Source organism: Oryzias latipes, chromosome 18, assembly GCF_002234675.1.
Source record: "Oryzias latipes chromosome 18, ASM223467v1".
Lineage (NCBI taxonomy): Eukaryota > Metazoa > Chordata > Actinopteri > Beloniformes > Adrianichthyidae > Oryzias > Oryzias latipes.
In genome coordinates, this window is record NC_019876.2 from 26771580 (window position 1) to 27052695 (window position 281116).

Here is a 281116-nt window from a genome sequence, read left to right on the forward strand (position 1 = left end):
TGATTGAACATGAATTAAAGGACTCCTCTGCTACGCGAATCGTTTTCGGATCAAACAGCACCAGCACTGTGCTAAGTCTGTGAGCAGCTCCGCTCATTTCTAGAAGATTCTGTTTTTCCGTAGACCGTGAGGACCCACCCCCGCAACCTGCTCCACTGTCTACGGGGCAGCGGCTTCTTTGCGCTCTGATCATCAGCGGATTGGAGCATAAAAAACATTCAAATCTGTTTTTCGGTCTATGGGAACACCAGAATCTTCGAGAAATGAGCGGAGTCACCGACAGAATTTTCACCACGCTAATGTTCGGTCTGAAAATTTCAAATGTTCACCAGCGCTGCCATGAAGTCGTAGCAGTCCCGAATCAGAGGGCAATGTGAAAGCAGCAAACTACACTGATTTTCTGCATTCAGTAATGAAATGCACTTTTCCTACTGGCATCAACAAAACTAGTTTCAATCCATTCCGTAACTTAGACTGTGTTACACCCCTGTCTAGGAGTCTGTAAATGGGAGTAACATGAAGGTAAAAAGAAAAACAAAATTTACCAATGACTCGAAAAACCCTCACCAGACCCAGACTGAAATTAAGCTGGGAATTTATTTACAATGACAACTCAAAATCATACAAAAATATCCGACCCAAATTACCAGGATCAATAAACTCTAACAATGTTTGTTGTAATGCTCTGCTGCTGCCAGCTGGAGGGGGAGGGGAGGCTTCAACAGATGAGGTGGCAGCTTTTAAAGCTGCCGCTGGGAAGTCCTCAGCCAATCAGGTGGTCCGGACACGGTGGAACCTAATTGGCACTATAGAGGAGGGAAAAGAAAAGGAAAGACAAACCCTCCCAAAAGAAAACATATAGAAAAACATTCCAAACATACAAACAAAACAATAGTACGGCCACAGCCGTAACTTAGACTGTAATGTACAAAAAAGACAGACGAGGAAGCCTTAGACTGGTAATACGCCGATTCATATTAGGTAACTATGCTAGCAAGTTTGGATATCACATAACGGCCACCTTCTTTAGGTTTGATCCCCATATATCAAAAATTATGAACTTATCTTTTAAGTCCTTGCTTTTGCATACTCCTTAGTCCGCCACACAGAGGGTCACGGGGTGGGCAAGGACACTGTGCAGGGGTAGTGTACTGAGCATGTGCAGAACCCATCACATTATTATTATACAGGGGCGACAGTGGCTCAGGCGGTTGAGCGGGTCGTCCAATGATCGAAGGGTCGGCGGCTCGATCCCCGCTCCCACCAGCCAAATGTCGTTGTGTCCTTGGGCAAGCCACTTCACCCTCCTTGCCTCCAGTGTGGCTCCACTGGTGTGTGAATGTGTATGAATGCCCCGGTGATGGTAGGCGCGAAATGGCAGCCACGCCTCTGTCAGTCTGCCCCAGGGCAGCTGTGGCTACAACCATAGCTTACCATCACCAAGTATGAATGAGGAGTGAATGAATAATGGACACAATGTAAGCGCTTTGAGCGTCTGGAAAAGCGCAGAAAAATCCAATCCATTATTATTATTGTACATGATATGGTGCCTCTGTCAGACTCCTCCCCCTCTCCTCTCCGCTTGGCTGCTGGTTCTCCCCAGCTGCGACCACTTACCTCATCACCTCATCCGCCTTCATAAGGAGCTCCAGGATCATCAGTCTTCGCCAGTCCGTTGACCCTGATGGTGCATAGTTGGTCTTCATGTCAAGCTCTAGATTGTTTCGCTACGTCAAGCCTGCGACTAAACTCTCTCTCTCTCTACTCACCTCCAGGAATCCATTACCACGAGTGGTCGCCCGAATCAGTGTCCAGCCCAGATCCCCCATTCTGTCCTCTCCTGCGGTCCCACCTCGAGCCTCTGCCGTTACCTTGGTTCTACGGATTTTCTCTTCCGACGCCAGCATCTTCCTACGGAGGAAACCACCAGTGACGCCACCAAGTTCTGCCTCCCGTCTGGAACCTCCCTCAAGTCCTGCTCACGCTCTGCCTACTGATCCTCTGATTAAATCTCTTACCTGCCACGCTCGTCTCCCGCTGTGTTTCTTCTGGGTTCCAGCATCTGGGCTCGAAAGTGTTCTGTAGCCATGACAGTACAAGTTGGCCAAAATGAAACTTTGAAGTAGACTGCACAATTCTTTTGTTGGAGGCATCAAAACCTAATAATTCTAGTTGAGTCCACTTTTTAGTTGACCTGACGCACAAAAATAAGTTGAGAGAACTAAAAGCCAAAATCTTTTTTTACAGTGTGCCTAGAAAAAATGCTTATGTGTGGGAACAAAATACTAAACTGTGTTAGCAAAATACGAAAAATCCTAATTTGAGCCCACAAAATACTAAACCGTGTCCACAAGATAGTAATTCTTGTGCACAATTTGTTATCTTTTAGGAATTTTTCTAAAATGTCATGTCCAGAGCTCCCTCCATTCCTTCTTTACAGTTGTACTTTATTGCTGTATCTTAAATTTACAGTTAATATTTTGTATAAATGTCTGCATTTTACATAAATATCTCCACAAATGATAATCTCTTTTCCTCTTTTTCCATTATTGTTTTTGTGTTCCTAAATCCTAAATGTTCCTGCTTTTCCAGACACCAACTGCTGGTTCTCAGCTTTAGACTCTTAAGAGCCAAGAAAAGCTCAACCACACACACACACACAGGACGTCGCCCTCACCCCCTAATTATTTCATATCTGCTTTAAAAGGTGTGACCATCCATTAGGAGGCAGTCAGGGTCCGCACCCCCCCGCTGTCCCCCGTCGGTCACCCTCTGTCATTTCCGATTAGAAGAAGTGAGGCTGATAACTCACCCCTGATTGTAGACTGAATGATTCTCTGTTTCTTGTCACCACTGGTGCATGAAGAAGCACACGTGTAGAAGTTGAGGCGACATGAATGTTTTCGTGTTTGTGCATTCAAGCAGAGAGGCTGCAACACGGCAGACGGTTCACTGCAGAAAAGACTTCAATTAGGGATGTTGGTTGAATGGGTTTTAGAGCCTCCCTTTGTCAAAGTGCTGTTGGGCAAGACTCTGAACCCCCACGCTGTCTCCAATATGCTCCTCCACTTCTGATTTCAGACTCAAAATACTGAATACAGTTAAAGCATAATTACAGTTAAAGAGAAGGAGTTTATCTTGAAATAAAAAAATGAAAGATGACTTAAATAAGGCTGTAAGATTAACTTTCCCCCCTCGGGCGCTGACCCACTTTCACAGGTTAGTGTTGTTTAACCAGACTTGCTTCCACTGATCAATGAGCAGAACTGAATCATATGCCTGTGTAATTCACCAGGCAATCTCACCGACCTCCAACGATCCTTCAAGGTTAATCAGTGGCAGCTCTGTCCACAGGCGCCTCGCCCCACCCAGCCGGAGCGGATCCATGTTCCAGCCGGAACTCTGTGACTAAAAGGATCCGCCGAGGAGTCTTATTGTGAAATCCGGTGACTGGATTGATCAGTTTGGGTTTAGCTCATTCTACCAGGAACGTATGAAATTTCTCTTTTTAAATATTCTTTCAGCATCATCAGATTTAGATGTATAGATTTCAACTAATAAAGCTTGAATTACAGTTTAGCTTCATTAAAAATGGGAATGATGCCACAATTTTTTGTGAAACGTTGTCAGCCTTCTGCACACCAGTATGCTTATGTTAAAAGTGTGAAACACCTGAAGGATTTATTATTCGTAAAGCTTAGTAGAAGCCAACTGAAAGGGTTTTTCTTCTTACTTGCCTATAAACAAATAAAAAAAGAATTGCTATCCATTGATTAATTTTTTTGCCGTTGTTTTATAATACATAAATCAAAGGTCAAACCGAAACCTCCAAAAATTGAGGTTTGTACCAAATTGTGGGGAAAGTGAACTGTTGTATCACCAGTAATTTTAGACTGTGGAAAAAAAAATGTTTGTAAATCACTAGCTGCATTCCCATTGGCTATGAAATTGCGAAAATCTGATTAGCGACAATAATTTCGCCTGATAGAAACACGAAAATTTAAAAAAAAAACTTGCATTTATCGGAAAAAGCGTTTTTGGTCTTGGAGGAGGTGTTTTATAAGGCTTTTTAAAATTAACATATTTGGCAAAACTGTGATGGAAACACTTTTTTAGGATTAAATGAGTCATGTGACCAACAAACAGATGACTACCAGTTCTTGATAGGAACTGGCGTCCTTGAGTGCTCCACAGACGGGCGCCACCAAAGGTCCCACAGCGTCACACAGCTCATCAAAGGTTTAGCGTGTCATGTGGAATTGTTGGATCCACAGCTACGGGCCGCCGTGGTGCAGTGTTAGGGTGGGTGACCTCGGATCGGAAGATAGCAGGTTCCACTCCCACCTTCCCATGTGTCAAAGTGTCCTTGGGCAAGACACCGAACCCTTGCCTCTGGTGGAAGGTTGGCGCCAGTGTTCGACAGCGGAGTCCCCATCAGTGTGTGAATGGGCCTTCGAGGAAGATAAAAAAGCGTTATACAAGTATACGCCATTTGCCATTTAAAATCACCAACCACCATTTCCGAAAATGGCTTTATACATAGCCACTCCCACATGTAAGGAGCTCGCCGCTCCATGAAAGAAGACGCTGACGTCTCCTTTGACAGATGATGATGAGCGCTAGTGCCGTGGCAGAAATGTGAATGTATCTGCTGTCAATCAACGTATTGTTCAAACCCGTCACCATTATTGCTAAGTTTTGTTTTTTTGAACATTTCTAGAATTTCGATAGAGTTAAAGCACATAAGAGTAATGGAAAAGCAGCACCAGATGACTACAGAAAATTAGTTCAGTGTTATGTAAAAGGAATGATATGTGAAATGATCTTTCTGCTCCATCTTGGAGACAACTGAGGTCTTTTGCTTTTTGGTTCTTAATTTTATTTGGTTTCTAAACTTTATTTTTATACAATAACTTACATTAAAGTCCTACTCTGATCATCTTTTGTTCTATTCTCAGTCGTATTTTAGTTTTGCTGTTTCACTAGAAACTCAGTTGTGGGTGGGACCGTTGGCACAGAGTAAGCTTGGTTATCGTCCATCTATTTACAAACTCTCCCGCTCCTCACAAACCCAACTTAACATTACTGGTGCAACAAAAATGGTGAGATAGCTATTCAGCTGCACAGTTTAGATCCAGATTCCAGCTCAGACAAGGAAAACAAAGACGAACATGGATCTATTTATCTGCAAGTGGATGCATCAGTATGGAGCAGAGCAGGAAGCTTGTGACCTGTCAATTGTAGATTCTACGTAACAACTACAAGCTTTTTTAAATACCACTTGTTTTCTTTTCCTGATTCATAAAAAATTGTAACAAATAAATACTAAAAGAAAAATGCAATTTCAATTTTTAATTTTGTTTATATATATATATATATATATATATATATATATATATATATATATATATATATATATATATCCTCCATTACCAGAAAAATGCCACAAGAATGATGTTAAAAACACCAAAAACACAATTTTCATTGTGAGTCTTTAACCAAAAAGAACTAGGCAGACGACTCCTGCGTGATACAAACATAAAAATCCCTCATTCATAACGTTCCTCTCTTCTTTTCATAGATAACTGCACTCTCAATGGAAATGCTTCTAAAAGCAGATAATACATTTCCCAATATTCTTACATGTACAATATCCACAAATTTCCATGTATTTAATTTTTTCAACAGTACACACGTAAATTTACGAAACTCATACTTCATCTATTCCTTTAACCCTTGTGCTATCTTGTGGGGTCCAGATGACCCCACCCTTACATTGACGTGTTCTCCCTACCATGATAAAGGTGGAAAGACTTCATGTAATCCATGGACACCAGTGAAGATCATTGAAGAAAAAAGGTTCGGCGCACTGTCTTGTGGGGTCCAGATGACCCCACTCCCAACGTTAACGTTGGGAGTGGGGTAAAGGACTAATTGCTCTTTCCAGTTAAACTAATGGATCAATATTTGTTTTTTTATTTTCCCAAATTTCCTTGCAATACTGTAAGTATGTTGGAGTTATTGTTGAAAATAGAAAATGTCGGCCTTGACTTATATTCCTATTCTTACATTAGCCTTTACTTGTCAATAACAGCCCAGGATCTAGACTTTAGATTATGACACCACCGCGTAATTCTCCACACACTTTAAAAATGTTCTCTGCAGCTTTAAACAACAAGTGAAAAAAATGTCCGTCTGCTGTGGACTTTCCAAATCTATTTGCATTCGTAGAGCTTCTGCAGAGAACCAGGCCTCTTCCCAGCAGCACTCCTTACTCATCCACATCGCTCCGCTTCCGTTTCCATCTCTGACCAAAGCTGCAGGAGCACCAGCTCCCGGTCCTCTCGGACACCAAGCTGGCCACCGAAATGAGCGCTGCTGGAACAACACTAATCATGACAAATCTGTTTACAGCGCAGAGCGAATGTCTTCACTGGTTTCAAGGGAGTGATGGGAAGGAGAAAAAAAAAGAGTTTGGCAGGAGGTGCAGAGAGAGTGCATATGTGCTGGCAAGGATGGTGTGAAGAGCTTGGCAGGCATGTCTGCAGGGATTAGCAGTAATAACGCACTGTCATATCAGGGAATCGAACCGTGGATTATCACCTGGAGGTGTTTCATAGCGAGGTTAGCCAGGGTCCTCTTTTACAGCGAGGAAGAGGACAGGTCATACCAAACTGCTGTCTAATAAGGTCTATTCTTCTCTGCAGACAAACATTCATTAAAAATCGCACACAGGCGACGTTTCTATGGCAACAGAACAATATTAACCACTGGAAGTTTGCAAAACTGAGTAAGAACTGTGTCCAGATTTATATTGAATTCTGCAAACAGAAAGGAAAGTATCTTTCGGTATTTTAAATCTTTTAATATGCAGTTTTTTTGCTTTTGGTTCTGGCTTTTAACAAAACATTTTACTTCTCACTATCTTCACATCTGAAAAACGAATAACGGTGTGATAAATTCATTCGTTAAACCAAAGAGAATAAATGAATAAGAATTCAATGTCACTCATGCAAACTGAAGCATCTAAGTGGAGAGCATTTAAATAAAGCATTTCCTTCTCTATAGATCATCTTTAAGATGAGTTCTGTCCCAGTTTTTTATAGAGGTGTGCCGACTGTGTTTGGGTTTGGGGGGTGGGGGGTGTCACAGAAAGCAGGCATGTCCAAAGTTTGGCCAAATGCAGCCCATGTTCACATTTTCACCAGCGCTGCAGTCTTCTGTCATAAAATCCATAATATGAGACCCTCAGCAGTTTCCAAGAACTGTGTGTACGATTTCTTGATTGTGATTGGTTAAAGGAGGTCATAGCGGTAGTAAACCTGTGCCAACAACCTGTGGTTACCTGAGCCTTAAGAGCCTTAAGGGCCAAACAAAAGGAACGGATTTGTTTCTGTGATCAAAACTGAACAAAATTGGTCGACTGTGTTTTATGTTGTGTTATTTTCCTGTTCGATGCAATTTAAATTAGTTAACTGCTGCTGCTGCGGGGGTGTTGTTGCGGGGGTGACTGGGCACTCTCCCTCCTTCTTTTTACACTCCATCATCCATTTTAGAGGAACAAAAACACTCACTCGAGCACAGGTGCTAGCTCACCTTTGCACAAATACTTTGCGTGATTGAATGAAATATTTCACACTAGTTGGTTTGAATGCATAGGTATGCGTGTGTGAACACAATCTGTGTTGTGTACATGTTGACATGTGAACATTTTTGGAGCCAACATATGGAATTACAAATCTGCCAATAAGTGAAAGGGCGTAAAGACAACTAAGCAGGCGTATTTAGGAACTGAGTGAGTGAACCTTAAAACCGCGCAGGCGCAATTCTAACTGAGAAGTGATCTTGCGCGGTCAATTCTTTTTTGCGCGCTCATGTGGATTTACGCTCAGTATTAAGGGGGCGTTTTTGTCACTTTTGGGGCAGGAACCTTTCTGGTTGATCTGATTGGCTGAAATTTGCATAGCCTATCGGCGAGGCAGAGGGGCGGGACCTTCATTTTCAGTGCGGGGGGGGGGGGGGGGGGGTTAACAGGCGGCTCTTGAGCTGCGTGCGGCTCTCTGCCTTTTATCATATTTTCTATATTCACTACTTTCACAACCATAAGGCCGTGAAAGAAGACCCCCCCCCCCCCCCCCATAGTACAAAGGAGCAGATATGAGCATAATGCAGAACAACTTCGTTTGGAAACCCTGGAAATGCAAAGAGACACGATTATGAGGCATAGTTTAAACTGCAAGCTATCAGCTACGCGGAGGAACACAGGAATAGACCAGCAGCAGTTCGGTTAAATTAGATCTTCACAGATTCGGACTTCCTGCTTCAATAACTCTTCTGATAAACGTTCAAATGTGTCAGCAAGTATCTCACTCATTTTGTATTAACACAGAGAGTGAACTACAAAAGCATTTTTAAAGAAAAAAATTTGTTTTTATTGCCTTTTAATCAGAATTGTTCGTTTCAAGCTGTGAATGCAAACAGAGCAGCGAGCCGGCTGCCAAGGGACCGTCAACAAAGTGCAACCTATGTGAAACAGCATTCTGTCAAAATCAGTGAACTTTTAAAAAGCGAATAAATGTCTTTATTTATATGAACTGGTAATGAAGACTCGTCAGCATAGTCATGGTACATTATTATTTATTATACTAAATTTTGTTAGAAAGTCAAAGTTAAAATTTAATAGAGATATGAATCATAACATAAATACTCAATAGCTCTGAAGATACTAAAGCTTCTGTCACCAAACCTCCTGTACTGAGTAATCATGACCTTATTCTCCTACTGCAATAAAGATTATGTCATAATTCACGTTGTTTATTGTTAGGAATTTTTCATATTTAAATATTGACCAGATATGGTCAAAAATGCTCAATGGCTTTGAAGATGCTGTAGTTACTGACACAAAACTTCCTGTACTGATTAATCATGACCTTATTTTATTTTATTATATTATATTTTCGTACTAAAATAAAGATTTTGCACAAAAAAATCTGGCATCTTCAGAGCTATTGAGGATTTTTGACCAAATCTGATCCATTTGTAAATATGAAAAATTCCTATAAATAAACAAAGTGAACTATTGACATTCTTTATTTTAGTATGACAATAAGGTCATGTCAAGTTACTGATAACTTTAGTCGTGATTCATATCTATTAAAATTTGAAAAAGTATATGCAACAAGATAAAATAAAGATGGACTTTCCTACAAAATATGTATTGTAACAATAATATTCTTTATAATTTTATGATTTTTTTGTAAGATTATTGATTTTTACACAGTGGTGTTTCACAGTTCAGAGGTTGCACTTTGTTGACGGTCTCTTGGCAGCCGGCTGCTGCATGTCTGCATTCACAGCTTTAAGGCCTGTTCACACCGGGACGAATTTCGCCCGCGATTTTCGCCGACGTTTAACGCCTCGTGACTAAACAAAGGGCACCAACGAGAGTGTGCACACCGACGCGAAAAAACGCCACGCGTTAAAGCGTCAAAAAAAAAAAACGCCTCGGGTTCGTTTTTTTTTTTCGACGCGTCGCGTCGAAATCTACTCGACCAATGAGAATGGCGCTTTTGCTCACGTGTCTGGAGCTTCTGAAGTTACAGTAAAACACAACTTGGGGGCGCTCAAACACAAAACTGCCTTGCTGAGCACACATACCAGCGAATGAGATAGACGCCAAGTAGCGTCTACACACTGCCGCGAAGAAATAATGACGGACATTCTAAAATATCCCCTTACCAAGTACCAGTTGGAGCTACTGGTGCTTGAAATATTCATGTTTTCTTTGTTTGATTCTGACAAGCGTGTAAATACTTGCTCTCTTCTTCTGAGTGAAAAGCGACTTTAAGAAGCGTAAAGTTGCGCAGCGCCACCTTGTGTACAGGAGTATTTCTGTTTTACATTAAGCGCCATCTAATGTCAGGGAATGAAATTGCATGTTCACTCCACTCATCGTCAGCGAAAATCGCCTGGGTGTGAACACAAAAAATGTGGCGAAAAACGCTGGCGAATAACGCCTGGCGAATATTCGTCCCGGTGTGTACGGGCCTTAAAGCGAACAATTCTGATTAAAAGGCAAAAAACGATCTTTTTTCTTTAAAAATGCATTTGTAGTTCACTCTCTGTGTTAATACAAAAGTATAGAGATACTTGCTGACATATTTGAACGTCAATCAGAAGAGTTTTTGAAGCAGGAAGTCTGAATCTTTGAAGATCTTTCTAACTTATCGAACCTCAGCTGCCAGAGAATTTAAAATAATGAATCCATGGTTCACAAGTGAGAACGCTGGAAAACCAACTCTGACAAGACAAGAAGACGCAGCAGCAGCTGAGTTTCCGCGGAAAAGGAAAGGCCTGTGTTGGAAGATCGACTCGAGGCTCAGTGCTGCAACTTCCAGCAGATGACCGTGAAGAGCTGTCCATCCTCCCCCCTTACCGGGACGCAGCGCCGGCGAGTTACGCCACACTTTGGGACTGCAGGACTTAAACTTGGCCTGACGCGTCTGCTTTCACTGTTCTTTGGAGCCGCACGGCAAAGAGACGGTGTCTGATGATGAGGAAAGGGAAGCCGGTGTGTTTGATAGAAATGTAGCCCAGCTGTTCCAGATACAGAAGATGAAGACTTTGATGGATTATAAATGCCGATTGATGACTGAAAAAATAAATCACAACCAACTCAGTTTTGCGCTCGCTGCCTTTTTTAAACACACAACAGCACACCCGTTTCACCGGTATGTGTGTTTACGTTAAATACAGAAAAAACACTCAAAACTGAAACGGCCCCGTTTAATCCAGTGCTGTTGTAAGGAGAGGAGAGGAGGGGGTTATGAGAAATAATATGGCTTTAATTGTGTGTCTGTCTGGCAGGTCAGTGTGTGGTGTGGCTCTTTGGCTATCACAGTTAGAGATGTCGGCTCTTTGTGTCAAACTTGTTTGTCCCCCCTGTTAGAAGCAATCATAGAAAAAAAAACGCGGATGTAACGTGGATTAAAACAATAACCAACGACCCAAAACTAAGGTAAGAAAGTGCAGCGGGTTTTTCTGTGCTGTATGTTTTTCTCATGTGAAATTCACTGCATTTGTTATCGTTTTAATGCTTTTAATCCACGTTACAGCCGCCGTTCGATTTCTATTAAAGCCCCAAAATTAAAGTCCCGCCCCGCTGCTTGACATGCAAATTTCAGCCAATCAGATCAACCAGAAAGGTTCCTGCCCCTAAGTGACAAACACACCCCTGAATGCCGCCCCCAAGTGACAAAAACGCCCCCTTAACAGTGAGCGTAAATCCAGGTGAGGGCGCAAAAGAGAATTGACCGAGCAGGATCCCTGCTCAGTTAGGATTTCAGCCATTCAGTTGTAAAATACGGGGTCGCTTGGTTAGAATTGTGCCATCACAGTTTTAGGTTCACTCACTCAGTTTCTAAATACGCCCGCTTAGTTGTCTTTACGCCCTTTCAATTTTTGGCATTTATGTAATTCGATACCAACAGGTGTGTTTATAACATTTGAGTGTGTGTGTGGACAGGCCCCGTCCCTTCTAGACCTGTATTACATCTGAACCTCACCGTAACAGATATAACCAGAAAATTTGTTGCTTTATGCTGCTTCATGGTTTGGTTTCGTGGTTCATTGCTTTATGCTTCATGGTTTTACCCCCCCCCCCTCCCCCCTCTTCTATAATCACCCTCCTATCCCCCCCTCTCTAACATCCCTCTCTCTTCTTTCCTCATTTCCTTTTCCGTCCGGTCCAACATAAAACATTTTCAAATATGATTAAAATGAATAAAGTTTGGCCTCGATTACAAAAGGGGTTTATTCAGACATACCTCTGGTTTGTCTGAAGATTAATAACCCCTGTTGTTAAAGTAAAACATGTCCAACACAAGAGGCCCTCAGCTCTCATCTGTCTGCCCAGCTGTTGGACAGGACAAGTAAAAAGAAGAAAAAGTTAACGGTGAGCATTACATGATTCATAATCATATATCCTATGTTACATGTGAACCCAGATTTAATGTTGACAAAGGTTTTTTTTTTTCCCAGAGTGATTTTTTTTTATTTGGTAATCACATCAGAAATTCACAGCTATTTATGAAAAAATGATTTCCAAATATTTCTGATTTACGAGAAGAAAGGAAAAGCATCCCATTGGAATAGCATTTACATTTGATAGTTTATTAGCATTTAATGTTATTATATTCAAAGTATGCTGGTCAAATGGGTGGCCCTCACACATTTTAACCTTACCAAGTTTGGTTGCAAAGAGTTTGGACAACCCTAGTGTGAAGAGAAGAAAATAAAGAACACAAAGCAACAACAACAAAAAAACTCCTCAAAAAGATGACGTTTCTGCTGGGAGAATGTTGTCTTATTAAAGATGCAGAAGGTTTTGTAGATGCTGTTGAGGTCTCCAAAGTGAGTAAGGGCTCAGACCTCACTCTCCAAGTGTTTGCCAAAGGCTGATATAGATACAATCCAAAAGAGGTAAAAGGAGTTCCAAAAGTGCATGACTTTTAGCTGCAGAGACTCATCTAAGCACATATTTCCTCTCCAGGCAGGTGGTAAGACAGGTAACAGCAACGACAGTGACAGGAGAAGAGTTCTTAATGTGGACATTATAAACAATTACAGGCTTGTTAAGGTCACGATTGAGGGGGATCGTATGAATGCCAGAAAAAACGTTGGGCTTCGGACCAGTCCTTGGGGAACCCCACAAATGACTGTATGAGACGTTCATCTGACTAAACCAAGTCACAACCAATACAAAGTCACAGAAAAAGTGGTACCGCTGGTGCTGCGTGGTCAACTGAGCAGAAAAGGTCATGTGGAACCAGAATCAGAAGACATCAGCCCTTGGCCGCTCTCACAAGAGGTTCTGTACAGTGGTATACAACTGAAAACAGATGAGGAATTTTCTGAAATCCGTGTGCTTTGAATTAGTTTTGAAGTAGAACAGATGCAGTGTTTTCTGTTTTAGGAGTAAATGGGAGGTTTGGGAGGGGTCTGAGATGGAACAAGCCTTCAAAATCCAGAGTGTTTTTCTCAATGAGGTCCAATGAAAACTGATTTAAAGGAGGGCAGAACATCCCTGGTTTGAAGGAAGAAAGGTTTTTTTGGGTGTATTTAGTCTGGTCCAAGTCCTCTTGATCCGGACCTCTTTTGGTCCGGATCAAGTCCTGAACCTTGCGTTTGGTCTGTATTCACACTGCCGTCAAGCAGACTTTCTTGTTTCGAACCAAAGCTTTTAAACAAAACCACATGACTAAAGATCTCTTCAGTCATAGGCCATGAATTACCTAGGCGTGTGAGATTTACCCTCTGCGTTTGACCCACCCACTGGGGGAAGCAGTGAGCTGCAGACACAACCGCGCTCAGGGACCTTTTGATGGTTGAACCCCGCACACCTGTGCTGCAATCCTTGTTGGGATAAATGGTAAATGGCGTATATTTATATAGCACTTTTCTACCTTCTTCAAGGCCCAAAGCGCTTTACAGTCACAGACCCATTCACACAGTCACACACTGGTGGCGGCCCCGCAGCCGAACACTGGACGTGCAAGGCGGGAATTGAACCTCCAATTCCACGATCATGGGTCGACCGCCCAACCGCTGCACCATGGCCATGAATGTTCATGGATAGTACACGTATTCCAAAGGTGTCGCTGACCAATTCTGAACATCTGTATCAACGTCAGGTACAACACTTCTCATTTAGGTTCATGAGAAGCTGTGTTATGGCCGTTGCTTTATTTCGTTTTGTTTTCTTTCTTTTTTTTCTCAGTGTGTATTTTATTTCTATCAGAGTGGATCTTCGTTGTTTTTGTGGATCTTTTTGTGCCTGTCTTTGATTACTTCCGGGTGGGGTCCTGGAGGGGGTGTGGCTCCCATTGGACCCAGGCTGATGGAGGCCCCCCGTGTGGACCTCCAGCCTGCAAGAAGGGAGATTTGCTGCAACCTGTCTCCACTGCAGCGTGGCATGCTTTCCCATCTGTTATGTAGCCTGTGCTACACTTTGTAGTTCTTTGGGGTTTTGTGTTCAGGCCAACTCTGTGTTGTCTTTTGTTTGTAGTTATGTTTACGTGAAGCTGTTATCTTCATGTTATCTTCAGTATATGTTAGTCTAGGTGGGTTAGTGTTCTGTCATTGATTTCCCTTTTCTTTCATTCACAGGTTTGATTTCAGATTTCAGTCAGGTGGGGTTTTGTCTGATATTTTGGCCTTGGTTCACCCTGAAACCTTTTTGCTTCACCTTCTACAACACCTTCAATTTGTAAGTAAATGTATTTTGTATAGAGACAATATTTTGGTAATTTTTGTTAATTTGGGGCAAAAAAAACCTTACTTTTATGTTATCCCCCTCTAGGTCCCCTAGACATAAAAAGGGATGTGAGAAGTGTGTATGTGTATCATGTTCAACGTTTTTTTAATTGACCACATGTCATTGAGTCGCTGTGTTTCAGCGTTGTTTTGCATTGTCATGTCCAGTGATCCAAAGATTCTGGCAATATTTTCATAATTCACTTAACCTCATACAATTCACAGAAAAAGATATTTTGTTTTATAACAGTAAATTGTCAAAAGAGACAACAAAATTAGTGAACATCCTCCTGATTTTGGGAAAATATCCTATTCATTAAGAAAATGGAAAAAAGATCGGCCGAATTTCCTGTGTTTTAAAAATGAAGTCAGACTGTATTTATCCTCATTGAAATGTATTCAGAACTCAAGCCCTTTCATTGATGACGTTTGTAAATCTGCTACAAAATGGTTACTGATCTAGATTGTTGATTGCCTTGAATTTTAATTTATGCTGAAAGTCTTTTGTATTTTTATATATGTATACATTTTAGTTTTTTCGTTCTTTGTTTTTGTGAAGAGCTGTGCCTTGCATCATCGTGTGGTTGTGTCTGCGAGAGTTTTGTGATGATTATATTTCAATAAAAAAAATTAAAAACCCAGCTACGGTGGCCATGTTGGTCCAGTTGTACAGTCCAAGGACTGATTGTACTCAGACCGAGGAATCTCTGAGCGAACCAAAGCTCAGATTGATTGGAAACAAACCAAGACCACCTTGGAAGACGGGTCAGAGAGCAGTTCCTGGGTTCGTTCGGGTGTATTCAGACTGAAGATTTGTTCCCAATTATCTGGAGAAACGAACTCTGTCAAACCTCTCTTCACTTTAGGCGGACCAAATGTGTCCAATCTGAAAAATCTAGAATCCAGACCCTTTGTTATCCAAACCTTAGTTTGGCTCTGGGCCGGAGACATCTTGCATGTTTGCAATGATCTCTGACCAGATGCTGATGGGGGTTCAGTCCACACCACGCCGAATCCTAGAGCCAGGATGAGAACAGGCTGGTGAAATGTGGATAAACAAACTTCACCGAATTTAAAGACCGGAATTTGATTGCGGTTGGCTGTGGGGAAAAGAGTACTTCAGCTAAAGGCTGAGGAGAGGACTCATTGATGAGTTGGAGTGAAGAATCAGCAACTCTGCGTACCTAAAGATGAGGTCGATCTTCCTAATTGAACTTGTACCAAAGCTTCACTACTGACTGAGTCTATGCATCCATGTCTTGTTTTGAGTCATTTTGTAATCAACGTCTGTTTCTTTTCTGTTGTGTTTTCTTCATAAAAGCTCAGGTTGGCAGTCAGACTGTTAAAAAACAGTGAAAGTCCTTTTACCAAAGGCTCCCGTCACGTCCAGATTTTAGACCGTCTGTTTCCGTCTCCCCCAGCTTTCACTTTTTGATCATCTTTGTGGTCGTTGTGAACAAAGCGTTGGCGGCAGATGTTGACAACAGAAGCGACACGGCTGGTTTGTGAAGTTGTAAATAGGCTTTCCACAGAGGGGTCAGGTGAGTTTGCACAACCCTTTGAATTGAAAAGTTGTACTCTTACTCTGTCTGCTTTATCTGAATTATTTAGAAGACACAAATGTAGTTAAAAATAACTTGCTGTTGGAAAAGTTCAAAAGGAAAGGCTTTTTTTTATTTTTACTTTGAATCAGCTGGGGCCTCAATCCAGAATTGGCTGTTCTCAGATGGACGGATTTGATCAATTCTGGAGGAATGTCTTGAACTAGACACTTGTTTCCTTCTTTTTTTGAGGATTACCAGGACATAGAGCAGAAAAAAATTGTTACTAAACATTACAAACCAAGTTCAATCTAAAGCCACATGTTAAAACAAAGAACAACACATGCAACATTCATCACCTTGAGGACTTTTTTTCTTTTCCTTCTGCAAAAACATCAAATAAATTCCTCTGACTCAAAGCGCAGAACTCAGACCTGCAGCCCGATTCTGTCGTTCAAACCAGAACCATTGCCTGCTTGAAGCGATCATTTGTCTTTTTCAAAACCGAAATTGTTCCGCGTGTCCGCCACATCTTCATCTTCCTCTCTGTGCAGAAAGTCAACAGCATGGAGGCAAATCAAATGAGCTCCACTTTTGCTTTACTTCGATAACGATGCCGAGGACTTCATGACTGTTGTGTTTGTTATACAGCTGGGTTTTGTTAAAAGAGGTCAGCTAATGTAAACTGGGTTGTATAGTTTTCCTTATTGCGATCACTGCAGAGATCAGAGGCTGCCATCGGTTGCCTTGATGTCGGTATGGAGTCTGTAACCGTTCTCTTTTGGAATATTTGCTTTTCAGTTTCTCCAAAACCTTTAAAAAGCTCCATAATTTCATTGAAGTGATCATTTAGGAAGCTCATCCCTCTGAAATGAATAGTTCATGAAAACCTTTATTAGACTTTAAAAGCAAAAAATGTACAGAACAGAACTTTTACTATTGAAGTCTTTCTGTTCACATAAGTTCTTCTTTTTGTGACAAAGTATATTGATTAAAATCCCTCCAACAATCCATATTTTGAACACTAAATAAGGCAATTGTGAGTCTGTTCATATATCTGTGTGCATGTGCTGCAGCAACATCAAAGAGAATGACACAGAAATAATTCATTTTGGTTTTCCAGCTCTGTTTGATCCAGTTTCAGGCGGATGTCTCCACGCTCAGGTCTGCACACCTGCAGATCATCTCTGCTCTGTACCGGGAAACAACCCAGACCGATGGTTAATCACGGGTATTAAGCTTTCAGTCACACAGCAGACAACACAACAACGGTGTGTCTGTAGGAAAATGTGGGTAAACAAAAAGGCCTCAATGTTTCCCATAACTGATGCGTTTCTACGCCTCTTGTCTAACATGTTTTGATTACAAGGAGTCTCTGAGTAACAAACCAACAGCAGAATGAAAGATGACTTTTAAAAAAAGTCAAATGTTTAACCTGCTAGCAAGAACTAACAAGATTTCCAATCCTCTGACGTCCATCTGAGTCATCTTTAAACTGGAACCTTTTTAAAGTGTTAATATATGAATGATGAGTCACAGACTTTAAAGATAACGTTCTAAATGTGGATGCTACATCAGCTTCAGCAACAACAATAGAAAGAGCTGGGGGCTGTTTAGGCCAGAAATAAGACACATTTTTCTGTACAATATATATTTTTAAATGTGTTTTACTCCCCGTGACTGGGTAGCATTATGTGAGACTATTCAAAGCCTCAGGAAACCTCTGCAGGTGTTTTACGTTTTCAGATAACTAGGGTGGGAATGTTTTCTCTACTAATTTAGTGAGACACTGAATTCAGAGTTTTTAATATTTGTCAACTACAATCAAACTTACAAGAAAAAAAAAAATTAAAAAAATGTTTTAATTGACGTGTAATGTGCTATCCATCCCTTTTCTGAACTCGCTATATCACTTTGGGGTGTCACGGGGTTGCTGGAGCCTATCCCAGCGACTGTTGGGCAAAGTTGGGGCTTAGCCTGGGCTAGTCTCTGGTCTGTTGAATAACTCTGTACAAAAAAAAGAGTTTCTCTTTTTTAATTAACTGACAAATATAATAAAAACCTTCTTTTGAAAATCAGATATTTTTATAAGTACCTGCATCCGGCCTTATTTTCCCCATTTTTAGTTTTCTAGCTCATTTCCACAAGTAAGACACCAAACAATACAAGAGAAGTGAAAGTCTTGTCTGTATAAGAAGTGTACTGATGGTGGAATCGTTTTTTTATAAACAATGGTGCATTTTATGGTACAAGTACTAAATTTGACATAATGCGACCATGTTTCCAGATTTTCTTGTCTGCCACGAGAAAATCCAAGATATTAAAATATGTATAGTATAGTTTTCTGTATTTTGTGCATGAACATCCCATAGTCGTCAAATCCCATTCCAGTGATCTTTTAATTATGATTGTTACAATTTTCTCCTAAATTACAAAAAATGTTGTCGTTTTTAAGACATATTTTGTGCACAGCAACAGCAGCTCTTTAGAAATACACTTCTGGGTTGTGGGCGGGGCTTTTGGCGCAGAGCGACCCAGCCCCCCTATCTTTCGCTGTGAGCTCTGTTTGCGCGCTCACGCCCAAGCTTATAGCCTTCAGTTAAAATTAGCGGCGCAAAAATAACAACAAGCAAGAGACTGTTGGCATTGAGTAAGCCCGCCCCCACTTCCCTTCACCCATCACACACTCTACCGCTAGCTTACACCCCAATCTAACATTAGCGGAGCAACAAATATTGGGGGGGGGGCATTAGTGGAACTATCCAGCCAGATGCCAGTTCAGACGAGGAAAACAAAGACGTTCATGGATCTATTCGTCTGCAACTGGATGCATCAGAATGGAGCGGAGCAGGGAGCTTGTGGCCCCGCCCATCATATTTTCTACTTCAAAAATAAGCTGGCATTTTTTGTCTGCTCCAATTCACACTCCATCATGAGAGAAATGCCACAAAACACACAAAAAAACGTCCATTTTCATCTGGGTGGGTCTTGAACACGTTCGCTGTTGGGGATCCAAACATTCTCAATCGGTGAAGTTTCTATAGTAAGCATTTCTGTAGGATATTGTTGGTCCGTCCTGTAATTTAGTGGACAAATCATAAATGAATAGATTCATTTTGATGAGGATGACAAAGAGTTGAGGAAGAGCACTCGACTAATAGCCTGACGGATCTCAGAGTTCTCCTTGTTACGCCTACAGTTCCGAGTTTGATCCGACTCCAGCCAGCTCTCCTCTCGGCGTCGTGTCATGTCAGAGCTCCCCGTTGAAACAGCACAGACCAATCCTCGCAGAAAGCCTGTGCTGATGGCTTTTCTGTCATGAAGCTGTTGGGAAATAGTCCTTCCTCCATCACCAGAGGCTGTACTTCTAATGGTCTTGGCTGTGTCTGGCTCCCTCTGTGAGTTTACGGAGCACTCAGCAGGGCGGTGTGTGGCTCTGCTGCCTCTCAGAGACAGAAAAAAAAAAAAACATGAATTATGCGAGAGAGCTCTTTGGCTGTCGCTAAATCTGAGCCAGCCTCCCTCCAGGCTTTTGTTTGGAGCGTTGCATGCACTCCCTCTGCCAAGACGGATGGGAGCCAGGGCCAAACAGGCCGCTGGCTGAAGCCTGAGCGGGAGTGCCCTCTGCTGGTGGTGCGCACACTGCGTTTCCCTGCTCTGCATGGGCGGGTAAACAAACATCCACTGGATAGTACTGCGAAGGTCTTGTTAGTCTTGTCGAAGGAAATGTTTTAGGGCTCGGAAAAGGTCCCCGTGCATGAATAATAGAGTGTTGTATTCTGAGCTTTGTAAGAAAGAATAACTAACTTTGAAACAAGCTGCATCCTCTCTTCCACCCTTGACCTGCATTCCTGCCTAACAGCTTTGAAGTGCTGTTTGTTTTCCTCCCTGCTCTTGTGTTAAAGCTCTCAGACACGTTCAAACCACTTCCAGCTTCTAGGCAAACTGTTTGAGTCTGCGGGAAACAAACAGTTTCATGGCAGCGCCGCTCCCAGAGCCGAGGACTCGCAGTGATTATTCATGAGGAGTAAATCCTTAACCCAGATAAGCTGCACGTGCGTGTGCTCGTCATGTTCACGGCCAAGCGTTGGAAGGATGCAAAACAAAAAAATAACAAAGAAAAAAGCATCAGGAGAATAGAAATGGAGCATTAGACCTGTCAGAGCTCCACTAGGGAAAGTAATGACTTCTGACATTGTAAAGGAAAAACCAACTATTGTGCTGCAAACGTCTTTCTTTAGTGATAAAATAAAGCAACGGTAAATCTCTACTTTGTCACTTCTTTTGTTTATTTAAAGTTAGTTCTGTTTATTTTCAGAAGTCGCTCAGTGATTAACTTAGGACTGTGTTTGTGACTTACATTCAGAACACAGAACTATATATTTCATGGAATTTATTATTGTCTAATATTTATTTTTTATTTACTCTTTATTGTGACGAATAATTCACTAAAATTTCAATTTTTCTCCATTTTCCAATAAAAAGAAAAAGTTGATTTAACTACAAGTTTGATGTACTTAAATCCGGCTTATTGAATAATTTAAATTTATTTTTGTGACCACAAGTGAATGACATGACGCTGTAATGAAGATCACGAGCGTCAATTAAAAAATAAATAAAAAGTAAAGAGATCTTTGAATTGCTCTTTGATATGGTTTTATTTATTTTTTACATTTAAAAAGATATATTTTCATGGTTTTCCCTTTTTTGTCTCATTTCCTGACACATTTTACGATATCAATACATTTCAGATAAGCAAGCATTACATCATTTTATGAAAGCTTTCATTGTTTCCAGCATCTTTTCACACTTGCCTAAAACTTTTTCACATTTCTGCATTTGTAAATACTGTTCTGTGTAAAAGTTTGAGGCAGGCGTAAAAAATGCTGTGAACTAAAAAAAAAGCTTTTAAAAATTAAAAATGGAAGAGTTGACCATTTATGTTCATGAATCTAATGAACAGCAGAGAAATCTGAATCTCGTCAATATTTGGGGGCTGCTCAGTGACTCGCTCTCGCCTCACAGCGAGAAGGTGTTGGTTCAAATCCCAGCTGGGTCCTTTCTGTGTGGCGTTTGCCTGCTCTCCTTGTGGGTTTTCTTTCTCCATCTTCCTCCCACAGTCTAAAAAAAACATGCTTCAAAGGTTCATTGGTCTAAATTACCCCTATGTGAGTGTGGCCCTGTAACAGACTGGTGACCCAGCCCGGACTGCAGCAGATGGACTGTGTGACACACCGAGCTTGTTCTTCGGGGATCTGGACCAGGGCGGGACACCGAGGGTCCTTCGGGAATACAGGAACGTTGTTGCCTCCCTCCCGTCGCAGTGAAAATGTTGTTGTAAGCAGAGGGAGGCGATCCAGGTCTCAAGATTTGGATTTTTGTTTAAAGATCATACAGGGAGATGCCCCAAGGTATGTGAACTCCAACAGCTGGTGCAGGATTGTGTCAACCTTGGATGCCAAGGTTCCTGCGGTGAAGGCAGCCCTGGGGACCTTGTTTCCAGGTAAGCATCCCTCAGAAATCTGCTGGAGTCCGGCCTCACATGTGGTGTGGAATACGGATATCCGACTGCTTCACAGAAAGATTCCCTCCAGTGTGGTGCTACACCAGATGAACAAGGCACGGTGTGACAGGACGTGTCCCGTTTGAGACGCTGGGGCACACGTTTCTCGACCGTCCTGTTGTCGTGCCCTTCTTGCTGGAGCGCACAGCCGTAGTGAAGTCCAGGTGTGCTTTTGAGTGGACCGTGGAGGTCGATTGGAGGTGGGCTGCAGAGGGAGTTTAGTGCAAAGTTTAGTTTTAAAAAATTACGATAATGAAATATGTGATCTGAAATGTCTAAAATGGTAAAAAAAATATATATAAAATAAATTAAAAAATGCAGAAAGATATGTGTTTATTTTTTTAAACAACACAGCAGGTGAGAGCATTTTTGGAGGTTTACAGATGATCGATTAGATTTAGAGTTCATGAACGCTCATCTGCTTTATTTGAAATGTTTTTTTGATTCAATTTTTTATGTTTTCATTCAGTTGAATTTGGTTTCACTCAAGGCTGTGCAACAAAAAAAATGAATTTATTCTGGAAAACGTGTTCATGTGATCAAATAACAAACCAAAGACATAAACAGAAAGCAGTTGGAAAGAAAAATCAGCAGCTTGATGATTCTGGATAGAAAACAACTGAACTGTGAAGGAAATTGTTTTATTATTATCATTGTTTAAATGTATTTGTTTAAATGTATGTTAAAATGTTAACTCAGATTGACCTTTTTACCTTTTTAGAAAACAGTTGTGTGTTCATTCATCTGCTTCTCATCCTCAGCTAGGATGGGGGGGTTTTACAACACACTGTCCTGAGCTGATAAGGAATACTGTTTAATTTAGAATCCTCCCAAATGGGTCATTATACGACACCCCCTAATGAACTTTTCTCTTTGTTTGGAAATTGTACCCTCCTACTTGAAATCTTAATAAAAGGAGCACTGTGAGAGGCTGATCCTTTCGAGAAGAAAAGCATGGTGGACTTTCTTCCGTCACACTTGCTTTTCTCCCTTGTGCATAAGAAACTTGATTCTTGCTGTGGTTTGTTGTTTCTAAATGTGTTTTTTTTATATCTAGATGCATTTATCTGACATGAACCCACAGAAAAACGTGTCAGAGATGGAAAAGCTGCTCATTTGTTTGTGGGCTGGTGTGTGAGATAAATACAGCATTTGGACTGGCCTGAAATTTAAAATAAACTTTAAACAAAATAAAAAAAGACAGAGAGTTGATTTAGTATTTTTTTAAGTTTTTGTTTCTTCACTGAATAAAATACATTTTACAAAATACGTTAAGTACAACACTATATGTTTAAAAAACATTTTGGAAGACTTTTATAAACTTTATTAAAACGTCTAAATGGAAATCAGCTAAATATCAAATCTGTCAATCTTGATAATTATTTAAGCAGGTATGTTTGGTTCCTACACAATTTAGTTATAAAAGACATTGTGTTTCTTAAAAAAAACAAAAAACAAAAAAAGTGTTATATATTTCTAAATATGTAATATTTATTATTTGCTTAAAAGTATTTTTACAAAAGTAATCCAGTTTAATTTATTGTCATTTTTAAAACATTTGTTAGCTTTTTACTATGACTTGATTGGGTTGGATAACTAACCCTGGAGCATCATGGGAAGAAAAAAACCTGCCCTTGGTAACATGTGTAGCAGCATTCACCTTTGACTCGAACTCAACCAAACTTCCTGCTGTCGTCAGGCAATTTAGGCAAAATGATTGGCCGTTCGAGGGCGCGTTGCTTCTTTCCTGAATCTGATTGGCTGAGCCGGCACGCGGCTCCCATCACGATAGTGCAACCCTTCGGCGTGTGTCACGGGAGGATTTTTTGTCCCTGTACTTCAGGAAAAATGGCGAGCTGGTGTGTCCGGGCAGTGAGACAGAGTTACTGTCTTGTAGCGTCGCCTACTTTTGTCAGGTAGACATCTTTTTCTATCATTTTTAGGAGAATCCCTGGATTCTGGGAGGAGATTGACGCGTCTGATGTTAGCTTGCTAGCCGCTTTCGTAACCTCTGTTCCCCTTTACTATAGTATTTAGCTAAAATACGAGTTTTTAAATGTTGTATTTATTGTAATATGTAGAGAATGTTCGTCGTCAAATTTGTATTTTCTTTCGCTCTTGCTGAAATAAGCAAAATAACATGAACCTGCCTTTACGTTTTAGCTTGAGTTCTCTACTATATTAATGATGATCATATTAGTTTGGATTCTCGTTAAAATTTGAGTTTGGGTTTGCTTGAAAGCCTAATAGTAAACCTTATGAATAGAATTCTTGTTCTCGCGATATTAAAGCGGAAGATGATGACATACGTCGGACAAGGGGGGCTGCTGATAGCAGGTTCACGCTCAAAGACCCACTCCAATGAAAATGGTGTTTTTAACACCATTTTTCTGGTAATGGAGGAAATATAGAAAGAAAAATTATGCCTAAAATAGACGACAGAAGTTTTATGATTTTTGGCTGAAAACGTAAAGCTCATAATTGAAAGAACGCTTTGAAAATGGATCAAAAGAGGATCAGAGTGGAACTTTAGGCTCCAATGGCTGATTGTGTTGAACTGAAGGAAGTTGGTCTGAATCTGAACTGCAGCAGCAGAGTCTAATGATGCTATGAAACATTATTAGAGTGCATGATCTGATCCAGAGGGAGCATGCTCAGGTCAACCCAGCAGAGGTCCAACCCTGGGGCGCCTCTCAGATCCATCATCACAAAAGGAAAAGTTTACCTCCAGCCTTTAAAAGTTTCAACAACCTGAAACTGAAACTGGTGTTGCCATCTTTAAAGATTTCCATTCATTCGTTCCTCTTCAAATCCGTTTGTTCCCTTTCGGGGTCGCGGGGCTGCTGGAGCCTATCCTGCCCACTAGCGGGCGAAGGCTGGGGGGACGCCCTGGACAGGTGGCCAGTCTGTTGCAGGGTGGCAGATTTTATTTATTTTATTTTATTTTATTTTACCAGGAAATTCCATTGAGACTGCATCTCTTTTTCAAGGAAGACCTGGGCCAAAGGGCATCAATACAAAATAAATACAGTTAAAAAACAAGCCTCTGAAGAGGTTTAACAGCCACAGATTTGAGTGGATGTGAAAAAATAACCGAAGGAAACTGTTTTCAAATCTACTCAAATCTGAAAATTAAAATAATTGGTCGGATCGTGAAGCCATCGTTTAGTTTTTACAGTTTTTTATTTAAAATGTGAGGAGATTCTATCAAAATTAACATTTCTCGTGTCAGCAGATTTATGTTTTATTCTTACAGTTTCTAAGGTTATTCAGGCTAATGTGGCAAAAAGAACAATTATTAGGACACTATTGTTATTAAAGAAATATTTAGACCAAGAGTCTTTTTATTCTGATTGTCCTCTGGACTGAGTCGGACTAAAGTCGATCAGTCTGTGGGCGGATTGATGCGAGGAGCTGAGCGGCAGTCACGGAGACGTCCGATAGAAAGAGGCTAGTCGTTGTTCGTGGAGCTCAAACCGCCATCGTTCCAAATGCCTTTTAGTGTTTAAACTCTGCCAAATGTGAACATTTGTGGCCAGATCCTTATAGCTGCCTGTGTTCATCCCCTCCAGAGCGCCGCCGCGTCTGCTCTGCACGGCTGCTCAGAGGAAGAACGGCCAGGGGCCGGAAGAGGAGGCCGAGAAGGCGGAGCAGAGCGCTCCAGAGAAAACGCCGGCGGAGGAGAAGACTCAGCTGGAGGAGCAGCTCAAAGAAATGACCGTAAGAAGGAAATGACTCTTGACCTTCTTAGGCTTCCGTAGCACCGGCGTGACTGATCAATGGCTGTGTCTGAATTCCCACCCTAACTACTAAAAAACTATATAGCGCGGCACTATGCAGTACCCTGAATCTTAAAAGCAATTTGAACACCATGTTCACTAATTTTAGTGAATATAAGTAATCTAATTATGAGCATTTTGCGACAATTATTTATGAGTCCACTGTTCTCTGAAGATAAAAATATTGATGGTTTATTAAAATAAAAAACATTTAAACACATTTTTTGGCAAGAATTGTTCCGACCCAATGCATTGTGGTCTATATTCGCCGATCTAGTGAGCATCGATGCACATTGGTTTTTCGCAGAGACTTCTGGGAATTTTCCAGGGCACTTGATTTGGGAATTGTAGATTCGGACAGCACTACAAAACGGCGAACGCGCTGTGTAGTGAGTAGGGAAGGAATTCAGACGCCGCCCATAACTCCTGGATTAGGATGTTATCAAATAACACGACACACTTTGAAGATGCAGGTTTGGTGAAAGTTCAAACCACCAAACTCTGTCTGAACAGGTCAGCATGTGTGAACATATATTACTGCTGTTAGATTGAGGCAAAACAGCATCTCTATCAGAGAAGAACTGAAACCAGCATGAATGACAAATGGAAAAGGTTTTTTTTTAAAGCCTTTCTCTGTTTTGAATTTTCTGTGTAGGAAAAATACAAAAGGTCTTTAGCGGACGCCGAGAACCTGAGGAGGAGGAGTCAGAAGATGGTGGAGGATGCTAAACTATACGGTACTTTTCTGATGGCCTCGTCTTGCAGTTGCATGCAATCACCACTAGATGGCACAAATGTGCATTTGTGAGCCTTTTACAAATGTCTGTTTTTAAAGGATGTTTTACAGTGAGATCATGTGGATTTTAACTAGCTAAGGAAATTCATAGAAGAAAGATCAAAGTCTTTTGATAACTATTTGTGTGTCGATGTTTCCTGACCTCAGACAAACCGTGTAGCGATCACATGACCTGCTTTTCATTTTCTCTTTAGAACACTTTTTTTAAGCTTCCAGTTTCCAAAAAACTTTTTTTAAATTAAATCTAACAACAAACCATAAAATGTATCTTATAAGAAATATTGAAACTGCCTGTAGATATTTTGCTGTTGATGAAAGAACCAGTGCAAAGCCAGCATTACATGAGTTTATATCATAACACTAAGGACTCAATTCAGCCTTACATCATCTTTCAAGGCAGAATGCATTTATCTTATTTTGTTTTGATTTAAATCTTAATTAACTGTGTTTCTCTTCAACACGGCGGGGATTTTACTTTGCTAAAGTTTCTCCTTGTTTAGCTTTGCTGTAGAAAAATGTTTAAGTGTCTCTTTTACAAGTTCAGACAAATCAGTTACTTTGTTTTAGTGAATCTCCATCGTTAGTTAAATATTTGCAGCCAGATTAATTGTACACTTTGTGTCATAAAATGCGGTGTAGATTTTCCCTTCAAAGTTAAAGCAACTTTATTATCAGCGCACGTCCAAAGCTACGTTCACGCCGCCCGTGGCGATGTGTGTTCACACGTCCGCCGTCCGTGAAAATCGATACAAACGTTTTATGCTCGCATGTTCACGCGGACCATTTTCGGTCTCAACGGACAAAACGCGTCTACTGATAGCACCTTAGACGTTAGACCAGGAGGAACTTTGACCAATCGGATTTGGTAGTAACATATGGATGGCGTCCTTTTTACTTCCCGGTAGTGCCTACCGTTTGAAAATGGATCCTAGAGGAGAAATGAATAATGGCGGTTTTGTCTATGACTCCACGTCTGTCGTAAAGCCTGGAGCAAAATAAACCCGTTTTGCGCTGTTTCCAACATTTCACACAAAGCTTCTTCCAACTGTGGGGAACATGTGCTAATAAACTGTAGCAAAAGAAGAGGAAGCCCCTCCCTGCTTGTCCAGTGTGAACACCAATAAATCCACGTTTGGTGGATGATTTTCTTTTTTCAGTAAATGGCAAACTTTTTGTTCTTAAAGGTTGAGGGCTCTTCAGTTTCCTCAACGGCTCCTTTCTCCCCATAGAAACCCTCCAAAGATGTTTATTCTATTAACTTTGCTAGCTAAGGGGACTTTTAATTTGGCGGTGGGAGCAGCAAATGCGATTAAGGCGAACGTTTGGACAGAATCTGGTAGCTTTCTAAAATGTAATCTTCCTTCAGAATCAGAAAAATGAAAGTTATTCTGTTTTTTAGTTTTTTTTATTTGTGTCTGTGTCCCGGTACCAAGTGGGCGTGCACCGGTACTGGTCCACAGCGAGGGTTTGAGGACCGTGGGTGTAGCAGATTAAGAGCGTGGGTTGTGATCAAGTGTCTTTCTCTGAAGGGATCCAGGGCTTCTGTAAGGATCTGCTGGAGGTGGCCGACATCTTGGAGAAAGCGACGGAGAGCGTTCCCAAAGAGGAGGTGACCAGCCAGAACCCCCACCTGAAGAACCTGTACGACGGGCTGTTGATGACGGAGGTCCAGATCCAGAAGGTGTTCAGCAAGCACGGCCTGGTGAAGCTCAACCCGGAAGGCCAGAAGTTTGACCCGTACGAGCACGAGGCCCTGTTCCACGCCCCCATGGAGGGCAAGGAGCCCGGCACCGTCGCCGTGGTCACCAAAGTAGGCTACAAGCTTCACGGCCGCACCCTCCGGCCGGCGCTTGTGGGCGTGGCCAAGGCCTCCTAGAACTGCTGTGGAACCACCTTTCCCCTAAAACCAGTCCAGGCTGCCGCGGCTCCACGTCCGCCTCAGAGACGGGAGCCCGGCTGAACTTTCATGAGGGCCGCATCAGTTTTTCCACTTCTTTATCAGTTTGTCCCGTCAGACTAGAGACGAGCCTTCCGTGTTCTGATGAGAGGTCTGCTCTTCTGGGTCCGGATGTTTGTGTTTCCTGTCTGTGAGGAGCTTCAGCGCAGAGCAGACGCACAAAAAACCCACCAGAACTCCTGACGTCCACTAGAAACATCACTGATCCTCAGTGCAAACGCTGTAAGGATGAGAGATAATAAACAACAAAACAAAACATTGAATATGTTTGTTAAAAAATAGAAAATGAGTAATCTCCATTTGCAGTGGTGCTGTGGTTGCAGGTAAAACCTTGATTTCTTCAGCAGGAACGGCTGGGTTTCCTATACACTTACGGGGGGGGGGGGCTGTTTGCTTTTATAAAATAATGCCACCAAATTTAAAACTAAAGGCAGAGAAGACCGGAGTTTGGAGGAGAAATACCAGAAAAAGCAGGATCTGCATGTTTGTAAAGGGAGCTAAGTGTCAGTGATGGATGGATGGATGCATGGATGGATGGATGGATGGATGGATGGATGGATGGATGGATGGATGGATGGATGGATGGATGGATGGATGGATGGATGGATGGATGGATGGATGATGCCCTGACCTGAACAGGCTGCCTTTGAGCAGCTCTGAAAACAACCAAACCAACAACTGTTGATGTGGAGTGAAGGTTCCTGATGAGCCACTAATCTAAAGCTATTTGATCCTTTCCTCCTGTACTGAACTGTTAACAAAAACTAACATGAAGGTTCAGAAATGAAGTGACAACCAGCAACTAAAAGTTTTTTATCTGTCCATATATCCATAAGAATAAACCTGTAAAAGGAAAATGACATTTTTACGTGAATGGTTTGGGTCCGGTCTGCAACCTGAGGCCCCGGAGCCACATGTGGTTCTTTTAACCATCTATTGAGGCTCTGGTAAAAAAAAAAGGTTTTTAAGTTTGAAAAATTATCTGGGAAGGAAACGTACTCAAACTTCATTCACAAACAGTCTTGCTCTGTGAGGCTCTGGACTACAGTACCCACAATGCTCCAACAATTTATCTAGCGGAACGGTGAAAAGTCAGACCAAAATATTTTTGATGTTACTAAGCACAACCAGAATTATCCAGTGTGCTATCCTAGGCATTTTAACATTGGGAGTTGGTTCATCTAGACCCACTAGACAGTGCTCTGAACCTTTTTTCTTCAATGATTTGTGATCTTCACTGGTGTCCATGGATTACATGAAATCTTTCCACCTTTGTCCTGGTAGGGAGAACACGTCAATGGTCATCTTGACCCCATAGGACAGCTTAAGGGTTAAAACAAAGTGTGACAGATTATAAGACACATTTTCTATTTTAGAGTTGATTTTAAGTGAAGTTTGATTAAAAAAACTGAATTAATTTTAGTTTGATTTTGCTGGCTAAGATGGACCACAAACTGTAAAATAAACATCACACTACTTCCTACTAATCTGCTCTTATTTTGAAAGGAAGTCGTAGGAGCCTTTTATTTAAAAATGTAAAACTTTCATATTTTAAAAAAGGCCCTTTTTCTCCTTTACATTAAACATGAGAAAAACAATAGTTCCTGTTTATCATATTTTCCTAAAGGATGAAGTCAGACTCCTTTTAACTCCTTTCGGGTTAAAGGTTCAGACTCCTGAATAAGATGAATGATAAAATGGAACCTTTGCTTTTAAAAATGAGGTTTAGCTACAGCTGAGGCTGCAACAATCTCATAAATGTAAACCCTTGAGTTAGTTTTATGATCACATCAGATGCATGAAAAACAAGTTTCAGGTCCTGCTGGATCAGAAACTATCAAATGTCCTGTTCGTGGAGAAAACGCCACCAAGACGAACATCCGATGCTTGTTTGGAGAACCGTTTTCCAAACTTCAAGGTGAAGCACGAATCATCAGCACCTGATCTGCAGTTCTGACAGAAACACTCAAATAAAAGGGAAGAATCAGCAAAAATTTATGTTTTAATCCAAGAATCTCTTTATTACAAAGGCTTTACAAAATACTGTACATTAGTAAACATATTCTTTCTCCATCCTGTTTATCTTACAAAAATATTTACATCTGATTTGATAAAGTTGCTTTTACAAAACCATCTTCCTGCTTTTCCCTTGGGGGGGTAACCGGATCTCCGGTTATCCTTGGGGTCCCGTGGAGACAGCATCGTCACAGCCCACCTGAGGGGACAGTTTTACGTCGTCGCCCTGAAGAAGCTGCAGAACATTCAGTGTTTTCACCCAAACCAACAAAAGAACCTCTTTTGTTGTTCTTTCCCCGCATTTTCACAACATCCTGACCGTCACTGAACCGGAGGGCGTGCACAGCTGGAAGGAAACCAAGCGCCGCCATGAGTTCTGAGGACAGACTTTTAGCTCTGAATGTGGAAAAGGACAAGTTGGTTTTTTAAGAATCAAAACAGCTTCTGGTTCTAAAAGGTTATCAAGCGACCTGCTTTGTTCTGACAGCAGGAACCAGAACTTTCAGCTGGAAAGGAATCTGGATCTGAGGCTTTTGATGAGTGAAGCCGGAAGTTTGAAGAGTCTGAGAGCAGAAACACAATCAAACCTGCCCTCTGCAGAGCAAAAGTGCAAGTGCTGGAGTCCCCCCGCCCCCCTCCCCATCACGGTTCTAGGTCAGCTTAACGTAAACATGCAGAGATGCGGCCCTGGTCCAAAGCTTCAGATGCACTTTTTACACCAATGTTTGCTGTCACCCCAAGAAAGGCAGGCTCCCTGCAGGCCTTTGCATCCCTGCAGCTGCAGACAGACTGCATACCTTTGCCTCCCTGCAGCTGCAGACAGACTGCAGGCCTTAGCATCTCTGCAGCTGCAGACAGACTGCATGCCTTTGCATCCCTGCAGCTGCAGACAGACTGCATACCTTTGCATCCCTGCAGCTGCAGACAGACTGCAGGCCTAAGCATCCCTGCAGCTGCAGACAGACTGCAGGCCTTATGCAGACAGACTGCAGGCGTTCTGCAGACAGACTGCAGGCGTTCTGCAGACAGACTGCAGGCGTTCTGCAGACAGACTGCAGGCGTTCTGCAGACAGACTGCAGGCCTTAGCATCTCTGCAGCTGCAGACAGACTGCAGGCCTTAGCATCTCTGCAGCTGCAGACAGACTGCATGCCTTTGCATCCCTGCAGCTGCAGACAGACTGCAGGCCTTTGCATCCCTGCAGCTGCAGACAGACTGCATACCTTTGCATCCCTGCAGCTGCAGACAGACTGCAGGCCTTATGCAGACAGACTGCAGACCTTATGCAGACAGACTGCATACCTTTGCATCCCTGCAGCTGCAGACAGACTGCAGGCCTTATGCAGACAGACTGCAGGCCTTATGCAGACAGACTGCAGGCCTTATGCAGACAGACTGCAGGCCTTATGCAGACAGACTGCATACCTTTGCATCCCTGCAGCTGCAGACAGACTGCAGGCCTTAGCATCTCTGCAGCTGCAGACAGACTGCAGGCCTTAGCATCTCTGCAGCTGCAGACAGACTGCAGGCCTTTGCATCCATGCAGCTGCAGACAGACTGCAGGCCTTATGCAGACAGACTGCAGGCCTTATGCAGACAGACTGCAGGCCTTTGCATCTTAAATTAAACTCAAGAATAATCCTGACAGCGCCCTCTGTTGGACCAACAGAGTTACCAGCTCCATGCTGGGATGACCCTGCAGACTCTGTCCGTACGCAGCTTTGATGTTGTCGAAAGGAACCTAATCCACAATCATCTTCATAAAACATCTGGTGTTTTTTTTCTTTTTTGCATTTACACATTTATAAAAACAAAAGCTTTAAAAGGCAAAAACCCGTAATTTCAACAAGCTTGTGAGGGAAGCGGAGCGAGATGCTAGGAGGCGTCTCTGGAGATCCAGCCGCTCTCTGTGAGGAAGGTGAGGATGCGCTTCTTCAGGACCTTGTCCAGGTAGCTGGGCAGGCGGCTTTTGGCGGGGATGCCCTGCCTCTTCTGCAGGTGGTCTTTGATGATGATGGTTTTGACCGTCAGGTATCGGGCGGGCGTGAGGTTCAGCGAGCTGCACAGCATCTTCTCTCTGTCCGACAGCAGCTCGAAGCCGGCCAGGTTCTCGATGGCCGCAAACTCGCCTTCTTTACCCTCTTCTTTAATCCCGCCTCCCAGCCCCAGCACTCCACCCACACCCCCTCCCCCGAGTCCGATCCCGGAGCCGAGGCCGCCCCCCCCTGAGCTGCCCCGTTTGGAGTTCACCACGCTCTTGTTCTCCTTTCGTTTCTCCCTCTTTTGGCGCGCTGCGTCGTATTCGTGCGACTCTTTCAGGCGCGTGATCCCGTTGCGGCGGTAGCGCTGCAGCTCGCGCACCTTGGCCCTGAGCGCACGCTCTTTGTGCATGTTCTCAAAGAAGTCCTCGAATTCCCGATGGGCCATGAACTGGCACAGAGCGCGCAGCCGCACCCGCTGCTCCTTCTCCTCCTTGGTGATCTTTCTTTTGGGCGTGGTCGGGATGGGAATGGATCCTGCCGCTGTCGCAGAGCCCACCCCCACCGCTCCGCCCACCCCAGCTCCGCCCACAGAACCCGAGCCTCCAGAGAGCCCCAGCCCTCCGGGCTTCTCCTTGTCCTTCTTGTCTCTGCCCAGGAAGACGGGCACCAGGTTGTAGTCCCGAGCGATGTTCTTCCGCCGCTGCCGCTCTCGGAGCTTGCGCACGTACATGTCCACGTGCGCGCGCTTCAGCTCGATCTCCACGTCTTCGTCGTCGTAGTTGACGGACAGCCCGCTGATGAGCTTCTCCGCGTCCTGGTCGTACTCGATTTCGTAGTCGTCTCGCAGCGGCATGTAGCCCAGCTGCTGCTGCTCGGCCAGGCTGATGTCCAGGGGGGGCAGCGGGGTGGTGAGGCTGGGGGACAGGGGGCCGCCGCTCGGACAGGTGTGGTCGGTCACGCGGTTGGGGATGCTGTCGGGGATGCACGCCTTGCCCAGGTTTCCGTGGATGTACATGGTGACGTAGTGCTCCATGACCTCCTGAGGACTGCGGGACGCCCCCACGTGAGCGGCCATGTCCTCCTGGGGGAGCACAAGACACAGGAACGATGAAGAAAACTTTGCCTCAGGACAGAAATTCAGCTCCAGGTAAAAGTAGATGCCAACTTTTAAGTCCCACTCTAAACATTGTCTTTTTCAATAGCCGGGCAAAAATGCATTCAGTCTGCCACCACTTGTTCAAGTTCTCCCTCATAAAAAGATGAGAGAGGCATGTAGTTTTAGTCATAGGTGAACCTCAACCATGAGAGACTAAATGAGGGGGGAAGAAATCCAGAAAATCACATTGTCAGACTTTTAAAGAACTTATTAGTAAATTATGGTAGAAAATAAGAATTTGGTCACCTACAAATTGCTGGCTCTCATAGACCTGGAATTTCTCCTGTGAGGGGATCCTCTGTCCTCCACTCATTACCTGTATTAATGGTACCAGTTTGAACTGGTTATCTATAGAAAGGACACCTGTCCACAACCTCAAACAGTCACTCTCCAAACTTAACTGTGGTCAAGAACAAAGAGCTGTCTAAGGACACCAGAAACCAAACTGTTGACCTGCACCAGGCTGGGAAGACTGAATCTGCAACAGCAAAGCAGCTTGAGGTGAAGAAATCAACTGTGGGAGCAATTATTAGGAAATAGAAGACACACAAGACCACTGATGATCTCCCTCCATCTGGGGTTCCTGTCAACATCTCACTCCGTGGATCAGAATGATCACAAGAACGCTGAGCAAAAACCCCAGAACCACACGGGGGACCTAGTGAACGACCTGCAGAGAGCTGGGACCAAAGTAACAAAGACTACCATCAGTAACACACGACGCCACCAGGGACTCAAACCCTGCAGTGCCAGACGTGTCCCGCTGCTAAAGCCAGTACATGTGCAGGCCCGTCTAAAGTTAGCTAGAGAGCATCTGGATGATCCAGAAGAGGATTGGGAGAATGTCCTATGGTCAGATAAAACCAAAATAGAACTTTTTGTTAAGAACTCTACTCGTCATGTTTGGAGGAGAAAGAATGCTGAGTTGAATCCACAGAACACCATAAGCATGGGGGTGGAAGCATCATACTTTGGGGCTGATTTTCAGCAAAGGGACCAGGACGACTGATCCATGTAAGGGAAAGAATGACTGGGGCGGTGCATCGTCAGATTTTGAGTGAAAACCTCCTTCCAGCAGTTGGGCATTGAAGATGAAATGGGGCTGGGTCTTTCTGCATGACATTGATCCCAAACAAACGAAGGAGTGGTTTCATAAGAAGGATTTCAAGGTCCTGGAGTGGCCTAGTCAGTCTCAACAACTCAACCCCATAGAAAATCTTTAGGGGGAGTTGAAAGTCCGTGTTGCCCAGCGACAGCCCCAAAACATCATGGCTCTAGTGGAGATCTGCATGGAGGAATGGGCCAAAATAGCAGCAACAGTTTGTGAAAATCCTGTGAAGACTTACAGGAAACGTTTGACTGCTGTCATTGCCAACAAAGGGTATATAACAAAGTACTGAGTTGAACTTTTGTTATCGACCAAATATGTGATTTTCTGCATTTTTGTTCTCATCTTGTCCCTCATACACTCATCTACTTACTTAAGAGGGAGAACTTGCACAATTGGTGGATGACTAAATGCCCCACTGTATTTTCAAAGCATAAATAGAAAGTAGCTGCTGGTTCCAAGAAGCCAAAATCCCATAGACTTCTACTGAGAAACAAACAGCCGTTACTCTGTCATTCTATTGGTCAGAATCAACATTCTTGCTCTGATACTTTTTTTTAAACATACTTTTGATCATCCTAATTTTTTCTGTAGTGTAATTTATTCAAGTAATAAACTAACCAATCAGATGCCTTAAAAAATAAAAATGAAAAGAAAGATTCTCCGGCTTTCAGTGGAAGGGGTGTGGACTTCCAACAAGCTCACTCCTGATTGGTGAGAGCGGTTGCCATCGGAATGTTGACTCAGACCAACTTGGACCAATCACTGTTGACTGACAACGTCTGGCTCCAACATGGCGACTTCCATATTGCGTAAAAATGGCGACTGAATTGCCTTAATTTAGCTGAAGTCAGAATTAAGTCGCTTTCCATGGATGAAGTCACACTCACTCAGCTCTCATGAAGAGTCAATGATTGCGCTCTGCCTTTGCCTAACAGCAGCTGGGATAGGCTCCAGCAACCCTGTGACCACAAAAAGGGGTTGATTGGGTTCAAAAAATGGATGAAACGTTTGACTTTAGTTACGGACCGTAACGGTTGTCACTGCACGTGCCGTTCACACAGTGATAGTATGTGTGCGTCGCAGTGCTGATACTTTAGATTAGAATTCGGAACCAGGAACAGGGGGACTTATCCGGACATTTGGGAGCCAACAGCATCTTACGTCTTTGGATCAACTTCACAGCTTCGTGAAAGCTACCGAGTGATACAAGTCCCCCAAAAGTACCACCTGGCAGAAATAAAGCCCGTAATAACATTATTTGATCGATCAAGAAAAACGTATCAATAATCGCCAAAGCACCTGAATAATGTCCTGTGATAATTTGATGGGAAGATGTTTCTAGAAGACAAAACACAAACGTTGATATTTGTACCTGTGATGACAAAGTTCTCCAATTGTTCTATCCAAAAATGTTATCGTTAAGACGTTGTTATTTCGGTGTTCAGAATTGAAAGCTCTACCAGATCTGTGGCCACCAGATTTGGTCTCTGGGTGTCTTGTGGTCCCAACATTAGTGAAAAGGGTTCATGAATCTGCTTTTACAAAGACAACTGGAGGAAGTTTCATTTAAAATGAACGGATTCTGCCAAAAATACTGAATCTAACCTAAAGAATTCATGTGGTTTAAGTCACAAAGTGAAGGCTGTCAGCTGGTTGGAGCCGTTTTAAGGCTCTGAACCCTAGAATGAAACGTTTCCCTCCGTGGTTCCGGGGGTTCGGTCTGCCAGGTGAACGTCTCACCTGTCAGTCACAGTCCTGCTACTTTCCAAAAAAAAACCGACACTTCTCTGTTAAGTTTAAACTATTACCGTCAAACTGTAGAGACACAAAGTTTATCAACTTATCCACCAAACCCGGAGGAGTTTATGAGGAAAAAAGCTCTAAACAGATGATGTCAGTGATGATGTACCCAGTTTCCGAAGCCGTACTGCTCGATGGCATCGAGCAGCGACTGCTCTTCCCTGCTGGTCCATCCTCCCTCCGCTTCGGGACCCCAGATCGAAAAGCGCCCGCCGTCGACCTGCTGGTAGCCGTGCCACCTCCGGTGGTTACCGATCTCTGCTCCCGCCGAGAAGCACTCCGGGCACAGGTCGATATCGGTGCACTCGGTGCACCGGAGCCGCAGGTTGGTGACATCGGCGAGGCAGTTAACGCAGTACTTTTTCCCCAGGTCGGCCATCTTGGCTGGGCTCCTGCTTCTTGTTTGTTGGAGGCGGAACCTCGCGCCTGCGCACATTGAAGCGTGCGGCGCGCGGCCCGTCATTGGCTCTTTGCCCCAGTTTCCAAGACAACGCAAACTAAACTCAAAGCGAGCTTTTTTCTCACCAGTTAGCAGTTTCTTTAGAATATTTACATTTTTCCAGCGGTTTAAACCCAAATGGAAGAATATTATTAAACATAAATATGGTGAAGGAAGAAAAAAAAGGTAAAGAAGAGGAAAATAAGGTTTCCAGCTGAAGCATCAACATCACAAGGGGACCTGATGAGCAGGAAGGTCATGGAAGAGGTTTCTGATAAAACACGTGACGTCACAAACAGCAGCAGGAGTGAGGTTCAAACCGGGTTCAAACCCGCTGCAGGGAGGGACGACAGCCCAGAGGCACAGCGAGTCCTCCAGGAGCTGGAGAAGGAGAACGAGGACCTCTCCCAGAGAAGTAGACAGCTGCAGAGGAAGCTGGCAAGATACGTCTGCAAAGCTGCAGAAGCAAACGCCAAGCTGAGGAGGAGCCCAGACCTGCCCAGGGACCGGTACGAGTACGAGGTCTGCATCCGGACCCTGAGCGCCCTGAAGCAGCAGGTCACGGCGGACTCAGAGTCCGCTCACCTGCAGGCCGAGGAGCTGAGCTCACAGCTTCAGGAGAAGCTGGAAAAGGTTGGTGTCTGCTTGAAACTGCACTCCTGCAACTTCTGACAGGAAGTCAATAGTTTGGGAGTTTACAAAAAAAAGAGTGTAGTGCAGGTACAAATGTAGATATTAAAACGTCAGATTTTTCAACAGTTTTGTCTGGATGAATATTATTTATATCCCATTTTGTCAAATGTCAAATGTGTTTCAGTAAAATAGGAGTTTTTCTGATGTTATGTTTAAAAAAAAAACTAAAAGTGTTATAAAGGTTAAAGAAAGTCTCTCATTTATTTATTTTTAGAAAATATTGATTCTAAAACAGCCAAAGATGAGTTAATGTGCAAAAAAAATGTCATTTTAACTTCAGTTCTGTTTATATGACTTTTTTTTATGTAACCACATTTCTAAATGTAAATAACTTTAGAAATGTGGTTCCATGTTTAAAATATCCACCTGTTTACTCAGTTGAGGACTTGGGGGCCCCAGGGGAACAACAGCATGGTGCCCTCTGCTGCATTTTTATTCATTTTTTCTTTAAAAATCCGAACCCATAGGGTAAAATGTCGGACAACCTCCTCACTGATCCACTTTTAGACAACATCAATGTCAAGAATCCAAATGTTTTGATAAAAATTTTAAAAACTTAAATGTAAAATAAAATGTGTTTCTTTATAAACATTATTTTTACTTGGAAAAACATTAAATTTATTAAATGCACTAATTTCATAATCCTCCACTTCCTAGAAGGAACAAATGTCTTTTCTTTTCTTTTTGTCAGGTTTTGCTAAAGAATAAAAAAACTTGAATGAAATAACAAAACAGTACAAAATGACATCTATAAAAAAAACCAAATATATTTAAAGTTACCGTTTGCTTTTCCTCCCTATGGCGTCCTTTTCTCATTTTTTTTTTACTCTTTTACTTTTTTTTCTCGCTCTTGTTATTTTATCCATCTTCCAGCACTTTTGGAGGTTTGGTAGCAAACCTCTTGCTTTCTTTAGTCCTCTTTTCCCTCTGCTTCATTTGATCACTTTTTAAAAACTGTTTTGAATCATCATTTAATCTCTGCCAGTGTTGCCAGATAGAGTCTTGGTTTTCCAGCCGAAAACTCACCTAGAAACCACCAGACCCAACAAAAAAAACAACAACCAAAATATTAATCAATGATTAATTATCAGTAATTAATCATCCATGATTTATTACTTCCTGATTTAAATGAAAGTCCAACTTTAACACATTTTTAATGATATTGCATCCACCATGTTTGCAGTTAGTCAGAGAAAAACATGAAATATTGGATTTCTATTGAACTTTACTAGCAACCACTGATGTTTTCACTTGTTTGCTCATCATGAACAAAAGTGGAAATTGTTTCTTGTATTTCGACTCTTCACGGATTTAGGTGAGATCAAATAAAAGCAAAAGTCCTCGTGAGACGTAAGAAGGAGGACTTTGATTTGTTTACACACACACATGCATTTAAAAGCAGGTGACGTTCACAGAGTATGTGAGAAAGTCATGTCAATCAGCTGAAACAGTCAGATTAGAGCGCCATTCCAATCAACCCGAACCCCTTTGATCATTAGGGAAATGTTCCAGCAGGGGGCGCCATAAACCAGTGAAAAACAATGTCTTTGTTCCTGAACTTGGCGCTAATTCTTTCCATTGGAAGGGTTTTGAAAATGTCTGTATAGATTTATAAAATAGCATATTTATTCTTTCTAGTCACGGTTATTAAGGGTTCAGCTTGGGGCCCTGGAGAGTTGGGGGCCCCAGGCGATCGCCCACCTTTGCCTATAATGTTAAGTTCGCCCCGGGGTCTGAATTAGAAAAGCTTTTAAACCTGAAACTTTTTTATGGTTTTCATGTTAGGATGATTAAAAAGCAGCATTTTTCATGAAGTGATCTGTCATGTGCACCTGCCCCAGAGCATGCTGGGAGGTTCCATGGTGCCTTCAGGTTCAGAAAGAGGTCTGCCCTCCACTAAGCTGCATGTGTGGCGTACTGAACCTCACTCTGGCATCCTGAGCCTCACTCTGGCGTCCTGAACCTCACTCTGGCGTCCTGAACCTCACTCTGGCGTCCTGAGCCTCACTCTGGCGTCCTGAACCTCACTCTGGCGTCCTGAGCCTCACTCTGGCGTCCTGAGCCTCACTCTGGCATCCTGAGCCTCACTCTGGCGTCCTGAGCCTCACTCTGGCGTCCTGAACCTCACTCTGGCGTCCTGAGCCTCACTCTGGCGTCCTGAACCTCACTCTGGCGTCCTGAGCCTCACTCTGGCGTCCTGAGCCTCACTCTGGCATCCTGAGCCTCACTCTGGCCGCTCTCTAATGTGTGAAGATCAGAAAAACTGTGTAAAAAAAAATCCACCATAAGGATTTGAAATCCTCAAAGTCCCGCTCTGAACTGTCTCTGAAGTTATTTTAAACGCGTTCCCAGTGGTCTTTTAATTATGATTTTGTTGTTTTTAGCCAAAAAAAAAAAAAAAACATGTTATTTTCTAAGTCATTCTTTCTGCAGAGCGGCATGAGTTTATTACAAATTCACCTCTGAGTTGTGATACAAAGACTGGGAGCAACATTGAAGCTTTCCAGTTCAGATGTTGGATTGAAATAAAGACGAACATGTTCTGTTTGTCTGCAAGTGGATGCATCAGAATGGAGCAGAGCAAGTAGCTTTCCGCCTGCCCAGCGTGTTTTCCACGTTACAAATAAGCTCCTTCACAACAGTTTGAATACAGAAATACTCAGAAAAGCTGTTTTAATGATAGTTTTCTTTATAAATGTCCTCCATCATGAGAAAAATGACACAAGAACATGTTAAAAACAGCTTTTTCATCAGAGTGAGTCTTTAACCCTAACCAAAATCTAACCAATATGTCCGCTTCTCTCATGTTTGGTCTGTGGAGGGGCAGTTTTTAGTTTGAACACGCCTTTTGGGAGTTTTCCTGCAAACTTTTGGCTCAGGAGTCTGCAACCTGAGGCCCCGGAGCCACAGGCTCTTTCATTCCTCCATTATGGCTCTTTGGCTTTGAAAAAAGTGCTTATCATTTCAATAAATAACAGGTTAGTTATGTTTTGTTATTTAACTTATACTTTTAAACTGAGGTGATCTTAAACTAGTAAAAAGTGACCTTTTTTTCATTTAACATGACAGTATATTGAGAGGCATTGCGATATTCCTCCAGAATTCACGTCAGATTACTTTAAAAAAATCAGATTCAGAGGGGTTTATCATTGGAATAAGTTTAAACTCATATTTTTGTCTTGGTTCCTGTTGAGGGGAAAAGTTATTCGAGTATAATTGCGAGTTAATCTACTGCTACTACTTTTTTGAGACAGGATGTATTTTATTTTAAAAGGAACTTGCATGCGCTGCTGTCAGAAGTAATATAATAGAAATGTAAGACAGTTGTTCTACAATTATTGTAAATATTTGAAATCTGCATGAATTACTGACCTTAAAAGCATAAATGAAGTGGAATGATTGAAGTGGGACTTTGCAGGTCCAAATGGCTCTTTAGTGTCAAAGGTCGCAGACCCCTGAATCGGAGTGGTAAGGCGCACGAGCGCCCTCTGCTGGCAATCACTTGCAATTACAGGACTGACGTTTCAAATCTGTGAGAAAACATGACACTGCAAAGGAAATAACAAAGGACAAAAAAAGTTGTTGTTCTTATTGTTTTCTTCCTTTAAAATTCCCTATTTAGTATTTTAGTGTTCTTGTTCACATATGACACCATCATTTCTATTGTTTTATCAGGTCTAATACTTCAGAAATGCTCCATTTGGATAATAACATTTATAGATCTTGCAGGTACAGCAGCTGGAACTGATTCTGGATGTTTCCTCCTTCACATCTCAGGTGGAAACCGAGCAGCAGGAGTTGGAGGCTCTGTGGCGCTCAGCTGTGGCGGCACTGAGCCCCCATCTGGGTGAAGAAGCAGCTCGGGCCAGGGTGGAGGCCAGCCTGAGAGCAGAGAAACTCGCACAGGACAGCCTGTCCCAAGTGCGGCTGAAGCACTTCAAGCTGACGTTAAGGATCCGCAGGCTGGAGGCGGAGCTCAGGGAGGAGGAGGAGGAGGAGTTCAACAGGGAGGTCCTGGAGGTCAAAAACCAGCAGCTGGAAGCTGAGCGGCGGCAGAAGGAACTCAGTGAAAGAAAAGCTGCAGAGATAAAACAGCTGATAAATGAGAACATCAGGGTCTCCCAGGTTGGTACAGATTCAGGTTGACATGGTCTTCTTCCACTTTGTGGATCAACAGTTTCTGTGCTGCTGTTTGAGGTCCTGCCAAAGGTGAAGGAGAAGCTCTGCCAGATTCAGGTGGAGGTCAAGAACAAGCGGCAGCAGCTGGCAGAGGTGGAGGCCGTGGTGATGGAGAAGAAGGACCTCCTGACCCGGACCAAACAGGCATGCCACCGGCTGCAGAGAGACAACCTGAGGCTGCAGGAGAGGCGAGGACTTCTGGGAAACAGGGTCCTGCTGCAGGACTTTGAGGACACTGTGGATGCTGCAGAGCAGCTGGAGAACCGCCTGGAGACTCTGGAGCTTCAGCACGCTGACATGATCTCCTGCTGTTACAAATTAAGAAACTTGATGGAATAAATGCAGACAAAATCTGTTTTGTCAACTGTTTAGTATTTCTTAAGCATAGAATAGATAGATCTGGAGGTCCCTTGAAAATATGCATGTGGTTGTATTGATCAGATCATCCCTTGAAGTGTGTGTGGTGCAAAGGTCAGGTCGGGTTGGGTCGAGTCATGTCCTAGATGGTTTGAGATGCAGGCAGGATCTGATGCAGCCTACTAGCAAATAACTGTTATTGTTGTTAAGTTTAATCCAAACGATTTAATAGTGATTTAAATAACTTTACTTTTACTAATTCTAGGAACCACAGCAGTCCTGCATTTATGAGTGAAGTGTTCTGTTTGGATGGTAAGGGACTATGAGGTCCTTAATGTAGGGCGGGGCCATACCATGTAAGGCCTTATAGGTTAACAGGAGGATCTTGAACTTGATTCTAGAATCAACTGGGATCCAGTGAAGTGAAACTAACACAGGAGTGATGTGATCTCTTCTGCTAGTTCCAGCTAACAATCTAGCTGCTGCGTTCTGAACAAGCTGGAGACTTCTTAAGGAACTCTTAGGACACGCTGCTAACAAAGAGTTACAGTAATCCAGCCTAGACGTAACAAATGCATGGATGAGTTTTTCAGCATCACTCTTAGAAAGTATATTTCTGATCTTAGTTTCTGCAGACACACATTTAAAGCTGAATGTCAGAGAAAGAACTTTTAAAATACAGAGCAAAAAAGTTTTACCAATGAAAGAAAACAACACACTTTCAAAATAGAAAGTTGAGGTTGTTTTGAGTCAGAGGTGGCACACAGGGAGGGTGGCTGTGGTTAAAGGGGGCAGATAGCTGAAGTTTCCACTCACTTCTATTGAGAGGTGCAGATGAACTGCAGCTGTGGTTGGACCAGAGGTCGGACTCTTGTAGAGAAAAAGGTGATGTTTCTGCAGCCTCCAGTGAAGATCACATCACAACAAACGGAACCCAAGGTTGAATGAATGTTTTCTGGTAATATTCATTTCATCGCATAAAAGCATGAGCTCATATTAGTAGTGAAGGATTGTCCTCTGATGGATCCCATAGTTCAGGGGTGGGCAAACCTTATGACTCGTGGGCCACATGGGGTTCTAAAATTGGATAGAAAGGACGGGCCAGGAAGAGATGTGTGGAGTGAAGAAGAAATAACATGGAGTCTGGATGAAAACATTTGGATTGAAAATTATATTTTAAAACCGAGATTTTAGATTTTTTAGGTTCAAACTTTTGTTCCCATTTTAGAGCCGATTACACCAACGGATAGTGTACCATAAGTAAAAATTGGAGAAATGCTGCACTCATGTGGTGTTTGAATGACTGGAAGAATGAAAAACAACTAATCTTCCAACACCACATGGATGATGGAGCAGGAGTCCACAAACTCTTACTTGTGAGGCCACAATAACACTTTTTCTTTAAAACTTCAAACCTCTGCTGTCTTTCTTTTATTGTGAAGGCCTTTGGTAACTTCAAGGAGTTGTAAACTGCTCTATGAATACATTTTCATTCATTCATGATCTTTTTAATAAAATAAATAACATTATTTAGGAAATAAAGCAATGAACAATTAACACTATGATTTTCGACGACAAAAATTCAGGAAAAATATACTGATACATAAAAAAACACGATAAATAGTGAATCCTCTCCCGTCATTTTCCTGCTGAGAGATTTGAGGGCTGCAGCTGCATCTGTGTCCTGCACGTCTGTTTCTCATCCATTAATAATGAAAAAAGCAAATTTCTATGTCTTCTGCTGCAGCTAAGCTTATATCTGCATTACGTTTTCACCAGAACAGAGTCCCTCGTTTGTTGCAGGAGTTATGTTCTAAAAATAACCGTGATCGGTGAAATCCACGGAGAACGATTATATGTTATGGCAGTAAAACTCCCCAGTGCCCAAATACACTTTTCTCACACAGACGTGAACATTTTCATCCTTTTCTCTCTTGTTTAAATTAACCTTCATAGAAATTAGGTCCAGGATCTTACAATGAAAACAAAGATCTGATCGATCACAGATTTCTGTAGATCTGAAGAGCTCCAGGTTTCTGTACAGGAGACACGGCATGGAGAAGATTGATTGACAAGGCCTCCAGCCAATCAGGACACAGAACAGGGTGCGCTCTTTAAAAAAAAAGCAGCATTATCGCTCCAAAGTAAAAGAATGAGCTAAACCGGGAAAGATGAACTGCAACGTAGAAAGGGAAGACTGTCTTCTGTTCTGATTGACAGGGATTTTAGAGAGTTTCAGGTTTGAACACAGACTGGAGAAGGGAGGAATAAAAGGTGATGTTCTATGCGGGTCTGGGTCGTGTGGCCAGATTTAAAAAAACAACATGGGTCTCTGATATTTTTCAGTGAACCAAGCATGGAGGCAGCCTGCAGGCCGTAGTTTGCCTACCCCTGCCATAGTCCTTTGTGCAGCTAACCAGCCTCTGCAAAGCCTTTTTCTCTGCTGCCGAGCAGCTGCAGCACCACAAGGGAGGACAGGAGGCTCAACATACAGACCTGTAGAAGGAGGTCAGGACTGAGCTCCTCATCCCAACGACCCGAGCCTCCCAAGGAAGTCAAACACTAACAGAAAAGAATTTTAAAATGCTTTAATTTTTTTTTTCAGAGAATGAAAGGCCTTCATGAAAGTGTTACACAAATAAATGACACTTAAATAAAGAAAACTGCAGATTCAGAAAAATCATGAGCACGTCTGTGTTCATGTTACGTTTCTTCAGATGAAGCGTTAAGAGGTGTGAGCAGAAGCAGGAGGACGAGCAGGCCCCACCAACATTTGAAGGATTTCTTGAACCCAGGCGGCATTCTGCTTCACGCAGATGTTGATTTTCTTTTTTGTCTCTAAACTAAAACTAAGAAAACACAAGTTTTTATTTCAGCGTTAGCAGATATTATGGGGTTAGTTAGACTCATAATCACTTCTGAGGCTATACAGAAGAGAAGAGTGCAGCACTTACATGACTCCAGGTTTGGGACAACGATCATCAGTGAGAGTGAAAGAACGGACTCTGGAGGCACTCAACGTTCCCGGGAAGAATTTGAAGCAGCAGTTGTCTGGACCGTTGGAATCTGAAGAAAACACATTTTTAGAAAGAATATGAATTTAATTAAAAAGCTTCCTTTTCGTCTGAACTCACTGTTGCAGGAGACGGTGCAGAAGAGTGCAGCTCCCAGGATGCAGAGCAGGAGGATGGCGGCGGTCCTCATGTTGATGGATTCCTCTGGAGACGATGAAGGAGAAGAAGGTGATCCTCACGGTTGATCTTTGGTTTGAGTTTGGGCTGGAGATGAGTCAGGGTTGTATTTATTAGGATCCTCAGAAAGGTGTCAGAAGAGTTAAAAAAACAAAAAGAGGGAGGTCCGTTGTGGTTTGAAAGGGGCTGATGACAAAGTTTCCGCTCGTCTCTGAAGAGGTGCAGAGGAAAAGGGTCTGTGGTTACAGCAAAGGTGAATGCATGGCGGTGGATTTCTGCAGCTGTTTGTAACCATCACACGATTTTAGACAAGCTAAAAGGAGAATTCTCACATTTAAATATTTTTCTCTGCAGGTTTGAAACATCAACAGCTGTTTTCTGTCATTACTAAAATGTTACATTTTGAAAATAATGTAAATATTTAACATTTTTATCTGAATTGAGCTGACAAACCCACCCTTATTGTGAACAGAGCAGAGAGAACTTCTTTATGCCTGATATTTGTGCTGAAACAGAAATGTATCTAAATCAGGTTTTAGAGTTTAATTTGAAGCTGCCTGATTGTAGCTTGTTCCCTGTTTGTCTACAGTCTGAATAGTGGATTTAAAACAAAACAAATCTACCTGTTGTGTTTTCCGTTAAGACAATTATCCCCTCTATTTTTTAAGGTGAAAAATCGTGGGTCTTGTGGGTAGTGGGTGCACTAAACCTGCCCACCCGTGGATGGTGATCAGGTTCAAAACCTGTTAGCATCTTGATTTGTTCACAGGCATAGCTGCAACACAAGATTACACAGTCTACTCTTGGCTGTGAGTCTCTTACTACCACACAGCTGACCCCTAGGACTAGTTTCAGTAACGAATGGGGGCTCGTCCGGGATTTCCTCTAGCGGGAGCCAATGCCAGATGAAGAGTGCAAGACCACCTTTAAAAGTGTCCGGAACTTAAGGGAAGGCCTCATCCATGTGTGTTGCCCAGAGAGTCTCTGCCACCTTTGAAATGTCAAGGCCACTAAAGCACCTTGGCAGGCACTGATTGGCAAGATTCAGAGACAATTTAGTCAGTATTTAGTCAGCAACAATTCATCTTCTGGTCCATCGATGACAGCGGACCACAGTCTCCAGTGATGATTTACGGAAGACTGACCTGAATGAGACGATTGTCAACTGCTTAAGAAGTGACAAGCTACAGTCACTGGAGGATGAAGGCATGTTACACCTACACCAACTCAATCTACAAAAACTGGATACTCCTCTAAGTGAGGCTTGTTCATCATTCTGCGCAGGGAACAGGTATTGAGTCATTTTGATGTCGTAAGTCTGGACAGATTTTCTCCATTTTTCCTCCTCTTATCTGGGACCGGGTCGCGGGGGCAGCAGTCTAAGCAAAGATGCCCTGACTTCCCTTGCCCTGGCCACTTCCTCTAGCCCCCAAGGGGGGACCCCAAGATGTTCCCAGACCATTAGAGAGACATAATCTCTCCAGCGTGTCCTGGGTCTTCCCCGGGGCTTCCGCCCAGTGGGACATGCCCAGAACACCTCCCCAGGGAGGCATCCAGGACGCATCCAGACCAAATGCCCGAGCCACCTCAACTGGGCCCTCTGGATGTGGAGAAGAAGCTATTCTACTCTGACTTCTCCATGGGTAACAGAGTTCCTCACCTTATCTCTAAGGGAGCGCCCAGCCCCCCTACGGAGGAAGCTCAATTCAGCCGCTTGTATTCTGGACCTCGTTCTTTCAGTCATGACCCAGACTTCATGACCATAGGTGAGAATTGGAACGAAGATCGATCAGTAAATTGACAGCTTTGCTTTCTGGCTCAGCTCTCTTTTTACCACAACGGACCAATACAGTGACCGCATAACTACGGACGCTGCCCTGATCCACCTGTCAATTTCACTCTCCAGTCTTCCCTCACTTGTAAACAAAATCCCAAGATATTTAAACTCCTCCACCTGGGGTAGGGACACTCCACCCATCGAGAGATGGCAAACTACCTTTCTCTGGTCAAGAACCATGGCCTCAGACATAGCAGTGCTAACTTTTATCCCAGCGGCTTCACACTCGGCTGCAAACCACCTCAATAGACCCTGGAGGACCCGGCTTGATGATGCAGGACAACATCATCTGCAAAGAGCACAGAGGAGATACTGTGGTCCCCAAACCAGACCCCTTCCAGCCCCTGGCTTTGCTTAGAAATTCTGTCCATAAAAACTATTAATAGAACCGGTGATAAAAGGCAGCCCTGCCAGAGTCCAACATGCACTGGGAACAGGTCTGACTTACTGCTGGCTATGTGATCCAAGGTCTTGCTCCGATCATACAGAGCCCGGACAGTCCTCAGTAAGGCTCCCCGGACCCCATAATCCCAGAGCACCCTCCACAGGATACCACGGGGGACATGGTCGATCGTCTTCTCTAAATCCACAAAACACATATGGACTGGATGAGTGAACTCCCACAATCCCTCCAAGCACCCTAAAGCGGGTGTAGAGCTGGTCCACTGTTCCACGACCAGGACGGAAACCGCACTGTTGTTCCTGGATCCGAGGTTCGACTATCGGAAGGACTCTCCTCTCCAGTACCCTGGCATAGACTTTCCCAGGGAGGCTGAGGAGTGTAATTCACTGGTAGTTGGAACACACCCTCCTTCTTAAAAAGGGGAACCACCACCCCTGTCTGCCAGTCCAGTGGTGCAGTTCCCGACCTTTATCTTATTTCTGCTCATATGTGTTTGCACATTTGAGACTCCAAAAGCAACAGTTTAAGCTGTTTTTTTTAAATGACAAATTTAGCACTTTTTCTCCTTATTATTGGTATTCTATTCCAGAAAGTTGACTCCTGGAATGACACTTTATTTTGTGAGAAAGACTTTTGTTCTAAATGAGATCTCACAGTCACCTCTAACAACAGCCTGAGTTTCTCTGGAGGAGCCTCTGAGTGATTTCTGCTTAGATTCAGTCAGACAAGCCGATTGAAACCGTTAAAAATGTTCAAAGCTCAGACGTCTGCTGCAGGTCTGGATGAGTCACTGAACATCTGAGATGAAGAAACCATCAGCAGGACTTTACTGTCCACTGCAGCTTCTGGAGCCAAACGAGCACTGACTCATGAAGCAGAAGCATCAAACAACAAAAGGAAAAAGGAGATTAGGGATCATTTTGGTTTATTTACTTGTATGAAAAACATGGAGGCAGTTTTGGACATACCTTTAAGTGATTCAATGATTAAACTGTTTGGATTTCTTCAAGATCTTTAAGTGTAAATGAAATATGTGTCCCAACAAACAAGTGAACTAGAATGAATGTCAAATCCATTCACATCTTAGTTTCCTAAAGTTCAGCCCACTGTTGTTTTTCCACATCCAAAAAATCCAAAGGAAACATTCCTAGAACATTCTAGACACTGGATGGTCACATGACTTTGCTAAATTCAGTCTTTCCACACATTGGAATGGAATGATGGATCTTCCAAGATCAAATACAATCGATTTATTTCATTTTGAAATAATGTCATATACAGGTTGATTTGATTCAATTAAAAACTTGTCTCAGACACATCAATCTGGCTGGATCATAAGAAAATGTATTCAATAATTAAGTCGATAACCAGTAACACCCCTATTGCCACCAAATGCCCCCCAAGCCGTAGGTCCTGTGTCCATCCCATAATAATTTCTAAACTTCCTTTGGATAGCACCGACACGTGCGATTTGGTTTTGTTAGTGGATTTTGACATTTACATATATATTGGGATTTTGGGACCATTTTATTGATAGTTTCTCCCGCTGTGATGTCATCTCTTTCTTTGGCGGGGGTCGTCCACTATGCTCAACGTGCGCTTTCAGCGGGTTCTAGGTGTAAAAGAAGAATTGTAAAAACAATCTGCAGTTCAGGACTGCTGCAGTCTCACTTTTTGAAGAACAGCCTTTTCTCTGGTTTTTGTTTATGCCAAAAAAGAATTTACATTTTTTTTTTAAAGTAACATCAAAGCAAAAGCAAAGCAGCATCAACATTTTCAAAAGAGTGAAAAAGGACTCTTTTAGCACTCTTCTAACTATAAAGAGGTAAAAACTGTGGCATTTGTCCATGTCTCTCGTAAAAAAAAAGATTTGGAATGATAATGGGTCTGAATTTACAGCTTGCATTGACAGTCCTCTCCTGATGGGGGCGCTGTGACCCACAGCTGTCCTGTCATGCTCAGTAGCTGCAGCTGGACGCCGTCTGGTTTAACAGTTTGATGTTTTAAAAATGTCATTTCATGGCTGTGATTAATGTCTGTATTTGTTAGAGTCAAACGTTTACTGTGATAAACTCATTAACTAGATAACGATGGATTTCTGAAATTACAGAATCGCTAAACCTCAGATGACCTTACGTGACCTTAGGATTAATTTGAGAGCAGTTTGTCTCTTTAACTCCTTTTGGACTTAAAGACATTTAGAGGAGCCAGTTTTAGTGGACAAACTTCAGGTTTTATAAGATGGAGGACCTAAAAACTGCAGCTGTTTGGATGCAGGGAGCTGAAATCCAGACTTTTATCTTCATCCGTTCCAGACGTGGCAGAAACATGGCGAGGTGACCTGACAGGCCTGAAGCTGACAGATACAGACAGATGTGTCGTCCCTCATTCATGTTTTACAAGTCTGCATGTGAACAACTCGCCTCATCCAGACACAGCTGCTTTATCTGCAGATTGAGTTCTTCAACTATGAGGGGGAGATGTAGCGCCCTCTAGTGGGGATAGTGGGGGTGAATGCTAAACTCAAGAAGTGTCAGAATTCTCTGGACAGATTCTATAAATTATTTAAAAAAAAAAGATTTACTTCAAATAAAATAAGTTTCTGCAGACACACTTTTAAAGCTGAATGTCACAGAAAGACCTTTTAAAATACCTAATGAAAACTTTTACTAATGAAAGACAACAACATACTTTCAAGTTGAGGTCGTTTTCATTCAGAGATGACAAACAGGGAGGGTGGCTGTGGTCAAAGGGGGCAGATTGAGCTGATAGCAGAAGTTTACACTAAATTCTATTGAGAGGTGCAGAGGAAATGCAGCTGTAGTTAGAGCAGATGTAAGGGGAAGCAATAAATGTTGATACATTTGTCACATACCTCCATGTTTTTCTGTATGTTTTGTTTTTTATGAACTTTATGATGCTCATGGTCATAAAACAGCACTCAGCTTACTGAACAGAGTACAGCGATTACTTTCAGCCTATGACTCTTGATTTTATTTGACATCATTTTGGCTGATCATGTCTTGGACCACCCTGGCATCTCTTTGGTCAGCTGGGTTTGATGGGGCATCCACTGGGCCGTCTTCATCAAGAAGGGGCGGGGCCCTTTCACCTCTCATGGTAGCGATGTTGTGAAAAACAACACATGCAGCTGTAATGTCACATGCCCTCTCTGGCGTAACCCTGAGCCCACATAGACACTGAAATCTTCCCTTCAGGACGCCTATAGTCATCTCCACCCTGACCCGTGTTCTGCTGTAAGTTAAATTGTTCCTGTGGTCCAGGCTGAGGTTCAGGATAGTGGGTCATCAGATGTGGCAGACAAGGATACCCCCTGTCCCCCAGCAAGTAACCATTGAAATGTCCTATATTATAAGTCACATAACATAAAATACATAACATTGTATTTTGCGAGCCGGTTTAGCTCGTGCTGGTTTGCGGCGGCTTCCGTCCGTGAAACCAGGGTTCGACTCCGGGCTGCTCCCTGTTCCCTTCTCTACCTCTGTGCCGGTCCCAAGCCCGGTTTGAGAAGGTTGCGTCAGGAAGGGCATCCGGCGTAAAACATTGCCAAGTTTACCATGCGACTTGTTCGCTGTGGCGACCCCTGATGGGAGAAGCCGAAAGAGGAAGAACAATAAGTCACATAACATAAAATACATAACATTGTATAAAAAGAAGAAAGTAAGCCAAATTATACCCTGTTGAAATTTGTGGCACAAGGATGACTCCCTAAAAATTCTGGCATTATGAACAGAACTGGGCCATTTGGCTCCAATGTCTGTGATGAGGGGAGTGGCATCACATATTATCTAGATAGTGGGGAACAGTAATCAGTATGATTCACATATTTAAAAACTGTAATATATTGTTAGCTGCACATTGATGCTATGCATTGACTAAAGTCTCCTTCAGTCAATGAAGGAGATGTAATAGGAATGTGTGCTCCATCCATGCACCCAATCACATTTGGGAACCCTGAAATTGGAGGATATATATTTATAAAACATTTTCATGATTGTGACTGTAAACAGTATGGATATATTGATAAAGCAGTGCTATGTCATTGAAACTGTGTCAAATAAAACAACAGGACAAAGCTGCTATTCTGTGGAATTCCTCTTTAATGACCCTCAGTGGTTTATGGCCACAGAATAGCACTAAACATCCCAGGACGCGTTTGAATGACAGACATACTGTCTGAACTGCCCTGCACACAGTTGCATTTCCCACATGTTCTGCATCACCCACGCTGAACAAAAAACTCCCAGTCACAAAAAAACCAAGGGCGATGCATAAAATGTGCACAGTGCTCCACGATGTGTCATGTTCGATATAAACTGCTTTAAAAGATTCCTTAAATAAATTAACAAGTCTCTTGAAAAACGATAACACTCTAGCAAATATTCATTTGGATAAGAAAAAACATTGATCTGGGTCTAATCACCCTCTCACTGCTGAAAAAAGTATTATCTGAGTTTCTTCATCCACTAAATCATCTTCAAACGGACATGTCATGCTGCTTCACCTCTCTGAAAACAAACTAACCTTCAACTAAACCTGCTCCAGACCAGGTTATGTTCAGAGCTCATGTTGCCATGGCAACTTAACACCCTGAAACTTACCTCCGTTTTTAGAATCGAAGGCTGGGGTTAACCGCTTCCTTACCCTCAAAATTACTGAGCTACCTCACATAACCTGCCTTCTGGAACAGGACTCTGGTTTGCTGCACTAAGGCCTTATGGCTGCCCTGGATTGGAGGATGAGAGAATGGAGCTGGCTCAGGAATGGAGGGAGGAAGATTAGTGGCTGCATGTAAATACAGGATGGGATTTAAATACCTGGCATCTCCACTGCCCCACAGGGGGAGGAATTTCTGTCTCTCCTTCCCCCCATTGGCAACACTTGTGTTTTTGGTGAGCTTTTGTGAACAACTGTTACATTTTGTGTAACTTTCAATGTGAAAGCTTTAGTTGAGAAGCAGTGGGTTAACTGCCTTTTTGTTTGTGATTGTTTTCTCCAGTTTTTGTTAAGACTCAGGGAGACAGGTCAGACTGTCATTTATTTTCCTTTAGTTTGATTGAAGGTCAGATAGAGTATTAAGTATTTGACGTTTAAGTTAGTTCTGTTTTGTTTATTATTTTGGCCTTGGCACATTCTCCTTTTGTCCTATTTTCATTTGGGGCAATAAACCCTTCTATTATCTGTATAGACACTGGTCTTGGCAGTTTTATTAAATATTTTGGTGATTAGAGGGCTTATGTTATGTCATTAGGGTTTATTTCCTTCTTATGTTATGCCCCGCCCCCCTAGACATAAGGTGCATAACACAGAGAAACTGCAGCAGCTTCAACACACATCTGCTCACGAGGAGAAGATGAATATTGATGAGATGCTCAGTGTTTGTTCAACTCAGCTAAGTGTTGCATTTAGAAATGGAGATGTCTGTGGTGGTCTGCAACTGCATCCCATAATCCTTTGTGCAGCCTTTTTCTCTGCTGTAGAGCAGCTGCAGCAGCACAAGGGAGGACAGGAGGCTCTGCACTACAGACCTGTAGAAGGAGGTCAGGACTGAGCTCCTCATCCCAGCGCCCTGAGCCTCCTAAGGAAGTAAAACAAACATTTTGAAATGCTTTTATTTTTAACAGAGAGTGAAAGGCCTTCATGAAAATGTCAAATAAAAGACCCTTAAAGAAAAATACAACAGAGATTCTGAAAAATCACGAGCACCTCAGTGTTCATGTCACGTTTCTTCTGTCGAAGCGACAAAATCCGTGAGCAGGAGCAGGCCCCATCAATGTTTGTAGGACATCTTGAACCCAGGTGGCACTCTGTTCCACACAGATGTTGAGGTTCCTTTTTGTCACTAAACTGAAACAAAGAAAACAAGTTTTATTTCAGCGTTAGCAGATTTTAGAGGTTAGTTAGACTCATAATCACTTCTGAGGCTATACAGAAGTGAAGAGTGCAGCACTTACATGACTCCAGGTTTGGGACAACGATCATCAGTGAGAATGAAAGAACGGACTCTGGAGGGACTCAACGTTCCCTGGAAGAATTTGAAGCAGCAGTTGTCTGGACCGCTGGAACCTGAAAAAAAACCACATTTTTAGAAAAGAATGTGAAGTAAATTTAAAAGCTTCCTTTTCGTCTGAACTCACTGTTGCAGGAGACGGTGCAGAAGAGCGCAGCTCCCAGGATGCAGAGCAGGAGGATGGCGGCGGTCCTCATGTTGATGGATTCCTCTGGAGACGATGAAGGAGAAGAAGGTGATCCTCACGGTTGATCTTTGGTTTGAGTTTGGGCTGAAGATGAGTCGGGTTGTATTTATTAGGATCCTCAGGAAGGTGTCAGAAGAGTTGAAACAAAAAGAGGGAGGTCCGTTGTGGTTTGAAAGGGGCTGATGACAAAGTTTCCGTTTGTCTCTGAAGAGGTGCAGAGGAAAAGGGTCTGTGGTTACAGCAAAGGTGAATGCATGGCGGTGGATTTCTGCAGCTGATTGTAACCATCACACGACTTGACACAATTTTTTCCATTAAGACAAGATCCCCTCTATTTTGTAGGTGTAAACTTGTGGGTCTGGTAAGTAGTGGATGTGCTAAACATTCCCACCCAGGGATGGTGATGTTGACACTGCTGTGGACAGCAGAGGAATGAGATTAAGGTTCAAAACCGGTTAACACCTCTCCTCTGTTGGCAACCAAAACTGAGGCCATCCATCTGGCAGAAATTGCATTTTTTTTCATCCATGTCCTCTATTATCTGAAAAATACAACAGCATGTTAAAAACACTCAAAAACAATTTTCATTGGAGAAGGTCTTTAACCCAAATGATCCTGTTCTGACTGAATGAGGCTCCACAAAGCTGTAGTTTCCTTTTCTCTCTGAAGTCTGACTGGTAAAGGATAAGAGCGACCTCTGCTGGTACTTGTTTGTAATCACAGGGCAGACTTATATCATTACACAGTGCAGGAAAAAAGCTGTTGTTCTTGTTTTCTTTACAATAGCCTATTTAGTATTTTAGTGTTCTTGCTCACATATGTCACCATCATTTCTATTGTTTAATCTGGTCTAATACTTCAGAAATGCTCCATCTGAATAACAAAATATATAGATCTTGCAGGTGTGTCTGTACAGCAGCTAAAGCTGATTCTGGATGTTTCCTCGTTCACATCTCAGGTGGAAACTGAGCAGCAGGAATTGGAGGATCTGAGCAGTGGCGCCTCCGGACATCTCTCATGGGGGTTGCCAGAAGGGGGCCACTTCAAATCTTGGGGTGGGGTAAAAAGAAGTGAACGCTGACATTAATGGTTATAAAGTGCTGTCGTAGGAAAGCCCGTATCATTGTTCCTCCACCACCGTGTTGAAAGAAGATGTTTCTTCAGAACTGTTCTCATGTTGATGCAGTGACCTCCAGCTTCTGGTCTCAGATGTTTACATTAAAAGCCAGATGAAGGTGAAGAGCAGACAGGGAAGATCATCGTCCTGCAGGCTCAGACGTCTGCTGCAGGTCTGGATGAGTCACTGAACATCTGAGACGAAGAAACCATCAGCAGGACTTTACCGTCCACTGCAGCTTCTGGAGCCGAGCAAAAGCCTCAAACAACAAAAAGAAAAAGGAGATTAGGGATCATTTTGGTTTATTTACTTGTATGAAAAACATGGAGGCAGTTTTGGACATACCTTTAAGTGAGTCAATGATTACACTGTTTTTAGCCAGAATCACAAAACCTGTGTCGTTTTCTAGAACATAGGTACATCTTCAGCTCAAACTGTGACTCAGAAAAATTCCTGCTACTGAACCGAAGTACCCCAGATTCCTTGCATTTCTTCCAGATCCTCAATGAATGTCAAATCCATTCACATTTTAGTTTCCTAAAGTTCAGCCCACTGTTGTTTTTCCACATCCAAAGAATCCAAAGGAAACATTCCTAGAACATTCTAGACACTAAATTCAGTCTTTCCACACATTGGACTAGAATGATGGATCTTCCAAGATCAAATACAATCGATTTATTTCATTTTGAAATGATGTCATATTTGTACAGGTTGATTTGATTCAATTAAAAACTTGTCTCAGAAACGTCGATCTGGCTGGATTATAAGAAAATTGATTCAAAAATTTCAATCGATTACCAGTAACACCCGTATCGCCACCAAATGCCCAAGCCGTAGGTCCTGTGTCCATCCCATAATAATTTCTACACTTCCTTTGAATATTGGAGAATGTAAAAACAATCTGGGCCTTGCAGTTCAGGACTCCTGCAGTCTCACTTTTTGAAGAACAGCCTTTTCTCTGTTTTTTGTTTATGCCAAAAAAAATTTGAAAGGTTTTTTGCAAAGTAACATCAATGCAAAAGCAAAGAAGCATCAACGTTTTCAAAAGAGAAATAAGACTCATTTAGCATTAAAGGTGGGAGACCCCTGAACTATAAAGGGGTAAAAACTGTGGCATGTGTCCATGTCACTAGTAAAAAAAAAAAAGGTTTGGAATGAAAATGGGTCTGAATCTACAGCTTGCATTGACAGTCCTCTCCTGATGGGGGCGCTGTGACCCACAGCTGCCCTGTCATGCTCAGTAGCTGCAGCTGGACACCGCATTGTTTAACAGTTTGGTGTTTTAGAAATGTCATTTCATGACTGTGATTAATGTCTGTATTTGTTAGTCAAACTTTTACTGTGATAAACTCAATAAATGGAAAACGATGGATTTCTGAAATCCTTTCGGACTTAAAAGACATTTAGAGGAGCCAGTTTTAGTGGACAAACTTCAGGTTTTATAAGCTGGAGGACCTAAAAACTGCAGCTGTTTGGATGCAGGGAGCTAAAATCCAGACTTTTATCTTCATCCGTTCCAGACGTGGCAGAAACATGGCGAGGTGACCTGACAGGCCTGAAGCGGACAGATACAGACAGATGGGTCGTCCCTCATTCATGTTTTACAAGTCTGCATGTGAACAACATGCCTCATCCAGACACAGCTACTTTATCTGCAGATAGTTCAACAATGAGAGGGAGATGTGGCGCCCTCTAGTGGGGGTGAATGCTAAACTCAAGAAGTGTCAGAATTCTCTGGACAGATTCTATAAATTATTTAAAAAATAGATTTACTTCAAATAAAATAAGTTTCTGCATACACAGTTTACACTAAATTCTATTGAGAAGTGCAGAGGAAATGCAGCTGTGGTTAGAGCAGATGTAAGGGGAAGCAATAAATGTTAATACATTTGTCACATACCTCCATGTTTTTCTGAATGTTTTCTTTTTTGTAACTCAATGATACTCATGGTCATAAAACAGCACTCAGCTTACTGAACAGAGTACAGCGGTTCTTCTGTCTCACCACAAAAGAGAAGATTCCCTTTACTGAGCAGGCCAGAAGAGCGGCATACTGAGCCTGTTCAATGAGACACAGACAGAAGTTGACTGTGTGCTGTTTGTGTTCTAGCTGGTTACTAAAGGTTAACTTAAAAAAAAAAAATAAAAAAAAAAAAAATCCACTTTCTTCCTGGTCATCCTGTCAAGTATGCAACTAAAACTGGTGTCAGAAGTGGGATCAGCTGTGCTGTTGAAGAGCGGAGATCAGGAAGACAAAGACAAAGATGGAGTTGGAGGAACTACAGGACCGGCTGAGTGAAGTTGTGCTGCAGCTAAAGTTGGAACAACTGCAAGAGGTGTGATTCAAGCCAAAATCTCAACTGAGAAAGAAACAAGAAAACATACGCTGATCAGAGCTATTAGTGAAGCAGTTGATACTGCAATAGAAAATGAACACTTGGACCACTTACTGTAATTAAACATGCAAAAGAAGTGAAAGAAAGAGACAGCCAAACGAAAGTTAGCGATGGGCATAGCAGGAAAGGTCAGGTGTCTTGTCACTGATGCAGCAGCAAACATGACTGCATGTGCTGGAATGCTGCAAATACGGCATACCATTTGTATAGCCCATTCCCTGAATTTAATCGTGAGAAAATCATGTGATCAAATACCAACAATAACTGAAATACACAACAAAACACGACACATTGTGACATACTTTCGATCGAGCATGACTGCTAAAGAGAAGCTCACTCAAATACAGCAACAGCTGGGAACATCGGGCCATAAATGAATAAACGAGGTGCCAACACGATGGAACAGTACCTACCAAATGTTTGAGAGAATGACTGAGCAGAAGGAGGCAGTCTGGGTGTCACTGGCCTCATTAAAACCTGACGTCACTCCACTGACTCCAGAAGAATGTCAGATCATTGAAGAGATGCTCAGGGTTCTTGCTCCTTTTGACCAAGCTGCAAGGGTCTCTGGGTCAAAGGTCATTCCCATGATGAGAATGCTCCACATTGAGCTTCAACGTCAGGCCACAACAGTAACAAAAACAGCTGCTCAGCAACTGGCTGAAATCCTGAGGAAGCGGCTAACTGACGCTATTTGCGGCATGGAATCTCTCAGTGTGATGACTCTGCAACTCTGTTAGATCCCAGATTTAAAAAGAATGGATTTGTTAGTCAGCAAAAAGCAAGTGAAGCGGTGAAGAGACTGCAGTCAGAATGTGCAGAAGAAATGAGGAGCCAAGAGCCTGACCCAAGAGAAGAAGAGCCTAGCTCTTCACATGGGTCAGAACCCAGTTCAGGTATGAAAATACATTTCTGTGGCACTTTGTGATATGATATATATCATGTGATAATAAAGTAACGATTAACTATTTTTTAGGGCACAATCTCTGGAAAACTTTAGATATGGAGGTTGCAGAGACCCAGAAGTCGAGAAACGCAACAGCTGACTCCATTATTGAAGTCCAACGCTACCTGGCAGAAACAAACACACCCACAAACCAAGATCCTTTGCAATATTGGAAATGGAACCAGGAAGTATACCCACATCTTCATCAACTTGCACTTAAAACTCTCTGCTCACCATTATCGTCTGTATCATGCGAAAGAGTATTTTCCAAGGCTGGGAAGCTGGTGTGTAAGAGGAGAAATCGCCTTGGAGCAAAGACACTCCAAAAACTTTTGTTTCTCAATAAAAATTCATTAACTAATCACTTTTTCGTCTTTTATTTCATTTGATTTAACAGTTAAGTTTACAAATGAGCACATAAGTTAAACAATTGCAACTCTGAATTTTTACTCTAATTTGCTATATTTTACATACCAACTCAGTTTTAGTATTTACAAGAAAAAGGAATTTCTATACCTACAATGATTTTATAACTACTGCAGGGGTCACTATTGGGTGACCACCATGGTATCAATACAGTGCCGACACAGTTTGTTTAGTGTGTCAATACACTCCTTGAGGTATCATCGTCCCATCACTAGTATTGACTTTTATTTTTAATTATGCTACAGAATCGCTTCCATACTCATCCGGAGTTATAACATTATGTAAGTATGAGACAGCGAACGAACTCCTGCAATCAGTCTACCACCAGTACGTTACCTGTGAACCGAAGATGTGCAACAGGAAGTGGGCGCTTCCAAATGCTGCCCATGACCAAGTGAGGGTTTCTTGGCCTTTTATAGCGCCCCATGAGGCCACTGCCTGTCATTATCCTCCCCACTGCACCTGAGCCAATTAATCCTGCCACAATTACATTAAATTATTATTTATTCATTATTATTGACTTATTTATATATTGTTATTATTTATTATTGCAATTGACTTATTGTTGGGCTTTTCTAAATAATTTAAATTACATGTCAAAGAGGTCTAAAACTTCTACATGTTTAAAAATTAATCTCAAAAATTCTTTGAAATGATTTTTTTATTTGTAAGAAGTCCTGCAACTATGCATTTTTCATTTAAGTTTGAACGTTTACGGCTGACTCTCTTATTAAGCAACAACAAATTCTGTATATATATAAATTATACACATATATATTACACACTGTGCCACCGTCGGCCAGGCTTCCCAAGTGGGCGTGTCTCCTCTAGCCATAAAACTCATTGGTTGGCTCCCCCTCAGGCTGCTTCCTGCTAGCAGGCTGGGGTCTTCCTGCTGCTTGTCAAAGTGAGCAAAGAAGAGGTTGAGTGTGTCTGGGAGATGTTTGTCCTGATTGACCTGTGTGGTGGTTCTGTTGGAGTCAGAGTCCTGATTCCTCTCCACATGCTGGGGGGGTCGTTGTTCCTAAAGAGTCCCTCTAACTGTTGTCTGTAGTTTTCTCTTTCTGAAAGGGTTAACAGATCAGGACTCCTCTTCCTCATCTGCAGCTCCTCCTCTGTCATGATGGGCGTCACCAACAGGAAGAGAAGAAAGAAGCTGATTGGCTGAACTCACAGTGGAACCATCTGATTGGAGGATCAGAGTCAAACCGGTTTCTGAGGAAGTGAAACTCTCACAGTCTGTGTGTCTGAGAGGAGAAATGGCGCAGAAAGGAGTGGATCTGGATGAAGAAAGCTTCAGCTGTTCCATCTGTCTGGATCTGCTGAAGGATCCGGTGACTATTCCCTGTGGACACAGCTACTGCATGAAGTGTCTTCAAGGATTGTGGGATGCAGAGGAGAAAGTCCACAGCTGTCCTCAGTGCAGGAAGACCTTCACACCGAGGCCTGTTCTGGGGAAAAATGTCATGTTAGCAGCTTTAGTGGAGCAGCTGAAGAAGACCGGACTCCAAGCTGCTCCTGCTGGTCTCTGCTATGCTGGACCTGAAGATGTGGTCTGTGACGTCTGCACTGGAAGAAAACTGAAAGCCATCAAGTCCTGCTTGAGCTGTCTGGCCTCTTACTGTGAGGAACACCTTCAGCCTCATTTGAAAGCAGCTGCATTGAAGAAACACAAGCTGGTGGAACCCTCCAAGAACCTGCAGGAGAACATCTGCTCCCGTCATGATGAGGTGATGAAGATGTTCTGTCGCACTGATCAGAAGAGCATCTGTTATCTCTGCTCTGTGGATGAACATGAGGGACATAAAATAGTCTCAGCTGCAGCAGAAAGGACTGAGAAGCAGAGAGAGCTGGAGGAGAGTCAGCAACAAATCCAGCAGAGAATCCAGGACAGAGAGAAAGAGGTGAAGCTGCTTCAACAGGAGGTGGAGGCCATCAATCACTCTGCTGATCAAAGCGTGGAGGACAGTGAGAAGATCTTCACTGAGATGATCCGTCTCCTCCAGAAAAGAAGCCGTGATGTGGAGCAGCAGATCAGATCCCAGCAGCAAACTGAAGTGAGGCGAGTCAAAGGTCTTCAGGAGGAGCTGGAGCAGGACATGGCTGAGCTGAAGAGGAGAGACGCTGAGCTGAAGCAGCTCTGCCTCACAGAGGATCACAGCCACTTTCTGCTCAACTACCCCTCACTGCCCCCACTCAGTGAGTCCACCCCCTCAGCCAGCATCCATGTCCGTCCTCTGACATACTTTGAGGATGTGACAGCAGCTGTGTCAGAGCTCAGAGACAAACTGCAGGACATTCTGAGAGAGGAATGGACAAATATTTCACTGACAGTCTCTCATCTGGACGTTTTACTGTCAGAACCAGAACCAGAACCAAAGAGCAGAGCTGACTTCCTCAGATATTCATGTCAAATCACACTGGATCCAAACACAGCATTCAGAAATCTGTTACTGTCAGAGGAGAACAGAAAGGTGACAGTGATGAGAAAACCTCAGTCTGTTTCTGATCATCCAGACAGATTTACTGATAAAGTTCAGGTTCTGAGTAGAGAGAGTCTGACTGGACGTTGTTACTGGGAGGTGGAGAGAAGACGAAACTGTGTTTATGTAGCAGTCGCATACAAGAACATCAGCAGATCTGGAAAAGAAAGTGGATTTGGTTTAAATGATAAATCTTGGGCAATACTTTGTTCTCCAGACAGTTTCTCATTTGTCCACAACAGCATAGAAACCTCCATCTCAGCTCCTGTTCCCTCCAGAGTAGGAGTGTACCTGGATCACAGAGCAGGTGTTCTGTCCTTCTACAGCGTCTCTGAAAGCAGGACTCTCCTCCACAGAGTCCAGACCACTTTCACTCAGCCGCTCCATGCTGGACTGTGGGTGGGTTGGGTCTTTGGAGACACAGCAGAGTTGTGTAAAGTGAAATAGTTCCTGAAAGAAGTGAAATGTTTGTTTTCAGTGATTTCTCTGCTTTGGATCATTTAGAACTAAACGTTTGAACTGTTCAGATTCTGTGGAGAAATGTTTGTAGTCAGAAATAGAGAGAAATGAAAATCTCTAGAATGTGGATTGGAGACATTTTGGAACATGAATGTCAAACTTTTGGGAGTCAAATCTGTTTTCTTTTGGTTTCTTTGAATTCAAATTTCACACACATGTTTTTGTGTTGTTGTCATGGGAACTGAAGGAAGCTGCAGCACAAATGGAATCAGTGAGGTCACAATCCCAGACTTTCTCTGGTTTGTTCTCCACAGAAACGACAAGAGAAGAAGCTGAAGGAGAAGATTGTGTTTGTGGAAAGAAGAACATTTACAACTTTGTTTTCTTTCTGCTTCATTTGACAACTTTGGATTGAAGATTTGTGTTTTCATGTCTCTGTTCTTCAGAGAAAAGTTGTTTCTGATCATGTGACAATAAAAACCTCCTGATTCTTTTGTCTTCATTCCAGAGTTTGAGTGAAATGTGATGAAGAAAAGTGGGAATAATATGAGGGAAGAACTGAAGCAGTTTTCCTGGAACTCCAGAAATGACAGAGTTCATGTTTAGAGCAGAAACATCTGTCAGTCAGTCTGAGTCCTTTTAGCTTCATTATTGGTAGGATTATTATCAGCTCACGAGTTTCTAAATATGTTGGCCAGAGCTTTATTCCTGGTTGAACAGACCCAGAAGAAGGGTTAGGATTAGGCTAATCCGTGCCAACAACAACATTTAGCTTCTGTCTATGAAGACTCTCATTCATCCAGGTTGATTCCATCATAGTAGTAGGTTTAGGGGCTGTCATCTCAACATTTAGCTTAGGATGCACTGAAAATTCATGCGGGCAATGCCACAATGTGCATCTTGGCACGAAGCTGAAGTTGGCTTCTGATTGGTGAGGACACTAAAGGAACATTCCACTGCATTTTTCACACTAAGACCACATAGAACCGGGTCCTGTTCAGAAACCACAGGACCTGGACTGCTCAAACCTGGATTAAATTAGGATTTAGATAGTAAAGATTACACTAAGCACAGTTTCTGATTTGTGAAACCTTTATTTCAGAAAAAAATCTTTACACCTGGTCTGAGGTGGTGTCAGTGTGAAAAATGTGATAAAATCATCTTATTTCACGTTTTCACAAATCTAATAAAGGTTTTTGTGTAGCGTCCTCTTTGGGCCGCTAGACGGGGGGATTGGGGGCGTAACAAAGGTTTTACGGAATAAGTGAAGTTACAGTTTTACAGAATAAAGGACAGAAAAAAAGTGATTCATTGTCCTAGAGCAGGGGTGTCCAACTCCAGGCCTGGAGGGCCGGCCTCCTGCTGGTTTTCCTGCCTTATCTGCTGCTGATTACCTGGATCAGGTGTGTTTAGCCAATAAGGATCTTCAATGGCAGCTTGGTTGGAAAACATGTGGGACACCGGCCCTCCAGGCCTGGATTTGGGGACCCCTGTCCTAGAGTGTGGTAACTCCAACAGTCCTCCAACAGGAGGCTGGGTAACTGGGTTGGATTAGGATGTTGTCAAAGTTTTTTCTGAAAACACAAGACAGTATAAAAAAGAAAACAGAAACCAAGAGCCGAGTACGATTTCTCATGAGGAGAGCTGGGAACAGACAACCCTTCAGCACCTCTGCTCCAAACAGCTCTGAGGGTGTCTGCCCCCTCCTCACACCTTGATTCAGAATGGGGTCACCCTGGTTACATGGGGGGTGAAATACCTACAGGTCCCAAGTTTAGCAGTTGTTAATATATTCTGATCATCCTGATGCAGCAAATGTTCTCTGATGAAAAATGTCAACAAGTCAAAAATGACATTTTCTATCAGTACAGCTTTAAGTCTACTGTGGTGAACCGTCATCCTTTTTCCTTCTTCCTGCTGCTGTTAAGCTGAATAGAAACAGGACTTCATTGTTTCAGGATCCAATAAAAGTTCTATCAAGTTTTAGTACAAATCTAGATTTTTAGCACTTCCTTCCTGAAATCTGATGGGATTTTCTGTCTTTTTTCTCATTTTAGTGGCAGAAATATCTCTTCATAGTTCCAGAGTCTGTCTTAAATTCATTCTAAAGAACTTCTGACTGTTGTTACTAAAACACAACATTTGTTGATAACCATGAAGAACTCTGGACTTTGTCTCTTTCATGATCTTTGACTGACAGTAAAACCAATAAATGTTACTGAGTTGCAGTAAATCTTCTGGGAAATCCCAGACTGTCCTGGACTCTGATCCTGAAATCCCTCCTCCTGATGACAAAACCTTTGAAAGTCTTGAAGGGAAACAAGTTGTGAGGAAACCTTTAGTGCAGAAAGAACTGCAGCTTCTTCAACTGGAACTCTGCAGCAAAATGAGCAGGAAGGATCTGGATGAAGAAAGCTTCTGCTGTTCCATCTGTCTGGATCTGCTGAAGGAGAAGACTTTTGATGTCTTCTTGTCAAAGATTCAAAGGTTTTTATTTTGGCCCACAGCAGTCACAGACTGCAAGGACCATATTGATTGATTGATATTATTGTATGTTTCTGAGAGAGTTGATGATACTGATCTCAATGCTAGCACTTTTAGCCACATTAGTATAGCTAGCATAGTTAGCATAATTAGCATTTTAGGCAATGTGTTTTTTGAGAGTTGATGATGCTGATCGCGAAGCTAGTACTTTCAGCCACATTAGTATAATTGGCATAGTTAGCATAATTAGCAATTTCAGCTTTCACTAGCATTGATCAAAGGTGGGCGGTGAGGGCGGCGAATGTGCGTAGAGTTGGGCGTGGAAGGCAGGTTGCGTCTGCGGGCAGGACAACGTCGCTTCCGGCTTTAATTTCTGTGTTCTTTGACCTGTCTGTTGCTCCCAGACCACCACCTGGTCCTACAGTTGTCCAAAGGAGACACATAAATGGCAACACTAGAGCACAGTTTGCAGAAATGATCAACCTTGAAAACGCCTCTGGTGCTAATGGTGATGAATTAGTGAACACTGTTACTTCTAGCATTTTGAATGTTCTGGATGCCATTGCTCCTATGAAGATGAAAATCAGAAAAAGTAGACAGAAAGCTCCCTGGATGAACAATGATTTGGTCAGCGGACAGAAAAGGCACAGAGCTGAGCGAAAAACTCCAGGTTCATCATGAAATCTATAAGGGAGAGTTGTAAACCTACAACCAAACCGTATGCAGAACAAGGGAAGACGCGTTTCTGAAATCACTGGAAGCTGCACCAAGATCAGTGAGTGTAAATGAACATGTTCCACTTTATCTGTCAACGATGCTCTGATGTGTTTAAAATGATGTAAATTACAATTTATTATTTTTAGCACTTATAAAAGCAGAAGCAACCAAAGAACTGGACATTAAGTCAACTATGAATAAAATCACAAAAAAATAAAAAACAATAAAAGTTTAGGGGTTCAACTGTTGAGTTTGGTTCTGATGCTGAGTTTGGTTTGTTCTGAGTTTCCCCGTCTGTCTCTCCAGGTTCAGGCTGTCTTCCTTTAGTTAAAGAAATGTCCGTCAGCTTAGCGTCAGCTCATCTGCTCTGTTTTGGCCCCCCGTTGTCATGTTTCAATTTATTTATGAAATATTTTAAGTTTCTGTCATCAACCCAGGTCTCTGGTATTTTGGGTCCCTGATAAAAAGACAATAAAAGTTAACAAGCAGGCCCACTAGATCTGCTGGAATTAAAAGCCTTAGGAAAAAGATAAGAGTTGCTGCAGTCCAGTCTGTTCCAGAACAATAAGATTAACTTTGCTGATTAGCCTCAAGTGATAAAACTAGGAATACTGCACTGACCTGTTTGTCAAATGTAAAAAGCCTGTCAAGGTTTACCCCAAGATTCCTCATAACAGGAGCATTTGAGGGGTTCAGGGGGCCAACAGCACTGCAGCAACATGTCAGCAGGTCAGTTTTTCCAAAAAAACAAAGCAAAAGTAAGTTTTGTTTTCATTCAGACATAGGAGGTTCAGATCCATCCAAGATTTTATGCAATCTACCTCTGCAGATTGTCATCCAGCTCCACCAGATTATAAGGGACGGTAGAGCTCTGTTGACACTCTCTCCCTCTAGCTTACAGCCCCTCACAAACCCAACCTAACATTACCGGTGCAACAAAAATGGCAACCAAAATTGGGGCCATCCAGCCGGCATAAATGAGGTTTTTTCCTCTATGTCCTCCATTATCAGAAAAATTCAACAGCATGTTAAAAACACAATTTTCATTGAGAAGGTCTTTAACCCAAGTTCTCCTGTTTTGACTGAATGAGGCTCCACAAAGCTGTAGTTTCTTTTTCTCTCTGAAGCTCATGCGTCAGACTCAAGGCCCGAGGGCCAAATGTGGCCCGCCATGTCATTTTATGTGGCCCCAGAGAGCAATAGAGTTTTGAATTTCTTAAAATAAAAAAAAATGAAAATTAGTTTGTATTTATTCCTATCTAGGGGGAATTGGACTTGAAAGGTCGGATTGGGCTACTATACATTAGGGCTTAAACACTGTCCATATAACCTAACCTGACAGAATCAAATTTAAAAGAATTTATGCTAGAGTAACAAGCAAATACATGTTTTCTATAAAACGTTATAGTACATAAATAATGAGTTATTTAACATTAAGGAGTAGTTAGGTTTATTTTTCATTACATTTAGTTACATGTGTAAGTTACATCTGGCCCTTTGAGGACAGCCACTATGCTGATGTGGCCCTCAGGGCAGACTTAAGAAAGCATTACACAGTTCAGGAAAAAAGTTGTTCTTACTGTTGTTTCTTTTACAATAACTTATTTAGTATTTTTAGTGTCCTTGCTCACATATGACACCATCATTTTGTATTGTTTTATCAATAGAAATCGAGAGGTATAGGAAAATCGGAGTGGTAAGGCGCACGAGCGCCCTCTGCTGGCATTTGTTTGAACCTACAAGACTGACGTTTCAAACCTGGGAGAAAACATGACACGGCAAAGGGAATAACAAAGGACAAACGCTATTGTTCTTATGAATGTTTCATTTACAATAGTATGTTAGTGTTCATTTAGTATGTTAGTGTTCTTGCTCACATATGACACCATCATTTCTATTGTTTTATCAGGTCTAATACTTCAGAAATGCTCCATCTGGATAACATTTATAGATCTTGCTTTACAGCAGCTAGACCTGATTCTGGATGTTTCCTCCTTCACATCTTAGGTGGAAACTGAGCAGCAGGAGTTGGAGGCTCTGTGGCGCTCGGCTGTGGCGGCGCTGAGCCCCCATCTGGGTGAAGAAGCAGCTCGGGTGGAGGCCAGCCTGAGAGCAGAGAAACTCACACAGGACAGGCTGTCCCAAGTGCGGCTGAAGCACTTCAAGCTGACGTTAAGGATCTGCAGGCTGGAGGCGGAGCTCAGGGAAGAGGAGGAGGAAGAGTTCAACAGGGAGGTCCTGGAGGTCAAAAACCAGCAGCTGGAGGCTGAGCGGCGGCAGAAGGAACTCACTGAAAGAAAAGCTGCAGAGATAAAACAGCTGATAAACGAGAACATCAGGGTCTCCCAGGTTGGTACAGATTCAGGTTGACATGGTCTTCTTCCACTTTGTGGATAAACAGCTTCTGTGCTGCTGTTTGAGGTCCTGCCAAAGGTGAAGGAGAAGCTCTGCCAGATTCAGGTGGAGGTCCAGAACAAGCAGCAGCAGCTGGCAGAGGTGGAGGCCGTGGTGATGGAGAAGAAGGACCTCCTGACCCGGACCAGACAGGCAGGCGATCACCGGAAAATCATCTGTCATCGGTAGACGGTGGATCACCAGTTCTGATCCAGATTCCAGCTAAGATGAGGAAAACAAAGACGTTCATGGATCTATTTGTCTCGTAGTTCATGAATCAGAATGGAGCGGAGCTGGGAGCTTGTGGCCCCTCCCCCAGCGTATTTCCTATGTCACAAACAGGATTAGGAAATACTCAAAATGCAATTTTAATCTTAATTTTTTTATGTGTCCTGCATCATCAGAAAAATGCTACATGAAAAGGGTTAAAAACACCCAAAACACTTCAAAGCTGAGATAACAAAAGGCCCCAGCTGTTCCTGGTGAAGTCTGCTTCCTCTGAGACTCCCGACACGAACCAGTTGAGCTGGATCAGAATGAAAATGGGTCTGAATCTACAGCTTGCATTGACAGTCCTCTCCTGATGGGGGCGCTGTGACCCACAGCTGCCCTGTCATGCTCAGTGGCTGCAGCTGGACACTGCCTGGTTTAACAGTTTGGTGTTTTAAAAATGTCATTTCATGGCTGTGATTAATGTCTGTATTTGTTAGAGTCAAACTTTTACTGTGATAAACTCATTAACTAGATAACGATGGACTTCTGAAATTGCAGAATCGCTAAACCTCAGATGACCTTCTGTGACCTTAGGATTAATTTGAGAGCAGTTTGTGTCTTTAACTCCTTTTTGACTTAAAGACATTTAGAGGAGCCAGTTTTAGTGGACAAGAACTGAAGTGTCAGGATTCACAGATACTATCAATAAATAAATAAATAAACGATTTATTTGAGATAAAAACAATTTTCTGCAGACACACTTTAAAGCTGAAGGTCAGAGAAACCAGATGCATCAATGCTTCTCATGTTTAGGAGAACTGCAGTCCAGAACGTCCGTGTTTGTGACTGAGCTTCACAACCAGGAAGTGATTCTGAAATCCACTAAAGGCCCGTACACACAGGGACGAATATTCGCCAGCCGTTATTCGCAGCGTTTTTCAACACGTCATTATGCCCGCTTTAAATGACGCATTTACGCGTGACGTTTTTTGCGTCGGTGTGCACACTCACATTGTTGCCCTTTGTTTAGTCACAAAGCGTTAAACGTCGGCAAATATCGCGCGCAAAATTCGTCCCGGTGTGAACGGGCCTTTATTCTGATGCTATACCTGCAGTTACACCATGTAGAAAGCCAAGCAACATCCCCTGCAAGAAGGTTGTGACCAGCCCCACTGAAGCTAATCTCCAACTTGCTGCACTTAAAGTCGGATCTTTATGTAACAAATAATTTTTAATCAGTAATTTCTTCTCTTCTTAAAATCTGGATTTTATGTTGTCAACTGAAACATGGCTTGAAAAAAAACAGGAAACATCGTTCTAGTCGATTCAGCTCCCACCAACCACAAATCTAAATCTGAAGAACGAGAAAGTAAAATATATGGAGACGTTTCTGCACTGTTTAGAGATAATAATGTAACCTACAGATTATAATTAGGTGTTGTAGGTTTCCAATAAACCTATCAGGGTGACCACAAAACTTCCCCCGCCCCTGTCTCATGTCAGATGTGCTAAGTCATTTAAAGTACAGAATGTTGCGATTTTAGCTAGCGCACACATTTTTATCGGAATGTCCTGAAAATGAAATATGCGATTCCCTGGCCCACACTGAACAGAATGATGTTACAAACGACAAGATCGATAAAGGAATGTTGGCGTGGTAAACAAAAAACTATCACAAAAAAAAGTCCAAACTCGGCTAAAAAAAAATAATTCGGATTTTTTTTAAAGAATCGGCTAACAAAAGCGAGATAACTTTGTAGGGTATATCCAAACGAAGTTTTGAAATCATTACGTGTTGGCGACACGACGTACGGTTTGGCAGCCATTTCCTGCCAAAATCTGCCATTTTGAGATTTTTGCGTTTTTTACACAATATGGAATGTAATGCCTTTCGTTAAGTTGGTAAAAGAAGCATTTTCGTAATCTATGCTTAACAGCTCGTTTTGGAAAATAGTCAGAGTGAGACATCTGTCATTTCTGTTAAGTTTCGATTTTAAATTTGTGTCAGAGTGAGTGCTCTCACCAATGACTTGTATCACTAGAGGAGACACGCCCGCTTTAGAAGCCTGGCCGGCGGTGGCGGAGCGCGACGCCATCTTGGTGAGGTCGACGACGCCCACAAAACAATGATTTCTATTGCTTTTGGTGGTGTCTAAGTAGCTTTTATAAACTGTATATATTTTTAGATTTAAATATATTTATACATATATATAAATATATTATATTTTATGTATATAATATATATATATATATACATCATTTGTTGTTGTTAAAGAAGAGAAACAGTCAGCCTTAAAAGCTCAAACTTGAATGAAAATGCATTGTTGCAGGACTTCTTACAAATAAAAAAATTATTAGAAAGAATTTTTAAAATTAATTTCTAAACATTTAGAAGTTTTTGACATGTAATTTTAATTATTTAGAAAAACCCAACAATAAGTCAATAATAATAATAATAATAATAATAATAATAATAATAAATCAATAGTAAGTCAATACAAACAATAAATAAATAATAAGTCAATAAATAATAATAAAAATCATGATATTATTACTATTGTTATTATTATTACTATTATTATTATTATTATTATTATTATTAATAATAATAATAATAATAATAATAATAATAATAATAATAATAATAATAATAATCAAAAGAAGCCGAAAAGTGAACAACAGATTTACCCTAAAAAAAACAGTCTGGCCTCTCATCAAAATCTGTTTCCACAAATGTTTTGAACAGCCAGACTGTGTTGCTAGTTGGTACCACAGTGATCCATCTGGGTTAACTCTTTTTATAGCTAAGGCCCACTTTTTCCCTAAGTCTGAATCCATTGGATACCTGCAAGAAAAGTTCAGTCACTGAGTCAGAAATATATAAATCTATATTACTATAATAGCCTAGTATGCTGTATACAGGTTTAGCAAAATAAAATGTACATTTATATTGACAGCAAAATAAATGTACATCATGCAGCATGTTGATAATAGCCCTGCAGCATCATGCATGTCAACATGTGTTCTATTAATGAAGCCCCTGCAGCCTTAAAAGAAAAAAAAATTAAAATACTTACCTGTGAAATGATACACCTACCTCCTTATTGGACTCATTTCTCTGATTTTGGCAGTTGAAACCCAAACAATGAACTGGTATTTTGCAAAAAATGTGTTCAAATGCATTCACTGCAGCAGTAACTTGACCTCACCAAGATGGCGGTGCTCTCCTCCCATGAGGAACCACGTGATGTCTCCTTTAGTGATATAACTCATTGGCTCTCACCATGCGTTCTCAAGTTCAATAGACCTTTTTCACACTTCCGCATTTTTCGACCGGAAATACGTCAATGACGTGTAAAACAACTTCCTGTTAGCATAGCGGCACATATGAAGAATGGCAGAGTCGAAGAGTTGCAGTTTCTGTTGTGTTCCAGGCTGTTCGTCTTCCAACCAAAAACAGCCTGGCCTCTCATATCATTATTTTCCTGTGGATCCAAACCTGAAACCCAAATGGATACAGGCGATCCGAAGAGAGGAAGGGCATAGTTTTAATGTAAACACAGGTAGCACCCTCTGCTGCCGGCACTTCGCTCCGGATGTTGTGCGGCTGCGTCGTTCGTCGCCTGAAGAGTGGTGTCGTCCCGAGTATTTTCCCTTGGAACAACTTTACTGCTCCTTAGAGAGGGGAGTCAGTATATGACAGAACCTCAAACGTCAGTCTATGCAGCTATGCTGTGAAGCTAGCGACACGGTGGCTAAGCTAAGGCAGTAAGATGGATCACGACTACGTGACACACCCACCTGCAGGTAAGTTTGTTCATAATGTGTTTAGTTAACGTTAGTCAACTATGTGTACCGTTATTGGATAAATGCATTTCTACCTGAACAAATGAATGTTTATAATAAAAGCTGTTCACACTGTCACCTATTTTTATTACATGTATTTAATTAATTTTGGGTATTTTGTCATTAACAAAAATAAATGAAATGTATTTGTAATTAAATACTTAACATACTTTTCAAAACATGATTACTGTGTTGTGTTGAAAGGTAGAATAAATGTGTTTAGACTGATTTTTAATTTCTTTATCTTCACAGGTGCTCTGGATGAGGCTTTGGAATACATCCATGACTTAGAAGCCAAGTTCCTTTGCTGGAGCCAGGAGACGATGTCATGGCGGACAAAGAGTTCCTCATTGAAGACCTCCTTACTAACAACGGATCTAAGATCATGATTCCACCTTTTAAGCTTTCAGCTCCATCAGCAAAGAGGAAACAGAACAAACCCAAGCCATCACCCACCTCAGAATTATGGTGGAAAGAGTGATCGGTAGGATAAAGTCCTTTCACATCAGGGACTCTCCCGTGCCGCTCACACTGATGGGCAGTGTGAATCAGATCTGGCTTAACTGCCGTGTTTTGGCAAATTATCATGGACTTTTTTGTGTTGAAGAGTGAATTAATGTTTGGTATTTAAATAATGTATAATGTGCAAATAGTATGGAAAAATTTAGGGTTTCCACATATTCTTAAAATCTAATTAAATCTAATTGTTATATTCGTAATATTTTCCTGTTGAAATGTGACTTTGACTTCACAAAAAAATTAGATGAACAAATAAAACAATTTTAGTCAAAATTGTGCCTCATTTAATTTTTTGGTAACATCAACTGATTAATCACAACACAAATAACGTCAAAGATTTACAATAAAAAATAACATTACAGATCATCAACAGTAAGGCAGAAGGCTGAACTGATTGTTAAAGACAAGATAAGTGTAATTTAAGGTATGCATTCATGCATTTGCCATAATAATATATATCCAAGTTCTCTTTCATTCCATCTCAGAAACCCCATCCAACACAGCCATTAGAGGTTGGGGCTGCACCTAGCATAATCTGCTTCCAGATGCCATCATATGTGGATCTGGCTGTGGTCCTACACAAGAGAAACACAACACACAAAAGTTAGACATAAGTGCATAACTACATTTAAATTTAATTCATTATATCTGCTGTAACCATAATTTGGTTAGTCATAACATCAAAAAAAAAAACTTAACTTGCTCTCACAAAGCAACAAAAAGTTAAATGAATCACCTGTATATGCCTTGTACAGTGTGGACCTCAGACCATCCCTGCCAACTGTTTTGGGCTTTTGCACCACCAGCTCACTAACCGGTTCAGGATGGATTCCCTTATAAGTAATTACAGTCTGTAGTCACTACTGGGGGTGTTTTTATAATAATTTATAGTTGTTATGGATACACATCCGTTCTTAAATCATAATGATAATTTGATCACAAACCCACCTGTGTTCTTGGTCTGTGCCATCAAGCCACTTGTGCAGGCCAGGGGGGGTGAAACAGCCTGCTGACCCAACTGTGAATAATGTGCGGTCTGGAACAGGATGGCAAAAGGATGTCATTGCAGAATCCTTTACCAGCTGCACAACTGCAGGAGAAAGCTTTCAGGTTGGCACTTTCTGCATCCATCCAGTGATATCTAACCACAATAAAATAAATAGGTTAAAATTAAGACATACTTATGTTGCTACATCAATGTAACACGAAACTATAACTGTCAGTAGGGTGACCAGATTTGAGTTAGTAAAAAAGAGGAGTGAAGTGAGTTTGTGAGATATATTTCATCGAAAGTAATTGGTGTGCAGAGCTGCATACATGAAGCAAATATGATTACATTTCATCTATGTTCAATGTTATTTTATTATATAAGTTTCAAAAAAGAGGACATGTCCAGGAAAAGAGGACGTCTGGTCACCCTACTTTCAGAAAAATAATACTAGTAAGTGAAGAAAGTGCCGCAACTGTCTGCAGCAAGAAGAATGAACACGCAAACGGGCAACTTAACATTTCTTATTTACAGCTTCACCAAATTTTTGGGTGTTATGTTAATCTCATGCCTTTTCACTTAAACATACACACAACATATTCACTGCGATGTGTTATACCTTATATTACAAATAACACCAGGATTTACAGTTGACGTAAACAAACACACAGACTGACAGAGTTACCGGCGATGCGGCTATGGCTAAGCTAGCTAAAGCTTACCTTGATAATGGTGGATAAACTCTTCGTGGACGAATTTACATCCCTTGTCCAATTTGTTTCCTTTAGTGGACGAATGCATCTTCACACTCTTCATCACATCGGCGCTGATGAACTTCGGAACACAACTCAGGCTCTTCGAAAACACTCTAGGCTCTGCCATTCTCCGCCAGCGAAGCACAAACCGGAACTAAGTTTACACGTTGCTGACGTGTTTCCGGTTTTTGCGAAAAAGGTCTATTAAGCACATTTTCATGGAGATGCGGCCATGTTCGTGCTGAGCTGGGCGTTGGGAATTTTCCGTCTTTGTAAGTTGATTATACATTGTTTATGTTTCTTAAGAAGTTGTTTAGCTGTTTCTTGTGTAGTTTAAAGTGTTTTTACGAGCTGTGAATTAGTAATTGGCCTGCCATGCCTTGGAAAGCTGATGTCTGAACACATTTTTTCTGTTTTATTTCAGTTACAAATAATAATATGAGTATTGTTCAAGATGAAGACAAATTAAAGAAACATCTCAAACCAACTTGGAAGTACTTGTATTTGTTCGCTGGCTGTCTAGCAGCATCAAGTCACATGTTGTGAGGACAGTACATGGAAAAATGAACTTTTTTCGAGGGCTTTTCATGAAATTTGATGCACATGTCCCGAGTGTAAGTCTACAATCACCTCTGGAGTTTCGTCGACCTTTGACTTCAGGAAAAGGCCGCCATCTTGAATGTTCTATAAAAACCACCTTTACCACCGGATTCAAACACAAACTTGTCGTCGGAATTTTTCTCTGGACTTTTTGGGCATCAATGGCAAGCTACTGTGGAAAAATGTTGGAATTAAAAGTTGTAGATTTTGAACGGCGTGCGCGTGGCGAGCTAGCAAAGTGGTGCACTGTTAAAACTGTTTTTCAATGGAATACTGTGAAATTTTAATGCTTGCTTCCATGTCAGGAAGTGAACATAATGAAAAACACTGGATATGGACATATAAGGAATGTGGGCGCTGTTAGCAAAAAAAACACTGTTTCTAAGGACAACAAAGTTGACCTTTTCCCATTTGTCTCAAACTGACGTCGATCTGCTAGTCGTCCCAAGGCGAGCAATACAAAAAATGGTTGCTATGGAGATAAAATCAACAGAAAGGCTGTCAAACTCCTGACGTGCAATAAAGCCCAACCCGGCCAGAGCCCGACCAATTAACTTGATTTACAGGCCCGAGCCCGAAGCAAACCCGAAATTTCAATTTATCCCATAGTATTTTTGGCAGAAAGAAACGCAAGATTTCTTAAGGTTAAAATAATCTACATATTTTTATGATAATGATAAATTCATGTGCACAACGAAATAACCGTTCTGACATACAGGATTAATAAAGAGCTGTTTGACAGCCGCGCGCCTAAGGAGCTTCTTTGCAGCCATTACAAAATATTTATTAAAAAAGTCAACGAGAAAAGCCCAGCCCGGCCTAGCCTGGCCTGACCCGACCTAAATTTTTTGGGTCGGGTTCTGACTCGGGTTTCGGGCTTAAGATCTTACCTCTAGTTTGTCACGGAGCAGTGATGGAACTATTGTGTTGAAGGCGGAGCTGAAGTCTACAAACAGGATCCTGGCGTAGGATCCTGGAGAGTCCAGATGCTGGAGGATGAAGTTGAGGGCCATGTTTACAGCATCGTCTACCGATCTGTTGGCTCTGTAGGCAAATTGCAGGGGGTCCAGGAGGGGGTCTGTAATGTCTTTGAGGTAGGGGAGGACGAGGCGCTCAAAGGACTTCATAACTACAGAGGTCAGGGCAACGGGTCTGTAGTCATTCAGTCCTGTGATTCTGGTCTTTTTGGGGACAGGGATGATGACTGAGGATTTGAAGCAGGCTGGCACATGACAGGACTCCAGTGAAGTGTTGAAAATGTCTGTGAACACTGGAGACAGCTGGTTGGCACAGTGCTTCAGGGTGGAGGGGGAGACAGAGTCCGGGCCCCCAGCTTTGTGGGGGTTCAGCCGTTTCAAGAGTTTGTTTACATTTAATTATTATTTATTATTAATTCATTATTATTGACAAATTTATATATTGTTATTATTTATCATTGCAATTAACTTACTATTGACTTATTGTTGGGCTTTTCCAAATAATTTAAATTACATGTCAAAGAGGTCTAAAACTTCTACATGTTTAAAAATTATTTTTAAAAGTTCTTTGAAATGATTTTTTTTATTTGTAAGAAGTCCTGCAACTATGCATTTTTCATTCAAGTTTGAGCTTTTAAGGATGACTGTTTCTCTTATTTAACAACAATAAAATGTATATATAAATTATATACATATATATTTACTGCGCCACCCTCGGCCAGGCTTCCCAAGCGGGCGTGTCTCCTCTAGAGATTGAACTTTTTTTGTTGTTTTGTTTTTAATCTATATTGAAGATATACAGGATACAAAATCAAGTCAATTTTTAAGTACACAGATAAAAAAAGAGTAGCAAAATGTGCCAGGGGAACATAAAGAAAAAAGGAGAAAAAAATTAAAAAAAAAGATTATAAACAAGAGCAGTAAAAGCAGTAAGCTGCTATTCTGTACATTTAAAAAATTCCAGGGTGTCAAAGGTTCTTATAGCTTTGGGGTTGGAAGAATATTTTATTGCTTTGATGTATTGGTTTAATTCAATCATAAAAGGTTTGATTAATGGATTTTTTTCAGGAAATTTGCATTTATGAATATGGAATTTGGCTAGCATCGTCAAAAGGTTAATTAGATAGTATTCCCTTATTAGTGAATTATTAACATGATAAAAACCAAATAAATATCCTTGTATACCAAATCAAATTTTTCATAAATTTTACATTGAACAAAGGAAGTAAAGTCTTTCCAAAAAGTTGCTGTTTGGGGGCATTTCCAGAAAAGATGTATAATTGTTTCAGTGTCTAATTTACAGAAGGAGCAGTTTTTATCAATCTATGTGGAGTGAGGATTTGGCTGGGTAGCATCTGTGAAGAAGTTTAAACAAACATTTATTCGAAATAAAATATTTGGAGGACAAAGTCCAAACTTTCTTCCATTCAATATCTGGGGCAAATTTTCTCCAATAGTGGGTCACGTAGGGAACAACTGCAATATCTTTCTGAAACAGGGATCTTATTTTTTTATTTCTTGTAGACGTTCTCGTAGTAAACCAGGTCTTACCAATATTGGTTTCAAATAAAGAGACTGAACGTGAGGGTAGTGGGTGTACCAGACCTTTAAATAACATTATAATTCCTTCAGGAATAGCATCCATGACTATTGCAAATTCTTTGGGGGTAACTGGAATATTATAAGTGGTCAAGAATTGATTATATGACATTAAACACCCTCCTGAGTTAAAAAGTTGATTCACATAGAGTATATTATTTTGAAACCAGTAAGGGAAGAATAAAGATTTGTTTTTGTATAAAATATTAGTATTATTCCAGATATGAAAGTTGTGAGGAGAAAATGAATGTTTATAGATTAGGGACCAGGCCAGAAGCATTTCTTTGTGAAAATGTGCTGCTAATTTAATGGGCAACTTTTGAATGTTATAGTTAGATTGGAGAAGAAAAGGAAGGCCACCAAGTTTAGAAAATAAATAGTTTGGAATAAAATTCCATAAGGAATCTGGGTTGCTAAGAAATTTCTTAATCCAATTGATCTTAAAGGTGTAGTTTAAGGTGGTGAAATCTAAGACATTAAGTCCTCCTGTGTCTATTGAGTTCAAAAGCACTTTATCTTTAATGTAGTGAGTTTTATTTTTCCAAATAAATTTGTAAAGCATTTTATCAACGGTTTTAAGAGTGGTTGTGTTAACATTGAGAGCAAGTGCTGGATATGTCAATCTGGAGATTCCTTCAGCTTTGGATAGTAAAGTTCTTCCTCTTAAAGTGATGTCCCTCTGAAGCCAGAGGTTAAATCTCTTTTTGGTCTTTTCAATTATGGGATTAAAAATTAAGTTGCATCTATCCTCCGTGTTTTTAGAAATCATAATTCCAAGATAAGTTATTTGTGATTTTACAGGTATGTCCTCTAATTTCTGAGTAATTAGAGGAGTAAAGTTTGTTGTAAAAGTCAGAGCAAAAAGAGCCAAGAATTTTATGATCTGTTTCAATTTTGTTGTTAATTTGAAGAGAATCTAGAGAGTTATTGCTGAATTTAGTATTTTCTAGTCCAAAAAAAATAGGAAGAACATTGTTCCCCTTCTTCCATCCACTTTGCTCTAGATCTTATAAATGTACCTTGTGTTTTCCTTTTATACATCTCTTCCAGCTTGTTCTGATATTCACCAAGTTCTATCAGCTCATTTTCAGTGATGCTCTCACTGCTTTTATTAGACAAGGCAGCGATTTTAGAGCAAAGTTCATTTTCCTTTTTCCTTCTAAGTTTTGCTAAGTTACTACTATAAGATCTCATAAATGTCCCAATACCAAATTTTAATAGTTCCCATTTAGGGCTGAATATTTTTAATTCAGTAGCTTCTTCCCAGTAAGATGTTATTATTTTTATTTGTCATTTCTATTATGGTGTTGTGGGACAGAAGACTGTTATTTATTTTCCAGCATACAGCCCAGGGAATTTTGGACATTGGGGAGAGAGTTAACTTTAGGGTGACTATCATATGGTCAGAAAAAGAACCTGCAGGAGAATTTACATCAATATTAGTGACATTATTTTCTTTTTATGTCAGCCAGTAATCAATCCAAGATTGTTTAGAATAATCTTTGGTGTGCCAAGTAAATGATTTTAACGATGGGAATTTTGCTCTAAAAACATCCACAATTTCAAATTTATCCATGAAATTTTCTAAATACTTATTGTTTGGATTAGTTTTTTTAGGAGGGTGTCTATCTAAGGTATTGTCATTAACAACATTGAAATCACCACCAAAAATCAAAAAGGCCTCAGGATATTTTTTAAGCCACCAACAATTTTTTTCATCCCATAAATCAAATAACTGACTGTTTTCCAAAGGAGAGTTGTAGACTTATACATTAGAAATGATCACCACATTCTGGCAGATTAACAGCACCATAATAACTAAATGCCCATTAGGGTCACTGTAGTGATGGAGGATTTCACCAAGAAATTTATCATCTAGAATCAAAACACCAGCCATTTTTTTAGAACCATGAGCTCCCCATAATGCTTTACACCACTGACTTATCCAAAGGTTTAAATCTTCCTTTGTGCTATGAGACTCCTGAATAAAACAAAAATCACATTTAAATTGAACAAAAAAAACTGCTTTGCATTTCAAAATATTTCTTAAACCCCTGGCATTAAAAGAAAGAAACGATAAAGACATGAACAATAGAACAAATTCTCAACAGAGAACAATAAAGAGAAATGTGAACTTTAGAAGAGTGCTTCTTACTTAAAGAAACAGGTTAGAACTCGAGCTTCACTTACTCAGAATATCAACATGTTTAAAGCCTAATAATGTCATTAAAAACTAAGTGACATGAATAGTCACATTTTAACAACCAAGAACAAGATAGAAAGATTTCAACTAAGTTTTGCAGACACCTTGAAGTTAAGTTTTCTACCAGAAAGGAGTCAGAGTGGTGTTCCGCATCATCCTCAGGGTGGTAACATGGTGACGGTTAGGTGAAAGGGGGCAGGAACAACTCGGTGCCGTTGGCGAAGGCGCGTCCAGCAACGAAGTACCGTATTTTCACGACCATAGGGCGCACCAGATGGTAGGGCGCGGTCTCAGTCACGGGGGATTTGTCCGTCTTTGACACATACAAAAGGCGCACCGGGTGTTAAGGCGCGCGCACGTTAACGCCCCGTTCAGAACTGCTGCGCGTCTAGAGTGGGTTAATAAACATCCAGTCTCTGCGTAGCTGTCACAAAATATGTTTTCATTTTGTAAATGTTCTATATGTTCAATTTTTTGTGACTCATTGCTGACCCCTTGTGGTGAACCGAAAAATTGACTGTGCATGCGTTGTCCATGCGTTTGGTCATAAAAAGTCTGATGGGGCAGCATTAGCGTTATAAGAAAGAAAGCAGAGAACAAGCTTGAACTTGACAAGGACAGGATTGCTAGGTATTTAGCCAAAACCCAGTGTGACTTCTAAATGAACATTCCCAACGCTAGTCATAGAGGGGGAGTTTGGGAGCGACAGATCAGAGCAGTAAAGAGCGTGATGAGTTCTGTTCTTGCACAAGTTGCCGGACGATTAGATGACGTGTCTTTAAGAACCATGTTTTACGAGGCTATGTCAATTGTAAATAACCGTCCACTCACTATTGAGACAATCAACGATCCAATGAGTGTTGAGCCTTTAACGCCTAACCATGTGCTCACGATGAAAACAGCAGTTCCACTCCTACCTCCAGGTAGATTTGTCAGAGAAGATTTGTATGCTAGAAAAGATGGCGCAGAGTTCAGTAACTGACAGAGCATTTCTGGCACAGGTGGCGCAAAGAGTATCTAACCACCATAAGCTAAAGACAGCAGTGGCACATGCCTAAAAGAAATGTGAAGGTTGGAGATGTTGTGCTACTCAAAGAAGACAACATGCCTAGAAATGAGTGGAAACTGGGGAGGATAGTTGAAGCAGACAAAGACGATGATGGTTTAGTGCGAAAGGTTAAGATTAAAATGGGACAGAGAGATTTGGGAGAAAAGGGTGAACGCTTGAAGCAAGTGTCTTTTCTTGAACGCCCAGTTCAAAAACTTGTAGTTTTAGTACAACATGAGTAAGATGTTAAAAATGAAAGTTAACAGTTTAAGGTTCTTCATATTGTTATTTTTGAAAATTACAAGATTTTACATGTGTACATACAAATCTTATGTAATTTTGGTGGCAGTGTAGCTGTCACAAATATGTTTTCGTCTTGTAAATGTTCTATATGTTCATTTTTTTGTGACTCATTGCTGACCCCTTGTGGTGAACCGAAAAATTGACTGTGCATGTGTTTGGTCATAAGAAGTCTGATGGGGCAGCATTAGCGTTATCAGAAAGAAAGCAGAGAACAAGCTGGAAGAAGAAGGAACAGAGCACGGTGCAAAGACTCTCAAATGGAAAAGCAACTCCTTAAAGTGTGATCAGAGGGTAATATTGTTTCATTATATTGTAATTTTGTAAATCATTATTTATACGTGTATTCTGAAAAGTGTAATTTGTGATTCATTTGGTTACGTGAAAATAAACAACCAAAAGATCAGCAGTCGGAGCGTGGCTTTTTCCTGATCATATTGAAAAACTTAAGGAGCAGCGACAGTGAAAACCATGACCTGTCGGTGAGACGACAGAAGCTGGCGGGAGTCGTCCTGTTGCCATTGGAAAAGGCCTGCAGCAGCTAGGGAGCTGAAGAAGAGCACAGCCACATCATTGGAGACGAAAATGGACTGAACTTCTCAGCACAGTGCATTTTATGCCTAACAGGTCAGACTGTATCATTAGAGTTGGTTAGAAAAAGAAGAAGACAAAAAAAAAGGGAAAAAAGAAAAATGTTACTGATGTTCTAAGTTACTTGTTATTAGTTTGTTACTTGATGGCTTTTGAATTTTGTTATTGTTGAACATTTAAAGATAGTGATTTGTCAATACTGTTCTGATAATGTGAATTAGAGGTAATAATTAATGCGTTACAGTCTGAAAAGGCTCAACTGGAAGAAAAGTTAAACAGTGTTTACCTTGATGAGTCAGAAAAGGAACAAATTGAGGTACGCATAGGAGAGATTTGTGCAGACCTGGAAATACACAAAATCGAAATACAAGCAGGTTGTCATGCTGACCCGCAAGTTAGACGTTCTGAAAGAGAGAAACGTTTGACTGAAAGGATGTTTGAGTTGAAGAAAGATGAGTTGATAAAGAGAGAGAAAAGCTTTTTGTCAACTTACATGCAGTTCAAGGCAGAAGTTCAGTTGACAAGAGCTAAACTTAAAGTGCAATGCTCCAAATCAGAGCTAGTTGAGAGAATTCGTTCGATTGAACAGTCTGAATGTGATGTAAAACATAATTATGAGTCAATACGTGTAATAACTGCACCGCCTCAAGACATTAGGAGGAAAATGGACAGTTGTACATCAGTCTCTGCTGAAGTCATTCTACTGTTGGAAAGGCGTTATGCAGACGTAGACAAGGAGTTTGACGCTGAAGCAGTAAAAGAATCACTTCAGAAGTTACTCCAAAGAAAGGATGCGAAGTCGATATATGGCTCAACGGTATCAAGAGCAGAAAAGAGTCAGCATGATTTAAGTTCTCAAAGCAGTCATGTAACAGCAAAAAGGGCAGAAGCTGCTGCACGCTTAGCAGCAAAAAGGGCTGAAATTAATCGAGAAATTGAAATTTCCGCGCAGAGACGGGAGATTGTTGTTCAACAAGAAAGGCTAAAAATGTTGGAAATTCACAGGGATCTTGAGGCGATCGAAGCAGAATATAATGTGTATGTTGAAGAGGAAACAAAGGCAAATGCTGAAATAAGAGACATTGAGGTAGAAGCCACTTCACTAAGTCAGCTGTTAGAACAGTGGCACAGTTCCTTGCAGCCTCAAATTCATCTGAGTGCAGCTCCACTTCCTTTTCCAGCCACAAGAAATGTTCAAAACTGTCTGTCTTTGAACATTTTCAATGCATAGCATCTGTAATTTTCATTTTGTAATACATGTACCATCCCCTGACATTCTCGTTGTTCTGACTATTGTTCCTGTCATACATATTTGTTCTAGTTGTTTTGAACAATAAGGTTAAAAAAGAAGAGGTTGAGTGTGTTTGGGAGATATTTGTCCTGATTGACCCGTTTGGTGGTTCTGTTGGAGTCAGAGTCCTGATTCCTCTCCACATGCTGGGGGGGTCGTTGTTCCTAAAGAGTCCCTCTATCCGTTCTCTGTAGTTTTCTCTTTCTGAAAGGGTTAACAGATCAGGACTCCTCTTCCTATGCACACCCATCTCACAACACGTGGAAATTCAACAGAAAACCTTTACTAAATTATATATTTATTAAGGAGATCAAATCTCTATGTTTGAAAGTCAAGGGAATGGAAATGACAAACAAAGGGAAGTGGGAGTGGTTTAAATTTGAAAGCAAACGTATAGCAGGTGAAATTGGCAAACATGTTGTAAAAAATAGGAAAATAAAGCAAAAGGAAATTGTCAGAAAGATGAATATTTTATGCAACAAGGCTGATCCTTCAGAGGAAGATCTGGCCGAGTTAAACATGCTCCAGAAACAACTTGATGAGATTTATTCAGAAAAAGCAAACGGTACTTTTATATGATCCAGAGCTAAGTGGATTGAAGAGGGAGAAAAAAACACAACATACTTCTATGGATTAGAAAAATGTAGACAAACAAAAAAACAATTAGGTAAAATAAACAAAAATGGAAGATTAATTGCAGACCCAGAGCAAATTAAATCTGAAATATTTTCATTTTACTCAACTTTATATAGCTCAAATTTTTGCCAAGAAAATTGTGACATATTCTTTACCCAAATTAAAGAACACATCCAAATGATAGAAGACGTTGATAGAATTAGTTTAGAAGAAGATGTAACTATATTTATTTAACACCCAGAATAAATGTACCATGTGGAATAAGGCAAGGATGTCCGATATCACCAAAAATTTTCATTCTATGTACTCAACTCTTAGCATACTTATTTCTAAACAACCCTAATTTTTAAGGCATTAAAGTTTTTGATTTTGAATTCCGCCTTAGCCAGTTTGCAGATGACACTTTTTTTTTCTAAAAGACAAAAACATGGTAATTAAATTAATTAGAGATGAAAAAGAAAGAGAAGAAATAAACATGACGGAAAAAATTAAATGCAGAAATGATTCAATCATTGGTTAATCAGAGATCTAACCATTTTTGGAAGAAATTTGTTGTCCAAATCTGAAGGAATTTCAAAATGAATATATCCGTGTCAATCTCTCTACATTAACCCAAAGAATGTCAAAAAAATTAACTCAGTTATTTATAAATTTATTTGGAGAAATAAGACCCATTACATCAGAAAATCTCAACTAATTAAGGAATATAATTTAGGAGGTATAAGAACGACTGATTTTGAATCAATGGTTGGAACCTTTAGAATAAAATGGTTAAAAGACTTTCTGGCTAATCTTGACTCATTATGGTTTCATTTTCCCAAAAACATCTTCAAAAAAGTTGGTGGATTAGATTTTTTGCTGAGATGTGACTTTGAAATTTCCAAACTTCCTATAAAGATTTCAGAATTTCACAAACAAGTAATTTTCCACTGGAAAATGATATTTAGTCACAATTTCACCTCTCAGTGCGCCCCCCTGTGGAACAACAGAGTAACTACCACAAACAGGAAGACAATGTTTCATCAGAATTGGTTTGACCACAAGATCATTTTTGTAAGTGATATTCTTGATTCAAATGGAGAAATTCTTCAGTTAAGAGACTCAAAAAGTAAAAATGATATTGAATTATCAACCAAGGAATTTCAGAAAACCTGCAGAGAAATTCCAATTGCTTTAAAACTTTTAGTAAAAAATACAATATTGTCTTCCTATGTTCAAATTAAACTACCAAATTTAGTAATAGGAGAAATACAACTTAGTGGGGAAAAAATGTAATAATAAATACGTAAACAAATCCTGTAAAGGGAAATTATACCATGACTTTAGTAGAAGAGTGAAATATAAAATAACTGAGACACCTGTCACATCAACTATGGAAATTCATAAAATGGCCAGAGGTCCCCAAAATTAAAGAAATATATTTCTTTAATTATAAAAAATTATTACCCATCGACAGAGACATTGAGAAGTAGATTTGGCTTTGAGGTTGATCCGTGTGATTTCTGTCATGTACATCCAGAAACAACCAGACAGCTGTTTTTTTCATGTCCAGTGATCCAAAGATTCAGGCAAGATTTTCATAACTGGCTTAGTCCAAAAAATGAACAACATACAATTCACAGAAAAATATATTTTGTTTTATAACAATAAGTTGCCAAAAGAGACAACAAACTTAGAGAACATCCTCCTGATTTTGGGAAAATATCATATCTATAAGAAAAAGTGGAAAAAAGATCAGCCAAACCTCCTGTATTTTCAAAATGAAGTCAGACTGTATTTATCATCATTGAAATGTATTCACAACTCAAATACTTTCATTGATGAGATTTGTAACTCTGTAACTGTAACTGATTTTTTAAATATCTTTTATACATGATACTTTGTTGTTTTGTGTTTTTTAGTTTTTTTTATCTTTGTTTTTGAAAAGAGCTGTGCCTTGCATCTTTGTGTGTTGTGTCTGCGAGAGTTTTGTAATGATTATATTTCAATAAAAAAAAAAAAAAAAAAAAAAGGACTCCTCTTCCTCATCTGCAGCTCCTCCTCTGTCATGATGGGCGTCACCAACAGGAAGAGAAGAAAGAAGCTGATTGGCTGAACTCACAGTGAAACCATCTGATTGGAGGATCAGAGTCAAACCGGTTTCTGAGGAAGTGAAACTCTCACAGTCTGTGTGTCTGAGAGGAGAAATGGCGCAGAAAGGAGTGGATCTGGATGAAGAAAGCTTCAGCTGTTCCATCTGTCTGGATCTGCTGAAAGATCCGGTGACTATTCCCTGTGGACACAGCTACTGCATGAAGTGTCTTCAAGGATTGTGGGATGCAGAGGAGAAAGTCCACAGCTGTCCTCAGTGCAGGAAGACCTTCACACCGAGGCCTGTTCTGGTGAAAAATGTCATGTTAGCAGCTTTAGTGGAGCAGCTGAAGAAGACCGGACTCCAAGCTGCTCCTGCTGGTCTCTGCTATGCTGGACCTGAAGATGTGGTCTGTGACGTCTGCACTGGAAGAAAACTGAAAGCCATCAAGTCCTGCTTGAGCTGTCCGGCCTCTTACTGTGAGGAACACCTTCAGCCTCATTTGAAAGCAGCTGCATTGAAGAAACACAAGCTGGTGGAACCCTCCAAGAACCTGCAGGAGAACATCTGCTCCCGTCATGATGAGGTGATGAAGATGTTCTGTCGCACTGATCAGAAGAGCATCTGTTATCTCTGCCCTGTGGATGAACATAGAGGCCACGACACAGTCTCAGCTGCAGCAGAAAGGACTGAGAAGCAGAGAGAGCTGGAGGAGAGTCAGCAACAAATCCAGCAGAGAATCCAGGACAGAGAGAAAGAGGTGAAGCTGCTTCAACAGGAGGTGGAGGCCATCAATCACTCTGCTGATCAAAGCGTGGAGGACAGTGAGAAGATCTTCACTGAGATGATCCGTCTCCTCCAGAAAAGAAGCCGTGATGTGGAGCAGCAGATCAGATCCCAGCAGCAAACTGAAGTGAGGCGAGTCAAAGGTCTTCAGGAGGAGCTGGAGCAGGACATGGCTGAGCTGAAGAGGAGAGACGCTGAGCTGAAGCAGCTCTGCCTCACAGAGGATCACAGCCACTTTCTGCTCAACTACCCCTCACTGCCACCACTCAGTGAGTCCACCCCCTCAGCCAGCATCCATGTCCGTCCTCTGACATACTTTGAGGATGTGACAGCAGCTGTGTCAGAGCTCAGAGACAAACTGCAGGACATTCTGAGAGAGGAATGGACAAACATCTCACTGACAGTCTCTCATGTGGACGTTTTACTGTCAGAACCAGAACCAAAGAGCAGAGCGGACTTCCTCAGATATTCATGTCAAATCACACTGGATCCAAACACAGCAAACAGAAATCTGTTACTGTCAGAGGAGAACAGAAAGGTGACAGTGATGGAAGAACCTCAGTCTGATTCTGATCATCCAGACAGATTTACTGATTATGATCAGGTTCTGAGTAGAGAGAGTCTGACTGGACGTTGTTACTGGGAGGTGGAGAGAAGAGGAAACTCTGTTTATGTAGCAGTCGCATACAAGAACATCAGCAGATCTGGAAGAGAAAGTGGATTTGGTTATAATGATAAATCTTGGGCAATACTTTGTTCTCCAGACAGGTTCTCATTTGTCCACAACAGCATAAAAACCTCCATCTCAGCTCGTGTTCCATCCAGAGTAGGAGTGTACCTGGATCACAGAGCAGGTGTTCTGTCCTTCTACAGCGTCTCTGAAAGCAGGACTCTCCTCCACAGAGTCCAGACCACTTTCACTCAGCCGCTCCATGCTGGACTGTGGGTGGGTTGGGTTTCTGGATCCACAGCAGAGTTGTGTAAAGTGAAATAGTTCCTGAAATAAGTGAAATGTTTGTTTTCAGTGATTTCTCTGCTTTGGATTTTTTAGAACTAAACGTTTGAACTGTTCAGATTCTGTGGAGAAATGTTTGTAGTCAGAAATAGAGAGAAATGAAAATCTCTAGAATGTGGATTGGAGACATTTTTGAACATGAATGTCAAACTTTTGGGAGTCAAATCTGTTTTCTTTTGGTTTCTTTGAATTCAAATTTCACACACATGTTTTTGTGTTGTTGTCATGGGAACTGAAGGAAGCTGCAGCACAAATGGAATCAGTGAGGTCACAATCCCAGACTTTCTCTGGTTTGTTCTCCACAGAAACGACAAGAGAAGAAGCTGAAGGAGAAGATTGTGTTTGTGGAAAGAAGAACATTTACAACTTTGTTTTCTTTCTGCTTCATTTGACAACTTTGGATTGAAGATTTGTGTTTTCATGTCTGTGTTCTTCAGAGAAAAGTTTTTTCTGATCATGTGACAATAAAAACCTCCTGATTCTTTTGTCTTCATTTCAGAGTTTGAGTGAAATGTGATGAAGAAAAGTGGGAATAATATGAGGGAAGAACTGAAGCAGTTTTCCTGGAACTCCAGAAATGACAGAGTTCATGTTTAGAGCAGAAACATCTGTCAGTCAGTCTGAGTCCTTTTAGCTTCATTATTGGTAGGATTATTATCAGCTCACGAGTTTCTAAATATGTTGGCCAGAGCTTTATTCCTGGTTGAACAGACCCAGAAGAAGGGTTAGGATTAGGCTAATCCGTGTCAACAACAACATTTAGCTTCTGTCTATGAAGACTCTCATTCATCCAGGTTGATTCCATCATAGTAGTAGGTTTAGGGGCTGTCATCTCAACATTTAGCTTAGGATGCACTGAAAATTCATGCGGGCAATGCCACAATGTGCATCTTGGTACGACGCTGAAGTTGGCTTCTGATTGGTGAGGACACTAAAGGAACATTCCACTGCATTTTTCACACTAAGACCACATAGAACCGGGTCCTGTTCAGAAACCACAGGACCTGGACTGCTCAAACCTGGATTAAATTAGGATTTAGATAGTAAAGATTACACTAAGCACAGTTTCTGATTTGTGAAACCTTTATTTCAGAAAAAAATCTTTACACCTGGTCTGAGGTGGTGTCAGTGTGAAAAATGTGATAAAATCATCTTATTTCACGTTTTCACAAATCTAATAAAGGTTTTTGTGTAGCGTCCTCTCTGGGCCGCTAGACGGGGGGATTGGGGGCGTAACAAAGGTTTTACGGAATATGTGAAGTTACAGTTTTACAGAATAAAGGACATAAAAAAGTGATTCATTGTCCTAGAGCAGGGGTGTCCAACTCCAGGCCTGGAGGGCCGGCCTCCTGCGGGTTTTCCTGCCTTATCTGCTGCTGATTACCTGGATCAGGTGTGTTTAGCCAATAAGGATCTTCAATGGCAGCTTGGTTGGAAAACATGTGGGACACCGGCCCTCCAGGCCTGGATTTGGGGACCCCTGTCCTAGAGTGTGGTAACTCCAACAGGAGGCTGGGTAACTGGGTTGGATCAGGATGTTGTCAAAGTTATTTCTGAAAACACAAGACAGTATTAAAAAAGAAAACAGAAACCAAGAGCCAAGTATGATTTCTCATGAGGAGAGCTGGGAACAGACAACCCTTCAGCACCTCTGCTCCAAACAGCTCTGAGGGTGTCTGCCCCCTCCTCACACCTTGATTCAGAATGGGGTCGCCCTGGTTACATGGGGAGTGAAATACCTACAGGTCCCAAGGATAGTAGTTGTCAATATATTCTGATCATCCTGATGCAGCGAATGTTCTCTGATGAAAAATGTCAACAAGTCAGAAATGACATTTTCTATACAGCTTTAAGTCTACTGTGGTGAACCGTCATCCTTTTTCCTACTTCCTGCTGCTGTTAAGCTGAATAGAAACAGGACTTCATTGTTTCAGGATCCAATAAAAATTCTATCAAGTTTTAGTACAAATCTAGATTTTTAGCACTTCCTTCCTGAAATCTGATGGGATTTTCTGTCTTTTTTTCTCATTTTAGTGGCAGAAATATCTCTTCATAGTTCCAGAGTCTGTCTTAAATTCATTCTAAAGAACTTCTGACTGTTGTTGCTAAAACACAATAGTTGTTGATAACCATGAAGAACTCTGGACTTTGTCTCTTTTATGATCTTTGACTGACAGTAAAACCAATAAATGTTACTGAGTTGCAGTAAATCTTCTGGGAAATCCCAGACTGTCCTGGACTCTGATCCTGAAATCCCTCCTCCTGATGACAAAACCTTTAAAAGTCTTGAAGGAAACAAGTTGTGAGGAAACCTTTAGTGCAGAAAGAACTGCAGCTTCTTCAACTGGAACTCTGCAGCAAAATGAGCAGGAAGGATCTGGATGAAGAAAGCTTCTGCTGTTCCATCTGTCTGGATCTGCTGAAGGAGAAGACTTTTGATGTCTTCTTGTCAAAGATTCAAAGGTTTTTATTTTGGCCAGCAGCAGTCACAGACTGCAAGGACCATATTGATTGATTGATATTATTGTATGTTTCTGAGAGAGTTGATGATACTGATCTCAATGCTAGCACTTTTAGCCACATTAGCATAGCTAGCATAGTTAGCATAATTAGCATTTTAGGCAATGTGTTTTTTGAGAGTTGATGATGCTGATCGCGAAGCTAGTACTTTCAGCCACATTAGTATAATTGGCATAGTTAGCATAATTATCAAATGCAGCTTTCACTAGCATTGATCAAAGGTGGGCAGTGAGGGCGGCGAATGTGCGTAGAGTTGGGCGTGGAAGGCAGGTTGCGTCTGCGGGCCAGACAACGTCGCTTCCGACTTTAATTTCTGTGTGTTTTTTGACCTGTCTGTTGCTCCCAGACCACCACCTGGTCCTGCAGTTGTCCGAAGGAGACACATAAATGGCAACACTAGGGCACAGTTTGCAGAAATGATCAACCTTGAAAACGCCCCTGGTGCTAATTTTGATGAATTAGTGAACACTGTTACTTCTAGCATTTTGAATGTTCTGGATGCCATTGCTCCTATGAAGATGAAAATCAGATAAAGTAGACAGAAAGCTCCCTGGATAAACAATGATTTGGTCAGCGGACAGAAAAGGCACAGAGCTGAGCAAAAACTCCAGGTTCATCATGAAATCTATAAGGGAGAGTTGTACACCTACAACCAAACCGTATGCAGAACAAGGGAAGATACTTTTCTGAAATCACTGGAAGCTGCAGCCAGATTAGTGAGTTTAAATGAACATGTGCCACTTTATCTGTCAACGATGCTCTGATGTGTTTAAAATGATGTAAATTACAATTTATTATTTTTTAGCACTTATAAAAGCAGAAGCAACAAAAGCACTGGACATTAAGTCAACTATGAATAAAATCACAAAAAAATAAAAAACAATAAAAGTTTAGGGGTTCAGCTGTTGAGTTTGGTTCTGATGCTGAGTTTGGTTTGTTCTGAGTTTCCCCGTCTGTCTCTCCAGGTTCAAGCTGTCTTCCTTTAGTTAAAGAAGTGTCCGTCAGCTTAGCGTCAGCTCATCTCCTCTGTTTCGGCCCTCCTTTGTCATGTTTCAATTTATTTATGAAATGCTTTAAGTTTCTGCAACCAGGCCAGGTCTCTGGTATTTTGGGTCCCTGATAAAAATAAAATAAAATTTAACAAGCTGGCCCACTAGATCTGCTGGAGTTAAAAGCCTTAGGAAAAAGATAAGTCTTTAAAAGCGTCAAATTGGAGTTATTTGCTCCCACCGTCTGGTCCCCGTTAACAGAATGGTGTTGAGCCAGCCTTCTCTCGTCGAACTACTTTTTTTTAATGTAAAAGCAAAGTGTAATACATATATATATATATATATATATATATATATATATATATATATATATATATATATATATATATATATATATAAATATATAAGTATATACATATAAGTATATATATATATATATACATATAAGAATATACATATAAGTATATACATATAAGTTACATGACAGTTCTTACATTTTGCTTTTACATTAGAAATATGTAGTTCTTGCTGTTGCCGCAATGTACGGAAGAAAAAAACAAAGCAAAAGTAAGTTTTGTTTTCATCCAGACATAGGAAGTTCAGATCCATCCAAGATTTTATGTAATCTACCTCTGCAGATTGTCATCCATCTCCACCAGATTATAAGGGACGGTAAAGCTCTGTTGACACTCTCTCCCTCTATCTTACAGCCCCTCACAAACCCAACCTAACATTACAGGTGCAACAAAAATGGCAACCAAAATTGGGGCCATCCAGCCGGCATAAATTAAGTTTTTTCCTCTATGTCCTCATATCTTGAACATATCTTGAACCCAGGTGGCACTCAGTTCCACGCAGATGTGGAGGTTCCTTCTTGTCACTAAACTGAAACAAAGAAAACACAAAAACACAAGTTTTATTTCAGCGTTAGCAGATAGAGGTTAGTTAGACTCATAATCACTTCTGAAGCTATACAGAAGTGAGGAGTGCAGCACTTACATGACTCCAGGTTTGGGACAACGATCATCAGTGAGAATGAAAGAACGGACTCTGGAGGGACTCAACGTTCCTGGGAAGAATTTGAAGCAGCAGTTGTCTGGACCGTTGGAATCTGAAGAAAACACATTTTTAGAAAGAAAATGAAATAAATTAAAAATCATCCTTTTTGTCTGAACTCACTGTTGCAGGAGACGGTGCAGAAGAGCGCAGGATGGATGGCGGCGGTCCTCATGTTGATGGATTCCTCTGGAAATGATGAAGGAGAAGAAGGTGATCCTCACGGTTGATCTTTGATTTGAGTTTGGGCTGAAGATGAGTCGGGGTGGTATTTATTAGGATCCTCAGAAAGGTGTCAGAAGAGTTAATACAAAAAGAGGGAGGTCCGTTGTAGTTTGAAAGGGGCTGATGACAAAGTTTCCGTTCGTCTCTGAAGAGTGGGCAACCTTCTTAGAATTCAACGATACTTCTGAAATATCACCAAGTATTCTTTGGGAAACAGCAAAAGCAGTCATGAGAGGGAAAATCATCTCTTATTCAACGCATAAAAAACGCAAAGAGAAAGCAGATTTATTAGAATTAGAAAATAAAATAAAAACTCTGGAGACTGCATATGCTGCTTCTGCACAGGAACACATACTGGGCGACCTGAAAAATTTAAAACTGCAGTTAAATGACATCATTAATAAACAAACACAATTCCAGATACAAAGGCTTCGACTGGAAAGATATGAAAACTCAAATAAATCTGGCAAATTTCTAGCTAATCAGCTTAAAATTAATAAAGAAAAATCAACAATCACTTCTATTATGGACCAAACAGGGAATGTCACCCATGACCTGGTAAAAATTAATAATGCGTTTAAACACTTTTATCAAAACTTATACACTCCACAGATCAATCCATCAGAACAAAGCATCAACTCATTTCTCAACAATATAAACCTGCCCAAGTTAAACGAAGATCAAATCACAAATTTAGACTCTCCGCTCTCGTTGTCTGAGCTTCATGAAGCTCTGTTACTTATGCCTAACAGCAAAGCACCAGGACCCGACGGCTTTCCTGCAGAGTTTTATAAGGAATTCTGGGAACAACTGGCACCAACGTTTTATAAAACGGTAAAATTTATCAATGAAAGCCAATCTCTACCACCTAACATGAACTCTGCCAACATTATCCTTCTTCTAAAACCAGGCAAAGACCCCACGAGTCCTTCAAGCTATCGCCCCATTTCTTTAATTAATGCAGATGTAAAAATTATCTGCAAAGCACTAGCACAGAGAATAGAAAAAATCACTCCTCGCATAATTCACTTTGATCAAACTGGATTCATCAAAGGCAGACACTCGGATGACAATGTCCGCAGACTCGTTAACATAATAGACTTTGCCACCATCAAAAACCAGGAAATGACTATACTATCACTGGATGCTGAAAAAGCCTTTGATAGAGTAAATTGGAAGTTCCTCATTGCTGCCCTCCATAAGTTTGGGTTTGGAGAATCATTCATCAATTGGATCAAAATATTATATCACAACCCCAAGGCATCAGTTAGAACTAATAAACAGACTTCCAACAGGTTTTTTCTTGGAAGAGGAACTAGACAGGGTTGCCAACTCTCCCCCTCTCTTTTTGCAATATTTATCGAGCCTCTAGCTGCAGCAATAAGACAGAATGAGAGCATTAAAGGAATTAAAACCAAACACAGCCATCATAAAATCAGTCTCCATGCAGATGACATATTACTGTTTTTAAGTAATATACATTCTGTAAATGAAACGGCAACAATCATTAATGAATTCTCTTCTATATCAGACTATTCCATTAATTGGAATAAATCTGTTTTATTACCACTGAACAGTAATGCGGAGCAAGGACTCACAATACCAGTTAAATCAGGCAATATAAAATATCTAGGTATTTATTTTTCCCTAAAATATCAGAACTGGTGCAGCTAAACTACACCCCATTACTGAAAAACATACAGGACGATCTAACACGCTGGACCAACCTGCCTCTGTCCCTTATGGGCAAGGTAGCCACGGTAAAAATGAAAATCTTACCCAAAGTTAATTATCTCTTCTCAATGATTCCCACACAACCGCCATTAAAATGGTTCAAAACATTAGACTCATCCATATCAAGTTTTCTATGGAACAATAAACCTGCAAGAATTAGTCTAAAAACTTTAAAATCTGCAAAAAGCTGTGGAGGATTAGAATTACCTAACTTCCACAATTACTTTCTTGCAAATAGATTACAATACATCTTAAAATGGTTAAAAAATAATCCAGAAACCAACTCATGGTTAGACTTGGAACAGGCGTTATGTGGAAAGATCAACCTGTCAGATCTTCCATTTATTAGCCAAATAGTTAAAAAACAGGATTGTTTCAAAAGTATTAATATAAATGCCACTTTAACAGCCTGGTGGGAATTTCTCAAAATATCAAAATCATCAATTCAACCGTGCAAAATGACACCCATCTGGAACAACCCAGACATCCTCATAAACAAAAAAATTATCCACTTCCCAGCTTGGCAAGCAGGGTGCATAAAACAACTAGAGCACATAATTATTGATAGAAGCTTCATAACTCCCCAGGAACTTCAAGACAAACATGGAATAAATAACTTCTTGGAATATCAGCAACTTAAATCAATTATTACTAAAAAGTTTAAATACAGAGACAACGATTTAAAGCTACCAGATGTAGTTACCACTCTGATCAATTTCTCAATGAATAAAACTCTCTCCAAAATATACAAACTTTTATGTAATTTAGATAACAATATTTCACTTCCGACAACAAAATGGGATGCAGATTTGAGCATCAGCACAGATGAAAGCTTCTGGTCAGAACTCTGTCTAAACACCTTTAAAATGACAAAAAGTCCAAATCTGCAGCTAATCCATTTCAAAACTCTTCACAGAATTTACTACACTGGACAGAGGATGTTCAAGATGGATCTCAGTAACTCAGACATTTGTCAGCACTGTGACAGTAATCTACCCGATAATTACATGCATGCACTATGGTTCTGCACGCCTATCCAGGCTCTCTGGCAGCAGGTATGTGCCGATCTATCAGTCTGGCTTAAGGTTTCAATCACAGCTTCACCGTCACTTTGTGTGCTTGGTGACATGAGTGCCATCGAGGTTGAAAGAGGATTAGACTCTATCATTTTCATAACTCTTTGCATTGCTAAAAAAACTATTTTAATAAATTGGAAAAGCAAAAAAAATATAAATATAAGTCAACACAGAAATCTGCTGCTTGATCATATCAGCTTGGAAAAAATGTCAGCCCAAAGTTCAAGTAACTTTGAAAGAATTAGGTCTCTCTGGTCTCCCATAGCTAACTCCATGACTTAGGGGGTGGGGGGGGCCTGGTCGTCGCTGCTCCTTGCCCTTCTGCCGTGGGCCGGGGTGGGGGTCGGGGCCTCCGGTGCCTGGCGGGGGGTGGTGGGGGCTCCGTTGGTCGGGGGGTCGGGTCCGGCGCCTGGGTTGGGCGGGCTGGGGCGCTGCGTGGTCCTCTGGGCTTGGGTGTGGGGGTGCGTGGTGGGGGGGTGGGGTGGTGGTCTGGTTTGGCTTGGGGGGGTGGTCCCTTTGCCTGTGCTGGGGGGGGTTGGCGGGGGGCGCTGCTTGGGGGGGAGCCCAGCGGCGCTGGATGGGCTTCCCACCTACGCCCGGGGCTGGGATCGGCCCTTCCCTGGCTCTGGGGCGGGACGGGACAACCCTCTTGGGGCCCCCGGTCGCTCTGGGTGTCATCCGCTTCGGCTGCGGGGTCTGGGGTGGGGTGGGGTGGGGGGTCTTGTCGGCCCTGTCCAGTGGGGGGGCATTGTGGGGGAGGGGGGGGGGCACTATTGGTACGGGGCAGGGGGGTTGATGGGTCGGGGTCTCCGCTGAGGCCATCGGCGGTTTCCCTGGCCGGTTGGCTGCCTCGGTCCCGTCGAGGCCTGACCAGAGCTCTTCTAGGGCCGGCGTTTGGGGGTGGGGGCCTGGGCTTGCTCCGGGGGGGGCCGGCGCTTTCTGGCTCCTCTCTCTCTGTGTGGGGGGGGTGGTGCTGGGCCTGGGGTGTCGGCGCCTCCGGGGGTGGGGCCCCTGGGCTGGGTGGGCCTGGCCCCCTTGCTGGGGGGGGGGGGGGCGGGGGACAGCTGTTTGACCACCGGGGGACAGTCTATCAGCTGTCCCCAACTTACCCCCTTCCTCATATAACTTCATAATAGGGTGAGGGGGTGGGGGGCTTAGCCTGCGATGAGCCTTGGGGGGGGGGGTTTACTAGGCAGTGGCCCCCCTCCTATGGTTGCCGTATGGAGTGGGCCCCCCTCTTTCGGTTTTATTTGCACCTTAGACATGTAGGGCCCTTGGTAGGGGGGGGGTGCTTGGACATCACTGCCAGCAAGCAGCGGATGTCCTCCTAGCACGCTACCCGTCAATTTTAACCGCACCTTAGACATTTAGGGTCCCTTGGTGGGGAGGGTGAGGGGACGTCACTGTGAGTAATCAGGAGATGTCCCCTTAGTGCCCTACTCGCCAATTTTAACTGCACCCCCCTTAGTACACACACCCCTCCCCCCTCAATATATACATCCCAACATAAACACACACATATGCACACACACACCTTCTCAAACACACATACACGCACACACTTTTTGCAAGGAAGGTGGGACCTAGGACCATCTGTCCCCTGCCTCTTCCCTGGTGGGGGGTACGGGCCCCTTTGCAACGGCGGCCGTGTCCCCAGGGTGCCGGCTTCCTGGGCCCGGCGGTGCTCTCTCCGCACGGTGGGGGGGTTCACATTACATCTGAGCCGGGGGTGTTTGTGTCCCTGGGGGGTGGGTTCTGGTCCTTGCTCCTGAGTGCTGGGCCCCGCCAAATTTCCAACTGTGGCCGAGCCTGGTCGGGCCATATTTACAACACCCCTTGTGGGCCCTCTTTTTTCCCCGGGGTTCCCCCCTCCTGGGCGGGGGCGGCGGGCCCCTGCCTCGCTCCTCCCTGGACCAGCCGTCGGCCGGGCGGATGGCTGCCTGGAGTGCGGAGCGGGTCTCCCTTGGGGGGTCCTGGCTCGTACCTGGGGTTGGGGCGGGGGGATGCTCGGAACTCCTGGGTGGTGGTGGGGTGCTCGTCTGGGGCTGTGGGCATCCTTCTCCGGTGGGGCCCTGCGTTGGGCTCTTCCGGCGCGGCGGGGGGGCTGCTCTCCTGGTTGGGCTGGGGCGGCGCTCTCTTTCCCTCCGTGCCTCCCTGCTCTCTGGCTCTGGGGGCCTCGCGGCGGTCCTGCTGGCCCTGGCCTGGGTGGGGGGCTTGGTCGCCTGGGCGGCGGTTGTTCCCTGCCGGTTCCCGTGTGGCGTTGGGGGGATTCCGGCTGCCGCTGCTGCTGCGGTGGGGGTCTTGGGGTGGGGATGGCTGGGCACTCTCCCTCCTTCTTTTCACGTTCCACCATCCATTTTAGAAGAACATAAACACTCACCTGAGCACTGGTGTTAGCTCACCTTTGCACTAACAGTTTGCATGATTGATTGACTGAAATATTTCACACTAGTTGGTTTTAAGGCATAAGTATGCGTGTGAACACTATCTGTTTTGTGTACATGTCGACAGATGGACATTTTTTCAGCTAGCAGGTGTGTTTATAACACTTGAGTGTGTGCGTGGACAGGCTCCGCCCTTTTTGTACTACATTAGAACCTTACTATAATGATTAACAACCAGTTAACTTGTTGCTTTATGGTGCTTCATGGTCTTATCCCCCTTCCCCTCCTATTATCACCACCTACCCCCCCTCTCTCTAACGTCCCTCTCTCTTCTTCCCCTCTTTCCTTTTCCGTCCGGTCCAACACCAAAGATTTTCAGACATGATTGAAATTAATAAAGTTTGGCCTCAATTACAAAAGGGGTTTATTCAGACATACATTTGGTTTGTCTGAAGATGAATAACCCCTCTTGTTAAAGTAAAATATGTCCAACACAAGAGGCCCTCAGCTCTCATCTGTCTGCCCAGCTGTTGGACAGGACAAGTTAAAAAAAAATAAATAAATAAATAAAACAAGTTTCCGTTCGTCTCTGAAGAGGTGCAGAGGAAAAGGGTCTGTGGTTACAGCAAAGGTGAATGCATGGAGGTGGATTTCTGCAGCTGTTTGTAACCATCACATGATTTTAGACAAGCTAAAAGGAGAATTCTCACATTTAAATATTTTTCTCTGCAGGTTTTTTGATTCTGATTTCTTGAATGTAAATATTTTACATTTTTATCTGAATTGAGCTGACAAACCCACCCTTATCGCGAACAAAGAGAACCTCTTTATGCCTGATATTTGTGCTGAGACAGAAATGTAGCTAAATCAGGTTTTAGAGTTTAATTTGAAGCTGCTTGATTGCAGTTTGTTCCCTGTTTGTTTACAGTCTGAATAGTGGGTTTAAAACAAAACACAACAAAACTGCCGGGGTTTTCCATTAGGACAATACCCCCTCTATTTTGTAGGTTGAAACTTGTGGGTCTTGTAAGTAGTGGATGTGCTAAACACTCCCACCCGTGGATGGTGATTTTGGCGCCACTGTGGACAGTAGAGGAATGAGGTTCAGGTTCAAAACCTGTTAGCATCTTGATTTGTTCACAGGCATAGCTGCAACACAAGATTACACAGTCTACTCTTGGCTGTGAGTCTCTTACTACCACACAGCTGACCCCTAGGACTAGTTTCAGTAACGAATGGGGGCTCGTCTGGGATTTCCTCTAGCTGGAGCAATTGCCAGATGAAGAGTGCAAGTCCAGCACCAAAAGTGTCCGGAACTTAAGGGAATCCATGTGCGTTGCCCAGAGAGTCTCTGCCACCTTTGAAATGTCACGGCCACTAAAGCACCTTGGCCGGCAGTGATTGGCAAGATTCAGAGACAACTTTAGTATTTGAACACCAGTCAGCAGCAATTCATCTTCCGATCCATGAATGACGGCGGCACCACAGCCTCCAGTGAGGAATTACGTGAGACTGACCTGAATGTCGACTGTGTGAGAAGTGACAAGCTACAGTCACTGGAGGATGAAGGCAGGTCACACCCACACAATTCAATCTACAAAACCGCGGATCCTCCTCTGAGTGAGGCTTGTTCATCATTCAGTGCAGGAAACAGGTATTGAGTCATTGTGAAATTGTAAGTCTGTTTCCACACAGAAAGTTTAAACTCCATGGTGGACAGATTTCAGACACCAGTTCTGATGTTTCTTTTGGTAATCTGTGGAAACAAAGTGCTGTTTTTATTCCCAAAGAACATGCGTTGTTTTCTAGGACATAGTTTCAGCAGAAGAAGTAGTTTATCAAATTATTCTTGTCTGAGTTGTGGGTAGGACCATTGGCAACCCTGCTAATAATTAACTTTATTGAGAAAGGGACAATGCATATCAATGAACATTAAAAACAAATGAAAATATGCCCACTATGCGCACTGTTATAACTGTTTTTCAATGGAATACTGTGAAATTTTAATGCATCCATCCATGTCAGGAAATGAACATAATGAAAAACACTGGATACGGACATATAAGGAATGTGGGTGTGGTTAGCAAAAAAACACTGTTGCTAAGGACAACAAAAAAGTTGACCTTTTCCCATTCGTCTCAAACTGACGTCGATCTGTTAGTCGTCCCAAGCCGACCAATACAAAAAAATTGTTGATATGGAGATAAAATCAAGTCCATATCAGAAATTGTTAAGATTTCTTTAAAAAGTCTAGTGGGAATTGGGTCTAACATTCAAGCTGAGGATTTGGAGAACGTAATAATTGATGTTATTTCCGCTTGATCCACAGCAGTGAAGCAGTCTAATGTTACAGAGGTTTCTATGGATGCCTCCATTTCTGTCGCTTCAGCCTGTTCTGGGCTGATAGTAGAATAACTTGATTCAACTTATATCTAATATTTGAGATTTTACTATCGAAAAATGTAAGAAAATCATCAGAGCTGAGAGAAACAGGAACAAGTGGTTCTATTGAGCTCTGACTGCGAGTTAATTTAGCAATAGTGCTAAAAAGGAATCTTGGATTATTTCCATTCTCCGATATTTCTTAGTTCTTAGAAAATGAAGTAGGCCACAGACTGAGGGGATATAGGAACTTCAAGACCAAACTGATAAGAACCACTAGGAAAAGTCTCTGTGTGTCGGAGTGTGGCACTAAACTTTGGAACGGTTTAAGTAATGAGCTCAAAAAATGTTCAAATATCCAAATATTCATTAAACAGGTGTTTGAATAATTCCAAATCCATGTGTGAACTTGAATGTGGTGAAATAATCAAAGCTCTTTTAATTACAACCAATGAGTGTTACATTCTAATGTGCAATCATGATTTCAAAGAACTTTCTCGGGTCGCGTGTGGGCGGAGCTACGAGCTAACGTTCTGGTCTGATCGCTGCATGTCTGTGTGTATCGATGCATGGTGGACACGTAGAATGTGGAGAGATCAAGAGTTCTACTTGGTAATCATGTTTCCATGTTTGAATTCATAAAATCATCCCAGGGAAAGTCTCTTCTTCAACTATCACAGTGAAAGCTGCGTCTGAATCTGACGCCCGTGTGTTTCCATCTCTCTGACAGTTTGAAGCCAAAGCCCCTCCCCTGCCTCTCTACCTGCTTTTCCTCTCTACCTGTTCACCTGTTCACATCCTCTGCAGCTCAGAGTTGTTTTCCCCCGCGCTCGTCCAGTGTGTCCAACACAGAGAGCGCTAAATACGGTCATCATAGCAGCAGGTTGACACGGTAGTAGTCGGGGCGCTTTGGCGCAAGCCCAGCACAAGGATGGAAGAGGTTATACATAGGTTATAGCGGGTTAAGAAAATGAATGGAAGAAGGCCGGTCCGCTGAAGAAGTTTTCAATACTGTACTCCCCCCCCCCCCCCCCCCCCCCCCCGTTGGGCGGGTTTTTGCGGGGTCTGGCGGTTTTCAGATGACTTTTGGGATGGAAAACTGTGACTCCATCTGGCAACACTGCTGGCCTCCAGTCCACTGTCATCTCCACTGTCTTCAGAGCATTGAGCTCCAGGTTGTTAGCGCTGCACTATGACACCAGACTGGCTATCTCACTCCTGTAGGCCGACTCATCTCCATCAGAGATGAGGCCGATGAGTGTGGTGTCGTCAGCAAACTTCAGGAGTTTGACAGACTGGTGTCCTGGGGGGTATCTGGTGGTCCGGGTATCTGAGACAAGCTTCTCCAGCCTCACATACTGCTGCCTGTCCGTGAGGAAGTCTGTGATCCACCTGCAGGTGGAGTCAGGCACATTCAGCTGGGAGAGTTTGTCATGGAGCAGGGATGGAACTATTGTGTTGAAGGCAGAGCTGAAGTCTACAAACAGGATCCTGGCGTAGGATCCTGGAGAGTCCAGATGCTGGAGGATGAAGTTGAGGGCCATGTTTACAGCATCGTCTACCGATCTGTTGGCTTTGTAGGCAAACTGCAGGGGGTCCAGGAGGGGGTCTGTAATGTCTTTGAGGTAGGGGAGGACGAGGCGCTCAAAGGACTTCATAACTACAGAGGTCAGGGCAACGGGTCTGTAGTCATTCAGTCCTGTGATTCTGGTCTTTTTGGGGACAGGGATGATGACTGAGGATTTGAAGCAGGCTGGCACATGACAGGACTCCAGTGAAGTGTTGAAAATGTCTGTGAACACTGGAGACAGCTGGTTGGCACAGTGCTTCAGGGTGGAGGGGGAGACAGAGTCCGGGACCACGGCTTTGCGGGGGTTCAGCCGTTTAAAGAGTTAGTTCACATTAAATTATTATTTATTATTGATTCATTATTATTGACTTATTTATATATTGTTATCATTTATTATTGCAATAAACTTACTATTGACTTATTGTTGGGCTTTTCTGAATAATTTAAATTACATGTCAAAGAGGTCTAAAACTTCTACATGTTTAAAAATTATTTTTAAAAGTTCTTTGAAATGATTTTTTTATTTGTAAGAAGTCCTGCAACTCTGCATTTTTCATTAAATGTTTCTCTTATTTAACAGCAACAAATGATGTTTATCTATAAATTATACACATATATATTATACACTGCGCCACCGTCAGCCAGGCTTCCCAAGTGGGCGTGTCTCCTCCAGCCATATAACTCATTGGTTGGCTCCTCCTCAGGCTGCTTCCTGCTAGCAGGCTGGGGTCTTCCTGCTGCTTGTCAAAGCGAGCAAAGAAGAGGTTGAGTGTGTCTGGGAGATGTTTGTCCTGACTGACCTGTGTGGTGGTTCTGTTGGAGTCAGTCAGAGTCCTGATTCCTCTACTGTTCCTAAAGAGTCCCTCTATCCGTTGTCTGTAGTTTTCTCTCTCTGAAAGGGTTAACAGATCAGGACTCCTCTTACTCATCTGCAGCTCCTCCTCTGTCATGATGGGCGTCACCAACAGGAAGAGAAGAAAGAAGCTGATTGGCTGAACTCACAGTGAAACCATCTGGTTGGAGGATCAGAGTCAAACCGGTTTCTGAGGAAGTGAAACTCTCACAGTCTGTGTATCTGAGAGGAGAAATGGCGCAGAAAGGAGTGGATCTGGATGAAGAAAGCTTCAGCTGTTCCATCTGTCTGGATCTGCTGAAGGATCCGGTGACTATTCCCTGTGGACACAGCTACTGCATGAAGTGTCTCCAAGGATTGTGGGATGCAGAGGAGAAAGTCCACAGCTGTCCTCAGTGCAGGAAGACCTTCACACCGAGGCCTGTTCTGGGGAAAAATGTCATGTTAGCAGCTTTAGTGGAGCAGCTGAAGAAGACCGGACTCCAAGCTGCTCCTGCTGGTCTCTGCTATGCTGGACCTGAAGATGTGGTCTGTGACGTCTGCACTGGAAGAAAACTGAAAGCCATCAAGTCCTGCTTGAGCTGTCTGGCCTCTTACTGTGAGGAACACCTTCAGCCTCATTTGAAAGCAGCTGCATTGAAGAAACACAAGCTGGTGGAACCCTCCAAGAACCTGCAGGAGAACATCTGCTCCCGTCATGATGAGGTGATGAAGATGTTCTGTCGCACTGATCAGAAGAGCATCTGTTATCTCTGCTCTGTGGATGAACATAGAGGCCACGACACAGTCTCAGCTGCAGCAGAAAGGACTGAGAAGCAGAGAGAGCTGGAGGAGAGTCAGCAACAAATCCAGCAGAGAATCCAGGACAGAGAGAAAGAGGTGAAGCTGCTTCAACAGGAGGTGGAGGCCATCAATCACTCTGCTGATCAAAGCGTGGAGGACAGTGTGAAGATCTTCACTGAGATGATCTGTCTCCTCCAGAAAAGAAGCCGTGATGTGGAGCAGCAGATCAGATCCCAGCAGCAAACTGAAGTGAGGCGAGTCAAAGGTCTTCAGGAGGAGCTGGAGCAGGACATGGCTGAGCTGAAGAGGAGAGACGCTGAGCTGAAGCAGCTCTGGCTCCCAGAGGATCACAGCCACTTTCTGCTCAACTACCCCTCACTGCCACCACTCAGTGAGTCCACCCCCTCAGCCAGCATCCATGTCCGTCCTCTGACATACTTTGAGGATGTGACAGCAGCTGTGTCAGAGCTCAGAGACAAACTGCAGGACATTCTGAGAGAGGAATGGACAAACATCTCACTGACAGTCTCTCATGTGGACGTTTTACTGTCAGAACCAGAACCAAAGAGCAGAACTGACTTCCTCAGATATTCATGTCAAATCACACTGGATCCAAACACAGCATTCAGAAATCTGTTACTGTCAGAGGAGAACAGAAAGGTGACAGGGATGGAAAAACCTCAGTCTGATTCTGATCATCCAGACAGATTTACTGATTATGATCAGGTTCTGAGTAGAGAGACTCTGACTGGACGTTGTTACTGGGAGGTGGAGAGGAGAGGAAAATATGTTTGTGTAGCAGTTGCATACAAGAACATCAGCAGATCTGGAAGAGAAAATAGATTTGGTTTAAATGATAAATCTTGGGCATTAGTTTGTTATCCAGACTGTTTCTCATTTCTCCACAACAGCATAGAAACCTCCATCTCAGCTCCTGTTTCCTCCAGAGTAGGAGTGTACCTGGATCACAGAGCAGGTGTTCTGTCCTTCTACAGCGTCTCTGAAAGCAGGACTCTCCTCCACAGAGTCCAGACCACTTTCACTCAGCCGCTCCATGCTGGACTGGGGTTGTATTATTATGGAGCCAAAGCAGAGTTGTGTAAAGTGAAATAGTTCCTGAAAGAAGTGAAATGTTTGTTTTCAGTGATTTCTCTGCTTTGGATCATTTAGAACTAAACGTTTGAACTGTTCAGATTCTGTGGAGAAATGTTTGTAGTCAGAAATAGAGAGAAATGAAAATCTCTAGAATGTGGATTGGAGACATTTTGGAACATGAATGTCAAACTTTTGGGAGTCAAATCTGTTTTCTTTTGGTTTCTTTGAATTCAAATTTCACACACATGTTTTTGTGTTGTTGTCATGGGAACTGAAGGAAGCTGCAACACAAATGGAATCAGTGAGGTCACAATCCCAGACTTTCTCTGGTTTGTTCTCCACAGAAACGACAAGAGAAGAAGCTGAAGGAGAAGATTGTGTTTGTGGAAAGAAGAACATTTACAACTTTGTTTATTTCTGCTTCATTTGACAACTTTGGATTGAAGATTTGTGTTTTCATGTCTGTTCTTCAGAGAAAAGTTGTTTCTGATCATGTGACAATAAAAACCTCCTGATTCTTTTGTCTTCATTCCAGAGTTTGAGTGAAATGTGATGAAGAAAAGTGGGAATAATATGAGGGAAGAACTGAGGCAGTTTTCCTGGAACTCCAGAAATGACAGAGTTCATGTTTAGAGCAGAAACATCTGTCAGTCAGTCTGAGTCCTTTTAGCTTCATTTCAGTCAGACAACTCTTGCAGTAAGAAATATTTATTTGACATTTTTCCACATTCTTTAAGTTGGCATTCACATATTTTCGTTTGGCATAAGGCTCCGTTCAATTCCATAAAACTTCCATAAAATTCCATAAAATTTCCATAAAACTTTCGGGTAACAAAACCCCCCTTTACGGAGCCCACAGGTGGAAGCCGGGGAGGAGGGTGGGGCGAAGAATGAGCGCTGAAGGTAAGAAAGAATGAACAACTGCGCACCTGCCTTAAATAGGACGCTGAGCAGGTGAGTTAATTAACTGAACCGCCCTAGGGTATTTACCTGAAAACACTGCTTCGAGTATCTGCCCGAAATACGATAAATCGTCATTATTGGTAGGATTATTATCAGCTCATGAGTTTCTAAATATGTTGGCCAGAGCTTTATTCCTGGTTGAACAGACCCAGAAGAAAGGTTAGGATTAGGCTAATCCGTGCCAACAACAACATTTAGCTTCTGTCTATGAAGACTCTCATTCATCCAGGTTGATTCCATCATAGTAGTAGGTTTAGGGGCTGTCATCTCAACATTTAGCTTAGGATGCTCTGAAAATTCATGCGGGCAATGCCACAATGTGCATCTTGGCACGACGCTGAAGTTGGCTTCTGATTGGTGAGGACACTAAAGGAACATTCCACTGCATTTTTCACACTAAGACCACATAGAACCGGGTCCTGTTCAGAAACCACAGGACCTGGACTGCTCAAACCTGGATTAAATTAGGATTTAGATAGTAAAGATTACACTAAACACAGTTTCTGATTTGTGAAACCTTTATTTCAGAAAAAAAAATCTTTACACCTGGTCTGAGGTGGTGTCAGTGCCTGAAATGTGATAAAATCATCTTATTTCACATTTTAACAAATCAAATAAAGGTTTTTGTGTAGCGTCCTCTCTGGGCCGCTAGACGGGGGGATTGGGGGCGTATTGGGCGCCTTATCTGCTGCTGATTACCTGGATCAGGTGTGTTTAGCCAATAAGGATCTTCAATGGCAGCTTGGTTGGAAAACATGTGGGACACCGGCCCTCCAGGCCTGGATTTGGGGACCCCTGTCCTAGAGTGTGGTAACTCCAACAGTCCTCCAACAGGAGGCTGGGTAACTGGGTTGGATCAGGATGTTGTCAAAGTTATTTCTGAAAACACAAGACAGTATTAAAAAGAAAACAGAAACCAAGAGCCGAGTACGATTTCTGGTGAGGAGAGCTGGGAACAGACAACCCTTCAGCACCTCTGCTCCAAACAGCTCTGAGGGTGTCTGCCCCCTCCTCACACCTTTATTCAGAATGGGGTCACCCTGGTTACATGGGGAGTGAAATACCTACAGGTCCCAAGGATAGTAGTTGTCAATATATTCTGATCATCCTGATGCAGCAAATGTTCTCTGATGAACAATGTCAACAAGTCAAAAATGACATTTTCTATCAGTACAGCTTTAAGTCTACTGTGGTGAACCGTCATCCTTTTTCCTACTTCCTGCTGCTGTTAAGCTGAATAGAAACAGGACTTCATTGTTTCAGGATCCAATAAAAGTTCTATCAAGTTTAAGTACAAATCTAGATTTTTAGCACTTCCTTCCTGAAATCTGATGGGATTTTCTCTCTTTTTTTCTCATTTTAGTGACAGAAATATCTCTTCATAGTTCCAGAGTCTGTCTTAAATTCATTCTAAAGAACTTCTGACTGTTGTTGCTAAAACACAATAGTTGTTGATAACCATGAAGAACTCTGGACTTTGTCTCTTTCATGATCTTTGACTGACGGTAAAACCAATAAATGTTACTGAGTTGCAGTAAATCTTCTGGGAAATCCCAGACTGTCCTGGACTCTGATCCTGAAATCCCTCCTCCTGATGACAAAACCTTTGAAAGTCTTGAAGGGAAACAAGTTGTGAGGAAACCTTCAGTGCAGAAAGAACTGCAGCTTCTTCAACTGGAACTCTGCAGCAAAATGAGCAGGAAGGATCTGGATGAAGAAAGCTTCTGCTGTTCCATCTGTCTGGATCTGCTGAAGGAGAAGACTTTTGATGTCTTCTTGTCAAAGATTCAATGATTTTTATTATGGCCTGCAGCAGTCACAGACTGCAAGCACCATATTGATTGATTGATATTATTGTATGTTTCTGAGAGAGTTGATGATACTGATCGCAATGCTAGCACTTTTAGCCAAATTAGCATAGCTAGCATAGTTAGCATAATTAGCATTTTAGGCAATGTGTTTTTTGAGAGTTGATGATGCTGATCGCGAAGCTAGTACTTTCAGCCACATTACTACAATTGGCATAGTTAGCATAATTATCAAATGCAGCTTTCACTAGCATTGATCAAAGGTGGGCGGTGAGGGCGGCGAATGTGCGTAGAGTTGGGCGTGGAAGGCAGGTTGCGTCTGCGGGCCATACAACGTCGCTTGCGGCTTTAATTTCTGTGTTCTTTGACCTGTCTGTTGCTCCCAGACCACCTCCTGGTCCTGCAGTTGTCCAAAGGAGACACATAAATGGCAACACTAGAGCACAGTTTGCAGAAATGATCAACCTTGAAAACGCCTCTGGTGCTAATGGTGATGAATTAGTGAACACTGTTACTTCTAGCATTTTGAATGTTCTGGATGCCTTTGCTCCTATGAAGATGACAATCAGATAAAGTAGACAGAAAGCTCCCTGGATAAACAATGATTTGGTCAGCGGACAGAAAAGGCACAGAGCTGAGCAAAAACTCCAGGTTCATCATGAAATCTATAAGGGAGAGTTGTACACCTACAACCAAACCGTATGCAGAACATGGGCAGATACTTTTCTGAAATCACTGGAAGCTGCAGCCAGATCAGTGAGTGTAAATGAACATGTGCCACTTTATCTGTCAACGATGCTCTGATGTGTTAAAAATATGTGAATTACAATTTATTATTTTTTAGCACTTGTAAAAGCAGAAGCAACCAAAGAACTGGACATTAAGTCAACTATGAATAAAATTACAAAAAAATAAAAACAATAAAAGTTTAGGGGTTCAGCTGTTGAGTTTGGTTCTGATGCTGCTTTGGTTTGTTCTGATTTTCCCCGTCTGTCTCTCCAGGTTCAGGCTGTCTTCCTTTAGTTAAAGAAATGTCCGTCAGCTTAGCGTCAGCTCATCTGCTCTGTTTCGGCCCTCCTTTGTCATGTTTCAATTTATTTATGAAATGTTTTAAGTTTCTGTCATCAACCCAGGTCTCTGGTTTTTGGGGTCCCTGATAAAAATAAAATAAAATTAAACAGGCAGGCCCACTAGATCTGCTGGAGTTAAAATCCTTAGGAAAGAGATAAAAGTTGCTGCAGTCCAGTCTGGAAAAGATGAAAGAATGGTTCACTTGTTCCAGAGCAATAAGATTAACTTTGCTGATTAGCCTCAAGTGATAAAACTAGGAATACTGCACTGACCTGTTTGTCAAATGTAAAAAGCCTGTCAAGGTTTACCCCAAGATTCCTCATAACAGGAGCATTTGAGGGGTTCAGGGGGCCAACAGCACTGCAGCAACATGTCAGCAGGTCAGTTTTTCCAATAAAACAAAGCAAAAGTAAGTTTTGTTTTCATTCAGACATAGGAGGTTCAGATCCATCCAAGATTTTATGTGATCTACCTCTGTAGATTGTCATCCAGCTCCACCAGATTATAAGGGACGGTGGAGCTCTGTTGACACTCTCTCCCTCTAGCTTACAGCCCCTCACAAACCCAACCTAACATTACTGGTGCAACAAAAATGGCAACCAAAATTGGGGCCATCCAGCCGGCATGAATTAGGTTTTTTCTTCTGTCCTCCATTATCAGAAAAATGCAACAGCATGTTAAAAACACAATTTTCATTGGAGAAGGTCTTTAACCCAAGTTCTCCTGTTTTGACTGAATGAGGCTCCACAAAGCTGTAGTTTCTTTTTCTCTCTAAAGCACATGCGTCAAACTCAAGGCCCGGGGGCCAAATGTGGCCCGCCATGTCATTTTATGTTGCCCCAGAGAGCAAGAGAGTTTTGAATTTCTTAAAATAAAAAAAATGAAAATTAGTGTGTATTTATTCCTATCTAGGGGGAATTGGACTTGAAAGGTCGGATTGGGCTACTATACATTAGGGCTTAAACACTGTCCATATAACCTAACCTGACAGAATCAAATTTAAAAGAATTTATGCTAGAGTAACAAGCAAATACATGTTTTCTATAAAACGTTATAGTAAATAAATAATGAGTTATTTAACATTAAGGAGTAGTTAGGTTTATTTTTCATTACATTTAGTTACATGTGTAAGTTATATCTGGCCCTTTGAGGACAGCCACTATGCTGATGTGGCCCACAGGGCAGACTTAAGAAAGCATTACACAGTTCAGGAAAAAAGTTGTTATTACTGTTGTTTCTTTTACAATAACTTATTTAGTATTTTTAGTGTCCTTGCTCACATATGACACCATCATTTTGTATTGTTTTATCAATAGAAATCGAGAGGTATAGGAAAATCGGAGTGGTAAGGCGCACGAGCGCCCTCTGCTGGCAATGGTTTGCAACTACAAGACTGACATTTCAAACCTGTGAGAAAACATGACACGGCAAAGGAAATAACAAAGGACAAACGCTATTGTTCTTATGAATGTTTCATTTACAATAGCCTATTTAGTATTGTTAGTGTTCTTGCTCACATATGACACCATCATTTCTATTGTTTTATCAGGTCTAATACTTCAGAAATGCTCCATCTGGATGAAACCATTTAAAGATCTTGCAGGTGTGTTTGTACAGCAGCTAGACCTGATTCTGGATGTTTCCTCGTTCACATCTCAGGTGGAAACTGAGCAGCAGGAGTTGGAGGCTCTGTGGCGCTCGGCTCAGGCTGTGGCGCTCGGCTGTGGCGGCACTGAGCCCCCATCTGGGTGAAGAAGCAGCTCGGGCCAGGGTGGAGGCCAGCCTGAGAGCAGAGAAACTCGCACAGGACAGCCTGTCCCAAGTGCGGCTGAAGCACTTCAAGCTGACGTTAAGGATCTGCAGGCTGGAGGCGGAGCTCAGGGAGGAGGAGGAGGAGGAGTTCAACAGGGAGGTCCTGGAGGTCAAAAACCAGCAGCTGGAGGCTGAGCGGCGGCAGAAGGAACTCACTGAAAGAAAAGCTGCAGAGATAAAACAGCTGATAAATGAGAACATCAGGGTCTCCCAGGTTGGTACTGATTCAGGTTGACATGGTCTTCTTCCCACTTGTGGATCAACAGATTCTGTGCTGCTGTTTGAGGTCCTGCCAGAGGTGAAGGAGAAACTCTGCCAGATTCAGGTGGAGGTCAAGAACAAGCTTTCAGCTGGCAGAGGTGGAGGCCGTGGTGATGGACAAGAAGGACCTCCTGACCCGGACCAGACAGGCAGGCGATCACCGGAAAATCGTCTATCATCGCAGCTTCCACCAGACCAACTTCATCACCAACCCAAGCAATCCAGAACTCTCCACCGCAACTGGGATTTGATAAAACCTTTTTCAACTCACTAGTGGGTCCAGCCCCCATTCAACAAAACAACTGTGTTGTTTTCTAGAACATAGTTTCTGCAGAGCAGCAGGAGTTGATTAGAGTTGTAGGTTGGACTGTTGGCGTGGAGGAATCCCATCCCCTCTTCCTCTCCCCATTGCTAAGAGCTCCTCTTTATAATTGCTCTTTCAGTATCTCACAACCCCTCACACCCCCAACCTAACATAAGTGGTGCAACTAAAATCAAGATCCATTTCAGAGCTATCCAGCCATCCAGTTCTGATCCAGATTCCAGCTAAGATGAGGAAAACTAAGACGTTCATGGATCTATTTGTCTCATAGTTCATGAATCAGAATGGAGCGGAGCTGGGAGCTTGTGGCCCCTCCCCCAGCGTATTTCCTATGTCACAAACAGGATTAGGAAATACTCAAAATGCAATTTTAACCTTAATTTTTTATATGTGTCCTGCATCATCAGAGAAATGCTACATAAAAAGGGTTAAAAACACCCAAAACACTTCAAAGCTGAGATAACAAAAGGCCCCAGCTGTTCCTGGTGAAGTCTGCTTCCTCTGAGACTCCTGACACGAACCAGTTGAGCTGGATCAGAATGAAAATGGGTCTGAATCTACAGCTTGCATTGACAGTTCTCTCCTGATGGGGGCGCTGTGACCCACAGCTGCCCTGTCATGCTCAGTAGCTGCAGCTGGACACTGCCTGGTTTAACAGTTTGGTGTTTTAAAAATGTCATTTCATGGCTGTGATTAATGTCTGTATTTGTTAGAGTCAAACGTTTACTGTGATAAACTCATTAACTAGATAACGATGGACTTCTGAAATTACAGAATCGCTAAACCTCAGATGACCTTCCGTGACCTTAGGATTAATTTGAGAGCAGTTTGTCTCTTTAACTCCTTTTGGACTTAAAGACATTTAGAGGAGCCAGTTTTAGTGGACAAGAACTGAAGGATTCACAGTTACTGTAAATAAATAAATAAACGATTTATTTGAGATCTGTTTCTGCAGACACACATTTAAAGCTGAAGGTCAGAAAAAACAGATGCATCACTGCTTTGCATGTTTAGGAGAACTGCAACGATGTTCTGAGTCAGGAACGTCTGTGTTTGTGACTGAGCTTCACAACCAGGAAGTGGTTCTGAAATCCACTAACACTGGAATTTCTGCATGAAGCTGCTATTTACTATTTAGCTTCGGCTGTTTATATTTTACAACAGCATTGCTCTTAAGTCTGCAGACTTGGTTCACTACAATTTTAAGTCTTCATACAAGTTTTAAACGGCGCTACATGGTTCTTAACCCAAATGATATGTAGGGGCAATACAGCGTCAAATAAATGACAAAAATATTAACTCAGTAAAATGAAGTGTCTTCAGTAAGGAAAGCTTCTCAGCGGAACGCTGAGGGACTTTAAGTTCAACTTTTAAATGCAACATTTCCTTTTATTATAACTTTCTTTAAAAACATTTTGTTTTGTTTTAGTAAAGAATTAAGGAAGAAGGAATGGGGGAAGAACTACTTGTTCTGATAAAGCAAAGTTTAAAAATATAAAGACTTTCAGTTGTAAATCATCGAAAACAAACAATCTCATTTTTGGATTTCAAACTTTTTAAAAGAGTAATAATCTGTAAGTGAACATCTACATAAATATTTAAACTTACTCTACTTTGATATTTGTCTTAATTTCATTCAAATATTTAAGATTTTGCAAAACAATATGTAAAATTGGACTAATAATGTGCACTCTGGGTATTAGAGAGAAACACAGTGGAGGTGTTGAATATTTAACAACAAAAGCCTAAAACCTTTAAGTCATTTCCTGTCATTCTTGTGGTGCTACAGTTTGTGGGCAGTTTTTCATCTCAGCAGTTTTTCCTCCACAGAACTTCAGCCTCATCCATTGATAGATTCTATTTTTTAACTGTTTAGAACATATTTATTCATTTATTGAAGTTTGGGTGAACTGATTTTGTAGTAATTTGAATTGAATGTGTTTATTTTGAATCAGAACAGACTGAACGTCATTAGCTGATCATTTTGCCCAAAGAGTTTTACTTCTGAATGTTTGAACACAGAGAGTTGAGAAAAACACAAACCTTCATGCTTTTTTTTCATAGAAAACACACTTTTTACCTCAATTCATAAAGGATTTTACAAGAAAAATGTTAGAATTGTTAATGTAAAGTAGAAAATGACAAAGACATAAAAAAATGCTTTTATTATATACAAAATAAAAAGAACATGAACAGACAGAAAGAAATAGTTGTACAGTTGACTATAATAAAAGAATCCAGATAAAAAAGTGGATGAAAGGATGAAAAGTGATGATCCGACTGCCGTGTGACTTTAGAAAGCCTTTTCATCCAGAAACTGCGTGACCTCTTTGACCCAGTCGTCATTTGGATTCACACAGACCTTTAAACCCCGTTTGGTCCTTAAACTAAAACCAAAAGGTTCACGTTTAAGTTCTTTGCAGATTAAAGCAGACAAACTGAGCGATGATCATTCAGGAAGCTGTGCTGAAAGCCTCAGGATGTAAAGAAAGTTACTTACATGACCGCAGACCAGGCGCAGCGATTATCAGTCAGATTGTAGGATTTGATTCGTTGTTTTTGGATCTTTTTTGGGTAGAATTTGAAGCAGCAGTTTTCGGGTCCAACTGCATCTGAAAGAAACAAGCAGTGACTAAATGATCCTCACTTTTTCCAAATGTGAAGCGTTTTTGCTCCAAAGTGAACTGACTGTTGCAGGAGACGGTGCAGAAGAGCGCCGCTCCCAGCATGCAGAGCAGGAGGATACAAGCAGTCTTCATGTTGGAGGCGATGAAGGAGAAGGAGATCCACACAGCTGATCTTTGAACTGAGTCCGATGTTCTCTTGAGGAAGAAGAGTCAGGTTGTGATCAAAGTGGCGTTGTGTCAGAGGTGTTACAGAGGGAGGGTGGCTGTGGTGAAAGGGGGCCGATTGAGCCGATAGCTGAACTTTCCACTCACTTCTATTGAGAGGTGCAGAGGAAATGCAGCTGTGGTTAGAGCAGAGGTCAGACTCACGTAGAGACAAAAGCTGACGTTTCTGCAGCCTCCAGTGAAGATCACATTACACCAAGGCTTTCTTTCTTAGAAAATTGAATAAATATTTGATGCTAATGTTCATTTAATTGCATAAAAGCATGAACTCATATTTGTAGTGAAGGGTTGTCCTCTGATGGAGCGTTTGTCAGAGTTTTCACAGAAACTGCAGCGGCTTCAACACACATCTGCTTACGAGGAGAAACTGAGGATTCATGATCAGTGTTTGTTTTTCACCTCAGTTGAGTGACCTGACAAAAAGAGCAAATTTCAAGGATTCGTGAATTCAAGGATTTAAAATTTCATGGACTTAGTCTTTAAAGGATGTATAGATTCAAAACCTCATGCATTTAAGGAATAAGAACTTTTGGATTCAAGAGCTGAGGGGTTCATGGATTCTAGAATTCACCAATTGGTGGATTTAATGATTTACAAATTCAGAAATTTATGTATTCAATAATTTTAACATTCATATATTCAAAGGTTCATGGATTGTGGATTCGGAATTCAATGATTTATGGATTCAATGATTAATGAATTTAGGAATTCATTGATTCAATGATTTAAATAATCATGAATTCCAGGATAGATAGATAGACAGATAGATATAAACTTTATTAATCTCCCAAAGGAGAAATTCAGGTGTCCGGTAGCAAAACACACAACCACAGACAACAAACAACAGTAAAAAGACAGTTCATATCAGGCAGGTTCATTAAACAGCCTGATAGCTGTAGGGACAAATGAGTTCTTAAAGCGCTCTGTCCTGCAGCGCAGTGAAAGGAGTCTATTAGTCCGTGTGCTCCTCTGACCTGACATCGTGTTGTGCAAAGGATGTATGAATTCAAGAATTTGTGCATGGAAGAAGTCATAGATTAACCCTTGTGCTATCCCTAGGCACTTTGACATTGGGAGTTGGGTCATCTAGACCAGTGTTTTTCAACCAGTGTGCCGCGGCACACTAGTGTGCCGTGGAAGATGGTCAAGTGTGCCGTGGGAAATTACCCTCATTAATCATTCACTGATCTAAAAACATTTCCCATCTCCAGGAAATCAGCTCTGTGTTCATCCAAACAGGCCCTGATTAAACACTGAGTAGTTAGGAATATAAAAGATCTTAAACTTACTTTTTCTTGTGTTTATTTAATTCTATTAAAGACATTTTGATAAGAATGACGATACCGCGATTAAGCTGCAGCTATAACTGTGTAAGGAAAAGTCCCGCCCCTTTAACTGTCTCCGCCAATCATTCTTGAAAGTTTAATCACATGTCATCAGTCTGACCAATCAGAAGTGGTTAAAGTCTTCACTTCCTTGTTCTTAATTCTGCTGATAAAGTCGCTCAGTTCTAACAAAAATACCAGCTAAAGCTCGTCTTTAGCTGATGGTTCTTTCCAACTTTATCCACCTTTGTCATGGTAGGGAGAACACGTCAATGCAAGGGTGGGGTCAACTAAGATAGCACAAGGGTTATTTAATTCAAGGATTAATGGATTCAATTATTCATGATTTCAAGAATTCACAGATTTAAGAATTCATGGATTCATAAATTCATTGATTTGAGGATTCATGGGTTGGATGATTTCCAAATTCAATAATTATTTGAATCACTGGTTTAACTATATCATTGATCCATAAATTTGAGGATTCAATAATTCATTCATTCAAAGATTCATATATTAAACGATTCATGGATTCAAGGATTAATGAATTCAAGGATATTTGGATTTAAGGAGAAATGGATTTATTAATTCATTCATTAATGGATTCAATAATTTTACTTTTCATAAATTTATGAATTCAAAAATTAATTGATTTAAAAAATGATGAATTTAAGGATTCATGGATTAATGATTTCAAGATTTGTGGATTCATGAATTAAAGGATTCATTGATTACTGGTTTCATGATTAGTAAACACAATAATTCATGGATTCAATTATTCCTGAAGAGTCATGGATTCAATGATTAATTGATTCAAGGATAAAGGTATTTAATGATTTAATTATTCATAAATTCAAGGACTCTTGGATTAAAGGATTCATAAATTCAAGGCTTCATGGATTCACAAATTCCTGGAATCATGAATTAAAAAATTGATGAAATTTAATGAGTTGTAGAGTTATTGATTCGAGGATTCATGGATTCAATCAATCACAAATGCAAGAATTCATGGATTCAATGATTTGATGATTCATAAAGTCAAGGATTAATGGATTTGAGGATTAATGAATTCAAAAATTGATGAATTAATAAATTCAAGAGTCATGGATTCATGGATTCAAGGATTCGTGGATTGAAAGTTTATTGATTCAATGATTCAGAGATTCTATAATGTGATCATTCATTAATTTAAGGATTCATGGATTTAAGGAGTCGTGGAGTCATTGATTCATCGGTTTCATGGATCTAATGATTCAAAAATTCGGAAATCCATGGGTTCAGTGATTCATTGTTTCGAGGATTCATGGAATAAATAATTCACAAATTCAAGAATTCATGGATTCAAGGATTTGACTATTCATAAATTCAATGTTTCATAGATTTGAGGATTCATGATTTTAAGAATTGATGAATCCATAAATTAAAAAATTCATGGATTTAATGAGTCATGGATTCAATGATTTGATGATCCATAAAATGAAGAATTTATGTATTTATTAATTAATTTATTCCATTTTTCATGAATTTAATAATTCATGGATTTAATGATTAATTGATTCAGGTATTCATGGATTCAGTGATTAAAAATTCAAGTATTCACGTATTTAAGGAGTCATGAATTCATTGATTCATGAATTGGTAGATCTAATGATTCACAACATTTCACAAACTAAAGAATTCATTGACTCAATGATTCTAAGATTCATGTATTTATGAATTCAAAGATTTAAAGATTCAGGAATTCAAGGATTCATAGATTTAATAATTCATGGATTTAATGATTCATTGATTCAAGGTTTCATGATTTCAATGATTCATGAATTTATAAATTCATCAATTTAAGGAGTCAGGGATTTAATGATTTATTGATATGAGAATTCAAGGATTCACAAATTAATGAATTCATGGATTTAAGGATTCTTGAATTGAGTCATGATTTCAAGTATTCATGGATTCAATGTGTCATTGATTTAGCAATTCATTGATTTAATGATTCATTGATTCAAGGATTTGTGAATTTAATTATTTATAAATTCAAGGATTCATGAATTCAAGAATTCCCTGTTTCATTAATTTAACGTATTTAAGGAGTCATGAATTCAGTGACTCATTGATTCAAGGATTCATGGATTCATGAATTTAATGATTCATGAATTCATGGATTCAACAATTCAATTACTTATAAATTCAAGAACTCCTAGAGTCATGGATCATGGATTTTTGAATTCAAGGATTTATGGACCTATTGATTCATAGATTTAAGGATTCATGACATCACAAGTTCAAGATTCCGGGGATTCAATAATTTAATGATTTCACCCTTGCCTGATGCGACCAGCTGAAGTCACTCACCTCATCAGCCTGCAGCTTCTTGAGGAGATCCAGGACCAGTATCCGACGCCAGTTCGTTATACTCCTATGGTGCTTAGTTTGGTCTACTCATGTTTTGTCCATGCCTGTTTTCCCCCACGCTAACTCCTTACTCTCCATGAACACCATGTTCGCCTCGTTCTGGAAAGACTGTTAGAGAACCAATTATTTGTCAAAGCGGAGAAATGTGAATATCATGTCTCTACCATTCCCTTTCTGGGTTATATCATCAAAGCCGGTAGCATCCGACCGGACCCGTCCATGATCAAAGCTGTTACCGGCTGGGAAGTACCGGAGACACGCAAAAAATTACAACAACTCCTGGGTTTTGCAAATTTTTATAGGCGCTTCATCTGCAATTACAGCAGCATTGCTGCACCCCTCACTCAACTCACTTCTGTCAACAAACCTTATGTTTGGACGCTGCTGAAAGCGCATTTAAGAAGCTCAAAGAACTGTGTGTCTCCGCCCCTATACTCAGACAGCCTGAAGTTAAAAAACAATCTATTTTTGAGGTAGATGCCTCAGATTCCGGAGTTGGGGCCGTACTCTCCCAACGTGAAGATACTTCAGGTAAACTCAAGCCATGCGCATTCTACTCCCGCAAACTGAGTCCCGCCGAACAAAATTAAGATGTCGAGAACAGAGAACTTTTGCCGTTAGAAGAACGGCAACATTGGCTGGAGGGGGCAGAACTACCATTCATCGTTTGGACAGATCACAAAAATCTGGCCTATTTATGATCCGCTAAAAGACTGAACTCCCGTCAGGCCCGCTGGTGTCTGTTTTTCGATAGGTTTAACTTTACCATCACCTATCGCCCCGGGAGCCGTAACATCAAGCCAGATGCACTCTCCAGGAAATACAACTCCACTGAATCTACCACAGAGTCGACCATCATCCCTACATCCTGTTTTGTGGGCAGCCTGACCTGGTACATTGAAACTAAGGGCCAACAGGCCCAAGGTGAGGCACCTGACCATGTACAATGTCCTCCTGGAACTCTGTTTGTGCCTGACTCTCTTAGGTATGTCGTAATCACCTGGGGTTATACTTCCTGGATAGCCTGCCATGGAGGGGTCCATCGGACTATAAGTCTCCTCAAGAGACGTTTTTTGGCCCTCCATGGAGAAGGACATTCGCAAATATATTGCTGCTTGTACCACCTGCGCTCGCTCTAAGGCTTCCAACTCACCTCCTGCTGGACATCTGCTTCCTCTTCCCACTCCCAGCCGTCCTTGGTCACATATTGCTGTGGATTTTGTGACCGGACTACCACCTTCCCAAGGCAACACGGTAATTTTTACCATCATTGACAGCTTCTCTAAAGCAGTCCAATTTATTCCCCTACCACAGCTTCCCACACCCACGGAAACCGCTAACGTCCTGATCAACCAAGTTTTTCGCCACCATGGCATCCTCAAAGACATTGTGTCCGACCGCGGACCTCAATTTGTTTCCCAGGTGTGGAAATCATTCTGCTCCGCCCTCGGAGCCACAGTCAGTCTCTCGTCCGGCTATCACCCCCAAACCAATGGACAAGCGGAGAGGGCCAACCAGGATTTGGAGGCTGCACTCAGATGCCTGGCGGCTCAAAACGGCGCTGACTCATCCAAATACCTTGTATGGGTGGAGTATGCTCATAATACTCACCCCCCTCCTCTGCCATGGCAATGTCTCCCTTCGAAGTCTCCTTAGGGTACTCACCACCTCTGTTTCCGTCACAGAAACTCGATCTGGCAGTGCCCTCTGTTCAACTCCATCTTCAATGGTGCCAAGAGGTTTGGCACCAGGCTGGGCCAGCTCTCCTCTGCACCAAGGAGAGCAACTGCCGGATCGCCAACCATCACAGGGTGGTGGGGCCCAATTACCAACCCGGACAGCAGGTATGGCTTTCGTCGCGGAACATTCCCCTCCAGGCTACCTCCCGTAAGTTGGCACCTCGCTACATTGGACCGTACGTCATGGACCGCATTATCAACCCCTCATGTGTCCGCCTCCGACTACCAGCAGCTCTCAGGATCGGATTCCAGCATTTGGGTCTGCCAAGTCTCGCGTGATCATGACAATTGTAAAATGGATAAATGGATAAGAAAAGGGCCTCTATTTATGATCAGCAACAAAGAGGTGTCCCACAACCCACTCACCCAATCCATGCTATCAGCACATTATCTTCACTTTAAGATTAGGATTTAGAGGAAGACCCTAAAAACGAAAGCTCTGGTTTTAATGTGACTTCTAAAAACTTAAGTTCTTTAGGAAAAATGTCTGAATTTATAATGTTTTGGTTCAAAGCTTTCAGAGCTCATAGGTTAAAGAAGAGACCTACTAAATGAGATGTGCGCCAACAGTTCCAGAAGCAGAAGATCAGAAAAGTTCCAGGACCCGATGGAGTTTTTCCCTCCTGCCTGAAAGTCTGTGCTGACCAGCTAGCTCCCATCTTCACCAGGATCTTCAACAGCTCCCTGGAGATGTGCGTGGTCTCTGCTTGTCTCAAACTCTCCACCATCATCCCTGTCCCAAAGAAATACCCAGTCACAGGATTAATGATGACAGACCAGTCGCCCTGACCTCGGTGGTTATGAAATCTTTTGAACGACTGGAGCTGGACCACCTGAAGGTCATCACTGACCCTCTGCTAGACCCCCTGCAGTTTGCCTAGAGCGAACAGGTCAGGGTATGACGCAGTCAACATGGCTCTCCACTACATCCTGCACCACCTCGACTCTGCAGACACGTGTCCAGGGGTCCTATTTGTGGACTGTAACTCTGCATTTAACACCATCGTCCCAGAGCTCCTCCACCACAAGCTGTCCCAGCTCACCGTGCCTCTCCCCACCTGGATCACCAGCTTCCTGACTGACAGGAGGCAGCAGGTGAAACTGGGACGCTTCACATCCAGCACCCGGATCCTTAACACTGGCGCCCCCCAGGGGTGTGTTCTCTCCCCTCTGCTCTTCTCCCTCTACACCAGGGGTGGGCAATTCCAGGCCTCGAGGGCCGGTGTGTCTGCATGATTTCCAGATAGTCTTGCCCTACTCATGGCTGATTACCTGGTTCAGGTGTGTCCAGCCAATAATCTTGCCCTACTCATGGCTGATTACCTGCTTCAGGTGTGTCCAGCCAATTAGAACATGCCAGAGCAGGGTATGCTGGAAAACATGCAGGAATGCGGCCCTCAGTGCCCACGTCTGCTCTACACCAATGACTGCAGATCAGGAGCCCCCTCTGTGAAACTCTTGAAGTCTGCAGACGACACCACAGTCATCCGGGATGGTGATTAGACTGCATACAGAGGAGAAGTGGAGCGGATAGTCCTCTGGTGCAGCTAGAACCACCTGGAGCTGAACCCACTTAAAACGGTGGAAATGACAGTGGACTTCAGGAGGAACCCCCCACCCCCTCACAATTCTCAACAGCAGTGTACCCTCAACAGACTCACACAGGTTCCTAGGGTCCACCATCTCACAGGACCTGTGGACCCATCCCATTGACTCACTCCGGAATGAGGCTCAGCAGAGGTTGTTCTTCCTGTGACAACTCAGGAAGTTCAACCTGCCTCAGGAGCTGCTGGCCATCTTCTACACGGCAATAATCCAGTCTGTCCTGACCACATCCATCACGGTCTGGTTTGGATCAGCAACCAGACACGACAGGAACAGACTACAGAGAATCATCAGATCTGCTGAGAGGATTATTGGTTCCACTCTTCCCTCCATTCAGGACCTGTACCGGTCCAGGGTCAGGAAGCGGGCTGGCCGACTTGCAAAGGACACCTCTCATCCCGGACATTGCCTTTTCAGCCTTCTCCCATCAGGGCGGCCCTTTAGGACTTTGCACACCAAAACCACTCGCCACAAGGACAGCTTCGTCCCCCCAGCTGTCACTCTAAGAACTCCTGACTCCAGACCACTCAAGAACACAGTACAGAACCACAGAAACTGTCACACCAGAACTACTGTTGCATGTTTATTTATTCCTATATCTACCTCATAGTACTTTCTTTTTATTATTTATCCTCTCCTGTCTTATCCCTTTAAATTTTTTACATCTTTCTAGTGCACGTAGTTGTGCACGACAGCACAAGACACCAAAGCCAAATTCCTTGTACATGGACTGTACTTGGCCAATAAAGCTGATTCTGATTCTGATTATGAAGGTGAAGATGGAGACGGCCAAAGCATCTTCGGCAGCTGCTTTAACCACAGATCTGAATCCATCTGCTCAAAGACTTCAGCAGACTTAACATCTCTGACCTTCCAGTTAAAATAAATAACAGAAGATTGGATCTGTAGCTTTTCACCGCTGCGGTTTCTTTGCTGCAAAACTTTTTCTTCGTTAACGCTTGTTGTGGGTCAAACCACAGGAAATGATAACACTAAGATCTGAAGTTTAAAAAGCTTTTATTTTGTAACAGATAATGAACAGCCCTCATGAAAATGTCAAACAAATGAATGAGACTTAAAGACAGAAAACAGGAAAAAATTTTGATAAATAAGTAGGAAAATCATGAGCACGTCGGTGTTCATGTCACGTTTCTTTAGACGAAGCAAAGGAAGCTGTGAGGAGGAGCAAGACACCCCTAATTGACCAATGTTTGAAGGACTTCTTGAACCCAGGTGGCATTCTTTTCCACACAGATATTGAGGTTCCTTCTTGTTACAAAGCTGAAACAAAGAAAACACAAGTTTTTATTTCAGCGTTAGCAGATATTATGGGGTTAGTTAGACTCATAATCACTTCTGAAGCCACAAAGAAGTGAGGAGTGCAGCACTTACACGACTCCAGGTTTGGGACAACGATCATCGGTCAGAATGAAAGAACGGATTCTGGAGGCACTCAACGTTCCTGGGAAGAATTTGAAGCAGCAGTTGTCTGGACCGCTGGAACCTGAAGAAAACACATTTTTAGAAAAAAAAAGTAAATTAAAAATCATCCTTTTTGTCTGAACTCACTGTTGCAGGAGACGGTGCAGAAGAGCGCAGCTCCCAGGATGCAGAGCAGGAGGATGGCGGCGGTCCTCATGTTGATGGATTCCTCTGGAGACGATGAAGGAGAAGAAGGTGATCCTCACGGTTGATCTTTGGTTTGAGTTTGGGCTGAAGATCAGTCGGGGTGGTATTTATTAGGATCCTCAGAAAGGTGTCAGAAGAGTTAAAACAAAAAGAGGGAGGTCCGTTGTGGTTTGAAAGGGGCTGATTTTGCTGATGACAAAGTTTCCACTCATCTCTGAAGAGGTGCAGAGGAAAAGCACCTGTGGTTAGAGCAAAGGTGAATGCACAGCGGTGGATTTTGCAGCCGATTGCAACCATCACACGATTTCAAACAAGCTAAAAGGAAAAATTTGTTTCTAAATCTTCAAACCTATCTCAGATTTATGTATGTTTCTCCACAGATTTTGAATCTTCTTTATCTGTTGTTATTCGGCCTTTTTTAAACATAAACTGTAATTTATTTCATATTGATCTGATTTTAGCCTTTATAGTCTGAACAGAGGCCTTCTGTACGCCTGATCTCTGTGTTAAAACAGACATGTAGCTAAATGAAGTTTTAGTTTCATTCAAAGTTTACAGTCTGCAGAGTTTTAAGAATGGCAGACGCATGTGGGTTTATGAAAGACGACCTGAAGATAAGATCACATATTTGATTTCAGAACGTTATCAGCGATCTGCCAGCGGTTTGGATTCACGAGGTTGATTAATCTTTCATCTCAATGAAGAATTTCTTAACCCTCATGTTATGTTCATTTGTGAGGAACAGAGAGGATGTTCCTGGGTCAATTTGACCCGGTGCATGTTTTACTAATTAAAAAATGTCTGAAACCCAGAAAATCCTTACAAGCAGTGTGAGTATATCATCACTAACACCATTACCAATCATACTTTTAAAAAATTAGTGAAATGGTGTTCCTTACCTCTAACAGGTAGTCGTTCTATTATTAGATAATTCACTCGTTTTTCTTAAAAATATACATGTTCAAACTTTTTTTTACATTTTTCACTACTGTATTACTTTTGAAAGTCTAACATATAAAATACAATAGTTTTACATAAGATTGAAACATAATCTTGAAATTTTGTTTTACATACATGCATTGTGAACCAGAAAAAAACAAAATCACAATACAACAGACAAGCAATCACGATACGAAGTTGTGTGTGTGTCTGTACATATACACAGCACAAGAGTGACCAATCATCACACTGTGCTTTGTGCAAATTAATTTTTCACATTTCGCACAGGTCATGCTTGTCTTGACCTTGATCCTGTCTCCGGCTAGACTCCGCGCCCCCGGCCGTCCCCCCAACTCCATCTGGATGAAGCTCGTCTGCTGCACTCTAAATAGGTAGTTGTTGAGTTAGATAAACTTATTCTTCTCTGAGTTCTGTTAAATCGCCTGTCCGTCCTGGGGGAGGATCCCTCCTTCATGTGGGCACCCCTGAGGTTTCTTCGTTTTTTCTGAAATCCGTTTTTTTTTAGGAGTTTTCCTTGCCCCAAAGGAGGGTCTAAGGGCAGGGATGACCAGTTTAGTTTAGTCTGTTTGTTAGTTCAATTTAGTTTTTTCCTATTGAATTCTATGTATTCATGATCCTTTTGATTTTAGAAATTACTTTTTCAATGACCAATACGAAGCCCATCGAGACGACTGTTGTGAATTTGGGCTATCCAAATAAAATTGAATTGGATTGAATTGAATTGAATTGAGTTGAATTGAATTGACAGTCGCACTTCACCATTCTTTGACATGAATGTCTTGCTTGGAGGACTTGCTTGGAGAACAATTCCCTCATCTGGTTCAAAACCAGAGTCATTAGAAGAGTTTAGCTCAAGATAATCTTCTTCTGATCATGATCAGTGATGACTTCCACAGCCTCCTGGACTGTCATCGTTCTGCTTCTGCTCACAGCTGCAAATAAAGGAATACTAATTATAATAAGAACATCCTTGTACCTCCAGTTTTACTGCCGGGTCATATTGACCTGAACAGGATCTATGTGATATAAACATGCGGTTTGCATATATGTGAGATAAACCATTGTCATAATTTATGTTGAATACGCTAATTAAGGCAAGCAGAAGAAGTTTCATGCTGAAAAAATACTTTTAACCATTTTTCCTTGATGTTAAAACTTTAAGACGGGTCGATTTGACCCGTAACATAACAGGAGGGTTAAATGGAAAATTTCAAAAGAAGAAATAATCAAACCAGAATCCAGCTCAACTTTTATAAAACACTCATTTTAATTTGTGGTTTGCAAACTGAGTTTTCCTTTAAAGATATTTAAATGTTTGTACTTGAAAGGTCTACATAAGTGTCAGTCTAAATACAGGGAGATGGTTTCTGGAGGTGAGAATGGACGGATGAGGTTTTTCTCTGCTGGGATTGTCTTCAGGTATTTTATTACGACTTGCTTTAGTGAGTCTGACAGAACTCAAATGTACTTTTTCAGTGTAATACACTTCACACATTTGAACACTCCCACAGACCCAAAATTCAAAAACCCACTCCAGTGAAATGTGTTTTTACTGTTTTTTAAAATGTTCTTGTGTCTGACATATAGGAAATTAAGCATAAAACAGCATTTCTGAGTATTTTTTTATTCAAATCACTTTGAATCAGGACCAGACAAAAAAATGCTGTTGGTAAAAAATCATATTTGTGTTGTGGAAAATATTGGGGTGGGTTCCCTGTTCGCTGAAAATGGGCATGGAAACTGTTCTAGACATTTTTTTGGGCCCTAAAAATGTTGGGGCGCCCAGGAAACTGCCTGATTGGAAGTTTGCCGCTGCTTTGCATTTTGTTGCACCACTAAGAAAAATGGCAAAAGTGTGAGGGGCTGTAAGCTAGCAGGATAACGTGTAAACAGATGGATGAACTCCTGCTGCTCTGCAGAATCTATGTCACAGGTTTTTAGATTTGGGCCAAAAACAGCATAATCATAATTAAAAGAATTCTGGAAATAATTAAAAAATAGATCAAAAGATGATCTTTCAATTTTGGTGGAAATCACAAGAAATAAGTGTTTTTAAACACATCACTTATTTAAACATATATTAATTAACATAAGCTCTCTCAAAAGCCACTTCCTGTGTATTATATGACATTCTCAGGATTTTCACACGGAATTATGAATTTCTTTTTCCGGACGAGTTCAGTAAAGATATGAAAAAGAATTGAAGGGGAAAAATGTTACGTTTTGAACAGAGACGTAGCATTTCACTTTCCCCTCGATACGATTCAAATCCCAATTTTTGGGTTTTAGGTCTTTTTTTTCCAGATCCATACATAATTTGTTTATTACAAAAAACAAACAAATCTGTGTTTTAAATGTTAATGAGCAAGTAACAATTAGGAAAACCAATACTAATATTAAAAGCAGTGTATCAAATAGTTCAGTGGTGTAATATGGGTTTTAAACCGATTACTGTGGCATCCGAGTTTGAAAGGAAGTTTTTTCGTGGCTGGTCCGGCTCCTCTTTTGTCGTGCAGGTTGAAATGAAATTCAGACCACTTCCTGGTGAAGAGTGGCAGCTCTCTAGAAAGTTTCCTGTGGGGGCCAAATCGTAAGGGTGGCACAGCAGATGGTCTCTCATGTGGTGACAGACTGGAATGGAAAAGAAAAAGCTTCTATTTATAAAAAAGGGAAAAACCGGTTTAGACTGAAAGACCCATCGATCTATTTTCCAAAACTTATGGGTGAGTTTATCAATCACATCAGCTGTTTATGACACCCCCCCCCCCCCCCCATCACAATAGTTTTCATTTAAAAATGGTTTAAAATGTTTGGCTAAAATAAATTTTACAAGAGTTATGACATAATTGTGATTGAATAAATCCATGCAACCTGGAGATTTTTTTTTCCTTTTTTCCCCATTTTATAATAATAATACATTTTATTTAAAAGCGCCTTTCAAAACACCCAAGGTCACTGTACAAAGTTAGAGGTAAAACACAATAAAATCACAACATGTTAAAAACAATAAATAAATTGGATTAATTAGTAAAATCAGCTGACAGAGAATGAGAAATTGTGTTCCGGAAATTTTGACCTCGTCTTCACTTTGTTTGTGGATTTAAACATTTTTATTTTGTCTCTACATGTTTTATCTTTTGCTATACGACTCAAAAACCGTTTGACCAAAACCTCTGCAGCAAAACATTTTTTTTACAAAATCTACCACTCAGAATTGAGTTTTTGGAAAATGTTCAATGTGGAATCATTGTGTAATATAAAAAATATATATATTTAAAAAAAAAAAGAAGCTGGAATTTTACCAAAAGATGGATATCAAGCTTTAACACAAAAACAGGTACAAAGCTACATTTATGCAGCAAATTCTAAAGCAGAAAAAACAAAACTAAAAACTAATGCATGGACTTCATCCACATGAAACTTTTTGGGGTCACCAGGGTGCTGGAGCCTATCTACTGATGGGGAGGGGGGGTACACCCTGGATGAGTTGCCAGTCTATCACAGGTACAAACAACCACAGAGTCAATATTTGACCTATGAAGCATGTTTTTGGACTGTGGAAGGAGACCAGAGTGAACAAGGAGAACGTGCAACCTCCACACAGAAAGGACCCAGCTGGGAATTGAACCAGGGACCTCTCACTAACCTCTACACCGTTGTGCACCCCCCGTCCAAATACCCCGTTTTGAAATACCAAAGGAAATAGACAGAAGGTAAATGAGAATGTTTGAACTCAGGAAGTAAAACAGAGAAAACACATATATTAAGCTTTTAAAAGATCATTTCTGCCTTAAAAAAATCTACTCAAACTAAAGTTTTTTGTCTCAAATTTTCGGTCTTTTCTTATTCTGGAACCTCTGTGGATCTCCTCCTCGCATTTGCAGAGTTCTCCTGTGAGCTTCTGCCGTAAAAACCTCACCGTGTGCAAACCAGCAGCCGCCCTGCACACTGTCTAGACTCCTACTGAAGACTTTCTCACTTCTGATTTGAGACGTCAGCTCGTTTTCTAGCTAAAGTTTTGTATCTGACGTTGAAATCGACCGATGAAGGTTTGTCTCTGAAGGTTACTAAAGGTTGGAACTGGTCTGATGTTAGAGACGTCTTCTGTGGCTAATTCAGGAGAAAAATGAACTTTGTTTCTATATTTAAAGGTGTAAAAGTAGAATAAAATAGAACTTTATTGATCCCATAGAGGGAAAATGACCTTATTTGACCTGCTCTCCTTTCAATAATTGACACAAAACTTTATTTATTAGTGCATGTTTTATTTCAACAGCTGCAAATTTTTATAAAAAAAACCCTAAATTTCAACTTAAACTGATTGAATTAAAGTTTAACTATAAATGCTTTAACATTTAAAAGTTTTGGTTCCTAATCGATTTTTAAAAAGCACTTTTGCGTCGTTTAAATGAACAACTTTTTCCTTTTATTGGTCCTTTTCGGTCAGAGAGAAAGCGCAGATACCTTTCTGAAAAGGACGGAGTAGATCTTCAAAGTGTATTTAGAAATGAAAAGGTGAGACAATTCCAGGTTAAATATGTACAGCTTTATTAAAACTATCACATATGTACACATTTCAAGTGAGATAAAATTGCGTGACGACCCTCCATTCTCTTGGGTTGACGGCTCTCTGGACAACCAAAGAGGCGGACGATGGGAAATGGAACGGTCCAAATCAAAAGGCAGCCTCAGCTGGGATAAAAGCTCAGAGCTGCTCCTTTAGAGCCGGCCTGTCTGCCTGTCTGTCTGTCTTTTGGTGCAACAGTGACTGACATCTTTGTGGAAACCTACATGAACCGCACGCACACCAACAGAGCAACTTCAGCACAAAAATCACTAAAGGAAAAGGCGGGAGATGGAAAACCAACAACCCCTTCGAAACCACCAGCCATGACATAAAGTGATGCGAGGCACGGCTTTGTGCAAAACGCTCTTATTGCAGCTCTGCGGCGAGGAACCGCAGCGGAGGATTCTGGGAGGGGGAGGGGGGTGCTCAGTCTGCTGCACGCTCTGGAAAGCTGCCAAGACACCAGAGCTCGTCTTCATTCGTTCCTGGAGAGTCCTGCCGTGTCACCCTGATGGAAACCAAATAAAGAGAAAGAGGCGCCACAGACGAGCCGTAAAGGAACGCAAACGTTCCCACGTTCCACGGCGGTCCACGGCGACCGCTGAAATGGATTTTCTCTTTATTTTGATCCGAGGCGACACAGACAAACGGCTTCAGCTGACGGCGAGAACCAGCCGTCAGCTGAAGCTGAACTAGAAACCAAGACGGGTTCAGAGGTCAGAGCCAGCGGGCCGTTTCTACGGATACCGACGGAGCATCTACAAAGTGCAATCAAGCAAAGAAACAAATAAAAAGGAGGCAACTGGTTTACCTTTAAAGCACAGAAGAGAGGCGGAGCTGCAGCCCTTCATTAGTCTGCTGCTCCAACCGTTTCTGCCTCCTCCAGATAAATATTAAATAATTGGATGACGGACGTCACACCGAAGCATTTAAAAATAATAATAATAATAATAATAATCAGCGTGCAGCAACAAACATAAATCCACATTTGTAAAGTTGAGAGAGCTTAAAAAAACGTTTCCTTCTTTGAAAAGGTTTCCAGGTGAGATCGAACCCGTCTGAGGAAAGGAAAGTTCAGGTCGGGGAGCCTGAGAAACGCCGGCTGAAGCTTGACGAGGACGTTTTTCCGTCATCGGGAGTTCCTCTGGAAGGACGGGTGGGGGGGGGTTGATGCAGCCTCCCGCATCGGCTTCCTGGCCCGATCGCATCCGCTGAACGAGGAGGCATCGCTACATTCTTCGTCGTTCCCAGCTTCACCTTCCAATCAGAGCTGGGGGGGGTTACAGGGAGGGGGTGGGGGCAGTAAGGCCTCTAATTCCGCTGGCGCCGCCAGACCTTCACCTGAGCGCTGGTTCCAGTTCGAGCAGCTGCTTTTGTCTCCCAGCTGAGGAGGGAGGGGGTCTGGTTCAGGTCCATCCAGCATAACGGGCTTTCCTGAAAAAGCCGGGGGTGGGTGGTGGTGGGGGGGCAGATGGTTCCTCAGCTCAGGGCTTCAGCTCCAGACTGTCTGGCTCCTGACCTCTTCTGCTCCGTCAACACCTGGAGGACCTGCGGGGGCGGAGGGAGGCAGAAGCTACAGTCATTCTGTCTGTCTGGGGGGAGGTGCTGACATTTTCAGTACAATAACTGCAGTTTATTAAGTTTATTGGCCTGGTGCCAAAGGGGGGCTCATCCATGAATCAGGCCCCTCCCCCCAGGACGGGTACAACCGTATCAATTCAGTTATCAGTATTGTAGCCAAAATTGACAAAAAAATGGACATTAGTGATGAAACGACTGGAACCACTTCAGCATCAGCAAGGTGAGTGCAGCCAAGCGCCGTGGCAACGAGCACAACAGCTCCGCCTCTCAACGCCGCTGTTTATGAGCGTCCAACACTGCACTGCACGGCAGCAGCAGGACTCACTTGTCACAACATTTCTCTGTAGTACCAAAACGGACCCTGGTGAGAATATTCAGAGCCAATTTTCATATTTATATTTACGTCTAAGGTTTGAGTTTCTATTGTAGCAGTTCACACTAATGTGGAAAAAAAGAGTGAGAACTGAAACTAAAATAAATAAGCTGCTCCCACTGGTAAAACAAAAGACATCAAGAAGTTTTAACATCCTCTTTAACCCTTGTGCTATCTTGTGGGGTCCAGATGACCCCACCCTTCCATTGACGTGTTCTCCCTACCATGACAAAGGTGGATAAAGGTGGAAAGATTTCATGTAATCCATGGACACCAGTGAAGATCACAAATCATTGAAGCAAAGAGGTTCAGAGCACTGTCTAGTGGGTCTAGATGACCTGGACCCCACAAGACAGCACAAGGGTTATACCGGTGTGAATCTTTGGTATTCTCCTAGTCATGTGCACCTATACAGGAGGTTGACCCGTACAGGTGTTGGGTTGTTGTGTCTTCTGCAGTTCCCTTCAGGTTTGAAAGAACACCTCAAGGGGCGTCACTAAAACTGAGTGTACCATTGTCCTTTGGTAAGTGTTTCGTGAAGGATTTGAAAGACCAATGTAGGCTACGTATGGGAGGTGCTGTCGTACGGTGTCCTCAAGTCCAGTTGAGTCATTAGGACAGTGCGAGTGCTGGCTTTTTGCTGACCACACGCGAATGCCGCACACACGCAAGTAAGTGCCTGCAGGACGAACACACAAACGACACTTTTCTCACAGTCAGCCTGAACGCAAAGAGCCCAGGTACAGCACTAACACACTTCCTGCACAGTGTGCAGGTTTCAGGTTAGGCCTCACCCAAAACGTACCCTTACGTGTTGTATTAGCGTATTCTATGACCAGTCGCTCGCAGCAAGGCTGTAGAAAAACGTGTACAACAATTTTCCTTCTACAGGCTCACAGAGCGACCACCTGCGTGCCCCGTAGGTTTACCCATTTTCACGCACAGACCGGCCGTATCCACCCATGGGGGCAGTTGTGACTAGGGCACTAGATGGTATTTTAGGAGATCGGTTGCTTCAGCCCCAAACTTTCCCTCTGCACAAATACAGGAGGATGGAGCCACCATTGAGCCCAAAGCCAGGAGACCTTGACCGTGTGCAGTGTTGGGGTCACAGAGGATACCAAAGGGATCTGCAGTGGCGGCGTGGCAGAAATCTGTGCTCAGGAGCCCGTCTGATGCAGAGCCTAAGCGGCTTAGGGTTTGTGGGTGTCAACCAGAACCGTCACCTCTGAACTGTGCAGTCTTTGTCAACATGTTGACACCTATGAACAAACACTTGAGACACTCTGACTTTGTCATCAGACGCTAAAAGACTCTTGTTCTGTTTGAAATGACTGAACATGTTTCCCATTGTTCTAGGTTATCATGAGAACTTATTGGATAAAACGCGACTGAAGGATTCTTTTTCTAGAACAGGAAACAAATGAAAAGGGGAAGATCCAGACTTTAGCACCTGCGCCCACTTCCTGTTGCGGCTGCTCATGTGCACCGCAGCGATGTGCTGGAAGAGCTCCTCTGCAGGAATAAGGTCCGGCAGCCGGGTGAGGAACTGAGCCATGTGGATGAAGTCCATGCAGGTCAGCACGTCCTGGTAGAGGCGCAGCACGCCCAGCGCCGTGCGGAACAGAAACTCTTCGCCGTCCCGGCAGAACACGTCCCACACCCGGCAGGCCAGGTCCAGCGGCAGCGACTTGCTGTACAGCGTGAAGATCCTGGAGGACCAAGGAAAGCGTGAACACGAGGAGTCAACTTTACTTAAATTACACCCCAAATGAGCCTCGTCTACTAGGAGTGTGTATCGGCAAGAATCTGGCGATACGATACGCATCCCGATGTTGTACCAGAACACATTTTCTTCATTTTTTTCAAAGTGTGACTTAAAAATAACTCTACCTGAATATCAATACATCAATAATTATAATAAAATTCTAAAATTCAGTTTATTTAATGATCACAATGTCTAATATACAGTCAGGACCATAAATATTTGGACACATTCTTTCTAATTTTGTTTCTCTACATTACCACAGTGAATTTGAAATAAATCAACTCAGATGCCACTGAAGTGCAGACTTTCAGCTTTTATTCCATGGGTTGAACAAAAATATTGCATAAAAATGTGAAAAATTAAAGCATTTTTCAAACACAATCCCTTCATTTCATGGGCTGGTATTCAAATGAAAAAACTGAAAACAAAATGGTCATTCCTAATAGTTGACAGCCTGAAGTTTTGAACTCATGGACATCACCAGATGCTGGGTTTTCTCCTTCTGAATGCTCTGCCAGGCCTTTACTGCAGCGGCTTTCAGTAGCTGTTTGTTTGTGGGCCTTTCTGTCTGAAGTTTAGTCTTCAACAAGTGAAATGCTGCTCAATTGGGTTAAGATCAGGTGACTGACTTGGCCATTCAAAAATATTTCACTTCTTTGCTGTAACCCTTGTGGTCTTTAACATTGGGAGTTGGGTCATCTAGACCCACTAGACAGTGCGCTCTGAACCTTTTTTCTTCAATGATTTGTGATCTTCACTGGTGTCCATGGATTACATGAAATCTTTCCACCTTTATCCACCTTTGTCATGGTAGGGAGAACACGTCAATGGAAGGGTGGGCTCATCTAAGATAGAACAAGGGATAATAAACTCCTGAGTTGCCTTGGCTGTATGTTTTGGGTCGTTGTCCATCTGTATTATGAAACGCCGTCCAATCAGTTTGGCTGCATTCACCTGGATCTGCACAGACAGTTTGTCTCTGAACAACTCAGAATTCATTGGGCTGCTTCTGTCCTGTGTCACGTCATCAATAAACACTAGTGTTCCAGTGCCACTAGCAGCCATGCACGCCCAGACCATCACACTGCCTCCACCGTGTTTTACTGACGATGTAGTGTGCTTTGGATCATGAGCTTCTCCACGCCTTCTCCAGACTTTTCTCTTGCCATCAATCTGGTAGAGATTGATTTTGGTTTCATCTGTCCAAAGAATGTTTTTCCAGAACTCTTTTAGATGCTTTTCAGCAAAGTCCAATCTAGCCTTCCTATTCTCGAGGCTTATGAGCGGCTTGCATCTTGCAGTGTACACTCTGGATCTACTTTCCTGCAGTCTTCTTTTGATGGTAGACTTGGATATTGATACACCTACCTCCTGGAGAGTGTTGTTCACTTGGTTGGCTGTTGTGAACGGGTTCCTCTTCACCATGGAAATGATTCTGCCATCATCCACTACTGTTGTCTTCCGTGGACGTCCAGGTCTTTTTGCGTTGCTGAGTTCACCAGTGCTTTCTTTCTTTCTCAGGATGGACCACACTGTTGATTTTGCCACTCCTAATACTGTAGCAATTTCTGGCATGGTATTTTTCAGTTTTCTCAGCTTAAAGATGGCTCCTTTCACCTGCATGAGCACGAGTCCTCTAATCAACTCCAGGCCTTTTATCTGCTTCACTTATAATGACATAACAAGGGAATTGCCCACACCTGCCCATGCAATATCATGGAAGTCAATTGTCCATTTACTTACGAGCCCATAAAATGAAAGGATTGTGTTTAAAAAATGCTTTAGTTTTTCACATTTTTATGCAATATTTTTGTTCAACCCATGGAATAAAAGCTGAAAGTCTGCACTTCAATGACATCTGAGTTGATTTATTTCAAATTCATTGCGGTAAAGTACAGAAACAAAATTAGAATGAATGTGTCTCTGTCCAAATATTGATGGTCCTGATTGTATATAAGTTGCTTTTACAAATTCATAGTGCTTTTATTTTGGTAACTTGAAAAGCAGAAAGGGAAAAGTCAACATGGTCTGATTTTGACAAAATATATTTCTGTGTAAGAAAAAAAATAGAATGAATTTGCCTTCACCAATAATGTTCTAAAAGAATGATAGAGGAAATAAAGTTCTGTTTATTTTCAACATTAATGTCGTTTCTCCAGGACTTTGAAACAGTTCAGGAATCTGAACGGCGCTTCAAAAACAAAAACAAAACAAAACACTGAATCTTTCCAGAAATATTAAAGTGTGATGATGAGGCAGCATGAAAGGATGAAGGAGACGCTTTAATGTGGCGAAGATGCTTTGTGTACATCACAGTCTGCTCTGCAGCTGCCGCCACGCTTTCTCACACGTGGAAGTAAACTGGTATTTCATCGCTCATCGCCGTGACGTTGGCCTTTTTTCAGAGCGTTGGACTCATCACTGTGATCCATCGCAAAAAACGATTTTTTCCAACAACTAGTGGAAACCAAACCTGAGATTTTCCGAATGAAGTTGAATGAGGAGATTTGTTTTCTTTTATGACAGACAAAGCTCTGTCAATTCAGAGATTACTTAAATAAGGTTTTACCTCATTAAATTCCAAACATACATGTGAAGCTTGACTATAACAGGGGGGCATTTTAACATCAATAGATAAATGCAGTGAAGTGTACACAGGAAGAACCTGAACAGAACCTAAACCACCATCATCCTGTCTTCTTAGAAACGCAGAAAACCTGCAGCCATCAAGTCACTAATCCAGAAGTAGTTTCACTACGTCGCCTTCATCATCAGACAGAGTGAAGAAAACATGGGAGGCAAAAATCAATAAAGATACAATCAGACTCACCAGTCGATTAAATAAATATCGGGGGTCAAGTTGTTCTTCTTGAAATGTGCAAAGAGCTTTGGTAGATTTTCTTCAAAGAACACTTCAAATGCTGCAAAGTATGTCAGCATCTGCAGAGAGGAGAGAAGGTGGTCTCAGACACAAACCCAGGAGCGCTGACTCATTGAATGTGTGGCCGCAGGGTCGGGGGTCCGCATTACAACATCACGTTTACTGTAGCGCTGAGTCATCAGCACAAAACCGAGTCGGTTGTGTTCTCGAATAGACAAAAACACTCCCCTTCAGATGTTTTTGTTGTTACAGGGGTTTTAAGTTTTACGCTTTTATTTTGAATAGACACTTCTGCAGGACAAGTCACATGATCCACTTTCAGCAAATAAGACTAATGATCACACTTCCACTGCTGTGCTCTACAGCTGATTTGCAGATATCTTATTTAGCCCTTGTGCTGTCTCGTGGGGTCATCGGGACCCCACAAGACAGTGGGCTGAACCTTTTGAAATCCTCTCCACCTTTATCCATCTTTGTCATGGTAGGGAAAACACGTCATTGTAAGGGTGGGGTCATCTGGACCCCACAGGGTAGCACAAGGGTTAGAACGATCTCTTTAAAGAGAAGTTTCCTATAGAAAAGTCTTCAAATTGTCAGTGTTTCCTGTCTGGTGATAACTTTTTCTATTTGTCTATAAATAGTACCACTGAAATTGTGCGATTCCACAGAAACCTGTGATGTGTGTTCACACGTTAGTGTAATGTGTGAGTGAGACCGAGTACTGACAAGGCTGTGGTCAACTCTGAAGAAGGCCATCTGACAGGGCTTGTTGAGCAGGTTGGCAAAAGCGATGAAGGCGTCGGCCGTGTCCAGGTTGAGGATGAGCACCGCGGCGATGAACGACATTCCCTGCACCTGAGCACACAACGCAGAAACGCTTAGACGAAGAAAAAAAAAAACCCAGACATAGGCCCCTTTGGTGAAACAGAAACAGGCTGAGCCATTTCTATCGGTGAGTCAACGCTGACGATCAGGGACGGCGGCGTTTACAGGCAGGTGCACGCACAGAAGCATGCATGTGAGGAGGGGGGGTTGGGGTCAGCACAGGAAGTCACACTCATCTTTTTAACTTTGCACAAAGCAACCACATAGAGGTTGCATGGAAGAGCAGAGCAGCAAACCGCAGCATCTACAAACATGGCGCAGTGAGAGTAAAGCCAATAAGATGTCACCATCGCATCTTACTCACCACAAAACCTTTCTGTAAACAACTTGTTCAGAAGAACACAGGTGAACTCTCGTCTGAGTAAAAATTAGATAACTGAGTGCAGAATACATATTACTTTTCTACTAATGCAAAATGTTCTCCCATTTTTGACTGTTTTTCTGTTATGTAAATGTTAAGGTGAGGAACTCCTGACATAAAACATCTGTTTAGTGTCTAAACATGCGCTTCAGCAACCGTTTTCCTGATCTATCAGTCAGTGATATATCTCACATAATCTTTGTTTTCTTTCAGACGTTGCCCTTTTTTCCTTTCACTTATTTCCAAAGTTGGCCGTTTTTAAAAGTCAAAGTCCTCTGAAATCCTCCAAATGAAGGGTGGACGAGGATTTTTATGGTTATTCTGAAGCAACAAAAAAAAAAGGAAAACTCCAGATGAAAAACAGAGAGGAACGGATCAGAAAGAGGATTTTATTCCTTCAGAAATCATACAAAGGACACCAGGAGTTAAAGACCCACTCTGATGAAAATGGTGGTCTTTAATCATCTTTTGGTCTAATTATCAAAGCCTCTCCAATGTTATTTTAAACATCATTACAGTTAAAACTGTCATTTCTTAAGGCATCCTTATTGCAGAGCAGGAGGAGTTTGTTAGTAATTCAACTCTGAGAGTGGGCAGGACTGTTGGCGGGAAGTAAGCCCGCCCACGCTTCCCATCATCCCTTTGTTTAGGCGCTCTCCTGCTAGCTTACTGCCCCTCACAACCCCACCCTAACATTACTGGGGATCAATAATGTTTTACAGATGGATCCAGATTCCAGCTCAGACGAAGAAAACAAAATATGTTCACGGATCTAATCGTCTACAAGTGGATCCATCAGAATGGAGCGGAGCAGGGAGATGCTTCTGTATCAGTGCTACAATCGTTTTCCAATGACATTTTTTCGTCTGCTCCCGAACACTTTGAATAAAGAAATACTCCGAAATGCTATTTTAAACTTAATTTTTTTCATATAGCTGGCGAGAGAATGTGTCAAAAGAGAGCGCTGAGTTATGGGTGATGTGAAGGGAAGGGGGGCGGGGTTGCTCTGCAGCCAATGGTCCTGTCCACACCTCTGAGGTGAACTCATGAACTCCTGCTGCTCCGCAGAAACAATGTTCTAGAAAACGCCTAATTGATTTTGTCTAAAAATGGCATCATCATAAATAAAAGAGCACTGCAAGCGCTGGAACGGCTCGCTCTGCTGGCCTTTTTTTTTCCCTTCAACCCCCTCTCTTTGTGTGGTAATGGTGCCATATGTCACAGAAGCCACAGAAAATGCCCCCCCCCCCCCCCCCCCGCTCTCTTTGGAAACATGTGGTGTCATGATTATAGACAGGGTGGGTAAGTTGTGGGGGAGTCCACCTTTCACCAACATTAAAAACTGAGGGCGTGAAGCTGCAGATGAGGTCACCATCGCTCAGAGAAGCAGAGCAGCTCTGAGCCTTAAAAGTTCTGACTGAACGATGGGGAGATCCAGTTTTTCAGGTTCGTGCAGGCCAGCTGTTGGAGCCAATACTTACATAGCCCACGTCTGGACGGTAACACGTGTACGCTCCCAGAATGCTGTGCAGCACGTCATGGTAGGGCCCGCCCTAAAAAACCAACAAAGGAAATAGGAAGACAAGAAAATTCCATCATCATCACCACCACCATTGTTTTCCAGGCCGCACCTGAACTTTCCAACCAAGAGTTAGACAAACGTTTCAGTGTGACACTCACACGCCTCTGCCATACCTGCTGGAAGATGCACAGCTGGGGGAAAGTCCTGGAGATGTCCAGTTTGATCAGCTCCAGGCTGGACTCCCGGTCTGAAGAACCCAAAGCGTCTGGAAGAAGAACAGGAGGAAACGTTAGCTGTAGCAAAATGTTAAGTGCTGGATGTGAGTTTCTGCTCAGTCTGTACCTTCAGGCTCTGGGTCTGTGCTTGGTGCTGCCGTCGTCCTCCATTTCTCTCTGGCCCGAGCGAGACAGATGCTGTAGAGCTCTGCAAGAGAACGCAGATCAGTCTGAGCTAAACCAGGACAGAAAGGCCTTCAGCTGAGAGCAATGACTAAACCTGAAGAAAAAAACCACATCTCTACTTTTACAATACCCTTTGGTTCACCGGCCTCTGCTCTGGCCTATGACTGCCCTCTGGAGGTAAAGCAGCAGCATGCAAGTAAAGGAACTCAAACACCAGGATGCAAAGACCAGCAGATACTCCTGTATACACATCTGCAGGGGTATTTGCAGATGTGACTCCAGATGTGACTTAAGATGCACCTGCAGAGGTGACTACAGATGCACTTGCAGATGTGACTGCAGATGCACCTGCAGAGGTGACTACAGATGCACTTGCAGATGTGACTGCAGATGCACCTGCAGAGGTGACTACAGATGCACCTGCAGATCTGACTGTAGATGCACCTGCAGAGGTGAATCCAGATGTCACTACAGATGCACTTGCAGATGTGAATCCAGATGCACCTGCAGAGGTGACTACAGATGCACCTGCAGATCTGACTTAAGATGCACCTGCAGAGGTGAATCCAGATGTCACTACAGATGCACTTGCAGATGTGAATCCAGATGCACCTGCAGAGGTGACTACAGATGCACCTGCAGATCTGACTGTAGATGCACCTGCAGAGGTGAATCCAGATGTCACTACAGATGCACTTGCAGATGTGAATCCAGATGCACCTGCAGATGTGACTGCAGATGCACCTGCAGATGTACAGGTTTATCTGCAGATGATACTCTAGGGGGGTTCCATTCCTAGCTATGTTTCATAGAGTCCTTAAAGATGAAGCTTCTAGGGATGACCTCATACTCCCTCAGTCCTGTTCTCAGATACAGTCAGTAGTTATGTATTCAATTCTCTGAGTGAAACAATTGCCTGAAGCTCCTGGATATCATACTTGGAGGGTATTTAGGCCAGTTTTAGCACCAATAAGAAGTTTGTATTTCAGTTCTTTCACGAAGCTCCACTGTACAGCTGGGTTTGTCCCAAGCATTGACTCCAGAAAAGTCTATGGGATTTTGGCTTCTTGGAACCAGGAAGTTCCTGTTTGGAATGGAAGGGGGGAGGGGCGTCTCCGTCCAGTTCTCATAAACAGTAAATGGTCTCAAAGCGCCAAACAAAAAAACTACAAACAGCCAATCCAGTGATCCTAAAATCCAACTTATTTCAAACATTTTAGTAATTCAACAAGATAGACTGATCACTCATTCTGTTTTCATGATAAATAGTTTTTGCTCATTGAAGTATTGCAGAAACCTGAACACCAAACAACCGTTTCTTCCAAAAACAGAAAAGAATCAGTGCTGCTCTTTGCCTCCTTGTGATTGTTTGTGTTTGTGTATTTCCTCTCCACGCACCATGAGTGATGTTGAGCTCGTTCCCCACCGCCAGGCTCCACACTTTGCCTCTGACACTGGGGGGGATGCCCTGCCACCACAGGTCCCTCACCCGGCGGGACGTACACCTGCAGGAGGAACACACTGCTGGTTGAAGGGCTCGCGCTCGCCTACACTTCCTTGCCACATGGTGGCAGTCATGCCTTCCCCTGCAGCCCTCTGAGTCTGTGTGAAGTGCAGGAAACGGCTGCAGCTGATCTCCACCTAAATCGGTGTATCCTGTTTCGTCACATTTCACCACAGAGCATCTCTCTGCAAGGCTGCAGCCGTCTCCCAAAAGTCACTGCGGCTTAAAAGGATCAACACAGGAGCTCTTGGGAAATCCCAGTGTGCCAGCTGAACAAATAAGTGCTGCCGAGAAATCTGGTTAAAAAACCTGCAGATCCTGCTTCCTTACATTGTACTCCAGTTAGGCAAGATCTCCTGGTTCCAGATTTGGGCAGCGGTGCCGATGTTCTCTTCATGTTTGCATCGATCTTCCAGCTTCTTCTTTCTCCTCTGAGCTTCCTTTAGCTCTGCAGAAAGGAGGTGCGTGAGCGGCAGAAAAAGGAGAAGGCGGGGAGCGTGCAGATGGCGTCTCTGTGACCTCACCTCTTTTCTTGGCCTGGGCCACCATCTCCTCATACTGCTGTCTGTGCTTCAGGGCCTCCTCTGCAGGCTTGGCTGGAAGGTTACTGTAAAACACACAGTTATGAGTGAGGCTGCCATGCGCTCCGGCTGCATTATTCACGAGTCTGCCGCTTTAGGAGACCACGTGGACTGGATGCATGTCTACGCTGCAGTCAGCTTCTGCACATCAAATCTGCTCAAAGAGGGCTCAGAGAAAACGAGCTGCACACTGTTCAGACCCTCTGTGTGCTGGAAGCAGCGTGAAGGCGATGCCTCTTCACGTGTGCATCGTCTCTCCTCTATTCACAGGGGAACTTTTAAGCTACAGATCTTACAGATCCCTCCAAAACTGACATTTCCATCCCGCTCGTTCTCTAAACTCCTCCAGCAGGGCTTAAGTGTTTTTCAGGAGAGGGTAGAAGAGCATTTACGTACGCAGGTCTGTCCTCCAGAATCAGCGCTGTGGTGGAGAGCGGCTCAAAGTCCAGGTTTTTCCTCACGCTCTGCCTGGGAGAGGTGGGGTTAGCAGGTCCAGCTTTGCCACTCCTCGTTTCATATTCCTGAAAGAAAACACAGTCATCAGACCAAACAGGAAGAACCTGAAGAAAAAAAAGCTTTTACTTTGACGGGTTGGCCAAACTCCACCTGGTTTTTAGATTTAGATTCTGCTGCAGGTCTGCTGTGGTCATTTCTGCTGCTGATAAAGTCAAAGAATTTGACAGAAAGATGTAAAAAAAGAACAACCTGTCCTTATCAACAGATAAGATAAAAACTGGTTTGACAGTCTTGTGACTCAAGGACCGATTTTTTAATCTGGGCGACTCCCACATTAGACATGTGCACAGCTTCTGAAAGGCACCCGAGCCAACACGCCCACAGCTGATAATCAATTATCAGAGTAAATACGGAGGGGGCAGGCGGGGCTTCAGAAATACCCTTCTGGGCTGCTTCATCCAACAGAGAAGCTCCGCCCATTTCATTCAGGCTGTATTGATGCAGCCAATCACAGAGGGGAACCGCTACACTGAGCACGAGAAGTAAACTGGGGTCAAAAACCTTACTAACTTGTTTCCTTAACACAAAGAATTTCCAGATATTTCATTAACAATGCCGTCCAGAAAGCTGACGATGCTGTGATGAAAGCCTCAAGCTTCTGCGTTAAAAGCGCTCTCATTGACCCGTAGCTACGCTGGTTTCTACAACTGCTTGACCGAGCAGAAATTTTGCTTAAATGTAGAAATTTAAAGCCCCACTTCAACTACATTTGTATTCATTTTCAAAGCGTTCCCAGTGGTCTTTGAATTATGATGAAGCTTTTTTCAGCTATGTGTCGTCGTCTTGGACTACGTTTCTGAGTTGTGGGCGTGACTGTTTGCACAGGAGTCACCCTCTGCTGGCATTTCACGAATTCTCTAACAATCTCTCCTGCTAGCTTACAACCCCGACCTAACACTACCGGTGCAAGAAACATAGCAAGCAATATCAGAGCGATCCAGCCGTCCAGTTTAGATCCAGATTCCAGCTCAGATGAGGAAAACAAAGTCGTTCATGGATCTGTGTGTCTGACAGTGAATGCATCAGGCTGTTCACTCATTTCTCTTGCTGTGTCACAAAATTTAGCTTTATCAAACGGCATGTTTTTGCTCCGATTTGAATAAAGAAATACTGAGAAATGAAGTTTTATTCTTAAATTCTTTTACATTTGTCCTCCATCATGAGAAAAATGGCACATGTTAAAAACACCAAAAGCCTGAATTTCATTGGAGTGGGACTTTAAACACCAACTTTTTCCAAGTAATTACCGTAATTTCCGGACTATAAGCCGCTACTTTTTTCCTGCGCTTACAGGCTTATTCAGTGACGCGGCTAATTTATGCGGCCCCCATGTACGTTCTTTCGATATCAGTGCATGGTTTAAATTCTCTATTTAACACCAAGCACAAGGCATTTATTTTTCAACACTCCTCTAAACAGCCAAACAGCATGGAATTGACTTCAGGTCTTAGACACTTCAGTCATGGTTCAACAAAACGAAACACGCATGCCCGGCCGCATCCCAGAATCCTTTGGTGCCATTAGACCCAACGTGCATGTGATCGCCCCTACAGTATGATGCAGCTTTCAAGTTAAAAGCAATCGTTAAAAGAAGCATGAAAAAATCCACCATCACCAACGGGTTTGGAAAAGCCGGTCAGCTGCTGACAGAAAAGCTGCAATCTGCAGCTGGCTGTAAGTAAATATGTGGGAATAACATCAGCCTTTATTTTGTCGGGACACGACTGGAAACACAAATCAACGATCGTTTTTACGGTTTCTAAGGACTGAGCGGAATTTTGCTTTGAAAAGCTCACAGCCTCCGTGTGAGCTGGAGACATCTTCTCCTGCTGCTCTTATAGAGCTGCGGGTCCGATGGCAGTCTGATGGCTCCCACACGTAACAACGCATCCGCCCCTCATACACAAAACGTACAGTATTAAGTCTGATTGCTTTGCACAGACACGATTTGCTCCTTCCACCGGCGCAATGGGGACGAAGTGCTCCTCCTTGAAGCCGCCCTGGCCAGAGGTGTTGGAGTAGATAGGAAGGGGAGACAAGGAGCGCGCGGGGCGGGAGCGGAGCGCAGAGGCGTCTGCGGAGCGCAGAGGCTTCTGACTTCTGACGCACGCGCCGCACTGAGGCGCGCGTATCGCGTAGAGGCGCGCGCTTTTCAGTCGCCGCTGCTTTATTTTACTGGTGTGTTTTTTTAACCAGCCCTGTTACTCCCATAACGCTGCCGGGACACAAGCGGAAGGAGAGCTGTTCCCGCTCACCCCTCCATGCACTGCTGATACTTGATCATTCTTAAACACGTACAACAGAATGGCGAGCCGGGCGTTGGCCCCGCCTTTAGCCCCTAAGACTCATGGGAAATGGGGAATCGCGGATGTAAATTTCCTCATCATAACTGAGGGATGTAATGTTGATTATATGGTTACTGTTTGTAATTTTATGTATGATACCTAGATTGTCAATAAGTAAAAAAAAAATGAAATAAAAACACCATAACTGAGGAACTTGTGAACAGAATAGAGGTCCGTGCTGTTTGACACACTCAAATACATGAGCCTGAGGCGAAGCTGGCTCCACCCACAGTGTGCTAATGAATCGCACTCACTCTGGGATTCAGGACGTGTCGCCTAACACATGCGCGGCTTGTACTCTGAAGCGGCTTGTGTATGTATAAAAGTAATTAGACACATGAAAATGGGTGGGCGCGGCTTGTAATCGGGTGCGCTTTGTAGTCGGAATTTACGGTAATCATTATTGTAGAACTTTGGTTCAAATAAAGGACTTTTGTTTATCAGTGTGAAAGTTAATCACTGACAGTGATAAAAGGGGAGGGATCACGGATAACTGCTGAGTTAAAGGCAATGTGGTCGAGAAGGTGGCTGCACCGAACTTTGGTGCTGCAGCCAAGAAAAAAAAAAAGTTAGGCGCAGAGGTGCAACCAGTGCAAACATTTTCCTCTGATTGTAAAAAAAGTCCGTACAGAGTTCATGAAACCGGACATTCTTGTAATCCTTTAAAGTAGTTCAAATGTGTTTGTACTCCCACATCTTCAGAGGAATTCCTCAGCTTTGTTCTTTTCCTGTTTGCCCTCCTGACAAAAAGCGCTGACTGAATCCAACAGAAACAACAACAAACTCAGACAAACGGACGGCTCCACTCAAGATGACGGCTGCTGCTGCTGCTGCTGCTGCTGCTGCCGCCTTCCACAGCTTCAACAGGTGAGTGTTTGCAGCTGGAATCGCTCACCTGTCTGTTCTAAAAGCAACAGGTGCTGCATCAGTGGATGAAGACAGCTGTGATGTAACGCATCTGAAGTGTTTTCTAATTATTATGATTTTGTTTTTAGAGTTGTTTACTGTCTGAAAGGATAGACGGTAAACAAGAGTTTGAGGAGTAACCTGCTTAAAGTCCCCATCTGATCGTCTATTTTCTACGTTTTTCAGGGACATAGTTTCTGCAGGAGTTCATTACAAACTCGCCTCTGAGTTGTGGAGGGTAGTGGAGAGTAAGCCTTCCCCCATTTCCCATCATCCCCTTGTTTATACTCTGGCCTGCTAGCTTACAACCCCAAACTAACATTAGCAGTGCAACAAAAATGAGCAATATCGGATCTACCCAGCCGTACAGTTTAGATCCAGATTCCAGCTCAGACGAGGAAAACAAAGACGTTCATGGATCTATGTGTCTGTAAGGTAGAAGCATCAAGATGGAGCGGAGCAGCGAGTTTGTGACCCGCCCAGGGCGTTTTCTGTGACAAAAACAATTTTATTCCAACGACATTTCATCGTCTTCCTCTGATTCACAAAGATTTGAATAAACAAATAGTCAGAAATGCCATTTTGAACATAACTTTCTTAAAACATGTCCTCCATTATCAGAGAAATGTCGCAAGAACATGTAGAAAACAACAAAAACACCATTTTCATCCAAGCGGGTCTTTAAATGACAAAAGGAAATAAACCCGTTAGAGAGCAGAGGGAGAATCAAACGGCTCCTGATGTTTGAGAAAAAGACAAGATGTTACAGAGTCGTCGCATTGATTCTTTCATCAACTAAATAATTCAAGTTTAACTGAACATTTTAAATCACCCAATGCTGAAGATAAAAGAGAAAGAACTGCTGTTTAAGTTACTCAGTGCCAATAATCAGGTACAGACAGAAGTCACAGATCTGCTGCAAGATGCTTTAATTCTGGAGAACCCAAGAACAAGTTACTTCTGGGCTTTAAAAGTCCATTTACTGACTATTTTTGGACTATTTGTTCATTTTGGGTAGCAGCAATTAGCAGTAGCCAGATAGAATTGAACATAAAAGATAGAAATATAGATAAATCATTTTTAAGATGTAAAAGTATTTTAAAACTGCAGCCAAATTTGACCTAAAGGTCTTCATTTGTGCCTCTTTCTGCTAATGTTCAGTTGTTGGGAAGAGCAATGTTTTATTTTGAAACACAAGTTTCATCAAATTTTATGTTCCTCATATTTAAAGTTAACCTGACTTTATTTAAAATAAAGTTTTTCTAACCCTCGTGAATGCACAAAAAAAATGTTATTTTTTCCCCACGTTTTGCCAAATAAACTTTTTTCTAATCAAAACTACGATGACATACTGAGGCTTCCTCACACGTCAGCTTCTTTTAAAAGTGAAGCATTTCCAATTTTTATGCTGTAGTGTTGATACTCTTGTTGGCCTTAAGGGGGCAGTGTAGCACCCTTCTTTTTGAGAGGACCTACACCTCAACTTATTCATATGCTCTTATATTATCTAAACAAACATTTTTATACAACAGACTTGTTTCAAATGTGCCAAAAGGTAGATTTTGGAAAATATAAACTAAATCTCCAACCGTTTGACCATTGATGGCAGCGCACAATGAAAAAAGTCTTTCATGATGTTTTTACTGTCCAACAGTACTGAGCAGCAGAAACACAAAGAAGACTGAATTAAAGGTTCCATTTAAAGGTTTAAAGATAAATTTGTTGTTAGTTATGATGGCAAATTGGCTTTCTATGTTTGACTGGACCATTGGAGAAACACCTAAACATTTTAGCGGCTCCTCAAACCCACAATCCCAGAGTCAGGACGACGCTCTCTAACTGAAGCCACTAAACTAGACATGAATATAGTCAGTGGGTTGTGTGTGAGACCAGAACACATGCAGATGAAAGACCTAGACCACTGGAGGAACGGGTAGGAAACAGATAAACCTCATCAGAAAACGTTTTGACATGGAAGAGAAAGTCTTCACCGTTTTTTATTACAGTTTCTAGCTGAACTATTGCTGCAAAAATACATTTCAATCATGAACTGAAACGTTGAGTCCAGATGCATCCAGAAATGTCAGGACTATGGTGATGTTCCAGCTCAAAGACGCTGGTGGATCTGGTTGTCTGCAGGTGGATGCTTTAGAATGGAGAGGAGCAGGGAGTGTTTCTGGCCCGTCCAGCACTTTTTTCTACGTCACAAAAATGATCTTAATCAAACTGCATTAATTCGTCTGCTCCTGATTCACCGCAATTTAGATAACACACAATTCTAATAATAAATTTCTTTATATTTGTCCTCCAACATCAGAAAAAAAAACAACAAAAACTTGTTGAAAAACACTAAAAAAAAAAGACATTTTCCTTGCAGTGGGTCTTTAAAGGAAGAGAAAGACGTCCTTGAAGACCCATTCCATTGAAAATAGTGTTTTTGGTGTTTTTAACATGTTCTTGTATCATTTTTCTAATGATGGAGGACAAATATAAAGAAATGTAAGATTAAAAACTGTGTTTCTGTGTATTTATTTGAATTGTGGTGAATCAGGAGCAGACAGATAAATGCTGTTGGAAACAGCTTGGAGGCGTTACCTACAAACTACAATCAGCAGACCTTAAGCTTCCTGCTCTGCTCCATTCTAATGCATCCACCTGCAGACAAATAGACCCGTGAACGTCTCGTCTGAGCTGGAATCTGGATCTAAACGGTACGGATGGATATCTCAAATGTTGCCCACCGTTTCTGTTGCACCGGTAATGTTTGCGGCTGTAAGCTAGTGAGAGAGAATATAAACAGATGGGCAAAGTGAGGTCGCGGTTACTCAGGGCCAACGGCCCCCCCGCCAACAACCGCCCAATGAACGCCAGGTTTTTATTTTGGCTAAAAATGGCAAAATCGTAATAAAAAAACCCACTGGGAACGCTTTGGAAATGTGGGACTTTAAAGTATTTTGGAGGGAAAAGGGCGAACCAGCATCCTAACAATCTTCAGTGGAACATCAATTTAGATGAACTCTTATTCAAAGAAGCCTCCAGGGTGGGGAAGTAGTGTTAGTTGAGGACAGCTGTAAGTCCCAAAAGCGTCTAAATGAATTCTTTCTTTGAGGGGTTTCCTAACTGCATGAATGTTTAATAAAAGCTGTCAAAGCCCGGATTGATGAGGTCTAAAACAGAACATCCAGGATCACTTTTCTAGAACCGGGGAAACCTGAACCTGGTGAAGTCATATCTAGGAGTGTAACACCTGTGCGGTAAGTCTGCACCCATGTAGAATCAACTGTTCAGCAAACGTTCCTCATGTTTCTGTTGTTCAGTCCACAGCAAGCTTCTGATTTGATGAAACATTGAATAAAAAACATGTTTTTCTTAGATATTAAGAAGAAAACTCTGCTTCACTGCTTGACTCCTGTCCTTTATGTGCTCCTGCATAGTAGCTTTCCAGATTAACCAGCAGCCGTATCCCATGGTGACCTCGTACCGAGGTTTCCCCGAGGGGATGGAAAACCTTTTCGACCTTTTCATAATGACTCACGCTGCTCTGCACAGCCCAGTGAGCAGAATGAGCCGCGGCTTTTCCATTACAACACGGAGCTCCAGTGGCTGTCCACTCCACACGAGACGGAAGGTTTCAAACCATCCCAACGCCACTGCAGCCTCTGCGTCCGCTGCCGTCTCTGTCACGACTAGCTTCCTGAATACTGCAGGGTGACAGATGATGGCTCCAGCTCCAGCTGCTAAAGCTGTTAGAGCCAAACCCCGACAAGGACACAAGGCGCCAACGGGTCGGGGAACCGGTTCAGTGAGCACTTTGATCGGACAAACTCATCCGAATCTCCAGCCATAAACTTTAAAAAACAGGGCTACTGTTGTTTTGAGATGGCTGAGTTTCAAGCACAATAAATACCTGTGCTTTTATACAACAAACTACAATTCTGCGTCATATGGGCAACATACCGGTGCCAGTATCAGTATTAAACGATATTTGCATGACTTGAGTTTATCCATATCTGTCAGAAATGACACAAATAAACAGAGTGTTCTCAGATCCACTTATTTTTGAAATGTGTACTTGTTCCTAATAGATCCCTGACAATGTGGTCAACAGTTATGTCCAATATTTGATAAATGGTCTGAATGTTTTCAGATATATTTTCCAGGTTTTATGTGATATTTGTTCCTTTGGGATCCTGTGCTGTTTGTTAAAAAGGTCGAGTGCAGTGTGATTGTCCAGTGACAGAAAAGTTTTGCGTTTAATAGGAAACAAAAAGGAAATCTAAGCTTTGCGATACTATAGACACTTAAGTATCGGTTCCTGCAAATATCGGCCATCGGTCACAGTAGGAGGGGAAATCTCGGTTATCGGTATCGGCCTGGAAAAATGATATTGGCCCATGCCTAAGCAAAATGTTGATTTTAAAACAAAAACCTCATATTTGTGATTTTAGACTGAAACTCACTGCCTCCTGAAACACTGGTCACACTCTGGTTCTGTTTTGAATCTGACATATAAGTATATAATCACACAGTTAAGGAACCAAAACTCTGTGTACGGTACGCTTCCTTTCCACACAGCCACAGTTACTATGGAATAGGATTGGAATGCTCAAAACGGGACCAAATGATGGACAGGGAAGCACTTCCACACAGTGTTACTTCAAACCTGAAGAACGCCAACGGCGTGGCCAAAGTATCCTTTCCCTCAACCACAGGAAACCCCTGAAAGCTTCAAAAATGCTGCATACATCTGTTCTAAGATGAAGAACCACATCAACTTTCAGGCTTCTTTCAACAAGCCAGAAACCAGACATGTTCCTCGGAGGACAAAACCGTCCCTCTCCTGGCTGCGCGGCACACAGCAGCAGTGAGCTGACAGAAGCTATTATGTGAAATCAGAGATGCTGGTTCCTCCGCCGCTTCTCTTTCAAGCTCCAGCGGCCGATGCCCTCTGATTCTGCCCGACGAGAAGAGGGACGAAGGGTCACCCAGCTCGGCCGCTTGTCCTTGAGGGTTTTTGCTCACTCACCATGAACGCTGCGGTTCCCGACAGACATCCAGTCCTCCGGTGGAGTTTTTCTTTTTTTTGTTTAAGCCCTAGCGTAGCATCACGGCTGCTGCAGAGGGCTCACTGCTGGTAACGGGACACCCGGGGATAGGAAAACGGAGAAGAGAGGAGCAGGCAGGCTGCTGATGGAGGGACACACCCCACATGGCAAAGGATGCAGCAGCAGCAGCATGATACCCTACTTCCCTTCCTTCCTCACCCCCCCAACCCTCCTCCTCCTCTGTGACGCCGCACAGATCCGCTCCACATCAGCTCTGCTGCGCGTGTGTCAGCAAATCAGCAGGAGCGGCTCTGTGCTCTGCTGCGTCCTGCCAGTCCGTTTAATCGAGCCCAGAGCAGAGATCGGGTTTCAGCTCCTCTCAACCCACTCAGGTAGTAATGAGCAGCTTCAGCGTCGCTTCTGCTCCAGACGCCACTTTTCATTCACGCTTCATCACTGAGTCACTGCCACACTGTTCACACATATGAGTTAACGTTTTAGGAAAATGTCAAGTTTCTTGAAGCTAATTTATGACTTTTGATGCATTTCAACGTAAAATTCTATTTTATACTCGTCAATATTTAAACTAATTTACAATCTTTTTCAAATCCAGCTAAATGATCTAAAACATCTTTCCACTAATAAATGACTTTAGTTTCAAACCACGCTGAACATTCAACGTCTAGAAAAAACTGAATATTTCAATGTTTATTTAACCCTTTGATGTTCTTTGACTTATCGTGACTTTTTAACCCTTAACCCAAACAAAGCAACTCCAGCAGGCTCTGGAGCACAGAAAAGCGGTGCAAAAAGTTTGGTACATCAAAGTGTTTTTATTTTAGTGTCGCCGGCTAAGTCTCAGGAGTTAATGGCGACTATAGTGACTATATATGGTATCAAAGCAGGAGGTCGTTTTTCACAAACGTTGTATGGAGTTGGTTGTGGTTTTAAGTTGAAGATGTGTTACCGTTTAGAGGCTCACTTCTATAACGGATAAAGAAGAGGTGCAAACATTTTCAGCATTGGACTTGTCCTGAGTGTCTTCACATATATATGTGCGGCCCACAAGCACTACCCTCCCCCACCCCCGCCCCTCCCCTCTGATCACGCTACCGGGGTTAGAGCTTTACGTGACGAATGCATAAAAAAAAAAAAAACACTTTTTTTCAAAATGGTAGCTTGACTATAAGTTTCATCTCCATAGCAACCATTTTTGTTTTTTGGTCACCTGGGAGGGTCGAACAGGTTTGTGCAATTTTTAGAAGAATCGCCAAAAGTACATTTTTGCATTTCTTCTTTGTTAACCACGCCCACATTCCTAATATACTCATAGTGGGTCATAATGTTTCGTTCAGCTTGAACCAATGGTTCATGCATTAAATTTTCACAATATTCCGGTTAAAAAAAAGTGGGAGTATCAGATGAACACTACTTATGCAAGCTCAAATTTTAACGCCGTTCAAAATCAACAAACTTTATTGACAATTTCTTTTTCCATGTATCTTTTGCAATTATGCTTGAGGAGTTGAGAGCAGTTCAAATTTGTAGTGTTTTACTGAAGTTGATATTTTTATATGTCGGACTGATCTTGAGGTTAAAGATTAACGAAACTTCAGTTCTGGTTGTAGACTTAAGCTGGTGGCACGTGTGTGAAACTTTGTGAAGATTGCTTGACCAAAAAACGTTTGGTCTTGAGGGAAAATGTGAAAGATCGCCAAATTGCACCAATTGGCACAAGGTGTGGGTAGTAGGGGTGTGTAAATTCTGGGGAATTTTCGAGAATGTGGCAGGGGTGACATTTTTGCTAAAAGGTAAGAAAGGAGAATTGCGAAAACAATCTTGTCCTTGCAGTCCAGGGGGGTATTCCAGGAAGCATGTTTAAACTACCCTGACTTTAACCCTGAACTCTTATCAGACTTCTCCAACTTAAATGAATTACTTCAATTTGGTAACATGTAATGGAGTTAAATTTATTCAACCTAATTTCTTATGTCTATTAGACTCCATAACTGTTTTTACAACTCAAACTTACATATTTATCTAACTAAATGTCATTTTACTTTCAGTTGGATGTTTTTCCATCTTAATTTATCGTACTTCTTGAACTCTCATATGTCTAAGTTTTAGGCTGCAGATATTCTCATTTTTATAACACTAAAATGATTGATTCAATTTGGTCTGCACCACATTTATATGAATCATGCATTCAGTTATACTGACTCTAACATGACTTTAGTTTTTGTAACATCCAGTTGCAATAGTAGGGGGTGCTAAATAACCTCATGATTCTCTCCCTCACTCTCACACATGGTGCAGAAAGAATTACACATAATATGATAGAATAACTCTTCAAAACACAGTAAAACAGCTAAACGACTAAACACATTTGGTCAAAAACCCAAATCCGTCCAGACAGGCAAAGGGAATGATATCGCACAATTCCTTGCGCTGCCAATCTAACAGCAGCGCCAAAGTTACACCTACTTAATTGAATTAATTTGAAAGCAAAATAACCATCTTATAACTACATGTTTTTAAGTTGACTGAACTAAAAACAATTACTAAAGCAAATAATTAAGTTAGATCAAAGTAAAGAGTTTACCTTTCCAACATCCATATGTGGTCTTATCACCCTCTCACGGTGGAATAAGTATTATCTGAGCTTCTTCATCCACTAAATCATCTTCAAATAGACACGCCATGCTGCTTCACCTCTCTGTAAACAAACTAACCTTCATCTAAACCTGCTCCAGACCAGGTTATGTTCAGAGCATGAGTTGCTATGGCAACTTGACATACCCTGGAACATACCTCCATTTTTAGAACAGAAAGCTGAGGTTATCAACTTCCTTATCCTCATACTTACCGTGGTAATAGCATAACCTGCTTTTTGGAATACTAGGGCATACATCTTAATTTTAGAGTATGCAGGAGGTTTTCCAAAATAAATTTGTAAAAAATCCATTAAAGAATCCCATTGGCTATGGTTGTGTCTCATTTGTTTAAAATTGTGTGAAATGGCTAGATGGAGTCTTTTAGAAAAGTTCCAGATAAGTCTGCTGAAATGACGCCTGATGTCACAAACACAGTTCACTTCTCGCTTCTGCACAACAAAAGGCAGAACAAAAGCTGGAAATCTTAGCCTCGTTTGCCGTTTCCAGTGTAGGATTACAGTTTCAGATACGGCGGATGTTATACACTAGAATGCCAGTGTTCTTGCATGTGGGCCTTGGAGCATTAAAACCTATGCATGACATCTGTAGACCCATGTATTTGAAGCATGACTTGAACTGAGCTCGTGTCAGAAACAACACAAGGCTTCTTCCCACAGCTCCACTTAAACATGCTGGCGTGTCACCATAGCTACAGTTGTTTAAAGCTCCTCTGCACTTAAATAGGGACAGACACACCTTCCTGTCCATTAACGGGGTGGAAAAGAGAAAATTACACAGCAAGTGTTCAGAAATCTGCTGGCAAAGAAGTCAAAGAGCCCTGCAATTTGTGCGCTAACTGTGCAAACAAGTGGCGGGTTAATGGATCAAAGAGTCAACACTTTGCATTCCATCTGATCCCAATGACGTTTCCCACCTATGCAGAACCGATCCGCCACCAAGAAGATCCATGAACGTCCAACGCAAACCCTCCATCAGCCAAAACAAGAACAGCTACCACCATGCCAAAGGCGCCCATGAGCAAACTTCCATTTGTCACGATCAAACTTTTGAGAGACTCAGAAGAGTCTTTAAAGAACAGCTTGTGGGGGAGGGGGATTCCGCATTTGACCCAAGATGCCATCTTTAAAAAGGTCAGAGGTCATGTCCACAATAGATTTTTTTTCACATTTCATAACTCGAGGTTCACCTTTCACAGTCCTGCTGTGCGGTTTTGCAGCTTTTTGTAAGTTTAATTTTGTTTTGCTTTTTCTAAACAGCGGTCCGTGTTCTGCGTCCTGATTGGCTGTTGAAGACGTCAATCTCTTCCATGCCGTGTCTCCTGTACAGAATGTGTTCAGTTTGTCAAATCTACATAATCCTTGATCAGGTCTTTGTTTTCATACTAAAATACTGGACTTTGAGAGTTTAAACAAGAGAAACGTTACAATGTTCACATTAGTCTGACAAAAGTGTAAACATTTCAAACACAGGTCCCTTAGAAATAAGTCCTTCTTACCCTATTGGCAGATTACCTTTAAATAAGAAAATAAAAAATCTGCCAACGGGGTTGGAAGAATGGTCTTACCAAGGATTCTTATTTTAAGAAAAAACTCTCAAACTAAGATTAATTTACAATTGAAAGATTTTCTTGATAAGATTATTTTTCTGGCAATACAGGAAAGAAAACTTTCTTTTTTTTTTTCAAACAAGGACCTTTTTACTTTCTTAAGAAATTGTGTTTGCAGTGTAAAGTGTGTAGAGGGGTTTTTCAGTCTTAAAACATCTATAATCTTACTTTACAGACTTAACCTATGGGTTATTTTTAGAATGTAACCTTTGCTATATAACAAAAGGAACACTGTATACCGGGTTGCCCATGTGGTTACCGGATCGCCTCGGGCCGCCGGATGTTCTCGGGGTCCTTCGGGGGTCCTTCCAATGAGTTATATCACTAGAGGAGACATCACGTGGTTCCTCATGGGAGGAGATTACCGCCATATTGGTGAAGTCAAGTTACAACTGCAGTGCAAATTCTTTAACTGTGTGGAATTATAAAAACATTCTGGGATGCGTTCTGCTTCTGGTATTCTTCCAAAATTGCAATGCCATTTCATTTACACTCAAAAAACGTTCTATTCGGTGTGGTATCATATAGACCAGAAAATACAGTTCTTAATATCCTGATATTGCAAGGAAAGTTTTAGATGCACAAAAATAAATTTTTGAAGACCAAACCACTTTTTATAACATTTCATAAAGAGCTCTGTTTTTACTTTGAATCACTTCATTATATGAAAAAGAAGAATGGCTTGAAATTGCTTAGTTTTGTTCAGAAATAAAAACTTCACGAATACCCCTAACTAGTATTAGACTATTTAGATTGGTTCTGTGTTCCTTTATTTTACTTATGTTTTTATTTATTTTTGTGTTATGTTCATTATTTCTTTTTTCCCCTCTATTCTTTATTTTCTATGTTAATAGGTTATGTTTGGCAATGTTGACTGATCTTCGAGGTAATATTGATTACATTGTTATTGTTCGTTATTTAATGTATGATACCGCAATTTTCAATAAAGTTTTAAAAAAACTTAGCGACGTTAACTCATTGGTCGTGGCAACTTACAGCCAATCAAATAGTGTGACGTCATCATTGGTCGAAGGACCCCGAAGGACCCCGAGAACACCCGGCAACCCGAGAACATCCGGTACCCACACCCACACTGTTTTGGGATGAGCTACGTTTGAGGTAACTCTATCAAAATTCTAGAAATGTCTAAACAAAAACAAAAAACACTATCACACTGTTTCCAATAAATCCTTATTACGCGAATAATCACAAACCAACTCACGCGATAAGTCATTCAGAAGCACAGATGTGAACAATACATTTTGGTCTGCGTGTATCTCTTCACAATCCACAGAAGACACTGAGGATGTTTACACATCGGATTGATTTATTTTAAAAAACTCTACCAAAGCATCGGGAACCACGCCTCCATGTCTGATTCATTAGATCATTCAGTCTCCCGCTGCAAACATATCTTTCTGTCATTACTTTCGTGTCTCTGTTACCCACATTAGTTCAAGAGGGGAAAAATAAAACCAAAAATAAAACCAAAGGATCTTTTTATAAATGTCTTGATGAAAATCCCAAATATATAAGATTTAGGAGGCCCGAGCTGGATGCCTTTCCGTCCTTCAGCAGAGCTCTGTCGGCGGCCAGCCAGCTGGAATTCTGGCAAGGGAAACATATTCTGGCACAACACCGGGATCCGGCGGGGCGACGGCAGGCCTGTCCGGGCTGTATCCTTCCGTCCCAACAGAAGAAGGGACAAGCTCCAGGAAACTATGCGGCTCCAGAGGGTTAAGAAAATGGATGCAAACCGTCTGCCTGTGCAGAGTTGTTGGTCACGTGACTCATTCTAAAAAAAGAAAAAAGGTTTTTCCATTGCAGTTTGCAAAATATGTCCATTTTGATATGCCTTAAAAACCACCTCCTCCAAGCGCAAACGTGTTTTTTTCTTCAAATCAAATCAAACTTTATTTATAAAGCACTTTTCATATATAAATATAACACAAAGTGCTTTACATTAAAACACAACAAAATATAAAAACAAGCATTGACGATTTAAAAATAAATAAAATAAAAATAAATAAATAAATGGGGCCCCCCTCCCCGTACCTAGCCCCCCACTCCTTTCTTGATGAATGCACGTTTTTTCCAAATTGATGCGTTTTCATTAGACTAATTTATTATGCCCAATCCAATTTACGCAATTTCATTGTCAATGGAAATACAGCGTTCAAGAAGTAGAGGCGTTGGGGCTCAAAATAAGCTCATTCTTGTTTGGTGACAGTAGTTTCCATAGATACTCAGAGGATTTGGACCAATCACTGTCGACTGGTTTCAACATGGCGGTGGCCGTATCAGGAAGCAATGATTCTAAGCGATTTGGCCTTATTTCGCTAATGCTGGAGGTAAGGCATTTTCTGTGGGTGAGGTGACACCTCGATTCGTCCATTGTTTCTACAGTCTATGCGTGAGACGAGGCGTCTCGGACTCCCCGTCAGCCTGGCCCGGGCCTCGAGAAACGCTCCTGCGGGCCGGAGCGGTCCTTTACCGGGGATCGAGCACCGGGCAGAAGTGGCAGAGGATGTTCGATTGGCCACTCTGCATGTCAATCAAGTGAGTTATTTCACGCAGAGGATGATGATTCGCTGAAGGAGTTTTAAATAAATATACATTTCTTTTTTATTTATTTATGTATTCATCTATGAGCACCCTTATGAGCAACGTACATGATTATAGAAAAACTAATGAGCTCAAAAGGAAATAAAAATTTAAAGAAAGTTTTATTATTTCAAGAAAAGTTTTCTCAGACCTGCAATGTGTGAGTTTCTGTTAACATTTACGGATCAAGTTTACATTTTTACCTCTAAAAAAGTGATTAAGGTCGTTTTCGTTTTTTCCTTACATCCGACTCAAAGCCTGGACTCATTTGGACTCCAGTATTGTATGCATCTAGAATAGGCCTGCACAATAATTTGCAAATTTATTGTTAATGTTATCAAGCTGTGCAATACGCATATTGCAAAAGTTTCAATAAAAACTAACCTTAAATGTGCAAAAACAATTTTATGGAAGTTTGAAATATTTAACAAATCCAATACGTTTTTTATGTTGTTGAAGCCCTTTTAAGTTAGATGTTTGCCTCCTATGTAGACGAGGGTCATTAAGTGTATAATTTAAGTTATGTTGACTCTGTGAAATGGAAATGATGTGTTTAGATGTTTTTCTATTTGTTCATGTATCGCAAGTTATATCGTCATCGCAAAATTGATCACTAATATCGCAAATTGTGAGCTTTTCCTTGTATCGTGCAGACGGATTTATAAACATGCTTGGCACTCTAAAGCTACAATAATAATGCTGGAACATCTAATGTCCGTGTAAAATTCCTTTAAAACAATCTGCTTGTATTACAAACCAAATGCCAGACGACAGAAGTAGTTCAACCAAGACTTGGAGCCGATGAGCCTCTCCAGTTCTTTAAAAAGTGTGTTAGACAGCTCTGGGTTTCTGTGAGTGTGCAGTATCTGTCTGTGCCAGGATCTAGATAAACCTGTGCAGAGCAGAGGACCCAATTTCTCCCATCACCGACTCTGAATGAATCCAATATTTGCTTGAATAATAAACTTCTATGAATATGGAGCGTGCTCCTGAAAATGTAAACATTACTTCATTAAGGTGTTTCATTCATCAACAGTTAAAAGGGATCAGCTGCTGAAAGGAGACCACTCCCACATTCTAGCAAAGCCAGGAAGACCATAGGACTCCGACAAAAACACTCCAGCAGCCGGACAAATAATCGCCAAAGCAAACAAAGCTGCTGAAGCTGCCATATCCGAACGTCGGTGAGACAAAAGAGCCTCCAGAGCTTTAATGCTGTTTACCTGGCACACAAAAGGTAGAACGTTTCATCTGTCATCAGTGGTAGCAGCTGCTTTAATGTCCAAATAAGAAAATACTGCAGCTTATAAATATAAACATGGTCTTTAAAGACCCATTATCCCTTGTGTTTCGTTGATTCAGATTCCGATTAAATCCATAATAAGTTAATGTATCCAGTAAAAAGACGTGCATCTGACATAACATGTGAAATAATAAGAATCAAGGTTTGATCTGGGAATCTTGATTTGTGAATCTATTCGGATCGCCACCAAAGTGCAGATCCACAGCGCCCTAATGAAGCCACAGAAGCACATGTGTGGATCCTACCTTTTGTATCTTCTTTGGGTCTTTTATGGGGACATCTCGCAGAGGAACTTTTCCAAACAGCTTCCAACCGGGATCCTTCGGCTCCACAGACTGACTGTCCTTCACCTTTTTGGTAAACACGCTCCTGAAGGAAGGCAGGAACAGACAGACAGAGCTTAGACAGGAGGATAAACAAAACCAGGTCACTGTGACAAAGATCACTACCCTGTTGCTGTCCAGGACCTGAATACCCAAGAGTCTTTAGAAGAGCTTTGGGTTCACAAACACAGACCGTGTCACACAGCCACTACGTACATTTTGAGCACATTACATGGAGGAAAATTGGTCACATTTGAATTTACGTGGAAAAAGTCTTCACGTGAAATTTTCACAGATCTATCAGGAATGAACCACGAAATAAGTAAGGGTTAATGTCCTTGGAAGTGTGCATTATCAGCATTAACGCGGTTGTTTCCACGAAGTGCGTTAATGCTGATAACGCACACTTCCAAGGCCATTATCCCGCTTATTCCATGGTCACTTACAAAAGAAGTAAATATTTAACCAGTTTTTAGTCCTTTTTTCTTGATATTTTTACAGTTTGGCCCGCTTTTTTCACAAAAATGTGTAACGTGATGCAGTCAAGGTCTGGCAGTTTAAAGCGATATATATGCCGATGATCACGATATGTTAAATAAAACATCAGTTCAGAGATAAAGTTCACCTCTTACAGCTTGTTTTTGTCCAGATGATGAAGCTAAAGTTTTTTTTTAAAGAAGCTGGCAGAGTGATATAGACCATTTAAGCTAGGTGACCGGAACTTCTTTTTAGGCGTGAGATTTTCACTGTGGTATATAACTTTTAAAAGCACACCTATCAGGTAACCAGAGTCGAGTATTCACCCGGACCATAGTATAAGTACGAATAAACCACACAAAGAACACGTAAATCAACATAGAACATGACCGTATGTGATTAGTGTGCTGTTTATATGCAATTGATTAGTGATTCATGCGTCAATTACATAATTTAAACGCGATTTGTGCGCCATACACGCAATACAAAAGTTATACATCGGTGGTAGATGCGTAAAAAGGCTGTTAGACATACGTGGAACGGTCGATGAAAGCCACAAATTTTTGTATACATCTCGCAAAAATTGCAAAACAAATTACGTAATAATTGCATATAAACTATGTAGAATACGCATAAACTGGATGATTCTAAACCAGAGGTGGGCACTGAGGGCCGCATTCCTGCATGTTTTCCAGCATACCCTGCTCTGGCATGTTCTGATTGGCTGGACACACCTGAACCAGGTAATCAGCCATGAGTAGGGCAAGGATGTCTGGAAATCATGCAGACACACCGGCCCTCGAGGCCTGGAATTGCCCACCCCTGTTCTAAACAGACCAAAAATTTTGAACAGCTCAAAACAGAATTCACGTAAAGATTGTCAGTGGAAACCCTCAATGGAAATCTGCGCACATCGTCGGAAGACGAACGCAGGAAACACTTATGAATGACGTATATCACACACGTATCATGAAAACCAAACTTTCATGAACATAGCGGCAGTTTCTTTGTCTCTGGAACCATTTATTGCCATTTACGTAGACCTTTTGCGATATGAGTTTGTTTTTGATATTGCCATGTCGATACATTTTGGATTTATAGTGCAGGGCTATTTCCTGCTCCTCATATCAATGAAAACTTTATTTTGGACGGCTTGGACTCGGACCCATTCATTGTTCCCATGAAAAGTCATCATTGATATGAACACCTTGCGTGGATGTGTCCACGTGTCTCCTTCACTAAAGACGCTTTCTGTTCTTTTTCCTCTTGACTTACTGACAATGAAACAAATAAAACTATAAATAGAAAGCACTTCCTTATGCTGTGCAAGGCATTCAAACGTCGGCGGTTTCTGAAAGGCGTCTGCTGTGATCGTCAAATCTGCTATTTACAGTAGATGGCATGAAAAAGAAGAAACTTTGGTTAAAATTCCTGAACCCTCAGCGGCTTCTTTACAACCTGCCGTCAACTTGTTAAGGAGCATTTCACACCTGAAAGAGGCTCCGATTCCCCCTGCAGAGGGTAGAGAGGATTTCAGCTCACAGAAGACAAGTGTCAAAAGCTGAAGGGTAATTATATTAAAACATATTCTTCTGCCAAAAAAAAACCCTGCAGGCTAAACCCGAGTAACCCTGTGATGACATAAGAATCAAAGAGTGAAGGCCAGTGCAGAGTCAGCTGTGAAGTGCAGCCTGAAAGTGACATAACAGAGAAATGTACACATCGTCTTCAGTTTTCAGGTAAACCCTCCAACATGAACAAGCAGAACAGGCTTTAAAGTCCATCAAGAGAGTTACTCATTCTCAGATTCACCTGCACTGGTCCCTCGTTTTCTCCTAAGACGTTTCCAGATTCCCCAAAGTGCTATCCAGACTGAAATCTGGGAAAGAGGCGATAAGGCTTTTCCGTAAACGGTGAGGGCAGGCGGCGCGGAAATACCAAACAAGCTGGCTTAAGACGGAAAGCAGACCTTTTCCGATCATAAAGCACATGACTGCGTGGGACCAAGAAGCGCTCCAGGCTGCCTTCAGGTCAGCAGATTGTTCAGATTGACTGAGCAGTGTTCAGTCAGCCCAGAACTATGGCAAAACCTGCTGTCACACCCAATGGAACTCTCCTATCTGGAAGAAATCATGGCGCTTCCTACCTGTTGGTGTAGAGGAGTAGAGACGGAACGGCCATCCCGCTCTGTAGCAGCAGCAGAAAACAAACGAAGCTTAGCTCTTACTCAGAAAAAATCTCCAGACTATAGAGGCCAAGAGCAGTCCTACAGCCACTGAGCTCTGGCAGACAGAGAGGAGGAAGGAGCAGACTCCTCCTCCTCCTCCTCCTCCTCAGCGTTCCCGACCCGCCCGCTGAGAATTCACAAACGTGACGATCACAAGCCTGACAGGCGGCCACAGAGAGCCCAAATACTCTGAGAGGAGAGGAATAACTGATTACTGAAAAGGGGAGGAGCCAGAGGCCTGCCTTTGGTTTCTGTCTATTGCATAAACAGAACTATTAAAGTGAAGACAGAATAATTTCACCTCTGACATTTATTCAAGTATGAGCACACCCTCCAGCTGTGAGCATACAGGAGTGTACATCTGTTCGTTAACTTCCTGAAACATACGTCAGACGCCGCCACGCCCCCTTAAATCCACTGTTGAGTTTGCACTTTCAAACTCAATCAGCCTGTTGTCTCCTGAACCATGTGACCAACATTCAACCATCACAGGACTTGTCCAACGCACTCAAGAAAATTCCTCAACTATTTTGCAGACGTTGCCATTTGTTTCACTTCGAAAGTGTAATGATTGAAGCTCAATTCTGACCTGGAGAATAAACACCGTCAAAATAATTTTTTTAGTAAAATGTAAATTGAAAAATATTTAAAATTACACTGTTTGACTGAAGATGCTCTCATTCAGTACAGACATGAATATTCCTAGGTTACAGTTGGTATTAAACATTAACTTTGCCCAGGACTAGGTGGCAGTCCGTGTCCCTTTGCTGTAGCTGGAGCTGACATAGCATGTTAAGCCTAAACTGGAGCTCATGCCACTTTGTTGCTGATTTTTTTAAGGACACAATACCTTTGCAACATAGATACCTTAACACAGCACAGAAGTCGAAACAGAAAATGTGTTAATGTTTACCAATATCATGCGTTAGCCAGTCGTTAGCATGGAGAAGAAAAAAAACGTGCACTCTTTTGCTTCTCCACACTGTGGTTAATAGAAAAGATTGCTTTTAAAAATACCAAGCTAGAGAATGCATATGACATGCATTGTGATGTACACAGAGTACACATTGTATGCGACATGTGCTGTTGTGTTTGTCCTATGAATCCAGCATGGCTCCTATAACCTTTGACCTGGTCTTTCTGGACTGGGTGTGTCTCTTAAAGAAAATGATGCTGTGAAAAAGAAAAACTTTTTTTTTAACAAAGAACTCAAAGCCTTCAGGTATTTTGTGGTGTATTTGCTGTGTAACTTTATCTTTCTATTAAGTTTATATTAATGAAATTTCCATTTTTTAACTATGTTGTATTGTTTTCACAAACTCCTCTTAAATTCTTTTGTTTTTGTCTCTAAAGAAAATCCCTAAATCTTTAAAACATGTTTACTGCATGTCAAGTTATTATAAACCAATGATAACCAATGATCAAAGAAATACTACATATTAAATCTTCTGCTACATCAAACCTTAACACTCCACAACATTAGCTTTTTGCTAGTTTTACAGACTTGTTCTCTTTTTAAAGACCCACTCCAGCAAAGTGGTGTTTTTTCCATGTTCTTGTGGTGTTTTTCTGACGATGGAGTAGATACAATAAGAAAATGAACAATAGAACTGCATTTTCGAGTCTTTATGTTCTTCAAATTGTGAATCAGGGACAAACAGAAAAAAATGCAGTTTCAAAAAGAGCGTGTTTGTTACGTAGAAAATATGCCGGGTGGGCCCCAAACTCCCTGCTTTGAGCTCTTAGCAAAGTGAAGTGGAGGGGAAGGGGAGGCGGGGTTGCTGCGTGTAAACAGTCCCACCCTCAATTTAGAGGCAAATTTCATATGAACTCCTGCCGCTCTGCAGGAACTATGTCCTAGAAAACACAGTTTGTTTGTTTTTTAGCTAAAAAGACATAATCGTTATTAAAAGACCACCGGGAACGCTTCGAAAATAGATCAAAAGATGATGGGAAATGGTCCGTAAGTACTTTTTTTGGCAGTTTCTTACTTTGTACTGGTTGAAATGATCAGCGTAGAGCAGGGGTGTCAAACTCATTTCACTGAGGGCCACATCAGCATTTGGTTGTCCTCAAAGGGCCAGATATAACATATACAAGTAACTAAATGTAATGTAAAATAAATGTAACTACTAAAATATCTCATTATATTTACTATGACTTTTTAAAGTGACAATTACAGTTGCAAAGAAAACATATGTTTGCTTGTTACTCTAGCATAAATTCTGTTAAATTTGATTCTGACTGGTTAGGTGATGTGGACACTATTTAAGTCCTAATGTATAGTTACCCAATCAGATATTTTAAGTCTGATTCCTCCAAGATATGAATAAATACACACTCATTTTTTTTTTATTCTAAGAAGTTACAAACTTTTATGCTCTCGCGGGCCACATAAAATGACATGGCCGGCACATTTGGCCCCCGGGCCTTGAGTTTGACACATGTGGCGAGGAGCGTGCATTTGGCCATTCCCACTTTGCCTAATGAATCAGTAAAAGAAGCAGGCACTAAAAACCTAAACTAATTATAAAGTCCCATTTTAAAAAGGGTGACAGAAGTGGGGTTTCAGGGTTGTTATTTATCATTTTAAAGCGGTTTAGAATCCAGCATTCTGGGTATTAAGGCAGTGTTTGGCACAATTACCTCTTCTTGAGGTCAGGGTGTGAAATGCAGGCGTGTTGGGAGGGTCACGAGCATGTCTCAACTAATCAAGATTTGTAAAGAGGCCTTGAGCAACACGGCCTTCCTTAGAAGCAGAACAGAACTGTGTCCTCTCAGAAAGAAGGAGGAGAACAGAATACAACTCACAGAACAGAAAACATTTTGGAAAAAGTTCAACTTTTTCTGACGGACAGAAAAAATGAAAAACAGTTGGTATGTATACATTTACACAAAATTCAGTAAAAGTTTAGTTACTTTAAACACAGCGATTGATGAACCAGTAAGTCACCCTAACCACAGTTCACATCGTATGGTTGCTTGTAAGGAGCACGAGTGTCATCAGCGGCGTTTCTGCTAAACATATGCGTAATTTTGCAAATACACTAAACCAGTGTTTTTCAACCAGTGTGCCGTGGGAGATGGTCAGGTGTACCGTGGGAAATTACACATTTTCACTGATCTAAAAACATTTTCCATCTCCAGGAAATCAGCTCTTTGTCCATTCAAACAGGCCCTGATAAAACACTGAGTAGTTAGGAATATAAAAGATCATAAAATACTTTTTTCTTTGTGTTCATTTGATTCTATTAAAGACATTTTGATAAAAATGACGGTAACACGATTTAGCCGCAGCTTCAGCTCTGTTAGATGTATGGATGGCGTCTTTTTCAAATTGAAGATTGTTTAAGGAGGAAAAATTAATAATTGCAGTTTATGCCTGGCCGGAATTCTATGACACTAAGTCTTTCGTATATCTGAAGAGAGCTGTGAAAGAAAGAAAAAAGTCTGGAACAAGACTCACCAGATTTGCACCGCATGGACATTTCACCCCAAGTCTCCTCCAAGCATAGGTGGTGGACATACACTAGTAAACTGTAGAAATGAAAGCAGCCCCTCCCTGCTTGTCTAGTGTGAACACCATGGCCTATACTCTCATTCAAGAACACACGTTTAACAGATTCTGGAGCGTGCATCATATTGCTGGGGTGAACGTAGCTATAGAAGGTAGTGACACACTATTCAAGCAGCATGCTCCCCCCATTTATCTCAGTTCACAGCCTCGCTGTTTCACTCATTTGTTGTTTCAACACAACTTTGAATGTCTTTTCTTTGAATCATGCAGTGTTCTGCACCCTGATTGACTGCTGATCTTGTCAATCAATTTTGATTGTGCTGTGTTGTCTTCTGCACAGAGACGTGGCGCATGCAGCTTGCTAGAGTTAGGGAATTTTTGATCAAGAGCACAGTTTTATTTTCATTCGATAATACTGGACTTATTTTTCTATGTAGGTTAGCAAAGTGTATAAAGTGTGTAGTGAGGGGTTTTACTGCCGTAAAACATCTATAATCTTTTTTTTTTCACCGATCGTGGGTTATTTGTGGAACGTGTCTCCCGCGATAAACGAGGGAACTCCGTTTTCGCCATCAACTATTTTATGTTTTTGAGCGACAGCGATGTATAAGTAGATGTGTGGGCTTTTCTACTCCTTTGCAGAACATTCCAACCAGAGCACATCTGATTAGTCACGGGACACAACACGAGTTCAAACAGTAAAAGCGTCTATGGTGGAAAGAATCTGGTCCTGCTTATGTTCTGCAGACATTATTCTCCTCTCTAAATTTGTATGAATTTAAATAGCTGTTCTGACAAAACAAAGAGGCCTGGGGTTCATTCCTGTCAAACTGCACTGTTAAGAAAGCACATCAATTGTTTTACTAGGAAATTTGTGATCATTTCAGGTCAGGAGGATGTGTAAGGTGTAGTTTTAAATCATTTTACTTTGGTTTGTCTTCTTTTTTTATTAAATTCAGTGGATCTGGTCAGCAGCCCTTTTATGTGAGGTTTTTGCTCCGTTTTCATGTCTTCTTGTCATAAGAAGTGGTTTTTAGTTTAGTCTTTAATTGTGATCTATAAATCCAAGATAAAAATCAACATCACACAATCTTTGCGCGCAGCAACAGTCTGCAGGATTACTTTGCCCACATTCCAGGTCCAGCACCAGGTTACAGGAATGTTCCTCAGAACAGACCCGAGCGATCGCAAACTTGCCTGTTGAATAAGCTGATGAGTGGTCCCAGTTTCTTGTGCTGCTGTGGCTTGACCCCTGACCCTGGGTACAGTTGTGAAGGACTCCAAAGGTCTGCTGGACCTCCAGGTGAGGAGGACAACGTCACGTCTGAGAAGTCAGCTGTCCCGCTTTCATCCGTCTCCAAGGTGACGATGGCGCTGGAGTCTGACGTGACGGTGAAATCCAAGATGTCTTCATTGGAGACCGACAGCTCTGTGCTCATGCTCGACACGCTGCACATAGAGATGTCATCGCTGCGATTCAGGGCTCCGCCCCCAACGCTTAAGCCCGGCGTGGCTAAGCGAAGGGTGGGGCTAAAGAGGCGAATGGTGTCGTAGCTACTGCGAGGGAAGGTGGAAGACTTGCGTGCGGTGCTGTTGGATGGGTCGTCGTCCAGCGGTAGAGTGGCAGGCGAGTCTTCAGCGGAGTCCATGATGAGGTTTCCATTGTGGGGCTGCAGGGCGCTGCAACCAGGGGGGTGGATCTCCAGTGTTGGGATTCCTGAGTCCTGAGAAGTCAAACTGTGGCTGTCTGGATCCAAGTCTGAGGGGCTTTTGTGGGGACTGCTGAAGTAGACGGGGGTGCTGGAGTAGGGGGGCCTGTAGGTGGGCGGGACATGTGAGGTGAAGCTGGGCTGGTGGTCGGCGGGGAGGTCAGTGGCACTTGGTCTTTGGCCCGCTGAGCCATTCTCCACTATGGCTCCTACAGGCATACCTTTAAAAGAGAAGGTCACATTTTAAAAGATTGATAAAACATTTCAATGGAGACTAAAGTAGAGACATCGTCACCACAAATATGAAGAAAAGCCGTGGGGAGTTAACCCCTGATGAACCCACGCTACAGTCATGAAGCTCAGGGTAAAGGGGGTCTCCAAGTCCTTCTAGTCCAGTGAATTTCTAAATATGAACTTGTCCTGTTTTTCAGCTGAAAAACTGTAGCAAATGAATATTTATTTCTAAACACCAGAGAAGTAGAGAAGAAAATAACCTTTTCCACTTCTGCTCCTATGTTTGCAACACTTCAGATGCACACAGAGTGCATGAACCATCGACTGTACCTGAGATCTGGAGCGAGCGAGTGTGACGTCACCCACGGGAAACGCTTTACTTCCAGCTCCTACCAAATGGCTTCAAATGAGTGGCCATTTTTCGCAATATGGACGCCACCATGTTGAAACCAGAGATCAATGAGCAGCGATTGGTCCATCTGAGTCATTTCCATGGCAGCAAATCAGGAGTGAGCTTGCAGGAAGACCACTTGAACGCAGGCTCGGGAGAATCTGGCAAACATTTTGAACGTTTTAAGTGAGACCACGTACTTTTATTGAGGCCTCTGATTGATCAATTTATATCTTGAATAACTTGCAATAAAGAAAAATATGAAAAAAGAGGATTATCAAGAACATGTTGAAAAGGTAACAGAACAAGAATGGTGATTCTGACAAATAGAATGACTGAGTAACAGCTGTTTGTCTCTATAGAAGTCTATGGGGTTTTGGTTTCCTGGGGCCAGCAGGTACTTCCTGTTTGTAAAGCGAGGGATGGAGGAGTCACTCACTCCAGTTCTCATATACAGTCAATGGCACGAGCTGAAAACAATGTGTGTGTGTGTGTATATTAACACCCAACTGAATATTCACAAGTGCATAGTAAAGTAGTAGATTTTTTTTAAAGCTCCTATAAATATTTATTGACTTCTTTCTTATCCAGTCCTCCTTAAGAACTAATCATTTGACTCTTAAGTTTTTTTTAAAGATGTGCATATGCAGATTTTAAACCCCTCCCTTCGGCTACATACAGTTTCATTTCACGAAACAAAAGTTTTTATGGTTTGTTTGAACACTTAAATTTTAAAGTTAACTTTTGCCATTGAAAAGCCCTGACTTGTTTTAAAATCCTAAACGAAAGCAGGTCTGTTTCTTGATCTGAGTGTCGCATGCTCTCCGTTTCCTCAGCAGCAGGACAGGTGTGCAGCAGGACAGGTGTGCAGCAGGACAGGTGTGCAGCAGGACAGGTGCGCAGCTTTGTGGGCAGTACATTCTGCACCGTCACCTGGCCTCAACACAGGACTGTTTTGAAGTTTTACAGAGTTTACTTAAACTCAAAAACTGTTTTAAACACAGACTCAATGATGAAAATGTGGGCCAGAGCAGGTCAGTAAAAAAGAAAAAAGTATCAAATAAAGAAATAAAGCTATAATAGTTGCTAAAGGAAAGGGATGTGAAGCGATGACTCGTGACAGATGATGGACCTTTGTGCCTGCAGGAGCGCTGAATGGATGAAGGGTCTGCAAATTTGTCACTAACTCCGTACAAAGTACATGTGCGACACTAACCCCCTCGGTTTAGCTTTCTTTGTGTTAGTAGTTCATTTCTGTGGACTTAACTGAGACTATCACAGGTTTCAAGGCAATCCTGCAGGAGAAATGTTGGCAGCGCTGTGGGAGCTAACCTTTCTTTCCCCCCCGTGACGGCACATTTCTGCTGAAAGAGCAGCTTCATGAAGGTCAAAGTTCTGAAAGAACTACCATCTTCCCACCTTGTCTGGTGCTGATGAACATGTTTATGATTTCATTTCCTATTGTGGGGATCTGCCCGTTTGATAGAAGCAAACTGGAGTCCACGTCTGAATGTCAGTGGAAGGAAGAGAGTTTAAAGTCGCACTCAAATTTTTTTCAAAGTGTTCCCAGCTGTCTTTTAGTTATGATTTTTAGCAAAAAAAAATCTCTAAAACCTGTGCCGCGTTGGTTTCTAGGACATAGTTTCAGCAGAGCGACAGGAGTTAATTAAAAAGATGCCTCCGGGTTGTGGGCGGTACCGTTGGCACAGAGCAAGCCCAACACCTCCTTACTATCATCCATCTGTTTACACGCTTTCACAGCCCCTCACATCCCAGCATAACATTGCCGGTCCAAAAAAAAGAGCGCGAAACATTGGAGCTATCCAGCCGTACAGTTTAGATCCAGATTCCAGCTCAGACGAGGAAAACAAAGACGATCATGGATCTATGCGTCTGTAATTTGATGCATCAGAATGGAGCGGAGCGGGGAGCTCATGGTCTGCTCAGCCTATTTTCTACATAACAAATATGATCTTTTTCTAATGGCATGTCTTGTTCATTCACAATGACTGGAATAAATAAATCCACAGAAATACAATTTTGAGCTTAATTTTCTTTACATATGTCTTTCGTCATCAGATAAATGACACCAGAACATACTAAAAACACTATATTCATCAGAGTGTGTCTTTAACAATGATGCCCCACTATCTTGCAAGTGTCTTTCATGACCAAATCAACAGAGTTAGAGGGACATTGTGGATTTTTGCTGATAAATTTCCCCCCAGAATAAATGTCATAATCCAAAAAAGTCTTTTGGAGTGATCTCCGCATCCATCAGCTCACCTTATTGGACTCCTGATTTTCTCCACCTGTCAGGACATTGGATCCATGTGGCTTTGATGGGTGGAATTTAATCTCACAGCAGTAACTGGAGTGTGGAATGTAATGTGAACAGGGCCCCAGCATCCTCCTCTCAGCACCAGCTGCTGTGCATGAATGAGCTCAGCCTCGCATTGGGGCAAGGCATCATTCAAGGCTGAAACCCACAACATTAGGAGGGCAAAAAGGAGAAAAGACTGTTTTCTCTCAGCATGAGGCCCGCGGTTTGCATACGTCACCGAGACAATAAGCCAAAGCCACGGCAGGCTCCAAACCCTGACCTACAGGTCGTCATGTGAGCCCAGCAGACTGTCTTCCAAAAGAAACGGGTTGTTCTTGAGCCACAGCATTAATGACCTCAAATCAATTTGTTATTATTAGCACAATGCATTTGTCATTGAAAAAGGCCTGATTTGCTTTCACAATAGTCTTTGAAGACTGCAGGCCTCTCAAAAGGAGAACAGGAGTGTTTCCTCCAGTAGAATACTGTAACAACAGCAGCCTGAACCGCCGGTTTCAGTTCATATGCACAAACCAGACGGAGAAGTCCTGAAAATCAATCAGCAACACGCATAGAGTGCAGTATTCCGATTTTTTTCTACACAAACAGGAAAAGTAAAACAGTTGACATTATTATATGCTAATAATGTAATAGTTAAAGTAGTAATTCCTCTTTATTTGCCTTTCAGAAGAGACTAAGAAGAAAAAATGCACTTCATGACAGTTCAGTGACGTTAAACACTGCATGGTATAAGTCATTACAGCGGAAATGTTCGCAATTACAAGTGATTAAAAAACGTAAATAGTGAAGATAAAGACAAGTTCCTGTTTTAGCCCAAAACCTCAAGTCAAACCGCACATTCCAACTGGATGATTTAAATACAGCTGACGCGTCAGCGCGGACGTCTCATTTCCGCCGCTGCTAGTGGTATATTATTGCAAAAATGCACTTTAAACTGCACCGAATCAAAAACAATGTTCAATATCTCATTATTATATCATTTTTTTTAATCCAGATAGTGACGGATCTCTTAAAAACACCTGCTTTGTTTAAACTCTTGACATTTTGAACGGGTTTGGTGGGAGCAGGAAGGAGCGCGCTCACATTATAACACCAGCATTTCAACCAGAAGAGCGTGGAGGAACCGCAAACAGCGCGCACACCTACCGCCGCGGTGCTCGCTGCTCTGCTCCCGGATCGTGTTCGCCATGCCGCCGCTGGACGCTACAGGTGTCCGGTGGCAGGTGGCCGCCGCTCACAGCTGTACATAGTGCTGGTGGGGCTAGTGCGGCAACAGCATCACCGCCGCTGGGCTCCTCGGCTCTTCAGGTAAACAGACATACAGACAGCAGCAGGGTGAGGGGGGGACCGCATCACATATCCCGCCTTGAGCGTCCGCTCCGCGCTGATGCTCGGGCGCCAGCTCACTCATTACCGGCGCTTCCTCAAGTACGAACACATCAACTTTCCCCCATCAAAGGCCTTCTAAACACCCTCGTGACGTAAAAAACCGAGAAATAAACACAGTTCCGAGTCTGAACAGGGGCGTCAACGACCACATTTGACACGCTTCACAAAAATAGTGAGCATTTCATACCTGTTTCTGTCGTTCCGCCGCCATCTTAAACCAAACTTATGCCGAGTGAGGCGATAATCGAGCCAAGAACGCAGTCTGTCGATCAATTCACCTGTTCAGACCTGCAGACATCACTAATCAACCTGGATAAACGCTCCCCGATGGCGCTACTGCAACACAAAGATGTTTGCTAACCGCAAATAAATGTCCAAAGTTTACTTTTTTACTCCAGGAAAGTACAAATAATCATTCAAAGAGCGGGAAAAAATCTACAAAAATATGTGACAGCATCTAAGTTAATTTTTTTATTATTTTTTAAGTTTTTTTTTTTAAAGTATTTTTTTTAATTCTGAGCCATCTTTTTGATTTTTTATTGAAATTTTTAATGAAAAAAATACAATTAATTAAAAAAAATGAATTGGGACCTTCATGCGTATTTTTTTTATTAAGAATATATTTTGCATCCTCAAATTACAGTATGGGAAAAAAAGTATTTGTCAGTCACTAATCTTTGTTTTTTTACTTGTCCCATCCAGCAGAATCTTCTGACACGAGGTGTCTATTTGCATTTTAGGCCAAACTTTATTTATATTAATTATGTTTGTATACATTTCTTGTTAGACTGGACGAAAAACAGAAAAGAAAAGGAGAGAGTAGGATGCTGGAGATAGCGGACGAGGGTTCAAAAGAAAGGGGAGAAAACAGTCCATCACTAATTCTGCAAGTAGTCCAACTTATAAAGATGAATGGGGTCTGTCATGGTAATCATAGAAAAACTTCAACTGTGAAAGAAAAGACATCTAAAACAAAAATCTAGGGAAATTAGATCTGTTGGTTTTACATACCTGATTTGTATACTGATGCAGAAAAAAAGGGTTAAAAAAAAGTTCACCTCCGTATTTTGTAATGGAACTCTGCTTTCAATGACAGAGGTCAACAGTTTCTTGTAGGTCTTGACCAGATTTGCACACAATAGCTGCTATTTTGGTCCATTCTTCCATGCAGATCTTCTCAAGAGCTGTGATGTTTTGGGGCTGTTGCTGGACAACAGACTTTGCATTAATTTGTTAATTAGATTGAGGTCCAGGAGGTGGTTAGAACACTCCAACACCATGAAGTGCTTTTTTTTTACTCCTTTGAGTTTGGAATCATCATCATGCTATTAGATCCAGCTACATCCTCAATGCTGTCACTGATGGAAGAAGATTTTTGACCAAATTCTCACACTACATGGCTCCTTTAATCATTTTCTTCACACAAATTCACAGGTTTTGCTTTCGCATAAGCAGCTCCAAAGCATATTTTCCACCTCCACTAAGGAAAACATCTTATTATTATTCTTATGCGCAACCAGGCAATTCTTCCCTCTCCAAACATGGCGAATGACGTTTATACCAAAGAGTTGCATTTTGGTTTTATCGTCCACCTGACCTTCACCCAATCCTCTCTTGGATCATCCAGATGGTCTCAGGAGAACTTTAGAACTTGTGCTGGTTTAAGCAGGAGGACCTTTGGAGCTCTGCAGGATCAGAATCCATGATGGCATTCTGTTACCATAGCAACCTCTGTTACTGTGGCCCCAGCTCTCAAGTTATTGGCCAATCCCTTGAATACTTCTGGCCTGTTTCCTCACTGTTCTCAAGATCTTTTTGTACCCCACCAGGTGAGATTCTTTTACTTCTTCCATTTTCTAACAATTGTGCCAACAGCTGATCTCTTCACTCCAAGCTACCTGCTTATTGTAGTTTGGTTCACTCCAGTCTTGTTCAGGTTTACAATCTTGTACTTGGTATCCTTTGACAGCTCTTTGATTTTGGAGCTGAGGTTGCAATCTTTTTAAGGTGGACAGGCGTCTCTTTATACAGATATCCACTTTAAACAGGTGACATTAATACAAGTAATGAGCGGAGCTTCTTAAAGAATTAGTTAGGGACGTGATTCTTTGTTTCTAGGAAATAACTTGTTTTCTGCTCCAAAATCAAATTGTTGGATTCTATTTTTTTACATTGTGTCTCTCAGTTGAAGTATTTCTATGATGAACATTACAGACCTCTTACAGCAGTTTAGGTGGAACAACTTCTAGAATGTATGACTGGAATTGTTTTAGCTTGCACTCTAGCACCACCAAGAGGTGAAGCTGCAAAGCTGCACACTCATCCATCCTCCAATGAGACATCGACTCGTGTTGAGGTTTGGTTTATTCCTTTATTAGATGTTAAGAAAACCCACAATGAACCAAAATAATTTAAGTCTGGGTGCATGTTAAATCAGAACACTGCTACTGGGAACAGATGATATTCAGGAAGACAGAGGGAAGGGCGGAGGAGGAGCATCATGGGGGTGGAGATGAAAAGACAAGGACAACTGCCTTTTCGCTGTTGGACATGTTCTTTAGACCACAAAGCATTTGACACTCAGCACACCCGTTGACATATTTCTGAACCCTCGCTGAATGAGTTTTCCCATCAGCCATGTTTTTGCATTGAAACACAACCCATAGAAAATGGAAGAAGAAACAGATGAGATGAAACCCATTCCATCCAAGTGCTTTAGTTTCCTGCACACGTTCAGACTAAAACACACAGTTGTGGCGTTTTCGCTAACTCTGCGCTTTTGTCATTAAAAAAAAAAAATGTATTTAATCCAACTGATGAAAGGTGGAGTGTGACGTTGCATGCTCTGATTCTCAGTGACATTCTGCTGTTTGTTTTCCTCAGGTGTCCATCATTCCAAAAAATATAAATCCACATGCAAACATGAAGCATGACTTTGTTCTCTCGCGTGTTTGCATGCACCAAGGTATTGCATAGAACTCTGGGCTCCACAATTGCATTCCGCATTGGTTCAGTTTTTCTCTTCTATGACTATCGCTCTAGAACTAAGGGCAGCTACCTCGCCGGATGGCCGACAAAAAGAACGGTCAATGTTTTACAATCAACAAAATGCTTTTGGATGAATGCATCGATGCTCTGTCACAGGTCTGGATGTGGTTATGTTACGATAAAAAGTTCCTGAGTGACTGTCAAAGAAAGAAGACATGGCGCTGAGCTTTTTTTTTTCTTCTTTTTTTCCACTACCTTCAAACTTAAAGTGGCAACAAACGCGAGCCTTCACAATCTTTGCATTTACGTAAGCAGAAGCCATGCCTACGGTAAAACACCTTCACCTGCGGCCGTGCTTTACCAAGCGCACACATTTTTAACTTTACGCTCATCTGTACTTCGTGTTCCTGGTAGGGAACGTCACTGAAGTCACGATCCTCACAAGCATTCTGAAAATATATATTAAAAAAATAAACCACAAGTTTAATGTTGTCATTTAAACCCTAAGGTTATGGAGGGCTATTGCGCCTCACCTCAAGGATTTTATTGCCAATTCTACACAAGGGTGGTTTGGTTTCTATCTCTGATGCTTTCCAGTTGAAGCTCTGCGGACTCTGCACCCTGAAAACAGAGTCTCTGATCTATTTTTCAACAAGATATATCATAAAAACCAAGAATTATAAACACCTCAGATGGTCAGATAAAAAAAAAGAAAGAAATTCTTGGTGCATTTACAGCATCTTTTTTGGTTTTACATTTGCTCCATTGTCTTTACTTTATGCTGGTTTGGTTGTAAAAAGAAAATAAAAAAAAAAATCACTGATGAGGTTGGAAGGGGGGGGCACCTACTCAAAAAGATGCACTGAAATGCCGGGGTTTATTAGCAGGCAGTATTTCTGCCTGAGCTGTTCCAGCCCGGTAAATCAGCGGTCGCGGCACACAGCGAGAAGCTGTGGTCACACAAAGCCTTTCAAAGAGAAAAAAACAAAACAATCTGACCGCCTGAACTTGAAACAACAAAATGTTTCCATCAACTAAGAAAAGCCACAATCATGGAACTGCAACTTCAAAACACCTTGAGCGTGTTTGTAGCACCACTGTCTGTACCACAGAATTGACAGAAAAGAAACCAAAGTTTCGGTTGTGACAGGCTTTGGCCAAAATGGCTGTAGTCCTGATTTTTTTTTTTCCCCCCGATGGATTTTCCCAATTTCTTATGAAGCAAAGCAAATTCAAGTTTAGTATCTTTTCGCCAGCAAACTCCTTTTGTTTTCCGGTTATTTTATTTTTTTATTATTAATATTATTTCAGTCTCATAAACCACACTGTCTACTACTAGCTTTGAAAGACTATCACCATTCAACAATGCGACTTGTAACTTTTCACACATGAGGAATTTACAGATATTCAAGAAAAGCTGCACACATTCTCTACTTCACATTCAGAAAGTCATCCAAACAAACTATAAATTAAACTCTCAGGTCCTTGCATAAATTCAAATGTCTCTTTCTAAACGGTCGATGGAAAGTAGAGGATGCATTGGCAGGCGTTCCACACAACATTAGGTTCAACTAGAAAAAGCGGAGTGGGACCGGCTGGACAAACACTTGCACAACCATTCAAACACCATCAGCCATCAGAATCTTAGCTCAAACTCAAAAACATGGGAACAAAGGCAGACATGAATAGAACAAAAAACAATTGTCCAAACTATTTAGCTGTGAGACTTGAAAACAAGTGCACAGAAAAAAAATGATAAAATACACATCTTCTTATGGCATCACTCAAAGACAGAACCTTTTTTTTTTTCCTTTTTTAAGGGGAATTTTCCTATTTCCACTCTTAATGTTGATCTGATTGTTGATTACACAAGGTTTCTTAAGTTAGTAAAAGAAAACCAACAGGGTTATTGTTTGGGTTTGAAGACATGTCTCAGAAAATTAGCCTACATCAGATTTTCCCAGCTCTCAGATGATCCTAAATCTTTCCTGGAAGATGTCCAGTCACAAGAGTGGAGGAGTTGCTCTCAGAGACAGGCGTCCTCTGCAGAACTGGAGTATTCAAATGTTGCTGCTCCCTAGAGAAAGACAATGTCAGGTTACTACACCACAAAAACAAACAAACACTATACATTCAAGTCAGAAAAAGGCTAGCGGAAGAGCAAATGGATTTGAGCCTCAGGTCTCCTGTGATCTTTAAAATATTTGTATATCATCATGTTGATGCTTTCAAATACTGCCTGCCCTACAAAATATTGTATTCCCCTTGCACATAAATACTATGGTCTAAAACAGCAAGGTGTACTACTTATAAGCATGAGATACGGGGTAGCGTGCACACACAACAGACAAACAGGCAGGCCACAGGGCTAACATCTAGATGTGTTGGTGTCCATACTGTTGCTAAGACATTTCAAAAACCTCAAACTTTGAGTCTGATCAAAAATACTAACAAGACCTATTGGCTTTAATGTCCGAATGCTTCAATCATCAAAACAAGGCAGAAACCAAGGCTAGATTCCTGTCAGCTCACAATACAAACATTTCCCAGACTCAAAATTTAAAAAATAATCCAATCTTTAGATCAGCTCCAACACTCAAACCCTACAGCCAACTTTTGATCACGTGATGTGAAAACTTGGATCTCACTGCCTTGCAACCAACAGAATCTCCTTTCATTTTCACTGTGACGCCCACTGAGACGGTATTCCCCCAGCAGGTCACCTGAACCGTGCAAGCTAGTCCACATGTACCTGCCCCCTGAAAAGCCTTGTTTGAGTCAGAATCGTTTCTAGAGATTGTGCTTCTTTGTTTAAAAACAATGCAACAGTCCAAGTCTTCAGGGGGCCGCACTGTCCAGAGTAGATCTGACAGAAAGAAAGGTTCAAGTCCAGTTCTGCCACACACTGTTCTATGAATTCTATGTGATTCTAGTCCCTGCAGATTTAAAAAATAAAACCCCTTCTACCTGTACACTGGGATCCAGGGAAAAGGGGGAGGGCAGATTGTGTTCTGCCACCAACAGTCGTTTTGTTGGCTTTCTGTTCCTCCCTGTCCACGAATATTTAACAGGGAAAACTGGAAAAGAAGAGCAGGATTTGGTTAGCCAGTTTAGTAAAGCAGACAGCTGTGAAACAATGTAAACAACCTCTATCCAAATAAAACACTTCTTTTTTTTTTATCTCTGATTTTGTTCCACACTGACAGTAATCATGAATAGTGTGTGCAACCCTTACCTCTGGTACATCACCAACAAAGTCATAAGCCATCCCGTATTTGGGGATGGGACCTTTTGGTGAACTCAAACAGGACTGCTTTTCCGCTGCAGATTCTTCTCTTTGAACCTTTCCAACAGAAACGTCCGTCTGTCCTCCAGCACTCGATGCGGCTGCTGCCGTTTTGCAGTCTAAGCAAGTCTCTTGCTCAGCAATCGGCAGGAGGGAACTCGAACCCTCCTGTGAATCCAGAGAAGTCTGGGCACTTTTCTCCATGCCAGACTTCTTTAACCTGGGTAGGAATTTACCAGATTCCAGTTCAGACTTCCCGTAGTAAGGGCCCTCACATTCTGCATCCTCCTCCAGAGGTTTGAGGTCTGCCTGAGGATCATCAAAGACATCCACCGGTGCCAGGGCAGGAAAACCCGCTTCCTCTTTGTCAGTTTCAGCCTCTGAATCACTTACTCCAACAGGAGATAACTCTGAAGCTGATATTGGTCGGAAATGGGTCCTGGGAGAAATGCGAATGGCCCTGTACTGCGTCCGGTTGATACCATACATTTGAGAATGGAAGGGTTCACTCTCAGAGTCCGAGCAAAGAATAGACTTTGGCTTGAATCCTGGACTGAACGAAGCCATGTCCTCAGGCTCAAAGGAACACTCAACATGGAGGACTTGAGAGAAGGGATTGTTCAGGTTAAAGGATGCAAAAGGGTACTCTAAACCTTGATCCTCACTATGCAAGCCTCTGTAAGATCCTAGCAAATCTTCATGGAAGATCAATGAAAATCCCTTATTCATTCCATCCCCACTTCCTCTGATGGCTTGGTCACTTTGTCCAAATGACACAAGAGGCCTCCATAGGGGCCTGTGCCCTGGGGCAAAGCAGCTGCTCTTGTTCATAAACACATCTTTGCCAGTGATAGTGAGCAGGTCTGAGCTTGAAGCAGTTGCAGCCGCACATTGTAGCAAGCTACCATGAGAGCCACTTGGTGGCACAACAGCCCAATTCTTATCACTGCTTAGTGTTTTCAACTCTCCGTACACCCCTCCGAGAATGAATGATGTGGTCTCCTTGTCAGAGTTTAAGGCCCAGGGCTTGGACGGAGTCATGTAATCCCCGGCACCACCCACCTTGGAGAGGTTGTTTTTGGCCAAGTCTTGCTCTTGCTTCTTGCCTTCCCATAGGTGATATTCTGACCGCTGTACTGCTTTTTTCTGAGGCCTCTGCACTGGAAGTCCTTTAGTCTGATCTTCTAGACAGCTGCAACAGTAAGGGCTTGGCTCTTGTGAGAAGAGACCCTTGGTTGATTTTTCTGCTCCAGGCCCTGAAATTGCAGCTTTTTCATTTCCAATAGCAGTCCAAATGTCTTTTATTATCCCTGAGCTGTAATCTTCACTCTGTTGGTTTCTGTTGTCCAGGAACCCCCCAGTGCTGTACTGTTTGCTGTCGTTGCTTTCCAATGCTATGCCACAAACAGACTCCAATTTAGATATTTTGGTGAAGGTCTGATTGGACGCTGTGCTAACACTGACCTCTTCACATTTTTTAACAGAGTCCTCCTGCAGAAAATCCAAGATTTGGTCATCTCGATATGTAGCAGGAAGAGGAGGGATAGCACAATCATTCTCGTCATTGCCAATCTGGGCAGCATCTTCTGCTGTAGCGTTTCCTTGCTCATTGTCTGACCGAGTTTCCTCTGAATGTGACCACGGACTGCAAGTTCTTGTTGATAAGTTAGAACAGTGTTCAGTTTCATCAAAGGCACTATTTTTGGTCCATATTAACAAGCGAGACTGTTTATTAGAGTGTGGCTCGAGACAGCTGCTAGAATCCGTGTTGTTTTCGTGACCGACAGACAGTGACTCGTGGGGAAGAGGAAAAGTGGGGCTGTCATACTGCAGCTCGAACAGATTGAAGCAGGATGAGTTCAGGCCTGATGGTTCACTGGTAGCTTCAGGAGCAGGGGGCTCCTCAACATTTCCAGACAATTTGCTCAAAGTGAAGGACACACTATCGAGAAGAGGGGAGAGTCGAACAGGAGAGTCTCCAATAAAGCTTTCTCCATCTACGTCTTCGGAAGTGGATGGTGAATAACATCCCCAAACTTGAACCATGTTTTCCAGATCCTCCATTAAAAAGCCAACAGATCCTGAAGCTTCCTGTGAGTCTGCCCGTATTGCACTTTTCCCTTGCTGCTCAAGTCCATCTAACACTAAACAACATCCTGCCTCGACCTCTCCTTGCTCCCTGCTCTTTTGTCGAATCATGCTTAAGATCCTACTCTCTTGTATTGAGTCTGAGGCACTAGTATCCAACATGGATTGATAAATATCAACTTCATAGAAGTCGGTGAATTCAGACAGATGCTTGTCATCTAAATCTTTTCTTTCCTCTGGCTGAGGGCAGCTTAAAGTCCCAATGAGGCCAGCACTTTCATCTTCAGCTTCAACAAGACCTTCCACGAAGTGCCCATCTACAAATGAGCCTGCAGCTATGTACGCTCTCTGGTAACTCTCACTGGCAATACAGACACCTTGGATATTATCTGGGAACCTATCCATTTCAGATGTCAAGTCATAGCCATCTGCAAAGTCTTCCTTGCTTCGATATTTCGTTTCCAGCTTGCTTTGATGGCTGCTGAAAGGTATGAGATACTCTGTAATGGGCTCAGTGTACCAAAGTGGCTCCTCCATGTATTCCTTCTTGTTTCTGGCCTCAACTCCGGACTCTTTTGGTTCCAAACAGCCTGGATCTTTACGAATCTCCTTTAGCGGTCTCTTCCCCTTTTTGTAAAGCTGGGACTGTTTGCTAGCAGCACCACCGATGGCGGCAGTACTGCTTCCTCCTGGGTTTCTTCGCTCCTCTTTGTCAATAACCTTCGCCTGCAGCTTCACCTGCCCACTGTTGCGTGTCCTCTTATTCTTTCCAGCCTCCCTCGACTTGTGCCGCATTCTTACGTTCTTGTTTTTGGACGACCTTGAGTCACCCTGATTCCCACTTGAGCTTGAGCCTGCCTCACTGGAGCCAGACGACCAGGATCTGGGTCGGTATTTACCCTCAGATCTGTGTCTATTCTGTCTCTTTAAGTGAACAGTAGATTTGTCCTCTGCGGATGCACCCCCTTGGTATCTGTTTTCTTTCTCCTTTTTGCTTCGTCGTTGCTGGCCTCTCTCATTGGTCACAGTAGTGATGATGCCACAAGCTTCAGAGTTTCGCTCCTTTGTGGTTTCACCTTCACTGTTGTCTTTGGGGGAGGAAGTATCTGTGCTGGTTTGTGGGGCTGCAGAGGATGAACTTGAGTATGAGCTGGCCTTCGCCTTGTTCCACACGGTCATAATTTCTTGGAGACAAACCGGTTTCTCTGACAACGGAGGAAAGGCTTCATAGTACCTGCAAAGAAAATACAAAAATTGAATCCAAACAGAAAAGAAAGTCTCAAATACACACTCTCAGCGCATGTTTTGATGATACATTTGACATTAAATGCATTGCTTACATTTCCACCTGGTCCTTTGAAGATGGAGATTCAACTCGCTCTGGAGACTGGGAGCCATCAGATTTCTTCTGAATACGCTTTTCTTCTGTGATGCAATTAAACAACAAAGCATCCAGTTAGAACACACACCACTTAACTTGCTTTGACCTTTTTAAAGTTCAACTCCAATAATCATTTGATCTATTTTAAAAGCATTCCTGGTGGTCTTTTAATTAAGATTAGGCTGTTTTTTAAATAAAAAAAAAAACTGTGTTGTTTTCTAGGACAGTTTCTGCAGAGTGACAGTAGTTCATTATAAATTCACCTCTGAGTTGTGGGCGGGACTGTTGTCATGGAGTAAGCCTGCCCTTACTTCCCATCGTCCCTTTGTTTACACTCTCCAGCTATCTTACAGCCCCTCACACCCCCAATTGAACAATAACATTGCATCAAAAATGGCGAGCAATATTGAAGCTATCCAACCGTACAGTTTTAAGACAAATACCAGCTCAGACGAGGAAAAGGAAGACGTAGATGGATTTAGTCTGAGTTGGAGCAGGGAGGTTGTGACAACCGATTATTACATCTACGTCACAGCTACAAGCTTTTGCCTGATTCACAGCGATTTGAGTAAATAAATACTCAGAAAAAACATTTTAAGCTTAATTTTCCTAATATTTGTCCTCCATAAAAATCCCACAAGAACATGCAAAATTGGAGAGGTTCTTTCAGCATTTTTGTCAGAGCGCCACAGTTCTCAAACCTTTTTGCTTGTTCTGGATGTCCTTAAGTTTAGTACAGAGCTCTTCAACCAGACTCTCAATTCCAGAATTCTGCAAAGACAAAACGACATTAGATTTAAACAAAAAAACAAAAACAAATAATTCCTAATAGAGAAAATATCTTTAGATGAGTTTAGGCCTTTGAAAGGGCTGATCTATATTTAAACAAAATAATCTGTATGAAAGCAGTCTGCACGTTTTTGGCCTAGACACATATAGCAGTTAAAGGTGATAAAAAAACTGGCAAAGTAAGCAGCCGCACATAGGTCCGTTTAAGAATGCTCAGTAACGGCTGCGTTACATGTAGTACTGATACACATATACATATACAAAGCACACAAAAGCAGAATAATCACTTCCTTACTCTAGTCACTACAACACATTCTGTTAGCTCCCTACACTGAGAAGGAACTAATCTGAACAGAGCATTAGCAGATCTCTACAGTTAATATTTGGATTTGGCCTTTAGGTTTTTTCTGCTGGAAGCCCTTTCTGACTTAACCAGATTGCGGCCGTAACCCAAGATCGTCCCGTTCCGAAACTGGAGCAGCAGGCGGTGAATTTAAGAGCACGTGTGAGTGACTAATATAATCCAGCAATCTTTAATTGACAAAACCGCGAAATGTCAAAGTAAATGAGTGTTTCCTCTAAACAGCTTTTCCTTTTTTATAATGGTGCTAATGCTGATCAGCTGACAGCCTACAGGCTGCTGTGTGCTGATTGAAAACTAAAGAGCAGCAGCACTGCATAGCACTCCAGCAGATCCTTCCTCCTCCCTCAACTCAAAACCTGTAGGTCCAGTCCTGCCAGAGCACAGTTATCAGGACTATGAATGATCTGGAGTAGTCACGTTCCTTTAAGGGTTAATTGTTGAGAGCGTGGAACACCACTTCAGAAGATTTGAGCATTATCTGGTGTGACATGCGTGTCATTCTTCAAATATGAAGTATGAAAAAACAGCAGCTGCTTTTAAGACAGTTTGATGTTGTTTTAAACCCCTTGGGGTTTAACCATAAAATGTTGGGATCAAACCGAATGTTGACCCCAGAAAAAGACAAAAGGTAGAGTAATCCAGGCTTTTACCGATATACTTTGTTTTGTGTTCTTCCCTTTTACAATGCTTTGACTTAATGGTCTATTTGCTCTGATTGAGGCAATTAGGATCTGATTACATTAACAAGTCATTCCCTCAAATTCCTGACTTAATAAAAAAAAGCTTTTAAAAACCAGAAGAAAAGAAACGAGTCAAAGCCAAAATATTATGAAAAAACAGTAAAACTGAGAGAAAAAATTCTAAAGAAGCCGAACACTACGCAAGAGCATTATGTTAAGAGGTGCCAAGTTTACCAAACCAACAAATCTCACTTCATCAGATGCAGAGCGAAGGCATTGCACAGCAGCTTGCTTCTTCATTTCTTCCAGACTCAGGTCGGTTCCTCCTTTTTTCTTGCTCCTGCCCCATTTTTTCCCAGCTCCCTTCTCCCATCCCAGGAAGATGTCGTTTTCCTTTCAAAGAAAAGGCAAAGTCAAATATAAATGAATGTAAAAACTATTTTACAGATCAGAACTGGTTTGCAACAAAATTCAAGTTGAGGACTGCATTTCAAAATTGTAACTGCACAAAACAAAAAGAAAGTGGTTGGTGGTGCAATTTCCTTGGTGATTGAGAAAGATCTTATGTCTCTTTGCAGGGTCCAGACTCAGGTTATTCTGCAGGAAGCATCCCTGTGCAAAACTGAACATTTTCAGGGCACCAGAAAAAAATCACTTTCTTTCTTGCAAGAAGAATAAATCACACAAAGAAAGTTTTTCAAAAGCAAAATAATCTAAACTTGAAAAAACACTTCTTAGGGTTTGTTCAGACAGGAAAAGTCATTTTTGTCCAGATTGATTCTGTTTAATTTCGTCCGGATCAAGTCCCGAATTTTGCGTTTTGTCTGTATTCAGACTGGCATCAAGCGGCTCATTCAGACCAGAGCTTGCAAACAAAACCATGTGACTAAAGATCTCTTTAAAGATCCCACACTAAAGATCTCTTAGAACTTTAAATTTAGATTTGGAACGTCAGGTACAACACTTTTTACTTGTTACTTCGGTACGGCTGAGGCGTGCTGCAAGTTGGTTACTTGCAAGGAGACGTGCCGTGTGTACTTAAACTCAGAGGATGCTAGCAACTTAAGTAATGAGCAAATGTCGGGTATGGATGATAACTGTTAATGTTGAATAGATTGTGCAGAAAACAGTGAGAAGCTATGTGTGTCGAGTTCAAGTGTTTGTAACGAGCCTGAATACATATAATCTCATGTCAATGAGTTGATGTGTGTCAATGTTGTGGTGTTATGTTTTTAAAAGAATTGTTGAGGAAACTACAAGGTAGCCTTTAGGGTGACATCAAAGCATGTGAGAAGTGTTTTCAGCTGTTCAAATAAAAGTTCTAACAAATAAACAGTTGGACCTTTTTCCTGCTTGATAAAACAATGGTTGCTTTACATTTCTCAGCGACTTGTCCGTTGCTTCATTCCTACTCCAATCACGTTTGGGTTCAGTTGTTCTGCTCCGATGACGGATTCTATTCAGACTGAGGAATCACAGAGCGAACCAAAGCACAGTCCAATTGGAAACGAACCGAGACCACCTCCAAAGATGGGTCAGAGAGCGGTTCCTGGTCCCGGACCAGGGCCCACTTGGGCGTATTCAGACTGAAAATTTGTTCTGGATTATCGGGGGAATCTAACTCTAAATGTGTCCAGTCTGAATACACCCATGGTGACTAGATTTCTTTTACCATAATTTAAGATTTCTTGTTAAGACCATTTGTCATATCCCATTGGCAGAATTTTTTTTTTTGTGCTTATTTGAGGTAAATTTGCCAATGGAGTAAATGCTTTTGACTTATTTCTAAGGGCCCCGTTTTTGAGTGTGAAATCTGCAGTTAGTCAGTTCAGAGCTGTTTACAGTGATCTTTATAAAAACTGCAGACTAACCTGCTGCAGTTCTGTGCAGTTTGTTCCTCATACTGTCAGTATTTGTTGAGACCTAAAGTGTGGCAGGTTTGAAGCTTGAAGTCAGCAAACCGGTTCAACACTTGAAAATGTTTGGGTCCTTCAGAAAGCTCTAAGAAATTGCACTGGGTCTTTGGAAGAGTTGCACTTCAGCCTTTGAACACAATGTTCTCATCTGAATCGAGAGTGCAGTGTAAGCGAAGACTTGTGATAACTTCTATTGAAACTGAAACCTTTGTTTACACAGGAAAACTTCAGCAATAAAAAAAATTTCACAAGAGCGACGGCTTCTGCAACCCTGATTTCAAAAGCCTTTGTGCAACCACGCGTCACATTATCAGTGTCCCACACACCTTAGCTCTGATCCAGCTGTTTCAGTAAATATACATTAACCCAGCAGTGGAAAAAACAAAACTCTGTTTTTGCATTGTGACATATTTTTAAAGACTTTGACGCTCACCTGGTCCTGCAGGTCATAATCATAGCTGTCATGCAGGAGGAGGCTGAGAACGTAGCGGGTGTAAATCATAGCATCAATCCCACACTTCTCAAGCTCCTGGCCGAGCCAGCTCTGCACTGGACCCAGCGACTGGAGCAGGGACATCTCTGAAGGAGGCAGGGGGCCCACAAGAGGATAGGGGCAAGAGAAGTTCTCAGGAGGAGCAGGACCGTCTGAATCGGTGCTCACTGGACGCATGGGACCTCAGGTTTTGGCCATTGTCAGGCAGAGCAGCATTGTGACGGAGAGCGACGGTAGGGTGGCAGGTGAAGGAGGAAGGAGAAGGTAGAACTTTCCTGGAAGCGGGGAGGGGGCTCACTTCAGCAGGATGCACTGAAGGGGCTCTACATGGGGAGGCATGTAGGATCTTTTGTTTTTATTGCTTTTAGCAAAAAGAAAAAAAGGAAAGAAATTTCACTCGTGAGGCATGGCTTATGCTGCTGACAGATTCCAGCTGCAGAGGAAAACACAAGACGTGTTTAAGTCTCAGTCGGAGTGGTCCATGTTGGGACTCGGCCTTACTTCACCGGCATCAGCTGAAACAGAAGAAACAAGGAGTTTTTAAAGACTTTGTCAAAGTTGAGATAAAGTCCCACTTTAATCATCTTTTAAACTATTTTCAAAGTGTTCCCATTGGTCTTTAGATTATGACTATGCTGCTTTTAGCTAAAATTAAAAAAAAACTGTCATTTTCGAGAACATAGTTTCTGCAGAGCGGCAGCAGTACATTCGTAAATTACGAATGGAGGCTGCACCCTTTTGATTGGCTGGCCCTGTCGTCACTCAGCAGCAGCATTTTGATAACTACCCGCTGAAACCACGGTGAAGTTAGTTTTAGGTTGGATATTCGATGGACGTGTGCATGATATGGCGAAGATTTTACATCAAACCTAATACTAAATTACAATAAAGCATTTCCTCATGTTGTATTTATTCTAATTTTTCAATAGCTGTGTGACCATACCAACACCATACACAAATTTATTTTGCAATCACAGATGCTGAATATTTTATATGCATTTTTTAATTAAAATTTCAGAGGTTCACGTATGAATTCTGGCTTTTTTTTTTCAATAGCTCCCAAAATATGTGACCCAACTGTGTCCCGAATTGTGGCCCTGACACCCCCAACATCAGACACACCACTGTTTTGAAATTGTTGATGATAAATATTTTATATAAATTTTTGTATTAAAATTCTAGCAGTTTTAAAATGAATTTTGGCCATTGTGTTAATAGCTCCAAAACCATGTGACCCAAAAAGATGAAATGTATGCCGAATTGTGGCACTGGCATCCCAACAGACACTTGAAACAAAAAAAAAACATAAGAGCAGCAATCTCTGGCAAATAGCAGGAGAAAGGAAGCACAAAATAGTTTTGTTTTCTTGTCTCAAATATCACTCTTGACCAATGCACTGCACTCTCGTCCAATGGACTAATGGGATGCATTTGGACTCGTGGGGTCACACAGTTAGAGTAAATTGAAAAAATGGCCAGAATTCATATGGGAACCTCTGATAATTGAATATAAAAACTCATAAAATATTCTTCATCTAAAGCTGCAAAGAAAAAGTGGTGGGCATTATGTTGGGATGTCAGTGCCACAATTCAGCATAAGTTTCATTTTTTAGGGTCACATGGTTTGGAAGCTATTGAAAAAATGCCAGAATTAATATGCAAACCTCTGAAATTTTGATATTAAAAAATTTTCAGCATTAGGGTTGCACGATATGGGGAAAACTACCGATCTGCGATATTAGTGATCAATATTGCGACGACGATATAACTTGTGATTCATGAACAAATAGCAAAACAACCAAAAACATCATTTGCATTTCACTGCTACCGTTTCATTTAAATTAGAGGCCACGTAACCTAAATTACACTCCAAATGACCCTCGTCTACATAGGAGACGACCATCTAACATAAAAGGGCTCCGTCTGATTGGTCAAATGCATAAAGGGATTTATTTGATTTATTAAATACTTCAAGCTGCCATAAAATTGTTGATGCACATTTAAGTTTACCATTTATTGCAATTTTCACCTTCGTTTGTGATTAGCATATTGCACAGCTTGATATTGCGATAACAATAAATTTGCCATTTATTGTGCAGGCTTATTCACCATCTAAAATTGCAAAAATAAATGGGTGTGTCTGGTGTTGGTACAATTCGGCATACATTTGGAATCCTAAGGTCACATTGATTGGGAGCTACTGAACAAAATACCAGAATATTAACTTCAAACTTTTATTCTGTAGTCATAGCAAAATAAATAGGATCCTATGAACACAACTTGATGAACCTGTTTCATTGTAATCCATTTCTTTAAGCAAAACAGTGAGTCTAAGTTATGATCTAACATCACCCCATATCAGGCATTTGTTAATTTATTGACGGTCCCTAAGAGACACCGCTCTGGTTCCGCGCTGAATGTTTGTCGAAAATCCAACATAACTTCACCGCCGTCACCCGGTGAGGACGTCAAAGGGCGAGATAAGGAGCTCCAGTGTGCCATCATGACGTGTCAGCAATCCACACGGTTCTGTGGGACAGCAGCGAGTGCGTTAAACGCAGACGGTCAGGAGTTTATAGGTCTGCAATCTTGATAGAATAGTGGCTAAATATGGCTGACCAGTGTCTCCAAGCCAGCTGTTCGCGTGCGCATTAGCTCTGGTAGCTAATTTCTGCCTGAAGGTTTCCACACAACCCCTAAATGACCCAAGAATCCTTCCAACAGAAGCGGTCTTTTTGCCGTTAGATGGGAACACATGAGACTGGAGTGCTGTGGCGGGAATGTGCGAGTATTTTTTGCTGCGCATTGAAGTTTTGCGCAAAAAACGGACAGTTTACGGCAATAAATAAAACTGCTCCGAGTTTGAGGGAAAAGCCGCTAATAATACAACCTTAACTTTGGTGTGCAATTATAATGCCGAATTTCGTAAACGTCAAACGTAGTTCAGCGTCCGACAAACTAAAAGGATTTGCGTCACTGGCAGTCAAACGACAAGGTTAGCTTGACCACCGACCTTTAGCAGATGAGCTATGCTAGCTACATTAGCTTCCTAGCGCTATTCCTTTTCTGTCACTGTCCTCTTTATTTTAATCATTTTAATTAGCATGACGATAATTTTAGGCATTGGTCTCAGCTATCGCGTCATAATAACCCCATTTAATCCGGTTGTTTAGTAAGATAAATTTATCACGGGTTTTATAACGGCGACATACATAAACGCTATGACGGTTCTCCATAAAATAATTCGGAATAAACAAGTCAAGAGAACATATAATTCGCTTAAGTTTGTAGACACAAATGGAAACGCGGGAGATAAATATGGCAATGCCAAAATCCAAGAACTCTTTTAAAACAAATTCCAACCAGCTATAGCTAGCTAACGCTAGCCGTCACGTAGCTACGCTTGTTGTGATCAAGGGGGAGGAACGGCTTCCCGGTACCAGAGGACTGTCAGACGTTTTTCCCTGCGCCGTTTCGTCATAACTAAAAACACTAAGACTACTAAAAATTAAACACCAAAATGGCCAAGTGTGCGCGGAGACGGGAAGAAAGCCTGTTCGCCGGTTTACTTACATGCCGTGGGCTGAAGTCGAGCGAAACAGCGAAAGAGGAGCGGCTATCTCTCTCCCGCTGCAGTTCCGAGCTCGAGCTCTGGAATCCGCTGCGGTAGCATCGCGTATCATGGAGGACGCCGACAGAAATGGCGCTGTTTTCACATCCACCGTGTCTCCGACAGCAGCAGGAAAACCAGCCGCATTCGGGCTCCAGCCGACGAGAAGTCACCGACGGGCGGTGTGGACTAGCGAAAGCCACTCTGTCCGCCGAGAAAACCCAGTTTCCTTAAGAAACATTCCTCTGAATGCGACACCTTTCGCGTTTGTATCCAAGGCAACGGGGCGAAGCTCCGCCGTCCTGGGAGGGCTGGTTAGTTTCTTCCGCTGGAGTATTACATCACAAGTCCAAATAAGTAGTCCTTTTAAAATTCACACCCACGCTGAAATGAAACCAATACAGGGCAACTACAAAAATTAAAGTAAATAAAAATAAATTAATAATTCAGCTTGATTAATAAGAAAATAATCACAAAAGAAAAGGTAGGCTTTATAAAACTATAGAATTAATCCATCCAGCCCAAATATAAGTTCTTAATTTTAGATGTAATATTAATTAGCACAAAATGTCTGTACCCTTACTTGTACAACATTTGTCCACATATCAAAGTAAATAAAGTAAATCTATGTAATTTTTCCCTTACTTTCGTTTAATTTAAACAATAAATCATCAACATAAAAACTACATTTTACTTTGAAAGTCAAACTTTAAGTTTGTGAATAAACCTGTACTGTCATTGTAATGATAAATGAAACTGTTGGGTGGTTTTGCCTTGCTAATTTATAACAGTCAACAGCATCATTTTGGTTTTATTGTAGTAAATAGGCTGTAACTGATTCTATCTGGTGAGGATGCGCCAAACACATAAGCACACTAATGCGCCGTTTTTTAGTGTCCCATACAGCTACATTCCTGCAATGATAAATAAACACTATATAAATGCTTGTGGCCCTGAGACAAACTAGTGACCTGTCCTGGGTGTACTCCGCCTTCACCCAACAGGCTCCATTAACCCTGTGACCCCAAAAGGGATATGTGTGTTAAGAAAATGGATGGATGGACAAACACTTGTTTATATGTATATGTTTCTGTGTGTGTGTGTATGTATTTCTTGGAGCGAAATAAGTGTTTTCTGTCAAATTGGACCCTCCTCAGCAGATTTATCTTCATGTACAGAGATCTGCACCATGTCTCGCGTTCCTTTCTGGGACCTACACTTAATCCAGTTAATGGCCTCATTTTTTTCCTTGCATCTTATTTGTCCGTGAGCTCAGACAGAGCACCTTCATGCATTTTTTTAAGCATTCGCACATCTTGCCTTTTTGACTCCAATCTAACAGCCCCAGCCTCTCGTGTTCCTGTTCAGACTTTAACGTTGTAGTTTTTGATGCTGCTAATAGAAATGTTGTATTTAATGAGCTTCCAAAAGTCAAGAGCAGAAGTTTCGGTCTTGTAAATGAACCCAGCAACCTTCACCCCCTCCCTCAAAGCTGTGTGCACATGCACGTTTCATCTGCCTTCTCATCCTTGGGGGTCATGATCTGGGGACTAGGGTAAGTCCAAGCCTACAGACCAGCTGTTTGCACTACTCCACATTCTCCACATGGCAACTGTGTTGGCAGAGCTTGTGAACTTGAGGTGAGACTCAGGTGGCTTACTGAAATGCATTTCATACAACAACAGTCGTTCAAGAATTCTTAGGACCACTGAACACAAATACTGAGCCACTCATGATTCCCAACTGAAGCTAGCTCCTCAGACCCATCCACAAAATGACCCCTGAAATACATAATTTGGTTCTGCCTCACAGATTGTTGTCCTGGTAAGGTCTGACCAGAGTCTGACCAGAGTTTGACCGCCGCAACGTGCCCCAAAAAGTGACCTTTACGAGACTGCACCTCAGTTTGCTCGGCGCTTTGCTATCGGCAGGGTTCTCATTAACCAGAAGTCATCGTGCGGCAGATGGTACAGAACAATTAAACGAGGCCCGTTAATCTTCTCCCAGGAAGTGGCTTTGGGTGCGAGGCAGATGTTTCCTACAAAGATTCAGTTTATTTCACATCATTGGGAAATCCCAGTGCTGGCTGAGGGGCTTGTCGGCTGCTGCCCTGCACCAGGAGGATGGAGGCAGACGTCGGTGACGCTTGCAAGTAAATCACATGCAGTGCAGAGTCACTGTGACTTGTCGGTGTTAGTTAGCGGGTCATCATGTGATACTAACAGCTTTAACAGGTCCATACCAGAGCACGAGCCATCTGTTTTATGATATACATTTAAATTTTTTTGTGTTTATATCTGCTTCCTGTACACACAATCATGGCACGTACAATTTTAGGAGATGTTCCACTCTTCGGCTAAGAAGAAGAGGAGGAACATCTTCAAAGATTAAACCAAGTCCAGTTGACTTATTTTTATGGAATCTACCTGGATGAATTAGAATTCAATTAAATTGTATTTTTAGAGCCCAAAATCCCAACAACAGTCGTCTCAATGGGCTTCAATAACGGTAATTGTAAAGTAAACATCAAATCATGGATCATGAATACATATATTCAATAGGAGAATCCTAAACTGATCTAACTACACAGACTAAACTAAACTGGGCATCTCTGCCCTTAGACCACGTGTCAAACTCAAGGCCCGCGGGCCAAATGTGGCCCACCACTTCATTTTATGTGGCCTGTAAGTGCATAAAAGTTTTTGATTTCTTAGAATAAAAAATAAAAATTGGTGTGTATTTATTCATATCTAGGGGGAATCAGACTTGGCAACTATACATTAGGACTTAAACACTGTCAACGTAACTTAACATGACAGAATCAAATTTAAAATGATTCATAATAGATTAACAAGCAAACATATGTTTTTTATGCAACTGTAATTGTCACTGTAACCCTTGTGCTATCCTAGGCACTTTAACATTGGGAGTTGGGTCATCTAGACCCACTAGACAGTGCTCTGAACCTTTTTTCTTCAATGATTTGTGATCTTCACTGGTGTCCATGGATTACATGAAATCTTTCCACCTTTATCCACCTTTGTCATGGTAGGTAGAACACGTCAATATGAGGGTGGGGTCATCTAAGATAGCACAAGGGTTAGTTAACAACCGAAGCATTTATTAAGTAAACTGAACATATAAAAAATATTCAATTTTAAATTAAATATTTAGCTTGCTAACTAAATATTTAGTTTGTAAATGTAACATTTATAAATACACGAATTAAAAGGTGAAACTATGCATTTGAAAAATGAAACCTGTTGTTTTTCCTCCTAAAACCGGCTAAATAACCAAAAATATTGCCGTTGACATTTGACTGTGTAGCTTTACACATTTTGCACCCCATACAAACCACAGCTAACTGTGTGGTTACTTTGCTCAGAGATTGCTCTTAATACACACTTGTGTAACACACTTGTTGGATTAAATAGGTCAAGTCAGTATTAACTTAGTCAATAAGAGTGCAGCCAGCCTCCCCCTTGACACAACTCTAGCAGCCAGGAAGAGCTTAAAAACGATGGGATGCTCCGTCTGTTGTTTGGGGAAAAAGAAAGTTTTCATGGTTGTCATATTGATTGAAGTCATAGAGACAAGCAGCACGGAGGACAGGTCATGTGACCTCACAGACATGACTGGATCACACCCGCATGTCTTTCTATACTGCATTGTGGGCAGCCTAAGAGAAACTGATGTTAATGTGAGTGATCATGTGACAAACTTTGATTCTCATGACGATGCAATCACAGAGGCCCCCGCGCTGAGTGGGAGTGGTGCCACGCGAGCAGCAAACAGCAGCGGTCGTCACCTCCTGCTCACCTGACACACTTCTCGCAGCAACAATCCTTTTAGAGGTTATCTCTGGAAAAGGGCCGATGACAGCGCTGCACGTTAATCAAGGAGACCAGTCTGCATCAAAGGTCCCCCAGCCTTTATGACAGCAGCAGGACTGGTTTTTCCTTTGCTGATCTGTCTGCTGGACCCTGCATGCTTTCATTTTCACCATGGCAGCTGTCCAAATCTTTAAACACTCCACCAGCACAGAAAACTAGACTCTACGGGCAAATGTGAAGACTAAAAACACACTTTAAACCATCTTTGCATATCTGATTACCGGGACTTGACTTTGAGTTCTGAGGGCTCGCCTTATCATTATCACTGGTTGCTGCAGGCTTGCCACAACTTGTAGAGATATTTAATATGTATGCTTTTGTGGTGAGTCATGACATGAAATGCAGATTTAGTCAGCCGTTCCTTCTGTGACTCATGTTTCCTTCTAATCTGTTGCCACATACACACAAACACATTTAAATTTAGATGTATATTTTCCAAAGAATATATATACAAACAAACTGTAACATCTAGAAAATTTCAAAGAGAATCAAGAAATCAACTTTCAAGCATTTGAATCCATTTCTTTGCACTTCATTGAGGGAAGTATTTGAGCCGCTGGTAACCATTATGAGTATTACTGGTTCACAAAGATTAGTTTAGCCTTGTTTTTCACTGACCGCTTACTGTCTGGTCCGGTTTAGAATGGTCCAAGCAATTCCGGCAAGCGTTTCCACTCTACCTTGACCCGTCCTGGCGCATGCGAGGTGAAGGTAACGACAACAACAATGGCGGTCATCCAGAAGCTCCTTTTCACTCACCCGGGGAGAAAGTTCATGTAGAACCGCCACTGCCTTTTTACGGTTACTATACTGTAACTGGGCAGTATTTTACTGTAATGTCTGTAAACATCAATGAATTAGAAAAAGCTCATGGTCACTGCTGTAAGTTTCAATGTAATATTTACTGGTAGAAATGGACAGAAAAAATGTGATTCTATGTGCTTTCCCAACATGGATTTGGCTTTTCGTAAATGTTTGAGTTTCAACTGTGTGTGAGTGGGGAATACAATAAAGCTTCCTGCAAATGGAGAGTCATGATGCTTTTATTTTGTTATTAAAACAGCTTCCTGTTGGTGTTTTGTTAGAGGAAACCAGTCCAGCATTATACGCAGTGGAGGTCAGCCGGTTTTCTTTTTCCTCTGTGAAGTTTTCAATGTGAAGAGGTGACAAAAACATTGGAATTTTTTAGGTTACATGTTTTGGAATCCAAACGTTTCCTGTAAAACATTTGTGACATGATGGGCTTTTAGAAATACACCCTTGAAGGTGAAGTTACCCAGGAGGGTTTGCAATTTTGGAAGAGAATTCAGTTAATACTTCCTCAGAGATGGCATGGTGGTGCAGTGGTTAGTACTTTGGCTACAAAATAAGAAGATCACAAACTCACTTACTTCTGTAACTGGACTGCATGTGTCACTGTGTCTTACCCGGTCTAGAAACTGGATCCACAAGATTTTTACATTTTATAACAAACATGGGATGATTGTAGTAAAAGAGACAGTTTACTTATATATAAATATGTATGGATTTAATGCAAACCAAGAAAAAAGAAAGAGCTGGTTGAATACTTTAAACAGTTATTGTTAGGCTTTTATTTTTAGCAATTAGGCTAGTTTAAAACAGAACTAAACACTAACTGTTAAAATGTCATTATTAATTGTTTATCAACCATTTTACTATAGTTATAAAGAAACTGTTGACATGGTGGTGCAGTGGTTGGCACCATCCTCTCACAGAAAGAGGTCTGCAGTTCAAACCCCTGTGGGAACCTTTGTGTGTTGAGTTTGAATGTTCTCTCTGTGCATCCGTTAGTTTTGTTCAAGGGGAATTGAAATTGTTCTGAGGTGTAAAATAAAGGATCGTACGTCTCTGTCTGGTGTTGCAAAGATCTACGAACTCATTCCATGTTAATATAACCTTAAACAATTGCAGGAATGACTGTTTTTTTTTAAGTGAAATAGGGAATATGGCCTAAAAACAGCTACAGACGTCATAAGAGAACCAGAGTAACTCTTTTTTTACCATATTTATTTTAAAGTAAATATACTGGAAATGATATACGTTAATATTATCGTAAAAGGAAGCACAGTACAATTACTGGAACTACTACTACTGTTTTTCATTTTAGGGTAGTACAACCTTAAAATGAATTACAGTAAAATATCCATGTACTGTATTTCATTTTATAGCTTTATACTTTAAAATTAAACACAGCAAGAAATTGTACCGTATTTCATTTTACAGTAACAAAGTTGTAAAATGCTTTACAATAACTTACTGGCATCCAGCTGCCAGTAAGTTATTTTAAAATCTACAGCAACTATTTTACACTGTGGGCTCAGGAGCCCCATGTACACAAAGAACATGCACACTTTCATCCATTCAGAACCAGCTGAATCGGTTTCAGGCTCACAGGGTTCCTGGAGCCAAAGGCGAGCCACACCCAGAACTGGTCGCAAGTCCATTGCAGGACCAAACAAACAAATGCACACCGTGGGACAATTTAGAATAGTCAATTAACCTATAGGACGAACGTTTTAGGACTATGGGAGGAAACGGAGAAAACCCATGCATGCTCAGGGAGAACACGCAAACAACACACGGTACAATCCCAGCCGGGATTTGAACCAGGGTGGGAGCACAGCATGTACACTTTCCCGTAAAAATCTGGATTTGAACCTGAAAAATGAAATTCCTAAAAGGCACTTACTTTTCCTCCTATCAATCTATAGAAGCAAGTATCCAAATTCAGGTGACAGTTGAGACTGAATGTTTTGAAGGGTGGACTGATGGAAGGGACCATTCTTTGTGTGCATGTCAGTTAAATAACATTGGATTAAGTGGAGCTGTGTTTGCTAAATAAAGTGAGACATTTCAAAAGCCTTTTTGTGTTTTCATTATTTAAACCAGTGCTCATGCTTTGGTCATGCTCTCAGCACACAGTAAAGCATTTTCAGCAACAAGCTGCAAATACTTAGAGTCACGAGGTTCATTCTATAGTAAGTCTATTTGGAGCCTGTCGAGTATTTTCTCCTAGCTGCAGCCGTGTAAAGGTCAACCGGGGCAGTGCTTCACTCGTATGAACGCAGCAGTGCGGCATCTGCTCCCACATGACTCAACAGACTACTGGATTCATAGGAAATAAGTAAATGTGTTTGTCATTAGCACAACAATGTCACATGAAAAACAAATTAAATGCAAAGTTCTTATTCCAGCTGTGAAGCACGGTGGTGGAGGAATGATAGTCATCAAGCAACCTGGAAATAGTCCATCTTTTAGCCCTTTAACATTCAAAAAATACATGTAAGAGGAAAAGAAAGAAAGAAAAAGTAGGACAGAACCTAAAACTGTGAAAACATGGAGAGAAGCAGGACTTTTGAGAGGCTGAAGAGTTTTTCTAAACAGACATCAGAAGGGAGTTCAGGCTCTGTAGCCTGATGGGAGGATTCTCTGATCGGATGAGATCCGCTTTTTACTGCTGGATTTAAAGTTTGGTTTGGAAACTGAAAGAATGAAACTGTGTGGAGGTAAAATATCCACAATGTTTCCTTTACACAATTAATGAGAAGACAATTTCACAAGAAGCTTACGCGTAACAGTGAAAAGAACACATTAAAAAGGTTTTTTGATTATTTTTGACATTAAAAGCTGAAAACCTTCCTAAATACCTTGTCTTAAGCATTATTGTCACACAGCTGTTATATTTCAGACGCACGTAAAGAATGCTTTTGTGGATGAAGGATTTGATTTGATTCTTCCTTTCATGAATTCCAGGGGATCAGGATGAGTCACAGCTTAACTTTTCCCAAATAAAGAAAAGTGATGCACGATCACTTAAACCCTCCTTAAGGCGCAGTGATCTTGAAAACAGCCGCCCACGCCATGATTAGCGCTCGCATAGATTATTGCAACTCTCTGTAGTCCAGTCAGTTCAGAATGCAGCAGCACGACTGGTGACTGGAACAACCAGACGGGCAGACTCCAGTACTTCATTTTAGAATTTGGTTCAAACTTTGATTGTTTGTTTTTAAAGCTCTTCGTGGCCTTGACCCAGTTTGCTTAGCTGAGCTTTTAACTGCCTGCAGCCATTCTAGAGTTTTACGTTCTGCCAATCAATATCTGCTTCATGTGTCCAGGTCACTACAGAAACACTGGGGTGAGCGCGCTCTTTCCAATTGCCGGCCCTCAAATATGGAATACCGTTCCTGCAGAATTACGCATTTTTCTTTTATTTCTTCTGTTGAATTCTTATTGATCTTTTGTTGCTGATTGCTTTCTGAAGATTTATGCTGTTTTTTTTTTAGCTCTTATTTTGTCTTATTTTAAACTTTCTTGCATCTTTTTTTTTTTTACTATAAAGCACTCTGATCCCATAAAGGAGTTGCAAAGTATAAATAAAGTTTCATTCAATCAGGCTCGTTCATTCAATCTCCTCGTGAAGCTGGTCCACCCAGTGTATTTGTTACCAAATCAAGAAAGGAGGAACATAAAAAAAAACCCACACATAACAGCAAGAGTTTACAGTTGCTTCAATCTTGGGTTTGACTTCATTTTGGAAAATAAAATAAGAACAACCAATAACATAAAATGCATAAAATTTGGGTTCAATTTTATCTTTCCTTTTTTATAATTTCTTAACATTGAGATATGAATAAGAGGAAGAAAAACTGCTTCAATGTGTCATCCTGCAATAGGAGTGGAGTTTAAACCAAAGCTTTACATAAAGTTTAACGTGAGAGCAGCTGGAAGGACAGCAAGAGAGGAACTCTGTGTTCAGGAGGAAGTCCGACCTCTGCGTGCGAATGTTTCCGCTTAGACAGACGTCTCTGAGGTCGCAGATGAGAAAGAAGAACAAAGTGACCTTGTCTTGCGTCTGCAAGTGTGTGTGCTTTTAAGTAAGACAAACAGCGTGCCTCCTTGCATCAGGAAGGAGCACAACCCCGCTCCTCCTAATTACCGCTGTGACACAGGCCTCTGGCTGTACCTGCGTGTAAATGTGGGTCTATCCCCGGGTTTGTCTGCTGAAGTCTGTTGTCTGTCAGCACGGATGTGTTTCGGTGGAAATCCTCTCGACCTTCCGTCAGCCTCCCGAAAGAGGACGAGCGATTCCGGCAAGCCGGTCAAACTGGTTTTCAGCCTGCCACGCGTAGCTTGAATAGTTTTGGTTTTCTGTTTGATCCAGTCTCGTTTGACAGACGTCCCTGTGAGCAATGCGGGTTCAAGGTTTCACAGGATCATCTGAGACACACATGCACAGCTCACTGTTTCAGGAAAAAATACTAAAACTGTGTCCGAAATCCCACCCTAACCCCTAACTACTAAAAAACTATATTTTGCAATTCCGACACCACTCACCTCTTTTTATTTTTTAAGCAGCAAAATATGAGGTGATCGATTTCATGAAGTTAAAATCTAATCCATATGAGTGTTTTACGACGACAATTTATGAGTCTGTCTTCCGAAGATGAAATGGTTTATTAAAAAAAACATTTAAATACATTTTTAAGGCAAAAATTGTTCAGACGCAATGCATTGTGGTCTACATTTGCCAATCTCGTGAGCAGCGATGGGCACTGGTTTTTCACAGAGACTACTGGGAAATTTCTGGGGCACTCGATTTTGAAATTGTAGATTTGTAGCACTACAAAATGGTGAGTGCACAGTATAGTGCACTATGTAGGGAGTAGGGAAGGAATTCGGACACAACCCAAATATCTGGCATGTGTTGGCATACACGTCAGTTTGTGTATGCAGAGTGTAATACACTCCGAACATAGTTGTTTGTGTGTAATAATGTGTGCTCAAAAAGCCCTTACTGTTGTGAACTTTAACTTCCACCATCGATGGAAGGTAGAAGATTGTCTTTGATGAAGTCTGTTCTCGTCTTCCCTCAGTTTTGGGTCAACAAAAAGGATTTGTGTAAATGTTCTCAATGGCAACATTTTAAGATCCTGTTTATTTCTCTTTCAATGATGATGCCCTTTAAAAAAACAGCAGTGGAACTGAATGAGGGGGTATCTTTTGCCTCTTTGCCCTTCATTAGCTGACAGTGGAGCAACCAAAGAAATGCCAACAAGTCGCTTTTTGCTATTTCCAATCAAGTCATTGTTAAAATGGGCTTTCTATTGTTACAAGGTTGTGAGGATGGTTCCCTTTCAGTCAGACAGATCATGCAGTAAAGAAGATGTATTTCCATATTTCTTTTAGTTTGGCATAAGGTTCAGTTCAGATACATAAAACAAAGATCTCCAAAGGAAACTTTGGGTAATAAACTACCCCTAACGGAGCTCACAGGTAGAAGCCGGGGCGGAGGGTGGGGTGATGAACGCAGAGCTCGCGGAAATGGAAGAAGAGGGTTTGGACCGCACACCTGGAACCTAGGTAGGACGCTAAACAGGTGCGTTGATTAGACTGAACCGCCCGCGGGGAGGAGTAACCAGGTAAACGCACTGCTCGAGCTGCCTGCCTGAAATGCTCCCAGGGACTTTGATTTTGTTTGATTTGTTGTGTTTTCTGGTGTCAGGTTTGTGTTTTCCGGCTGTCACAGCTGGTTTTACTTGCTAATCCTGCACAGCTGTTTGCAGTTCACTCATCGTCAGGGTCTGGTTGTTGGTTCAATCTTGTCTGGCCATCTGCTTTTTGTTTCGCTTTTGTTCGTCGCTTTGTCTTGTTTAGAGTTTCAATAAGGTTTTTATGAATGGGTGCATGGCACTGTGACTGTAAAACATTTTGGGCTTTCAGGGAAGGTAGTAATTTGCTATAAACTGTAGGAATACACCATTTGTCCTTTTTGTCCACTCTGCTTGTATCTTGGTTCAAAGTTTGGTCACTTCTCGCCTCAACTATTCTAATTACCTCCTTTCCAGTCTCCCAAACAAAACCCCCAACAAACTATAACCAGTCCAGAATTCAGCTGCCTGCATCCGGTCCTCTGCTTTTCTCCAGCTTACTGTACCACCCCCAGTGCAGCTCAAGTCCATGTTTACTTCTCTGGCCCCTGATGTGAGTCCGGATCGGCCGGAGTCTACTTCAGGACCTGTACACCATAGAGCAGGGGTGTCAGAATCCAGGCCTTGAAGGCTGGTGTCCAACATGTTTTCCAACCAACCTGCTATTGAAGCTCCCTATTGGCTAAACACACTGATGCAGGTAGTCAGGAGCAGATAAGGCAGGATTTCTGGAAAACCAGCAGGAGGCCGGGCCTCAAGGCCAGGAGTTTGACACCCCTGCCATGGAGCAACAGGGCAACTTGAGGATACGGTCCCACAAACTCAGGTGGCTGCTGTGTGTCCAGGAAGTTCTACCAACATCCCCAAACTGAGGGCAGCCTTTTCAGACAGGAGTGAAATAAACAGGAGTTCCTTCCTTCAGATAGTCCACTCTTTCTTTAAAATCTTATGTGAACTTTGGTGCAAACTCTGATGCTCCTGAACAGGAAGTTCAGGTGAACTCTGGTAGGGTTTACTACAGTACGAATGCAGATGGAGAACCAGTGAACCAAAGAGTGGAAGTGACAGAAGCATTTGAACCGAAAAAAAAAAAAAAAAAAACAGAGACCACATCAAAGAGGAATATAGCTTTGAATAAAGTTGTGGTGCATCGATGTTGATCATCAATGTCAGCGTCATCTCTGAGTAACTGTGTGTAGGGGAATGACGCTGCTGTTGTGACTCCTGATAGCTTAACATCAACATTGCAGCGATGTGCAGACCAAACCCTGAGATGTGTCATTTTCTGTCATCTTTACCAAAGTAATGTGTTTCTGTCACAGTTTTTCTGTATGAGGCATTACCAATGAATCCTCAGTTTTCTCGTGACCACTTTTGTAGCTCTTGTGTTGCAACAGATTTATTGCTGTTGCTCAAAGCAGAAAAAAAGACAAAGCCAAAACCATTTTTCTGCTTTTTTTAGTTTTACCAAAACTAAATTGGCTGTTAGGCCTCATAGGTAAGAACAATAAAAATTTCTCTGTTTCTTTTAAGTATCTGTTTTCTTGATTTTTCCCAGGACTGACAGTTGTGCTGTTTTAACCTGAAAGCCCTTTTTTGTTTGACCTCCAGTTCTCTGTTTGGTCTCCGTTGTCCTTTTATTTTTTCCAAGCAGAAAGCCTATATTTTTATTTTTGTAGACTAAGCAGACTAAGGCTGAGGGATGCTTCTCCGATTGTTCTTTCAGTGTTTAATGCTTTAACACCTAAACTAATGTTGTAGGGTAAGGCATTATTTGAAAGACAAGTCATCTGTTGTGTCTTATAGCTTGGTAATAATTTCAACAACACTGATCAAAACCTAACGCAACCAATTCTCCTGTACCATCTCAAAAGTGAGAATATGCTAAAAATGCATTCTCAAGGCCAGGAGTTTGAGACCCTTGCCATGGAGCAACAGGGCAACTTGAGGATACGGTCCCACAAACTCAGGTGGCTGCTGTGTGTCCAGGAAGTTCCACCAACATCCCCAAACTGAGGGCAGCCTACAATGTTCACACTGGACCAGAAAGAATAGGCTTCTTTTTCTTTTTCTTTTTTACTGTTTACTAGCTCATGTCTGCCACCAACAGTTGGAGGCTTCGTGTGAAATGTCAAAGTGGTGTAAATCTCACGGATATTGCTCAAGGCTTTTTCTTTCACAGCTTTTATCCGATATATGAAAGAACTGGTGTCATAGAATTCCAGCCAGGCACAAAACACAATTATTAAAATTTTCTTCATGATCAATTTTCAAACCAATGGGACTTCTGTGAATTAAAGAGGACGCATATGTCTACTACCAAATCGGAGTCCCTAAGTGGTCGAGGTTCAACCGGGTTTAACTTTCAATGCCTGCTCAGTGGCTTTCTCTGTTGTTTAACGATTGAGACCAACCGTTAAACCAAAAATGGTACAGGATCTGTTTTCAGCTTTCAAGAACATTCTGAGTGGGTTTGTGGGGTTAATGCTGCTGTTTTCACCCTTTGCAAAATAACTTCAGATACCCTGCTGCTACATACGTTTTTCGCATAATGTACGGGTGAAAATTGGTCATACGTGAATATTCATGGAAAAAGGAAGAAAAGTTGTGGTTCTTTACGTGAAACTTTCACAGATGTATCACGACTGAACCATGTGATAAACCATGAAAGAAGTAGGAATAATACACGTAAACCAACGTATAACATGAAGCGTAGGTGATAATTGTGTTATTTATTCAATTCATTAGTGATTTGTGCGTCAGTTACTTTTAATGTGATCTGTGCGCTGTATACCCGAAAAGGGTTAGACATAGATGAAACAGTCGTGAAAAGCCACAAATTTGTATGTATGTAATATTTGAATCGGTTAGTTCAAAAGGGGCCCAAGTCCACAATTTTTTCAAAATAGAGATATTATATGTTCTGTGGTCTACAAGGGAAAAGCTATCTGATTATGTGCAAAAAAGTCACAAGTCCATTGTAATGTATTGACTATGCTTGACATTTAAAATGCATTAAGTACAAAATTCCTGGACTTGGGCCTCTCTTGCATGGGTTTTGCTTTATCCCATAGATGGCAGCACCCCTTTTTAATTCAAGAAGGGCCCAAGTCCAGAGACTTTAGTTTGCCAGTCCTCTGAAATTCTAAAAGTGAGGTGCTTCATATAACAGCATTTGTAAGCTATGAACTGGTGCTAAATCTGGGTAAAGAATTAATCATTAGGTGTAGCCTCCCTTTAAGCTATGCAATTGAAATCATATCCTGGAAAAACAAACCTCTTGGACTTGGGCCACTTTTGAACTAACAGATTCATTTACATATAAACTGCATAAAATACGGTGTATCCGATCCAAAATTTAGAACGGTTTAAAACCAAATTCCCGTAAAGACCCGTCTGCCGAAGCCTTCAACGAACAGCGCGCACATCTACGAATGACAAACACAAGAAACACTTATGATTGACGTATATCACGGGTGAATCACAAAAGACCAACTTTTCCTACGTGGAAAATGGGCAAAATGTACGTGGCAGTAGTGTGACAAGTCCTTTAGAGCGGCTTCTCTGTGATGAAATGAGTTCGGCGTACAGCAGGAAGGGACACTAAGACGCATCCGACTGTGACTTCAGCCTGACAGTGAACCCAACTCCATCAGTTTAATACAAAAGAGAAAACTGAAATTCGTTCTGTTGGCTTTCCTCTATTCCATCAAATACACTTACATTAAGACACAATACAACATACAATCACACGCTGAATTTTCAAGCTGAGTCACAGACAAAATCACTCACTACCCCAGAACCAGCTAATGTTCCCGGTGTCTCTTGTGAGAGCATTGACTGAAAGAGGCCTCTTCGTTCCTTTTCCCACTTAAAGTTCAGTTGATCCAGATCAATGTGGCAGAGACAGAGATCTTATGTCATGAATCCAGCTTGACCTTTGGCCTCCAAAGCGTGCAGATAGGAGCAGTCTGAGCGAAATGTCCTTTGTGACAGTAAGTAGAAAGGAATGTGTGGAATGGGAGGAACTCAGCAGTTCTCTGTTTGAGCCCGGGCAACTGTTGGAGACGGGCAACAGGTCCGTCCCGGAGGACGGGTTTTTGAGCAAAGCTTACTGACGCACCACTTAATGCATGCAGCCTTTGTTTAAACTCCGTCCCGTCACCGACTCCTGTTTAGCTATGCAAAACGAGGACAGCAACATTTGGATTTGACGATGACAGTTCAGTGAGGAGCTCCTTCACGCTTTTTTACAGCTGCACTAACCTGAGCTCGTCAATCAGAGTGAAATTACCTTTCTAAGAATTCTGTACACGAATGTTAGCCACGTCAGTCGCATGATTTAGGATCTTATCTTTGTGGAATTTTCTTTTCTTATGTTCTCAGAGTTCTGTGTCAACATCAAATCTTCATGTTACCTAAGGTTTTTGTGGAAAGTCAATGTCGATGCTGAAAAAGGAGGACCTTTTCTCCAAATGAGTCAGCAAGACAGCACGGCTTTTCAAAATAAAAGCATCAGACTTTTAAAACCGGTTAAAGTGGTAAATGTACTTATGCCTTCTTAAAAGGCCCAAATCTTCCACCAAAGGCTCAACCTAATGCACACATGCTTTATTCCCAAATAGAAGACAACAATGATTCACAAGAATTTTAATGTTGGTTAGTTACCGCCCTATTTTCATCCGCTAATCAATGTACCAGTGCTTTATGTTGAACAAAACTAAAGAATAAATCACAGGTTTAGGTTTTTAAACAAAAGTAAGCTAAGATTTAAAGTAATCATCAAAGTTCAGAGTTAGAAAAAATATATAATTGACTTACTTTTATCAAAACAATTAAGTTTTCTTAAAAAATGATGTAGTTTTTGATGTAACTGTGGGCATTTTTAGCTGATTTCACTTCATCTCTGCTGGATCATGATATGTTTGTGCTTTTCTACAGCAGGTTAAGAGCCCAGAGTATAAGACACTTTATCTGATACTAAACGTTGTCACCCCACCTGCATATCCTGACTCCAGGGTCACATCCCGTCTTCTGAACATCTAATCCCCATAAGCCTCCATAATGCTCTTGGACAGAGAAAGGAAGTGGAGAGGGGAGAGCTGGAGTTTAATGACCTTGAAAGCCGCTTAGAGGCCGGCTGTGTTTCAGAACAACACGCTCTACCTGTGGAGAACATCAGCCGGTGAACATGAAGCTGAGACCTGCAGCAGGGGAACCAGGACACCAGGAACATGAGCTTCTTCTCTCAACGTTTTGCAGATGACAGAGAAAAAGAACTCGTTTGCCACTAGAGGGCAGCACAAGCACTTGGTAATTACACAACAGCCCTGAATGCAGACAGTGATGATGACCCCTGGTGACCTGATGAGGTAACGACACCACTCACTTTTTCCAGTGGATTAAATTCAATTCAATTCAGCTTTTAAGTAGATCTAATCATGAATGTATCTGTTTAATGCTTGCTATTAAAGTTGTAATATTTATGCATTAGCTTATTTTTAGCTTACACTTTTATACTTAAGTTTTCATATTTTAACTTTCCGAGCCAGGAATTCTACATTTTAGCTGTTATGCGTGTCTTCTCCGCCTTGGCGTGGGTGTTTGTGTTTTGGCTCTTCAAATCAAATTTTATTTACACAGCACTTTTCCTTAAAAGGCATAACACAGTGCTTTACATTAAAACAAAACAAAATAAACAATATAAAAATAAGCACGAAAATTAAAATAGAGCCCCCCCTTTCCCTATACCTACACGTTATTAGAAACGCTAATAGTAATTTGAACCTCCTTCTCTGAGAACAGCTGTATAGCCAGCCAAATGCAGCATCCCAGGTGGGGACCGGCCCCACCACAGCTTAGTGGCGAGGCCGGTCCCCGCCAGGAGCTGCAGAGGGAGTGGTGGACCTGCTTGTCCTCTGGCCTCCTTTGCCCTGGGTCTTTTAGCTGTCTGGGCCAGGCCAACAGGGCCGGGTGATTGGGGGACTGTGGGTCAGGGAGGGCAGGGGATGCGCGGGGGGGCCTCAAGTTGACTAGATGCTGACATCCCAGCCAACAGGAGGACAGAGTGGACAGAACCTTCAGGGTGCACTTTTATTTAGCTTTTAGTGTGTTATAATCATTTCTCCTTTTTTTGTGTGTTTGTGCAAAAGGGGTTTACCTAATTTTATTGTGTGTGTGTGTGTGGGGGGGGGGGGGTGGTTCTGTGTTTTTGTTTGTTTTTCATGCCATGTTTAGCACCTTGAGCTGTTTTCTTTTACATGAAAGGTGCTTTTCAATAAAATTAATTGGTAGTTAAGTAGATGAAAGTTTTGTGGTTAGTAGGAGCATGTCCACTATCACTTCCCACTAAAAAAGTTTCTGGTGAAATTATGGACAAATGTTATCATCCAATCAGAAATGTCCCACAGTACCTACATTTTCTGGTCATTTTGTCTTTTTAAAAAAATGTTTTTCATTTCATTGTTTACTTTTTTTTTCCTTTTACGATTTCTGGAAATTACTTTTGTCTTCCAACGTGTTTTTTGTCTTTTTAAGGAAAAAGGAAAAGGTAGGAAACATCGCTGATTGGATGATGACAAAAATGATTTGGCATGAAGCGATTCTGGATGTGCTCCATTTCCAAACAGGAAATTTTTATCAGAATGCGGACAGTGGAAACTCATGTAAAAAAAATCAGTGATGTCCCTTAGTGCCCACCTTTTCCAAGTTCCTACTGTTTTCTTTATTTTTAACATTTTGTTTAGGTTTCTGTAAATTACTTTTGTTTGCTGAAACATTTAATTTTTATTTTTGCTTCATTTTTTTATTGTGTTTTGTTTTCTAAAATTATGCGAATACACAAACACAAACCAACTCACCCCATAAGTTATTCAGAAACATGGAGACAGATGTGAACAATACTTTGACATCAGATACATTCACATTTCTGCCACGGCACTAGCGCTCATCATCATCTATCAAAGGAGACGTCAGCATCTAATGCAGGCCGTGGAGCGGCGAGCTCCTTAAACGTGGGAGGGGCTACGGATGAAGCCATTTTGGTAAATGGTGGTTAGTGATTTTACAAAGGAACTGTGGATCCAACAATTCCACATGACACGCTCAACCTTTAATGAGCTGTGTGACGCTGTGGGACCTCTGGTGGCGCCCACTGTGCAGTGCCCAAGACCGCCACTTCCTACCAAGAAGCACAGTCATATGACTCATTTAATTTAAGAAAAGTGTTTCCATTGCAGTTTCGGAAATATGTCAATTTCAATACGCCTCAAAACCACCTCCTCTAATAACTTTTCCTCCAGAAATACTTTTTGTTTTTACATGTTGTGTTTTCATTCGGCAAATTTACTATCGCAACTCAAATTTGCGCAATTTCACAGTCAATGGAAAATCAGCTAATGACTCCTGTACACCTCACAATAATCAGGTTGATGAAACAGTCAGGATCATTATGGTAAGTCTCAGTGGCAGAGAACATCATGGTTGTGCCAGTCATTAAATATTGAGTGTGACTTTCAACTTCCACTTAAATTAAGAGAAATTCTCTGCGTCTGCTGTGAAACATGGCATTAGGAAGTGCAACCGAGCATGAGTTCTTCAAGGCTGATATTGTTGCATCAGAGACAAAGCCACCTGCCTGACCACCAACAAGAGATTTTGCAAGTGGGCTGTTCCACAGTTGGTCTGGTTTTTTCAAGACGTTTCTGGAAACTGAAACTGTTTAATCACTGATCAAATCTCACAGAGAGGCCGCCCACAGAAAAGAAGTATGAGCAATACCCAGTTAGACATCTTTACTCCATAATCATCTTTGTTGGGTTTTTTTTTTGTCTCTAGAGGAACCAGATATTATTGGTTTTTATCAAAACTGATTCTATTAACTTCTGTGTTGTGGACAAAATGGGCAACCCTGTTCAAACGTTGCCTTTTATTTTCATTTTCATTGTTGGTATTTACAAAAAAAATGTATCATTTAAAAGAATTCACTGAAGTAAAAAGTCCACCTGCCTTATTAAGGACATAAACTGTTTGAAGTGTCCAATCAGAGGACATTAATTCAGATTGTGCAATTCTCTAAAAACTGTGAATAGTTTCTGTGTTTGTCTGACAGACTTTCATTTAGGAAATGAAGTTAAGCTGAAGCCCCCCGCTCCCATCTCTCTGCCTCTAGAAGGAGCTGGAAGGGGACGACCATGCAGGAGAGCAGGCTTCTTGACAGAAACTTAAAACATTTACTTAATTAACCCAAAGATCACAAAAACCACGGTGAAACACAAAGAGAGACAAAACAATATAGAAGACCTGAACACCAGACCCTTTTATAGGCTGAGACCAATGAACAGAAATGAAGACAGCTGTGGATCATGATTAACCTTAATCTGGTGTGACTGACAAAGGGCAAGAACATGACCAAAGCATAACCAAATTAAACCACAGAACCCTTACAGCGCCCCTCCCCTGAAAAACAGATCCCAGATGCCCCCAACACCTGAGAGGAGGGGACCTGGAGGAAAAACAAAAACAAGTCCAGAAAACAGTGAGAGTTCTTTCCTGCAGTCAAACAGATGTGAGGGGCATCGGAGAACCCCTCCTCAGGAACAGACATGAGGGGGAACAGTCCCGGTGACCCTCCTTCATGTCAGGAAACATGGTCAAGGGGGATGAACTTCAACCATCCTCAGGGTTGAAAGAAAAAGTGTGGCCCCAGTGACCCTCAGGAACAGACATGCTGAGGAGAGGGCCCGGCAACCATGGAGGAGGGTCCCGGTGACCCTCCTCGGGAACAGTAGACTTCAAGGATGGCCCCGGCAATCCCCTTCAGGAACGGAATTGGTAGACATTGCATGACACGAATATCAAGGATTCAATGAGTATTTATTGCCATTATCAGTGAACAGAGCAGTTTCACAGAATAGGAATTTTCTGCGGTGCTAATGTGCGACATGAAACACTTAAAAATTGAAAAAATGAACTACAGTAAGCAAGATAAAAAAAAGGACAATGGTCAGAACAATTAATAGAAATGAATTGTGCAAACAATGCAAACTGAGGATGATCAAGGTACAGGTAGTGGACTGGTAACTGGTCATATAGGTGAAAAGGTTTGAGGGTGGAGGAGTTAAAAAGTGTTCATGAGTCTGACTGCAGAGGGAAAGAAACTGTTCTTGTGTCGTGAGGTTCTGGTCCTGATGGACCTTAGCCACCTGCCTGAAGGGAGTAGTTCAAGTAGACCATGTCCAGGGTGAGAAGGGTCGACTGCTATCCGACATGCACGTCTCCGGGTTCTGGAGGCGTTTAGGTCCTGGACAGATGGAAGGCTGCAGCCAATCACATTCTCAGCTGAGCGCACAATACGCTGCAGCGTAACGGTAACGGTAACAAATACATTTCCCATGTGTGGGATCAATAAAGTAATTCTGATTCTGATCTGCAAAAAGCAGAGATGAAATCCTGGGAAATTCTGTCCATAAAAGCTATGAATAGAACAGCTTAGGAATGGCATCCTTGCTGGAGTCCAACTTTCACTGAAAGTGAGTTCAACTTACTGCTAACAACCGTAACTCCGCCTGTAGATGGGCCTTCATAAGAAGTTTCTGAGTCATGAGGTCCTCCCACAGAACAAGAGAGAATGCTTTCCCACAAAATTCCTCCAAATCTTCAAAGCACATGTGGATTGATAGGCAAACTCACATGAACCTTTGAGTATGTGTAAAGCATAGAGCTGATCTACTGTTCCAAGTTCAGGACAAAACCAAACAGAACCAGAAGTTCAAGCATTAGCTGCATCTTTTCTCCACAATCGTGGAGTAGACTGTCCCTGAGAGGTGGAGTAGTGAGATCCCCCTGTAGTTGGAGCACACCTTCTGATTCCTGCTTCATGTAAATATGGACCAACACCCCAGTATGCCAATCCAGAGGTATTGTCCACAACCACCACACAATCCACAAAGGTGTGTCACCCAAGACAGACTCACAACATCCACGTCCAGACCTCACCCACACCCACAGCCTTGCCACCGCGGAACATTTTGACTACGTCTGTGGGTCCGTCTGGTTTGAAGACACCCCTGTGCCGTCAGCCTTGTTATGTACAGTTGAAGGTGTGGTTATTCATTGCATTACGTGGTTTTTCAGCTCAATGGGCTCATTTAACTGTGGTTCACACTTGTCAAGTATGAGAAAAGCGGAGGAGGGTTTGGGGAAGAGAAGAAGGGAGTTAAGAATGTGTGCCCTGTCTAGGCTACCCAACGTTGGTGGGACATAGCCTGGGTATATAGATAGATGAAATGTTTCCGGTATTTCCGAATGTTCCAGGTCCATTTTCCTTTTGCTCAATGGGAACACAAATCCAGCTACATTTTCTTTGATTTTCAAAATAATATTGTGTTGTTCTTCAAGCTGCAGTCTTCTTCCTAAACCTGCACTTCCTCAGAAAATGCATTTTGGTGCCTTTGGTGCTTTTGAGGGTGTCATCCTTTAGTCCTTAAGAACTACAGTTTTAACCGTCAGATCCTGCCTGGAAAAGATGAGTGTACTTTCCTTCTGCTGAACAGTTCCAAAGCTAAACCAAATCAAATTGACTTTGAAAACCAAATGTATCTCATACATTGTGGCTAAAGTTCTATACCTTTTGGGTTGGCACTGATTTAATAGAACATTTCCTTAAAGTCCCCTTCAATGAAAATCGTGTTATTTGAGTTTTTGACATGTACTTGTGACATTTTTCGTATGAAAGAGAACAAATGTAATAAATAATCATTTCATTTTGGTATTTCTGAGTATTTCTCCTTTTAAATCGCTGCCAATTTAAAGTTAAACTCCCATTTGCGGTCAAGCACATGTGTTCGTTTGAAGTCTTGCTGTCCTGCATTAACCAGAGAAGGAAAAAGTAAAAACAAAAATAAAATCAGGGGTCCTTTTTTTAATTATTGCCTCGATGAAAATCAGAAAAATATCATAAAGTTCAGGAGGTCTCAGCAGGCAGGCTCAAGATCCTGTAGCTCCATGTTGGATCTGTTTTCTACTCACTGCCACTGAAAATGTCACATGTCCAAAGTTGAGTCCTAGATTGGTTGATGCAACGACCTCGCCAGGGTTCTTATTTTTTAACTCTGGCCCGCCGCAGCACGCTGCTGACATTGTGTCATGCTGGTCAAATCACGCTGCTGCCAGAACTTTGTGCTGCGCCCGTTGCTCAAATCACGCCGCAGGACCACAGATTGCGTCTGTACCTTTTACTTAACACTGAAACTGGCAGTCTCTGCCACGCAATCCCCCCTTGTGTCAAGCCACAGCTATCATCATCAGAAGGTGTGTGTGTGTGTGTTTAGAAAGTTTAGAAACTTTATAATTATAATCAAAACACCACTGGGAAGGTTTTTTTTTTTTTTGTTGTCATAGTGGGACTTTAAATTCCCACTCCAACTATTCATTCATTCATTTTCGATACCGTTTTTCCCTTTCGTGGTCACGGGGCTGCTGGAGCCTATCCCAGCCACTTGTGGGCGAAGGCAGGGGATGCCCTGGACAGGTCACCAGTCTGTCGCACTCCAACTATTTTTTTTATATTGTACAATCATTCCTGGTGGTCTTTTTTATTATGTTTATGCCGGTTTTAGCTAAAATAAAAAAAATTGAGTTGTTTTTTAAGACATATTTTCTGCACATTGGCAGTAGCTTATTAGGAATTTCCTTTTTAGTTGTGGGCAGGACTGTTGGCGTGAACGTTAGCCTAGCTAATTTCCCAGCATTCCTTTGTTTGCACTCGCTCTCGTTAGTGACAAGTGCCTCACCACCCCAAGCTTATATTAGCAAAGCAATAAATTGGCGAGCAATATCTGAGCCATCCTGCCACACAGCTTAGAGTCAGATGAAAGGTGAGACGAGAAAAATTAAAACGTTACTAATTCTATTTGTCTACAAGTGGAGGATTTAGAATTGGAGCGGAGAAAGCGAGACATCGGCCCGCCAATGGCAGTAGCTGCGTCATTAGTCTTTAGCTTTTTCAAACATCCAGTTTTCATCTGCTCCTGATCCAACACTATTTAAATAAAGAAATACTGAGAATATTTTCTATGCATGTCCCCCATGATGAAATACAAGAACATGCTAAAAACACAAAAAAACAGGATTTTCATGAGAGTGGGTCTTTAGAAAATGGTTTCCTGCGTGCCAGTCATCCAAGTAGCCAACTGAGCCATCCAGCTGCTCTTCCTCAAAAAATGTATAATGCCTGAATTAAATTCTAAGTTTCTTGGTTTTAGGTAGAGGCCAAATGAAGGTAATTTTGAAGCAAAAGAGGTTTGCTAATTATTTGCATCAAAATATGTTAGGAGCCTACACAAGTAAATATTATACACTATAACTATAACCTTTAACATTTTTATTAAGGCACATTAAGGAACATTTTATAATCAAAAAACGGTGTAAGATACCACACAACGCAGACCTTTGTCATGGTTTGATTGGACGGTGTCCCTGATTACATCTATACTCACCCTAACTGCATATAACACTGGTTTCTGGTCCTTAGCTGCCATTCCTTTAGCTCACCTTAGTAAGTAGTGAGCCCAAAGAAGTTACAAGACTTTCTATGGCCTTAACTGGTATAAAGTTGACTCTTGGTGATGACCTTCATCATCTGGACAACACTACTACCATTCACACCTCTGGATTCCTCTTTCTGTCCAACAATAAACTTCTTCTGTAGGCAGCTTCCTGCTCAGCTGGAGCAGTTGTTTCTCTGAAACAGTTGTATCATCAAAACTGGAAAACAGCGGTGAGGTAAATCACTTTATTAGGTCATTGCAAAATAACAGCAACTGTGAAGATTTCATGCGGTTGTTCACATGTCTGTCCCCCACCCAAGGGTGCAGCTTAGTTCTTCCTGGAGCAGCGACCGTGTGCAGCACAGGTCAGAGCAGCAACCAGCACCACGAACTCGCTGAAGTCGACCTCAGAGTCTCCATTAAAGTCCAGCCCCTTCAGCAGCTTGTCCACCTCGTCTTGGTTCTTTGCAGCCTGTAGAAAAAGCATTAATGCATTTTTGAATTTCTTTTAGTTTTTTCATAAATCATCTTTTGAAATCCCACTTTATCCACCGGCACAGATCATTTTATAAACCCACAGATGCAGAGGAACATCCGTGTCAGGATGAGCATAGAGGTCTCCCTCTGGGATGCACCGTACCTTCAGGAGCCCGGGAAGCTCTTTCTCCAACATGGTCTTCACTTCGGACTTGCTCAGTGATTCCTTCTTCCCATCTTTGCCGGCATACGTGTCGAAGGTCTTGATCAGCATGGCCATGGCTGTCTCTAGCTGACTCATGGTTTTCGATTAGTTTTTTGGCCCGGAGGTGTGCAGAGAAAAATCTGAGAGCAGCAGAAGGTGTGTGGAGCTGCAACAGAGGAGAGGAGGATGCTTTTATATGGGACGAGGAGCTGCGATAAGAAAGGATTGCAAAGGCTGGGCTTGCCCTGTGTTTACACTAGGTGGTGGCTCCATCTGTGCCGACAAAGCCTTCTACGCCCAATGCACACAATCAGAGAAAGGCAGGCTCAGTCATTGAATTGTTGGTTCAAGGGGAGGCAAAAACACGGGGAGGATTGACTCAGATTTGTTAAATTGAAGACAGGATTACGATAAAGTATCATAATGTTACTTCTGGTGGGAGCATAAATGTTGTTATAATCAGTGTGTGACAGCGGCTCAAACCGCCACATTTATTTAGGTCAGTGGTTGTCTGTACGCCTGCACTAGGTGGACATCAACCACTGTGATGCGCACGAGAGTGTGTCTCTGCTCTCATTTCCTGCATCTCCTTTCCAGGAAGCAGTGTCATAACGAACCCTTCAGAAACTGGAGCCTCGTAGAAGTTTTGAGCGTTTTAACATGGCATCTAGATTCTAGAAAAAGGCCAGCCACACTTTTTTTGGCATGTGAGCTACTTTGAGACAACAATGTCCAAAAGATCTTCCTAAAGTTTAGTAAACATAACATTGTTTATGCACTGATAATACACAAACTACACAGTAAGAGTACACAAATCTCTGTGAGGAAATACTTTAGTATTAACAGATGAGGCGTTTTATTACTAAATCAGAAAGCAGTGACTATCGTATGTCATGCTCTGCTGTAAACCGTGCAATGGGGAGCACAGCATTTCTAAAGCCTGTTGGCTCAGTGGGAAGCGCGTGCCACAGGAAAACACTGCTTCATCATTGAGCTCGGATCCACGGGTACTCCAGAGGCATGCGGGGCGATCCAGGCCTCAATAAACACTCCAGTGGGGGTGGTCTTATGCCGGGGACTTGACGTGCCGCTGGGCAAGTAGCAAGTAGCGACTTTCTGATGACAGAAAGAGTTTGCGCTCAGTGTATTTAAACACACATGTGCAGTGACGTATGTATCAGAAGGATGTTCTATTGACCGTTCTGCATGTCAATCAAGTCACGATCTTCTCGATGAGGATTTTGATTCGCTGACAGATATTTTAGAAATATATTTTTATAATATTTCTTTGGTTATCTAACTTTGTTGGCCTGGGATCCACCCTCATGTCCTTGAAGATCGACTGGTCGAGTACCCCTGATCTAGAAGTTTGTGGGCCGACTGAGTCATTTTTTTGTAGGGACCAGCACCTTCCTATAGAATGAAATAGAATAGAATAGAATGAATGCTACAGAAGCAGCAGCTGGTGGTCAACACCTTCTGCAGGACAGTGCAGCATATAGCAGCTAAACTGTTCAGGCTTTCTTTACAGTCCTCTTGACGCCTTGAGCCCTTCCCATGCTACCGATGCCAGGCCCTGATTCATGTGTCTTCTGGGACGGCATTTCAATGACTCATTTGACAATAATAAAGCAATAAATCATCAAATTGAATAAAATGTAACTTTAGGACACAAATAGTTTACTTATAACTACCCCAAAAGTGCACAGACCCATAAAATGAGAACTCTTAGATTATGGTCTCCATAAATGCTGAAACAAAGACAGAGTTAGCATCTCAAAACCCAGCATTTGGAAGTTGAAATGACTCTGACTGACTTATCTGGAGAGTTTCACAACTTGGGGGTAAAAACAGGAAGGCCACTGTCACGCAGAAGAAACACCAAAGCAGAAGGACAACAGTGTTACACACATCCCTTCCTCCACATGAAACGTCTCGTTTTAACACAGAACGACAAAGACATATGAAAAAAAGTCTGTTGCATTAGCATGAGGACGTAAAAAATGCCAAAAAAGTGCTCCTCCTCCTCAGATGGACGCGTCACACAGACGTAGAGATCTTGTCTTTGGTGGAGGAAAAAAGGATTGAAGTGGACAGCAGCAGGGACACCGATGTCTTCATCAACGGCTGCAGAGATCCTGCAAGTACGGTGGCCGAGTAGTCCAATGTTTACACGTTTACATTTAAGATGCAACAACAAATCGCAGCACAAATGAACAAATTCTGAAATACAACAGCAAATTACAGAACCAATTACAGAGTCCTGCACCACAGCAAATCCAGGTGCAAATGACCAAATCCAGAAAGACAACGACGAAAGCGGAGACATGGCTTCTTTTAAAAGTTATTTATTACTGTGTTCATCATGTGGACATTATAAATACGTTATAAATACATGAAACAGTCCAAAAGTATTTTTTAAATTGTATTCCGGAATTGTATTCTGGTATTAAGGGGATTCCCTTTTCATTAAGCTGGCCGGCAAACACGATGGCAGAAGATAGAGAAAAAATTAACGAAAGCGAGGAGCTGCTAACCGAAAGGGAACACCCTTCATACCGGACGTGACGCAAAAAATTTACCTTGCTAAACATTGTTGTAATTTATATTGTAGTAATATACTGAATCCAAAATGAATGAATGAACCATTGAATGGTTAGTTAAAAGTTAAAACCGTCGAACTTTGACCAATAAGGGACTCGGATTTGGTTTGGACGTACGGGTAGCGTCTTTTTCAATCCACGGAAGTAACAACCGTTTGAACATCGATTATGAAGGAGGAATCGATAAATGCGGTTTGAAAAAACACCAAGTCTTTCATATGTTAGAAAAGAGCTGTGAAAAAAAGTCTCCATGCAGCAGTATTTACGAGAACATGTATTGTTGTGTGTTGTGTGTAGTATTGTGTAGCGACAGTCCAGTGTGAACACAGAATGCTAAAAGCGCGTTCCAGAACGTGCAATATACAAATAAAATATGACATGTGGGTTACAGGGTTGGACTGAAAATAAAGAACAGCAATTCTATTTTTGTTACACAAAAGGGGACCTGATATATAAGGAGGAAATTTCTATTTTGTCTTCTGATCACCTATGAATGATTCTGTTTTACTGAGTGAAATTGAAATATTTATTGCAGGGTTTTCATTAAAACATTATAAACATGATTAAAAAAGTCAGGAAGTCCACTGGACTTGAGCTGTTTTTAAACACCAAAGAGGGATTTATTCAAAAATGACAGAAGAAGGGACCTGGGTCCATCTGTCCCCTACCCCTTCCCTGGTGGGGGGTGCGGGCCCCTTGGCGACGGCGGCCGTGTCCCCTGGGTGCCGGCTCCCTGGGCCCGGCGGTGCTCTCTCCGCACGGTGGGGGTATTACACCATATTGAGCCGGGGGTGTTCGTGTCCCTGGGGGGTGGGTCCTGGTCCTTGCCCCTGAGCGCTGGGCCCCGCCAAACTTCCAATAGTGGCCGAGCCTGTACGGGCCATATTTATAACACCCCTTGTGGGCCACCCTTTTTTCCCCGGGGTTCCCCCCTACTGGCTCCTCCCCCTGCCTTGCTCCTCCCTGGACCAAACGTGGGCCGGGTGGGTGGCTGCCTGGAGTGCGGAGCGGGTCTCCCTTGGGGGGTCCTGGGTCGTACCTGGGGTTGGGGCGGGGGGATGCCCGTAACTCCTGGGTGGTGGTGGGGTGCTCGTCTGGGGCTGTGGGCGTCCTTCTCCGGTGGGGCCCTGCGTTGGGCTCTTCCGGCGCGGCGGGGGGGCTGCTTTCCTGGCTGGGCTGGGGCGGCGCTCTCTTTCCCTCCGCGCCTCCCTGCTCTCTGGCTCTGTGGGCCTCGTGGCGGTCCTGCTGGCCCTGGCCTGGGTGGCGGTCTTGGTCGCCCGGGGGGCGGTTGTTCCCTGCCTGTTCCCGTGTGGCGTTGGGGGAATTCCGGCTGCCGCTGCTGCTGCGGCGGGGGTCTGGGTGTGGGGGTGGCTGGGCACATTCCACCATCCATTTTAGAAGAACATAAACACTCACCTGAGCACAGGTGTTAGCTCACCTTTGCACTTATAGTTTGCATGATTGAATGAATGAAAGATTTCACACTAGTTGGTTTAAAGGCATAGGTATGCGTTCGTGAACACTATCTGTTTTCTGTACATGTTGACATGTGAACATTTTTTGCAGCTAGCAGGTGTGTTGATAACATTTGAGTGTGTGCGAACAGGCCCCGCCCTTTTTGTACTACATTTGAACTGTACCGTAATGATAAACAACCAGTAAACCTGTCTGCTCTATGCTGCTTCATGGTCTTACCCCCCCTCTCACTATCACCCCCCCCCCCTCTCTAACATCCCTCTCTCTTCTTCCCTTCTTTCCTTTTCCGTCCGGTCCAACACCAAAGATTTTCAAACATGGTTGAAATTAATAAAGTTTGGCCTCAATTCCAAAAGGGGTTTATTCAGTCATACCTTTGGTTTGTCTGAAGATTAATAACCCCTCTTGTTAAAGTAAAATATGTCCAACACAAGAGGCCCTCAGCTCTCATCTGCCTGCCTAGCCGTTGGACAGGACAAGTTAAAAAAAAAAATAAAAAATGGCAGAAGAAACAAAAGAGAAAACCATTAATCATTTGGAGCTGAATGTAATCTGATCCTTCAGGTTTTATCTAAATGACAGTTGGTATATGTTAGCTCAGCGATCTAGATAGGACCCACCCCCGGGTTTCCACGCCTGTGGTTTTCCACTCGCCCGTCTCTGCTCTTATTTGCTCTTGTGATGGTGAGTCTGTGGGTGAGGCCACTCCCCCCCAAAGCAGCTGACACACCTGAGCTTATTAATGTCTGTACTTATCTACCGCAGCTGTCTAATAGCTTATTTCATGTCACACTAAGTATTTGTAGCCCTCCCAACACCTGTATTTTAACCCTCTGTGATGATACAGACCTCGCCTGTGGAACAGCCTCCCAGAGAGACTGTTCATGTTTTTAAAGGAAGACTCAAAACCTTCCTTTTTAATCTGGTTTTTAGCTGAAATTTAAACAAATTTAAAAATCAGATGTAACCCTAGTGCTGTCCTAGGCACTTTAACGTTGGGAGTTGGGTCATCTAGACCCACTAGACAGTGCGCTGAACCTTTTTTCTTCAATAATTTGTGATCTATACTGGTGTCCATGGATTACATGAAATCTTTCCACCTTTATCCACCTTTGTCATGGTAGGAAAGAGGGCCTAACATGTAGTCTAGAACCCAAAGAAAAAGAGATATTCACCCAAAATATTTTCTTTAATTTACTGTATTGTACCCGGAAGCTCTCAGTGGATGAGCAGCTTCTGATGCAGAAGGTGAGGGATGCTGTGAGTCAGATCTGATCCATAATACCGTTCATGTCCATGGTTTTCCAAATGTTTATTTGCATATTGTACTGACTCCAGTGGACAGAACCTTCGTGGCAGCTCATGCTGGATGTTAGATTCATTAAAACGATAGACATGAGCAACAACACAAAAACATTTAACTCTAAATGACTGCTTTTATTCTGTACGCCTTTTCAGAATAAAATGATCAGAAAAAGTAAACAGTGAACTAAAAATGAGAGTGCATGTTTGTGGTTTGTGCTCCAGGCGGTTCATTTAAGACAAGCAGAGAAGAGTCTGGAAAAGCAAAATGACCAGGTTTCATCAGTGTTGGTGAGGCGATGTACTGACAGTGTGAGACTCTTTCTGGGGGTTGTATTTTGGAAAACGTCAGTGACCTTATCGTGGTTGATCTGTTCGCCTCTGTTGGTAGTAGACTAACTTCCTGTCCTCTTTAAGGTGAACCTGAGACGCTTGGCTTTGCTCACCGACCCCCTCTTCTGTGATCAACTCAAATCTTAACACAACAAAACAGAACAAAACACTTCCAGGAGAGAATCAAGGTGGTGAAGTAGAGTCATGGTTCCTGAATGTTTCTTTTATTTATATTTTTGTTATTATCTCTTTGGTTTAGACATTTTCTTAGGAGTTACCCAGGCCAGACAAGCAGCTGGGATCTGCAGGTTTGGCTGGGCCTGAAGCCACATGGTGAGGCCCTCTTATGCTACGTTCACACTTAACGCCAATCGCACAGCCAGTTTGGATCCGCCTCCTCTGCTCGGACGTGAGGCAAACTCGCTGGTCCAAAACTGCATTCACAAATTCACACTGCGTCCCACTCTCTACATCATGGAAGACATGGATGATGGTGACAGATCAGGTTGATTTATTTTGAAGAGCTCTACAAAAACATAAGTAATCACGTCTCCATGTCTGGGTTCATGACATCATCCTGAGACTCTCCCGGTACGATGAGCTTAACCGTCTACTGCAGGAGCTGCGGCAGAATGACGGCACTTTCAGCGGCACTTCTGCCTCTCTGTGACCCAGTTTGATGTTCGCGTTAGTTCAAAAAATAAAATTATAGACAAAAATAAAGGGACCTTTTTCTAGTGTCCCAATTCAAATAAGAAAAGTTCAGGAGGAGATTGATTAGATCCGTGTTTTTCAACCTTTTTTGAGCCACGGCACACTTTAACCTTGACAAAAGTCACGGGGCACACCAGCATCCAAAAAAAAAAAAAAGGAGAAACTCATAGTCTGTATTGATCTACAGTCCCTCCGCAATCTCACATGCATTTTTGTAATAATTGTGGCAGAAAAAGCTGAAAGCTGCAGTTTTTTTTCTAAAAGATCTAATAAAAGTTAAGTTAGAAGATTCAAAAACTGTTTGATGTGTTCGTTGTTGTTTCAAGACTTTTAACAAGGACGACTTATCGTACGCTGAGATGCTGTCACTTTAACCCAATGCATCATAGGAGATGTAGTGCAAACAGCTGCCAAACGCCAGACAGACTAGCGTCTCTGAGCTTCATTGTTTTGTTCACTTGTTACACGGTCTGATACCGGATTCTGTGGAAAGCTACACCGCTAAAGACGAGCTTTAGCTGGTATTTTTGTTAGAACTGAGAGACTTTATGAGGAGAATCAGAACAAGGAAGTGAAGACTTTAACCACTTCTGATTGGTCAGAAGTTGACGTCTTCAGTGTCACATCATATTAATTACATTTCGTGTAATTCTTTCTTTCTCTGCAGACAGACCTTGTAGAGAAAGACATATGTAGACACTACATATGTTTCTCCCACTTGTTGTTTTGTCAGTGAAGTAAGTCAAACTTGTATCTTTTACTTTAAGTACATTTTATCTTGTTGACATTTTTTAAAGGCCCAGTTTTGTGATTTTTTTTTGCCCCTAAATTCTCTTCTTTGGATAAGTTTCTGCTGTGCTCGTTTGGTCGCTCAGGTTTTCACACCAACAGTCTCCGATCCAGACTCTGCTATTGGTGCTGAGTTGTGTTTGTTGTGAGGGTCAGGCCGACTTACTGCGGTTTGTGTCATTTTGTTTTGCAGAAAAATGACACACATAGGTGCACACAGGGCTGCATTGAGTGGAAAAATGCTGTTAAACAGAACAAGACCACTGCCAGTGGTTTGACAAATCTGATTAAATACTCTGATCAAGGCCAGCTGTGAGTCCCGGAGACACAGTACAGACAAATGAGGCCTCATCATATCGCGCCATGACGTCCCAAAACACCAAGAACATGTTAAAACAGACAGCTCTCTCATAATGCTGACTTAATTCCGTTTGGAAATTTTAGCTCACCTGCAAAAAATTCACTGAGACAACAAAGCAAAGACAAAAAGTTGTGTTCACACTGAACAAGATTTGCGTCAGGGGCGTCCAGTTTCAATTTTAAGTCAACCCCCAGATGCGATCAGACGTCTTGCGGTATGATTTCAGCGTCGGCTGTCAACCAATCAGGGATTCAACATGTTCTCCTCATGAGGCTAAAAGCTTTCAACAGTATCTTCTCCCTGGTGTCCAGTTTGTAAACACATTTTTGGACAAGCAACAAATCAGGAAGTTGAACACGCGTTGAAAGAAAGGCGTCTGATGCGAATTTGACGTGCGTGAAAGCTTTTGGTCAACATCCTCGTCCAGGACAGAATGCTCCCGAACAGCTTGTTCTGTTTTTCCTCGCCCCGGTTGGTGCTGCTCTCTCCACAGCAGACAACAGGGTAAAGAAAGGCAGAGTTCAGCACAGAGTCAGAAAACGTTCTAAGCAAAAGTCTGCACACTCCAAACCACTTCAGTCTCCTTAGGAGAAGTAGGCAACTTTGGCCCTTCCTGTTCCGGTTGTGGGACCAGTCCAGTTTGTAGTTGAGGCAGTCAAACTAGTACTTGAAACTGTCGACTGTGTTTGTGTCAGTTCCTTGGAAGTTCAGCGGTACGTGGGCCACAGCTCTTTGTCTTCGGGGGTCGATCACCATCTCCTGGGTCTCGCTGGTGTTTAAGGACAGCAGCCACACCAGCTCACACAGTTCTTGATGGTTGACCGGTACTCCACATCGTCTCCTTCAGACACACAGCCCACGGTGGCTGAGTCATCTGAGTACTTCTTGAGATGACAGCTGGTGGTGTTATTTGTGAAGTCCAAAGTGTAGAGGGTGAAGAAGTGAGAGGACGGTTCCCTGGGGGGGCTCCAGTACTGCAGACTACCACCTCAAACACACAGTTGTGCAGATGCCTGGACCATGGAGGCTCCTCTCATCCTGCAGATCAACAGGAATTAACTGGTGATTCTTTGTCCAGTTTTGTGACTTAAAGATGATTCCATTTAGCTCTCAAATCAGAGTTTTTAAAATTAAACAAACATTTATTTATATAAACTGTTTGTCAAGTTTGACAAGAACTCCCCAGAGAGGCAACACAACTAAGTAGAACACATTCTTTAGAGTTTATAGTGTCTTTTTATGCCTTTAACAGTCCCATCTGTAGTTTTGGTTTGTAACAACCCCCTCTAACAGGAGCAGCAGCAGTGAAGTATTGACAGGGTTCATGTTGGTAAAACCTTTCAGCAGTTTTACCTGGAGACTGTCTGAATTCAACAGAACACAACACATTTGTTTACGGAGACCAGTGAATTAGTTGCATGACGTTCGCTGGTCTTGCAGCAAACCTTTGACCACAACAAACACTTTTTCCCCTTCCTGCCTTTGACGTTCTCTGCAGCAGAGCGTTGAGACCACACTTTCCACTCAGGTAAGGCTTTGTAACTGTAACTGAACGAGCTGCTCCCTCAGTTCAAGAGACACTGACGAGAACGGACGAGAAAACCGCACAAAAAACAACAACATTTAGTCTTTAGAGGTCAAAAAAGCATGTGTCACACTCATTTGGATGTCAACAAATTTTACCACAAGCATCAACAAAGGTTTGCCTTAGACAGGAATAGATTTATTTACAGAACTTTAGAAGACTGGTGCTATTAACATGATGAGATGTAGCTGGTGATGATCCTCATTCCCTCTATTTGTTCTCCCCTTGCTCAAAGTAGGCTAGAGATTCATACAGAGGAACCTGGCACTGAAAGAAAGGCATTAAAAGGAGTTAGTGGCATTAACACAAATGCAACCTCAGAGGCATCATATTTCTTTTTTACTGAAGCCCTCACCCATTGAGAAGAGCCTCTGGAGGAGCTGGTGCTGTGCTTGTCCATCTCTGTCCCTTCAGAGTCACCGTGGGGAACCTCATAGATCGGCTCGGCTGTTTTCCCTGAGGCAGACACAAACAGAGCAGCTTATGGTGTTTGCTTGAGGAAGAAAAACTCCACACATCAAGCCTTTAGTTTGGCTCTTTTAGGTTTCTTTCAGATTTTCACATCTTACGTTTCACAGGACTTGAGTTCAAATGGTTACTTAAGACTTTTAGTTCAAAGTTCTTAAAATGTAAAGACCCACTCCCGTGAAAACTGTTTTTGCCGTTTTTAACCTGTTTTCTCGAGGCATTTTCCGGATAATGGAGGACAAAGAAAATTGCTCTGAGAATTTCATTTCTGAGTATTTCTTTGTTTAAATTGTTCTGAATCAGAACAAATGCTGTTGGAAAAAGATCCCATTTGTGAGGTAAAAAATACTTTAGGAGGGCCACAAGCTCCCCGCTCCATTCCGTTCCAATTAGAGATACCAACACCGATATGCCAAAAACATTTTTTTTTTACCTAAAAACAGTCAATCACCGACTATTACTGTAAACGTAAGCTTCAGAATCTGTTAGGATTTCAAAAAATTCAAAATAAAGTGTTTGTGAAGGATTTTTATTATCGGACCGATACAGAAACTGGCACTGAGAAATCGCCCATCCCTAATTCTGATGCATCCACTTGCAAACCCCTTTAAATCAGGTTTCTATTATAGAGATTTTGGGACGTATAGATGTTTAGATATGCACTTCCTATAGGCCAGTCACATTCCCATCCATGTCTTTATGCACCTGCTCTGGTGTTCAGTTTTCTTTGCAGAAGAAATGAACATCCAGTATTATTTTCAGAACACAAAGAACATGGAATTTTCTGGATTCAATGCTGAAGCTCTTCATGCTGGGGTCTCAAACTCCAGACCTCAAGGACCAACGTGCTGCTGTTTTTTAAGAACCCAGTCCTACCTGCTGCTGAGGTTAGTGGCAGGTTAGTTAGTAGAACATGCAGGACTACAAGCTACACTAAAATTAGGAGGCCAGGATCCTGGTCTTGGTGGACTCCCCTCACCAAACTTCACACCAGGTAACCTCCAAACCCAAACTCGTCCATCATGTCGTCAGATGAAGAGACGGGATTTGTCACTCTAGAGGGGTCATCTTCATCGCACTATATTACACCCCTGGAATATTCTACTCTGTTCTTCAGTCAATCTGAAGGCCATAGATGTCTAGTGGGAGTGACGGAAGACTTTACCCTAATAAGACTGAGACATACATTTCTGCCCCTGATGATAAAATACCCAGCATCAAAAGACACCTCGGTTCACTGAGCTCCTCCGTCCAGTTCAGACTCAGGAATCGTGATGTCTGGTCTGACAAATCTGTGTATCTAGACTCTTTTTCGTAGCTCCTAGTTAAAAACTGTTTTTAATCACCTGAAAAACATGGATAAACTGAATACAATATTTTCCCAGTCTGATCTTGAGCTGATCATCCACACTTTAATCTCTTCTTGTTTAGATGACTGTTATTCTTTTTTTACTTGTTTTTACCAAAAGTCTATTAAACGTCTCCAATTTGTCCAAAACTCTGTTGCAAAGCTTTGAACTGGAAACAATATTAGCCAGAGGTCACATCACATTTGAGCCTCGGGGTGTCTGTGGGTTCTGTTCCTTGCCCTTGAACACTGGGCCTCTTCAAAATTCCCAATTTGGGTTAGCCTGGTCAAGGATTCAAAGATTCAAGGAGTATTTATTGCCATTTCCAGTGAACAGAGCAGTTTCACAGAATAGGAATTTGCTGCAGTGCTAATGTGCGACATAAAACACTCAAGAGAGAAAAAATGAACTACAGTAAGCAAAATAAAATAAAATCAAAATGGTCAGAACAATAAATAGAAATGAATTGAGCAAACTGAGGATGATCAAGGTGCAGGTAGTGGACTGGTAACTGGTCATATAGGTGAAAAAGTTTAAGGGGGGAGGAGTTAAAAAGTGTTCATGAGTCGGACTGCAGAGGGAAAGAAACTGTTCTTGTGTCGTGACGTTCTGGTCCTGATGGACCTTAGCCTCCCGCCTGAAGGGAGTAGTTCAAGTAGACCATGTCCAGAGTGAGAAGGGTCGGCTGCTATCCGACATGCACGTCTCCGGGTTCTGGAGACGTATAGGTCCTGGACAGATGGAAGGCTGCAGCCAATCACATTCTCAGCTGAGCGCACAATACGCTGCAGTCTGTTTATGTCCCATGTCGGGCCATGTTTACAACCTTGATGTATTTATGTATTTTAAACAACATGTTTGATGCTATATTTAAAAAATATCAGTGTGTTATTACAGAGTACGGGTGGAATGATTCATTTTAACAACAATACGATTTTATATTTGTGGTTGATGATACGATTTAGAGTCAGTATTGGGTCATTTTGAACGATCCGATTCACTAAAATGGATCCTGAACATCTTTAGCCAAAACTTCCACCAGTGTGACTCAGAGAGAAGTACCTGGTACTGAACAGTGAGGTCTTCCAGATTCCTTGGATTTATTCAAGATCATGAAGTGTAAATGAAATGTGTGTCCAATCAAACAAGTAAACAAGATTGAATGTCAAATCCATTCACATGTTAGTTTCCTAAAGTTCAGCCCACTGTTGTTTTTCTACATCCAAAGAATCCAAAGGGAACATTCTCAGAACATTCTAGACACTGGATGATCACATGACTTTGAATTCAAAGGGTCTGGATTGATGGTTGGTCAGTTTTCGTTTTTAACGATATAGTGAAACAAACCTATGTACCTCAAACAGTATCATCCAGGATTGATTATAGATATAGATATATTTAATTTTCAAATCAGTTTATTATGGTATAGGTCGATTTGAAGACAAATTGCCTCAGAAAGATCAATATGGTTGGATTTTAGGATTAGTAATTCATTTCTTTGATTAAGTAGATTAATCTTTAGGCTTCTGAGTGTTTCATTCTCTAATATCAAGTAGTGCCTTCTTTGTGATTGATGGATAACATTTCAAGAATCATCATTTCAAGCCTTACATTTGTCAATTTAAAATAATTTATTGCAAACATGAGCAATTTATTTATTTTTTTAGTACCTTTGCTCTTTTGCAGCCAGCAAAAACAGACGGTGGTGATCAGAATCAAAGGCGACGCCACGGCCAGAGCAGCTGTGACGGGGATTGTAAGATTTCTTTCTGGAGATTCTACATCATCTAGATCCCAAAAAAGCACAAAAACATTTTAAAAATACAAATAAAAATGAACTTCGATCTGTAAATCCTGCTAGCGATGGTCAACAAACCTCTAACTTCCAGCTGTAAATGTGTTTTTTCAGATGTCAAACCTTAGAGATGGATGTCACTGACCTTCTGTTGAATTCTCTCTCTGCTCCTCTGTGGTTTTTTGTCTGATGATCGTTACGTTTCCATCGAGTTTAATCAATTTTGGTATCTCCACAGAAATGTTACAGGTGTAATTGTCAGAACTCTGACTTGTGAAGTTCGAAAAGGTAAAAATAAAACATGTTTGGTTTTCTTTAGCAGTAATCACACGTTGATCCATTTTTATTCCATTTTTGAGCCAAAACACTCTTCCTCTTTGAAACGTCTCTGCAAAGCAGCAGCTGATGTTCACCGTCTCTCCCTTAATCACTTCAGTGTCTGCAGTTTGTGTGACTTTGTGTGAATTTGATGAAAAACCTGCAAACAGACACAATGGATACTCATGAGGTTTGAACACAAACACATGTGATGTCAGAAACACCAGCAGTCAAAACTCAAGCAAAAACAGACTTTTAGTGACACTAAGAAGAAACAAGTTAAAACCAAAAACTATTTAGTTTAAATTATACTTACTCATGGAGAAACAAACAACAAAATGGAGGCTCATCAGTATCCACTTCATCTTTCCTCTTTGATTCATCAGGCAAGACTGACACTCATCTTCTTAGTTTTAGTCCCGCCCCCTTACAACCAGAGTGACTTTCCTCTCCTTCACTCAGTCACAAACTGTGTTTACGTTCTTTCTTCACAGCATGAAGCCAGGCAGCACAGAGGCGCTCTGACCTTTAAGTGCAGCATTTTCTTTACGATAAAAGGAAGTGGTGTTCCACAGGGTCCTTCACGCTGCGCTGGTGTTTCCACTGAACATAGTTCTCTTCTGTCTATCAATTGCTCACTTTAAGGGTTGCTGCCATCCAACGGTCTCCTCTACACCATGAGGGTAAAAAACGGATCTATAAAATGCAGTTTTTTGTTTGTTTAAGTTAGATGGTGAGTGCACTGATCCATGAAACAAATAATCTCTTTGGCTACCAGGACCACAAGAGTTTTTCCATTTAGAAAGTGGATCTTTGGATTTGGATTAATTTAAGCACAAAGCAAGGAGCTCAGTTAAAATACAAAATCTGTTTTTTCTTTTGGGGTTTCCACAGGCCACCAGTGAATGAGGCAAAGTGAAAAGTCAAAGTAAAGGGGCAGAGATAAAGTGTTTGACCTCTGACTGGAATATCGCAGGTTTAATTCCCACTTTGCCCCCCCCCCCATGTTTTGAAGTGTCCTTGGGTAAGACACTGAACCCCACATTGCTCCTAGTGGTTATACGTTGTCGTCAGCGGAGCCTCCATCAGTGTGTAGATGGGTAGGAAGGTAGAAAATCGCTATACAAGTACACACCTTTTACTATTTACCATTTCAAATCAGTAAATCCCCCTGCCAACAAGACCAAGTGGCTCACAAATGGCTTAAAATTGGGCAGAAAATGTGGGCCCCCAATGGGTTTGTCCGCAGTTTCTGCGGTGACCCCCCTGTGTTTGCCCACATTGGCTAGCCTGCCACCCCGTGCACAGCGTAGCCAGCTCTGCCGGCCCCTGAGCAGCGGAACTCACTGTGGCCCATTTGACATTGGTGGCTGGTCCTAAAGCAAAAAAGTATAAATCTGTTTCTTTGCATCATTCTGAGAGAGTCTGAGCCAGATATTTGGCAGGAAGTGAGTGATACAAGCAGTTATAGGACATCATAATCATCACTTCATAAGATTTCTTGATTTTGGTTTGACACATTAGTGAAATTTGAGTGAACTCTTTTTAAAGACTTCTTGTGTGACACTTCAGGAACATCAAACTTTTCAAGAAATTCTGGTGGCCTGATAGATAATTTCTCTCTGTTATAGATTATTGGGTATTGATAACAATCATTGTCAAGTTATTTTTGCCCCACTTGAAGGGGAAAGCATCAAATGGAGGAAATGCCAGCAGGACTCCACTCATGACTCAAGAACTCCATGAACTCCTCTTCTCTTTATTTGTATTTGATTTTAGACAGAGACCTTTTCCAGTGTCAATGAGTAGTTGAAGAAACCAAGCAAGGTGAAAAACCTGTACAGAAATAATACTTATGAAAATATATTCTGTTTTACAATTAAATTACAAATAACTATACTTTAATTTCAAATAACAAAATATCATATTTCAAATGATCAAATTTCACACAACAATGAACCGTGATCAATGAATCAAACAGACATAGAAAATACATTTCAAACAATTCACGTCTAAGGCCCGTTCACACCGGGACGAATTTCGCCGGCGATTTTCGCCGACGTTTAACGCCTCGTGACTAAACAAAGGGCACCAATGAGAGTGTGCACACCGACGCGAAAAAACACCACGCGTCAAAGCGTAAAAAAAAAAAACGGGTTCGTTTTTTTTTTTTTTTGACGCCTCGCGTCGAAATCTATTCGACCAATGAGAATGGCGCTTTTGCACACGTGTCTGGAGCTTCTGAAGTTACAGTAAAACACAACTTGGGGGCGCTCAAACACAAAACTGCCTTTCTGAGCACACATACCAGCGAAGAAGATAGACGCCGAGTTGCGTCTACACAGCCGCGAAGAAAAATTGACGGACATTCTAAAATATCTCCGAACCAAGCACCAGTTGGAGCTACTGGTGCTTGAAATATTCATGTTTTCTTTGTTTGATTCTGACAAGCGCGTAAATAATTGCTCTCTTCTTCTGAGTGAAAAGCGACTTTAAGAAGCGTAAAGTTGCGCAGCGCCACCTTGTGTACAGGAGTATTTCTGTTTATATTAAGCGCCATCTAATGTCAGGGAATGAAATTGCATGTTCGCTCGGCTCATCGTCAGCGAAAATCGCCTGGGTGTAAACAAAAAACGTGGCAAAAAACGCTGGAGAATAATGCCTGGCGAATATTCGTCCCGAGAAACCGGCGTCCTGCTCAACACCAAATGCGGGGTCAACATGGTCGGAGGTGGTCGTACGTGGCTATCAAAAAGGTCCAAGCCGTTCCCTCTCGACTCAAGCTCCTGGATTAAACCTTGTCAATCGTTTTGCTGCGCTGGCGGATGACAACCAGGCTGGGGAATCCCCACAGCGTCCTCCCCTGAATCCGAAGTTGTCAGCTGTGACGCATGAGGCCGAGCCCTCGGCAACCCCACAAAACATGGATCCGAATTCCTCGGCGTCTGTGATCCCCCGTCGGCCAGGAGTGGAGAGGCAAATCAAGATGGATACGGAAATCAACATCTCCAGAAAGTCTCCCGTAATTTCCCATCGCAGCTCCACCTCTTCTTCACGGCGGAGGATCCTCCTGAAAAACGCCGTACTACGCCGTCGCCCCGGGGGGCTTCCATCCCTGGATTCACAGAGGAGCATCTCCCCGACGGAGCAGAAACACAAGAAGGAAGCATCTCCTGTCCAGCCAGGTGGTGTGGAATCCGCAAACTCTGAGCCCCACATGCCTCCACCTCGCCCCCTATTTGCTCCCACTACCCTGATAGTGGGTGACAGCATCATAAGACATGTCCGATTTTTCAACGCTGTCACTCGCTGTTTTCCTGGATCTACAGTTCGGGACATTTTGGAAAGACTATCGGGGATACTAAAATCACTTCCAACAACTGTTTTTCGTTTGATAGTGCATGTGGGCTGTAATGACACCTCCCGCCGGGAATCTGAAAAAACCAAAGCGGATTTCATGGACCTGATTAATTTTTTGAAAATCTGTGGAAAGACAGTTCTCATCAGCGGTCCTCTGCCAGGATTATCCCGGAGCACGGAACGCTTCAGCCGTCTACTAGGTATGAACACCTGGCTACAAGCTGCTTGCCTGACACAAAAGTGCTGTTTTATTGACAATTTTAATCTTTTCTGGAACCGCACTTCTTTTTATTGTCTAGATGGAACTCACCCAAACAGGATGGGTAGTTCGATTTTATCAGCAAATATCAGATATGCCGTTCAGACAATACCACGTGACTGACTGTTCTCACAACAAAGCGCTCCCCCAGCTTCTTCTTCTGCTACTAAGGAGCCGCACGGCTGTCTCACCAGCTCCCCCTGTTGCCCAATTACCTCACAGAATCCCAACTGTTGCGCATTTATTTCCCAAAGAAAATCCCCTTTGTTAGTATACAATTGTTCAGCACAATCTAAACCCATTTGTAGTATAACTGTCTTATATAATAAGAGGATTCATCCACTCAATTCATCTTACAACCAGCTAAAGAACCATTATCCTCTTAAATATAGGAGGTCTAGAAATCCTCATAACATGATCACTATTAATCCTTCGTCAAACCCTGCGTCATATCTGACAAACTTTGGACTTCTGAACATTAGATCCCTGGCTAACAAATCGTTTACTTGCCAGGACTTCATTACTAGCAATAAATTAGATTTTCTAATGCTAACAGAATCCTGGCTTAGGGATGGAGACTGTGTTCCCCTAATAGAATCCTCCCCGCCCAATTTCTCCTTCTTTACCAAACCCAGACCCTCAGGGAGGGGTGGGGGACTTGCCATTCTATACAACAATAATTTTAACTGCACTTCAGCCACTTTTGGTGATTTTAAATCTTTTGAGTCTTTATATTTTTATATAACTGGTTTGAGTAAAGTTTTATATATTCTTATTTATAGGCCCCCCAAATCAACCTCTGGTTTTATTGAGGAGTTTGCTGAACTTCTCTCCCTGGTTATGCCAACACATGATAAAGTTATTATTGCTGGAGATTTTAACATCCATGTGTGCTGCCCAGATAATCTACTAGCAAGGGAATTTTTAAACATAATTGATTCTTTTAACCTGGATCGAGCTATCACTGGATCAACCCATATCAAAGGTCATACACTAGACATTATTTTAACATGTGGGATCTCAGTCCCCAATGTGTCATGTATGGATTTTATCATGTCTGACCATAAGTGCATTTTATTTTCTCCAGAACTAAATGGTAATCCTCCTGAGTCTAAGGCTAATTTCATGTACTCACGTGTCTTCAATCATCTACTGCAGCAAATTTTGGAAATATTTTCTCGGTCCCTTTGGTTTTAAATTCTGATGCAAACAGTATTTTATCAAATTTTAACTCAGCAACTGCACGCATCCTGGACCAAATTGCCCCTTTCAGGTTGAGAAAAGTCCAAAATAAAAATATGCCTTGGATGACTGACAGTATTCGCAACTCGAAAAGAATTTGTCGCAGAGCTGAGCGCAAGTGGAAAGCTTCTAAATCATCTGTGGACTTAGAAACCCTGAAAAACCACATGAATAATTTTAACCGTCAAATGAAAAAGGCAAGATCAGACTACTTCTCACAATTAATTAATACCAATAGAAATAATCCCAGGGTACTTTTTAAGGTCATTAATCAGCTAAGTGAAGCCCCACATACTAGCAATTTACCGACTTCCCCAGTAATCTGTGAGCAATTTGCAAATCATTTTATTAACAAAATTTCTAACATTAGGTCTCAGATATCCATTACCAAATCTCTGTCACCTCCTTTTCTGCCAACTCCACCTGCAAGACCCACAGTGATCTTTGAAGACTTTCAGGCAATCTCCCCCAACACTCTTTCTGAGATTGTTTATAAAATGAAACCATGCCATTGCTCTCTGGACATTATGCCAGTTAGATTTTTTAAAGAAATATATGGATCTGTTAGCTCCCACATACTGTTCTTAATGAACACATCTCTTTCAACTGGCACAGTCCCAGATGATTTTAAGGCTGCTATGATTTAGCCACTATTGAAAAAACCCTCCCTGGACCCAAGTTGCTTTGAGCATTACAAACCAATTTCAAAACTACCTTTTTTGGCTAAGATCCTGGAAAAGCTAGTAGCTGAGCAGGTAATTTCCTTTTTAAATAAAAATAAATTATTTGAGACCCTTCAATCTGGGTTTAAGGCCAACCACAGCACAGAGACTGCCTTGCTGAGAGTAATGAATGACCTTTTAATGGCTGCAGACTCAGGAAAAATATCGATTTTAGTTCTTTTAGATCTCAGTGCAGCATTCGATACAGTGGACCACTCCATTTTATTACAACGTTTAAAATCTTGGGTTGGGTTTTCTGGCACAGTTTTTAACTGGTTTTATTCTTATTTATCGGACAGGTTTTTTAATGTTTTCATCGGCAATTCTTGCTCATCCAAGGTGAAAATGACATGTGGCGTTCCCCAGGGTTCGGTACTGGGACCTCTGCTATTTTCAATTTACATGTTACCACTGGGGGAGATAATACGCCAACATAACCTTAATTTTCATTTTTATGCCGATGATACGCAACTGTACTTATCTTTTAAACCTGGTGACCTTGGTCTTTTAAATAATCTCAATAGCTGCATTGCTGATATTAAAACCTGGATGGCCCAAAATTTTCTGCAGTTGAACATGGACAAAACTGATGTGATTATTTTTGGTTCAGTTAAGGCCCGACATGGTGTGGCTTCGAAATTGGAGTCTCTATCGAACAATGTTTCTTCAAGCTGCAGAAATCTGGGGGTGATTTTTGATACTGATCTTAATCTGGAGACACATGTTAAATCAGTGGTCAAATCTTGTTTCTGGCAACTACATAGGTTATACAGGATAACCCCCCTCCTATCAAAAAAATGTCTTGAGATGGTGATTCATGCTTTCATTTTTTCCCGTTTGGACTATTGTAACGCACTCTACACATGCCTTTCACAGCAGAGTGTGTATCAACTCCAGTTAGTCCAAAATGCTGCCGCCAGACTCATAACCTGAACCAGAATGAGAGACCACATCACTCCAGTTTTAGCGTCTTTGCACTGGCTCCCAGTCCGTTTTAGAATAGATTTTAAGATTTTATTGATTGCTTTTAAAGCACTCTGTGGTCTGGCCCCTAAATATATAGCCGATCTCCTCACTCCTTATGTACCTGGTCGCAATCTTAGATCTTTGGCAAAAGGCCTTTTAACAATCCCACAATCTAGATTGAAGACCAGGGGAGATAGGGCCTTTGCTGTAAGAGCCCCAACACTCTGGAACAGTCTCCCTGAAGAGATCAGGCTCGCTGGGTCCCTACCAGTATTTAAATCTCTTTTAAAAACTTACCTCTTCAGGTGTGCTTTTAATGATTTTATTGGTTCTTAAATCTAAACATTGTATTTTATTGATTTTATTGATTTTATCGATTTCATTGTTTTCTTGATTTTATTGATTTTACTGATTTATCTATTTTATTGATTCTAACCACTATCACCATCTCATATGTGTGCTGGTTTTATTTCTCCATACTGGAAACTGTTTTTAACACTGATTTTGTCTCATATTAACTGTACAGCACTTTGTAATCTGGATTTCGAAAAGTGCTATATAAATAAAGTTTATTATTATTATTATTATTATACAGGCCTTAAAGCGCACCGATAACGCGATAGACAGCTTATCTCTAAAAGTGCCCCTGAAACAGCTGATCAACCCCCGATCATTTCCGCATCTTACCGGCCGCCTCTCCACTTTTTTAGATGCCTTGGGGTGGATTTTTCTTTCATCTGACGGTTTGCCCGAACGACTGATTCCTTCAGCTCGCCTGTCAAATCAGTGATCACCGCTTTTGCGCGACACGTAAATCACCATGCGCACACAGGCAAGCTGACTGGGGTTTAATTAATCCCACCTGTTGCGGTTGGCCTATTTTTGGAATCTTATTTTTCTTTTCAGATATTATTCTTAAATTTTATAAGTCACTTTCCAAATATTCCATTTCCATCCTGATTTATCTTTTTTTCCACCACTTTAATTTACATATACACACGATTTTTTTTTTCGAGCATTAAGTGAGTTTTGACCTAACGATCATGGTGGTAAAAATGTCTTCGGTTTTGCATTTCTTTGAAATGTCAGGTGGTTAAATGTGTAGGTGTTCATATGCAGCAGCTCAGCAGCTAAAATGATGGGATTTTCCCACTCAAACATACTAATGTTGATTTAAACCAACACTGGCTTTGAGCAGATGATCCTTGCTGCTTGTGACCACTGAACATTCTTCTCTTCCGTCTATCGATCGCTCACTTTAAGGGTTGCCGCCATCCAACGCTCTGTGCGGAAAAGTTTACGACCATCCACTCACAGGATGGCAGCACTGTCAAACCACTGAAAGTACAGTGTGTGGAGTTTTCTAGCACTCTGAAAATCGAAACCGAGAAAAGAGCAAAGAACTTGGGAAGGGAAATTTTAAAAAAAGAAACTGAAGATTTTTCAGGCAAAAATACGTCATTAGTCTGTGTGAAATGACCAGCATGCACTGCTGATAAAACAGCACAGCTTAGTTCCAGTAAAATACACTGTTCAACAATTTAAAGGTAACACATCACTCTGATGATTCAGTCAATGAAAATGCTTTAAGGTTAAATTACATTTCGGCAGAGGATGTACTTCCTGGCAGATGGGCTACAGCAGCAGAAGACCAGACCTGTCAGCTAAGAACAGGAAACTGAGGCTACAATTCACACAGACTCACCAAAACTGGACCACAGAAGATGGAAAAACGTTGTCTGGTCTGATGAGTCTCCATTTCTGCTGCCACATTCGGCATTTGGCGTCAACATCATGAAAACATGGATCAATCCTGCCTTATATCAACGGTTCAGGCTGGTGGTGGTGGTGTCATGGTGTGGGGGATATTTTCTAGGCATACTTTAGACCCCTTAGTACCAGTAGAGCATGGTTCCAACGCCACAGCCTACCTGAGTATTGTTGCTGACCGTGTCCATGCCTTTCTGACTACAGTGAACCATCTTCTGAAGGCTAGTGCCAGCAGGATAAGGCGCCACATCATAAAGCTGGAATCATCTCAGACTGAGATCGGCATCATGGATGTACAGTCGACAAATCTGCAGCAACTGTGTGATGCTGTCATGTCAACATGGACCAAAGTCTCTGAGAAATGTTTCCAGAACCTTGATGAATCGATGCAACCAAGGATTAAAGCGGTTCTGAAGGTTAAATGAGATCCGACGCAGTACTAACAAGGTGTTTCTAAGAAAGTGGCGGGTGAGTTTACATTTCTATCCTCACATTCATTCAGTCAGCTTCCTTAGAACACAGATTACATGAGAACTCTTCTTATTTTAGTATGTATAACAGATGGTTTATATTTGTATTTTAAAGTTTATTGCTAGGAATCTTTGACCTATCGGAGTTCATACCATGAAGGTTCCAGATATTCTGTTTTTAATTCTTGAGCCAAAACACTGACACTGTTTACTATTTCATATGCTCAGAAACTCTTTGACCTGCTTTTAAAACCAATTTTTTCACATAAAAAATGGTTTATAAGTTTTCAACATCAGAACACACTGGGTTTATAAATAGTCTCTGTAAAATGTTCATACTTTTTCTTCATTAAAATTGTATTTACAGCTCAACAAGATAAAGTGGGACGTGCACACGTGTGGTCCACTAAAGCTCTGAGCCGCAGCAACCGCACATGCTCGCCACCATCGTTGTTCTACTTAATCCAGGCGCACTGCAGGATGCAGATCTTTGCAGCTTTTTTAAAAAGGAACATGGCCTGCCTTTTGTTTTCCATGCATGGTAGATCAACAAATAGAGATGTCTGTTCGGGACGTGGTTGTTTCCTCCTCCCCTGCAGAGAGAAGGGAAAGTCCGGTTCCAACCATCACCTTATCAATTAGTCATCAATATGACTGATTGAGTGGCGCTGAACTCTACTCTTGTGGTTACCGGGGCCCAACTGCGTTTAACTAAACTCAGCGCACTTTCTTTTTTCCTTTGACTCATAATTTCAGATGCAATTTGAATTTATAATATTTGGCCTACAAGAAACACAAAATTGGCAACTAATCTAATTATAATGTTTGCTAAGTTTCATATTCACAAATAAAACATTTTTTTCATCACAACTTTTTCCCCTGTAATAATTCAAAAATTATAACCTAATGTAGGTATCATTTCTAATAGTATGAACAATAAACAGCCATACCTACATATCAAAATTGTCTGTCTTTGAACATATTCAATGCATTGTAATGATTTATAATAATTCTTTTGATGTCATGTCCAATGTCATGCTTCCCCATTACAGGGTTTAGAGCAGAGCATGAAAGGTGATCATCACTGCTTTCTATTTCCGTAATAAAACGCCTCATCTGTTGTAATTATGTGTTACTAGAACAATAATATTAAGACACGCAACATAGTTATCTTTCACAAAGATTTGTGTCCTCTTACTGTGTAGTTTTTGAATTATTAGTACATAAACATAGCACTTTTAACTTCTGAAGATGAAGATCTCAAATTTGAAGTCAAATTTACAGTGACCTTGGTGCACCTATATATATATTTATAGGTATCGCTTGCCGGCCAAAACAGAGTGGGCATCCCTGGTGGAAACACCACCAGCGGATCGTTTCAGAAGTGGTGGGAAAACATCCCAGAAAGCGGCGGCAGACACGCCCCTCTACTCATTAGATGACATTAAAAAAAAGGTGTATGTTTGTCAAAATTGGTTAACATTGGGAGGAAAAACTCTGAGCTAAAGTAGGCGAACGGCAGTTGACTGATGCGGCAGTAAAAATACGAAAACAGCTGTAGGATCAGAATACCCAACTTTCTTTCTTTTTCTGATTCTCCTTTTTCAACTATCGCTACGGTCAGCTGCCAGTTAAATACTTTAGCTTTCAGATTTTCTTATTTTTCATCCATTTTCTTAAGCCACTGTATCCCTGTCTGTGTCACGGTGCTGCTGGAGCCTGTCCTGCCTAATGTTGGGCTAAGGCGAGCTACCCCTGATCAGCTCCAGTGGCCGGAGCGAGGGCGCCCGCCCCGCCTGTCCCGGGGTTAAAAACTGGCCAACGGAGCGGGGTTTCCCACCTGCTTCGTGCCGCAGATGGCGAAGACGGGAATCCCTCTGCTGCCTGCTGCAAGATTTTACATTTTTTTCATGATTCTCTTATTATCCTCTCTTTTTTTTCGCTGAACATTGACCTTTTTACAGAAAGAAAAAGCGGCAGAACATTGCTGCTCATATCTTTTCATTTAATTTAGCAGAGCTTTTACTGAGACATCTCATTGGTCGGTTTATGACTTAAATAATTTGCACTACAGAAAAATATTTAAAGAGGATTATCAAGATGTTGTAAAAAAACAAAAGGTATCAGATCAAGAATGGTTATTCCGATTAATACTGTTCTACTGACTGTTCTATTCTAGCTGTTTATTTCTCTATAGAAGTCTATGGGACTTTTGGAACCAGCGGGTACTTCCTGTTTGGCACACCAGGTGGGAGGGGTCAATCAGTCCAGTTTGCGTATAAAGTCAATGGAGCGACCCCAGAAAAAGCAGCTCACTGCTCAGTTTGTAAACTCCTTAAACTCACCCTGGGTTGTACAAATGTAAAGAGTTTACACAGAGAAAAGGGGATTAAGACCCTCCACTGCCTCAAAGACAAAGAAAATTGAAGGAGCTGCAGACATTTGCGGTGGGAGTTTGCAGTGATTTCTGTCTTCTGGCATCTAAGCATTGATGGGTTTTATCATAGAGCTCTGTGGAAAATAAAGACTGAGAACTCCTCATTCGGCCTGCAGGCCCACAGAAAAGCGTTCACAGGCATTCTTTCCACTTCCTGAAGCAGCAGTTCTCCATCGTCCCACTCAGCCTCGTCTCTGGTGAAGCTTCCATGCAGAATCAGTGGGTGAGGGTTAACTGACGAAACAACGGACGCCACATTTTTGGATCTCAGTAAATGAACAGACAAAAACAGGTACATAAATTATTTACTCACAACGTAAACTTGATATTTACAGAAAAGGAATGTACATATAAACAAGCTGAGAAGCAGGAGAACCGCACATCCTCATTCACGTTCTTTGTTTTCCACGTGCTCAAAGTAGTCCAGGGAGTCGTACACAGGAACCTGGCACTGGAGGGAAAAGAAGGAGGAGCTGTTTATTTCATGATTTAACATGTTGTATTTTTTATTTTAACCCACACCAGACTAAATGAGTGTGACAAGTAGAGAGAAGCAGGAAGTTAGCCACTCTAAGTAAAGCATCACACAGGAAATCTCCATCCATCCATCCATCCATCCATCCATCCATCCATCCATCCATCCATCCGTCCATCCATCCATCCGTCCGTCCATCCATCCATCCATCCATCCATCCATCCATCCATCCATCCATCCATCCATCCATCCATCCATCCATCCATCCATCCATCCATTCATCCATCCATCTTCTGAACCCATGCAGCATGTTTTTGGACTGTGGGAGGGAACCGGAGTTCCCAGAGAAAATCCACACATGCGCGAGGAGAACATGCAACCTCCACACAGAAAATACCCAGTCAGCATTTTAACCTCTGGGTGTGGGGTAACTGTTAACCACTACACCACTAGAACCTTTATAGGGGTCTGACAGCACAGATGGCAGCTGATGCTCACCCACTGAGAGGAGCCTCTGGAGGAGCTGGTGCTGTGATTGTCCATGTCACTGATGTCTGAGTTGGTGTAGGGACTCTGGTGTATGACCCGCGCCGCGCCTCCCGAGCCTTAAAAAAACAACACGGAGGGTTAAGGCAATTGAAACCGAAACCTCCCACATGTGTCGTTTGACTTCATCTCCGCCCGTCTGCAGCCCCGGCTTTTGTTTGGAGGGTCAGCATGAGAGAGGAAACCACAAACATCCTGGACCTCACACTAGCAGACTGCATGCCGCTCATCAGAATCAGTCACGTCAAAGAAACCTTCAACGTTTAGAGGCAGCACAAAGTGTGTTACAAGAGACCTGTGCAGTCATTCAAGAAACAAAATCAAACACAAAAAGATAGACAAACAGCCTGTCAGTCTGAATAAACATAATCACTCAAACACGGAAATTAAATCTACTGAAAACACAATCGTTGTTATTGAACACCACAAATCTCACAAGCTATTTAAAAATTCACCACCGCGACGTGTGAACATGTAGCTGCCGTCATTGCTAGCGCTCATTCTAAAAAAACTGCGGGGCTTGCATGTAAATAACTGTCAGGGCTGCATTAGCATCGATAGTGAGCGTTTTTTACTCTGCTGCAAATGTTCTGTATGATAAAATCAACAGCTAACCTGTCAGAAAGCAGAGATGCTACTTATCGTCAGGAAAAATCTCCCATTCCAACCACAGTTAAAAACAAAATGTTATAGTGGTGCTTGTTTTCTTTTTGAAAGATACTTGAATGTCTATGTTTTTGAAAAGTTTATTTCTATCAGCAACCATTTATTTTGAACATCAACAATTTTATGGTTATATTTTGCACTTCAGTTTCAAACAAAGCAATCATTTTTGCACTTTAAGATAAAACTATTTCTTTTGTACGTTATTATATCGGGCATTAGTATTTGTATTGAAAAATGTACTTGTTAAAATAGTATTTAAGTTAAAGTCTTAGTATTTGTTCTGACCTTTGAAATGCACTTCCTCTGTTCACAGATGTATGATAGACTGAAAAGGCTAATAAAGTGTTTTTATACAATCTGTTTAATTCATTTGCAGGTAGAACTAGTTCTGCAAATTTGTTGAATACATTAGAGCTGTTTGCTGTTACTTTGTACTCACTAATATTTTTTTCTTAAGTATTTAAAAAAATATATCAGTGGAGTATCGGTATCGACTACAAGAGGCAGGAAAATATCGGTATCAGGTTGTAAAAAGTCATTATCGTGCATCACTACATAGAGCAGGTGTCTGTGGTGGTAGAGTCACCTGTTTAAAGAAATACATCTATACAGAATATTTCTGGTTGACTTTAAAAAATATGTGGTTAAATAAAAGTCGTATTTTAGGAAAACACTACCTGTTAAATCAATGTGTTTCTATCAGTTTGAGAGAATCAGACACTTTTTAAACACATAATACGCATGTTTGTGTGATTTTATTACAATTGCTTCCAGCAATGATCTAGTTATTTTCTTCTCTAAACCTTTCGCTATAACCTTTTCACCTTTTCCCATCGTTTCTTTAGTTTTCATGGACCTTAATCTCATTTCTTTGCTTGTGTGCATCTTTCTTCAAACCCATCCGAACAGTTTCTGCTGTTTCAGAACATTTTCAGCTTTTTTTCCTTGGTTATTGTCACGTTTTGTGAAAACAACTACTTTTCTAGACTTCTGTTGCTTTTCTTTAAATTATTTCTCCTTTAAGGTTCATTTATAAGATCAGCACTTAAAACGGTTTTAATATTTGCTGTATGAATATTTTTGTTTTTATGCTTGTAAAATGGTGCACCCTTTGATTTATGTGTCGGCTTTGAACATTTTATGACATTATCTGTCATCTAAATATATTAACTGCACTTAGACCAGGGGTGTGCAAACCTTTAGAATGGTGGGCCACAAAAGGTTCAGAAAATTTGACAGAGGGACCGGACCAGGAGCAGATCATTTGGGTGTTTTGATTAAAAAAAATTAACATGGAATCGGGATGAAAACACGCCCATAAAAACCCAGCCTCATTTGTTGTTTAAACAAATTGATGTGTATTTTACCACAAACCAAGTGGACCACATAGTCCTTTTTGAGATATTTTTCTGTTACGCTGATGTCCCTATGGGTTCCTATCGGTTCTTTTTTAAACTAACATTCATTTTAAAACTGAGCATTTATTTTGTTCTCATTTTAGGGCCAATCGCACAGATGAGTTGACGTACATCAGAGAAAAAAGCAAACTAAGAGGAAATGCTGCGTTCGTGTGCTGTTATATGAATAATTGGAAAAAAAGACTAAAAAAACATGTCAGAAAAAGTCTTCCATATAAATGCAGAATAACTTTCTGCACCGAGACAAAGGTACACTTCTTTGTAGTGCACCATTCATGCACAGACACCAGAATTACTGGGAAAATAGAACAATAATCAATACACTTTATTCCAGTTTTCCAGATTCAATACTTTATGGGCGTAGTTTGTCCCCCCCTTGACTTAGTCCCACTAATCATTTTTAAAAAACTAACAATTTTATTTTTCAAGTGTTGGTAGCAATGTATTGTGTTAGTTTTTGTTGTAATGTAAGTTTGAGCCACTACTTATATGATCTGATGGTACAGGTTGGCGGCAACCAAGCGCGGCCGCCATCAGTGTGTGAATGTGTGTGCGTGGACGTGTGAATGGGACTTTGAAGCGCTCTGGGCCTACGAGGAAGGTAGTAAAGCGTTACGGTAGAACACCATACACGACATCTAAGTATATTTTTTCTGGTGATGCATTCAGTGGCTTGTGGGTTAAAACAGATTAGTCGTAATGGTTGAAAGAAGCGACATGGTGGGGGCTTCACTGATGATGTTTGGTTCTGTAGGCATTAAAAAAAGTAACTGCAGAGAAACACTGTAAATAAAAAAATGCATAAACCAGAGACATTAATATTATAAGTAAGGGATTGTTTTTAGGCTGCAACAGGTTCTGTGTGACTTTAAACAGTTTGGATGTAACTCAGACAACAGCGATCGGCCTCAGAACAGGAGCCAGAACGTTTGTCAGGAGGTTTTGTTTCTACCTTTGTTCTTTCGCAGACAGCAGAAGCAGGCTAAGGTGATCAGGAGCAGCAGCGACGCCACCGCCACAGACGCCACGATGGAAACTGGAAGACCCGTGGGTTGTTCAGGAACGTCTGATGGATTTGGGAAAATAAGAATCAAGTTTGTTTCTGATTTAAAAAGTTTGGTACTTAAAAGGATTACATTCAAACTCAATTACTTTTCAATAAAAAGAAAATTGATTATAACTTTATGGAGGAAGGCAGTTTTTCTCATACTTGTGTTAGTTTGGTTCTCTCTGGTTGCCACGGTGATGATTGTACCGTTTCCCCTGACTTTAATTAATTCAGGGATCTCAATGATAATTTCACAGTCGTATCTGCCTGAATCCTGTTTTTTGATGCTGTCAAAGTTCCAGAATGAACATTTTTCCATCTCATCTTTTTGAGTTTCTTGAAGCGGATTTGTCAAAAAGGAATCATTTTTGATTGTTGCTTGATTTTTGAACCAGGTCACTCTCACTCTGGTCCACCCTGTCCAGCAGCAGCTGATGGTCACAGCTTCTCCTTCAAAGGCATCAAAGTCTGTAGTTTGCCTGACATTCACTGTGTTCAATGATACACCTGTAAGGAGACATAGAGGAGGTGAAAAAGATCAGTTATAGTCAGAGACAAAATGATGAACAAAAGAAAAATGGAATTTGTTTTAAAAAGTGCTCCCAAAAGAAGATTTCTGCAGCGTTGTGCTTTATCAACAACAGAAATGTTGTCTAGTGATAAACAGGGTATAACTTGACTTGAGGAAAGCTGCTGTGTTTGTTTTCTACTTACTCCAAGAAGAGAGCGTGCAGAGAGAAGAGAAATGCAGGCTGATCAGCAGCAGCTTCATCCTTCCAGGCTGATTCATCTGTGAAGACTGAGACTCTTCTCATCTCACGTCTCTGGGGCCCCGCCCATCAAACGCAACAGGAGGTGTGCTTTTCGACGAAGTCTGCAAAAACCACAGCCTCTTTCCTTCCGTCTTCATGCAGGCGGCATTTCTAGAATCAGATGCCTCTTCTCGGCTTTGAAGGGCTTTAGCTCAGATGAACCGGGGACTGACCTTTGTGCAGACTCCAGCACCATCGGTGTGACGCTTTCACAGACTTTTCTCATGAACGTGAAGAGGAGGCACAACAGCAGAAGTCACAGCTGACATGTCAGGGTAGACTTGTGTGTGTGCGGCTGTTTGTGCAGCTGTTTGTGCGGGTGTTTGTGTGCACATTTGATCTGGCAAGTGTGTTTATGTCTCTGTGTGTGTAAGAGTGTGCATGAATGTTGTGTTGGCCAGGTTGAAACTGGACTTTAAAGAAAGCGTTCTGAATCCTTCACTGGATCAGGGTTTTGCTGCAGATCCCAGAATTCTCCTGATCCTGAGATCATTTTCAGTTTTTAAGGTTACATCAAGTATTTCAGGTCATCAAGCTCCTTAAGTCGCACAGGTGTTCCATAACGTCACACAGCGTCACACTTTATCAGTCCACAAAGTATTTGTCCAGTATTTGATGGAACAATCCAGATGTTTTGGTCAGATGTGAGTATGTGATCATTTTGCTCACCAGGGTGTTCTGCGTGACCTCTTTAACGGATCTGGTTTTTGTCCAAAAGTCTCTCCGACTGTCGAATCTCGACAAACTCCAAGTCCTTCAGTGCTGTTCTGCTTCTTTGATGACTTTCTGGACGAGTCCTCATTGGATGCTTGGAGTCATTTTGGGTTTGGATTGTTTCTAGAAAGCATCTCCACCATTTCTGTCTCTCTATGGATGATGGACTCTGACCTCTACCAGCATTCAGGAACTCCTACCAACAGAAATACTACTTTTTTAGTGTCCACCATGAACTCCCACAATCCATCAGGACTCTAACATCTCTAAGACTGTTAAAGAGAGCATGTAAACTTTATTTAAAAGACAGATACAGCTGCAACCATTGACGTTGCTTCCAACTGCCCCTCATGCTGTCTCCTGTTGAATGGTTGTTTTGTTTTTTCTTGGTTGGATGTCTTCAGTTACTTGTTCTGCAGAACAGTAAAACCAGTTTTTAAGTGGAGTCAGGCCAGATCGTTTTTAATCTTTTTTGTTTAATGAATGGATGAATAAATGAATGACTTAATCTACTTAACATTGCCAGAGTCCACCCGTTACTCTCTCTAGCCTTATTTAAGTGATCTACTTTTAAAGTATGATGAGGATGTCCGGGGCTGGACTTTTACTTGTTCCTAAGGAAAGGACCAAAACTTATGGTGAGGCTTCGTTCTGCCATTACGGTCCTCGCCTGTGGAACAGCCTGCAGGAGAACCTCAGGGCTGCAGAGACTGTAGAGGTTTTTAAAAAGAGGCTCAAGACCCACCTGGTTCTCTCTACGTTACACTGACATTTAAAATGTGACCCTTTCATGTTCATGCTTCTCACCTGCTCTGGAATTTCTTTTGGTGACAGGGTGGCAAACGTTTCAACGTGTTTGACGTACTTTTTTTTGACATAAAAAAACAAGGAACTGAACCCAAAATACAAAAAAAAATCAAAAAAACTGACTAAAAGCACGAAGAGGACCTGACTGAAGCCTGGACCTGGCTGAACTGACTGAAACCTGCAGCAAACGACAATCACGGAAGTGAAACAACAGAAGGAGGAAGCAGAAACACCTGAAGAGAAACAGAGTTTAAAAATTTCATAAGAAACTTCAGCTTCTGTGCAAGCAAAGAAACATATCAAGAAAGAAACAGAGACCAGTGAAGTCAATGATATTTTTATCTGTGCTTTATTTTCCTCACATTTGATTATTTAGACACACCCGTGGAAAATAGCAGGTGTGGACGAATTTCAAACAGTCAAAATGGAAATGAAGAAATGGACTTCAACAGATCATCGTTCATCACCATCCAGATGAAAACGGACCACATCCAGGAGGACAAAAAGGCATAAAAAAGAGGTTTGACACTTTCTGAAGAACCTGCTGTGATCACATTGACAAATGGAGAATGTTATAGTGAAGAACACCGTGGTACTGTTTGCAGATGTCTTCAAAGGAAATCATAGAAGTAGGTTTAAAGGTTGTCATCTGGACTTGGTTTTTAAGTTGAAGACGTTTCACCTCTTATCCAAAACGCCTTCGTCTGTTGTGAAGTAGCTGGTAAAAGAGCTGGTTTATATGTGCTCATGGGGGAGGAGTCAGACCTGAAACTGGTTAGTATGGACGGTATTTTTCAGGTCTGACTCCTCCCCCATGAGCTGGATGAATGAAAGTCTTCATAATAATATATTCTTCAAAGGAAACAAAACACAGTCCCTAGAGTTGTTGTGGTTCTGTTGGTTGTGCCTTTTCCAAGGTCATTACACCTGCTGCTCATTCCCACAATCAGCTCCTCCACACCTGCCAGCCATGGAGGACACTATTCCTGAGGAGGACGTCCAGCCAGAGCCAGATTGTTGCTCATCTTGTGGTAACAGTTTACGGCCTCTGACATTTATCTGCACCTAAGAACTACTCAAATCTAACTTTTGCATGATCCCTTCCAGAAATCCCATCCTGTCAGCCCGTTTGACCACCTGTAAGTCTCTCTGCCCGCTGTGTCTCATTCTATCTCCAGCGAAGACATAACATAACAATTCACTTCCACCAGTTTGTGTCCGCACTTGGATTCATCCAACACCTTCTCCTATCAGCAGTCGAACATGGTGGAGGTTCAAAAATGGATCTGCTGCTTCTCATTCTGGATATCTTGACCGTGTGAAAGGGATCATGAAGTCTGACCAAAGAATTTGGGACCCAAAGTGGAGGCCAGTGACAGACAGCTGCATGGTCATAGGTCTTCTAGCAGGACAATCGCCTGAAACACTTCAAAACGCTTTCAGAAACAGTCAAAAAGAGCTGAAGAGTTCTTTAAGAAATCCAGATTTAAATCCCATGGAACACCTGAGGTCTCAAAAACAGCATCTCGGAGAAGAAATCCATCACATCTGAAGAATCGGGAGAAGTTTGCAAAAGAAGAGCGGCCCACACTTCCAGAAGAGAAGTAGAAACTCGTTCGTGATTCCAGGAAGCCGATGACTTTCAACAAATAACTGGCAAATTAAAGTGCCAACAATTTTGAAAAACCTTTTTGAGTAAAGTTTGACATTTACTAAGAATTGCAGGGATGGTTGTATCATGACTATGCATTTATCACATACAGTTCTCAGGACCCTTTGGGGTTTTTAACTTCAGCTGAAGGAAAGGCCTACCTACTAAACATTGAAGGTATAGGGGAACTGGAGTCTATTCCAACCACTTCTGTAGAACTATGGCCTCCTTTGACATTGATGTGCTGTCAAATGTTTGAATGTCAGATTATTTTTGGAGGTCATTTGAAGATTTGGGGATGCACAGTGGCTAGCACTCTTTCCTCACAATGAGAAGGCACTGGTTCGAACCCAGCTGGGTTTGTCCTGTGTGGAGTTTGCATGTTCTCCTCATGTACCTGTGGGTTTTTTATAGGAACTCCAGTTTCCTCCCACTGTCCAAAAAACATGCTTCATAGGTTTATGGGTGTCTCTAAATTGTCACACATGTGAGTGTGGCCCTGCAGCAGACTGGTGAACTATCCAGGCTGTACCACACCTTCACCCAACAGTAGCTGGGATAGGCTCCAGCAACCCTGTGACTCAGTAAGGGATACAGCAGGTACTGAAGATGGGTGTTAATGGATATTTGAGACAAGTGCTGGAAATAAACATAGAATGTCCTATAAATCCAAGCAAACGCAACAACAAACCATACTTTTACAACAAACCATACTTTTATGGGTTATTTGGACATAAACGATGTGAATCTTTGTCAGTATTGATACAGTTTTTGGACTTTTTGGTTTGAGTCCTGTCGATGGTATCATATCTTCTGTTTGTTTATATCTATTTTATCCTTATCCTGTAAAGACAGTTTTCGTCCATACCTGCTCAAGAAAAACTCCTTCCTACCGGCTCCTGGCAGGAAAGCCTGTCCTGACATTCAGAAGACATGGAAAATCTAGCTGAAAGATATTCTTTTATCAACTTTCTGTGATACCCGAATGTTTGTCCACTTCTTTGGTATTATCTGAAGAAGTAGACTATCAGTTTTAGAGGAAACTACATGAGCTTCTTGAACTGGTGGTTTTGTCTCACAACTTCAGCGTTCTTTTTTCTTTTACAGATTCTTCCTACTTCAACCAGTTCGATTTATGACTTGTGTCTGATAAAAGGAACTCTAATACTAGACTCATTTTGAAGTGCTTTAAAGTGTTGGTTGATTGAAATCCTATAATAGTGTTTCTTTAGTGAGTGTCGGGATCTGCAGTGAACATCTCACATGTTGATGTCTACAACATCTTGGACAAATACTTAAAACTGGATGAAAAGAAATAACCTGCAGAAAAGAGGATGGAGGCCGGTCATGCTCTTCAACCGGCTCTTTAAAACAGTTTCTACGACAGCGCTTGTTAAATGACACGAAAGACGGGAAGATTTGGGAAATATGTCGACGTATGAAAAACAAAACTTTTACCCTCATATCCATTAGCACACTAGCTTTAGTCTATTAGTAATGTTCCATGAAGCACCCGATTGTATTTTGTCTAGCAGTTTTACACAATGATTATTTTAAAGCTTGATCTCGCCAGATCTCATAGTCCCATGAGAGTAGCGTTCAGTCACCGGAAAAGGAAAGGCATAATATGTAGATCTTTACTTTTATGGATCAATTATGGATCTATTGTCATGGTCCCTCTCTGCTCCATTTCACAGATTGAACCCAGCTGTTAGCACTTACCTCATCTCCAGTCCAGTATTTATAGTGGCCTTGTTCCAGTATTCATCGCCAGTTCGTTGCCCTCTATGGTGCAGTACTGGGTCAAAAATTTAACCTCATTTACCAAGCCCAACTTTTGTCTTGAAAAGTTCTCATTCAAATTTTCGCTCTGCCAAAATCTCAAGTGCCGACCTAGGTTCAGTCTCAAGCTCCTCACCTTCAAGTCAACCTCGCCTGCCAAAGCCTTTAGCCTCGTCACGACACCAAGCCACGCCATGACCATGCTCTTTGTCAAGCCATGTTACTCCCAGCTCCAAGTACCATCATCATCTGCCTCGTCAAAGAGGTAGAAGATGATGGTGATGATTCCACGGACCTCTCGTCAACCTCCAAACTTTAATAAATCCTTACTCGTCATCCTCTGTGTGTCTTCTTTCTGAGTTCCAGTGATTGGGTCTGTTCTTGTCACAGTCGATCATGACATCTATAAAGTTTGATTTTACCAACTCAGTGGTCATATCGGAGCTATCGAGTCATACAGTTTAGATCCAGATTCCAGCTCAGACGAGGAAAACACAGACGTTCATGGATTTATTTGTCTGCAGGCAGATGCATCGGGATGTGGTGGAGCAGGGAGCTTGTGGCCTGACAGTGTTCGTTTATACGTTACAATTACAAGCTTTTTCAAACTGTATTTTTTCATCTACTTCCGATATTCATCAATTTGAATAAAAAGATACTCAGAAATGCAATTTTGTACTTAAGTATTTTCATATTTGTCCTCCATGAGAACAATGCCACAAGAACAGGTTAAAAACACCTTTTTCATTGAAGTGGGTCTTTAAAGGAAACGTTTTATTTGAAGTGAGATGCTCCGTTTTCCGACATGAACACAACAGACCACCTCAGCATGTCCTGTAAGGCCTGATGAGCGGAAAACGCCTGATGTCCTACTTCTTCTGGCCTGTCAGTTTGTTCTGAGACAAACAGGAAGACCCTCGACCACAAACCTGTCAGCTCATCTCTGATGTTTGCTTGTGAATGCCCCCGACTTTGACTTAAGCAGCACTGAACCAATGAACGGACGTTTACTCCGTCACAGAAAGAGCTAACGTGCAGTCTACTCATGCTTAAAACAGGATGTTACTTAGTGAGACCTTATTTTTATCAGCATTTACTGTTCTGCCATTTCTAAACACACACCAAGCTCTTATTTTGTCCGTTTAAAGTTTGATTTTTTCTTTCTAATTTTGAAAGGTTCTGTACTTTAAGGCATAAACTCGTTTACATCTGGAGCCCCCTACAAAGCACCACAATCCATGTTTTTATATGATACCAGCAATTAAAGAAACTTTTTATTGATCTGTCAAAAGAATTTGATACTGTCGATCATGGTGTTTTAAAGATAAGACTTCTTCGGTCAGGATTGTCAGAGCAAGCAGTTGATTGGTTCTCTAATTATCTAAGTAATAAAACCCAGTGCATTAAATATGAAGGTCTATGTTCTGAATGTGTTGCTGTCCACAGGGGGGTTCCACAGGGTTCTATATTAGGCCCCCTCCTATTCATTATTTATATCAATAATTTGGGACTAAATGTATCTGATGCTAATATGCATTTTTATGCTGATGATACAGTTATTTATTGCTGTGAATCAACTCTTGATCAGACCATTGAATCCCTGCAGAAAGCCTTTGGTGCTGTCCAGAAATCCTTACTTAAACTCAAATTAGTTCTCAATTCTGATAAAACCAAGCTTATGTTGTTTTCTATTTGTAAGAAGATGCCTCAAACAATTCCCACAGTGTCCACTCTTGAAGGAAACAACATAGAGGTAGTTCATGAGTATAAATACCTCAGCGTATTGATTGATGACTCCCTCACTTTCAAACCTCATGTGGAGAATCTTGTCAAGAATCTGAGACTAAAATTGGGTTTTTATTTTCGAAATAAGCTGTGTTTTTCGTTTGAAGTAAAGAAGCGACTTGTAGCTGCGACTTTCCTCTCTGTGTTGGATTATGGAGACCTGTTTGACATGAATGCTTCAGCTCAATGTCTTTGAGTGATTGACACGGTTTATCATTCTTCTCTGAGGTTCATTACTAACTGTAAAACAATGACACATCACTGTGAGTTGTATTCTCGAGTGGGTTGGCCTGCCCAGGCCATACGGAGAACGATTCATTGGTACACTTTCATTTATAAGGCACTGCTTGGACTATTGCTGACCTACATCTGTTCCTTACTGTCACAGAGGAGCGCTGATTCTTATTCTCTTCGTTCACGTGATCATGTGTTGCTCTCTGTTCCATTTGCTCGCACCGAACTGGGCAAAAAGGCTTTTTTTCACTCTGCACCTTATGCATGGAACATGTTGCAGAAGGACTGGAAGTTGACAGTTGATTTCCTTGAATGTTTTAAAGTTAAACTGAGAGGTCTTGAGGCTGACTCCTTAACATGCACTTGTTTTTTATAATCGGTTTGTTACTTCCTGTTATTTTTCTCTTTGTAATTATGTAACTGTATTTTAGTCGCTGCTGCCGCTTGGCCAGGACTCCCTTGAAAAAGAGGTTTTTAATCTCAACGGGACTTTCCTGGTTAAATAAAGGTTAAATAAAATAAAATAAAAATTGAATGCAAAAACATTCTAGCAGCTCCAAGTGTTATGAATGGTCGTATTTGTTTAAAATTATTCATACTGAATTGTACTGTGTTCGATATTTTTTTATTATGGCTCTTGAAGCTCACAGTTGAATCAAGTGTCACACCAAGATACTTAAATTTAGATACAATTTCTAGTTCCTGTCCTTCCAAAAATATACCTGAATGCTTGATGTCCAATGGTTGCTTAGTGAACATCATACAAACAGTTTTTGTTGTATTTAACAACTAAATGTTGAACTTTGGGCTGAAAATGTCCTGAATCCATAATAGTTCAGTGAATCGAATCGTTTAAAACAAACCAAACATCGAAAGTGAACTGGAAACCACAAATATCAAATCAAATCGTTGTTCAAAATGAAACTCTACACCCCTAGAAAAAACACATCACGCCTCTATCAAGTCTGAAACAAAACCAACCTTTTGAAAAACAATGGACTATGAAATGCCTTAAAATGAAATCCATCAATTAAAACCATGGAGCATCTGTCTTTGTTTCAACAGACCTTGAATTTAAGTCATGTGACCGCAGCATTGGGGGTATGTCTGTACTTCGACTGATCTCCAGCTCTGCATCCGTTTGAACAATAATTCCTCATGCTCCCCATTACTGACAAAAGGAATTAAATTAAAGTAACTCTTTAGTTTGTAATACATGTAACAAAACAAATTAAAAATGCCTCACTGTAAATTGAATATAGACTGCTAACCAGAAAAAGATAAAAAGCAGAAAATTTCCGTTTTGTTTTACAAAAACCTTCAAAGTGGTGAGTTTTTCCAGCTCTATGGCGCCCTCTTCTGGCCTATTAACTCGCTTTGTCGCTGCATCCTTCACATGCAAGGATGCAATCAAAGAGATGATCACCTGAGAAACAGAGAACAGTCTCCCTCATCCTCTTTCTCTAAAACCCACAAGTCAAATTTGGAGTTCAGGCATATCTGTGAGCTCAGACTTGAACTTTAACCAACATTTTAAATGTGTAAAACTGACTGAAACAACAATATAAGCGGCTGAAATGAGCTTCCACATCCAGAATATCCAGTTGAGGTGGCTCGTGCATCTGATCCGGATCCATTCTGGACTGGGAAGGTGTACCAGGCATGTCCCACCTCGGGGTCCCCCCAGAGGAGCTGGAGGAAGTGACCAGGGAGAGGGAAGTCTGGGCATCTCTGTTTAGACTGTCTGAACGCAGAGGGTCAGGAGGTTTGCCGTAACACTGAAGCCAAATCATGTTTGCTAATCCTGGAGAGATTCCTGAAGAGATAGTTACCAAGAATAACGGGTCTGGCTCTATAAACGACATGAAGGAATAACAGGAAGGTGCCGGTCTACACAAACAAAACATTTCAATTTTATTAAAAAACAGTAAAAATGAGGACCATCATCACCAGGGCTGCTACCGAAATAAGAACAAGTTTTATTGTCATTACAGTGAAATGCAGCAGCTCAAAGCTGGGAGGTACAAGAAAAGACATCTGTGTGCAAAACAAAAGATATTGACTGTGCAAAGATGCAATAAAAAGACTGAGTAAATTACTAAACCAATAAAAATGAATAAAAATAAGTAAAACGAGATAAACACTGGCTGATGATAAACTTTAATGAATAAAAGTGTTTTTGATGATCATGTCATTTGATTCAACCACTGATTTACAAATTATTTGATGACATGTCAAAGTGTTCAGTCATTCAACATTTGAAATAGCATAAAGAGCTGCAGGGTGGTGTAGTGGTTAGCGCTCTAACCACTACACCACTCTAATCCCGGCTAGGTCTTTTCTATTTTGAGTTTGCATGTTCTCCTTGTCCATGTTTGGGTTTTCCCTGGAAACTCTAGCTGCCTCCCACAGACTAAAAACAGGCTTTAGAAGTTACTTGTGTGTATTCTAAATTGTGTGCGTGTTTGTAGGCCTGCAACAGACTGCTGACCTGTCCTGGATGCTCTCTGCCTTTGCCTGACAGGAATATGGTTGATTCCAGCAACCCTGTGAGCCCAAAATGGACTCAGAGGGTTCTGAAAAGGGATGGCTGAAGAGGCCCAACAAGGAAGTGCGATATTTGTTATTATTAATTGACGATATTGTTATTTGCATCTGTTGAAATTCAATTCCTAAGACATAATCACAGAAATTCTAATTTTTTAAATGAAACTTTTTATTTAAAAGGTTGAAAGAAACTTATCCTAACCCCAACCAAAGTTGAAAAAAACTTTCATTAAGCTCAAAGCGGGATAACTGTTGGGGTCACCGGTTAAACGTTTTTTAAAGTAATATGGAGACGATGGAGTCTGCAGCCAGGTCCTCCTGCTGTTCCTGTTGGTTCTTAACTATTTTCACTTGTAATGTCTGAGCTCCTACCAGCAGAGGGCAGCGGTGAAGGTTCGATGAGGTTTTCAACTGCATGAAAGAAGAGATGATCTGCAGGAGATGAGACGTTTTCTGAGAGGACCCCACGTCCTTCAGATGTGGTCGTGGCAGTAGATGACACATCTGGAGCGTACAAAGAGAAGCAGAGAAGAGCTGAACGTCTATTGTTTTTGGAAATGAGCGGCTGTGGTTGAATGAAAAAGCTTTGAAGTGCGTTCCAACTCTTTGTTGTTTTGCTGCAGCATGAAAATAAAAAGAATTGCACAAATTATTTACCAGAGCAGAAAAAGTTGTAGAGAGCTAAAATCTCAAAAATGTTGCATTAAAGTTTTGCTTTTCAGGGACAGTTGAGTTCTTTGAGATGCTGCTGGATGGTCTTGGAGTCTTGGGTTTCTACCTGGACTGGTTGGTCCACGCTGACGTCAGCCGTGGTGGTTTGGTAATCCCCGCCTCTCCTGCGTCGTGCAGGATGCTGATGCGGTTGTATTTGTGATGCACTTTGTTTGTTCTGCTCACTCACACACACAGTCTTCAGCTTTGCAGCAAACACGACGTCATCAGCAGCAACAACAAGCAAACCACACAGTCTGACCCTTAGTTCAGCAGGGTCAAGGGGTATATAACTTACTTAAGTATAAAAAGAGGAATTATAAATAAAGTTTGATTGAATGTATTTTTAATCCTAAGTACAACTTCCATACAATATAAAATATATAAATCACCGATGAGAGTGTCAGATCTCAACATAACCCATAGTAAAAAAAAAAAAAAATGTGTTGAATAGAAACGATTAAAATCTTAAAAAGACAGAGAAAACTCTGCACATGACATAAGAATGAGGCAAAACGTGTTTTTTAAACTCGTCACATGTTGGGATGCACTGCAGCATCTTGAACAACACTGAAGACAGAAGCTGCGGCTTTGCCACCCCCCCCCGCCGGCTCTAAACTGTTTTTCCCTTCATCAGGTTTCTTCTCAAAGGCTGAAGTGGACTCTCTCTTCATGCTTCAGTCCTGTGGTGAAGGTGGTGAGATGTACGCTGCAGAAGTTTCCACTGGTGGAAACTTGACTCTGAGAACTTTCTCACACCAAAACTGAGGCTGCATGCTAACTGCAGGTGAAGCAGCTCTAAGGGAGACGAGGGAGAAGTGGTGACAGTCCACATCTCTGAGGCACAGTAATCCAAAGCTTGATTTAAAAAATTGCTGCACAATAAGATGCAACCAAGATGCAAGAGTCAGCTTCTGGAGCCAACAGGGGCGTAACCCGGGGGTGGGCAAACATTACGACTTATGGGCCACAAAGGGCAGAGGCGTGGAGTGTCTTGGTAATCCACCTTATAAAAGAAAAAAATAACACTGGATCTGGACAAAAACATTTTGATTAAAAATTAATGCTATTTTAAAAAAAGAAAATGTTTGAGTTTTTATTTCGAAACAGTGGCTTTTGTTCTCATTTTAGAGCCATTTGCACCATTTGATGTAGCTTTTGTAAAACTCAAACTTAGGCTACGTTCACACTGCAGGCTGAAACGACCCAATTCCGAATTTTTTGCCCCTAAGCGGCCCAATTCCGATCTTTTCATGACAGTCTGAATGACACAGATCCGATCTTTTCAATTGCGACCCAGGCCCCGTGGGTTTGCCGGCCTGATTCCGAATTGTAGCCGTTCTTTTCAATTGCGACCGCCGTCTGACCGGCCAGGCGACTTGATTCCGAACCGTACGTCATCGACACGCAACAAACGTCATCATTTTGCGTTGAAGTAGGCGGGAACGAGAACGTAAACATCAACCATGGTGGACGATGCTGCTGAGACCAGACAGTGGAAGGGAAGGGAGATCCCCGATTGGATTAATATTTGGGCTGATCGCTCTTTTCAGGCCAAACTCCAGGGCTCTTATCGCAACTGGGCGGTTTTTGAAAAAGATTCCACCTAAATGGCAGAGCGTGGTGTTGAACCTTTCCCGCGATAACTTTTTTTTCTTTCTCCCCTTTGACCGTGCTCAAGCGCGGGGGACCCGAGGCGATCCTCCTCCTCCTCCCTGTTCTGATCCTTAGATTCTCCAGAACGGGTTGATAAAGAGTCCATAGCATTTATTCTGGGGGAAACCTTCTTTTATTACCGTCCTCCGTAACACACAACATGAATGCGCGCCCACACTGCCCCCCCACCTATTCTCTATCGCGGCACGCGCTTGCACACACGCGGGCGCGCGGTCCCAACACATACACATTCCTCTTCCACTACAGTGGGTACAGACGATCCCGACTCCATTGCCTTCTTAAAATGAGAAGATTGTAATTGTGCTGCTCCTTCGTGAAAATAAATTTAATATTACAAAAAGAGCTCCGCTTTTGACAACACTGTTGTTGACATCCATTGTTAACGTTTGCTCCGCAAACAAGTGACGTCGTTCACCGTTGAGTATTCTTCTGTCTTCTGCGCATGCGGGTCTCGTTTGGGTCGTGTCACGGTCACACTGGAGATCACAAAAGTTCGGATTTACTTGGAAATGTGAACGGTCTAGCAAACAATTCGGATTTTTTGAAAAAATCCGAATTGAGCATTAAGCCCTGCAGTGTGAACGTAGCCTTAGAGAAATGTTGCACTCATGTGGTGTTCGAATGATCGGAAGAAGGAAAAACAACAAATCTTCCAACACCACATGGATGCTAGAGTGGGGTCCCCAAACGTTTTCTTGTTAGTGCCACATAACTTTTTTCTTCTCTGATGAGTCTGATTTTAAACTTCTTTTGTCTTTCTTTTATTGTGAAGCACTCTGGTTCCCCTGAAGAAGTTGTAAAGTGCTACATGAATAAAGTGTCATGGTGCACCTGGGAGTCCTCTCCTTCCCCCTTCCTTGTCTGCTCTGGCGGTTGTCTGCTCTGGGTCCAGGTGCTGGAGGACTGGGGCTGTGGTGAAGTGGTTCTTCAGGGATGAGAAAGCAATGGCAGCTTCCTATTACCAGAGAAAGGGAACAGAGGAGGAAGTTAACCGGGTTTAGGGTGCAGCAATACGGCTGTAGTTCCATTTAAAGCGGTGATAAAAGTTGGCAAATCCCAAGAAGCGCTGGAGCTGCTTTACAGAGGTGGGGGTTGGCCCCTTTAACATCTGCTCAGGGGCCTCATTTATAAACGTTGCGTACGCACAAAAGAAGGCGTACGCCACTCTCTACGCAATAGTTGAGATTTATAAAAAGCAAACTTGACGGGAAAATGTGCGGTCCTCCACGCAAGCTCTGACCCAGGCGTACGCACAAAAACGGGTGAAATGAGAAACGGCGACACCGTCGGCAGATGGAAGAAACACGTGTAAGTGAAAATGACAATACTGCCTCTCATAAATAACATGAAGACTTCACAAAGCAAGTCTTACAATCAACAGCCAACACGAACACCCGTTTGATCGATCAGCAGTGAAACAAACAAAAAAAATCAAAAGAAAATTACAACAGAAATTCAAATGAACACTTATTTGAAGAAAGAAAAGTGAAATATGTTCTGCAATATTGGCATGTTGTGCAATTCATCCTCATAAATAATATAGTTAACAGAACGAAATAATGTACAAAACTGATATTCCCGTCAATGTGTGCGTCTGGCGGAGCAGATATAGGTGCAATCAGACAGACAGATGGATAGATAGAGAGAGATGCATTAATTGTCCACTGGGGAAAGTTGTTTACATAGTTAAACATTTCTTCGTAAGCTACGGACTTATGGTATTAATGCATATGCCTTTAGTTTGTTTTATTTTTGATAAAACAATGTATGGCGTATGTCTCAACCATTCAGAAAGCAACAAGAAATTACATTTGCGCTGATCAATTTCCCATTTCCACGTGGATTATTACCGACATCTGTAGCTTGTCAGATGTAATTAAATGGAGGGAAATAAAATGCCCCATCACAATGCGTAATGACGCACAATGGCTGATTTTGCGCTCTTAGAAGATGTGGGAAATGGAAGAATTCGGAGTGAACGCATCTTTAGACAGCAAGAAGACGTGCTGGCAAACAAGGACGAGTGGCTTATGAGCCGGTTCAGACTTCCTCGAGCCGTCCTGTTGGACCTCTGCGGGCTTTTGGGGGGGGTGTCACCCGGTGCATCTGGCGCGTCGGTGTCCCCCTGCGCCTCAGTCACCACTCCACTAAGGCAATCCCCCAATTCTTGCCGCCAGTCTGTCTTCAAGAGGGGTCAGCTCCGGTGTCCCGTCCCCCCCTCCGTGGCAGACACACTCTGCTGGCGATGCAGCGCCAGACGTTTTTTTGCCTCTACTTTGATGTCCGACCATTTCTTTTTTATTTAACCACGGTCCGAGGTTGTGAGGCTACAGCATTACGGCGTCTGCCACTCACGTGGTTTTTTGGCATTAGTAATGCCCACACTGTGCCCTCCAAACAACACTTTTCTCCCCTTTTCCACCTCGCCAACGATAACATCTACTTCATATTGAGTGAAGTTACGTTTTTTTCATTTCCTCTCGGTGTGTTCCATGGTTTCGCAATCAATGAATATTCATTTGTGGGCGTTTCACGGACTATTTATGGGCAACTATGGGCGTGTCACGAGGCCGCAAAAGCTGCGCTGCATTTAGAATCGGTTGTGATTTATTAAGGGAAAGATGCGTAGGATGTGCGTGCGCACGGTTTTATAAATCCGAATATTTCTGTGCGTACGCACGGCCTATGTTTCATCCGTACGCCACCTCTGACGCAAATCCTACGCAAAGTTTTATAAATGAAGCCCCTGATCTTTTCTGGGTCTTCTCTGACTTGTTTGCTCTAAAAGATGTAGCCTAGGAAAGCAACAGATGTTTTGTGGAACTCACATTTCTCTGCCTTAACGAACAACTGGTAGACGTAGTCCAGTAGATGTTGTAGTACCTGCCGCACATGTATTACATGTTCATCGATGGTGGGGAAGTTAATAAGGATGTCATCCAGGTACACAAAAACAAAACGGTTGAGGAAATCTCTCAAGACATCATTCACCAGGGCCTGGAACACAGCAAGAGCATTGCAGAGGCCAAACAGCATCACCAAGTATTCAAAATGGCCGAGTGGGGTGTTAAATCCAGTCCACTCATCTCTACAGGGATGGGGATCGTTAAAGTTTTAACGATAGGGACTGGGTTTTAACACGGACTGGAGGAGAGCACGCCCACAGGATCAAAACACAAAGATCTGATCATGTTTAAAGTTTGCTGTAGATGTGAAGAGTTCCGCGTTTCTGTACAGGAGAAACTGCACAGAGGAGATTTATTGACAAGGTCTCCAGCCAATCAGGACACAGAACAGAGTGCGCTGTCAAAAAAAAAGCAGCATGATCAGCATGATGATAAAAGTAGGAGCTAAACCGCGAACGATGAACTGCGACGTAGAAAGGTGAGACTGAATTCTGTCATATTTGATAGGGATTTTTAGAGGGTTTCAGGTTGGGGCACAGACTGCAGAACAGTGGAATAAAAGGTCATGTTCTATGTGGGTCTCGATCGCATGGCAGATTGTAAAAAAAATCATGTGTCTCTGATATTGTTTAGTGGGCCAAACCAAGCACAGAGGGGGACTGTATGTGGCGTGCGGGCCAGAGCTTTCCCACTGCTGGGCGTAACTCGTGACATCCCTGATCAGAGCAAGAGCCGTGAAGCTGTTCTGTCAGATTCACGTCGATTTCCTCTTTGAATTCACTGCTGGATGCTTGTCTAAAAATGTGTTCGTAATCTTTGTAATCTCTTAGCCTCATTGTGATATGAAGCAGTGTCTTTGTATATCTCATTTAAAATGCATGCACGACGTTGGGAGATCAGGTTTATCATAAACATGTTTCCATGTCTGAGTTCATGACATCATTCAGACACTCTCCCGGTACGGTGAGCTTCATCATCTACTGCAGGAGCTGCGTCTGAACGAAGCACGTTTTCGACTTGCTGTCCCGCATCAGTCCAAAGTGGGAAAAAGAAAAAAATAAGAGTAAAATTAAACAACCTTTTAATGTTTTGTCTTTATGCAAATAAAAAATAAATAACAATCGAAATCTCCTCCATGTTGGTTTTGGACTCCACCCACTGCTCACATCTCAACACGCCACTGGCCAAAGCTGATATGCTGATTGATTGACACACATGAACTCTTCACCAAAGTTCAGATATTTGAACTCATCTGTTGGTTACAGCTCTGCAGTCCGTCAGAAACTCACTGTGGCTGCAGAGAAGAAAAGCTGGAATTACATTAAGCTCCAACGCTCCTGCAGATGTGGTGCAGAGCAGTTGACCTCTGTAAGATTGCAGGTTTGATTTCCGCTATGCCTGCCCAAGGGAAGACGTTGAACATTGGGTGTTTCAATTAAAATTGGGGGCATTCTGTAAAAAAAGGGGTGTTGTAAAACAAGAGAGCTTTTATGTTAGAACCAGAACCCTACACGTCCAGCTTTTATAGAAGTATTTTCTGATTCAACCAAACCAATCATTGGGAGGACGGGGTTCTAACTAAAGATCATGTTTGGTTCCAATTCAGGAGCTGGTTGATTATCTCCTATAGTACATATGTCTAACATATTCACTAATTTATCTTCCATACCAAACACACACAAATACAAACATACTTTACTACTATTCTGCTCTACTCATTTGCTGTCTCTTAATAATTCTGTATTTTTCACTATTTGAATAAAATTGTTACATTTTAGCTCCATGCTGTAATACTTTTGCAGACAGTTTTTCCACAGACAAAAAATACAAAAAAAAAGATCATCATTAAAGCTTTATTTTGGCCAACTTCCTGTTGGTTTGTTTTTAACAAAACAAGATTGAGATTCAAGATTGAGATTATTTAGATCAGATTAGAGACGTTCAAACTGGGTTAAACTGTTCTATTTTTGGTCTGCCTTCGGGACACTTTGTACCACAAAAGACTTCAAAAAGATTCATTTCAGTCATGTGTCACATTCACTCGTCGTTTTTACAGCTACAACTATATTTACCAAACTCCAAAGTCCATCTGGATGAACAAAAATACCATTATTCCTCATTAAAACAGGGTTTGAGGTGTGCAGGTCAGTACAGCTAGGAGGACATTAAGAGGGTTTATTATGGTCTGACATAAATAAGTAATCTCTCCTCTCCAGAACATGCTGTAAGTAAAACAGTTGCATTGCTGTAGAACACCTGTTTCTTTAAGAAAAAAAAGGTTCTTCTTGTATTTTGAGATATGAAATGCTGCAGAAGACTTTTTTTCTGACAGATTTGGTGAGATGAAAATGATTGAGGGCCAACCATTTGGCCTGACATTCTTTGAAGTATTTTAATAACATTAAAAGCAAGTTAATTATTTATTGAATGCTTTATTGTTTTGTAATGCCCGTTTTTTTCTTTACATAGAAAACAAATGAATACTTTTTAGGCAAAATGAATGTCTATTTGACTATTTTTAGCTCTGTTCATTCCCAGTTAGCTTGTCCTGGATAGCATGTCTTGTCTGATAGTCCTACTTGTACTGAACTCATTGAAAACAGCCACAGTCTCTTGACAAAAACAGCAGATAATTGTTTCATGTCATATTGAAAAAATATACTTATTTCCACTTGTAAATAGGGGTGTGTATTGGTAAGAGTTTGGCGATACACTACATATCCTGATAGAAATTATCCAGAAATAATTAAAGAAATATCGCCTCTGGGTTGGGGGTGGGACTGTGTCACAGAAGTTAGCTAATTCCCCATCATCTCTGTTTACACTCTCTCCTGTTAGCTTATAGCAGCTCATAAGCCCAAGCTAACATTTGCGTAGCAAAAAAAACAGCAAACAGATGTCAGTTCGGATGTGGACAACAAGATGTCAATGGATCTGTTTGTCTGCAAGAGGATGCATAAGAATTGGAGCGGAAAAGGGAGACTTTTGCCCGCTCATGTAAGTTTCTGCATCACAAACCTGTGCTTTTTTGGTTTTTGGATTTAACACAATTTGAATAAAGAAATACTCATAAATATACAGTTTTGATTTTAAAAGTTACAATAAAATGTTACAATAACATGTCAAAAGTAAAAAAAAATGATTGACATTGGAGTGGGTCTTTAATGCAAAGTGTCAAGCAGTTAGCATTTGGGTTCCATTTTTGAGTCTTCGATATGATTCAGGCATAGAATCGGACTCGTAGCCTTCTAGTCTAAAGGTGCATTCACACCAGATGCGATTAGTGCATCAGGGGTGTTGAGTTTCAATGTAAAAGCGCATATCCAGCATGTCAGTCCGGCAGCAAAATGATTTAATCGTTGAGGCTGGACTTGGGCGGCAGACACAACAATCACGTACTCAGCTTTGGGAAAGTGACGTTTTCAGTGCCTCTAACAGCTTTGCTGATGGGCTGCCTGGGCGGCTGGCAGGCCGGCAGACAGAGAGTCACTGGGGGATGGGGAGGCAGTCTGCTCGGGTCACCTAAACTTAGTGACCTTTTCTTTTTTATCAATACAATATTATGATTGTCTGAATCTTATTTTTATTTTCCCCTCTCGAACTAATGTGGGATGGAAAGTCATCAAACTGGGTCACAGAAACATGGAAGTAGTGGCGGAATCAGACCCAGCTCCGGCCCCTGGAGTGAAGCTAACTGTACCAGCAGAGACTGAATGATGCCACAAAGCCAGACGCGGAAACATGTTTACTTATACCTTTGTAGAGCTTTGTAACCCCTGTGCTATTCTAGGCACTTTGACATTGGGAGTGATGTCATCTGGACCCCACAAGATGCTGAGTGCGCTGAACCTTTTTTCTTCAAACATTTGTGATCTTCACTGGTGTCCATGGATTACATGAAATCCTCTTCACCTTTATCCGCCTTTGTCATGGTAAGGATAACACGTCAATGTAAGGGTGGGGTCATAGGATAGCACAAGGGTAAAACAAATAAATCTGATCTTTTGACATCCTCCGTGTCTTCCATATGATATACACAGACACCATTTCATGTAGCAAAACCATTTGGTGGAAGCCCCTCCCATTGGTCTCTGGGGCGTCGAGGCATCAAGCACATTTTTGGTCAGGGGTTCGAGCAGTAAATTTGACATTCGTGAAAAGAGAGGCATCCGACGCAAATGTGATGCCTGAATTGCCTCCAGTGTGAGTGCAGCTTTAGGGCGGACAGTCCACCACAGGACCACTGAGCTGGTACATTCGTGTTTGTTCATATTTGGTGATCCTAAAAGAAAAATGAAGTCTTGTAAGTTGATAATGAATAATATTGTCAAATTCTTAAATCAGGTTTGACACCCTGAAACACTACAACACTCATAACTCAGTATTAAGCCTAAAAGCTCCACAGCAGCAGTTTTTGATTGCTCTGGAGCCTCAGTTCAGCCATCAGCCTGCTAATCTTTTCAAATAGAGGAAGGCATCAATGAAGTAAGACAGTTCTTTGTGTTTAGGAAAGGGCCCATTGTGCTAATCTGTCGATTGCAGCAAATACTACTGTTGGATGTACATACTTTATTCAAAATATTTTCATTCTAACTGCTGTTTCTCAAGACAGCTTGGTTCTTTGTTGACATACACTGAAGGCTGCTGTGTCTGGGAAATCTTTCCCTTTTACACGTTCTCCACATGCCAACTTGAGAAAGGAGATGTCTGAGAAAGTGGACGCAGCTTGGAATACAGACTGATAAAGAACTGTGAACCAAGACTTCCTGTTTGCATCAAAGTGTTTTAAACGAATGTATTGTTGACTGCTGACCTTGCATCCGACATCTAGGTGAGCTGTTGGAGACAGAGGTGTTGGATGCTTATGATTCAAAGAGGTTCATTGTGTCTATAAGATTATACTGCGTGTTTAATTTATTTTTTATTGGATGCTTGTCTGTGTTTCCTCTTCTTGCGAGAAATCATACTGGGCTCTTGGTGTCTGTTTTTCAGTACTGTCATGTGTTTTCAGAAATAACCTTGACAAATTGGTCCTTCGAGCCGGATTCCAATATTGAAGGGAGGTCTGATTGGGGAGAGGACCTCGTAAAGACCGTGGTCACAACCGGTGCGTTTAGCAATCAGCCGCTTGAGAAATAACCTTGATAACTACTGTTCCACTTTTCAAAATATATGAAGAGATTGTTTCAAAGAGATGCATTCAAATACAACAGGGTCAATGTATATCAGAATATTACACTGCTGCCCCCCGCATGGCTGAATAAGGCTGCCACTCTCCACCAATCACCCGGCTGGGATGAAATTTAAAAGTTCCCAGGAGCCTCTGCTCCAGTGATTTTTCAGCCTGCTCCTGCCGTCTTCCTGGCCCTAGCCCATGAAAGCCTCTTTCTCCTTGGTTTTATTATGGTTATTATTATGGTTGCACTTTTGTTAAAGTTAAACTTGTTATTTTTGGTTGCATTTTGAGTAGCTGTTGTGTTTTCGTGAATGCATTTCTGTTAATAGTTTTCTTGCTATAAAGCCTAAGAATCTAAGTAACTCATTTCAAACAAAAGTCAGCCGTTAATGATTTGTTTATTAGTTTCTGTGGTTTTTATGTAGTGACACCTGCCACCCTGATAAACGGCTGTGTGGCCAATTTTAATCCCCTGGTTTCTTTCTTTCTCTATGTTACCTATTTTCTCCCTCCTCCCTGAAAAGGGACGTGACAATTTGAATAAAGAAATAGTCAGAAATTCAATTTTAAGCTTCAAATTCTTTATTATTGTCGTCCATTGTGAGAAAAAAAGCTATAAGAGCATGTTAAAAACACCAACAACAAAAAAAACTTTAATCTAAGTGGATCTTTTAACTGTTTTGAAATACAAAATAATAAATCTGGATCCGCAGAACACTGACATTTATTATAAATCTTACAATGAATCCCACGGAAACGCGATCAAATCCAGCTCTAGGGGTTTTGAGTACATAGATTCATTGGCGGCGTCTTCCTTCTCTTCATGATTTGTTGAGCTTACTGTGTCTTAAAGCAGCGTAATGGAGATCCTCTGTCCCCTGATAGACATGAACACACAACATATGAATGGCATCAATGTCAAAGTCAGGAAAAGTATCTACCTCTATGAATCCCAGTAAAAACAAAGATGATTATAATGTAACCTGCACATTGACACTGAACATTAATTTTTCTACCATGGACTCTGTTGCTGTGAACTGAACTCTTACCTCTGCATCCGGTCCTGAATCAACAGCAGATCTGTCCTGAGGATTTCTTGCTGTAAATATTAACAAAAAAATGTTCAACCACCCCTTTCCCTTGGAAATAGATCTAACAATTCTTAAAATTTGAAATCAATTCTTAAGATAAGCTAACAAAATGTGCTATTGGGTAAGAAAAATAATTTTCTGGTCACTAAGACATGTTTTCTCAAACTTGATTAGATTATTTTTCTTGCATAAGAGAAAATAAGACCTTAATTTCTTGCAATAAGAGTCTTTAAACTCTCCTATGGTTCTCTTTTTGCAGTTTTGAGAAATTATTAAAATCATTATCACCAATATTTTGTAGGTACTTCCAAAAGAATAACTAAAGTAAAGCTGTCTGACCGGCTGCATCGACTCGCGTTCAGAGGCCCTTTCTCATTGAAAAGTCTAAGCGAATGGGCGTAGACCAAAATTTATCTGGATCCCTATCTGAAACCCCTGTGATCACGCCTTGCTATACAAGTTTGTAGGTCCGGTTGTGGGCTCTATTCACAATCATTGATCGCATGCTGAATGTTCAACCGATTGAATTTTTTTTTTTTTTTACTTTTTCACGCTTAATCTTGGTAACACAGACTTTGACCAATCGGGGACTCAGATCTTAAAGGAAATGAGCTGTGAAAACAAAAAAGCCTGGAGAAGAATTCATGGAATTTGCACCACCCTGACTTTTCACATAGAGATTCATCCCACTGTAGGTAGTGGACAAGCACTAATAAACAGTAAAAAGAACAAAAGAAGAATTCACCTCCCTGCCTCAACCTGCGTGTCTGGTGTAAACACCACCTGCTGAATTTGTGCTCATGGAACCACGTTCTTGAACACAATACATGCGGCCGGTTTGAATTCATCATAAGAATGAAGATCATTTGGGGCCTCAGTTTGGTTAGAGTTCCAAAGCAGAAGACAAAATTTCCACAATATAACAAAATATTCAAGTTCTGCCAAATGCATCAGATAAAACCTTTTATGCTATAATTTATACTCATAATGTGTAGAGAGTTAAAGCTCACCTACCCCTGCATTTGTGGTTCCTTATCTTGTGTATTGCGTACGATGTGAGGAAGATCAGCGAAGCTGCCAGAGCTCCACTCAGGAAATACACAAATGGAGGAAAACTCCCTTGTTGCATTAAGATAAACATAAGAGAACATCATTGAAACAACAAGAAACTAACAAGAAATACAAACTGAAGTCAAATACATCATTTTATATGAGGTTCTCACCTGTGAGGTCCAGCTTGGTCCCGTTTCCAAACAGTATGTGTCCACATGAGACAACAGCACAGTAGTAGATCCCAGCATGAGACTCAGTCAGCCTCTCCATGTGCAGCTCGTAGACACAGCTGTGTGTTTGTGTGTTGTTCTTTCTCCCACACGGATCATTCCTGCCTCCATGAGTGTAAATGAGTCCTGGATGAGAGTCTCCAGAGTCTTTGAACCAGTAAACTTGCCGTTCTCCATCACAGCTCCCAGTGTGTACTGTACAGTTCAGAGTCACAGAGTGTCCAGCATGGAAGTTCTCAGAGGACGACTGATCCACTGAAGCATGAATGTCAGAAGTAGAGTCCTTCACATGGACAGTATAGCCCTCCAGATGTTTTACCCCATAAAAATCAGAACTGATGCAGTAGTAGGTGGCGGAGTCTGACATTTTCAAATTTGAGATCTTCAGGTGGTGTTTGTTTTTGTCTGTTTCCAGTTTAAGCCGTGGATCGTTCTTGAAAGCATCTATAAAATATCCATTTTTCTTGATATCTAAATACTCAGACATGAGTTGTGGTTTCATTCCTAGAGGTTGTTTATACCAATAAATATTCTCTATCCCAGTACCTTGACGAATGCATTTTAAAGTCACTTCATCACCAACATGAACAGATTGAAACTGTAAAGATGCAGACGGTTTCTGAGCCCAAGAAAGAGCTGAGGAACATGTGAACAAAAACAAAAGTATGCGTTCAATTTTTCCGCTTTTAGGATGAAATCTTAGAAGAATTTAGCAAAACCATTGAAATAGACTGAACTCACCCACTGTTCCCAGCAGCAGACATGTCAGACAGCCAGAAAACACCAGAAGAGTCATGTTCTAAAACGGCTGAGGTTCACCAAGAGAAGACAGTTAGATCTGTACTTTTAACTGCCAGGCGAAGATGTGATCGGCCAATCAGAAGTGACTGAATGATTCCATGCTCATTATTGTCTGCATTCATCAATTTACTGTAAAATATCAGAGAAAAACTAAAGAGTGAATAATTAATCCATAAAAATATAAAAAGAAATTCCACATGTACTTAAAATATTAAGAGATTTGACTATACAGGAAATATTAACCTTTTTAAAGAGGTTTTAAAGAAAATCAATGATACCAGTGGCAGAACAAGAAAGTCTTCTGCAGCATTTCACATCTTAAAATACTAAAATAAGTTTTTTTTAAGAAACAGGTGTTATACAGCAATTCAACAGTTTAACTTAAAGCATGTTCTGGAGAGGAGAGATTATTTATTTATGTCAGACCATAATAAAAACTCTTAATGTCCTCCTAGCTGTACTGACCTGCACACCTCAAAGCCTGTTTTAATGAGGAATAATGGCCTTTTTGTTCATCCAGATGGACTTTGGAGTTTGGTAAATATAGATGTAGCTGTAAAAACGACGAGTGACTGTGACACATGACAGAAATGAATCTTTTTGAAGTCTTCTGTGGTACAAAGTGTCCCGGAGGCAGACCCAAAAAAAGGACAGTTTAACCCAGTTTGAACGTCCCTAATCTGATCTAAATAATCTCAATCTTGAATCTAAACCTTGTTGTTTTAAAAGTTTTTTTAAGCGAGCAGGAAGTTGGCCAAAATAAATTTCAAAGATGATCTGTTTTGGTTTTGGGGTGACTTTTCTTTCTTTAAAAACTGCCTGCAAAAGTATTACAGCATGGAGCTTGTGATTTTCAGTCTATGCAAAAAAGAGGTCAATTACTACCAGAGTAACTCATTACTACGGTGCCTTAATAAAGTATTGGGTCCCCTTGAACTTTTGAAAATTTTACCACATTTCAGGCTGCTAACATAAAGATATAAAACTGTAATGTTTTGTGAAGAATCAACAACAAGTGGGACACAATCATGAAGTGGAAGAAAATTTATTAGATATTTCAAAAAAAATTTAACAAATGAAAAATAGAAATATTAGGCATGCAAAATTATTCATCCCCCTTAAGTTATTACTTTGTAGTGCCACCTTTTGCAGTGATCACAGCTGTAAGTCCCTTGGGGTTTGTCTCCATCAGTTTTGCACATCGAGAGACTGAAATTTGGTGCATTTGCGAACAGCAGTTTTCAGTTCTTTCCACAGTTTCTCCATTGGATTCAGTTCTAGACTTTGACTTTCCCATTCCAACACCTGGATATATTTATTTGTGAAACACTCCATTGTAGATTCTGCTTTATGTTTTGGATCATTGTCTTGTTGGAAGACAAGTCTCCATCCCAGTCTTCAGGTCTTTTGCAGACTCCATCAGGTTTTCTTCCAGAATGGTCCTGTATTTGGCTCCATCCATTTTCCCATCAATTCTAACCATCCTACCTGTCCCTGCTAAAGAAAAGCAGGCCCAAACCATGATGCTGCCACCACCATGTTTGACCATGGGGATGGTGTGTTCAGGGTGGTAAGCTGTGTTGCTTTTAGTAAATCAAAGGTAATTCACTGATCTTTGCCTGAACTATCCTGCATTTGAGTCATCATGGTTAACTGTAATGGTCATCTCTGTTGTCCATGATATTACAAGGGCATTCCTCCCTATCTTCATCTGGGGGTGGATGTGAGATCTGTGGTCAGAGCTGACCTGTGGTTTGTCACGTTAGGTATGTGGGGTTTCAAAAAATTCACAAAAAAATAAGGAACTCCTTTCAGAAATAGTGATGCTCTTTTAATATATTTGTCTGGGTGCAAAGTAACATCAACACGTCGTTTTATCAATCTATGATGCTGAAAAGGCTGTTGTAGAATTTGTAGCTTCATATCTACAATGCAATAGGGATGGACCGCAGACAGACCAGTGTAATTTAGGGTTAGTCACAACTACACCTACGGGTGGATATGGGCTGTCCGTAGAGAACAAATGGGCCCAGGTGAAATTTTAAGACTGTGGACCACCTGGTGAACTTGTAAGGCCAAAATGTTCATCCACATTCTTTTGTACATGCATGCTGTGGGAGACAAGTAGCAGTGAACGCTAAAGCAACACGCAAGGGTAAGTCAGGGTGAAGTAGTACAGATTTTAGTTTTATTCAACCTCCCCAAACCCTGCGCACTGCACAAGAAGCCTGTTAGCGCCATTTAAGTGAAAAAGGTGAGTGCTCCCAGTGTGCAGCCTCACCATTAGAAATGAGGAAATTAGACAATAAGAGTTCAGTTTGTGTGGACATCCAGGCTTCCTACAGGCACTTAAGTATGTGGGAGCGATTGGACCGCTGGGATCAGCAGATCTGCAGTGCGATCTACACGTAGTGGCAGGGTAAATGGCATTTTCACTTCAGGTTGATTCTTCATCTGTCAACTGAACCCCTGACGTTTGATTGCAACTCTTTGTTTCTAACTGTCATTTCTTTTTGTGAGCAACGCAACGCTGTTCAAGCAAAGCAACGCTGCAGATTGGTTGAGGTAAACCAGAAGGCTGGTGGCAGTCTGCATTTTTGAGTGCCTTTGGTGCTGCTGCTTGCTTTTCAACGCAGGAGTCCCAGCGCGTCGGAGGAAGGCCAACCGGAAGGAGTGTGTGACGCTGGATACACGCAGAGGCGGAGGGGGACTCTGCCTGCCGTGTAAGTAAATACAAGTGTGGCCACATTCCATCAGGATAGCCCAGGGCAGCCGTGGTCGCTTCTGGTACTGGCAGATGCTTTTTCCTGTTGGTCCTAGTCTGTGTGACCGGAGGTATCCCTGACCATTAACTGGAGGAGCCGGCTCGGGGGACAAAGTCTGGCTTGGCAAGGTCGCTCCTTGGTTCTAGATTTGTGACTCTTTTAATGGAAGCTGCTTTTAATCTTGTGTTTTAAAACATTTCCCAGGACTTTTAGAATTTTATATGTCTTTTAGGAGCTTTTAATCCCGCATCTCGAGACTGTTGGTATGTTTCATTTTCTATTTTTGTAAATAAGGTGTTTGTATTGGCCAAGGGTCTGGTCCTCTTTGGTAGCATCACGTGTGCTCTCAGTCCGTTCTCCTAGCTCAGAGTAATAATCAAATATTTCCTTTCCTCACCCTCCCCATTCGTAACTGATCTACACCCATCGTAAGTAAGGCAGTGTATTCATTGCTGCAGAATCAGTCAACTCTGAACTGTGTATGTGTATTTGTTGAATGTTTGATCTTGTTCAGGTTGTACTGGAAATAATTTCGTATGTCAGTGCAAAAGCTGTGCACATGACAATAAATGACTTCTGGTTCTGATTCTGATAACCAAACCAACAGTCCTTACATAAGGTTAAGGACTCGATCCAGATCAAATTGAGCAGACTTGGTCTGGACCAGCAGACTTTTCCTTTCAGAATGCACCACAAGCTCAATGGAACATGCACTACATGTTGAATCCATTGTAATGCATGTAAGGATAATTCTTGACCCAACTACCTCTGTGCTTTTTAGTGTTAAGGGAATAATCAAATTCTGACTTTGTTACCATTTTGCTATTGTACCACTATGATATCCTCTGATCTTTTTATTTTTCAAACCTGGAGAAGTCAAGGAAGAACTGAGTTCACTACAGTTATGATGTTTTCCAAGAACCAGACCTTCTCCAGCCACAAAAACCTCCTTGAAGATTTTATCAACACCTCTATGGATCAGGCTTCACATCGGTTGGTTCCAGTTTTGCAGTCCGTCAGAGCTACAACCAACCTGTGCTTTTTTGGTTTTGGGATTTAACATTATTGGAATAAAGAAATACTCATAACTAAAAACTCATAACCGGTTTTGATCGTAGATTCATTTATTTATGTCCTGCAGCATGAAAAAAAAATGTTACAAAAACATGTCATGATTCATGATTCGGCCATGGATTTGACTCTGTGGATGGACTCGTGACCTTCTAGTCTAAAGGTGCATTCACACCAGACGTGATTCGTACATCAGGGCGTTGAGTTTCAATGTAAATATCAGTCCGGCAGCGGCCTCATTTGAGCGTTAAGGCGTGCCTTTTGCGGCAGACGCAGCAATCAGGTACTCAGCTTTGGGCATGTGACGTTTTCAGTGACTCCATCATCTTTGTTGAATGGATCTTTAAGTTTTTTTAAATATAAATTTATTTATTTAGTTCTGCATAGCACTGTAATTTGGAGTAAATCTTACTGTGAATCACATGTAAACACAAACAAATCCAGCTCTAGGGCTTTGGAGTTCATAGAATTATTGGCGGCATCTTCCTTCTCTTCTTGATTTGTAGACCTTACTGTGTCTTAAAGCAGCATAATGGAGATCCTCTGTTCCCTGATAGACATAAACACACAACATATGAATGGCATCAATGTCAAAGTCAGGAAAAGTATTTACCTCTATGAATCCCAGTAAAAACAAAGATGATTATAATGTAACCTGCACATTGACACCGAACATTCATTTTTCTACCATGGACTCTGTTGCTGTGAACTGAACTCTTACCTCTGCATCCGGTCCTGAATCAACAGCAGATCTGTCCTGAGGATTTCTTGCTGTAAATATTAACAAAACATTTTTTTTGAATCTCAAATGTTGAAGATGCACTGCAAAAACACCCCTACCCCGGAAATAGATCTAAAATTCTTAATATTCAAAATCATTTTTTTAATCGATTTTTTTAAATCAATAAAATTAAGAATTTGAAATCAATTCTTTACATAAGCAAACAAAATGTGCCAATGGGGTGAGAAAAATAATTTCTAGTCACTAAGACATGTTTTAAGATTATTTTGCAATCAGAAAACTTTCTTGATAAGATTATTTTTCTTGCAAAACAGAAAATAAGACCTTCATTCCTTGAAATAAGAGTCTTTATCCTTTCCCACGGTTCTGTTTTTGCAGTGTAGAGAATTCTTTAAATTAGAATCACCAATTATTTGTTGGTGCCCGTTCTCATTGAAAAGTCTAAGCCAGGGGTGTCAAACTCATTTTCACCGAAAGCCACATCAGCATAGCGGCTGTCCTCAAAGGGCCAGATATAACTTATACATGTAACTAAATGTAATGAAAAGTAAATGTAACTACTCCTTAATGTTAATTAACTCATTTTTTATTTATTATAACTTTTTAAAGTGACAATTCCAGTTGCATAGAAAACATATGTTTGCTTGTTACTCTAGCATAAATCCTTTTACATTTGATTCTGTCAGGTTAGGTTATATGGACAGTGTTTAAGTCCTAATGTATAGTAGCCCAATCTGATATTTCAAGTCTGATTCCCCCTAGATATGAATAAATACACACCAATTTTTATTTTAAGAAATTAAAAACTTTGATGCTTTCGCGGGCCACATTAAATGACATTGAGGGCCACATTTGGCCCCAGGGCCTTGAGTTTGACACATGTGGTCTAAGCAAACGGGCGTAGACCAGAATTCATATGTGTCCGTATGTGGAATGCTTGTGATCGTGCCTCGCAATGCAAGTTAGGTCAGGTCGTGGGCTCTATTCACAATCATTGATTACACGCTGAAAGTTCAACCAATTTAATATATTTTATTTTACTTTTTCACGCTTTATCTTGGCAACAAAGACTTTGACCAATCGGGGACTCAGATCTTTAAGGGAGAGAAATATGAAAATAAAAGCCCTGGTGAAAAATGTGTGGAATTTGCACCGCTTTGACTTTTCACATAGAGATTCATCCCTCTGTAGGTACACTCCAAAAAGAAAAAAGTTGATCCAACTTAATTCTTCAATATGAAACACCTAATTGAATTAACCTTATTCAACTTTATCTTTTATGGCTATCCAACTCAATTTGATGAATTGATATGACTAAAACAAATCTTTTTGAAATTTTGTTTATACAATTATAATTGACACATTTTCTTTAAGGTTCAACCCATGGGCCTTGAAATTGCCATATCAAAGACATTAATGACACAGCAATGTTTCGCATTACAAGGCAGGGGCTCACATGTTGTGAACTCTGTCTTTAAAACTGAAACATGTAATTTTCATCGCACAAGGGGGTTTGTCATCATCCTCTACATAACTCTAATTCATGGTGCAGAAAAAAATAAAAATAAAAGTTTAAATTACTAGTTAAAACAGAGTAAAAAAGCTAGACAACAAAACACACGGACAAAAACTCACACTTAAACCCCAATCTGCCGAGATAGGCAAAAAAATGGGATCCCGTAAATCCTTGCGCTGCCTTACGTTATGACGTCATGACTCACACCAAAGTTACACCAACTTAATTGAATTAAGTTGATTGAAAGTAAAATAACTATGTCAGACCACGTGTTATTTTAAGGTTGAATAAACTAAAAAAATGATTTATTTTCAGCAAACTAAATAATTAAGTTAGAACGATGTAAAAAAGTTCATCTTTTCAACTACAGCACAAATACTCTTTTTAGAGTGTATAGTGGACAAGCACTAAGAAACATTCAAAAAACAAAAGCCCCCTTCCGGTCTCAACCTGCGTGTCTGGTGTGAACCAAGTTCATTCACACCTTACAAGTAGCAGGTGTGAATACAGCATAAGAATAAAGATCATTTGGGGCCTCAGTTTGGTTAGAGTTCCAAAGCAGAAGACAACATTTCCACAATATAACAAAATGTTCCAGTTCTGCTAAATGCATCAGATAAATTCCTTTTATGCTATAATTTATACTCATGATGTGTAGAGAATTAAAGCTCACCTACCCCTGCATTTGTGGGTCCTTATCTTATGTATTGCGTACGATGTGAGGAAGATCAGCGAAGCTGCCAGAGCTCCACTCAGGAAATACACAAATGGACGAAAACTCCCTTCTTGTGTTGAGACAAACATAAGAGAACATTATTGAATCAACATGAAACTTACAACAAATACAAACTAAGGTCAAATACATAATTTTATTTGAGGTTCTCACCTGTGAGGTCCAGCTTGGTCCCGTTTCCAAACAGTATGTGTCCACATGAGACAACAGCACAGTAGTAGATCCCAGCATGAGACTCAGTCAGCCTCTCCATGTGCAGCTCGTAGACACAGCTGTGTGTTTGTGTGTTGTTCTTTCTCCCACACTGATCATTCCTGCCTCCATGAGTGGAAATGAGTCCTGGATGAGAGTCTCCAGAGTCTTTGAACCAGTAAACTCTGTGTTCTCCATCACAGCTCCCAGTGTGTACTGTACAGTTCAGAGTCACAGAGTGTCCAGCATGGAAGTTCTCAGAGGACGACTGATCCACTGAAGCATGAATGTCAGAAGTAGAGTCCTTCACATGGACAGTGTAGCCCTCCAGATGTTTTACCCCATAATAATCAGAACTGATGCAGTAGTAGGTGGCTGAGTCTGACATTTTCAAATTCGAGATCTTCAAGTGGAGTTGGTCTTTGTCTGTTTCAAGTTTAAGCCGTGGATCGTTCTTGAAAGCATCTACAAAAGATCCATTTTTCCTAAAATCTAAATACTCAGACATGAGTTGTGGTTTCAGTCCTATAGGTTGTTTATACCAATAAATTATATCTGTCCCAGTGCCTTGACGATTGCATTTTAAAGTCACTTCCTCACCAACAAGAACGGATTGAAACTGTAAAGATGCAGACGGTTTCTGAGCCCAAGAAAGAGCTGAGGAACATGTGAACAAAAACAAAAGTATGTGTTCAATTTTTCAGCTTTTAGAATAAAATCTGAGAAGAATTTAGCAAAACCATTGAAATAGACTGAACTCACCCACTGTTCCCAGGAGCAGACATGTCACACAGCCAGAAAACACCAGAAGAGTCATGTTCTAAAACGGCTGAGGTTCACCAACAGAAGACAGTTAGATCTGTACTTTTAACTGCCAGGCGAAGATGTGATCGGCCAATCAGAAGTGACTGAAGGATTCCATGCTCAATATCGTCAGCAGTCATTAATTTACTGTAAAATATCAGAGAGAAACTAAAGAGTGAGTAATAAATACATGAAAATATAAAAGAAAATCCCACATGTACATAAAATATTAAGAGATTTGACTATAAAGGAAATCTTAACCTTTTTAAAGAGGTTTTAAAGAAAAACAATGATACCAGTGGCAGAAAAAAAGTGTTCTGTAGCACTTCACATCTTGAATACCAGAATAACTTTTTATTAAATAAACAGGTTTTCTACAGCAATGCAACAGGTTAACTAACAGCATGTTCTGGAGAGGAGAGATTATTTATTTATGTCAGACCATAATAAACCCTCTTAATGTCCTCCTAGCTGTACTGACCTGCACACCTCAAACCCTGTTTTAATGAGGAATAATGGCCTTTTTGTTCATCCAGATGGACTTTGGGGTATGGAAAATATACTTTTAGATGTAAGAACGACGAATGACTGTGACACATGACAGAAATGAATCTTTTTGAAGTCTTTTGTGGTACAAAGTGTCCCAGAGGCAGACCAAGAATAGAACAGTTTAACCCAGTTTGAACGTCTCTAATCTGATCTAAATAATCTCAATCTTGAATCTGAAATCTTGTTTTGTTAAAAACAAACCAACAGGAAATTGGCCAAAATAAACTTCAAAGAAGATCTTTATTGGTTTTGGGGTCTTTTTTCTGTTGAAAAACTGCCTGCAAAAGTATTACAGCATGGAGCTTAAGATGGAACAAACCTTTTTATTTGGCTTGGAATTTAATGTTAACAGGTTAAAATATTTTGTTGACTTCAATGGGTTAAATTACGCAACAATTAATTTGATCACAAAAATATTAGTCACTGGCTGCATTTCAGTCATACATATGCAGAAAAATCACAAACTAACTTAGTGGTTAAGTTGTATAAAAACATGGCGACGGATGTGAACAAAACTTTCATTTACAGCAGAGACATTTAAATATCTGCCATGGCACAAATGGTTGTTGGATAATTTCCAGAGGAGGTGAGGATCACAAAATTCGACATGACATGTTCAACTTTTGATGAGCTGTGTGATGCTGTGGGACCTGTAGTGGCGCCCCAATGTGCAGCACCTAAGGCAGACAGTTCCTACCTAGAAGCGCATCGCCATTCGGTTGTTGGTCACATGACTCATTTCATTCAAAAAAAGTCTTTCCATTGCAGTTTTGCCAAATTTGTCCATTGCAATACCTCAAAAAAACACCTGTTTTTGATAAATGTGAGTTTTTTAAACTGTCATGTTTCCATTACGGGAATTTATTATCGCAAATCCAATTTGCTTAATTTCATAGTCAATGCAAACACAACTACTGACAGCAATTCAGGGCACGCATGCCAGTGGGACACAAATTCACCACTAGTGTAGAAAAAGACACATTTCCATTTCCTGTGGACAACAACTGTGCAACAAGCAAACACGCCAAAAGAGTCACCACTCTGAAGCTGAAAGTACTGCAGGATTTGAAGCAAGTGGCTACTGGTAATGCAACGTACAATCTACCCAGAAAGTAAAATTTAACATTTACAGTTCACAAATCTCCGGAGCATCACTTTACAGAGGCACGTGCATCGGTTGTGCAGGACAAGGAACATTGAGGAAAACGTTACATGTTAGTACTGACAGTACTCGTAACACGATGGTAGCTGTCAAACTACTTCCAATACATGCCCTGCACAGCCAACACCATACAGAGGCTCTTTATGCGATAGTGGCTTTGAGACTTTTAGCCAAATGTCGAAAAGTAGTTGGCCACTTCAAGCACAGCCAGTCATGTAAATTGTTGCTAAACCAGCAACATCACACTGTATGAATAAGCTTTAACCAGCTGTGGGTGGAGCTACTTGCTTGAGAGTCTGAGAGTGCTACGTTCACACCAGGCATGTAACATTCAGCATTTAGCCCATGATGTTCTCATGGGACTGCACTGGATTATTAATTTCTTCTCTATGATCATGTTTACAACCAGTTGGCACTTTTTTATAAAGGATGCTTCCCACTTCCAAATCTGAGTCCCTGATTGGTCAGAGTTTGACCTGGCTTAACTTCCAACATGCATTCATGTATGCAGGTTTAGTACATACATTTCACAAAACGGTCTTAAAATTGTGCATAGCTACAACTGAACGTAAGAGTTTTGAACATGGAATCCTGGAGTGGGCTTTTACTCATGTTCGCAGAGGCTTTTCATGTAGCTGTGGCTTAGATGCGTGTTGGCGAGGGCGGTGTGAACGTAGTCTCAGAGGAAGAGAAGGCGGCAGCAGTCTGGGCTTCATTGAGGTCTATCACAGGAACATCCTGAGGCTCCAGTGATCTGAGGGTTTTCATGACGTCTGAGACTTTTGTCCAAGCAAACATCTTCATGCAGAAACCATTGATAGCCATGGCCAACACTTTTTCTATAAACTACAAAGCCTGTAAATCAGAAGATATATGTAAGAAGATATTGATAGTTAAAGACCTGATGATATGAGGTTATTTGGGATTTATTTTTAATTTAGCCAATTTAATTAATTTAATATTGATGAGAAGAATACCGATTCTGTAATGTTTGGTAGAAAATTTAAAATGTTTCATCATTTATTTTAAGCATCAGTTGAGCACACAATAAGGACACAAACAGGTTACAGTGACTGGAAAACAAATTCAAACCAAGAATCTGGTGGTCTGCAGAGGCTTTGGGGGGGGGGGGGGGTGAGACTTTACAAGAATAGACAGCACAGTGTGGTTAGAGTCTAACTGAGGACTGGCTCCACATTGCATCAGATTCTGATATGCTTGTTTTAGTATCAGCTACTGTCCACTGTCTCAACTGTAACAAACACTGCTACAGCTCTAGAGTTCTATTTAATCACTGTTCTCTTTTGAAATTGCAATTGCAGCTTGATTGTCGGAGCTGACACCCTCCTTTTTCCACTGTGGTGACACCAATGCAGCAGACATGCAGTAACCTTTCAGTCTTTGCAGCAGCATCACATCTGTGGTCCTACTTTCCAACCAAAGCCCTTTTCTTAGCTTTTCTTTCTTTTTAAAATTAATTTAAAGTTTGGAGTTTTATAGTACAAGACAGTACAATAAACAAAATCTGACTTTGCATAGAATTTCCTAATACACAATCATTAAATTTTTTTTTTTTTTTTTTACAAAATATAAGAACATTGAACCATTGGGAGTGACCAGTGTTTATCCATTTATTTGTATTTTTGTAATAATATGTGACATTTTGTAAATTAGCATATTGGATTGGATTGAAAATCTTTTGCAGTGTTTTATGAACATCAGTCCCACATGATGTGAACATGATTTGCTCTTTGGTTTCCAGATTTTCTTCAACATAACGGAGGGTTTCCATCATAATGAGTCTTTTGAAGTGGTGTGATAAAGAATCCGATCAAACTTTCTATCCATATTCTCTCCATCTTTGTGACGCCATATTTTTACATTGTTTTTTCCATATTGATGTCCATTCACCCGGTGTTATGTTCACCCTCTTTCTCCCCTAATGACTTCACATATTCAGTTGAGTGAGGAATCTTGCTTGTCAATAATACAGAGCAGAAATATGTTTTCTAATAACATCAACTTTATATGCCTTTGTAATTATGTCAATCAGATCTCCTTTAGTTCCAACCTTTTCTCCAATCTTTGTGTCTATATAATGCCTTATTTGCAGGTGTCTATAGAAATCCTGCTTTTTGAAACTTTATTTTTCTTTCAACGTTTCAAAACTAGTTACTTTGCCATCCTTAATCAAGCTTCCAAATATTGGTAACCCTTTGGTGGACCAATATTTAAAATGTGAATCCAATTTTTTTGGAGCAAAATTAGAGTCGTATGCATACCATTTGAATATTGAGAGGTCGTTTTTCTAGTTTTAATTCTTTAACCAAGTTTTTCCATATAGAGAGTGTACACTTAACCCACGGATTACAAATATTGTCAATATGTTTTTGGATATTTGAGTCCACCAGGACTGCTTGTATGGGAATAGCGAGTAAATTCTCCTCCACGTCTTTCCATTTTGGAAATCAGCGTCTTCATTTGAGCTGCCCAAAAATAATCCTTTAGAAAAGGCAGGCCCCACCCTCCTTTATTTTTATGTAATTGAAGGGTTTGATAGAATATTCAATTTGATGGATTCAATTGTTGAATATGAAGAAAGAAAAGGGATCAAGTTCCAACGTTTAACATCCTCCACTATCTTCTTATGTAATGAGATGTAATCTTCCTCATATAATTTAGTCAGGTTTTTAGGTATGTTTACACCTAAATATTTTATGGATTTTGTCTGCCATCTCATTGGGTATTGCACGGCCAAAACTGCTGGTGGGTTGTAGTTGTAAGCAAATATTTGAGTTTCATCCATATTAATTTTATACCCAGATAGGTTTACAAATCTTTTGCACAAATTCATCAGTACAGGTAAAGTTTTTGTAGGTTGTTCTAAATATATTAAGATATCTTCTGCGTAACATGAAAGTTTGTGTTCCCTTCCTTGAATATTTATTCCTTTAATATCTTTGTTTTGTCTAATTGATTGTGGCAGCGGATCTAAATATAAGGCAAATAAAAGTGGAGACCAGGCACAACCTTGTTTATTTCCTCTCTGGATTGTAAAGCTGTTTGAGAGGTAACCATTAACTTTAACTCTTGCCGTGGGATTGGCATACAGAGCCTTCACTGTCTTAATAACTGTGTTATGAAACCTAAATTTAGTCAGTACTTTATACAGAAAGTCCCAATCTACTGAGTCAAATGCTTTTTCTGCGTCTATACTCGTGAGCATGGCTTTATTTTTAGATGTTTGTATCTGCTCTATTATATGCAGGGTTCTGCGTATATTATCTTGTGTCTGCATGTTTCTTATGAATCCAGTCTGTTCATTACTTATCATACTGGGTAAGAATTCCTTCATTTCGCCTGGCCATAATTGAGCTAAAAAGTCTGTAGTCTATATTAAGGACAGATATCGGTCGATAAGAGCCACACTCGGATTTATCTTTACCTTTTTTTGGAATGGTGGAAATAATGGCTTCATTCCAACTTCCAAAAGTATTTCCAAACTTCTCAAGGAACCCACAAAGAAGAGAAAAATTTTACCCTTTACCCTTCAAAATAAAAGAGGCACATTAGCAGATCTGTCACCTAATTTGCTTAGTGTAACAACGTAACAACACTTTTCTTCAAATGATCCACTCGTAAGAGGCTCAATGAAAACAGGTAGTGAGTATGCTGTTATAGAAGCTCTAAAGCAGCGGTATTCACACTTTTTTGACATGTGAACTACTTTTAAAACAACATTAGCCGCGGTTACATGCGCAAAATATCTTGATCTGATCATCAGTCGGATTAAAGGGTCCTGCGCAGTATCTTAGCTGTTCCTAGCACTGCGCTTTTCTAGACTGAGAGGTCTGAGGTCTTTCCAGGTATCTGTTGTAGCCACTCCTCCAGCTTGGAGGTTACTGCCCAAGTGCTCCAGTTACCACAGGCACCACTGTCACCTTCACTTTCAAGGCTTTCTCCAGTTCTTCTCTGAGTCCCTGGTATTTCTCCAGTTTCTCATGTCCCTTCTTCCTGAGTTTCCCATCTCTTGGCACTGCCAGATCCACCACAACGGCTTTCCTGTTCTTTGTCCACCACTACAATGTCTGGTTGGCTTGCCATTACCATTCTGTCGGTCTGGATCTGGAAGTCCCACAGGATCTTTGCCCTCTCATTCTCTACCACCTTCGGAGGTGTTTCCCATTTTGACCTTGGGGTTTCCAGTTCATATTCTGCACACATGTTCCTGTATATTATTCCAGCCACTTGATTGTGGCGCTCCATGTATGCTTTACCTGCCAGCATCTTACACCCTGCAGTTATGTGCTGGATTGTTTGCACAGCCTACACCTTGGGTCTTGTCTGGTGTGGTAGCCATTGTTAGGACTTTTTGATATCAGCCACTTCAGTTATGGTCCGGTGGTACATCCCATGCAGCGGTTTGTCCTCCCATGAGGATCTGTCCTCCACCACTTCATCCTCTGCTCTCCATTGCCTGAGACATTCACTGAGCACACTGTCAGTTGGGGCCTTGAGCTTGATGTACTCATGCATCTTGGATGTTTCATCCTGGATAGTGGCTTCCACTCTCACTAGTTCTCGGCCTTCTTCCTTGCGGCTAGCATACAGTCTCAGGGTGCTGGATTTGGGATGGAACCTTCCATGCATGGTGAAGAGCTGTTGTGTTTTAACATCCGTGGTCTGCATCTCTTCCTTTGGCCATCTTATTATTCCTGCAGGGTATCTGATGACTGGCAGTGCGTAGCTGTTTATTGCCCGGGTCTTATTTTTGCCATTGAGCTGGCTTCTCAGGACTTGCTTTACTTGTTGAAGATATTCAGCTGTTACAGTTTTCCTTGTTGCCTGCTCCAGGTTGCCATTTGCCTGTAGAATTGCAACGTACTTGTAACTGTCCTCAATGTCTACTATTGTTAATTCTGGGAGTGAGACCCCTCCTGTGTGGACTACCTTGCCTCTCTTTGTCGCCATCCGAATGCATTTCTCGAGCCCAAGTTACAACCCAATGCCAGTACTTTAGATCCTGGTGGTGTGGATGAGGGAGTCAATGTCACGCTCGCTCTTAGCATATAGCTTGATATTATCCATGTAAAGGAGGTGATTGATGTTGACCCCATTTCTGAGTCGGTATCCATAGCCAGTCTTGTTGATTATTTGGCTGAGGGGGTTCAGACCTATGCAGAATAGCAGTGGGGACAGAGCATCACCTTGGTATGTCCCACATTTGATGGACACTTGTTGAGTGTGGTGAGCTTCTTTAGCCAGTAGGCATGTATCATGTCAGGGCCCGGTGCTGTCCAGTTCTTCATACGTGAAACTTTTTCTTGGATGCCACTGTGATGGTTACTGGATTCTGTTCAGGTCCGTTTGTTTGGTCTTGCTGTCACAGGTGTGACTGCTGCAGGTATTTTGGGAACATTGGGAAATCTTTTGTAAGTTTCATGTTGTGCTTCATTGGGTTGGATGTTAAATCCACTTTGTGGAAACTGACCCTCCAGCATCTGGGTCCTTAATATTTAGCAGCTCACTCATCTCACTTGTTTGGAGGCAAACACATTTACCTGTGAAAAAATGGACCCCATGGCATTCTCTTGTTAGTTATATTGATCTGACATTTGACCTGAACTCAACGTATTACTGTAAAAGAACTTCTTAGTCTGTGACAGTTTGATTTATTTTGGTGTGTTTAGAGTTTATCTCACGTATATTCAGCATAAAACCACATCAGAGTAAAATGGATTTGACACAAGTACATTTAAGCACTAACAGATACTGAATAAGAGAAATAGAATCAGTTTATCTGTAAATGCTTTCATTTTCAATCATATCTAATTTGCTTTATGTACTCAAGTTATTGTACTTTTACTGTCAGGCAGTCTGCTTTTTACTAATAATTTTGTGTGCATGAGCGTTAATGATTATGCTGTCACAATAAGTATTTGAAGTATCTATCTATCTATCTATTTTAATTTTAATTTACTCATTTTTTTAGTCTACAACTAACTTAATAAAACACTGAAATGTAAAGTCTATTAAACTAATGTATTGACGTAAATATAGGCTTTAAAATCATGAGCTGTGGTCGGATGCTGACCAGCTTCTGTTCCAAATTCACTTTTGGACACTGCACAATGTTGGTTTTAACATTTTATTAATTTCTTTTTCGCATCATATTTTTTGTTAACCCCTCAATGCTTTTTGATGTAAATAACCATCAAAATTGCCTTAATTTAGCATTGACAGGTGAAATATTTTGGCTCAGTTTTCTTCTTTTTGTTCTAAATGTGAGAGACTGCCAAATTGGTCAACCAGATAAAAGCCCTAGTGAGCAGTACGAAGTTTCAACCATCTTTATTTATAAACTTTGAGCTTGTCTCAAATTGCTGCACAAAAAGCAAAAAATGTTTGACAAAAAATGTTTTGAATGTAGAAATCCATTTCAGTCCAGATCTTACCAAAAAGACTAGATTATCCTGATCATAAAATAACAGAACATAAATGAAATTAATACATGACAGAGTTTTCCATCAAATCACTCTATAGTCAGAAAAAGGTAATAGTGGAGAAGAAAATTCCTCCTAGATGGACGGTTAGAAATAAACCCAGCAGAATCAGAGGACGACCATCTAAAGACAAGACATGAAAGAGTCACAGACGTGAAACACTGGAAAATCCGGTAAACATGCAGGTTAGTAACTGTTGGAAATGATAGAACAGAAAGTGAACTCCTAAAGCTGTTTATTTTGCTAAAAAAACCAAAAATAAAGCCTTTATTTAAAGAAAAACACAAAATAATACAATTTACAGCATGAGGGTGTTTTAAGTCAAACATGTTGTTCAGTTAAAACTTTTTTATGGTTATTCCATGTTTAAATTTTCATTAAAAAACATATAATCCCTTCCTGCTGCTTTCTGCCTCATATTGTTGATTTCTGACCTCATCTGGAGTTAAGGAGCCCAGATTATATATAAAAATGAAAAGGAAAATACAAAACATAAGAACATGTTTCAAACTATCAAACAAAATTACATTCTCTCAAAATATTAAATGTCTCCGTTTAAGTAAAACCCAAAGAAAAGTCTTTTACTTTTCATTCTGTTTACAAAATAAAGAAACTTCCTTGACCTAAAGGTTCAGTTCTGTTGTCTCACAATCACATAAACACAGACTGTGTTTAAGTCGTTTTCCTGTCTTCTTGTTTTTTTTGACTTTTTCACATTTAAAGCAGCGTAATGGAGGTTTTCTGCATCTTCGCTCTCAGCCTGAAACCAAATTGACAGAAAAGGATCAGAGTGTGAATCTTGTGGGAATAACAGATCAGAACTGAAGAGAGTTGAGACTCACCTCTGTGCTTCTTAAGGGGGCAGCTGATCTTTCCTCTGGTTATTAAAGACAGAAAGGTTGGATTTCAAGAACACATTTGTTGAACAGTGAAATAACTTTGTGTACCTGTGGAGGTGCAGGCGTTGCTCTTCTTAATCTTCCACAGCAGAAAGGCGACGAGGACGCTCATGATGGTCAATAATCCAACAAAAGTGTTCAGAATCACAGAGTTCAGAGGAGCTGCAGAGTCTGGCACCAGATCAAAATGGATTTAACTTGATTCTTTCACCAACAAACTGGATTCTACTGAGGTAAAACTCACCTGTGAGGTCCAGCTTGGTCCCGTTTCCAAACAGTATGTGTCCACATGAGACAACAGCACAGTAGTAGATCCCAGCATGAGACTCAGTCAGCCTCTCCATGTGCAGCTCATAGACACAGCTGTGTGTTTGTGTGTTGTTCTTTCTCCCACACTGATCATTCCTGCCTCCATGAGTGGAAATGAGTCCTGGATGAGAGTCTGCAGAGTCTTTGAACCAGTAAACTCGCTGTTCTCCATCACAGCTCCCAGTGTGTACTGTACAGTTCAGAGTCACAGAGTCTCCAGCATGGATGTTCTCAGAGGACGACTGATCCACTGAAGCATGAATGTCAGAAGTAGAGTCCTTCACATGGACAGTATAGCCCCCCAGATGTTTTACCCCATAAAAATCAGAACTGATGCAGTAGTAGGTGGCGGAGTCTGACATTTTCAAATTTGAGATCTTTATGTGGTGTTTGTCTTTGTCTGTTTCCAGTTTGAGTCGTGGATCGTTCTTGAAAGCATCTATAAAATATCCATTTTTCCTAAAATCTAAATACTCAGACATGAGTTGTGGTTTGAGTCCTAGAGGTTGTTTATACCAATAAATTATATCTGCCCCAGTGCCTTGATGATTACATTTTAAAGTCACTTCCTCACCAACAAGAACAGATTGAAACTGTAAAGATGCAGACGGTTTCTGAGCCCAAGAAAGAGCTGAGGAACATGTGAACAAAAACAAAAGTATGTGTTCAATTTTTCAGCTTTTAGAATAAAATCTGAGAAGAATTTAACAAAACCATTGAAATAGACTGAACTCACCCACTGTTCCCAAGAGCAGACATGTCACACAGCCAGAAAACACCAGAAGAGTCATGTTCTAAAACGGCTGAGGTTCACCAACAGAAGACAGTTAGATCTGTACTTTTAACTGCCAGGCGTAGATGTGATCGGCCAATCAGAAGTGACTGAATGATTCCTTGCTCAATATTGTCTGCAGTCATCGATTTACTGTAAAATATCAGAGAGAAACTAAATAGTTAATAATAAATACATGAAAATACATATTTAAAAAAACGTACTTAAATTGTCAAAAAATTTGACTATAAAGGAAATCTTAACCTTTTTAAAGAGGTTTTAAAGAAAATCAATGATACCAGTGGCAGAAAAGTCTTTTGCAGCATTTCACATTTTAAAATACCAGAATAACTTCTTCTTCTTAAATAATCAGGGGTTCTACAGCAATGCAACAGTTTTACTTACAGCATGTTGTGGAGAGGAGAGATTATTTATTTATATCAGACCATAATAAAAACTCTTAATGTCCTCCTAGCTGTACTGACCTGCACACCTCAAACCCTGTTTTAATGAGGAATAATGGTATTTTTGTTCATCCAGATGGACTTTGGAGTTTGGAGTTTTGTAAATATAGATGTAGCTGTAAAAATGATGAGTGACTGTGACACATGACAGAAATGAATCTTTTTGAAGTCTTTTGTGGTACAAAGTGTCCCGGAGGCAGACCCCAAAAATAGAACAGTTTAACCCAGTTTGAACGTCTCTAATATGATCTAAATAATCTCAATCTTGAATCTACACTCTGTTGTGTTAAAAACAAACGCGCAGGAAGTTGGCCAAAACAAACTTCAAAGATGATCTTTTGTAGTTTTGGTATTTTTAGGGCCCGAGCACGGAGTGCAAGGACCCTATTGTAATTCGAATGTTTATTATTAGGGCCCGAGCACGGAGTGCAAGGACCCTATTGTATCTGTTAGGTTTATTATTATTATTATTATTATTATTATTATTCTTCCGACTTTTCCGTCGCCTTTTTGAGGCCTTTAACATACCCCAAAACTCACCAAATTTTGTATACACATCAGGAGTCGCGAAAAATTTCATATTTTATAGGAGAACGGCATAGGTAAACAAAAATGGCTCGATAGCGCCACCTGCAAAATTTGTTTTCGCGAGCACCTCCATATGCTTTATAGTACAAACCTGATTTTAACAGGGCATGTTCATCGGATAGAAACCTACAAAAAAGTCTCTTGGGACCAAGCTGTCAGTCGCACAGGAAGTCTGATATTTTGATGACAATATGTCATTTTTGCTGTATTTTGGTCATTTGCAGGCCTCGCTCTAGAACGAACTCCTCCTAGAGATTTGAGAGTAATGACTCCAAACTTTGGTTTTGTAAACTAGACACATGTCCGATGTTAAATTGCAAAGCTTTTAAGTTTTTATGGATGTTTGTGACCATGGCGGCGCGTCAAAATTGGAGGTCGTTTCGAAAACACGCCATGAAAAGAAAAATGGCCATTACTCAGCCATGCATAATCCAATCTGATCCAAAATTGATGTGCATGATTGTAGTCTGACTCTGAACACATCTGCAGTGAAAAAATCTGGAAAAAGTGTAGCGCCACCTGCTGGCAAGAGGAAATGACATGTTTTACTTGGAGCATCACTGCTCCGAGTAGGATGAGCCGACACACCTGAAAATGACGTCCACCTGTTGAAAAGCCATTGAAGTTTACTCTGACAAAAAAACATAACTTTCAATGCGGGGGTGTGGTCGTGACAGAGCGGCAAAGTTGGGCATCTCGCTATGCACACAAAAGTTGCTCTCACGTGCACATTCCTTGTCCAATCTCACTGAAATTCAATGGATATGATGAAGCTTCTATT

The 281116-nt window shown here is 41.6% G+C and overlaps 19 protein-coding genes and 1 long non-coding RNA gene across 28 annotated transcripts; 6 read left to right on the forward strand and 14 right to left on the reverse strand.

Moving 5' to 3' along the window:
• Positions 1-23170: 23170 nt before the first annotated feature.
• grpel1 (GrpE like 1, mitochondrial) lies at positions 23171-28800 on the forward strand. The gene is made up of 4 exons (XM_004080010.4): positions 23171-23333; positions 24990-25137; positions 25852-25933; positions 27522-28800. The coding sequence occupies exons 1-4, from the start codon at positions 23266-23268 to the stop codon at positions 27866-27868; spliced, it is 645 nt and encodes a 214-aa protein (XP_004080058.1). The 5' UTR covers positions 23171-23265; the 3' UTR covers positions 27869-28800.
• Positions 28801-31737: 2937 nt separating this feature from the next.
• tada2b (transcriptional adaptor 2B) lies at positions 31738-36495 on the reverse strand. Its single transcript, XM_023965782.1, has 2 exons — positions 36123-36495; positions 31738-33027 (listed from the first exon to the last, which is right to left on the reverse strand). Exons 1-2 carry the CDS (start codon positions 36474-36476, stop codon positions 31840-31842), a joined length of 1542 nt encoding a protein of 513 aa, XP_023821550.1. The 5' UTR covers positions 36477-36495; the 3' UTR covers positions 31738-31839.
• ccdc96 (coiled-coil domain containing 96) lies at positions 36480-68577 on the forward strand. 2 transcript variants are annotated; one of them, XM_011487732.3, is made up of 3 exons: positions 36480-37085; positions 40923-41270; positions 41343-41684. In XM_011487732.3, the coding sequence occupies exons 1-3, from the start codon at positions 36696-36698 to the stop codon at positions 41661-41663; spliced, it is 1059 nt and encodes a 352-aa protein (XP_011486034.1). In that variant the 5' UTR covers positions 36480-36695; the 3' UTR covers positions 41664-41684. The 2 variants fall into 2 exon arrangements, with proteins under 2 accessions (XP_011486034.1, XP_023821549.1); XM_023965781.1 differs by lacking the exons at positions 40923-41270; positions 41343-41684 and adding exons at positions 66366-66707; positions 66780-68577 and having other exon boundaries at positions 36492-37085.
• Positions 44255-44928, reverse strand: LOC111946265 (C-C motif chemokine 13-like). Its single transcript, XM_011487731.3, has 3 exons — positions 44816-44928; positions 44636-44747; positions 44255-44530 (listed from the first exon to the last, which is right to left on the reverse strand). The coding sequence occupies exons 1-3, from the start codon at positions 44883-44885 to the stop codon at positions 44407-44409; spliced, it is 306 nt and encodes a 101-aa protein (XP_011486033.1). The 5' UTR covers positions 44886-44928; the 3' UTR covers positions 44255-44406.
• On the reverse strand, positions 52366-54261 carry LOC105356475 (C-C motif chemokine 5). Its single transcript, XM_020711776.2, has 3 exons — positions 53271-54261; positions 53088-53199; positions 52366-52980 (listed from the first exon to the last, which is right to left on the reverse strand). Exons 1-3 carry the CDS (start codon positions 53338-53340, stop codon positions 52848-52850), a joined length of 315 nt encoding a protein of 104 aa, XP_020567435.1. The 5' UTR covers positions 53341-54261; the 3' UTR covers positions 52366-52847.
• Positions 55509-58704, reverse strand: LOC110017108. The gene is made up of 3 exons (XR_002875225.1): positions 58552-58704; positions 56898-57576; positions 55509-56807 (listed from the first exon to the last, which is right to left on the reverse strand). It is a non-coding gene; the product is annotated as an uncharacterized LOC110017108 (long non-coding RNA).
• LOC101165008 (tripartite motif-containing protein 16-like) lies at positions 59082-61659 on the forward strand. Its single transcript, XM_023965780.1, has one exon. It carries the CDS (start codon positions 59475-59477, stop codon positions 61143-61145), a length of 1671 nt encoding a protein of 556 aa, XP_023821548.1. The 5' UTR covers positions 59082-59474; the 3' UTR covers positions 61146-61659.
• Positions 68578-72955: 4378 nt separating the features above from the next.
• LOC110014400 (tripartite motif-containing protein 16-like) lies at positions 72956-103390 on the forward strand. Its single transcript, XM_023965877.1, has 2 exons — positions 72956-73345; positions 101026-103390. The coding sequence occupies exon 2, from the start codon at positions 101214-101216 to the stop codon at positions 102873-102875; it is 1662 nt and encodes a 553-aa protein (XP_023821645.1). The 5' UTR covers positions 72956-73345; positions 101026-101213; the 3' UTR covers positions 102876-103390.
• On the forward strand, positions 84340-86672 carry LOC110017127 (tripartite motif-containing protein 16-like). Its single transcript, XM_023965876.1, has one exon. It carries the CDS (start codon positions 84505-84507, stop codon positions 86167-86169), a length of 1665 nt encoding a protein of 554 aa, XP_023821644.1. The 5' UTR covers positions 84340-84504; the 3' UTR covers positions 86170-86672.
• Positions 90190-120827, reverse strand: LOC111949234 (C-C motif chemokine 5-like). 3 transcript variants are annotated; one of them, XM_023965883.1, is made up of 3 exons: positions 90879-90941; positions 90699-90810; positions 90190-90584 (listed from the first exon to the last, which is right to left on the reverse strand). In XM_023965883.1, exons 1-3 carry the CDS (start codon positions 90928-90930, stop codon positions 90509-90511), a joined length of 240 nt encoding a protein of 79 aa, XP_023821651.1. In that variant the 5' UTR covers positions 90931-90941; the 3' UTR covers positions 90190-90508. The 3 variants fall into 3 exon arrangements, with proteins under 3 accessions (XP_023821651.1, XP_023821650.1, XP_023821648.1); XM_023965882.1 differs by lacking the exon at positions 90879-90941 and adding an exon at positions 120597-120827 and having other exon boundaries at positions 90224-90584; XM_023965880.1 differs by lacking the exons at positions 90190-90584; positions 90699-90810; positions 90879-90941 and adding exons at positions 120048-120308; positions 120420-120531; positions 120597-120758.
• On the forward strand, positions 106026-109843 carry LOC111949232. 2 transcript variants are annotated; one of them, XR_002875251.1, is made up of 3 exons: positions 106026-106384; positions 108359-108725; positions 108798-109843. XR_002875251.1 is itself a non-coding variant. In XM_023965878.1 (2 exons), exons 1-2 carry the CDS (start codon positions 108336-108338, stop codon positions 109044-109046), a joined length of 639 nt encoding a protein of 212 aa, XP_023821646.1. In that variant the 5' UTR covers positions 108141-108335; the 3' UTR covers positions 109047-109843. The 2 variants fall into 2 exon arrangements, 1 of the variants encoding a protein (XP_023821646.1); XM_023965878.1 differs by lacking the exon at positions 106026-106384 and having other exon boundaries at positions 108141-108725.
• LOC111949233 (C-C motif chemokine 13-like) lies at positions 111241-111987 on the reverse strand. Its single transcript, XM_023965879.1, has 3 exons — positions 111784-111987; positions 111595-111706; positions 111241-111481 (listed from the first exon to the last, which is right to left on the reverse strand). The coding sequence occupies exons 1-3, from the start codon at positions 111851-111853 to the stop codon at positions 111388-111390; spliced, it is 276 nt and encodes a 91-aa protein (XP_023821647.1). The 5' UTR covers positions 111854-111987; the 3' UTR covers positions 111241-111387.
• Positions 120828-126140: 5313 nt separating the features above from the next.
• Positions 126141-167955, reverse strand: tbc1d14 (TBC1 domain family member 14). Of its 3 annotated transcripts, XM_011487736.3 has the most exons (15): positions 167839-167955; positions 167409-167564; positions 162782-163514; positions 155286-155409; positions 138437-138561; positions 137984-138066; positions 137790-137907; positions 137354-137460; positions 135897-135977; positions 135728-135819; positions 135514-135585; positions 133513-133641; positions 132736-132845; positions 129591-129849; positions 126141-127731 (listed from the first exon to the last, which is right to left on the reverse strand). In XM_011487736.3, exons 2-15 carry the CDS (start codon positions 167449-167451, stop codon positions 127663-127665), a joined length of 2145 nt encoding a protein of 714 aa, XP_011486038.1. In that variant the 5' UTR covers positions 167452-167564; positions 167839-167955; the 3' UTR covers positions 126141-127662. The 3 variants fall into 3 exon arrangements, with proteins under 3 accessions (XP_011486038.1, XP_020567440.1, XP_020567444.1); XM_020711781.2 differs by lacking the exon at positions 167409-167564 and having other exon boundaries at positions 167839-167923; XM_020711785.2 differs by lacking the exons at positions 162782-163514; positions 167409-167564; positions 167839-167955 and adding an exon at positions 157987-158154.
• Positions 167956-170002: 2047 nt separating this feature from the next.
• On the reverse strand, positions 170003-185570 carry kiaa0232 (KIAA0232 ortholog). The gene is made up of 8 exons (XM_011487738.2): positions 185209-185570; positions 181577-182151; positions 179480-179620; positions 178096-178165; positions 177354-177438; positions 173875-177247; positions 173607-173716; positions 170003-172716 (listed from the first exon to the last, which is right to left on the reverse strand). The coding sequence occupies exons 2-8, from the start codon at positions 181811-181813 to the stop codon at positions 172617-172619; spliced, it is 4116 nt and encodes a 1371-aa protein (XP_011486040.2). The 5' UTR covers positions 181814-182151; positions 185209-185570; the 3' UTR covers positions 170003-172616.
• Positions 185571-208365: 22795 nt separating this feature from the next.
• On the reverse strand, positions 208366-209004 carry s100p (S100 calcium binding protein P). Its single transcript, XM_004080013.4, has 2 exons — positions 208776-209004; positions 208366-208607 (listed from the first exon to the last, which is right to left on the reverse strand). Exons 1-2 carry the CDS (start codon positions 208911-208913, stop codon positions 208464-208466), a joined length of 282 nt encoding a protein of 93 aa, XP_004080061.1. The 5' UTR covers positions 208914-209004; the 3' UTR covers positions 208366-208463.
• A 7078-nt stretch (positions 209005-216082) lies between these two features.
• Positions 216083-222459, reverse strand: LOC105356478. 2 transcript variants are annotated; one of them, XR_002292420.1, is made up of 6 exons: positions 222227-222459; positions 221738-222070; positions 221468-221584; positions 218336-218436; positions 218127-218247; positions 216083-217975 (listed from the first exon to the last, which is right to left on the reverse strand). XR_002292420.1 is itself a non-coding variant. In XM_011487740.3 (5 exons), exons 1-5 carry the CDS (start codon positions 222291-222293, stop codon positions 218191-218193), a joined length of 675 nt encoding a protein of 224 aa, XP_011486042.2. In that variant the 5' UTR covers positions 222294-222458; the 3' UTR covers positions 216083-218190. The 2 variants fall into 2 exon arrangements, 1 of the variants encoding a protein (XP_011486042.2); XM_011487740.3 differs by having other exon boundaries at positions 216083-218247; positions 222227-222458.
• A 10187-nt stretch (positions 222460-232646) lies between these two features.
• On the reverse strand, positions 232647-238346 carry LOC101156774. Of its 2 annotated transcripts, XM_020711786.2 has the most exons (6): positions 238004-238346; positions 237452-237796; positions 237194-237307; positions 234110-234216; positions 233485-233587; positions 232647-233370 (listed from the first exon to the last, which is right to left on the reverse strand). In XM_020711786.2, the coding sequence occupies exons 1-5, from the start codon at positions 238077-238079 to the stop codon at positions 233522-233524; spliced, it is 708 nt and encodes a 235-aa protein (XP_020567445.1). In that variant the 5' UTR covers positions 238080-238346; the 3' UTR covers positions 232647-233370; positions 233485-233521. The 2 variants fall into 2 exon arrangements, with proteins under 2 accessions (XP_020567445.1, XP_004080062.2); XM_004080014.4 differs by lacking the exon at positions 232647-233370 and having other exon boundaries at positions 233425-233587; positions 238004-238344.
• Positions 238347-258823: 20477 nt separating this feature from the next.
• LOC101157010 lies at positions 258824-261261 on the reverse strand. Its single transcript, XM_023966277.1, has 5 exons — positions 261207-261261; positions 260406-261101; positions 260197-260301; positions 259141-259190; positions 258824-258969 (listed from the first exon to the last, which is right to left on the reverse strand). The coding sequence occupies exons 1-5, from the start codon at positions 261259-261261 to the stop codon at positions 258913-258915; spliced, it is 963 nt and encodes a 320-aa protein (XP_023822045.1). The 3' UTR covers positions 258824-258912.
• A 4310-nt stretch (positions 261262-265571) lies between these two features.
• LOC101157252 lies at positions 265572-269212 on the reverse strand. Its single transcript, XM_004080016.3, has 5 exons — positions 269048-269212; positions 268247-268942; positions 268038-268145; positions 265824-265873; positions 265572-265652 (listed from the first exon to the last, which is right to left on the reverse strand). The coding sequence occupies exons 1-5, from the start codon at positions 269100-269102 to the stop codon at positions 265572-265574; spliced, it is 990 nt and encodes a 329-aa protein (XP_004080064.1). The 5' UTR covers positions 269103-269212.
• An 8370-nt stretch (positions 269213-277582) lies between these two features.
• Positions 277583-279943, reverse strand: LOC101157490. The gene is made up of 4 exons (XM_023966256.1): positions 279248-279943; positions 278447-279142; positions 278251-278364; positions 277583-278101 (listed from the first exon to the last, which is right to left on the reverse strand). The coding sequence occupies exons 1-4, from the start codon at positions 279300-279302 to the stop codon at positions 277935-277937; spliced, it is 1032 nt and encodes a 343-aa protein (XP_023822024.1). The 5' UTR covers positions 279303-279943; the 3' UTR covers positions 277583-277934.
• Positions 279944-281116: the final 1173 nt, after the last annotated feature.

Coding starts and splice junctions, on each gene's coding strand:
- grpel1 (XM_004080010.4), top strand. CDS start 23,266: ATGGCGAGCTGGTGTGTCCGGGCAGTGAGACAGAGTTACTGTCTTGTA. Junction 23,334..24,989: donor GCGTCGCCTACTTTTGTCAG/GTAGACATCTTT, acceptor CATCCCCTCCAG/AGCGCCGCCGCGTCTGCTCT. Junction 25,934..27,521: donor GGAGGATGCTAAACTATACG/GTACTTTTCTGA, acceptor CTTTCTCTGAAG/GGATCCAGGGCTTCTGTAAG.
- tada2b (XM_023965782.1), bottom strand. CDS start 36,476: ATGACGGGCCGCGCGCCGCACGCTTCAATGTGCGCAGGCGCGAGGTTC. Junction 33,028..36,122: donor AGTACGGCTTCGGAAACTGG/GTACATCATCAC, acceptor GTGCTCCCCCAG/GAGGACATGGCCGCTCACGT.
- ccdc96 (XM_011487732.3), top strand. CDS start 36,696: ATGAGCAGGAAGGTCATGGAAGAGGTTTCTGATAAAACACGTGACGTC. Junction 37,086..40,922: donor TTCAGGAGAAGCTGGAAAAG/GTTGGTGTCTGC, acceptor TTCACATCTCAG/GTGGAAACCGAGCAGCAGGA. Junction 41,271..41,342: donor AGAACATCAGGGTCTCCCAG/GTTGGTACAGAT, acceptor CTGCTGTTTGAG/GTCCTGCCAAAGGTGAAGGA.
- LOC111946265 (XM_011487731.3), bottom strand. CDS start 44,885: ATGAGGACCGCCGCCATCCTCCTGCTCTGCATCCTGGGAGCTGCACTC. Junction 44,748..44,815: donor CTGCACCGTCTCCTGCAACA/GTGAGTTCAGAC, acceptor TGTTTTCTTCAG/ATTCCAACGGTCCAGACAAC. Junction 44,531..44,635: donor TGTCCCAAACCTGGAGTCAT/GTAAGTGCTGCA, acceptor GTGTTTTCTTAG/TTTTAGTTTAGAGACAAAAA.
- LOC105356475 (XM_020711776.2), bottom strand. CDS start 53,340: ATGAGGACCGCCGCCATCCTCCTGCTCTGCATCCTGGGAGCTGCGCTC. Junction 53,200..53,270: donor CTGCACCGTCTCCTGCAACA/GTGAGTTCAGAC, acceptor GTTTTTTTTCAG/GTTCCAGCGGTCCAGACAAC. Junction 52,981..53,087: donor TGTCCCAAACCTGGAGTCAT/GTAAGTGCTGCA, acceptor TCTTTGTTTCAG/TTTAGTGACAAAAAGGAACC.
- LOC101165008 (XM_023965780.1), top strand. CDS start 59,475: ATGGCGCAGAAAGGAGTGGATCTGGATGAAGAAAGCTTCAGCTGTTCC.
- LOC110017127 (XM_023965876.1), top strand. CDS start 84,505: ATGGCGCAGAAAGGAGTGGATCTGGATGAAGAAAGCTTCAGCTGTTCC.
- LOC110014400 (XM_023965877.1), top strand. CDS start 101,214: ATGGCGCAGAAAGGAGTGGATCTGGATGAAGAAAGCTTCAGCTGTTCC.
- LOC111949232 (XM_023965878.1), top strand. CDS start 108,336: ATGTTTCCTCGTTCACATCTCAGGTGGAAACTGAGCAGCAGGAGTTGG. Junction 108,726..108,797: donor AGAACATCAGGGTCTCCCAG/GTTGGTACTGAT, acceptor CTGCTGTTTGAG/GTCCTGCCAGAGGTGAAGGA.
- LOC111949233 (XM_023965879.1), bottom strand. CDS start 111,853: ATGAAGACTGCTTGTATCCTCCTGCTCTGCATGCTGGGAGCGGCGCTC. Junction 111,707..111,783: donor CTGCACCGTCTCCTGCAACA/GTCAGTTCACTT, acceptor TGTTTCTTTCAG/ATGCAGTTGGACCCGAAAAC. Junction 111,482..111,594: donor TGCGCCTGGTCTGCGGTCAT/GTAAGTAACTTT, acceptor TTTTGGTTTTAG/TTTAAGGACCAAACGGGGTT.
- LOC111949234 (XM_023965880.1), bottom strand. CDS start 120,666: ATGAGGACCGCCGCCATCCTCCTGCTCTGCATCCTGGGAGCTGCGCTC. Junction 120,532..120,596: donor CTGCACCGTCTCCTGCAACA/GTGAGTTCAGAC, acceptor TGTTTTCTTCAG/GTTCCAGCGGTCCAGACAAC. Junction 120,309..120,419: donor TGTCCCAAACCTGGAGTCGT/GTAAGTGCTGCA, acceptor TCTTTGTTTCAG/CTTTGTAACAAGAAGGAACC.
- tbc1d14 (XM_011487736.3), bottom strand. CDS start 167,451: ATGGCGAACACGATCCGGGAGCAGAGCAGCGAGCACCGCGGCG. Junction 155,410..162,781: donor CTCATCAGCTTATTCAACAG/GCAAGTTTGCGA, acceptor GCCTTCCTTCAG/GAGCGTGTTTACCAAAAAGG. Junction 129,850..132,735: donor GATATTTATTTAATCGACTG/GTGAGTCTGATT, acceptor TTGGTCCTCCAG/GATCTTCACGCTGTACAGCA.
- kiaa0232 (XM_011487738.2), bottom strand. CDS start 181,813: ATGCGTCCAGTGAGCACCGATTCAGACGGTCCTGCTCCTCCTGAGAAC. Junction 178,166..179,479: donor TTCGCTCTGCATCTGATGAA/GTGAGATTTGTT, acceptor TTGTCTTTGCAG/AATTCTGGAATTGAGAGTCT. Junction 173,717..173,874: donor TTGTTGGTGATGTACCAGAG/GTAAGGGTTGCA, acceptor CTTCTTTTCCAG/TTTTCCCTGTTAAATATTCG.
- s100p (XM_004080013.4), bottom strand. CDS start 208,913: ATGAGTCAGCTAGAGACAGCCATGGCCATGCTGATCAAGACCTTCGAC. Junction 208,608..208,775: donor AGCTTCCCGGGCTCCTGAAG/GTACGGTGCATC, acceptor CTTTTTCTACAG/GCTGCAAAGAACCAAGACGA.
- LOC105356478 (XM_011487740.3), bottom strand. CDS start 222,293: ATGAATCAAAGAGGAAAGATGAAGTGGATACTGATGAGCCTCCATTTT. Junction 222,071..222,226: donor TGTTGTTTGTTTCTCCATGA/GTAAGTATAATT, acceptor GTCTGTTTGCAG/GTTTTTCATCAAATTCACAC. Junction 221,585..221,737: donor GAGAGAGAATTCAACAGAAG/GTCAGTGACATC, acceptor TTTGGGATCTAG/ATGATGTAGAATCTCCAGAA.
- LOC101156774 (XM_020711786.2), bottom strand. CDS start 238,079: ATGAATCAGCCTGGAAGGATGAAGCTGCTGCTGATCAGCCTGCATTTC. Junction 237,308..237,451: donor AGAGAACCAAACTAACACAA/GTATGAGAAAAA, acceptor CAAATCCATCAG/ACGTTCCTGAACAACCCACG. Junction 234,217..237,193: donor CTGTCTGCGAAAGAACAAAG/GTAGAAACAAAA, acceptor TGTTTTTTTAAG/GCTCGGGAGGCGCGGCGCGG.
- LOC101157010 (XM_023966277.1), bottom strand. CDS start 261,261: ATGACTCTTCTGGTGTTTTCTGGCTGTCTGACATGTCTGCTGCTGGGA. Junction 260,302..260,405: donor GACCAAGCTGGACCTCACAG/GTGAGAACCTCA, acceptor TAATGCAACAAG/GGAGTTTTCCTCCATTTGTG. Junction 258,970..259,140: donor ATTCAGGACCGGATGCAGAG/GTAAGAGTTCAG, acceptor CATGTCTATCAG/GGGACAGAGGATCTCCATTA.
- LOC101157252 (XM_004080016.3), bottom strand. CDS start 269,102: ATGACTCTTCTGGTGTTTTCTGGCTGTGTGACATGTCTGCTCCTGGGA. Junction 268,943..269,047: donor TCTGCTCCTGGGAACAGTGG/GTGAGTTCAGTC, acceptor CATGTTCCTCAG/CTCTTTCTTGGGCTCAGAAA. Junction 265,653..265,823: donor ATTCAGGACCGGATGCAGAG/GTAAGAGTTCAG, acceptor TATGTCTATCAG/GGAACAGAGGATCTCCATTA.
- LOC101157490 (XM_023966256.1), bottom strand. CDS start 279,302: ATGACTCTTCTGGTGTTTTCTGGCTGTGTGACATGTCTGCTCTTGGGA. Junction 279,143..279,247: donor TCTGCTCTTGGGAACAGTGG/GTGAGTTCAGTC, acceptor CATGTTCCTCAG/CTCTTTCTTGGGCTCAGAAA. Junction 278,365..278,446: donor GACCAAGCTGGACCTCACAG/GTGAGTTTTACC, acceptor CAGACTCTGCAG/CTCCTCTGAACTCTGTGATT.